The 288,358-nt window shown below is 37.3% G+C and overlaps 2 protein-coding genes across 9 annotated transcripts in view; one reads left to right on the top strand and one right to left on the bottom strand.

Moving 5' to 3' along the window:
- Positions 1-98,584, bottom strand: part of slc4a3 (solute carrier family 4 member 3) — a 274,743-nt gene extending 176,159 nt beyond the window's left edge. For 2 of the 3 annotated variants that reach the window (XM_039756390.1, XM_039756394.1), the window contains exons 1-2: positions 98,406-98,584; positions 44,557-44,713 (exon numbers count right to left, since the gene is read on the bottom strand). In XM_039756390.1, coding sequence (XP_039612324.1) covers positions 44,557-44,604 — 48 coding nt within the window. In that variant the 5' untranslated portion in view covers positions 44,605-44,713; positions 98,406-98,584. Of the gene's footprint in view, positions 1-44,556; positions 44,714-54,142; positions 54,352-98,405 lie in introns of those variants that run through there. The other variant, XM_039756391.1, reaches the window with a different exon arrangement.
- Positions 98,585-114,527: 15,943 nt separating this feature from the next.
- LOC120531198 (serine/threonine kinase 11 interacting protein) lies at positions 114,528-251,522 on the top strand. 6 transcript variants are annotated; one of them, XM_039756387.1, is made up of 27 exons: positions 114,529-114,857; positions 126,938-127,007; positions 130,513-130,715; positions 141,403-141,477; positions 149,184-149,279; positions 162,186-162,293; positions 162,461-162,532; positions 168,295-168,424; positions 173,368-173,471; positions 179,673-179,762; positions 180,329-180,370; positions 183,075-183,245; positions 186,449-186,530; positions 198,197-198,607; positions 199,041-199,237; positions 199,434-199,544; positions 210,643-210,805; positions 213,199-213,320; positions 213,601-214,018; positions 214,197-214,309; positions 215,800-215,897; positions 221,041-221,216; positions 224,770-224,854; positions 237,204-237,289; positions 237,438-237,658; positions 249,336-249,453; positions 249,682-251,522. In XM_039756387.1, the coding sequence occupies exons 2-27, from the start codon at positions 126,941-126,943 to the stop codon at positions 249,684-249,686; spliced, it is 3,564 nt and encodes a 1,187-aa protein (XP_039612321.1). In that variant the 5' UTR covers positions 114,529-114,857; positions 126,938-126,940; the 3' UTR covers positions 249,687-251,522. The 6 variants fall into 6 exon arrangements, with proteins under 6 accessions (XP_039612318.1, XP_039612321.1, XP_039612322.1 ...); XM_039756384.1 differs by lacking the exon at positions 249,682-251,522 and having other exon boundaries at positions 114,528-114,857; positions 199,044-199,237; positions 249,336-249,557; XM_039756388.1 differs by lacking the exon at positions 249,682-251,522 and having other exon boundaries at positions 237,438-237,562; positions 249,336-249,557.
- The last annotated feature ends 36,836 nt before the right edge of the window (positions 251,523-288,358 follow it).

Genomic DNA, 288,358 nt, shown 5'->3' with positions numbered 1-288,358 from the left:
TAATGGTCCACTCTGTTTAATAATGACCACCCTTCATCACATTTTTTTTACATTCTTAGACTTTGAAAACCGACTTACAAAGATCCTACTCTTTGGTATTAATATCTATACATCTCCTTTACTGCTAAATTTCCAAGAACAAAATCTTCTTTTGACATTTCAAAATGAGAGTCAGCATTTCCTTTAAGCCACAAGCTGTGTACAAAGCAACAAAACAATTTTTTAAAAATAACTTGTAATAGACAAATATGAGTATGCTACTGCAGAATATTAAAGCATAGCTATTGCCATTTTGTTATTGCTGCCTACTTTAAAATAATAAAATTATCAAAAGGTGCACTATGGCAGCACATTAGTCATGCTGGTTTCCAGCTACAGGGGCCTGGATTCGATTTTCAGCTGGTTTAATGACCATGTAAACTTCATAGATTTATGTATTAGGTTTCATTGCATACAATGACAACTGTAAAACTGCTCCTTGATGGATTGCCATCTATACAGGGCAGTGTGCAAAGTACCCCATGGTAATCAAAGGGTCACTCTAATGCTCCAGTATGGATTATGCAAGAAATTACCCATGGAGAATGCTACCAGACCAGCATCGCACAAAACAGACACTTTCTGTGACATATACAAACTTATATGCTGTGTGGGAAAGGATGCTGCAGCTCCACCCTGCCCCATTCCTTCTGAACACTGATTATCTTTAAAGTGCATGCCATGTAAGGCCTCCAGCATATATCTGCTAACTTACTGGAATTTAAGTCCTCTCTAATTAAAACGGTCAATGGCTTGATTATTGAGCAACAATAAACAGCAACACCAAAGAACATAAGAAGACTTATCTAGTCTGATTTTATGGGTCACAGGAAACAACAAAACAATGAATACGAACTGGGACCATGATGCAGTTGGTCTTCTGGGGCCTCATGCATAACGCCGTGTGTAGAATTCACACTATAACATGGTGTAAGCACAAAAGCGGAAATGTGCTTACGCACAAAAAAATCCAGATGCATAAATCTGTGCGTTACCCAACTTCCACATTCTTCTTCTACATAAATCCCGGTCAGCGTGAAAAGTAACGCTCATGCACACGCCTGTTGTCCCGCACCGTCTCCTCCCAGAACTACACCTCTTTGAATATGCAAATCAATATAAATAGCCCTTAAGCTCAGCGTTCTGTGAAAAGGCAATGGCAAAAGCACGGGGGGAAATACAAGGATTTTAGCGAATACCAAGTGGAGGCAAGGAAAAACATACTATTTGTTGGTTTAAACAGTGGTAAACAACAAAAGGAAGTTGATCGAGTCACATAGAGTGTCAGAGAAACTCGAAAGCTGAAGTTCACAAAGTGTGCCCGAAATAAAAAAAAAGTCAGATATCAAAGTTGCTGTGAAAAGGAGAGTCGTAGCCCACTGTCTGAGTGTCATATGAAAGCTCATTAGGGTACAGAGGAAAAAAAAAATAGGCACACAGTAGGAGAAAAGCATGAAATGTCAACTTTAATCTCAAAATTTCCACTTTAATTACGTAGTTTATTTTGTCATTAAAGTAGAACATCATAAACTTCATCTTAAAATCGTTTAATTTACTAGTTTCTTAAATCCCATCATAACTAAAGTAGCACATTAAATGCTTTGTTTTGTATTTGATCTTCTATGTGCTCTATGTGTGTGAATCACTACGTGCTTCCGGGCTTTCTCTTCCTCCGACAGGACACAGAATCCATTACATTCGGAATATTACAGCTCTCTGAATAATTTAAATACTGAGATGTATACTTGGTATCATTTTAATGTTGATAGGAGTTAAAGCATGTTATTGAACATGGTGGTTCAGTGATTGTGCACGACCTTCGATGAAATAATTTATTGCAGCAGCATTATCTCTTTCAAACGTACTAACCCCCAATTCCTTTTCTTTCTCCAAATACCCAATTGCCACACAATCAGCTCTGTAATAGACGTTAAGCCATCTGTAAGCTTAGAACACTGATTCTTTAAAACTTTTAAGGAACATTGAAATATCTTCGTAGTACACGTTTAATTATTCTATCCTTCCAGTGTCACGCCAGTCCCAGCAAGCATATAGTGCGAGGCAGGAACAATCCGTGAAAGGAGCTCCAGATCTTTGCTAGCACAGTGACACTGTCCTCACATGTTTAATTATTAACAATATAGATTATTTAAATAAAGTTAAAGTTTTATCTGTATAATATAATAAACATATTTTGCTGCATTTCATCTTAAAAATTATATTGTCATCATATGTAAATACGTGCTTTATAAAGTGGCTCAGGTTGTGCAATATTATAACTGTAGTGCAAGTTTACAGTGAGGTGATTATACTAATAAGTACAAACAGTTCTACAAGAAGCACTTGATGGACTGATTGAGTGCGTTTATAGTTCTTGGGATGAAACTGTTTCTGAACCGTGAGGTCCGTACAGGAAAAGTTTTGAAGCATTTGCCGTGTGAGAGCAGTTCAAATAGGCAGCATGGCTGAGGCAGCGTGTGCTTGATGCTGTATACCAATAATTCTCTTTCCGATCAGCTAATCCGAGTGGTGCAGTGAGAGTAATACGGAAAAAGAAGATCCGCCGTGGCAACCCCTAACGGGAGCAGCTGAAAGAAGAAAAAAGAAAGTGCAGTGAGAGTAACAACGCTAAAGCTGCGATGGTATAGTTTCCATTCCGTGGACCATTATATTGTTACAGGTTAATTACAATCAAATGCATTAAACTAATATACAATATGCGGTTAATGTTAGTGTATTTATAAAGCCGCGTCAGGGATGTGTATCTAAAAAAGAAAGGAAAACCACACTGGAAGAATAGCACTGCTTTGACACTGGGTGCTGCCAGTCTGCAAAACTGAGCGCAGAACTTGCATATGCCAGGGTATGAGCTACCACGGAATTGTGTGTGTCTTTATGCCAAGTTTATGTTTTATACATCACGATTTGAACGTGGAAACAGGCTTACGCAACATTTTTGTGCATACGCACCGTTTATACATGAGGCCCCTGATGTTTTCAACTTGAATGGTGTCAATATCACAGTACTGGCAATCTCCATCACACTCTTCATAATCTGTGACATGATGCCCTGCACTACCAGTGATGATGACCTGATTTATTCTTTTTTCTAATTCTCCTGATTTAAAGGATGTTCTTCCAGCTAGAAGGATTGAGAAAGTACTTCCTTCAGTAATATCACAAGACCGAACTAGATTTATTAAAGGCAGACACTTAGCTTCCAGACTTTGATGCCTGTTTGATGTAATATATTCACCCACAAAGTCTAACACCCCAGAGATATTAATACCATTTGATGAACAACAACCGTTTGATATGGTTGAATGGGACTACCTTTTCACTACATTGGAGAAATTTGGGTTTGAACATTTGTGCATGGATTAAACTACTATATACCAGTCCAGAAGCTTCAGCTTGTATTAACAACATTAATTCAGATTACATGGTACTAGACAAGGATTCCCCCCGTCACCACTGCTATTTATAATCACCATTGAGCAGTTCACTTCTGAAATGTTTATGAGATAAAGGGGATTATCAGAGAAGGACTTGAAGAGAAAATATCACTATATGCAGATGATAGGTACTATAAATATCAGATCCATAAAATACTCTGCCTCCACTCCTAACAGCACTAGCAGAATTTCAAAAGATTTCTGGACTTAAAATTAATTTGAATAAAAGTGTGCTCTTTCCAGTGGACTCTCTAACACACAATATTCGATTGGACACCTTCCCTTTTTTTAACATTTTCTTAATTTTATTAAAATCAACATTCCATTAAAGTAAATCAAGGTAAACAAAACTAGGTTTGAAACAAAACGACCCCCACCCACCATCCCTTTTATCATCGCAGATCAGTTAAAATACCTAGGGGTAAACATCACAAGTAAACATAAAGCCCTTTATCAACAAAAGTTTGCTGTCTGCATGAAAAAACCTAAGCAAGACTTGCATAGATGGTCTATCCTTCATCTCACTCTAGCTGGAAGAATTAATATTGTCAAGATTAATATCCCTCCTAAGCTACGTTTTCTATTGTAAAACATTCCCATATATATTAACAAATATTTTTTTAAGAAGATTCAATCATAACCTAATTTATTTGGAATTCAAAATATCCACGCATCTAAAGGGTGACCCTACAAAGACCTACAGCAGAAAGTGGCCTGGGTCTACCTAACTTTCAATTTTATTGGTGAGCGGCAAATATACAAGTTATAAAAACCTAGACATTGACACAAATAGATGAACACACACAGTACTTTGTACCCCAGTAAATATGAGTTATTATCAATATACTACCACCCCAATTGTGCTTCATTCACTTAGAATATGGAACCAATGTTGGAAGTACTTCAAGATAGAGAAGCTTTTATATGTGGCACCTCTGCACAATAGCTACCTTTATCCATCCTCTCAAATGTAAACAGTTTTTAATGTTTGGAAAAAATACAGGATTAAATCCCATAGATAATGTCTTTGCAATCTACAAACAATTAAAATACAAATTTAACTTTTCATCAACACAGTTCTTTCACTACCTCCAAATTAGAAACTTTGCTAAACAAAATATGCCCAAGTTTCCTCACCTCCCACCATACTTCTATTCTAAAAATATTTTAAAGTCCATTCCTTTCAAAGATCCCAGATTACAGTGGGAAAAGGACCTCTTACTAAACATTTCAGAATAGGAGTGGAAGGCAGCCATGCACAGAATTCACTCAAGCTCCATATGTGCAAAGGACAAGATCCAATTATTACAATCGAGCTCCAGCCTCATTGGGCCATATGTTTTGGGCCTGCACCAAATTAACATCATTCTGGACCAAAATCATTAAATGCCTTTCAGACAGCCTTAGTGTGACAGTCCCTCCTAACCCATTAACAGCTGTGTTTGGTGTACTCCATGATGGGTTTAAAGTGGAGAAGGACAAACAAATTGTAATTGCCTTTACTTCACTATTAGCACGTAGACTTATCTTGCTCAACTGGATCCTAACCCACCTTTTTTAAGTCAGTGGGCAACTGATGTTACAGTATCCATCCATCCATTATCCAACCCGCTATATCCTAACTACAGGGTCACGGGGTCTGCTGGAGCAAATCCTAGCCAACACAGGGCGCAAGGCAGGAAACAAACCCCAGGCGAGGCGCCAGCCCACCGCAGGTTACAGTATATACTATTTGAAATTGGAAAAACTCTAATTCTAACTTAAAGGATCTGTTCAAAACTTTTATAAAACCTGGCAGGATATGATCAATGACATTTTAGAATACACACTTAAATTGTGAAAAAGGATTTTCTCCTCTTTTTTTCTACTATGAAAGTTTTACTCTGGCTGTTGGCCTTGCTCTCTTTCTCATGGGTGGGGGATGATTTGAACTTAGTTTTGTCAAGTTTGACTTGCTTGTATGGGATGTTAATTCTTTTAATAAATTTTAAAAAATGTTAAAAAAAGGATGTTCTCCTCCCATCTATCTATCTATCTATCAGAACAGATGAAAAGAGAGAAAATATTGTGAACTATAAACAGTATCAACTTTCTTTCTTTGCTTTTGCTAGGAGCACTGCCATTTTGAGTGCCCCTAGGGATGCAGTTGCAGGTTGTTAGGCACAATCACTTAAAAACTGGCAACACAGAGTACTTGTCGTCTAAATTTGTGAATACAATCTGTAGTGTTTAATGTGTTTTCTGTTATAGTTTTACAGCAAAGAAATTAGTGACTGTGCTACTGCCAATGACTTTAATTCATGTATTGATTTGAATGGAAGATTGGTTAGATTTAAGACTTGCATCTTCATCTTCTGATTCGTCAATCTCTCCCGTTGTAGCCTGCCACTATTCATCTCTTGGCAAAACACTGAGTTATCTGTAACATCATAACAGAATTTTAATTTTCAGGGTTTTACTGGTTGTACAGGGGTAATTTAGAGTTTGCCACAAACCCCCAGGGACTCCTAATTTTGCCTCTTGATTCAAGGTCAGTTTCTTCATTTTGCTTGACAACTTTCTAGTTTAGTGTGATCCTGTGGGATCATAAAATAGATTTTTTAAATACTTCTACACAAAATGCTATATACAGTGCATCCGGAAAGTATTCACAGTGCATCACTTTTTCCACATTTTGTTATGTTACAGCCTTATTCCAAAATGGATTAAATTAATTTTTTTCCTCAGAATTCTACACACAACACCCCATCATGACAACGTGAAAAATGTTTTTACAAATTTATTAAAAATAAAAAAATTAAGAAAGTACATGTACATAAGTATTCACAGCCTTTGCCATGAAGCTCAGAATTTAACTCAGGTGCATCCTGTTTCCCCTGATCATCCTTGAGATGTTTCTACAGCTTAATTGGAGTCCACCTGTGGTAAATTCAGTTGATTGGACATGATTTGGAAAGGCACACACCTGTCTATATAAGGTCCCACAGTTGACAGTTCATGTCAGAGCACAAACCAAGCATGAAGTCAAAGGAATTGTCTGTAGACCTCCGAGACAGGATTGTCTCAAAGCACAAATCTGGGGAAGGTTACAGAAAAATGTCTGCTGCTTTGAAGGTCCCAATGAGCACAGTGGCCTCCATCATCCGTAAGTGGAAGAAGTTCGAAACCACCAGGACTCTTCTTAGAGCTGGCCGGCCATCTAAACTGAGCAATCGGGGGAGAAGGGCCTTAGTCAGGGAGGTGACCAAAAACCCGAAGGTCTTCTGTGGAGAGAGGAGAACCTTCCAGAAGGACAACCATCTCTGCAACAATCCACCAATCAGGCCTGTATGGTAGAGTGGCCAAACGGAAGCCACTCCTTAGTAAAAGGCACATGGCGGCCCGCCTGGAGTTTGCCAAAAGGCACCTGAAGGACTCTCAGACCATGAGAAAGAAAATTCTCTGGTCTGATGAGACAAAGATTGAACTCTTTGGTGTGAATGCCAGGCGTCACGTTTGGAGGAAACCAGGCACCGCTCATCACCAGGCCAATACCATCCCTACAGTGAAGCATGGTGGTGGCAGCATCATGCTGTGGGGATGTTTTTCAGTGGCAGGAACTGGGAGACTAGTCAGGATAAAGGGAAAGATGATTGCAACAATGTGCAGAAACATTCTGGATGAAAACCTGCTCCAGAGCACTCTTGACCTCAGACTGGGGCGATGGTTCATCTTTCAGCAGGACAACAACGCTAAGCTCACAGCCAAGATATCAAAGGAGTGGTTTCAGGACAACTCTGTGAATGTCTTTGAGTGGCCTAGCCAGAGCCCAGACTTGAATTTGATTGAACATCTCTGGAGAGATCTTAAAATGGCTGTGCACCGACGCTTCTCATTCAACCTGATGGAGCTTGAGAGGTGCTGCAAAGAGGAATGGGCGAAACTGGTCAAGGATAGGTGTGCCAAGCTTGTGGCATCATATTCAAAATGACTTGAGGCTGTGAATACTTATGTACATGTGATTTCTCAGTTTTTTTTATTTTTAATAAATTTGCAAAAACCTCAAGTACAGTTTTTCACATTGGCATTATGGGGTGTTGTGTGTAGAATTCTGAGGAAAAAAATGAATTTAATCCATTTTGGAATAAGGCTGTAACATAACAAAATGTGGAAAAAGTGATGTGCTGTGAATACTTTCCGGATGCACTGTATCAAATACTGTACAGTAAAATCTACAAACAAGAGCTTTACGGCAGAATACAATTGCAATTGCAGCTTATTGTTGTACTGATTAAATTCTTCACTCCGAAAATAAGTCAGACATCACTAAGCATGTCTAATCCAGTTAGAGAGTTCTAAAATCAAATTTTAAGTTGGTGTAAGATAGCAAACAAATTTTGTAGTACTGATAAATGTACATTATGCTTATATTTTTTTATTTAATGATGTCTTAATTTTAGGCTCTAACTTTCGAAGAAACACTTCTGGACTATGGCCGGCCAGTCATCCCAGCCAATACCCTCAGGCCGCCAGGTAGAGCCCTCCCTGCAGCATGGAGGTGACCCGAATGCCAGCAGGGAATTATGAACGTTGGAGTTTTCATCCACAGCCCTGCTGGATACCACAGGGGCCGCTAGAAGGGAGGAGCAATGAGTGTTTTGCCTACAACCCAGAAGTGCGTCCTAGTCACTTGGATAGAGAAAATGACGTGCATCCCAGGTTGAAGAAGAGGACTTCTTATGTGGCTCGGAAGTGTTACCAGTCACATGGACAGAGACAGAAAACACTTCTGGGTCACAGACTATATAAATGACTGTGGGAGATCCCAGGGTTGAGCTGAGCTGGGAGGACGGGTGGCAACATGTCTGGGAGAGGAGGATTGTTTATTGAGTATTGTATTGTGTTTATTTATGAGTATAGTGGAGTGGAGGGTGATTTGTGCACTTATTTGTCCGAATAAAAATTATATTTGGACTTTTATCTGGTGTCTGGCATCTGATCCGAGGGTTCAAGGGGACGACAGCGCCCCCTATCTGTCACACACTATAATCCGTTAAAAATGTTGACTGTGAGATCCATACACAAGTTCACACATGTTGATTGGGGAAGCTAGACCTTCTGCCATTAGTACTGAGAACAAGCCAGAAACACACTTTGGTTAGAGGGTCACCTAACTGTATAGCACAAACATTTTGAAGGCTCTTCAATATAAATATGTTAATGACACGGCACCTCTGGAAATAGCTGCTAAAAATACAAAGTTTTAAAAAAGCATATCATATGCCACTAATTTTGACTTTATTAGACAGGATATTTAGTGTTTATTATTTTATGTGTTGTGCCATTTATTCTGTTTAAGGTTCCATCAATTCATGACCTACTTTTAATGTATACTTTTTCTTTATTCATAATACCTGCTCTCTTCCAAGTTATTCTTATTAATCTCACGATTTAAGCATTGCTTATTCGTGTTAAATAAACTTGATTGCCTTTTTAGTTATTCTTTCAGTAAAACAATTAAATTTATTATTGTCAGTATTTTTATGGAGAGTTTTATTAGGTCATTCTCTGCTGTTCTAAATTAAACTATGTACTCTTCGTTGTCTGTTCTCAGAGTAGACAGAGCCTCAGGTAATTGCATTTCTCTTGCTCATTGACTTACTTATTTTCCTTATGTTTAATTTTTTTTAAATACAAAGGCTATTCTTTGTCTTTATATTTTATTTGTGGGCCATCCTTTGCCTCTTTTAACAATATTGCTGTCTGAATCTGGATTATTTGCTTACTGTTATCAGAACCATAAAAATACTCTGCAGTCAGTATTTAAGCATATGCAAGATGGTTTAAATATTGTATAAAATGCAATACATATACACATGCATCTTACAAAGACTTATTGATGAAAGTGTGTGATTGAGGTGAAGATCTAAGCCATCTTTCAGTAAGCAGCATTCATTTAATTGTTACAATGACACTCAGTTATCCTCACAATAAAAATGTAAACCAAATGACTCAGAGAATAAATCAAGCAGATTTTTTATTTTATGGAAACTGTAGGATTTTTGTTTAAAGAGCTGAGCAGGCTCAGTTTCACTTACCACTGCACTTTTAGGCAAAATGCTACTTCTGATTTGAAACTGAATGTGCCTGAAAACATTTTAAAACCAGGAAGGATATTCCCTATATCAGTTCACCAATCAATCAACCTTTATTTTTTATAAAGAACTAATAAGGGGTCAATGAAGCAAAAAATGTCTGATTACATACATTGTGTGTCCTCAAAAGTCACAGGCTTACCTATATTATAGGGTCTGTGCTGAAGTGAAGTAGTCTGCTAATGCCTCTTAGAACTTTGTCAGGCCTGCTGCTCTAGCACAGAGGAACCAGCAAACGCACTGCATAATAGCAATGGGTTTGAATACATTATATAGCCATATAGCATATTTTATATAGAGAAGGAAAAAGACTACTTACACCCGTCTATTAAACTATTTTAACTTTTAGTGAGTTTATATATTGTATAACAATGTTGGCCTCTACAGACGGAACATGAGAGGACCTTAACTCTTTTCTATAATCATTATAATAGGCTATTTGCAGATTCTTCTAGTCGTTCAAAATACTACAGTGAACTTAAGCAAAGGTTATTCCTGTTATTGTTGCTTTTGTTTACCTGGTGACATTTTGGCAAATCATCATGAGCTTAGGAGCCAATGGAGCTCCTTTATATCAATGGCAATATTGCCTGCATAATGCCTCAATGTGATTGGGACTGCCAAGTTTTCTTTCTTTTTAAATTGTCTTCCTTTTTAGTTATTTTGGTGTGTGTTCAGACCATACTGTGTGTATACTGTCACATACATGCGCATGGGAGGCAGTCTATGGGCTTAACTAATTGTAGAACGCCTGGCAGGGGGTTTAATAATAATAATAATAATAATAATACATTTTATTTAATAGGTGCCTTTCTTAACACTCAAGGTCACCTTACAATGAAATTAAACAATAATAATATAAAAACAAGGAGAACAAAATAAAATCAAAAAGCAATAAGGTATAGAGGTAATAGCAAACATACAAAGATAACAGTCAGTAATAGTGTTAAATTCACAAAGAGGGAAGTTGAGGAGCACTATGAGAGAATGCTGGAGCTCCCATAGAACAGAGTTTGATGTGTGGTACAGAAAGTAAAGCTGCAGATGAGGATCTGAGTGAGCGAGAGGGAGTGTAAGTCTGAAGGAGATCAGTGAGATTGGGAGGAGCGAGGTTGTGGAGAGATTTAAATGTTATGAGCAGTATATTGTATTGTTTTCGGTAGTTAACAGGGAGCCAGTAAAGTTGAGAGAGAATAGGTGTAATATGTTCAGTGAATTTAGAACAGGTTATTATCCTAGCAGCAGAATTTTGAAAAAGTTGTAAGCGATGGATACGTTTTTGTGGGATGCCAGATAGAACATCATTACAGTAATCTATACGTGAGGTAACTAAGGCATTAACCAATACTTCAGTACTGTGTTGCGTAAAAACAGGGCGAAGTCTAGAAATGTTTCGGAGATGGAAGAAGGCAGTCTGAGAAATATTACTTATATGGGGTTTAAAAAGAGAGAGAGAGTACTGTCTAGTATGATGCCCAGACTCTTAACCTGGAAAGAGATATTTGTTTTAATATTGTGAATGTATGTGTGAATGGGTGAATGACTGTTGTGTTGTGAAGCGCCTAGGGGGGTTCTTGAACTCTAGTAGGCGCTATATCAAATACAGGCCATTTACCATTTACCATTTTAATTAAAATAGAACAATGGCTACCCTTAACAAGTGTGAATTTAGAACCAATGAAGAGCACCTCAATTTTATTGATGTTTAATTGGAACAAATTGTGAGTCATCCATGACTTTATGTCTTGGAGACATGCCATATCTGGAGGGAAAACAGAAGTGGATTTAGTGTATAGGTATAGCTGTGTGTCATCAGCGTAACAATGATATTTAATACCATAAAGTGCACTAATGTCTCCTCTCCTTCCTCTACAGAAGCACATGAGAGGACACAGACTACAGCCTAACCCATTTCCACTTCCTTTTCCAGACCACACTCTCCTGCTAACCTCACTTCTGCCAGTGCCCTGTTGGACCCTCCTCTACCTTTACAACGCCTATAAAAAAGCAGTCAGTTGCCTTCTCCAGTCAGTTCCATTCAGGACTCAGTCTTTTGAGACTACTCTACAGATCAAAACTTCAGACAATACATGGGGTGGATCCCCAAACCTTTTTCTTGCCTTTGTGTTCTCTTTTACAATATATATTTATTTATCTATGTATTTATTTATTTAAAGGGCTTCTGTAAAAGGCCAAATTTTGCTAAATAATTAATATATATATAATCTATCTGTTTTAGGGTTATTTGCAAAAGTTAAAGAAAAACACATTTCACACAATTTCAATAAAATCATCTAGTAAATCAAATCACTAAACTATTATTCTTAAAACAGCCATATTCAACAATATAAACTTAAAAATTATGCAAAGTTTTGAACAAGTAAAAAGGTCAAACTGTATGATAAAATGAAATCCATTAGTAGCAGCACAGATTTCAAAATGATAATCTACAGCAGGGAAAGGAAAACAGCAAATGTCAACCAAAATTAAAAGAACCAAGCAATAACGATGACAAATTAACCTACATTAGAAAGCCATAAAAGTATTTCCTTTTGAAAATGGAAAAAGGATTAAAAATCCCAATATCAAAATCAGTCAGTTGCACTCACATCACCACAAAATAAGAACTTGTTTTATTTTTCAACTCAGAGAAATTGATACAAATTTACTATTAATAAAAATGTCCTTGACAATAAGTACATGCTAAAGTCTTCATCAAGAGAATACCCGCAGACTCAGGTGTAACAAAAAAAAGAAACAATTTTGCTGAAATTAATGAAATGTGCTTTCATATTAATGAATCAAACCAGGAATGCTTGCAGAGTAAATCAGAGTTGTATAAAATTATATTTCCATAAATAGACTTATGAATCATCTTTCATAATGCTTTTTTGTATGAATGTGATCGTGCCATTTATATAGCTCTGATTGCAAGACCCAGCTGCCCTAGTAATAAAGGAGTATGCAGAGAGCCCAATTAGTTATGCAATCAAATGCTTTCCATAAAACAAACAAAAGCATCAACATTCTCAGAAAAGTATGAAATGAAATATCCTTCTGTTTATTTAACTAAATGAAATTTGCTTTTATTATTCAAGGTGGGGTAACAATGCCCTGGTTTTCTCATAAATAGGCTCCTGCTCTGCCATGTGCTGGCTGCATTGTACTTATATAAACATTCTCCATATTGGATTTAAATATCTTTTGAAGGACATCATTTTCTGTAGGTTCTGTAAAGCTTTCAGATAGGTTTGAATGAAGCTTCTGACATGATGCATAATTACAGCATGACGAATACTAACTTGTAACCATCTGTTTGAAGTTTGCCCATTCTTCTTGTATTTGTGCGGGGTTTTCTATTTTGGATATTTTGCATCCCCATATCCAAATGATATATAGCTTAGGTTAATAGGGAGATTTTAAACTCATCTACCATGAGTGCCTACATGAGTGTGCCTGTTGATAGATTATCAATCTGTCCAGGGATAGTTCCTGCCTTTCACTTAAAGTGTATATGAATAACAAATGAACAGTCTCTTGAGCTTACTATTAAATCAGGTCTAAAAGGGACCAGGGGATGAAGACAGGAGGCGTTGAGAAATTAATGGAATTAAAAAGTATGATAGCACAGTAGCTGGCATTGCTTTATTTTAGCTCCAGGTGTCAGGTGCTATAGCCAGCTGACACCATTTTGCACATTTATTATTATTTCTTTTATTTTTGCTAGTGATTATTGGTTGTGTCCAGGGACCCCATGTCTACTTGACAATAGGCACTTGAATGTGATTTTTGGTCAGGTAACTGTTGTTGATGAGACATTTATCTGTCACCATGTAGGTTTTCCTTGGGCTTAATTTTACATGGATGCTACATGACTTGATGTTTATGATATATAAATGTGCCATGGACTTCTTTCTGATTACACCAATAGTCCAGTCTTGTACTTAGTCCTGAAGGGATAGGGTAAATGGATGAAGTGTATCTATCTATAATTTTCTAATATCTTTGTAGACAGTAATGGATTTTGGTGATTAAATATTTTCCATTAAATAAACCATGAACCTTGACCTAGAATGAAAACATAGCATTTTTATTCCAATGTAGGAGGTAACAAATGTGCTGGATTGAGGCTCCAAGCTAATTACATGTACAGTAGCTGCTATTATTATGAATTGCTTCATTTAATAAACTTAAAATAACTATATTTATTTAAGGCGGTGGGCTGGCGCCCTGCCCGGGGTTTGTTTCCTGCCTTGCGCCCTGTGTTGGCTGGGATTGGCTCCAGCAGACCCCCGTGACACTGTAGTTAGGATATAGTGGGATGGATACTGGATGGATGTTTATTTAATTTTTAGTTTACTTTTAACTAAAGGATGTTTCTGCTGGTACCTATTCATAATGAATTCCAAAATATTGTTCTACTTGTTGCATAAATCATATACAACGATAACTCATTATGAGCAGAGTCCATATTCAGAAATGCATTATTTATTTTGTCCGTCTTTATAAATTTGACATCACATATACACAGGTAAAACAAAACACAGGTGGTGCCAATGAATTTTAAAACTCCTTACACGTTAAACTGAAACTAAGCTTTAAGTTTAAGTTGACTAATGGCTTGGCAAATATGACTCCTAGCAATAATCATTTATAACAATTGGTTGCTTCATCTAAAACAGAATCAATGCAGTTTGTCCCAGCTAAAAAAGGGATGAAGACTTGAAAGACAATATGGCAATCCATCTTTAATCAGACATACACAAAACCGGAAGAAAGTAAAAAAAAACTGGAACCCACCAAAACCTTTACTGGTAATACTACCTATTTTAAAATGATATATTTACAGTGCCTATAAAAGGTATTCACCCCCTTGGATGTTTTTTACATTTTATTTTTACGCAGCATTGAATTCTCGTCTAAATCAATTACAAATATAAAACACAAAATAATTGATCACATAAACATTCACTTCTTTTATATGACACACCTACATTATCACTAGTGCAGCCAAATGGTTTTAGAAGCCACATTATTAGTCCAATGGGCATCACCTGACTGGGATTTCATTTGATTGTAGCATAAATGCAACTGTATCTGGTAGTGATGGGCAAAGTGAAGCCTCATGAAACACTGAAACCTTTAAAGCAATTGTGTCAGAAACCTTTTCAAGGCTTCAAAGCATTTGACACTCACCTCTCTAGTGACATCGCCTGACAATTTTCATTAACACTAAACAAACTGACATTAAAGTTCAATCACATTCTGTTCAATTTTTATCAACTATGGATTGGCAATGATGTAATCTCACTGAGCCAGGCATGTAATAAATAAGTTTGAAGACAACCATGAGTGAATTTTGCTTAAAAGCGGGTGGGAACAATAAGATGACTAAATATGTGTTGCGTATCTGGAGACCACATTGCATGTGTTAAACAGAGCTTGTTGCAAAGGAAAAAACTTTCTCTGACCTCAGATTATACATTGACATTCAAAGATATGTTGTCACAGGTACTGTTTGTGCTCTGTGTTGTAGATTTATGATGACAGTGTAGGACTCGATGTAAGGTTGAAATGATTGTCAGCTATGTTTGTAAAAATATGAATGGCAAAATATGCATTTGGAGTAAACAATATGTCGTACCCCATTAAAATAAGGTCGAAAGGACTGCTGATAAGAGAGCAGATTATGAAGAGCCACATGAGATGCAGATTTCAATACTGTACTCTAAACACCTGCTTCAGCAAATCAGCCTTACGGTACCAGTAAATGCATAGGTATGGTTGCACAGCATCCATCTTTTGACCGCACCATTAAATGAATAACTAAAGTAAATTAACATTACTGTCTATTTGGAAATGCAAATATGCCCTATTAGAATAATGCTGTAACGTTTAAACACATAGCATATACCTAGACCACAATACTTAGCTCTATTTTCTATTGTTATGCCATATAGTGAGTTTAATCATAAAAATGTCAGAAAGATACAGTGGCAGACAAAAGCATATCTCAAGCGCATGTAGCCAAGTAGCTGCAGTAATCTCTGTGTTGTGTGTCTCTCTTTTCTGTTGCTCATTGTAATGTACAAATTAATCATTGAGCTTCATTTACCTTGTGCTATTAAGCTCCTGAAACAATAACATAAATTTTAAATTTTCTTTTTATTTCAATGTCAAAAGCTTCATTTGCTCTCCCTGAGAACTGTATGGGTTAAAGTACACAAACTGGAGGTTTCTCTGCTGTTCACTACAAACTTTTTAATAAGTCTTCCCCAGATGTGTATTCTTGTTTCAGAATCATGTCTAACCCTGTGAGACAAGTAATGACAATAAACATTTTTGATAGAAGCTTCTAATGTCTGATGTCAAAAAAAATGATGTATGTCTGATGTATAATTAACACAGAGAGGTGGAATGTACCATGCGACAAGGAAACGTTTTAGTAAAACAAAATAAATTCCTTGCTTATAGTGTCCTGCCTATTTTAATAAATATTTCCCTTTAACATGTGATCATTACTATCTCTTATGTTATTAATATAATAATTAGCCATTGTCTTTTGTTGAGATTACCTTTAGTTGACAATTGTTTGGGGTCACACAGCCGCAATGTTGTAGGTGTAAAAAAACATTAAAATTTCAAAATTAGCCTTGTTGTTTCCCCTCAAATGTTTTCTTTGTTCTGACTCAATTAAAACCAAGTAGACACAAAATAAAGGCTTAACCCTCATTTATGCCATAAAATAGGTGAGCACATTTGAAGATTAAATCCTTAAATTAACATAAAACATTATTACATCAAGTAATGTGATATTTCAATTATTAATACTTTATATGGGTTATATTTTGTGGAACTCAAACTTAATGAGCTTGCAATGAAGAAAAGACACTGTCACAGTCAAATTTGTAACTAATGCTGATCATGCCGCCCTGTGCTCAATTGACTAACATGGTTACTTTTCATAATTTGTGCATAGTGGGCACCCAAGTTCAAATCAAGGAAGCAATCTGGGATGAAAGACTCACCTAAATGAAAGGAACCCAATTAGGTGTCATATATATGACTTAAATTGACAAATAAATTTAAGAGATGCTATGGAAGGATCACATAAGAGATTTCTGTTCTGTTCTGTAATCATTTCTATGTAGATTCACCATCAAAAGCACAATTAAAAATCTGCAGACATCACAATAATCCACCTTCTGTTCATCAGCACTTAAGGTCTATGCATCCTGCCATTGTAAAGGATGATGACAAACCTATTGTGGCAGATCATGCTAAATTCAGCTGGCTTTGCTCACTGTGCTGTACACAAAACTCAAACCTGGCAATCTGGACAATGTCCGAGAGGCTGAGAGACACTGAACAAATGCAGTCATCAGCACACTATCACACACATAGGACACTTCACGGTAAACATTGTTAGTATTCAGTGATCAACCCTCTGTAGTCGATATCTACTGTATATATAGAGTGTAATGTGATTAAAAACATGTGCTGCATAACTAATTACAACTGTCATTCAAACAGAAACAGTACCATGGATACAAACAAACTCCTTTGTGGTGAAAAGAGAACTCAGTGGTTCTTATGGAGGTCTGCATTAAGATCAGTTCCAGTGCTGCAGCAGTAAAGTGCAGCAGGATAAATACATCTGGACATGCTTTCAAAAAAGCATCTGACTTTACCAGCAACATCTCTCTCTTGTGAACACATTCCTTCAAGGTCCAGATAGGTGATCATTAACAAAGTCGTCTTGGCCCAGAACACCATAGTAGACTGTTTTCTTAAATAAAAAGTATAGTTGTCCTGCACCATTTATAACCAATCTTCCAGTTAGATAAGCACAATCCCTATCACTAACACATTTACTCTGTCCACTTAATTAATACTTAATAATCAAAGTAAGCATACATTCCACCTGATTAATTTACTATTTAATAATTCAAACCCCTGAACCCACAATTTACTGATTTTAGTATTGTTATCCATAATTACAATTTAAATCTTCAGTGAAATCTTTGGTTTTTCTTATAACTAGATGCACATTTACTTTTGATATATCTTTATCATTTAAACAATAATAATAATAACAGTGATAATAATGATAAGAGGCAAAAGGGGAATACTTATGAGAAGAAAGTATTATGCGAAACAAATTAAACTTCATATTAGAGGTTTTGGAAGCACTGGCATAGAAAGATCATTAATTTAAAGTCTGATGTTGTACTAAATGCACTGTATATTTTAGAAAACATAACATAAACTACTGTCGAGCAAGCTTAAATTTGTGTTTTTGATTCTGAGTGCTATACAGCACTTCCTTTTTAGAACAAATTACTATAACCCGTTTCAGCCAATCAGTGCCTTCCAAACATCCAGCATGACAGTGTGAGCCTTCATTTTTAGAGCTGTTAGACAAGCTGATATTGAGTTGTTATGCTATTTACTGTTATGTATTGTTTCAGGTAACATTTAGTATACAAAACAGCTAACTTAGCTCATAACATGATATTTAAATACCTGTTACATTGTACACTGAAATATCTACATTTACAATGTTCATTTCAGGAAGTCATAATGTTTAACTATTACCATTATAATGCATTATAATTCCACCGTGTCACGTATTACTCATCACTACTCACAAGTCCCGCTTCATCGTGTTTTACCTTATGTGCTGTAAACACACATTTTAAAGGAAACATTTGATTGATCCTATTGCAAACACTTATAATTTTCTTAAAATGACTATGGTATTAACAAATAAATATAAGAACAGAAATCAAGGTGTCTGTGAATTTATGTGGATTGTGCTGTAGTTTTTTGTGACATTTTCTCAATACAGAGAGGGCGTATTTCTTCTAGATTATAGCTCATGAGATTTTTTGATATTTTCTAAAGGAAAATGATTTAGTTAGTTCATTAATATATTTTGATACTGTTTTATTTTAATTTAATCTGAATTATTTGTAAACATATTACCCATGTTCACTGTTTTGTGCATATATATATAACTTTTGGTGGGAATAAATAAAAAAGTAAAAAAAACATAGTAGTTATAATCATTGTTTGTCTGAAATGTTATGCTCTGTAGATTTATGTCTGGCAAGGGAATGCTTCTTTATATAGTCGATTTATTACACTTGTATATTGTCAGTATTCTCCATTGCATTTAGCCGCAGTATAATGCATATCAATGTGGATACAATAGACTAATTGCAACTAATATATGAAACTGAAAATGACATTCCAAGTAATGTGGGACAAGACACGTCATCGATCTGATGCTCAGGCTTATCTAATAAATATTCCCATCTTGTGTTTTTTTTCTTTTTATTGTCACTTTACTGTTATTATTAATACACATGTATGTAAAGAAACTATGTATCTTGTTTTATGTATGTAACATATAGGACGATAAAGTGTTGGCTGAAACTTACAGTGTTGACGATCTGCAACAAGTGACAGCCGGTGACTGCTTTGCAACCATGACTGGTGAGGTGCAGGGAAAAAATATGTCAGTAACTGGGGCTGTGCTTGTGTTGCTGATAGATGGATTAAAAATTCAAAAAGGAATACAGCTCAGTCTTTCATTAATTCTATTTACATAAATGATTCATTCTGCTGTGCTAGAGTTTGGATGACTTCCTTTTTACTGATCTCTCCACAGGCTTTGACAAGATGCATTCACAAGAAACAGATTTTGCTATCAAAGTCAGATGCTTTTTTGAAAGTTTGGTTCCAAATGTGCTTACCCAGCTGTTTCCCCTTGCTAGTACTTGAGTAATATTCATGTTCACCTCTGTATGAATCCACAAAATATTTTTAGACCTTTTTTGACTCACTAACACAGACGTCCTGAGGCTCCCACAAATTGCAGAAAATACTGTTGATGACACCGGTTCTGTTTAAAAGACAATTGTAATTAGTGATGCAGCACATGCTTGTATATAAATTACCTTTGGAAACTGACATTATATATGAGCTAAAGATTTGAAAATCGCTGAATATAATAATAATAATAATAATAATAATAATAATAATAATAATAATAATAATTACACTTCTATAGTGCTTTTCTCGCTACTCGGTACACTTTACAAATGACAGAAGGAAATCACTTTAACCATCACTGCCTGGATAACAGAAATGCAACCATTCTGAGCCAGTACACTCACCACACATTAGCTATTAGGTGATGAAGAAGTGAGAGAGATAGCCAATTACAAACAGGGTATGATTAGGGGACCGAATGGAGAAGGCCATGATAAACAATTTAACCAGAACATTGGGATAAATCCTAATATTTTTTAAAAGATGCCCAAGGATCTTTAATGATCACAGAGAGTCAGGACCTTGACTTTGCATCTCATCTGTGCTCCCATCACAGCTACTGAGGAAACTGCCATCCACACACAGACCACATGGTAAGTACCCACTGCTGGCATCACCAATACCTTTCCCTTGTTGGTCTCCCATCCAAGTCAGTTTTAATTTTGTTGATAACAGCTAAGGCAAAAATATTCATGAACAACAATGTAGACTAAATAAAAATGCACCTTTAATAATGATAAATGAGACGAATGTTTTAAAATTATTTTTGATGTAAACTAAACAAAATGAAAATGATCCAAACAGGCGATTGGACAATGAGTGATATGAAACTCTTTGCACATCTCTATTACATATGACATTACACAACAAATAACGACCATGAATGTAGTGGTGCAATTTTAAAAATGTGTAAGCATGCTTGTAATTGGATAGCACTATGTTTGGACACCATCAGGAAATCATCACGTCAGCCAGAATGCTGCTCCACTACACTCTGCTATATCAGCCAATGTGATACTTGGGCGAAAAAAGTGGTCAGACGTATGGACCAACTTGTATTACACCACTGATGAAAATAAAATTCAGTGTAAGCCACGTGGAATGAAGCTCATGGGAAAGAACATCAGAAACATGAAGAGTTTGTCTAGAGGCGTGTCACCCTGAGATTCATGCCAAGGTATGTACCATTATCTAGGTGGCAACTTGCCCAATGCTAATAATATTTGTTACCTCTGGCTCTCGGTCACCCTGCTAATACAAATGCATCAAGTGTTAATGGGGAAAACATGCATAATAATGAAAAAAAAAAGTCAACAAATTGACACACACAGGATTTTGTTGTTACCAGTTTTATCCCCTTACGAGTTAACTTAAGAAACAGATTCATACAGCTTTGAGAGCACAATCAGATGCACTCAACCTCAAATGAGAGTTGTAACTGTTTAGCTTGTCGTGTCACGCATTTGTTACAGCAGATGAAATAATGAGGGGATTAATCACTTTTAATACAGTGTCCTACACAGTCCCGATAAAAGAACAGAGGATTCCCAATCATTCTTTGATTTTAATGAGTACATCTACACCTGATTGTGCAACAATCCATTTTGTAATTGGTGAATATAGTTCAGGCTTGTGGGTGAAACTACCTTGCATGCATCCACTTACACATGCGGGCACAGTGGCAGTGACAAAAGCATTTATAGCAATTAAAAATCAAGGCAAGTTTCAAATTAAGTGGCTATTTGGCTTGTCTACATCGTCGGTGAAATGAAATGCTCCATTTGTTAATACTAACATAAAATGTATTTAGGATTTCAGACCTTGAAGTGCATCTCCCAATTAATATGATATGTACATGTACAGTTGGGCAAACTATTATTTATGAGTATAAACCCTAAAATGTGAAGAACGCAGTAAAAGCACTTACGGTATGTCATATATTAGAATGGTACGTTAAGTGAATGTAATGGAGTTTCTCAGTTATGATTAATTGACCTTTGTAATTGTGATTTGCACACAGGCTAAGCAATAACAAAATTTGATCACTCATGTCAGACACTTTGGAAACAGCACAGCAAAGGCTCTTTAACAAGAGTTCTTAAATATTGGAAAAAATATATCATAAAAAATATGACTCATCCATTGAATGTTACTCTTTAGTGAGTTTTTTAACAAGCTAACGGTGTGAAAATAAATCTTACCATAACAAATGTTGCAAAGCTAACTGAGTGATTCTCTGACAAACCAGATTTTAAAAGTATCTTTTACAAAAATAGCTTTTAAGGGTATGTTTAGATGTAAGTATCCTAAATTATTTTGGAATTCAAAAATTCAACAGTACAGATATAATATTGTTTGAATTTTTATTTTTAGTATTATTTTAAGCAGAATTTTACAGTTGCTGGAGAAAATAAAATTAAAATGTGCATATGGGTCAGATAAATCAGGTAGTCCATGATGATCTTATTTTATAAACCTGATGCTGAAATGAAAAATGTGCATTGCTTGGTGCAGCCTTTTTTGGTAAAATCTTATAGCAGCATAACTAAGGCATGTTGAAGGCCAGAAAACTGTGATAACAGAGCAGATCTACCATTATATGACCAAGAGCTTTTGGAGTAAATCCTTTGTACATCTACTCTTCATTTTATATTCAATAATCAGTACAGATGGCTTGGCTCCTTAGTGTACATGTTAGTATAATAGTTTAGAGGTACAGTATATTCTGTACATATTCATATGTTAAACAAGATATCCATCTGATTTTGACTATTTGACTAATTTAATTTTACTTTTAGTTGACTAAAACCAATTTACTTTTTCTCAACTAAAATTAATTTATTTTTTCTCGACTAAAACTAACAATAAGTGAATGGCTAAAATGTGACTAAAACTAACATACAATTTAGTCAGACGACTAAGCAAAAAAACTAAATCAAAATGTATTGTCAAAATTAACACTGATAAAAATACTGGCTGGGCCCAAATATGCTTAGCTTCAAGTGGATGATCTGTTATAAAGTACAGGTGGTATGGTGTTGTGTGCATATATTATCGTGATGAACAAATTGGCTTTGTAAAGTCTAACGTGAATTATCTCTCAGCCTCTTTGACATGACTGAGATAGGGTAGAATAAAAGTTAGATTGTCACAATATGCATGCTGCCCTACACAAAATATGCTTATCAATTTAATGATTCTACATAAACATGACTTCACTCTAAAGAGTGAGATGTCTTGTGTGAATCTTTCATGATTTCTCTCAAAAATATTTGTTAACTAATAAGTATTACATATTAAATTTCTTTAATAACTTCATTTTTGCTTCGTCAGTGCTCCATGTGCGAACTGCAGATACGTGACCCTCAGGACTCAAACTTTTATTGGTGCTACACGCATTCTAGGAGGTGCCACTGCTTTAACTTTTGAACCAAATCGGCTTCTGATGTTGGAAATGTTAGTGACGTCAAGATGCTAACACACCTTAACATCATGTGTCAAGTGTATTTGAAACACACCTCGAAATAGCGCTTTGGAACATCTGCACTTCAACACATAAGTATTGAGTGTCCCATCTCTAGCATCCAGGATGTTTAAGTCAGTATTGTGGCCTAACCTACACAATAAAGAAAAAAAAAATAAAAATAAAACTCAAAGAAAGTTAGGAAAAGGAAATTGAAAATATCCAAGTCACTGAATATCCCTTGGAATCCAGTTAAATCAATCAATAAGAAATTGAGTGTACTATACAAGTATAAATCTGCCTAGAGTGGGGTGAGTTTGAAGCTACAGTAACTCAGATTGGAAGCACTGTGCATACAACAAACTGTTGCTCTGGTGCTTCACCAGTCACAGCTTTATGGGAGAGTGGCAAAGGTTAAAAAACGCACATAACATCTCAGATACAGTTTTCTAAAAGGCACACGAAAGATGCTAAAGTTGGAAGATTCTGTGGTTTAATGAGACCTAAATTCAGATTTTTGGACATCAGAATTAAGCATCATGGTTGGTGTAAGCCCAATACTGCACATTAAAGAAACACACAATACCCACTGTGAACTGTGGTCGTGGCAAAATCATACTGCATGGCTGCTTCTCTGTAGCAGACTTGTGAGGTTACAATGTAAAATGAATGAAGATACATACAGAGAAATTCTAAAGGAAAACCTAATGCAGTCTGCAAGACTATTTGTTTTTCACTAAAACATTGAAGCCAAACATAAAGACAAAGCTACAGCACACAAGAATGGCTTAAAACAAATGGTCAAGTCAGAGTCCAGATCTCAGTTCAAATGAGAATTTGTGGCTGGCCTTGAGAAATGCTGTTCACTCACAATCCCCATGCAATCTGACTCAGCTTGTGCAGTTCTTCAAAGAAGAATGGGGAAAAATGCAGTGACCAATACTGAAATGTCGTCTTGAAGTGGATGATCACTTAAGTGATCCTTTATTTTGTGTTTTATATTTCTAATTAACTTACAGCAGTTTGCAAAGATTTGTTTTCACTTTGACTATGAAGAGTCTTTTTTGTTGGTCAGTGCCAAAATGCTATATCCATTGGAATTCAAAGTAATATAATAATAAAATATGAAAAATTTGAAGGTGAGGAATACTTTTTATTGGCACTGTATGTCTAATCTCATTTTACTTATGTCTGTATTAAATGTGTTCAATTTTAAGGTGGAATAAGTTAGAGCTTTTTCTTAAAGGACTACCTGTGACGGTCCTGGTCAGTACCATGCTCCCTGGATGCTTCCAGGAGCCTCTTCAACCTAGAACTGTTGATAGTTGTAAGACAAAATGAGCTGTGCAAATGAAGACACACACAGTTGGCATGAAGTTGGTGCAAAGAGTTCAGTGTTTTTATTTAAAAATAAACAAAAGTGTCCCAAAGTGCAGTGCAAAAGATCTTCTTCATTAAATAAATTAATCCATACCGTCAAAATGTCAAGTGGTAAAAACAAGCAATAAATAATTCCAATAAAACAAGATTAAAATTTGTGGTACAGCCCCAATGCCTTTTCCTAAAATATGGCATATCTTCTGCTTATCCCATCTGGACCTTGCAGCATGAAGAGATGCAGATGCAGTCATCCACTGCCAGTCCATTGGTGTCCATATGATTCTACACTGAGCCCCAGTCATGTCTCCCTCAGGCAGTCTGTCGATGTCTGTAAGGGAGACAATGCATGACAGAGCCGCTCCTACTTCCTTTTGTTGTATTAAAGAGCACTCCTTGTCCAGCCCTGCATTCAAGAGCAGACCTGCTGTTTGCTTCACCAAGGCATAGTCCTGGCTCTACTCTTTACAATACGGGCTCCTCACTGTCCTGCCTCTCTCTTCTTTCTTAATCTCCAGTCTGTTTTGTTCTCTCATTTACTCCTCATATTCTGATCTGGTCCCCCTTTCTACCATGCAAGCTCCTTTTATACTGCCCTATTGATTGCAGGTGTTATCCTCCACTTATTCCAGGATGTAAATGAGGCACCTAACTGACCCATTCGCATTTTCACATGAATGTGAAATAAGCCAAGCACCCTAATTCAACCCTGAAGTGGCCCTTGCACCCAAACACATTCAAAGCCTGCACACTCTGGGACTGGATTATTTAATTAAAAATCACAATTCACCAAGGACCTCTTATCACACTAACTAACAGTAATCACACCAACTGTTTCCCAAAACTTGCACTACCAAAACAAATGGCTGGAAAAATGTAACAAATTTAAAAAAGAAATTCATTAACAAGTAGAAGAGTAATTGAACAGAATTTTTGAACTCTCATACTAGTAAAAATGGGTAACTTCAAGCATTTTTGAAATGACATACTTAAAGAAAGGCAAAGTGGTGAAGATGTCATCACTTTGGTTACATGCACACTGAATTACATCCAAGCACGTATGTATAATGCAGACAGCATCATATGCCACACTGCAGTGACATCATAAAAACGTATTCAACATGACACAAAATATAACCAAACATGAAATTTAAATAAAGTAATTAATATTATATTCAGATGTTTATACATGTATTACTCTATTGACACTTAGGAAAGCAGATAACTGCCACAACAATAATCAGTAAATGTAGAACATTTGAGTATCATTCATTATCACATACCACCCATTCTTCTTTTTAATAGAATGTAAAATGAAGGTAAACACAGACATCTCTAGAATTGCCCATTATTATAAGGAACATAAAAGGGAAGAAAACTGCATAACAAATATCCTAAATAAAGCATTGGATGGAAGGCCTATCAACTCGCCTTAACCTAATCACCACCTAGACAATACATTCTTCTGTCCTACAGTCTGAGACAACATTCTTCTATCAATCAATTATGGCTTATAATTTCATTTATACAGTAGTATACAGTAGCATTTACATAACTATACACTTTAAAAAAATACAGACACAATTGGTGATAATAAAAATAACAGCATTAAACTAGGGAGAGCATGGCAGCATATGGGATTCAACCCCAGGGCATTGAATCCAGGAGACTGTAGCGCTAAAACAGGATATAGTATAGCATGCTTAAAATGAGATGGAACCTACTATGTAACAAAATACCTGTTCATAACAGCTAGTAAACTAGAAGCAAATATTCCTAGAGCAGTTATAGTATCAAGGTTGTCACACAAGACACCATCTGTAGTAGTAGCTCCTTTTACAATGGACAATTTAATACATTCTACAATAATAATGTGGTTAAAAGCAAGTCAAGTGAATATTTACTTAATTACTTTAATTTTAATGACACAATTGAAAAAAAATATTATTCATCTACTACTAAATGATTAAGAAAAAAATTAAGTCAATGGTTAACAATTATATTAATAGAATTAAACAGCTATATAGCATGAAACTGCTGTAATATTTAGGTCTCAAATCTTTAACAGCCTCATTAAATTTAATGAATAGGTCCTTCATAGGATCATAATGAACTGCAGGCTTTGTAGCCATCCAATTTCAATCGGACTGGCTACATTTATTTTTTAAACAAAGAATTTAAATATATTCTTATCCAGTCATAAGCATTTTTAATAGAAGACTTTCTTAGAATTTTAAAGGGAGCAACATTGTCAAGGTTTACTGCCACTGATGGCTGCAATTACATACTATCTTATTAAGATTTTGAATGAATATCACTATTATGAAGTTGAGTACTCAAGGTAAAACTTAAGAGGCTACAAACCTGAGTAGCTGGTACATTTTTTGTTCCTCCATGACTCATGTCATAAAGAATCTGCAGTCTTACCAGTGTGCGTAAAAAAGAACTGCTTGTAGTTAAAAATGTGAATTAACTTTGAAATGCAATAGAAACGTCATGAGTGCCTGCTGTTCCTTGTACCAGTTTCCTTTATTATTTTATTTTGTTGTTAATTACTTAGTGATTTTTGTCAATGTATATGTTTTTGTCAATTTCGTTCATTAGATGTTTTATTTTGTATTAGCTGGGGTTTTTTTGTTTTGTTTTAAAATCATTTTGTGGTTGCTCTTTTGTCTATTAATAATTAAATAATTGAATTAGCAAGACTGGACCACAGGCACTACAGCTTTAAAGGACCCAGCTTGCTTCAGGAAAATTGCTAAAACATTAGCTTTTTTGCCCTATGGCTTATATTGTCTGCGGTGGGCTGGCGGCCTGCTTGGGGTTTGTTTCCTGCCTTTCGCCCTGTGTTGGCTGGAATTGGCAGACCCCCGTGACCATATAGTTAGGATATAGTGGGTTGGATAAGGGATGGATGGCTTATATTGTTTGGCCTCCTTTATGATCCCGCTCTTCAGGGGTCCATTCCATAAAGCAGAATTAGTGCAAAATCCGGTTAATTAAGTCAGGACTCGCGGAAATCGGACTAACTCTGTTCCAGAAAACCTTGTAGCTACATAGAATTAATGTTGTCAGTGTTTGTGCTGAGTGCGTTTTGTTTCCATCGTCCCATTTGCTGTCTAGCATGTGTGTGTCAGTGAATGTCGTCCCCGTAAGTACAGAGGGGACAGATGATGGAGGGAGACCGCAGCCCCTAGATGGAAAGCACCTGTTTACAATTAATCAAGTACAGTCAGCTCATCACTGACCAATCAGGAGGGGACAGAGAGGGTAGAAGGAGAAAGACGGAGATCACAATTCATTACCACAAACTGCCAGTACCTGCTATTTTTCTATATCGCGCTTTGGGAACCTGTTTGTTCTTCATTCTGCTGGACTTACATCTATTCAATCATCACCAGAGACCCCCGGGTTGAACTTCATTGTCCACCATCCGCCAAGGATTCACGGTGAGGTTGCTTCATATTTTTCCGGGAAATTCAAACAAATCACTTATCTGTCGAACAGTCATCTGTATTCAGGACAGTTTTATACTCAGACTCAAATTCACGATCATTGGCATTTCCGTATCTATTTATCTTTATTTGTGTTTGTTACTGGGACAAGGGAGGGTTTTGTTATTGTATACAGTATATGGTGTCACGTTGTTAGTTTGGTGGAGGGATATATATATATATATATATATATATATATATATATATATATATATATATATATATATACATATTTATATATATACTTATTTTTTGTGTGTGAAATTTGTATTTTTTGTTATTATTTCATTGAATATAATTAATCACTTAATTTTACATATCTGCTTTTGTGTGCCTATGTTTAATCCATAGATTGTGGGGAAAATTGTATTTGTTAGAGGTACGTCTTGATTTTATAAGATTCACCTCAGTAATTTATTCAGGCCACATGTCTTGGTGTAGGGAGGTGTAGCTGCCGGCTGGGTAAGGGGTCGGCCGTTACAACCTGGATTAGGCCAAACCTAAGTTTCTTCAACAGAGTTGGCCAGAATTATGTTTTCCATGAGACCAAAGATGTGGTTAACTCACTAATCCGACTTTTTGGAACAGGCTCAAGATTTTCCTCTTTCTTAAAGAAAAATTTGACAAAATCCAGCTCAGTTATTGGGACAAACAGTGCTCTGAAACTAACCTTCGAAAAGTGCAGGTTTAACACGAAGGATTGATGCTTTGCAGCCTCATAAATTAAGGAGCAGAGCATCCAGCCATAAAATCAACATTTGTAAGTATCCTGTCTGAAATGCTGATTCCAGCTGCACTATTTAAGAAGCAAAAAAAAAGACGAAATGTTGCAAATAGAATGAACAATCGTCACAGAATCACAACTCCTACACCAAATTCTGTCCAGAAAAATGCAATTAGATCCCAATCTGAAATCCTGACATGCCCATTGAAGGGTCTGCATTACCATTTTATATTCAAGACTTTAATATAGCTGAGCAATCTTCTAAAGCATGTCATGTTCAGTGTCACACATCATGGTTTTAAGCTGACATCAATGCAAATCGCAGACATTTCCTATCTTTTTTTTTGGTAAAGGGCATTTTTCTTTACAACAACAGAAATGCCACACACAAGAGATCGCAAAAGTCCACTTAACCTTGAGGCAGTGAGTGCACAAACAATGGGTTATCTGTCCAAGAAATAAACAACAAAAGTAAATAACCACCATCAAACAGGAATTCCAAAGAGTTGCAAGTAGGGCAATCAAATTTAAACAGCTGCAACATTTTTGAGCAGTAATAACTGATAACAGACTTGTGGGTGGAACAAGCTGCCCACCTTCATCCGTTCTGCATCGTTCTTTGTCTTTAAAGAAACACCTCTGAAGATTCACCTCTGCAACAAATAGCTATACCCAATATATAATTAATGCAATTTTGATTTAGGGTTCTGTAATGAAATAAGACAATGATATTACTTCTGTATTGTACTGTAGTTCATTTACAGTAGATGATGATTTTTATGAATGACACACAAGTATGTATATCAAATATTCAGTACAAACAGCAATATGTCCTCTTATCCACATATACTATGAGTGGCAGTGCACATAATTACTATACAAATGTTGAAGCCAAATATCTGAGGTCCAGGTTTGATCAGAGTAAGTTACCGTTCAAAGAGTGGGCACTGTGAGTCTTCTGTTGCAGATCTGTATATGATATGAATTAATCTTTCCTTTTTTTTATTTGTCTGATAATTACCAGTCAATGCAAGGTTCAATACAGACATCTCTTGCAGTAACAACAGAAAACAATTTTATGTATGCTGAACACTAAATTTCATGAGTCTTATATTTTTTGATTATATTAAAATTGCAAACACAGAAAATAATGTTTACTTGAGAGCATATAATGTAATATATAATAGAGTAATGTCGCTAGGGGTATAATTTAAACACTATGCAAAAATTTAGCATATAAAGCTTACAAAAATTTCCCTGAATAACTATTTTACACATTAATTCTGTCAGGGATATTCCTCAGTGTCATCTCCCTTTCCTTAGCTGTGTTTTCGTATTATCAAGAATTCCATAGAGGGCAATTCCATGCCGGACCATGGGGTGGCAGAGTGCACCGATCCTTTCTCTTCTTTTTAAACTGGTGACTAACCACGGGAAATTCTGCCTGGGCCCATCAACGTCACTTCTGGTTCCTGCCAAGATGACGTAATTTCTCCTGTCCGGCTTTAAAACCGTCATGTTTTTCTGCTACCTCAGTTCTGTTGTGGAGTCAAGTCTGAAAGACGTTTCTAATATTTTGCCTTTTGTCAAACCAGTTTTCAAGTATACAGGGTGGCTGCCCCAAACCTTTTTGTGGTGTCTTTTACACCCTTTCACACCTTTTGCTTTTATATTAAGGATTTTAGACTGATTACTTTTTTGGAAGTTTTATTGTATTAATCTTGGTTTTTTTTGTAAAAGTTTTTGTATTCTTTCATTTTTTGTAAATTTTTTGAAGTTTTGGCAAATTGTCATGCTTTAATTGGACATAATTAAAGTACAGTGGTGTGAAAAACTATTTGCCCCCTTCCTGATTTCTTATTCTTTTGCATGTTTGTCACACAAAATGTTTCTGATCATCAAACACATTTAACCATTAGTCAAATATAACACAAGTAAACACAAAATGCACTTTTTAAATGATGGTTTTTATTATTTAGGGAGAAAAAAAATCCAAACCTACATGGCCCTGTGTGAAAAATAATTGCCCCTGAACCTAATAACTGGTTGGGCCACCCTTAGCAGCAATAACTGCAATCAAGCGTTTGCGATAACTTGCAATGAGTCTTTTACAGCGCTCTGGAGGAATTATGGCCCACTCATCTTTGCAGAATTGTTGTAATTCAGCTTTATTTGAGGGTTTTCTAGCATGAAGCGCCTTTTTAAGGTCATGCCATAGCATCTCAATTGGATTCAGGTCAGGACTTTGACTAGGCCACTCCAAAGTCTTCATTTTGTTTTTGAAGGTGGATTTGCTGGTGTGTTTTGGGTCATTGTCCTGTTGCAGCACCCAAGATCGCTTCAGCTTGAGTTGACGAACAGATGGCCAGACATTCTCCTTCAGGATTTTTTGGTAGACAGTAGAATTCATGGTTCCATCTATCACAGCAAGCCTTCCAGGTCCTGAAGCAGCAAAACAACCCCAGACCATCACACTACCACCACCATATTTTACTGTTGGTATGATGTTCTTTTTCTGAAATGCTGTGTTACTTTTACGCCAGATGTAACGGGACATTTGCCTTCCAAAAAGTTCAACTTTTGTCCAATCAGTCCACAAGGTATTTTCCCAAAAGTTTTGGCAATCATTGAGATGTTTCTTAGCAAAATTGAGACGAGCCCTAATGTTCTTTTTGCTTAACAGTGGTTTGCGTGTTGGAAATCTGCCATGCAGGCCGTTTTTGCCCAGCCTCTTTCTTATGGTGGAGTCGTGAACACTGACCTTAATTGAGGCAAGTGAGGCCTGCAGTTCTTTAGACGTTGCCCTGGGGTCTTTTGTGACCTCTCGGATGAGTCGTCTCTGCGCTCCTGGGGTAATTTTGGTCGGCTGGCCACTCCTGGGAAAGTTCACCACTGTTCCATGTTTTTGCCATTTGTGGATAATGGCTCTCACTGTGGTTCGCTGGAGTCCCAAAGCTTTAGAAATGGCTTTATAACCTTTACCAGACTGATAGACCTCAATTACTTCTGTTCTCATTTGTTCCTGAATTTCTTTGGATCTTGGCATGATGTCTAGCTTTTGAGGTGCTTTTGGTCTACTTCTCTGTGTCAGGCAGCTCCTATTTAAGTGATTTCTTGATTGAAACAGGTGTGGCAGTAATCAGGCCTGGGGGTGGCTACGGAAATTGAACTCAGGTGTCAAGGGGGCAATTACTTTTTCACACAGGGCCATGTAGGTTTGGATTTTTTTTCTCCCTAAATAATAAAAACCATCATTTAAAAACTGCATTTTGTGTTTACTTGTGTTATATTTGACTAATGGTTAAATGTGTTTGATGATCAGAAACATTTTGTGTGACAAACATGCAAAAGTATAAGAAATCAGGAAGGGGGCAAATAGTTTTTCACACCACTGTATATCATTTAAGACTTTGGCTCAGGATATTGTCAGCTTTCCGTTCCCTTTTTGTATGCCTTGGGCTTTTCATTAATCATTCAGGAATTTATTACATTTGTTAGGCCAAATCACAACAAGAAAGTACCTCACTGAGGAAAGTGATAATTGTTATGAAAATTAGTTTTCTCAAATGCAAGATAAGGTGAGGCCTCCAAAACAAGCTAAGAAGCAGGCCATTATCCTGCTTGGTCTGCCCAGTATAGGTTCACCAAACCTCAGCCAGGCTTCTAAGGCATCTGCTGGCTGCAGCTGGGACAAGCACCAAAAATAGAAAACTATAAAAATCTTGAAATATATATTAAAAGCTCTACAAGAGGAAGGATGACTTTTAACCATCGACAGTCATGTATCGAGGTGATGTTATGTGTATGTATGTTTTATTATTGTTTTTGTTTATTTTGAGTCATTATGTTTGTGTTTTTATTTTATTTTTATTGGTTTCATACGTAATTATATATTGGTGTACTCTGGTGAAGTCTATTTGAGTGTATATATTATAATCTATGGTTGGATTTTCACGGTTTTTGATTATTTTGCTTTGTATTTTCATTCTGATTTCTGGACTGTGTTTTTTTATATTTTTTTACCATTTTGAAAAAAATGTGAAAAAATCATATTGGGTAAAGAAAAGTTCAAAGAAACCATAAGGACACTTCACATAAAGGTAAAATGACTGATATAGATGCATGGATTGAGTGATGCTACTGAGATTGTACTGAAAGTATTATAAAGAATGACAAAGTATTGTATGACTTCTTTGCAGCTAAAGGAAAGAAAAACACGTGAGCCACATTATGTGGATAAACAAGAAATGAAAAGTTTGTTAAGAGTTTTATACTGGAAAAAAGGCAAGGATGGTGGGGGACAGAACTGTTTTTAAAGACTATCTACAGCTTTCACCACTGTTCTGGCCAGGAGGCACACCTTTACCAAGGTGCACTAGCTGGTGCTTGTTCCCATTAGAAGGACCGTTATAACATGTTGTCTGCTTTCTCACATCATTACAGAAGACACCTTAACCATTCTGTTTCTCTCTTTCTCTCTCATATGTTTTTGGTGAAATGACTCTTAACCATGCTACCACACTCTTGCTTCAATTTTACCATCACCCTCCTTCTCCCTCACCTTTCTTTTTTCATTGGTTCATGGCAGCTGCTCATATCCTGCACATTGTTCCAGTTGATAGTCCTCATTTGTATAGCCAGCTTGCACTGTCACCTTCCTGTTTCGTCTTGGGGCTGTACCATGCATGTACGGTATTCATAGCTGAGTCTATGCAGTATTAAAGACCGTCTTGGCCAACAGTGTTGGAGAATGTTACTTTTAAAAGTAACTTAGTTACATTACTCATTACTTACATAAAAAACAACTAAATATGAACATCTATATAAGTTGCTATATCTATTCTATCTATTATCATATATCTATACTAATAAAAGGCAAAGCCCTCACTCACTCACTCACTCACTCACTCACTCACTCACTGACTCACTCACTGACTCATCACTAATTCTCCAACTTCCCGTGTGGGTGGAAGGCTGAAATTTGGCAGGTTCATTCCTTACAGCTTCCTTACAAAAGTTGGGCTTTCATTTCGAAATTCTACGCGTAATGGTCATAACTGGAAGCTGTTTTTCTCCATTTACTGTAATGGAGATGAGCTTGAAACTCGTGGGGGCGGAGTTTCGTGTGACATCATCACGCCTCCCACGTAATCACGCAGTACATAGAAAACCAGGAAGACCTCCAAAAAGCGCTGAAGAAAACATGCATTATATAATTGAGAAGGCAGAGAAACAATAAGAAGCGAGCGAGTGACATATACAACCATATTCATGAGTGCTGCTACTTCGGAAACAAAGCACGATGTAAACCTACACTTTAAATTGAGTTCATAGACAGGCTGCCGCTGGCGTTTGTAATTTAGTGCCTGCCCATATAAGGCCGTCCGTCAGCGGCAATCCAATAGCAAACTCCCACTAAATATTCACGGGTGGAGGACTGTGCTTATGCAGAGGAAGATGAGATGGTCAGGGTGGTGTTTGGCACAAACTCAGCAAAACTGCGAGAGAAAGTTTTAAGTGCCAGGACTAAGGTAACATTAAATACAGCCATGGACATAGCACAAGATGGCACCAGCACAGCTGGGAATCATCGATGCATGTACACCGAGCGGCTCACGTGAACTGGGGGGAGAAGACAGGGGACACCCGGAGGGCTTCCGGATGCGCAGCTGGCACTTCCGCCACACTGGGGTGTGTCCACGGAGGAATGCCGGGAAGCAGCTGGAGCCCATCCAGGGTGTGATAAAAGGGGCCTGAAGAAAGGCGAAAAAGACTGTGAAAGGCCCGGACTTTGGGGGGATCGGTGTTGGAGGCACTGGGACGTGCACAAAAAACTGTAAATATTGTATATAGTGTGGTGTAAATAAACGTGTGTGCTGCGTGAACAAATGATGTCCGTCTGTCTGTGTCCGGGTTTCGTTCCACAATATATATATATATATATATATATATATATATATATATATATATATATATATATATCAACAAATTACTTTAAGAAACTAGACTCAGTCATGACAAGATTCATCTGGAATTCAATATGGCCACACATCCAAAAGGTAACTCTACAAAGATCTAAAGCAGAAGGTGACATGGCACTATCTAACTTTCAATTTTACTAATACACACACAATAAAACCTTGGAAATTGGCAAAAATAAATGAATTAACACTGTCAGAGCTTGCAATGGAAAACAGCTTGTTGTAAATATACTGTACGTTGAATTCTCTGCTTTATGCTCCAATCAATACTAACAATCCTCAATTTACCAACATTCCAATCATCTACCAAAAATATGGAACCAGGTCAGCACATTTCATGCTCCTATACACTATAATTACCTTTTTACCCCGTCTCAATCCTACTCATCATTTAACCATTGGTAAATCTGTATACAGACAATGTATTTGGATCTTATATACAAATATATTCTAAATTTAATTTTCCAGCTACATAGTTTTTTATTATTTACAAGTTAGAAATTTTGTTAAAGAAATTCTACCCATCTATATCCCTCTCAGAGTTTATACCAGTTAGTCTTGATGAAGACTCACATAGCTTTTTAATATATATTTCATAAGGATCTACCCTTCAATGACCACAGAGCATGGTCGGAAAGGGACCATCCAATTAGCATATCAGAAAATGAGTGGAACTCAGAAAAACACACATTCTAATAATTCTAGAATTCAACTAAAAATCTCCCATCAATCACATCTAATTTAAAATTGTCTAAAATGCACCCAGGGCAAGATCCAACCTGAAAGCATTGCCATCTAGCCGCAGCATCAATAGGCCATATGTTTTGGGAATGCACAAGATTAATATATTTTGGACCAAAATCTTTTTATAATTCTCAGATAAAAACGATGTTGCAATCACTCCTAATCCATTAACTGTAATATTTGGTGTACTCTCAGATGGCTTTCAGGTGAATAAGAATAAATTGTAATATCCTAAACCACAGTAAGAATCTCAACCTACCTTTTATAACTCCGTGTGTAAGCAATGTTCTATATTACTGTAACTCAAATTAGAAAAAATCAGTTATGAGGATGTCTGAAACCATGGCAAAAATTAATTTATACCAGTTTAAAATTAGTATATTGGCCCTGTGATTACTTCTTTTATGCTATTAATTGGTGTATTATATTTAAATGTTAGATTTTTTTTTTTGCTCCCATCTCTCTTCTTTTTGTTTTTCTCTTGGGCAGTGCTCAATATTTTTTTTTTGTATTTGTTTTCCCTGTATTGGTTTTGTAAATGGTTGTATCTATTATGATATTATTATTTCTTTGGTTCAGTTGTATGCCATTGTAATTTTCTGCTTTTCAAAAATTTTATAAAAAAAATGAATCATTAACACTAGAAGAGAATATTAAAGCAGATACAAATTAAACTAAAAGCATTGATTACCTTTAAATCACCAGGTCTTTTTATATAACTACTAGCAGATTACCCAGTGGCTTTGCTCACTGAGTGGAAGGGAAAAATGTGTGGCTCTCATGAGGCAACGGCATTAATGCCTTTTGAACAACACATCCCACGTGATTCAAATTTAACCCTCTGTGCTTGGCAGTACTCACACATGATGTCCATTTCTCCTATTGTAACTTTTGGATGTAGGCAATAATCTTTTTAATTGTTATAATTGAATCCCTCCATATACAGACCCTGACACCTGTGTCACGTGGCAGTCTGTGAATACTGCATCCGTCGAATTCGATTCTGTTCACACGTTGTACAGGTGTTTGTGAGGCCCTGCATTGTGACTGTCGCGAGCCTGTGAACCTTCTCTCTTGATCTGCTTCTGTCTTACTTTGTCTATGCAACCTGACTTCTGTTGTCATATGTAAGCACGTTGTTCGGGTGTTTGTGAGGCCATCAATTGTGATTGTTGTATACGTTGATCAGTGAGCCTGCGAGCCTTCTCTTTTGATCTGCTTCTGTCTCACTTTCTCTGTGTAACCTGACTGTTGTGGTCATACCTAATTTCCATTTCAAACGCAAGTGCGTGAGTGCAATATAATATGTTCTGTGGTCATACGTAATTTCCGTTTCAAACACGAAAAGAATTTTATATATATATAGATAAACTTGTGGTTTCAATCAAATAACTAGAAAATATGTGACAAGGCTATTAGTACCTGTTAGTGTCAAGAGTTAAGGACATCACAGACACCTGGGGCCTCATGTATAGCGCCGTGCGTAGAACTCGCACTATAACATGGCGTAAGCACAAAAGCCAAAATGTGCTTACGCACAGAAAAATCCAGATGCAGGAATCTGTGCGTACTCCAACTTCCACGTTCTTCCGCTACATAAATCCCGATCAGTGTGAAAACTAGCGCTCGTGCACGCGCATTATGTAACGCCCCAAATCCTCCCAGAATTACGCCTATTTGAATATGCAAATCAATATAAATCGCCCTTAAGCGCAGCCTTCTGTGAAAAGACAATGGTAAAAGCACGGGGGGAAACATAAGAATTTCAGCGAATACCAAGTGGAGGCAAAGGAAAAACATACTATTTGTTCAAATAAGCCGTGGTATAATCAACAAAAGGAAGTTGATCGAGTGGCATAGCGTGTTGGAGAAACATGAAAGCTCACATCCACAAAATCACAATGCCGGAAATAAAAAAGAAGTCACATATCAAAGTCGCCATGGAAAGCCGAGTTGTAAGCCCACTGTCTGAGTGTCATATGAAAGCTTATTAGGGTACAGAGAAAAAAGCCACACGGTGGGGAAAAAGCACGAAATGTCCACTTCAATCTCGACATTTCCACTTTAATCATGTAGTTTATTTTGTCATTAAAGTAGAACATTATAAACTTCATCTTAAAATCGTTTAATTAACCAGTTTCTCAAATCACATCGTAATTAAAGTAGCACGTTAAATGCTTTGTTTTGTATTTGATCTTCTACTCGTATGTGCTCTATGTGTGTGAATCACTACTTGCTTCTTAAACTGGCTCTCTTCCTCCATCTGGACACAGAGTCCATTACATTCGTGATATTACAGCTCTCTGAATAACTAAAATACTGAGATGTATACATGATGTCATTTTCATGATGATAGGAGCTAAAGCACATTATTAAACATGTGTTTCATGAGCCTCGTGCTCATGACAAGCATTTATCTTTTGTCGAAATTTGTCGCTGCGTTTTTAGCTGTGTTGTTATTTTCTCTTTCTGTATTATATTCAATATATATTGGCGTGGCCGCCCCAAGAGTCCTTGCTTTTCTTTCCCCAAGTAACCGATCGCCACACAATCAGCTCTGTAATAGACGTTAAGCCATCTGTAAGCTTAGCGCCGATTCTTCAAAACGTTTAAAGAACATTGAAATATCTTCGTAGTACATGTTTAATTATTCTATCCTTAAAGACACTCCCAGTGAAGAATATAGATTATTTAAATGAAGTTAAAGTTTTATCTGTATAATTTAACAAACATATTTTGCTGCATTTCACCTTAAAAATGATATCGTCATCATATGTAAATACGCGCTTTATAAAGTGGCTCAGGTTGTGCGATATTATAACTGTAGTGCAAGTTTACAGTGAGGTAATTCTACTTATAAGTACAAACAGTTCTACAAGGAGCACTTGATTGGCTGCATTTAAAGTTCTTGGGATTAAACTGTTTTGAACCGCGAGGTCCGTACAGGAAAGGCTTTGAAACGTTTTGCCGTGGCAGAGACAGCGTGTGCTTAATGCCGTATACCGATAATTCTCTTTCCGATCAGCTGCTGCTGTGATTCACACTCAGATACAGTGATACAAATACTCCGAGTGGTGCAGTGAGAGAAATATGGAAAAAGATGATCCGCTGTGGCAACTCCTAACGGGAGGAGCTGAAAGAAGAAGAAGAAGACGGAGAAGTGACAGTAACAACGCTAAAACAGTTATGGCATTTGGAATACTATGGCTGTTCCCTGGACCATTATATTGTTACGAGTTAATTACAATCAGATGCATTACACTAATAAACAATATGTAGTTAGTTTCTGTGTATTTATAAAGCCGTGTCATGAAAATAATGAGTAATCACACAAGAACAGTACCATTGCTTTGACGCTGGGTGCCGCCAGTTTGCAAAACCGAGCGGAGAACTTGCGTACGACAAGGCATGAGGTACCGTGGAAAAGTGCGTGGCTTTACGCCAAGTGTAGGTTTTTTACATCGCGATTTGAACGTGGAAAAGTTCTTACGCAACATTTCTGTGCGTACGCACCGTTTATACATTAGGCCCCTGAACAGCATGATCAAAAAGGCTAGTGTATTAAAGGACTGAACCTAGACTCACTAAAAACTATAAAGCATTTTACTGGAGCACCTATCACCACCACCAAATTCCACTGTAGTGTGATAAAAGGCACAACAAAGGGTCTTTTTTGCCCATAGCTATCAGAGTGCATAATGTCTCAGTATCTTCATATGCTTAAATGCTTACTATCGGATATTTTTTTCACAAGAATATAGGTAATGGGAAGATATATGAAAATTAAGATATTTATTTGAATATATTCTTATTTGTCATGGAACATGTAGGTAAAATAATTTCAATTAACTCAGTACAAGTGACAATAATACTACTACTCCTAGCCATGTGCATATTCTGTTAACTGGCAATTTCATATTATCCTGATGTGAGTGTGAATGGACAGGCACTTTGTCATGGGATCGCTCCAGCCTGGAGCCCAATGCTGCAGGAGTAAACTCCTGTTCCTTTAGACACTATATTGAATTAGGTGAGTTTGAGAATATTATGTAAACAAATAAACAATACACTTTAGAAAACAGAAAATAATATTCTGGTTTATATGAAAAGCACCAATCTTTACTTATATAATACTGACGTTCCAGCTCAATATAATTACAAAGCATTTTGAATAAAAATTTAAAGTATATTTTCAAAGTTTAGTGTGTAAACAGTGTGGCATACGGCCAAGGTTCTTGTTCAACCTGGGATGCATCTATGCTGGAAGGACTGGTGGAGGAGGAGCATATCCAGGGCATTACCTCCCCTGGAGCAGTAGGTGGCAGCCTACCCTGTGTTGCAGCGGTGCCTCAGAGTCCCACAGGGCTCCATGGGAGCAGGAGTTTGGTGCAGTCCTGTTGGGTTCCGTAGCTGCCTCCAGGGGGAACTTTAGCTGAGCCCTAGATTGCAGTTCATTCCACCACACCCGGAAGTCATGCCAGAAGTAGACCAACGAGCACCTGGAGTACTTCTGAGGGCCTTATAAAAGGAGCCAGCAGCCACTACTCCACATGCCAGAGTCGAGTGGGAGAAGAAGAAGAAGCTTGCCAGGAGGAGTGGAGGAAAAGAGAGAAGAGAAGAGTAGTGTGCTTTTGGTTTTGAGCTGTGCTGGAACTGAGCTTTACATATGAGAAATGGGGGACAGCATTTCACACAGGGAAAAAATATAAAATAAAAAAACATGTGCCTTGAACTTGTGTCCCACCTCTGCTTGTGTTGGGTTTGGGCAGTGGTGCTCCCAAAGTGGTCCACAACGGTCAACATGACTTATAAAAGGCCATATGCTGTGCCAGTAATTAGATACAGTCTTTTTTTATGTCGAAGCCTAGCTCTGTAAACATATACAACACTGTTGGGAACAATTATAAACCATTCTATTGACTCTTCTGTTATGTTACTGTCACGGTGTAATTGAGCAGGCAAATCAATGAGGGAACATTAATTAATATGTAACAATGGTTTATAATCAGACCAGATGCCAGACACCAGGTAGAAGTCCAATAATTATTTTTATTCAGACCAAACAGTGCACAAAGCACTCTCCACTCCACAATACTCATAAATATTAATCAATACAATACACAAATCAATCCTCCTACTCGGAGACGCGTTGCCACCCTTCCTCCCGACTCAGCTCGCCCGTCTGGGATCTCACGCAGTCTCTTATAGTCCTTGACCTGGAAGTGCTTCTGGACGCTCAGACCATATGACTTCCTAGCACTTCCGGGTCAGATCATAACTCTTCTTTTTCATCCCGGAAGTACGTCATTTCCTCTGTCGCTGTGACTAAGACGTACTTCTGGGTTATAAGTAAAATAGAAGCCTCTGGGCCTCCCTGCAGCGTCCCCTGGCAGCCCCGACGTTATCCAGCAGGGCTGTACAGGAAAACTCCAATGTCCATGATGCCCTGCTGGAATTTGGGGCATCTCCATGTCGTAGGGAGGGCTCCCTCTTATGGCCTGGGGGTATTGGCCGGGATGAATGGCCAGCCATAGTCCACAATAGATAGACACTATAGCCTAAACACATACCACACTAACTAAAAAGGAAGAAAATGTAAAAGAAAGAAAAATGACTTGGCAGTCACAATGAGGCACTATGCAGGCATATTTCTGTTGGTATAAAGGAGCCCCTGTAGTGTTTCTTGACACACTTCTGCTGAATAATTTGTTGGCTGAAAGTACTCAGTGTCTCAGAGAGAGGATATGCAGTACTGTTCATAATAGCACTCAGTTTTGTTTTCATTCTCTCCTTTGCTACTACCTCCAGGGGTCCAGAGTGAGTCCAATAACCGAGCCTGCCATTTTATTTACTTTGTTGATTCTGCAAGCCACTCTTGAAGTGATGTTATGAGTTCAGCACACCACAGCACAAAAAATCACACTGGCCATCACAGAATTGTAGAAGATGTTAAGGATGTCACTACCCACATCAAAAGAATGCAGGCTTCTAAGAAAAAAGAACCTGCTCTGGCCTTTCATATATAATTCCTGTAAATACAAGACCAGTTCGGCCTGCCATTAATTTGGACCCCCAAGTACTTGTAGGAGTTTAAAAATACATAAGTATAAATATAGATGTAATGGACTAGCCTGAAATTATAAAATAGTGGGTACACTCTTCAGAAGAAGGTGATACCTTTGCAGTGCCTCAATCTCATGCCATTTCCTCCTTCTCCCCATAGGATATCATAGAAACTGCACTATATAAATTGTGCTGTTCAAGGAATTTCCTTCAGTTTCTGTTAATTGACATGATAAGCCCAGATAGCTATCAATGTGTATTCTTTCTTATGTGGCATGTTTTGTATTTCATTGTAAAGGAAATCCAGTAAAGCTGCAGTCTTTACAAGAATACATTTCCCAGGGAACATGGATACAAATATTATTAGAGTTGTTACTGTTATTCTATTTTAGCCATACTCTGTAGACATGCAGTTAAGATGTTTGCTCCAGTGAATTTCACAGTGGACATGTGAATTTTTAAGTTCAAGTGTATACTGCTTCCCACATTGTGCCCATTGCTGCTTTGGTAGGTTGCTGCCCTTTACAACACCAAACATCAAGTATAAAAAATGTATGTAAGAAATCTAAGGCTTCTATAATAGCTACCTCTGAAATTATTCATGCAGTAGAAAAAGAACTGCAACTTGCAACTGTCCTATTTTTCAAACACTCATTTCTTGATTTTTTGCTCTATTGCTCAGCAGGTTGCCATGACATGTTTGCTTGAATGGATAGCTTCTATGATCAAATGCATAATTTTAAATCACACACTTGTTACCTAATATATAAAAGACAGAAACTTGCAGAACATATGCAGAACTGCTCACACTGTATTTGTTAGAAGTCCCTTTAATACACTTTACAAATATAATAAATATATTGGCTGCAAGCTCTGGGCTCAAAGAGATTTCTGTTCCCTTTGCTTCAGCAACTGCCACAATAATTTATTTACACAGTTTTTAAATCTTTATTTATTTTTGTATAGTTTTATTGAAATCACACAACATTCCATACAAATAGATCAATTTTAGAAAAATAGGATTGAAAACAAATCAACCCCCACCCCTGAGAAAGAGAGCAGCAGAATAAAAGTTAAAGCTGGTAAAAATAAGTAAATACATCAATTAATAAGTGAATAAAAATAAATGGAGAAGAAAGAGAAATGGGGAGAGAATCTGCTTCCTCAGTGCTTTAACAGCTTATTCTAAAATGTTATTGAATAGATCCTGCCATGTTTTGGAATATTTCTGCACAGATCCTCTAAGTGAGAATTAGATTTTTGCCAATTTCAAATAATATATAACATCAGTTACCCACTGACTTAAAAGAGGAAAGTTAGGATTCTTCCAGTTGAGCAAGATAAGTCTGCGTGCCAATAGTGTAGTAAAGGCAATTACAGTTTGTTTGTCTTTCTCCACTTTAAACCCATCTGGGAATACACCAAACACAGCTGTTAGTGGATTAGGAGGAATTGTGACACCAAGACTGTCTGAAAGGCATTTAAAGAGTTTGGTCCAGAATGATGTTAATTTGGTGCAGGCCCAAAATGTGACCCAATGAGGCTGGAACTTGATTGCAGCCTCCGCAGGCTGGATCTTGCCCTGGAAACATTTTAGACAATTTTAAACCAGGCAGATGTGCTCAATATATAATTTTGAGTTGAATAATTGTATGCTTTGCACCTTTGGAGCTCGAGTGAATTCTCCGGATTGCTACCTTCCACTCTTTTTCTGAGATATTGAGTGAGAGATCCTTTTCCCAGTGTCCTCTTGGATCTTTGAAAGGGAGGGACTGTAAAATGGTTTTATATATTGCAGAAATGCTGTCTAATTCCTCGAAACAGCAATATTTTTGCAGCATAGAGGGAGGTGGGAGGTGTGGAAAATCGGGCAGGTTCTGTTCAACAAAGTTTCTAATTTGAAGGTAGTGAAACAAATATGTTGCTGGAAAGTTAAATCTGGAGTGTAATTGTTCGTAGGATGCAAAGACGTTGTCTATGTACAGATCTCTAATTGATTTAATCCCAAATGCTTTCCAGACAGTAAAAACTGCATGTGTTTGTGAGGGATGAAAAAGGTGGTTCTCATGCAGAGGTGCCACTGATAAAAGATTCTCTATCTTAAAATGCTTCCTACATTGGTTCCATATTCTGAGTGAGTGAAGCACAATTGGGTTGTTAGTATATTGCCGATAACTTGCATTTATTGGGGCACAAAGCAAGGAATGTAAAGAAGTACTGCAGGATTTTATTTCTATTGCGGACCAAGCCTGTATTTGTGTCCATTTATTTGTGCCCATGTCCAGGTTTTTATAGTTTGTATGTTTGCTGCCCAGTAATAAAATTGAAAGTTAGGTAGAGCCTTTATTTATTTACAGTTCACTTTTCCTTATGATGTCACAGCTGGAAGTGTAAGGAAATCCAGAGGAAAGAGATGAGGATCTCCATATGCCTCAAGGTATATTCTTCTTATTTTTTTAGGGAAAAAGTATAGTTTGTGATGTGAACACTCATTTAAGACATGGGACATCCACAGTAGTTAAAAAAAAACAACAGATCCAACCCCTTATGATTATGTGAGTCCAGACAGGGTAAGTAAAGTCCTCAGTTCACTTCATGCTGCTCTGCTAAAAGGAGCTCCACCTAAACCTAGGTGTTTTTTAGAAATTGTTCCCTAATCCTGTTATTTAGAGAATGGGCTATAGGCAGTAACTATCTTCTATAAGACACTTGTGAAGAGAGAACAATATTTAAAAAAAACATTAGAATAATGACAGAGACTGGGACTCCTAAAATATCTACCTTAAAGAATGTCTGACCTAAATCAGTTTTAAAAAAATACTTTTACATTTAACTTGGAAACATATGTGAATTTGCTCTCTGGTTGGTTGAACCCACCTCGGTGTCACTCAAAAATTCTTTTAAGATCTGTGCAGTAAAAGTATTTAACACTGGTTGCTCACACTGCTAGGCTCAGCAATTTATTCTAATCCCTATTTATTCTAACACATTTGAAAAGCTTGCCAGGTCATGCAATTTAACTTTGAATATTTTAGTTACTAGCCTTGGAATACTCATACTTATTGTAATTTTCATGTTTCCCAGAAATAAGAAGGTGTTTTTGGACTCACCATGAAAATATATGTACATTGCCTTCATGCACCCATAGATGTAGTAAATAAGTCATAAATATTGAATGGTTATTAATTAACAAAATAGGAGTCTTTACTGTAAAAGCCAAAACAGGTTCCAGACCCTCCTACCTGATCCACAGCAGTAAAATTGTCACTCCCATCTCCACCAGCAGCCATAATTGGATGGAGAACACCAAAAGAAGTGTGGAGTTTTGGGGGAAGGGGGCAAGGATCAGCCCTTCTCTTTTACTGTTGGGTTTCCAGTGAACCTGTGGGGTGGCATAACCTTAAAAAGGGAAACACAAAAAGATGCCTGTTAACTACTTTACATAGTATTAAAGGAAAATATACAAAATATGTGTTTTGTATGTGGTAAAACACTTTTCCGAGATGTTATTTTTGCTTAAATAGCTTATACCTTTTGAAGAAGACATTTAAACATCCAGCTACAGCAAACTGGAAAGATGTTAGTGTTAAGTAGGTATACCAACTACATAGGAGCTACAATAAATCAATTTATGAAACGTGTAAAGTTGACTTTATTTAAATACAGTAAAGTACAATTTAGCTACCATAAACAGTCCAGGGGGGACACAGTGAGTGCAGATTTTATTATAGTCTGAGATTTCCTCAATTTCTTTTAACTAGATTTTCTAATTCATAGTTATTTTAACACTGATGATTCTAACTGTACTCAATGTTTGAATTACACTTTTCTGTTACATTTAGTAGGACTGAGATCTATTCAATGACTTGCAGTTGGCAGAGCTGTATTCTGCCTCTTAGAGTTGCCTGTTGGAAATCTGGCAACATGGAGGACTCTAAGTGCAGTAAATAGATATGACACTGAAGACAGATATGCTGTGGAGGTCGCTATTTATGTCCATGCAGAGGTGAGTCTCTTGTATGTACAGTGGTGTGAAAAACTATTTGCCCCCTTCCTGATTTCTTATTCTTTTGCATGTTTGTCACACAAAATGTTTCTGATCATCAAACACATGTAACCATTAGTCAAATATAACACAAGTAAACACAAAATGCAGTTTTTAAATGATGGTTTTTATTATTTAGGGAGAAAAAAAAATCCAAACCTAGATGGCCCTGTGTGAAAAAGTAATTGCCCCTTGTTAAAAATAACCTAACTGTGGTGTATCACACCTGAGTTCAATTTCCGTAGCCACCCCCAGGCCTGATTACTGCCACACCTGTTTCAATCAAGAAATCACTTAAATAGGAGCTGCCTGACACAGAGAAGTAGACCAAAAGCACCTCAAAAGCTAGACATCATGCCAAGATCCAAAGAAATTCAGGAACAAATGAGAACAGAAGTAATTGAGATCTATCAGTCCGGTAAAGGTTATAAAGCCATTTCTAAAGCTTTGGGACTCCAGCGAACCACAGTGAGAGCCATTATCCACAAATGGCAAAAACATGGAACAGTGGTGAACCTTCCCAGGAGTGGCCGGCCGACCAAAATTACACCAAGAGCGCAGAGACGACTCATCCGAGAGGTCACAAAAGACCCCAGGACAACGTCTAAAGAACTGCAGGCCTCACTTACCTCAATTAAGGTCAGTGTTCACGACTCCACCATAAGAAAGAGACTGGGCAAAAACGGCCTGCATGGCAGATTTCCAAGACGCAAACCACTGTTAAGCAAAAAGAACATTAGGGCTCGTCTCAGTTTTGCTAAGAAACATCTCAATGATTGCCAAGACTTTTGGGAAAATACCTTGTGGACTGATGAGACAAAAGTTGAACTTTTGGAAGGCAAATGTCCCGTTACATCTGGCGTAAAAGGAACACAGCATTTCAGAAAAAAAACATCATACCAACAGTAAAATATGGTGGTGGTAGTGTGATGGTCTGGGGTTGTTTTGCTGCTTCAGGACCTGGAAGGCTTGCTGTGATAGATGGAACCATGAATTCTACTGTCTACCAAAACTCCTGAAGGAGAATGTCCGGCCATCTGTTCGTCAACTCAAGCTGAAGCGATCTTGGGTGCTGCAACAGGACAATGACTCAAAACACACCAGCAAATCCACCTCTGAATGGCTGAAGAAAAACAAAATGAAGACTTTGGAGTAGCCTAGTCAAAGTCCTGACCTGAATCCAATTGAGATGCTATGGCATGACCTTAAAAAGGCGGTTCATGCTAGAAAACCCTCAAATAAAGCTGAATTACAACAATTCTGCAAAGATGAGTGGGCCAAAATTCCTCCAGAGCGCAGTAAAAGACTCATTGCAAGTTATCGCAAACGCTTGATTGCAGTTATTGCTGCAAAGGGTGGCCCAACCAGTTATTAGGTTCAGGGGGCAATTACTTTTTCACACAGGGCCATGTAGGTTTGGATTTCTTTTCTCCCTAAATAATAAAAACCATCATTTAAAAACTGCATTTTGTGTTTACTTGTGTTATATTTGACTAATGGTTAAATGTGTTTGATGATCAGAAACATTTTGTGTGACAAACAATCAAAAGAATAAGAAATCAGGAAGGGGGCAAATAGTTTTTCACACCACTGTATATTGTCTCTAGTTTATGAAAGGAATAATAGCAAAATCCTTAAAACTCTGAGACTGAGCAAAATCTTGGCTAAGTTTCACAGCTCTGGGTTATTGTAAATTCAAATATCAATCAAACTAACTAGGAAAGAAGAAATCCAACTGAAAATGGATTCCAGTTAAAATCAATAATCGTGATCTGATTAAGAGATTGTCCCTCCTTAAACTGAACTGAGTAGTCTAGCATGCCATTTTATATTGCCTCTAATTATTATTCAGCACATAAAAATAATGATTATGATATAAAAAACATATTTATAAACTGACAGTAGGAGAAAAGACTTTTAGGTCACAGAAATGTTGGCAGGGGGTGGAGGTCAATCTTATAAAACTATTTTTGGCCTGTGTGCATAGAACAGCATGGTCTGGTTATATATAGCAGAAAAATAACTTTGCTTAAATCCCTTTCAATATGTGACATTTTCAGTTTATTTTACAATCCAGCCAGCATTACTGTCATACAATATCTGTTCACTGTGACCTGCATGCCTTGGTGTCTGACTTGCACATAGACAAATAATTTCCCAAGTACTGTAGGATTTGAAAGGCTCAGTAACAGATTTGCACCAAGTAACACTGTGACTTTCTTGGTAGAGGATGAAAGGTTGGAGTGAATACATTATTAGCATTTTATTCCTGATATACAACTCTATCTTCTGATATTTCTTCTAGCTTAATCATTCATCTATGTATCACTTTCACCAATACTTTGTTGCTGGGACATGGAGCCAATAGAATCAACATCAGACATTAGATAGGAACCAGTGCTAAATGGGATTTTAATCCAATACAGGGCTGAATCACAAATGATGCATTCTTTTGGAGCAGTCAGTTTGTATGCCTTCCAAATAAGGAAGAAAAATAGAATAAACCCTCTCGGACACATACAAAATATAAACTATAAACTGTCAATGACTCCGTTAAGAATTAAATCCAGCTCTCTGCAGCCATTAATTGGTCCACAGTTGTGTTAAATTCATTGCCAGACTGCACACCGTAAAATAAAAGTAAAAGCTGAATCTCAACTGGTCTTATGAGGGAACTGGCTTAAAAATGCTTGACTCAGAAGTGTATCTGGTCATATTGTAATATCAAGTGGTCATCTTAAAAGGGTCTAAACGAAACAGTGTTTCTTTGTTCCTGGTACTACGTTTGGCCAGTATGTTCCAGTGTTTCCACTATATGGAAGAAATACAGTACATGTTGGGTCCTGGAACAGAAAAACACTTTTATAGCTGCCACCAATCTGAAGATATATATATATATGAGTATCCTACACCCCAAACATGGGCACAAACCTCTCCTTAGGTTTCCCCTCAGGCTTTTGAATTATGTTGTTTATTATTATTGCTTCAAAATGGAGCAGTCCCTAAACAAACACATTAAGAAAAGATCTGTTCCTTTTCTGGCCTCAGATCTCTCTCTTTCTTCACTATAAAGGGCCTATTATTATGTAGTAGCAGAATCCTGTTCTTTATAAAAATGGACAGAATATGAATGACAATAAAAGCACAATACTGATTAAAACATTTGAACTAATATTTATTATTATATTGCCATAATAGTACAAATACCATTGATTTAAGTCTCATATAGTATTTAAGATGCTACTTTTTTGTGTTATCACTTTTGCTATGCAATACAGGACACGACAAGAGTAACTAACCAATGCGTTTTCTCCTATGCATCTACCTCTTGATAAACTCACTTACTCTTTATTTTAGGGACCTAGTAATGCTTTTGTGTGCATTATTTTAACAGACAGCAAGGAAAGCAGATTTTTCAACATTAAAATCATGTTCATATCATACTGCAAAGATGCAATTATACAGTCAGACATTGAACAAGTAATACTGTGGCAAAGGAAATTTATTTTCAAAAAACAGCATCATTTTATAAAAAAAATGCATAAATTTTGCATACAACTTACATACATTTCTGCTGGTAAAATGCCATAGGCGCCACAGATATCTGCTAAAAATACTCCTTTGCCTATAGTGTGAGGCAAAGGTTTTAAGCCAGGGAATTATGATTTTGAAATCTTCCAACACGTATGACTCATTTTGCCTAAGAGTTTGAGTAACAGCTTGTCAAAATAACCATAAATGAATCAACTGTATAATGGCATTATTTAAAGTAGATTATAATGGCCTTCCAGTTAAGTGTATGCATTTGATATATTAGAAATGCAGCATATAAATACCCAAGAGGTGAATGGTCCCTAATAAATGACAAATTTGGACTATATTAGTGGAGGTCACACTATTAATTTTTTGTTTACCAGAACAGTAAACTAGAGAAGACTTTGAAACAGAACCCATTATACACATGTAGTGTTAAAATTAATCTCTCTTTTCAAGAAGTTTTGTGGACACACAACTATACAGCACCAGAGTCAAGTGTGCAGCAGGGGGACTGAATTGTACATTGGAAGAAACACCTAACAGCATCCTCTCTCATCCCATTGATTACAGCATGTGTATATAAAGAATAAGAGCAATCTCTTACAATCAGGTCACTAAATTATTAAAAACAATGTTAACTCACTCTAATATCAGATAAACTGGTGTTATTAAATCAATTTTATTAAGTAAATTACCTATTTTTGTACCAAACAATACATAATGCTTTTGAGGGGTTTTCAGAATTTAAAAATATTAGGGCTGTCATAGGTAATAACAAAATGCATAAAATAAATATGCAGAATAGCAAAGATTAGACGTGCTGTCTCTCAGCTCCAGAAGCCTGGTTTGACTTTTAATCTGTTCAGTATATTTGGTTTATACATTCTCTTTCTTAAATCAATAATTTGCTAAGTTAAATGGCAACTCTAATTTGGTCTGGTGTAAGTGTGCACTCGCATGTGGTTTGAGATGGGGTTGGCATTCAGAGTTTGTTGCTGCCATGTGTTCAATTACTACTCCATCTAGCCATAACATCATATTGGATAACAATATTGATTACTTTTTAATCATTTAGTTTTTACTTTTTTCTAATTATTTTGATATGATCTGTTACATAATTAAACAAGACATGATTTTCACTGAATTATAAAGTACTATCCTACAAGTGCTTGTTTTAGCACATTGGGCCTCATTAGAAAGCAGGAGTACCTAACCCAATAGTCCACATCACAAAACAAACCAACTGCACTCATTGCTCCATCTCAGCAACTTAAGCTCTCTCTGCAACTTTTGCCTTTACCTTAATTTCTGCCGCCAAATTCAATGTACTTGCCCAAAGCAGCTATTTTAAGATCACTAGTAGTTTTACTGATGTCCAGAGTCCCCTGAACCCTAACCCTGCAGTGAAGAAGCGAATGCAAAGAGAGGTACTCACAACTTGTGAATAGGCAGCAGGGCCCCAGTTCCTTCTGGGTATTCTCTATTAGCATTATTCAACTTCATTACCGTGAACAAAAAACAAACAGATCTTTTCATTGGGCTAACATGAAATTTTACATCATTTAATATTTATATTTCTTAACGACATTTCCTTGCATCCCATGAAACCATCACTATGTTCCATTATTAAGCACTCCAGTCTTAATGCCTGCACAAGACTACTCCTTCTCACTCATACTGGTGAACTGAGTGACTTTCCTTCCACTGGTATGGATATTTTTCATACAAGTCTGTAAGAGGACCTACCTAATTTGTGTCACCCAATGTCACTTTTTCTGGGCAACTGTTTAACAATCAGACAATCTGCCACATGTATAGCTTCATTATTAATTCCATATTTGCTTGTTTCTGTTTAATTTTTAAATGGATTTTTATAGAAACATTATTAAAACGTGTGCATGGTCTGCAAATTCAATGTGGTTTAAATGGGCCAGCGAGTGGCATTGAAAACAGTGCTGAGAAAAACTTAGATAAAATATTCTGTGCATTCAATGCATTTCTCCCATTGTGAAAAATGCATTGATCAATTAATAGAATATGCCAAAATGTAAGTAAAAAGTAAGACCTAATTTGATAAAGTGTTTTTTTGGGGAGGGCCTTTATATATTTGAAAAAAACTGTACTCTAATTACAACACTTTGTCGCCATTTACACATTACTTTCAATTAATGTCTGTTTCTAAATTTTTGCTGATATGGACCTCAAACATTGTCAATAATTCAACACAACAGCAGGTTTAAAAAGTATCCAAACTGAAATTATTCTGTCAATTATTTATAACCAATGGACTTCTCAAAAATCTCCATCACTGCAATGGTGATACTTTATTTATACTATATGTACTTCATCTGCAACTCTTTATGACTAGTTATTTTAATCATTAACCTTGTTTTCATTAGTCAAAGGTAATACCATTAATCAGACAGGCCATGTCTACCTATTAAAGTACTTGTACAGATGTTCAGCTAAGAATATGTAAACATATGCTAAAACCTGCAGACTTTCAGCCTTTCAGTTTATACCACTTAATGCCATCTATTTGAAATGACTTTCAGTTTAAACTCCATGGGTTATAAATGAATTAATGAGTTACCCACAAATCAGCATAGAAGTACAAGTATTTGACTGTTCCATTCTGTCTAATAAGTCAAACATCTTTTAAAATAGTCCCTTAACATGTGACAAAATACAGCCTTTGGTTTTCCAGCATTACTGGGCTGTTTTCAATACATTGTATGCTTCAGACATGGAATTGGCATTCCATCCAGTTCTTCCTTTTCTGAAAACACTTGCTGTAACTTGGGTTTTCCAGGCTCTGAAGCATTCTAGCCACATAGTGTATAAAGCAAGAATCCCACCCGGGATGGAAGACCAATAAGAGGGTACAGTTTACTCTTATGTGAGAATTCACTCACACCATGATTTCTCCTAAATACTGTGTGTTTTTGGGATGAAAACCTGATTGCCTAGAAGAAAAGGCATTTGGACAGTACATGCAAACTCCACACAGATAGTTACTAGGCTGGCATTTAAACCCTTTCTGTTGAAGCTGTATGCCAGCAGCACTAAGCAATGTAACCACTATAAACTGACAATACAAAATTAAACATTTACATTAATGAAAATAGTGCGTTGCTTCAGTAAGTTATGATTTCCACACTGACAACACCTCTCAGTCATCTTAATATTTAGAGAAAAACATTAAGATTAAGATAATTAAAGGATTAAATATCAATACTATATGTTTTATAATAAAAATGTGATGTATCAAGCCACATGGAGTGGTGTATCTTACTGCGGTAAACCATTTAGAACTGTGTCTTTAACAGCATGGTATAGAGTATTTACTGTATTAGTGAACTAATGCTAAGTAAAGCAAACAAAACTTTATTAAACCATTACCACTTACACAACCATAAGTGACAAGCAGATGCTCCTATAGGTAGCCCCCATTTATTAAACTTTGCAAATCTTATTAACAGCAAAGTTCTTGTTACCATCTTGTTACACAGCAGAATCTAATTAACAAACACACTGTTTTTAAGTGAAGTACATAAGGATGTTTTCATATTGATTATTGATTTCATTATGAATATTATTTTACAACTGAGTAACTAGTAATATTTTTAGATACTACGGATTGTGTTGCATTAGAATGCAACCAGATTGCCAAAAAATGTCTCGAAAATCAGATGTTAAAATTATACATATTTTCTATTTAAGCCTTGAAATCTGGAAAGCTAAAATGAAATAAGAAATTTCTTTTGTTTACATGAACAGCATGGCACTAGTCAAAGTTATCACTTTCTAATGATTTCATATTTAAAGCCTATCCAAGTTAGAAAAAGGTCAATGTTATTTCCATACTAAGAAAAAATAAATAGAATATTCAAGGCACAACATTTTGCTTGGTCATCAGGTGTGTCTGTAACATCTTTCCTTTATTTTGTTCAGTGTGCATTCAGCCTTTGCTTATTTTTAGCTTTTGCATATGCAAACTCACACAACCCTTCACCTTCATTATCTAAATAGGATTTGTATTCTTATTTTAAACATCTCTAGAACATGTTCCCATGAACTGATCAAAAGACTAAAAATCTTACTAAGAGATTTTGAGCTTTGCTCATTTTGCACAGTTTTGTTTGGCTCACATTTTAGATTGCTGACAACATGGATTACTGCTGCTTGCCTTGTAGATACAGAGGTATTGCCTGAGATATGAGGAATATGAATGTACCAAGGCTTTCTTCCATATCCCTGGGATATGGGCTAAGATAATTAACAACTCTCATCTGACCCAGCAAGAGTGCCCCTGTGATGAAAGGCCTGCCTTGCGTTTAGAGCTACCAGGATAAGCTTTCACTCCCACAACCCTAAAATGGATTATGTGGGTTTGATAGTGGATACATCAAGGGATAAACATTTCAGATGGTCACTCACAGTATTCACAGTTTTGTGATTATTCAGTATTCTTTGATTTTTTTTCATTTTTGCATTTTCCATTATAGGGTGGGAAGGAACATGAAGCCTACTCCAGTAGTATTGAACATAAGGCAATAGCAAGCCCTTAGTATGCCAATTTATCACAAGGCACATTCAAGCACTATAATAATACATTTTATTTATATGTGCGTTTTCTATGATGACCAGACTAACTTGCACACTTTTAGGAAGAAGGAGAAAACCAAAGCACTCCAAGGAAACACCAAAAAACCAAAGATGGAGCATGTAAATTGATATAAACAGTGACCAGGCTGAAAACTGAACTCAGTTCCCTGCACCTGTAAGGTAAAAGTATGTTACTTCCCTTTTAAGAATGTTTATGTAAAATCACGATTAACCTACATAAGTTATTTAAAAGAAATACATTTTTTATTGATTACATATCTGAAATTTTTTTAGCATATGGGCTTTATAATATTTGTATCTCCTTCCACATACACAACAAAAAATGAATCGCTGGTATATGTACACATTTCTCAAAGATTTAAAATCTAACTTTGGTCATCTAGTAAATTATCATAACCTTTTTAATTTCCAGATTATTCCACTCTAAAAGAGAGATTTGCATCCTTAAACATTCTATTTAGCAATCCAAATACCTCTGTAAATTTTGAAGCAGGCAAAGAATAAACTAAACTTCTGCACTGATATACACCCACAGCTGTCGGGGCCTAAGACCAGACTTGTTCTAATTTAAGCCTCCCAAAGAATGATTTGCCACATACTAAGTCCATATGGCTCACCTTCTTCCTGTGTCAACAGTGTTTTAGTCCTCTATGTCTCCTTTTTGTTTCTTCAAAAGTTCATTGCTCCTTTTTTTCTAGTATTCCAACCAAATAGTTATACCAGTTTCACCAGGGTCTCAACTAGAAAGATCTGGAAAAGGTGATTCCTCATCTCTTTTTAGAACAGCCGATGAAGGGCTTACACTTGAGCCTTCATCGTGGCGGCTGTTGACTTCGGCCAGTGACAGCTGTGGAATGTCAACTTCTGTAACAAGACAAATCCGCCCACTGACACTGTGTGTCCGAAGAAATGATTTGGATTTCAAGAATGCCAGTCATTTCTGAACACAGGATGGTCATCACCCAGAATGTTAGCTTTCTTTGTTGCTCAGATTCTGTTAGTATTAGTCACCGACAAGATTTTTTTAAGTGCAGTCAGAAGTTAACAATATCAGGGCCTCCTTTTGTATTTTATAGTCATTCTGCAAGCTGTTCATCATAACTGCATGAAAGATAATCTTGTTTTATTGTAATTCATGTTTATGTAGGAGCTCAGAGGATTTGTTATTAAAGGAGTTGCCACATATAAATAAGGACAGGACACCATGTTTATGTCTTGATTTAAATTATCAAGACATGTTATATATATTACAATTTTGCTGTCTACTTCCATAACCATAAATAGACTACACATGAAATGTAATGCTTTGAGTGTACACACTCCAAAACTATACACTGATACATTTTAATAGCCTAAATTTGATCAAATGTATGATGATATGCAATGCTGAGACATGAAGAAAACTCCACAAGACTATAATCATAAAGGTGACACAAATGGTACTGTACACTGGCCAGAAGGAACATAGTGGACTTTTGGCTCTGGAGGTTTATTTTCTACTGTATTCAGCTGGCTGCAGTTTTTGTTTTTCTTTTCTCCTTCATGGCCCTCTGACCCTAACATTTGTACATAAAGCTGAATATTTTGTTTTTCATTTCATGTTAAATAACATGTTATAAACAATTGTGTGTTAGTTTTTCCATTTCTTTTTGTAACTCTTTTAGCTGTTATTATTATTAGGCACCACTTTGAGCTACTTTCATGTATGAAAATCTGCCATATAAATACAGTAAATCTTACTGCTGTTGTAGGATAGATAGATAGATAGATAGATAGATAGATAGATAGATAGATAGATAGATAGATAGATAGATAGATAGATAGATAGATAGATAGATAGATAGATAGATAGATACTGGTGTTTTAGTGTGTTTGATGGTGGTAGGATAGATTAGTTTACAGTCCCAAGATGTTGCAGTTTTGTCCCTACACAACACCTGGGAAGTATCTAATAATAATAATAATAATAATAATAATAATAATAATAATAATACATTCTATTTATATATCACCTTTCCCATACTCAAAGCACTCATTTAAAAAGCAAGGTATAAGTAACATTGGGTACAAATAAACAACTTTGCATACAACTTAACAGATAAATACAGGAGATATAAAGAATTAAATAGAATAAAAGAAAATAAACCAGTGTAGAATAGTAAAATTCAATACTAGAAGAACAGCCTGAATAAATCACATAATTTGTGATATGACACTGCACACAGACTCTCCTGAGCATCTGGACAGAGAGGTAAACTGAAAAAAGGACTTAAGTTAGGTTAAGTTTAAAACCTTCCTGAACAGATGAATTTTAAGTTGTTTTTTTAAAGAGGTAAAAATGGAGTCAGCTGTCCTCATATATTTCACAAGGTCATTCTAAAGTCTATGGGCTATACAGCTGAAGGCCCTGTCACCCACAGAATGAAGGTTAGTGTGGGGCAAAACAAGATTGCTAGAATCAGAGGACCTTAGTGGGCGAACAGGAGCATAGTGATGGTCACTGATGTAGTTTGGTGCATATAAAAATGTTGCATATTTAGATTTTGAGTTCAGAATTTTGGATTTGTTTTTTATCTTTATTTAATTTAATACATTTGATTAAATAATTAAGAGTTATGTTCGTAGTCAGTGTTTTATGACGTTTTCTGTTCTGCCAGAACAACCAGTAAATTAAGCAAACTGAGATGACTGATAAATAAAGATACATTTAAGAAAGGGAAAAACAGACAAGCTATTGAGGTGAAGGACAATGATGCTAGTTTGAAATGCTGAAATGAAAATAAGAGGTTAGCATGATATCCTTCAGTAGCAATGAACATTTCCAATAGGACTGTTTCCTGAATTATTCATTTATCATATCACCCACATAAAATGCAAACAGTGTGTACATTTTTAGGAATAATTTAGCTACATTTTTTACTAAGTTCATTGATTTGTTAAATGAAACCCAGGATATGTTGAACTATTTGAAAATTGATTTATAAAAATGCTTTGCAGTGTTTGCTGTTAACATCACTCTTTTAGGTACCTTGCTGTCCTTCAAAGGATGTCTTGCTGGAATTGATATACAACTTTGGTCAGCTTGCTGGTTTTATAGGATCCCCTATGGATGGCTCAGAAGCTGCTCATTTGCATGACAGAATGCTTGCTCATAATGCTGGTGACTCTCCAGGTTGATGCTTAACAGTACTGTTACAGCATTGTTAATAGTAGAGCTCATTTAAAAATATTAATTAAAACAGTTATTTAAGACAAGATAAACTGCAAAAATTAATTGTTTTACTTCTTTATTCCTTACTTAGTAACATGAGTCTAGTGACTCAGCTAAGTGAACATTCTTATTAGCCTTTCAAAAATCATTACATCCTCATGACATAATAAATTTCTCTCAGCTTTATTAAAGTTCACACTTAGCATTACATTGGCAGTGATATACCGCAGGAATATATCCCCTGTTGTGAATGATAGTTATTATTTTTTAACAATATGTTTGCTTTCCACTTTTTTCTTTAAGTTATATACATATATATATATATGTTTGAAAGGAAACAAAAAACTTCACTATTTTTTAATATATGGCCATTGTTATTTGTTTATTTATGGCTGCACTGTTACTATGATATTTATTCTCTTTTTCGGTCCCAGGATGGTATTGATTTTCTTATTTGAGTCCACAGCTTAAAAGTTTATGAAAGCTTGCTTTATACCTTCTGTGGCCAGTTTTGCTGCAATATATTCCAATTTTACATATACTTGTACAATGCCATCCAAAAGAAAACAGAATGGTGGTGTGCCAAGGCACAAAATAATTTTAGGCATGTGAAAATTACTTTGGATCACAAAACTATTTCAAAATACGGATACGGAAACAGCTTAAAATATGAGAACAGAACACAGAAAAAAATCAAAAAACAATTGAATTCATAAAAGGTTTCCATTTCCCCTTTTGGGCAATAACAATGAAATCTGTGTACTTTTTTATTTATTATTATTCATTTTGTAATAATGTATTAATTTAATTATTCTATTTGGTATATGTCCTGTTATAACTTAAACGTTCATCCAAAGAGCTTATGCTAGTATGTTGCCTTTACATAAGTCACCTGAAATCCTATTTATGGAAATTTCTAGTCCCAGTGTAACTGTTGGGACACTTAGTTCTCCAATTGTCTTCAAACTCTTTACTCTCCCTCAGCCATTTTGAGCTATTTGTGCATTTGTTTTATCTTGTGGGTTTTGTTCTCTACTACATTTAGAGATACAATTTTGCCAACTATGGATTTAGATCCCCAGGGTTCCTACTGTTGGTGCTTTTGGATCACTTTTTAGCTGTTTGGGATATAGACTGTTGGCATTTAGGTTCTAAAATATAGAGAAGTTTACCCTCATTTACCTTTATTTCATGCTTTATTAGCCATTTCTTTTTACCACTGATTTTATCAGGAGAGAAGATTTTTTGTGCTAATTTCTTGTTAAATACCAAATTACAGTTTTGAGTTAATTTAATTAATTAGTGCCAAAAATGTGTGGTCCTTAATCAGTTTCTTTAAATAAACCATTAACTTAATTAAATTTACAAATTCTATGATTCCTTCAGTTTTTCTGCCCTATCACACCCAAGAACCACAATGACTGATTTTCTGCACTGTGGCTTGAGTCCAGAATATACTGACATGTATGCGTCCCCTGCTGGACAAAGTCCTTTGAAAAAAAAAAAATCATGAGTTACCTGAAATACTTGGAATACAATGGTGCCACTCCCTAAACAACTAAGTTTTTAACATCTTTCAAACAGGTTGATGTCCTGAAGAAAATAAAGAAAGTGATGGAGGATTAAAAGCAGCAAAGAGAGCAGGCTGAATTTGAAGTCAAATAACTAACAGGGCTCAGATCAGATTGAGAGTCAGATTGAAGCCAGAAACACAAAACCAAATCAAAAGCCAGAAACATGTTTCCAAGTTCCTAATGCTAGCTTGTTTTAATTGTCACTAACTATCTCTTGAAAACAACCTCTTTTTTATTTTTTTTTTATTTTAGATTTTTTTACAGTCATATGAAAAAGTTTCAGAACCCCTCTCAGTCTGCATAATAATTTACTCTACTTTCAACAAAAAAGATAACAGTGGTATGTCTTTCATTTCCTAGGAACATCTGAGTACTGGGTATTTTCTGAACAAAGATTTTTAGTGAAGCAGTATTTAGTTGTATGAGATTAAATCAAATGTGAAAAACTGGCTCTGCAAAAATGTGGGTACCCTTGTAATTGTGCTGATTTGAATGCACGTACATGCTCAATACTGATTACTTACAACACCAAATTGGTTGGATTAGCTCATTAAGCCTTGAGCTTTATAGACAGATGTGTCCAATCATGAGAAAAGGTATTTAAGGTGGTCATTTGGAAGTTGTGCTTCCCTTTGACTCTCCTCTGAAGAGTGACAGTATGGGATCCTCAAAGCAAATCTCAGAAGATCTGAAAACAAAGATTGTTCAGTATCAAGGTTTAGGGGAAGGTTACAAAAAGCTATCTCAGAGGTTTAAACTGTCAGTTTCAACTGTAAGGAATGTAATCAGGAAATGGAAGGCCACAGGCACAGTTGCTGTTAAACCCAGGTCTAGCAGGCCAAGAAAAATACAGGAGCGGTATATGTGCAGGATTGCGAGAATGGTTACAGACAACCCACAGATCACCTCCAAAGACCTGCAAGAACATCTTGCTGCAGATGGTGTATCTGTACATCGTTCTACAATTCAGTGCAATTTGCACAAAGAATATCTGTATGGCAGGGTGATCAGAAAGAAGCCCTTTTTGCACTAACAACACAAACAGCTTGTCGCTTGTTGTATGCAAATGCTCATTTAGACAAGCCAGATTCATTTTGGAACAAAGTGCTTTGGACTGATGAGACAAAAATTGAGTTATTTGGTCATAACAAAAGAGCTTTGCATGGCGGAAGAAGAACACCGCATTCCAAGAAAAACACCTGCTACCTACTAATACTAATACTAATTTGGTGAAGGTTATATCATGCTGTGTGGCCAGTTGAGGGACTGGGCCCCTTTTTAAAGTCGAGGGTCAGATGAATTCAACCCAACATTAACAAATTCTTCAGGATAATTTCAGCATCAAGTTACGCAGGGTTTGGATATTCCAACAAGGCAATGACCCAAAACACAGTTCAAAATCTACAAAGGCATTCATGCAGAGGGAGAAGTACAATGTTCTGGAATGGCCGTCACAGTCCCCTGACTTGAATATCATCGAAAATCTATGGGATGATTTGAAGCAGGCTGTCCATGCTCAGTAGCCATCAAATTGAACTGAAATGGAGAGATTTTATATAGAACAATGGTCAAAAATACCTCCATCCAGAATCCAGACACTCATCAAAGGCTATAGGAGGTGTCTAGAGGCTCAACTAAGTATTGATGTAAAATCTCTGTTGGGGTGCCCAAATGTATGCACCTGTCTAATTTTGTTATGATGCATATTGCATATTTTCTATTAATCCAATAAACTTAATGTCACTGCTGAAATACTGTTTTCATAAGGAATGTCATATATTAAAAGGAAGTTGCTACTTTGAAAGCTCAGTCAATGATAAACAAAAATCCAAAGAATTAACAGGGGTTCCCAAACTTTTTCACATGACTGTATTTATTTATTATAGATCTAAAAGCCTGGAGTTGTGTAACTGGAATAGAATGAAAAAGGGAAGAGAGGGGAGTTTGAGCTCCCTTATCAACTCTTATAAAGAGAAATTTTCAGTTTCTCCAAAATAAAGTAGGCGAATTTCAAGCATTTGTGCACTATCAGGCTAATTACAAAGATGTATGTGTTATTGCATTTAAAGAAACCTGGATGAATAAAAATGATTTGGATGACTGCTTGAAGGCTGATGAATTTAGTGCACCAATTTGTTTGAGTATCGTCTTGGTCATCATCAGTAGAGTCACATGGCAGAGGCATCTGCCCTTTAGATGCAAAAACAATGGTGTAAATGGTTTGCTGAAAATTAAACATATAAAAGGTCTGGACCAAGAAGTCTCTTGAGTGCCTGTGTGGCTGTGCTGAATGTACTGACTGGACTGTGTTTAAAGAATTCTTGCTGACATTGATGTAAACTGTAAGCAGTTACATGAAATTCTACAAGGATAACATAATCCCAGTCAAAACAATCAAAATATATCGTAATAACAACCCACGGATTACTAGAGATATAAAAGAACTGATAACCAGTAAAGTCAGGGCATTTCAACAAGGGACATTAACTGAAAAGAAAAAACAACAGAAGGAAGAGAAATATGAAATAAAGAGGGCAAAGGTGAAGAATGATGACAGTACTGATAATCTGGGGTCTTTGTGGCATGGCATTAAAATGACGGATTATTTCCTGTCACCGTCCTCTTTTCTACCTAGATTACCTTCACTGTAGGTTTAGAATATCTGCACTATTTGCCCTACTTTCTAATGGTATATAATACGATAGCTATTTGGAAGTGGGAGGGAGGTGGAGTACGACTGCAAATGTCGCTATCTGTATATAAATTTAGCACAGCACAAAACCACTATACTACATATTTCTTAACCCACAAATGAAGTAGATGAATTCACTGCTCAGGCACTTTCATGCTGGCTAATGTAAAAGTGAAGATTTCTTAAGGTATCCTCTAACAGCAGCAAGGTACTTTTAGAGGCAAGGTGTCAACATAATAACAATGGCATACGTCACTTATTAGTAAATAGTCTGAAATAAGCAAAGCAATTGCAAAAAGCTAACATCAAAATTACACAACCTCCATTTTTGTGGTCACATATGGCACAACTGCAATTGTAATAGCCTAACGCAGGTTTTAATATTGTCCATCCATCCACCCATTTTCCAACCCGCTGAATCCGAACACAGGGTCACAGGGGTCTGCTGGAGCCAGTCCCAGCCAACACAGGGCACAAGGCAGGAACTAATCCTAGGCAGGGTGCCAACCCACCGCAGGGTTTTAATATTGTGTTAAATTTAATGTCATTACCATTGTTTAGTGTTATTAAAGTTAAAAAGATGTGTGGAAACATAATGAGGAAAAAACACTTGCAAAAACTAGAATATACACTTTGAGCCTGGCCCCTAAAATGTTGAGAAGTAACTATGAATGGTATGACATTAAAACCCAATCAGCATTTATATTAGACTTGTTGCAAACATACATTCAACTGTAATCTCAAAGCAGCAACTGTTTTGAAAAGATAATGATGATTTTCTGTGCTATAATATAGTAAAATCAGTAGCTAATAGGCTTTTTTGTCGTCTAAGGCAAGATATCACAGGAGAAGCTTCTCAGGATTACAGTAAGAATTGTACCCATGCTTATTACAGTAATATGTGATCTGAACTTGATAGGGTGCTAATACAATGCTATCTTAAGTACACTTCAACAAACCCTTTGTGATTTCTTTTTTATTACTGTCACTGCCGTTCTGTGCATTGTTATGTGCCTGTGGTCACTGTTGTTGCTATCATGTGATACTCAGGATACACTGCATGTGATATAATCGAATATTTAAGATGGAAACACACTATGAACAATATCCAAGATTTTGGATTTCATACTAAAAGCCTTCACAATCAGTATAAAAATATACCTAGGAAGTTAGGGTTTTGCATGTTTTCTTAACTTTGATTTTTGTTATCTGTTTTGGACTTGGGTGAGTCTGAATTTTCTGATCCTGGCTTTTGCCTACTGCCTGTTTTGCTAGCGTTTTGCTCTATTTAATCTCTTGGTCATGAACTTTGGGTGTGCCTACTTTCAACTCTGAAAGTACAACAATAAACTAATACAAAATACTAAATAAAACAAATACCATACATTATATTGAAATGAGAAATTAAAAAGCACACTGAAAAAGTGAACATAAGGGAAAAAAGGAAAAATTCACAGTCAAACATAATAACAGTATCATAACCAAAGGGAAAGCTTCATACCTGCTGTCCTGATGATTGGATAACATATATAAATGATGTTGCCCACATACTTTACATGGGCACAGTAATGACATCATTTTAGATAAGGTTGTAATTATGAGTAGGGGAAAACAGATTGACTAGATAGAATTTAATAAATAGGTGATTCAGACATATCTGATCAGGACTTACTTTTCAGCATCACTTCTCATCTCTCCATTCACATTTAGTACACTACTTTTAACACCTACTGTACACCCATTATGTAACAGAAAGTTGAGCCTGTTCTTTTTTAGGAGTCAGAACAGTATAACTTTTTGTTTTTCAACTAAGTCCTTTAAGTATTTGTATTTTTTTCATTTTGTCTCTTCTGTCAAAAACACAAATCTCAATTTGTTTGGTTGTGTTTCCGACTGTGAAAAATAAAACTGTTTTAGCTCTACTTTTAAAATTATTATATATTTTTAATGTGTAGCCACCTCAGCCTCCAATCCACATTTCGTATTCACTAGTATGCGCATGACAGGCTTCACAAACAACTAATATAACAACTATTGAGCATAGCCACTCATTAAAGATGTTAATTCAATGCCAGAACATGACACATATATCTCTTATAAAACTGCATAACATTTAGAAGTGTACTCCATATTTTTTCATAACATCATACTGACTGCTATTTTTCAGATTTTACATTTTTATTCTATTTCTTATTTAACTGCAACTTACAGCTTTACAGGAGCTAATATAATTTGTTTTGTATTGAATGTACTTAGCCATGATTTGTAAGCTTTTAATGGAAACTATAATGTATATGTGTAGTCAAAGTTGGGATGGGTTTCCTATAAATGACCAATCTTAAACATCAATGAGAAAATTTACCAGTCATGCATATAACAGGCAAGCCACTTTTTTAAGGGTTTCCCAAATGCCTTTAAATGGGCCACTTGACAAGGGAGTATACACTTGGTTATTCCGATCCCTGAAGTCTTCTACAACATGTATCATTATTTGAAAATACTTATATTATATGGTGATGTTTTGGTTTCTTAGATGGAAATGTGTAGATTGTTTGTGTACATATCTATACAGTATATACACTGCATCCAGAAAGTATTCACAGCACATCACTTTTTCCACATTTTGTTATGTTACAGCCTTATTCCAAAATGGATAAAATTCAATTTTTTTCCTCAGAATTTTTTTACACACAACACCCCATAATGACAATGTGAAAAAAGCTTACTTGAGGTTTTTGCAAATTTATTAAAAATAAAAAAACTGAGAAATCACATGTACATAAGTATTCACAGCCTTTGCTCAATACTTTGTTGATGCACCATTGGCAGCAATTACAACCTCAAGTCTTTTTGAATATGATGCCACAAGCTTGGCACACCTATCCTTGGCTAGTTTCGCCCATTCCTCTTTGCAGCACCTCTCAAGCTCCATCAGGTTGGATGGGAAAAGTAGGAGCACATCCATTTTAAGATCTCTCCAGAGATGTTCAATCGGATTCAAGTCTGGGCTCTGGCTGGGCCACTCAAGGACATTCATAGAGTTGTCCTGAAGCCACTTCTTTAATATGGCTTGGCTGTGTGCTTAGAGTTGTTGTCCTGCAGAAAGATGAACCGTCATCCCAGTCAAGAGCGCTCTGGAGCAGGTTTTCATCCAGGATGTCTCTGTACATTGCCGCAGTCATCTTTCCCTTTATCCTGACTAGTCTCCCAGCTCCTGCCGCTGAAAAACATCCCCAAAGCATGATGCTGCCACCACCATGCTTCACTGTAGGGATGGTATTGGCCTGGTGATGAGCGGTGCCTGGTTTCCTCCAAACGTGACGCCTGGCATTCACACCAACGAGTTCAATCTTTGTCTCATCAGCCCAGAGAATTTTGTTTCTCATGGTCTGAGAGTCCTTCAGGTGCCTTTTGGCAAACTCCAGGCAGGCTGCCATGTGCCTTTTACTAAGGAGTGGCTTCCGTCTGGCCACTCTACCATACAGGCCTAATTGGTGGATTGCTGCAGAGATGGTTGTCCTTCTGGAAGGTTCTCCTCTCTCCACAGAGGACCTCTGGAGATCTGACAGAGTGACCATTGAGTTCTTGGTCACCTCCCTGACTAAGGCTCTTCTCCCCCTATCGCTCAGTTTAGATGGCCGGCCAGCTCTAGGAAGAGTCCTGGTGGTTTCGAACTTCTTCCACTTACAGATGATGGAGGCCACTGTGCTCATTGGAACCTTCAAAGCAGCAGAAATTTTTCTGTAACCTTCCGCAGATTTGTGCCTTGAGACAATCCTGTCTTGGAGGTCTGCAGACAATTCCTTTGACTTCATACTTGGTTTGTGCTCTGACATGAACTGTCAACTGTGGGGCCTTATATAGACAGGTGTGTGCCTTTCCAAATCATGTCCAATCAATTGAATTTACCACAGGGGGACTCCAATTAAGCTGCAGAAACATGTCAAGGATGATCAGGGGAAACAGGATGCACCTGAGCACAATTTTGAGCTTCATGGCAAAGGCTGTGAATACTTACGTACATGTGCTTTCTCAATTGTTTTATTTTTAATAAATTTGCAAAAATATCAAGTTAACTTTTTTCACGTTGTCATTATGGGGTTTTGTGTGTAGAATTCTTAGGAAAAAAATTAATTTAATCCATTTTGGAATAAGGCTGCAACATAACAAAACGTGGAAAAAGTGATGCACTATGAATACTTTCCGGATGCACTGTATAAAAGTCAATGTGTGTATGTATGTATGTTCCAGCATCACCTCCGAACAGATGGAGCGATTTTCATGAAACTTGGTACACATGTTCCTCATTGGTCAACTAAAAATACTGTAGGGTGAAATCAGCCCTAACCCACCCCCTTCTGGGTACGATGGGGGTGATCTTGCGGTCATGTATGCATGTTATCATCCAGTTGACACTCGGAATGACCACCAGAGGGCGAACTGGAGGTGACTGCTAGCATTCTTTATGTCTGAGCACCACCGTGCCCCTGCTCCTTTTGAAATTGAATAGAGTTGACTGGTTCCAACCGTCAACTGGTTGATAACATACATACAAGACCGCAAGACAAACATATTAGTGAGTCTTCATTGTTTGTTAATTTATTTTTATTTTTAAAGTTGTGGTTTTTTAATTATATTTTTCTGAAACAATTAAAAAAAACAACTTTTTTTCCTCCTGGGCAATGCCGGGTATTCCAGCTAGTTTAATTTATATAATCTGTAGTTTATTCTGCAGTCCTTAAATTAAATAAATACATCCCATTATGTATTAAAATTGCCATATTTCTATGGACTCAAGCAGTTTGAGCTACATTATTTGTATGAAAATGTGCTATATAAATAAATGTTGTTGTTGTTGTTGACTGGTGTTTATTTCTGAAATATATTAGAAATTACTTGAGTGTAATGAAATGTAAACAACATATTATAAACAATAACTAATGAACACAACAAAATAATTATTTACAGTGGGCTCAGAATGGATGAAGATGCCTTCACCTTTCACATTTTGCAGTCTTCTTCAAAAATAATATTAATTAATTTTTCCCCCACATCAAGCTACACTCAATACCCCAGAATGACAAAGCAAAAACAGGATTTGTTACAAGTTTACTAAAATATCACATTTACACAAATATTCAAACCTTTTATTCAGTATTTAGTTGAAACCCCTTTGGTGGCAACTACCGTCTGGAGTCTTTTAGGGTATGAAATGATAAGCTCCGCACACCTGATTTGCGGATTTTCTGCCATTCTTTTCTGCAGATCCTCTTAAGCCCTGTCTGGTTGAATGAAGACCGTTGGTTATCAGCTATTTTCATGTCTATTCAGAGATGTTCAGTTGGGTTCAAGGCTCTAGCTTGGCAACTCAAGGGCATCACAGGAGTTATCCCTAAGCCACTCCTGTATTGTTATTACTTTGTGCTTAGATCATTGTCATGTTGGAACATTCAACCCAGTCTGAGGTCCAGAGCACTATGCTTTGCTTTGTTCAGCTTTCCCTCAGCCCTGTCTAGTCTCCCACTCCCTGCTGCTGAAAAATAACCCCACAGCATGTGCTCTTGGGAACCTTCAATGCTGCTGGATTTTTTGTAGCCTTAGTCCAGATGTCTGCCTTGACACTATCCTGTCTCTATGTTCTGTAGGCAGTTCCTATGACCTGATGGCTTAGTTTTTACTCTGATATGCATTATCAACTGAGGGACCTTATATAGACGGATGTATGTGTTTACTAATCTTGCCCAATCAAATGAATTGAGCACAGGTGGACTTCATACAACAGTAGAAAAATCTCAGTGATGATCAGTGGAATGGAATACACCCAAGCCTAATATCAAGTCTTGTAGTTAAGGGTCTAAATACTTGTGCCAGTGAGATATTCCAGTTATTTTTTACTTTTAAAATGCTTGTAAACATTTCTAAAATCCTGTTTTTACTTTGACATTCTATTGAGTGCTGCTTGATTTGGAGAAAAATGAATGTACATTATTTTAGAACATGGCTTTAGTATTTTCTGAATTCACTGTAAATATGGCTATGTTGATGACCTGTATCCACACCAGCCTGGTATATACCCTCTGCCCTAAAATCAAGACATTTTACATTGCCTACGTCATTGCCAACCTCTCCTAACCCCCTCAGCCATTATTCTTTGGCTGGGATACACCTACTCTAATAGAAATGTGGTGCAACACTGCATGTATACCTATCACTGCACAGCAAGGCTGAAATGAAGATCTCGCGCCATCCAATGATTTATGAAGACAGCAAAAGCGCATTTTTCATATACATAGTCTTACAATTTGCATTCCACCATGCTATGGATTTTCTGATATACTGTGTTGTTCTTTGTTTATTGGGAGTTAACTGCAGAGGTCAATAGGTATACACAAAGGGGTTAACCATTATCAACCAGGAGTTATCCACCAACATACTTGCACTTTCTTGACACACTACCAAATTGGCCAGCAGATGAAGACAACATGGATACTCCAGGTCTCTTTGCTGCAAAATCTGTAAAAAATCCTTGGTGGTTGCAAATGAGCTGTAGGTTCCATGATGTTGGGAGTATGAATTTGTATCATCTTCAACTTAAAATGCAACTTAGATAATGTATAAGTACTGTATTGGGTTTGTGAAGTGTGGGTCAAGGAAATAGAACAATTTAAATGCTGGTATTTTACATGTTCAGACACTTGTCATGACATAGATTTATTGCGCTCTGTCTGGTGGCCACAGTCTGTCACTACAGCTGGCAGAAGAAGTAGCCAGTTTAAGGAGCATATATATTATGAAAGATTTAACATTAACGGGTTTTGGACAATACTTGTAAATTAATCATCAGTATTTAGATGTGTGGGTCAAGGAAATAGAACAATTTAAATGCTGGTATTTTACATGTTCAGACACTTGTCATGACATAGATTTATTGCGCTCTGTCTGGTGGCCACAGTCTGTCACTACAGCTGGCAGAAGAAGTAGCCAGTTTCAGGAGCATATATATTATGAAAGATTTAACATTAACGGGTTTTGGACAATACTTGTAAATTAATCATCAGTATTTAGATGTAGTTTACAATGATTTCACTACAATCTTCTTTTCTGCTGGACACTTAACATAACATAACCAAACAAATGTTCTTTTTAGCCTCTACCCAAATATTACTAAGTAAAATGCCTTTATTAGTACATTTTCTTTTATTCAGTTGTTTTCTGCCACCTCATACGGTGAAATGGAGAATAATTTTAGGTTAATTTTATACAAATATATACATACCAGTAACTTATAATATGTAAGATTTTTTTTTATAAATCCCATTACCAGGCTTACTGTCAAACTACAGTGTATCCATGCTTGAAAAATGAGCCATCAAATTTACATACCGCATGACCTTGATTCATGTTCTGATTTACACCCACAGCTACAATTATTTCAAGACCTATGCTTCTGATTCCAATTCACTTTATGCTCACTTCTCTCAAAAAAACTAATATGATGCAACACTTCCAAAAGAAAAACGTAATGAGTACACCCTGATATATTTTTAGGGCCATTTTGGTGTCCATGTATTTTTCTATAAATCTGTATTCTGTTTGGGGTGAATATAAATCAGTTTTGAAACGATCATATGAACATAAGTTTAAGATAATAACCACACTACAGTCACATATCCATTGCCTAAATCCACTTATTTTATTACCCATTTGAGAGGTGTGCGAGCCTATACTGCCAACATTGAATGCAAGTCAGAAACCAACCTTGGATGTAATAGCAATCCATCAATCATTCATTTTAATTAAAAAGGAAGGAGCTGAAGGCTATATCAACAGCATCAGAATTTTATGGACCCTGGATGCAGTACCAGCCTATTAGACATATGCACTCCCGCTTCTACTATGCCTTATACACAGCCAGTTTAGACAACAACAATTAACATCATATGCACAGTTTTGAACTGTGGGAGAAAACCAGCGTACACAAAGAAAACTCATTCAAAAATCTGGAGAATGTTCAGACTTCACATAGTGACTGCTTTAGAATTTGAGCTCATATTTCTGGAGCTCTGAGACGGTTGCATTAGCCACTGCACTGCATATGCCACCCCCTAAAACAACAGTGTGTTCATATTGAATGTCTGACTTACACACCAAATAACTGTATGCTGTGTCATTTTCATCCAATTGTAATCCAGAGAAAGCATGTAAAATAATTAGGACAATTATTCTTCATAACATTCTCAGACACGTCTGAGTCATTTCATATTTATAGGGACCAGAGCCCATAATGACAGCATCAGGCAAGAAACAGCCTTGAACAGGAAGCCAATCCATTGCTGACCAATTTTAATTTTTCATAATATTTTATAGCAAGCATCTACAAATGTTACATACAAAACCTTCTTGCTTTTGTACCTCATGTTAATTAAAACACTGTGATCTCCTAGACAGATAGGTCCATTAAACACCTTACAAAGTACTGCTGTTCAGTATTTCATCACAGCTTAACAACACTGTGATACCTGCTTCCTTCTGGCAATACAATTACATATGAGATTAGTTCATTATGTTCTCTGGTACTCAGCCTGGTACTGACATGTGCCTGCAGCATCCACCTTTAATCACCTGTAATTACAACAATACCCAAAAGGCAACAAATAATACATATATTAAGAATGATTTCAAATATGATGTTCTGAAAAAGACAATTAACCATTTGCTATTTAAATAACAACTGAAGAGAAAGTATTAACTTACTCTTTGGCAGTCCTGTGCATTATTAAATGCAAACACTAAATTATATTACACCTTTTTAAATAAGACAATAGTTTATTTCAATTTCACAGATTTTTAGCTAGTAAATGATAAAAAATGAAAAGCAAAATGATAAAAAAAAAAAAAAAATGATCTCTGTAATTTAAGGGTCCTATGGCTAGGACAGGTATCTTCATCTCATTGATGTTAGTTTTAATTGTACAGATTCACTTAACTCTGATAAGAGTGTATTCTATGTGCAAAGCTGCTAAAAAGATAAATAAAAATAAAACAATCTAATGAGATAATAGGTGTGAAATTACCAGTATAATCTTGGAATTACGTTATTATTGCATATTTGGGTTAACTATAGCCAAAATGCAGGATTCTGCTTGCCAGTGACAGACTTTCTTGGCTCATCTACATTTGGACATATAAACATTAAGATGTGTTTTAGTCTTAGTTAAGGGGAATCCTAAATGCTTCAAATCAGTTGGTGTATATCAAGCCACATATTATTTAAAATATCTCCATGAAGCCTTCTGCAGTATAAAATAATGATGTGCCTTAAGCATGATTACTGTCAGTTGAATCATATTTAATGAGGAATCCATAGGTGCAAATTATGTGTGGTTCTCTCTTATGCCTCTTTCTCATTGTGCTGATACATCTGAATGGTAAGCAAGTGCTTCAGAACTGTTTTTTATAAATTCTGCTGAAATATTGCAAAGAAAAGTGTTAAGAAACACTTGCAAATGCTTTATGCCCTTGAACAACAGCATGAGTCACATTAATATGGTATACCAGGAGTGCAGGGGTCCAGAATCAATAATGCAAAAAAAGCTTATGATCGGAGGTATAGTTGTGATTTAGCTCATTCCCTTAATTCCAGCTTTGCTTACAATTCAATCATAAGTGCACAGTACAAAATCCAGAAAATTAATTATATCCAACACTTAACACCCCACCCCTACTCATTTCAGAGAGTAAGGTAAAGCAAAATAACATTATGAGAATTCTTTATGTGTATTAAAATATAAAAAATAATAAAACAGAGACTGGGGAATGGTAGGTTATTTCAAAATGGCATATATTCTGAAAAAAACTTAGTAAAATTCCTTAAAAACAAAAGTACATTTTATACATTTTTGAATAATATAAGACTCCACAAGGCAGGTTATGATTCTTCCAATTAGGCACTAACACTGTGGTATTGGAGATCACAACAGATTTATCATTGCATAAACTTTTGGACCATCACAATTGATTCTCTTAGGGGATCAGAAACACTTTTGTATACATCTGAAAATCAAGGAAGCATTTTTTCCTAAAGATGATCTTACTGTGATATTCCCAAAACATATCACCTAACAAGGCCAAAATCTGTTGATATTTTAAAAAGTTATGTCTCTGATAGATTTTATATTTGAAAGATGTCTGCAATGCACACATTTAACCTGAATTACTTTATGCTTTACATGATCTGAAGAAAACTACACTGTATGTTATGAATAAATTAATTCCATTCCTTGCCTAAGATGTTAATTGAAAGATCCCTTTCCCATCATTGCCTAAGATCATCTAGGGGTGTATAATATCTTCATCAAAATTAGATACAAATTTTTAAGTAAAAATAATGATGAACCTGGAAGATAGTCAAGTTCCCTTTGACAAAGCTTCCCGCTTATATATAAAAAACATAGTCTTGTTGGAAATCTGTATTTGACTTGTAGCTGAATAAAAGAAGCAAATACCTTGTCAATATAGGGGGTCTATAAAAATCAAGACACCAAAGGACTTCCATGACTTAAATGAAGTTTAAGTTAAAAAAAAGCTAAAATATATTATTATCATGCACTTGAATAATGGAGAACATCCTTTCTTTCTCAAAGTGTTTCCTGCATTGGTTTCATATATTAAGCAAGTGATGCACCATGGGATTCCTTGTAAGTTAGTAATGGATGGAGCAGAAAGTAAAGATGAGTTTAATGAACATTTCCGTTTTAAAAGTAAGTTGAGTTTAGTTCTATTGCCTTCTGTTTCCCTACATAGTGTCATAGTACAAATATTCACAACCCAGTAATAAAACTGAAAATTAGATAATGCTATGCAACCCTTTGCTTTTTTTCTTTTCCTGTGGGGTCCCACAAGGATCCGTGCTTGGGCCGACCCTTTTTAATATCTATATGCTACTCCTGAGCCATATCATCCGCAAGCATGGAGTTTCATTCCACTGTTATGCCGATGATACGCAGCTCTATTTGAGACTGGATTCGACTTCTCTTTACACGTTCATCAACTCTGTCCTCCTGCTTGGATGAGACTGAGGCCTGGATGTCCAGGAACGTCCTCAAGATGAACAGCACTAAAACTGAAGCTATTTTAATTGGCACCTTCGTTCCTCTGCAAATTGTATTTTCTTTTCTGACCATACTATTACCCTCTCTCCTTGTTACAAATCTGGGTGTCAAGTTAGACTCCCATCTGACATTTGAGGCACATGTCCATCACTTTTGTAAAATTGCATTCTTTCATCTTCGAAACATAGCCAAACTCCATCCCTACCTCTCCCTCTGGGATGCTGGTTCATGCCGTTGTTTCATCCAGGCTGGATTATTGCAATGCAATCCTCATCCGGATCCCCAGCAAAAGCCTTCAAAAGCTCCAACAAATTCAAAATAGTGCTGCAAGAATCCTGATGAGGGTGTGGAAATATGAACACGTTTAACCAATCTTTTGGACACTTCATTGGCTCCCTATTCACCTCCATATTAAATACAAACTCTGTCTGCTCACTCACTAGTGTATCCATGGAAATGCTCCACAATATCTGAAGGAACTCCTAATACTACAATCCACTGCAAAAAAACTACGCTTTGCCCTTACCCACCGCCTTCGCCCCCCTGTGACCAAACTTCATACAATAGGTGACCGAGCCTTTGCAGCCACTGCTCCATGGCTCTGGAATGCCCTACCAGAGAGCCTAAGAACACAGCAGACTGTGGGCTGTTTTAAAAAACAGCTAAAGACTTTTCTATTTAGGAAAGCATATTAACAAAAATGCTAAAATTATTGTTGATTTATCTCTGTTTTTATCTTGCTTTGTCTTTGTTTAAACTTTTTATGTAGCACTTTGAGATTTACTGCTAATGTAAACTGCCCTATAAATAAAAGTTATTATTATTATTATTATTATTATTATTATTATCTTTCCATACATATGATTTTAATGAGTGGCCTTTTTGCGTTGCAAATAACCAAACTGACAATTAAATGTAACCCACTTTAAACAGATTTATTAACATATATTACCTGAAACAAAAATAAAAGTTTTAAAAATATATTTATATTAACAATATTAATTATTCCAGTTAATGGCAGTGGAACAGAAGACCACCTATTCATTAACATCTTGTTTGATGGTTTTCAAATTATTTTACAGATAAAATTTGAAATTCCCTTCTCACCATAAGTCCACGTTCTGAGACAATCAACAAAACATTATCTGTTGTGCAAAAGATCAGAATGAAAATTCTACTTTTAAGTCCATTCATTTTGAGCCCAGTGATCCTGTGACATTTTCCCATTACATTTAATATGATAGGCAATGATGACTTAGGCTCCGTGCCATAGAGTACATCATTAGTATTTAGTGATACATTTTTCAGAATCTTCACTTATAATACCCTTGCAAAAAGCATTGGTGATAGTGCTCAGCTCTGTTGGGTGCCTTTTCTAACTTACAGTTATCACAATTTATATTGTTTACAAAACAGAGGCTTCTAGGTTATAGTATTCTATCGAATCTACAGTACAGTCCATTCTATCATAACATTTTTCTGAAACCAAAAATAACAAGTTCTCTAGTAGTTTTGATACTTTATAATTCTTGAAGATTAGATAAAATATGTCTATTTTTCACAGCTACAGTTTCATATTGAAATATGTAATGAACCAATTTTTTTATTGTTTTAGCTAAAACTTTCACCAGGATCTTAATGTCTTTATTCAGAAATTAAACTAGATGCCCTTTCAAGACTGTCTTTATTATCCTTTTAAAAAATAGTAATTGATGTCTGATTTAGAGTTTTTAATAGGGCATTAACTGCGCTAATTTAACTTAAAAGTTTTATGAACTTCTGCTGGACCTGTGACTTCTCTCATTTCAATAAGCCCCAGTGCTCATCTCTTCTACATTTAGCGTATGGAAAAAAAAATTGCACATAATTTTCCTTAATTGCTCTATAATTGCTGTATATGGAAACTTATATATTTGTTAAATATAGTTATTTTTATGCTGACTGACTTTAGTTCCTACTTTATTTACAATGATATGACCCCTCAAAAATACTTTAACTGATTCCAGGGTGTTTTTGCAGTTATCTCTTGGGATATAATGGTCTCTATAAAAATATTCATTTGTGTAGAAATTAATGTATTGTCTTTGTCTCTGAAATATGGTGAGCTGTGCCAGCGAAGTGCAATGATGTAAAAAAATTCATAAAAGAATAGTCAGTTTGTCCATAGCTATAATTTACTGGTTAAAAAAGGAATTCAGTCTTGAATATGGGTACAGAAATCTCCTTGTGCCTAGCAGATTATGAAGCCTAATAAACTGTGAAATTACTACAACCATTTTAAATATTACAATTGCAGCTGTTGACCTATCTAACTTTATTACAAAATGAAGAATTATTCTTAATTAAAGATATTTAGAATTAAGGTTAAAATGTGGTGCATATATTTTCTTAATACTGTAGCTGCAAAGGAGATTTCTTTGTGAATAAACACTCGGATATCTTGGGTTTTCTTATGGCAGCTAGACCTGGCCAACTCAGTCTTTATCGTATATACCAAAATGAATCCTTACTTTTTAAATGAGTCTCCTGCAAAGCTAGTATATCAGACTGTGAAAGCACTTTTTTACTTTTGATCTCATTATTCAAGGCCATTAATATTCCAAATTACAAATTTTAGTAAATGATTATTATTTTTCAGTTTTTGTGTTTTACAATTCACCTTTCTGGAAAGGAAAAGAAAACATAAAATGTTTTTGACAAATTTTAGCAAAGATCAATCAGAACTTGGCAAGCTAGATTCTAAAAATTCTATAAGTATTCCCTGGTGACAGCATTTATATTTTTTTTATCAAATTTCTTTCCATTTGCTTCATGAGAAGTGGGTGAGGATTCTTTGAATTAAGTAAGGTGAGTTTTTTGTGTGTGCAATGTAGTGTAAAATTCCAGAACAGCTTTATTCTAACTGATGTATATCCTGAGAATTCAACACAAAAAGTCTCATATCATGAACAAAATGATGTAATTAAAGTACTGTCTTTGAAGGAGAGGTTTTCTGAAGCCTCCATGCCTGACAAAGGACAAGACTAATCAATTTAATAGGGATGCTCTGGTCAGGTATTTTTAGGGCCTATAATAATCTTCAATATTATATTGCTAGAATTGGACAATTCTGATATTGATTCCAGTTTTTTTTCTTTATCTTTTTAATTATTTTTAACACTAAGCTCCTTCATTACCTGCTTTGTAGAAGCCTTAGGTTCTATATTAAAGTTGTAATCTTGGTATTTCTACAATTAAAATGTTGAGTACTGGTTTTGCCTGTTCGTTTTTTATTAACAAAATGAAATTCAATAATCTTGTTGTTCGATGACCATAAAAACTGCTAAAAAGTATGTATTTCTTAAATAATAAAATATGTACACAAAATAACGAAGTCCAGTTGCCATGACTCAACTACCAGATAATTTCACCTGGATGACTGAGAATCTTTACAGATGTACACAAAATATTTCTTCATAATCCATATAGCATAAAAGAAAAATAAATGCTTGTCATAAGTACAACCGCTATTCTAAAAACTGTTTACAAGATGTTTGTTAAGAAGATACATACAAAGGATGACTTCTCAGACTCCTTTTTTCTCAAATGACTGAACCGCCTTTTAAGGTGACCGACTTTTAAGTTGACCACTTCTTAAGGCAATTCAATATGTAGATCAATTTGATATTTTATACAAACTCATTAATTTGGTTATATTGCATTTAAGCGGTATTACTTTAATACACGTAGTTTCTGTTATTTTTGTGATGAAATTTTAACTTTTTTTCTATATTGAGGTCGCCCTTTTGAACCCCCCATCTGATATTTACTATGCGGTGAGGCATTTGTACTCCATCAACATTAATTATGTCCAGAGACATAATTTTGTCTATTTTTCCAGTGCATCGCTCACAAAAGCAAGGGAATGATGGGAGCACCAGAACTCTGCTCATATCATGTCGCTTCGTACCACAAGCTGCAAGTAGTAAGTCTGTAATAAGCGGAATACGCTTTCCACCCAGGGGATGGAAGGACAATCCCGACCGCTTTTATATAGTAAGAAAGAAGAAGAAGATATCGCACAGTCAGGAGTAGAAAATCATCTTTTACCTGGAAAAACGAAACTACAAATCCCATCGTGCAATGCAAAATGGACGGGCCGTGTGTGAAACTCCGCGCCTGCGTAGCACTCACGGGACAGAAGGACAATCCCGACTGCTTTTTTATAGAAGGATTACTTCACTGTCTTTAATGTAAAAGAAAAAAAATTCCAGTCTTCTCTTTCTTGTAAAGTCTATCCACCTGCTCTCTATTTACAGAAAATTCCAGCTACAACAGCAAGCGGACCTCCTTAGGTACTATAATACTTTGAGTAAAGGAGCACTACAACTAAATTAGCCTCAAGCCTAAAAAGCAGATACTGAAAAGAGATTTTATCAATGATCAAGTAATTTGGAGTGAAAAATTTAGATCACCTGCTGATAGACCAGAGCAATGCTATCCTTCAGCGTTTTCTAGTTTCTGTTTCTGGTTAACATTTCCAATCTCTATAAATATAAAGATCAATAGAATTGCATATCATAGAGGAACAGATTTAGAGGACAAAATGTTAAACTCTAGAAATGAAAGATTAGTAAATATGTTGTCAGGACTTGACCAAGCAAATAAGGGTTTTTCCTTTAAAGACAAATTTTCCTTCTCATACACGCCTCAACCTTAAATATGATTGCTATCAAAATGTTCGAAACAACATTGTACATGGCCATATGCACAGCAAAATGCTCATCATAGTGGACAACATCACAAAATAGTGACAACCATTACATAACCAATGAGAATGATACACAAAAATAAAATAACCCAAGAAATAGCATGTACTGTATTTATTTAATATGACAATACATCATTCAGATATTTAGACTAACTTCACATATTTTTTAATGGACATGTGTTTATCTTCCATGACACTCTGTGCACTCCCTGTTGCACATTTGCACCAATTATTATTCCTTTCTGTAAACATGTACCACTTATAGGAGTTGGAGGATAGCTTGGCAAATCCAACTTTTTTACCCTCTTTCCCATTTCATCTGCTGCTTACCACTCGTTATGATCTTGGGCATTTGGAAAGTGCAGAATCAACATTTACATGTAGTTTTTGATTTTATTCCTGTTTTAAGATAACAGATATCTTATACCATCTTAATTTTTCACATTATTTTGTATTTCGAATTCACTAGTGGGCGGTATGGTGGCACAGTGGGTAGCGCTGCTGCCTCACAGTTTGGAGGCCCGGGTTCTTCCCAGGTCCTCCCTGCGTGTAGTTTGCATGTTCTCCTCGTGTCTGCGTGGGTTTCCTCTGGGTAATCTGGTTTCCTCCCACAGTCCAAAGACATGCAGGTTAGGTGTACTGGCGATTCTAAATTGTCCCTATTGTGTGCTTGGTGTGTGTGTAAGTGTTTGTGTGCGTGGGCTGGCGCCCTGCCCGGGGTTTGTTTCCTGCCTTGCACCCTGTGTTGTCTGGGATTGGCTCCAGCAGACCCTTGTGACCCTGTTGTTAGGATATAGCGGGTTGGATAATGGATGGATGGATGGAATTTACTAGCATGTACCATTTCATGTATTTTTTTAAAGGTTGCAGCCTTGCTACCAAACTCAATCTGTATGTTGCAATACTGGGCTGTCACTGTTTAAGATGGTGTCTCGATATCTTTAGTGTCTAAGTTTCTTGCTTGCAAAACAAACCTTTGTGTGTTAGTTGGCAAAATCTTCATATGGATTTTGCATATGGCCTTGTTTGCATTTCAACTGTTACTGTATTTCTGCTTACTAATTTAGCTTTGGTGTTTGCTTGCTTTTTAACTTTATGTTCCCTTTCATTCCCTGGTCCTACAAACAAAGTGTTTCCTCTGCTCTTATTTGTTACTGTGGCAGGCACCAATGGAACTGGAGCATTTGCGATGAAATGACAAACTGATGTGAAAATGAATAAATTACATTTACTTTTTCTTTTATTTACTAGATTCCCATTGTTGGCTAAACATTATAAAATATCTAAATATTGATTGATTCCTCAGTATAGCTTCATTTTACAGAACTTGGAGAAATGAGACATTTATTGAAATTATAGTAGCTTTTGTACTCAAATTCAAGGCTGATGTTTGTTTTCATAAAATCAAAAAAGTATTAAAATCATTTCACAAGATGCAGTTAATCTATCTGTTGTTTTGATATCTGCGCATAACATGAATACATTCTTAGACTGAATTAATTAAGTCTTTTAAACAATACAACAGTAAAAATAGTAGTTGGAGTTTAAGTAGTGGTAATAACACATATTGTCATATGTATACAGTACAGTGAAATTCTTACTTGCACGTCTGACTATGAAACACACTGCTCCTCCCTGGCAACATGATTAAAAAAATATTAAATGCAATTGTCACAACATATAAACAATTTTCCATTTTCCAGAATTATATAAATTGTAAATGTTTATATATTGTATATACATGGGCCGATTATTAACATTTGTTCTCCCATGCACTAAAATATATTAATTATAGGTTTCAATCACAGGTTTGAGCATATCATAATGTATGTGGTTTTCGTATCTAGATAGTTGTAATCAGTGCATCTAACAATAAATGTTGTATCTTCATTAAACCTTAAAAAGACTTGAACTGGTCACTGTAAAGTTAAAACATGATTTTTTATTTGGTTATAATGTTAAATGTATGTAGATTTTTCTTTACATTGCCAAAATAAGTTTTATTTTTGTCTTTGTCTCTTGCTTTGGTTTACATCTGCAGGGACCTGTGCTTGAGATGTGTGCCTTTAAACAAATTTCTCAACTTCACTTTGCATTTTTATTCATACAATGTATTTGACTGATAAATAAAAGCAAATTAGTATAACTACACTCACTACTGCACCCATCTTTAAAAAAAAAGTCAGCATTCAACGTATCTTGGTGGATTTTGTGGACTCACATTATGGAAATACTTTGGTTTCTTTTAGAATAAAAATCTAAAAAAAGTATTTAAATAAAAAAATTGTATGTGCCTGTGTTTCTTTTACTACTTGTAAGACAATTTTCTTGGGAAAATATCATGCTTGATTGCTTTGTATTACTAATGTAACATAACATAATATTCTCAACCTCACTCAATACAATTCAGTGTTGCAGTGGCCGAGTGCCTAATGCAGCACCATCAAGTGCAAAGCAGAATCTATCGATGGACAGAGTGCCAGTCTATTACAGCATCTACTAATGTTCACATCTACAATGGCTCATACGGGGCTTATTAAGAGTAGTCAGGTAAGCTAACCTGTATTTGGAACGATGCAGAAAAACTGGAGTAGAGGAAAGCCCACAATGACACACGGAAAATATACAAATTCGGCACAGGCAGTGAGCAGACCAGGATTTGAAACCAGAGCAGTTCAAATAACCCTAATCTTTGCCTTTCTATATTTATTTTTATTGCACCTTTTAAAGAAGGACAAAAACTATTTTTAAATGTGCCATACATGATTACACAAATATTACATGATTGTTGCACAATAAAAATTGTTATTTGTCCAAAGACCCCAACAGGTTTAAAACTGAAAAAATATTCATTAAATGTATAATATATATTTGAATTGTTGCTATGAATACCCACTACAGTTTTCTGAACCTCCTCATTTTGAACGCTCTTTCACCTTTTAAAAGCCTTACATTTTCTTCTTCTTATTATTATTTTTTAACTACTATAATACTTACTGTAAGGCCAATATATATGCAGTATGTCAATTTTATACAGTACTACATAACCTAAATAAAATGTAGCATATTTGTGCAATATTATCCTACATCCACAAAAAAAAAGATTGTGTATTATCTTGAAGGATTTTGTTGACTCTTGCAGCTGAAGTTTTGTTTTGTTAAACAGTATAAACCTAAAGGAAAAAATGTAAAATAAGGACTGACAGTACAAAGTAAACAAATGGTACAATTGAAAACAAACACTGATGCCTCTTGGGTCAATCCACTAGAACAGTGTTACTTAAACTATGAGTCGAAGGTGTGATTTTAGGTGGTGTGATGTCTGAAACTGGGTCACGCTGAGTCATAAATTACAACTGTACTGAATGAAAAAGGGTCGTGAACAGTTTGCAGAAAGCTGCTTACATGCTGAAAACTAACCCCCAGGACTTTTCAAAGGGGAAGGACAATGATCAGCGGTGTTTCCACAAGGTATTCCCCAACTCCTTCCCCAGATGACGATCGGTGGTGATTCTCTAAGGGGGACCATGACAATGATCAGATCTCCTTGGTGGATGCAGGACGATGATCAGTGGCTATTTCACTGCAATTATGGGTTGCAAAGACATGCGACAGGCAAAAGTGGGTTGTGAGTAAAAAGCTTAAGAACCATTACAACCATCCTCTGAGAATCGCCGTCAATTGTCATCATTTCCCACTTGGAGAATTACTGTCAATCGTCCACCTAGGGGTTTGTTTCACCCTTGCAAGTGGTGATCCATTGCAAGGCTTTCGTTTCACAACCCTTTCAAATTCTGTACAATTGTAACTTATGACTCAGCACGACCCAATTTCAGACATCATGTCACCCAAAATGGGTTGCAACCTATAGTTTAAGAAACACTGGTCTAGATGTCTCAAGCTCTGTCAGGTATTGTGGATCACCTGCTTGCCCACCATGAATAAGCACTCTTTATTTTCACTTCCATTTCATAACTCTTCGTTTCTCTTTTAGTTTCTCTCTTTCTCTCTCTGTTGCTTTTCTCTAGTCTTTTTTCCTTCTGTTTGCTTTAACTTGTCTTTGGTTTTGCCATCTGCTGTTTGTTTCCCCCAAACATTTTTGGAACATTTTGGTAAAGTGATTATAATCCTCAGATGACCAATGTTTGTCATGAAATTAATACATTATCTGTAAAAAAAACTGAACTGCTGTAACAAATACACCAATGCACCTCTGAGATGACAATTTTCTAGAATGCTTCCAGGAGCAAAAAGGCCAACATGTAATATTGTAAACTGTGTAATAGTTATTGTGCCTGATGGAAAAACAGGCTTGACCTAAAATGGACAGAAAAGGGAAGATAAAGGTCTGTAGCAAATAGTAGTCAAAATAGGTTAAGGTTTGTTAATGATGGAACAAGTACCAGAGTCAAAACAAAATGCAAAAAACTTTGCAAAAAGTCATTAGCAGGGGCTCAGAAAATTTAAAAGGCAAAATAAACATGAGTATAATGACAAGTAGAAAATTATACTAAAGTTAGGATACAGGTTGAAGTGAGCCACCATGTTTTATTACCATGATTCAGTGATGTTTTGAGTCATTTAACATGCATCACATGATTGGTGGAAGCTACAGAAACAGTTCATAACAAGGCAGCCCCTGTCCTAACAAAGTATAAATAGAGCAGCCTCCATGATAATTAATAATAACAATATGAATATTATTCCAATTATTAGATATAGGTATTACTAACTATTATTATATTAAGTCCAAGTTAAACTAGTTCTGTGCAAATCGTCATGTCAGTAAAATTTTATAATTTGAGAAATCTGGATGAGACTAAAATTACAGAGGTCCTCAGATAATAATTACTTTACACAGTGACTGAAGTGGAATAAATACAAGATCCGTAGGATATGAAGTGAGCAGGGTCCCCCTTGGAGGTGTCAACAGACATATTGTTATAAATAAGAGTTGTTAATATGATACTGAACTGACTGTATGAACTGTTATGCATACATTAACTACCAGTCCTCATAAAGCAAGAACAGAGAAATGCTGGGAGAGTATTGGTGCCCATTGGTCCATTGTAAGAAATGACTTTAATGCACCTCCTGGTGTAAAACTAATCATGTGGAATAGGGAGAAAAATTACACAGGTCCCCAGAAAAATTACTTTACCCCACCTTCTGGTATAAAGCTAATTCCATCTAAATAGGGCTTACTGTATGTTACATGATTAATACAATGGGAACTCCATGAAGGGTTTGGCTGCAGTTCATAGCACTACATGACAGTGCTTCTCCATGAAATGCCTACTCGACAGTTGTAATTACTACTGAGCAAGACAGTCCTGCAACAGCCCTTATCTTAGCCATAGTGTAAGAATGACCTCTGAGAACGGAGTGCAAGATACATCTTGAAATGAGCATATTGAGAAAGTTGTGAATAACTGGGTGAGTGTGTAAAATTGCTGATGTGTAATGCAAAGGCCTAGATTCTATTGGAGACTCAATTTGAGCATGTAATAAGTGAGCTTACCCCTTTAAGTATACTGTCCAGAATGCTATGTGATTTGAAGCAGAAAGTCAAACAAGAAAAATATCTGTTATTGAATCAATTTGAGTAGTAAACAAGCATTAACAAGCATTTAATCTGATAAAGAAACCGTGGAACAGCAAATTATTAATAATCCCCAAGCATCTCTCCAATAAACACCCCATCCCACTACACAGACGAGGGTATTGTATACTGTATATGCAAAGTTCGGAAATGACGAATTGATAATGTAGACACTTAACACATCACACAGTCCTAGTGTTTCTCCTTGGGATATACATTTTGTTATACTACAAATACATTCATCAGCCACAACACTAAAATTACAGACAGGTGAAGTGAATAACATTGATTTTCTCATTACAATAAACCTGTCAAAGGATGAGATATATTAGGCAGCAAGTGAACAGTTTCTTGTTGAAGGTGATGTGTTGGAAGCAGGAAAAAGTAGCAAGCATTTCTACAGCCAGTATTTGCCACTGTGCTCTGTTATTATAGCCCTGTTTTTCCACATGCTTTTGAAATGACACCAGTTAAACCAGGAGTCTTCCTTTGATGGAATGACAGTCAGATTCCCACATTAATACCTGGATGAATTAGACCTACCAACTTACTTAAAACAGGAATTCTCAGAAGAATCCTATGCAAATATAAGAGGAATTTTCTAATTCTACATATAGGGCATCCAACTTACAGGTGAACCACACTGGTCCAAGCAACCATTTAGATCTGTATGTAAAATTACAGTGATCTAAAATAGTTAGTTTTCATTATATGGGAAGCCAGGGTGCTAGGTAGAAATTATATTGTAAACTAACATAGGTCATCTAAATGGTGGTCAAAACAAAGCTCAAGATCGATGAAGGGTACTAAATCAAAATTGTGAAATTCATAATTTTATTTTCTCCAGAATACATTTTAGTGTGGTGCTGGTCCTAAAATAAGTTGGCCATCATGAGATTACATGCTGACACATGCCTTGCAAAGTCAGCCTCATCTCTAGTGACCACTAAAACAACAGTGAAGCAGTGTTCAATGAACAACACTCAATGAGTAAATATAAGCCAAAGACCTGTGAAAACTTCATTTTAAGGATTACCTCTACACTTATTTTCAGAAAGCTAATTTTTAATGGCTTAAGCAAAATTAGAAGCATAGATCAGCATTTGATGCACAAAACTAAAAATGAACCCTGTGATTATCACAGCACAGAGACTAAGCAATGTGTTGTTTCTTTGTGGGTCTCTTTAAATGGAAGTTGAACAATAACCAGCTTTTGGTTTGCCACAGAGCATGTGTGGAAATCAGAATACACACAACCTCTTGTATTTCCTCAGTATACTGTATATGCCTAATGATTTATTTTACATAATGCAGTGCAAATGATTAGTTTTGGTAATGTCATCTTTCTAGCCATTTTCAGGATTTACGTATTTATTAATGTGCTTTAAATATCACTGGAATAGTGACAGTCTGTACATCAGTTTTTTTAACTATACTTGCTGAGTTTATGTTCTGTCACTACACATTCCATATTTTTTAATCCCTTTTTCCCTTGCTCTTTCGCAGTGATTTTGGTCTCATTACTATTTTGATCAAATCATCCCACCTGACCTTGCAAAGAAACTTTAAAATGGATTTTTCATAACCAAACCCACTTGGTCGACACTGCTTCAATTTTTGTCCGACTATTTACTGTGTGTCCCAAAAGTTTACTTTCTGTAGAATTGGTTTAAACTAGATTCATGTTTTTCTCTGTTCCACTGTCTGGACCTGACTATAGCCAATTATTAACATTTATTCATGATATTGATATGCTGTAACATTAAGAACCAGATATCCATATTTAAAAATCTGTAGCTAGATACACATAGTATATATATATATATATATATATATATATATATATATATATATATATATATATATATATATATATATATATATATATATATATATTAATAAAGTATATACTGTATCTATCTATCTATCTATCTATCTATCTATCTATCTATCTATCTATCTATCTATCTATATAAATGTATATATGTATATTATGGGGTGCTAAACAGGCAATTATAATGATTTTCAGAATATATAAAGTCAAAGCCTGATTATATAAAGTCAGCATCAGAATATATAAAGTCAGATTATATTGATATTGATTGAAACCACTCAGGCACACTTTTAGTAAACTCAATGAGTTCCCAATACAACATAATGAAATAAGTTAACAAAAACATCTTCAGAAAAATATTTTAAAAAAAAAAACACTGTTCAGTTAATTCATTAAAAATGACGTATGTGCCTGGCATTTTGAACACTATATTTATTTATTCTTTTTGTACGGGTGCATTTTTGGACGAACCTCACAAGCCCCATCGAATCTGAGTGGCTTCTGTTGAAGTTTACCTTTCACTAGTACCAGTGAAATGACAGGCACGGAAATTTAATATATTCAGGAATGATTTTATATATACCAACGCTGACTTTATATATTCAAAAATGACTTCATATATTCCGACGCAGACTTTATATAATCAGGCTTTGATGTTATATATAATCGGGAATTATTTTGTATATTCTGACGCTTACTTTAAATATTCAAGTTTTCACTTTATATATTCAGGAATGACTTTATATATTCCGACACTGACTTTATATAATCAGGTTTTGGTGTTATATATTCAGAACACTGACTTTATATATTCCGAAAATCATTAAATTTGCCTGTTTGGCACCCCATAGTATATGTTAGTTAATTGTGTAGCTATTCGAGACTTACTGTACTGTTCAGGTACCCATTTCCTTTATTTAATCTGCGGCTTGTACGCTATTTTTTGTTCGTTTATCACGATTAGAGATATTTATTGATTCCCTTCTTTAGCTGACTGCCTGCTCATATAAGGAGCTCCGCTGGATTTTCGTGAAGTAGCCTTTACACAGCTTCTCTGCTGTTTTATAAACGAACGACATATAAAGCCATCCTCTTTCCTTGCTTTGCCAAGGAAGCTGCCTTTTTATTTAATCCACGGGTTCTCCGCTGTTTTAATGTTCGTTTATTACGATTATTATAGTTCTCTTTATATATCACGTCAGTTCACGTGAGCTACTCTCCTGTGTGATGTTGCGATGTCCACGGCTTTATTTAATGTTACCTAAGACCCGGCACTTAAAAGTTTCTCGCTACAGCAATTTTAACTCCATTACAAAGTGATCCAAAGTCTCGTTTATACTTTGTGTCTTCTCATTAAACTTTTATCTGGCGAATAAAGTATTCGGCATTTTTCTTCAGCGCTTTGGGAGCTCTTTCTTCTTTTCCACGTACTGCGGTCACAGTCAGTTCACGTGGGAGGCGTGATGATGTCACACGCAGCTCCGCCCCCAAACATCCATCGAGCTAACGTCCATTACAGTATATGGAGAAAAATAGGTTCCAGTTATGACCATTACGCCGAGAATTTCGAAATGAAACCTGCTCAACTTTTGTAAGTAAGCTGTAAGGAATGAGCCTACCAAATTTCAGCCTTCTACCTACACGGGAAGTTGGAGAATTAGTGATGAGTGAGTCAGTCAGTCAGTCAGTGAGTGAGTGAGTCAGTGAGGGCTTTGCCTTTTATTATTAGTATATAATATTTTTTTATATATATATATACTCAGCAAAAAAAGAAACGTCCTCTGACTTTCAACTGTTTTTACTTTCAGTAAACTTAATGTGTAAATATTTGTATGAACACTAAAAGAGTCAACACCATAAGACATAAACTAAAAATGTTTCACAATGTGTCCCTGAATGAAGGGAGGCTCAAAATCAAAAGTACCAGTCAGTATCTGGTGTGGCCACCAGCTGCTTGAAGTACTGCAGTGCATCTCCTCCTCATGGACTGGACCAGATTTGTCAGTTCTTGCTGTGAGATGTTACCCCACTCTTCCACTAAGGCACCTGCAAGTTTATGGACATTTCTGGGGGGAATGGCCCTAGCCATCGATCCAAATCGATCCTGCTCCAGGGTACAGGCCTCGGTGTAACGCTCATTCCTTTGACGATAAACACGAATCCGTCCATCACCCCTGGTGAGACAAAACCGTGACTCATCAGTGAAGAGCACTTTTTGCCACTCCTGTCTGGTCCAGTGAAGGTGGGTTTGTGCCCATAGGCGGCGTTGTTGCTGGTGATGTCTGGTAAGGACCTGCCTTACAACAGGCCTACAAGCCCTCAGTCCAGCCTCTCTCAGCCTATTGCGGACAGTCTGAGCACTGATGGAGGGATTGTGTGTTCCTGGTGTGACTCGGGCAGTTGTTGTGGCCATCCTGTACCTGTCATGCAGGTGTGATATTCGGATGTACTGATCCTGTGCAGGTGTTGTTACACGTGGTCTTCCACTGCGAGGATGATTAGCTGTCCTTCCTGTCTCCCTGTAGCGCTGTCTTAGGCGTCTCACAGTGCGGACATGGCAACTTATTGCCCTAGCCACATCAGCAGTCCTCATGCCTTCCTGCAGCATGCCTAATGCACGTTCACGCAGATGAGCAGGGACCCTGGGCATCTTTCTTTGGGTGTTTTTCACAGTCGGTAGACAAGTCTCTTTAGTGTCCTGCGTTTTTAGAACTGTGACCTTAAATGCCTACTTTCTGTAAGCTGTTAAGGTCTTAACGACCATTCCACAGGTGCATGTTAATTAATTGATTATGGTTAATTGAACATGCATGGAAAACATTGTTTAAACCCTTTACAATGAAGATCTGTAAAGTTATTTGGATTTTTAAAACGTTGTTGAAATACACAGTCCTGAAAAAGGGACGTTTCTTTTTTTGCTGAGTATATATATAAAAGACCTGCCTAATATTGTGTAGGTCTTCCTCAAATCTCCAAAACAGTTCTGACCCATCAAGGCATGGACTCCACAAGATCTCTGATGTTGCCCTGTTGTATGTGATACCAAGATATGTGCAGTAAATCCTTTAAGTCCTGTAAGCAGTGAGGCGGAGCCTCCGTGGATTGGGATTATTTTTCCAGCACACCCCACTGATGCTTAATTGGATTAAGACCTGGGAAATCTGAAGGCCAATTCAACACCTCAAACTCTTTGTCATGTTCCTGAAACCATTCCTGAGAAATTTTTGCAGTGTCACAGGGTGCATAATCCTGCTGAAAGAGGCCACTGTCATTTGGGAATTCCATTGCTATGAAGGGGTGTACATGGTCAGCAACAATCTTTAGGTAGATGGTACATGTCAAAGTAACATCCACATTAATGACAGGACCCAAGTTTTTTCAGCAGAACCTGGGATACGCTCCAGCAGACCCTTGTGGCTCTGTTTAGGATACAGCAGGTTAGAAAATGGCTGACTGACATTGCCCAGAGTGTTACACTGCCTTTGCCGGCTTGCTTTCTTCCCATAGTACTGTCATCTCTCCCCCCAGTAAATGATGCACATTCACCTGGCCATCCACATGATTTAAAATTAACATGATTCACAATGCCACCTTCTTCCATTGCTCTATGGTTCAGTTATGATGCTCACATACCCACAGTAAGTGCTTTTCGCAGTGGACAGGTGTCAGCATGGGCACTCTGACCAGTCTGTGTTTACGTAGCCCCTTGTGCAACCAGCTACAATGCACTATGACACTTTTCTCTCATGACCATCATTAAGTTTTATAGCATTTTCTGGTATAGTAGATCTTCTGTGATATCAGACCAGACTGGCAAGGCCTTACTCTCCACAGGCATCAATGAGCCTTAAGCGGCCATGATCCTGTCATCGGTTCACTGGATATTCTTCCCTGGCCTGGACCACTTTTGATAGGTACTAACCACTGCATACTGAGAACACCTCACAAGACCTGCCATTTTAGAGAATCTCTATCCCCATCATCTAGCTATCACAATCTGGCCCTTGTTAAAGATGCCCAGATCCTTATGCTTGCCAATTTTTCCTGCTTCCAATACATCACCTTCAGGAATTAATTGTTCACTTCCTACCTTATATATCCCACCCTTTGACAGGTATCACTGTAATGAGACAATCAATGTTATTCACTTTACCCATCAAGGATTTTATTGTTGTGGCTGATAAGTGGTGGTGGTAAATGGGCGTTTCTGTACTCATGGATTCCGGCAGCATCATTTCCATTGTTGCATGCTGATACAGTATATGATTTGCAACAGCGGCCGAAACATGAATGACCAGTCTAACCTGTATTCACTGGGAAACTCAATAGTACAGGTCTGACCAGTGTATCATTACTTATAAGGGTGCCAAGCAGAAAATCCGGGGCAGCTGTTATGCACAGCCCTCCCTATCCAGGGAATCTTGGATGGGACTGTTCAGAAATTAAAGGCGGAAAAGCACCCTCAACCTTTGTGAAAACACTGGGCCTGGTAATTGCTCTAATGTATCTACGGAGATGGATGGTGAGGCATCATGGGACATTGTTCTGCCCCTTGAGGTAACCACAGATCTCTTCTGAACTTTACAGTTTCAATTTATTGGGAGGTACTACAAGTCTCCACGGCTGGAGTTATTGTACAGACCTGAACCCTAAGGTGTTTTGGATATATTTAAAGAAGGCTAGGAAGAGACAGTCCCTTCCACTAACATATTGGAATATATTGTGCAGTTACACTATAGATTTGAAAAGATTAGGCCTATTGTAAAGGAAAACACTGCACTTGCAATCAGCCCAGGCTTATTATTATGACGATGGCACTAGGCTTCATGAATTCCATCCCAAAGACTGTCTCAAGGTCTTCATTTCCACTTCTCATTCCAAATTATTAGCCCATTGGCAGGGCCCATATGAAATCAAGGAGAGGAAAGGCTTGTCCAACTATTTGGTTAAACAACCAAACCGGCAACCATCCAAACGATTTTACCACATAAATACTGCATGTTGAAGCTGTGGAAGGAAAGGGAGCCTGATCAATCCTCCGCTCAACCTTGCTCCTTCCTTTTACACAATAACCTTAATTTCGGTCTAAATTTGTCACCCCAACAACGATGAGACCTTAAGGAAGCTATCTTGTCCGTCCTGGAAGTTGTTAATGAATGACCAGGAAGAACTTCCCTGATTGCATACGATATTGTCACCAAGCCAGAGGTTGTTGTCAGAGAATGCCCATATCACTGGAAGCCAAATCAGCAAAAGTTGAGCTTGATATAAGACACGTGTTGGATCTTGCTGTAACAGAGAAGAGTTTTAGTCCCTGGTCCAGCACCATTGATCCCAAAACCAGATGGATGTTTTGATGCCTATCCAATAGCATGAGTGGATGAACCCCTCTAGCGGCTTGGGAAGACTAAGTACATGACCACTCTTGACATGGCAAAGAGTCCACAATGTACCAAAGTTTAAGCCATTATGAAATGGCCCTGTCCAAAAACAAAAAGGCTGGTCCAAGCCTTCTTAGGATTGGTGGGGTACTATCACAGGTTTGTCCCCAATTCTCAGAGAAGGTGGCACTTATAATGAATTTAATAAAGAAACAGACTCCTAATATGCTGACATTGGATGAGAAAAGAGAAGCTGCAATCAGTGACTTGAAATAGGCCCTCCCAGCAGCACCTATTTTAATAACTCCTACTTTCTCTTTGCCTTTTATTTTACAAACTGATGCTTCAGACACAGGTCTAGGAGCCATGCTGAGCCAAAGCATCAATGGTGTTAAACACCCCATAATGTACCTAAGACAGAACTGCTGGATCAGGAAACCAGGTATGCGGTGGTGGAGACAGATGCCCTCAAAATCTATTAGGCTATTAACTAGCTGGGAAAACAGTTCACCCCAGTGACAGAACATGCACCCACCCTTACAACGGATGGCACTACACAAAAAGTCAAACCCCAGCATTGCCAGATGGTTACTGGACCTGCAGCCTTACCAGTTCAAAGTCCTCCATCGTCTCCACTGATGCACTGTATCATGACCATGACCTCACGGCTTGTGTTGCCTAATCCAATGGATCTGGGTTGGTGGTATGGGGGGTGAGGGACTGTGTTTGATTGGTGGCACGCTACTGTCAAGTGCATGTGAGTTAGAAACAGCTTAAAGGCTTGGTTGGTGGTAATTCTCTTCCGAAACAGGAGATGGCAATGTATAATAATGTTCTCTTTTCTTCTTCTTCTGCAGAAAGGAAGAATTGACACCTTTCCACCTCTGACATCACTTCTGAGATCTGTCCACCTGCACCTGTTACTTCCTACCAGAATGCCTGAAATCCGAAAAGCCCCCATCTTGGACAGTCAACCTGAGGCACAAGGCTGAGGACAACTCATTTTTTGTGCATTTACACATATTTCTTTTTCTTTCAAGCTTTTTCAGTTAATTAGGATTGGCCGCAAGGTGCCCTAAAACTCTAACATTGTTGTTTCATCTATATGTATATACGTGTATTAAAAAAACAAGAAATCAAAAGTGAAAACATCTGCAATAACATATCTTAGGAATCTTGGGATTTGTTTTAAAATGTTACAGCATTTTTTTCACTAATGCATTACATTAGTGAGCTATAGAAGCCTTAATGGTACATTAGTAAAATAGAACAGTATCAAAGTTTCCACTGGGAATACTCCTATCCACTGAGAAAATGTCTATTCCAAATGGCAAGAAACAGACTAAAAAAAGACCCAGAGTGATTAAGCAAATAAGAACCTGAAGAAACAGTGTGAGTAATGGTGCAAGCAGAAGATGGAGAAAGTCAGTGAGCAGGCACCCATTAGAAGGAAATCATGCACTTATACAGTCTTTCATCTTTGTCTGCAAAATTTTGCAGTGGGAAACACAGGGTGTCTAGTCTTATATAAAAAAAGCTGCCACTACTAGAACTTCATAAGTAGCTTTGTAGCTTCCATGCCAGCAATCATTTTGTATTTGTAAACAAATCATTATTTGGATTGTATTAAGAATTTTAACCAGCCCTGGATTAAGCATGCTTTAACTAAGAAACATTGTTAAGTAACATTAAAATGCCACTATGAAACTATTATGAAGTTTCATAAATCTACTTTCTTCTTCTTTGCAAATAAAAACATTATTTCAGCAACATTTCAACGTCTTTCTCATGCTTACTTTATGTTGGAATTAGTCGAATGCCATGTAGTTTCTGAAATTGGTGGCTATGGAAATAAGTCAAAGTTCTCATAATCAATAATCAATTGTTTATTTCAGTGTTACTTGATATGCAAATTAATTTTAATGGTCTTGCAATTATTCATTTCACTAAGTACACTAAGTGTTAAAATTACCATGGCTGACCAGGTGACATATAAAGGCCGAAACATTTGGCACAGATCAGGGGCAGCACCTAGGAAGACCCTAAGAAACAAATGAAAATCCATATTGGCAGGGATGGTGCAGAATGTGATGCCAACGCAGAAGGTGTGCACTTTGCCCAGTATATGCATTGAATTCCATGAAATGGAAATAGACACAAGTACGCAGGAAGATGAAAGATTGAAAGAAAAGGGAGACAGGGAAAGAAAATGTAATTCTTCCCCTATGTGGTAAAGGACAGACAACACAGCAGGCTCTAAGAATGCCTGAGTCTCCTGGACATTTGGGATCTTGGTTGTTTGGTATGGTTGGAAGAATGTAGCATACAGACCCAAGCTATAAGAGAACGGAGCAAGTTGCTCTTTGGTGGGATGACCTATTAGGAGTAATTGAAGACCAGAAGCTGTTATAAGGTGCTCCACTCTAATGACATATTTATAAAAGTAAATTTACTCCCTGCCCAAAAAGAGATTTCAGGTCAGTGGAAGTGACACTGGGACAGGAATTTAAAGCCACAATCATCTGGCAAGCCTACAGTCTGGATATGAAATGGGGCTGAACCCCATAGGAAGAAAGAGGCCACATTATAGGAAAAGAGAGAGAGAGAGACACAGGTTGTGAATTTGATAGTACAATGTACAATATTTGGAAATCCAGCATAGCTTCCAAAACTTGAAACAAATGGTAGTTAAAAATTTCTAGAAAAATTTAAAAGTGTTGGCTGAACTTATGATTTATTGAAATTGTTTTTTTACTATTGATTACTATATAGCATAGTCTCACACATGCCAACCAGTCTATATTCTTTTTACTCCACAAGGAGCTAGAACACATTTTGGCACCATCAGATGCAAAGCTAGAACCAATCAAGAGTCACTTAGGGGAAAATAGCAACTCAGTGATTTAAAAAAGGCCTAGTAGGAACCTAACTGTAACAATTCATAATAACAAGAAAAAAAACATATATACAGTGCATCTGGAAAGTATTCACAGCACATCACTTTGTCCACATTTTGTTATGTTACAGTCTTGTTCCAAAATGGATTAAATTCATTTTTTCCTCAGAATTCTACACACAACACCCCATAATGACAACGTGAAAAAAGTTTACTTGAGGTTTTTGCTAATTTATTCAAAATAAAAAAACTGAGAAATCACGTGTACATAAGTATTCACAGCCTTTGCCATGAAGCTCAAAATTGAGCTCAGGTGCATCCTGTTTCCCCTGATCGTCCTTGAGATGTTTCTGCAGCTTAATTGGAGTCCACCTGTGGTAAATTCAGTTGATTGGACATGATTTGGAAAGGCACACACCTGTCTATATAAAGGTCCCACAGTTGACAGTTCATGTCAGAGCATAAACCAAGCATGAAGTCAAAGGAATTGTCTGTAGACCTCCGAGACATGATTGTCTCAAGGCACAAATCTGGGGAAGGTTACAGAAAAATATTTGCTGCTTTGAAGGTCCCAATGAGCACAGTGGCCTCCATCATCCGTAAGTGGAAAAAGTTCGAAACCACCAGGACTCTTCTTAGAGCTGGCTGGCCATCTAAACTGAGCGATCGGGGGAGAAGGGTGTTAGTCAGGGAGGTGACCAAGAACCCGATGGTCACTCTGTCAGAGCTCCAGAGGTCCTCTGTGGAGAGAGGAGAACCTTCCAGAAGGACAACCATCTCTGCAGCAATCCACCAATCAGGCCTGTATTGTAGAGTGGCCAGACGGAAGCCACTCCTTAGTAAAAGGCACATGGCGGCCCGCCTGGAGTTTGCCAAAAGGCACCTGAAGGACTCTCAGACCATGAGAAACAAAATTCTCTGGTCTGATGAGACAAAGATTGAACTGTTTGGTGTGAATGCCAGGAGTCACGTTTAGAGGAAACCAGGCACCGCCCATCACCAAGCCAATACCATCCCTACAGTGAAGCACAGTGGTGGCAGCATCATGCTGTGGGGATGTTTTTCAGCGGCAGGAACTGGGAGACTAGTCAGGATAAAGGGAAAGATGACTGCGGCAATGTACTGTACAGAGATATCCTGGATGAAAACCTGCTCCAGAGCGCTCTTGACCTCAGACTGGGGCGACGGTTCATCTTTCAGCAGGACAACGACCCTAAGCACACAGCCAAGATATCAAAGGAGTGGCTTCAGGACAACTCTGTGAATGTACTTGAGTGGCCCAGCCAGAGGGAAGACTTGAACCTGATTGAACATCTCTGTAGAGATCTTAAAATGGCTGTACACCGACGCTTCCCATCCAACCTGATGGAGCTTGAGAGGTGCTGCAAAGAGGAATGGGCGAAACTGGCCAAGATAGGTGTGCCAAGCTTGTGGCATCATATTCAAAAAGACTTGAGGCTGTAATTGCTGCCAAAGGTGCATCAACAAAGTATTGAGCAAAGGCTGTGAATACTTATGTACAGGTGATTTCTCAGATTTTTTTATTTTTAATAAATTTGCAAAAACCTCAAGACAATTTTTTTTACGTTGTCATTATGGGGTGTTGTGTGTAGAAGAATGAATTTAATCCATTTTAGAATAAGGCTGTAACATAACAAAATGTGGAAAAAGTGATGCCCTGTGAACACTTTCCGGATGCACTGTACACATTTGGGTACAAAAATAGAGAAAACAAAAATTATCATAGTGAGTGATATTCCGAAAAAGATTAAAAAAAATTATTTTGTCCTCACACCTCATTTTGTAACAGAACATGGTAACTGTAAAAGTTTTTCATGGATACATACTCTATTTGCTAGTCCCAGTAACTAATCTAACAATGTAAAGTCTGTCTAGGATTACAGGAAGCAATACAACATCAAACAAATTGTATTCTCACAAGATAATCAAAAACAGTGTGAAGAAGCCCTTGAACAGCTTACAAAACTGATCAATTCTATAATCAGAAATGCACAAAGAAGTAATACCACCTACAACAACATGTATGTTTTTGGGCTATGAAAGACAACTGGAGTGCAAATTCCACACAAACATTGGTTTGCCTAGGAATCAAATGCAGATCTCTGGATCTGTGTGATTGCAGCACTAATTAATGTGCCACTATGCACCACAAGAAATGCCATCTGATTAAGGTCAAATTAATTGCATTAATGCAATTAATTTGTATATCATGCTTATATTTGTATGTATGTACCTTTATTATTTTCTCTATATTCATGTACATTTCTTCTGTGTAGCATTTCATTATGTTCTAATTGGATTATTTAATATATATATATATATATATATACAGTACATATATATAAAATTATATTTTCTTTCTCTGTTTAAGCATGGAAACTTTCTCAAGATTATCTCCTGGTAAGAATCTATCTACCTCAACATTGAAATTTAGACTGATTATGGAACTGTCTTGTGGCTTTTCAATTTCCATCTGCCTCTCCCTTTATTTATGAGTTTCCACAATTCCTGTTTTTCAGGACCATTTAATTGCTACTACTTCACTATATGATACCTTAACTTAGAAGCCTAGAAAGCTCTACTGAAGATTTTACAATTTAACCTTATTCTGTTCCTTTATAACCTGGTTTGCAGTTTTATACTAGATCTGTGCTTGACTTTTTACTGTAGATCCTTTCACTATTTACTGTTACTTTCTGTGCAAATATTACTGTTGCTCTTATTTTGAAATGCTATACCAAAGTTGACCTGGATATATAAAACTGCTTTTGAAACTATTTAAAATCTATACAGTATAATTCGGAGATCCCTCTTAGTGTCTGTCAATGTTGGGTTTCTATGTTGCTGTTCATTCTTACAAAGAGAGAGTTAAGAAATGAAACTTTCTTACATATACTGTATGTTTTGTATATTGTATCCTTGTTAGCCTTACTAAGTATCTTGAGAATGTGATATAGCTTAAATGCAGTTATATAAAATGAAAATGAAAAGATCAAAGACTGAAAGGAATTACACAACTGCACAGCATATGCTAAAACAGAATTATCAGGGTAGGCACTGTGTTGTTATGTTGTGTAATTTCTCATATTTTTCACAAGAACACTTAAATAAATTTGATGCTTCTTGCAGTGTTTCTTGTTATAGCCATAAGTTCTGAATTGGAAAAATTCTGAGAAAGCAACTTAGTCTCACTCATTCAGAAAAGACTGGGAACTAATATGTGTGTGTGTGCCTGCAGATTGGCATCCATAATGGTTAAACTTGATCTTGCCAGCTGGAGCAGTTAGCATAGGAATGCTTGTGAATCTAACATGCCCTCCAATTAAATCATTTTCTGATATTATCTATTTATCTGTATATAGGTAATGAATGTTTGCAAGCATATATGGTTTATGGAGAGCCCTATAAAAATTTAGTGCATGTACTGCATTGCTAAAAAGAAGGTTAACTTCTGCTTTATGTAATTAATGATGCATGATAAAATATAAACATTTTAATAGGTTATGGGCAGTTGTGATTTTAACTAATCATTGCAAATATTCTGTAATTAGTTATGCAATTAATATGGGCTGCGGTGGGCTAGCGCCCTGCCCGGGGTTTGTTTCCTGCCTTGCGCCCTGTGTTGGCTGGGATTGGCTCCAGCAGACATCCATGACCCTGTAGTTAGGATATAACGGGTTGTTTAATGGATGGATGGATGGAATTAATTTGGGTTTTACTATATACACAGAATGCTTAGGATAAATAATATCCAAACATGTTCTCTGTCTCTATTAATGTTTTCCTCATTCAAAACTATAAACTGAGAATGCAAACCACTGCTATTTTTGTTGTATACAATATACAAACTGTGGATATTTGATTATAAATAATTCCTTTTCACACAAAGTCACCTTTAAAACCAAAAATCTACAAGAAACACTGAATGGTGCAAGTTAGCACTGAAAAATTATTGGTTATGGAAGTACAGCCTGTAAAAACACTCAAATATCCAAAACACCACATAATAATTTTTACACTACAAATCAATTGAAAAGATATCAAAAAATAGCATTTGGATTAGCATAAATTCAGAACTCATTAGCCTGGGGGCATAAAATGTTACTTTTTTTGTTTTGTTTCATTCACTTCCGTTGAACGTCTACATATATTATTTTTTATATATTAAGTCACATTCACTCTCACAGAAAGTGAGTGTTAGAAAATCATCACGGAGTACATAGAGAAAAAACTAAATCTGTTTTACAAACACACTATTTGGACTTTGTTTATATAAAGATATAATGACATGTAAAGCACAATTCAAAGAAAACTCATTAGTGCCCCTGAATAAGCAGACGTTTTCATATTTACAGTGACAATTACATTAGAAGAGTCTGAAAAATAAACTCTTGCACCTTTCCCAGAAAGTGAAGAGAGTTAGATTGGAATGTAAATTGGAGCAGACAGGCATAGGCAAGTAATTCATGAAAATTTGAATGTTTTTGATGAGAACAAGCCATTCAGCTCAACAAAGATATTCAGCCCTATCTGTTTTTCGATCCTATCTACAGAATGTTTTTTTTTTTTGCTTTTTCTACAAAGATATGGATTGCTGTGGAGCAAAGTGGTATAAAATCCACTCATCTATGAAGACCTCAAAGAACACAACGTCCTTTCAACAACTTACATAAATGTATTATTTAAATCTTCTTTTTTATTAATGCATGCCAGTCACAACAATGCTTCCAAACACTATGATCATATACCATCTTCCAACAAATTTATATGGGAAATCCAACTAAAATGATGATCCGGTCATTTACAGTTCCATTTAGGGAGACGTATTATTGCGCACTAATATTTAAAATATATATATATATTCATGGACAGCAGGCAGGTGATTCAGTAATTTAATACAAATAGGACTGTAATCAAAATGTCTCTGTATGTGTAAACTGGTTTAATTTAATACGTTGCACGGTGCGATACGAACAGTTACGGTGTTATTCTCTTAAAGGCGCTAGTAACAACTAAACCCCTGACTTACAATACACGTATTAACACTTTAGTTGGGACAAATGTCCAGGAACTGCAAGCGTAGGGAGCGAAGTACAACGATTTTCTCTCAAATTACTCATAAATCTAATATTATTTAATTACTATTTTTGTCAGCACATCTAGCATTTGTTTATGGAAATCGACTACCTGCCTTTAGAGAAAGGGTACGATTAAAAAATTCTGCGTTAAAAGATCGGAAGAAAGGAAGACAGAAGGAGATGCACATGCACTGCGCACACAAGTCGCTAGATGCGTGTGTTATGCGCATCTGAAGACCCCTACATATTTAATGCAGTCTGTAACCCCTAACCTAGTTTTCCATCTTTTTTAACTTAAGCGAGACTGAGTTGTGAGGTCAGAGCGCGAGGTGCAAGTGTCACTCCCGTTACTCCAAAATCATCTTACCAACTGGGAGAAAGAACGATTGTCTCTTTTCTTCCGCGGCATCCTTAGTTCACCTAAAAGCTATACTAAGCCGAACACTACCCTGCGTCGCCCCCGCCTGCAAACAAATCTGCACCTGTTTGCCATTCTAAACGCATTCTTGCTGCACACGCCGGTGTCTGGAACTCCTCAACATAATCATAAGAAGCGCAATGTGCAATGATAATAAGCGTGACTAAGTCGCTTTCCTTCCTTCCCTCCTTCCTTCATTCATTCCTTCCTTCACTGGGTTATCGCTGGTCTGTTTCTAAAATCCCAATCCCCACAAGCATCAGTGCGAGGGTAAGGAGAGGTTGAGCTCTAGCAGTGTCTCGCTTCGCCTACCTGTGACTTTGCAATGCTGTCCCTTCGGTACGTGTCGGGGTGCGACCGTCCAGTCAGAGAGCGGAGCAGCAGCAGTGTTGGCACTCGGGATGCTCCATAGCGAGAGAAGCTCGCCGCCTTCCAGCAGCTGCTGTGCCCGTGCCGCCGGCTCTGGTCATGTGATCTCGAGCATCACTCGCCTCATCTCCGCTACTGTTGAGTCACACAGACTAGAACTGAACAGTGAGGGGCAGCGGCTCGGCGAGCTGGCGGCAAGTGCCAGCGTACTGCGTCGTATGTGGGGAAGCACATCTGCGCTGACAGGACGGGGACGGCATCATATATGAGAACCGATCCCAGACATTATTGCATTTTTCCCTTTTCTCTCCGCCAGAGATCACGCCCTGACGCACACGCTTTAGAACACATCCATCGGCTTTTTTTAGTCATGCTACATCGGCCCTGGTGCTCTTCCACGTTTCTTTTCCCGTGCCCAACAATAGCCTACATAGAAATAGGTTATTGAAATCAAACGGTAAATCTTGACCAGAGTACATGCACCTGCGGTACATATGTTTAATGGCCTGTTGCAATGCTTAACCTTTGATGTTATGACCTCAAAACATTTTTGTATCTTCAAATTTTCGTCACGCTTTGTGGCTTCCGAAGGATTCAAACATGTGTTTCTTCCCGTGCCCTCTGCCCAGATGTAACTTGACATAGTTAACTACATTTAAATTGTGATAATGATCATGGAGACAGAAAGGAAGTGGTATTTATGCTCATTTCGCTCACGATCCTTGGAATGATGCCCACATGTGCTGCGGACTCCATGGTATTTGATACAAGCACTCTAATTATTTTAACACCATTCACTATAGACAACACACAAAATGAGGGGATCTAATGCAGTCTATAATGAAGCAACCCCACACCTTTCTTTGCAATGCATGAATCTGGTTCCTTGACTGGGTTACGCCCTCACCTCACCCATCTAGACTCCCCTTTTAAAAGCCTGCATAGATGTCTTCTGTTACTGATGGATGCATAATGCCCATATCTAGGGTACTTCTTTCTTATCTCCCGTATTATGGGACTTGTTCACTAGATCTGAACATCAGTTAAAATATTTCGTGAGAGGTACAGAGCCAGCTAGCCCCAATGAAGCACTGACTCCCAATTCCTCATTCAACACAGAATCAGATCTGCATGCTCTTTAAAAATCTTCAGCACTTTCTATGGCCCTTCCATAGCTGCCAGAAGTATGCGAGAGAGAAAAAGAGCACATTGCTACCTGTAAAAGGCTGTTGTCGTGTTATCTCAGAGTATGTGTGATAGCTACTACAAATACAGACTAAATGCTTTCTTTTCAAGGTATGTTTCCAGTGGAAGAACAGTCCCACTTCTTAGATAAAGTTTAGCCCAATAAAAGGGGTCTATTGCAAAATGCACTGCCACAGTTAAATAAGGTATCTCTTTATATAAGCATCTTTTTGAAAATGATCAAGCAATGTTTCTAGATTAAGAGCAAGATTAAGGAATATTAACTATAGTAGAGTATCTGTCAGGATGTTTTATAAGCTGTTCCAGTACATAAAACCATTGAAACCGAAGAAGTGTACAGTATATCAAATAAGATTTGTGTTTTCTATTAAATAATATGAAATTATGCACTGTACTTTAATAAATCTTGTTTATTATGTTGCTGTAGAGCGGTAATGTATTGCATCTTGGTTGGACATACAATTAAGAAATTCACTGCATTCAGTACACATGACAATGGAAGATCATTCATGCCACAAATAAATGCAATCCAATGTGTTAAAGAGATTAAAATGTAATATATATGCACATAGTGCATTTAATTTTGCTATGGTTTTATCATGTAACTATTTAAAACAGATAAAATAAATGATCAAATGCTTTTCACTATGCTATGTCAGTTTAAAATGTGATACAAAAAGCATAGTGTATTTTCATTCCTGTCCATAGATCGTGCGTCATAACTGAAAGCAAAACAAAAGTATTGCATTTTCCTTAGCAGTAGCTAGATCGTATTACATTTCAATTCAAGACCATGCTTTAATCATACAAAAACTAAATTTAAGCAAATGGCCAATCAGCATGAAAATGTAGGGCATGGGGCATCAATAATGGGGGTAAGAGAGTTGGTTCCCAACATGAGTGTGTTCAACAAGCACAGAAGAAAGCGAACGGGGGATTGACAAGACAGGAGATCCACTGTCTCATTGAACGGATTGATGCTTGTGATGTAAATGACGATTTCATTCCCTTCTGCGTCGAAAGAAGGGAAAAAAGTGATGCTAAAAATGTTTCAATATATTTAGTATTTAGTTAAAAACCACTAATAAACCACACCTCAAAAATGTAACAGCATGGCTTATTTTAGCATTATTAACAAAAAAAACTAACTTTACACAGCTTAACAAAGAGTAAACTTTTTCACTGAGACATAAATCATACTTTCAAAATTTCAATTAATCACTACATAGTCCACACTGACAAAACATATGCCTTGCTTGTGAACACAGGAATGTTTTGAAGTGGAAAGTCTCCAAAACCAACCAGCTTTGCCCCACCTTCTGATGCTGATTGGTCATTTGATTACATTTAGTTTTGGCATGATAAAAGTGTGGTCTTGAATTTAAATGCACTGCAGTCCAGCTGCTGCTAAGAGAAATGGAATTCATATGCTTTGCTTTTACTGTAGTTATGACATTCAATTTATGCACAGGATAAAAATGCAATTTGCTTTTGTTTTGCATTTTAAACTAACAAGAAAACTGCATGTTGTAGTGATTGGTTGTGGTTGTAGTGGTTGATATGTTTTCAGTTATGACAAGGTAAATCCATACCAAAATTAAATGCAATGCACCATGTGTATATACATTACATTTCAATCTAGTAATCTTCCATAAATACAACTATTACTACCATTACCTAGGGATGGGTGCATTCTGTGCATTCTTTAACTGATGGATGCTAAGTCTGCTGCAGCAGAGGATAGTGAAGATCTCATTCTCATTTGTTTCAGGTATACTTTAATACTTTTAGCTGAACAATCTCCTTAGCCCATGTCTTTTCATTCTGAACAGAGATGCACTGTAATCTGGAAAAGTTCAAAAGTGAATCAGGACCTTAGAATGTTTTGTATAGCCAGTTTGTTTACAGTTTCATGTAGCTTCAGTCCCAGATGATTACTGTAAACTTGTTAAGATCTTTGCTCATTAGCTTGTATAATAATGACTAAAAAACATTTTCTGTGTTTTCAGAAAACTTTTGCGCACTCCAGTAATGGAGATGAAAATAAGTAAGCTGCTTCATGTGTTTGAGAAGGAAGCAGAGAGCAGGTGACTTTTATTAGTTATTTTTTCATGAAGTGTTGTCTCATTTGATTTGCTGCTTTTTTACTTTTGTAAACAACTCAGTTCAGCTGCAAAAATGGACAGTTGAAAGGAACACTTGCACAGAGACATTTTCTGTATCTCATGTGGATACTAGGGGTAGCTGTTGCCCCTTTAAACCCAACAGACACTCAAGACACCAGGTAAAAGCACTGAGAAATATTTTAATACTTTTCCTTCTCAAAAGCAGTGCTCCCCAAGCACCACAGCCACAATAAACAGGCAAGTAATTACAATAATCAATCTTTTTCTCTCTATTTTCTCCTCCACACCTCCCGGCCAGCTTTGTCCACCTCCACCCGACTCTGGTTCACCTGCTGGGTTTTCAGCAGTCCTTTATATATTTTCAGATCCAGGTCAGATGGAGAAGTCAAGGTTTCCATCAGCGTGGAAGTACTTACTTACTTCTATGTAGAAAGTAGAAGTCCTCCTGCACTGTCTCCTGGTGGCACCCACGGTACCCAGCAGGGCTGTGAAGCCGAACTCCAGATCCCATGGTGCCCCATGGGAATCCAGGACACTGCTATGCTGCAGGGATATCACCATCTAGTGTCTTGGGGGAGGCAGTGTCCCAAAGTAGATACCTTCCCCCGTCCTTCCACTCTTTGGGCGTCCAGGCTGGGTTGAGCTTCCAGCCAACCTTCACACTCTGTTGTTTTGTAAAAACTGAAATTGCCACTTTCTTAGGTACTGGACTTATGCAACAGCATAAATATTTGCTGTTATTGTTTTTAGGTAGAAACTATAACTTTCAAGTGAAAGCTTAAATCAAGGGGCTCTGTCTGATTGGCATTAGTGTGTAGCTGAGAAGCTACTGTATATTGTCCATTCCTTGTCTAAATGCAGTTTCTTAAGGGCACAAGAGGACACTCTTGTGAAGCACTCTATTTGCGATAAAAGTTGGTTGAAGTGGAGTGAAGTGGAGTAATGAAAATAAAGTCCCAGTCTGCTAAACAGCCTGCCATAAGAGGTAGGTTGAATATGTACAGTATTGACAGTGAGACCGGTAAGAGGTTACTGGTAACAGTTGTATAGCTGGTTTTGACATTTCTTCCATTTCAACATTGAGAAAAGATCCAAATTGTTTAAATGGTACCTTTCGTGTTAGATGCATGTGACAAGTGATGTGATAACACTGTTCTTACCACAATATCAGGTGGGCAGCTATCTTACAAGTGGCACTCACAAATAACTGGATTCAAAATCCCTCCCTACTTAATATTCAGCACCTCCTGCAAATAAATCCATGAAGACTTCTCTTCTAAATCAGAATGTAGGTTGGTTGGGATGCAAAGACCATTTGAATTCAGTGCTTTCAGCTTGGGAAAGTTGCTATATAAATAAAATATATTACCATAGTATTATTATTGTTAGTATTCTGTCTCTCTAAGTGGATGGTAATGCTGATTAGCTTTCTAACGATCATTTGTAATAACAAATGAGCGCAAGCCTGCCAAATTTTCAGGTAAGGGTGTCATTCTACTTGGCAGGATTCACAGTGCTAATCAGCTGCTCTAAGACATCCTCCTGTGAATATGATGCATATTTCTATAATAACTGATGTGCATTTAGACTTTGAACTTTTCACTTCTATCATGACACTTGTAGCTCTCCACAAATGTTAAAAGTCTTATGAAAGTTCAATAGACTGCAATCTTTGAAGATTTTATTGAATTTTCAGCTTCTTGGATTATGTAAAAGTTCACATTATCTAAAAACAAAGCCTGACCAACATTGTACTACGGTATGAATTGAAGCATTTTTGAATATATCATGATGATTGGTAGTATTTTGTTTGTAAAACTATATCATTTAGACACTCCTGTTCTTCCTATGAGTCACATATTAAATTAGACAAGATGTCAAATCATGTATTTTGATGAGTAATGAAACATTGCCATTTTTCAGTTTAGAATTATGTGCCACTTCTAAAAATGAATTATTTGTTTCTGAATTCAAGCCATGACCCAGCTGTTTTTTTCTGTTGGTCCTTGATGTTAGTCTGGTAAATGCATCATCAAAGTCCAACCATCCTCTGATTTTAGTACCACACTCATAGGAAGTGTATCAGAATGGAGTAGCAATTGGATTTCATTTTTCTACTTCTACAAACTTCATAGTACTTTTGATGGTGTAAACACAGTATTCTGTGTTTCTGTGTATCCATTCGTCTACTCTTCAATATACTTTGTCTAGTGCAGTGCTGGGACTGTAGCATATTCCGGCTGCATTGGACACAAAGTATTCTTACAGTAGATGGGTAAGATGCATTCTGTTATGTTATTAGGTTTAATTGATATAACTGTTAAATGTTGCTTGTTTTATCTATGATCTGTATAAGTAGATCAACAGAAGAACAGTTTGCCACTTGCACTGCTAAATAGACCATAGTAGTTATCTATAGAGCATGGCTCAACCCTAGATTAATAATTTCTTTTAGGTTTTTAATGTGATGATGAAGTACAGTGTAGAATATATCAGTCTATCCATTATTCAACCTGCTTTATCCTAACACAGGGTCACGGGGGTCTACTGGAGCCAATCCCAGCCAACACAGGGCGCAAGGCAGGAACAAATCCCGAGCAGGGCGCCAGCCCATTGCAGGGCACACACACACACACACACACACACACACACACACACATACACAAACCCACACACCAAGCATACACTAGGGACAATTTAGGATCGCCAATGCACCTAACCTGCATGTCTTCGGACTGTGGGAGAAAACCAGAGCACCTGGAGGAAACCCACGCAGACACGGGGAGAACGTGCAAACTCCATGCAGGAAGGATCCGGGAAGTGAACCCAGGTGTCCTTACTGTGAGGCAGCAGCACTACCACTGCACCACTGTGCCACCCAGTGTAGAATACATATAATTTAATTAATCAACAAATTGATTGTTGTCTTTGATTTTAGGGCAACAAATAATAATAATAATACATTTTATTTATATAGCACCTTTCCCATGTTCAAGGTGCTTAAATAAAGAGACCCTTTTGTAAGGCATCTACATTGTTTTTAGGATCTGGATACTCAATTCTGAGAACAGTATCTGGGTCACTGAACCATACTCAATTAATGAATCAAAAGAATATAATTGTATGGTAAGTGCTTGCTTATCTATATTGATAAGAAAAACAGGACATAAGACAGACTGATTAACAAAAATATTAAACAAAAATAGTCTGTTCCAAGCTTGCTTCAAAAATTATCTGTTTATTTTTTAGGACTAACATATACTTTTCATACAGCATTTTCCATGTTTTCTTTTTGTGACTTTATGGGAATACTCCATCCAGAAATGTTTTTTATATGCTACTTACTCCATGTGGTTTGTAGTGATGCTCAAAAAAAAAAAACAATCTTAGGCTTTTACGAAGAGTGAAAAAGCAAAGTTTCTAATAGAATAGGCATCTATGGAGATCAAATGCTATAGCACATCAAGCACATTAAAAATTCATGAAAAAAATCTCATGTTACTGGTGTTGCATGATTCATACATCAAGTCTTTCAGTTGTATGCTGACAATCAGCAAAACACATACATTTATTACTTAAATATTGTAAAATAAGAGTAATACATGCAGGGGAAATACGTTCACATAGGATCAACCTTTCAATTCAAAAGTCAATTCTATCAGAAAATGCGCTATTTCAACTGTTCTTGAAGACATTAGATTTGAAGTTTTCCTTGGCCATTACTACAAACTAGTGAGTAATATATTAAAAAGTATAATTTTTGAATGGAGTATTCCTTTAATTTCCCCCTGCTATCCTAATTCACATTTATGGGTAAGAATGAGGGATTAAGCATTACTCTACAAGCATAGTTTTTTTACATTCTTTTTGGCAGTTTGAATGGAAAGTCTTGCAAAAACCAGTGTGGAGTTTATGTGATAAGTTATTATTGATGTGTGCTGCATAGTAAAAGCTCCATATGAGAAAGCAAAGCAGTGCTATTGTATTTAGCTGGCTGTTTACCTTCTGTTTAAGAGTCCTCATTCCCCTTGCCACAGATAATTTAATGATACCTAAGCTTTCTTTGTAGCGCAGGCTACCTTTAATTCAGGTTCCAGTGAACTGCCCATGGAATGGCATCCATATCAAGGTATTCTTTCACTGTGGAATACAGATTGGAAGAAGGAGTATTCAGAAGAAGACAAGCACTATATTTATTTTAAACCAGTTATTTTAGCAGAGAATGCATTCTGTGCCAATGAACGCGTATGGAAAAAGTGCAATCCCATTTTGGATGTACAAGTGTAAGGTGTGAAAATCCTGTAAAATTAACTGAATTTTAGCCTATCTGTAGAAGCATGGCCTCTAGACACTGTTGCTGACAAATGTGTAGACCAACCCCCCCCAAAAATTAAAACTGCTCAAAACAAGAACAAGTAGAGTGGTTCTTCATTTCTAAAGCAATACCAACCATTCCCACACCATTTTTAATAGGCAGAAGGTGAATTCTTCAGTCCTTCTTTGCATCAACTGCACAGCACCCTAAGAATAGGCTTATGCATTACGTACAGCTCACATGTCAGTCCATACAAAAATACAGTACATTACTTTTAAGACACAAGTAGACTAACAAAATGTGCATGTATTTTCTGTCGCTGTACATGTTTTGTGTTTAAATGTATTTTGAGTTTAAGGCTAATTTTAAGACTACTACTAGGATCAGCGCTATATATTTGTTAGGCTGTCCCTTCCAATGTTGGTTGGTACACCTCTACGCTGTGAAGTGTAATTTCATCTGTTGTAAGTGCTAATTTTTTTATCTTTGTGGACAGTGGATTTGGGGTTGTTTGCTTTGGGTTTTACTTCTAAGGCATGCCTTTTTTCAATTATATTTTTAGCTGTTGCCTTGGTTTTTTTTTTTTTTTGGCAAAGAAAAATGAAAAGAAGTTTTATGTAGATTATTTAGGCCATGTATTCTTAATGGTTCCCCTTTCAACAACAAAGGTAATGCTGATATATCAGCAGGAAAACATCCAACAAGAAAGTGTTTTTTTCATACACTAAGAGTAGCATAGGTTTGTCACGCAAATCACATAGATATATCTTATTATGGCTGTAAGAGCCAAATCTTTTAAGTTAATAGTAAATTTACCTAAGATTGTTCTTAATTTGAAAAGAATGTAGCCTTTTATATAGATAATGGAAGATTCTGTTCACCCTTCCCCCCATAAGCTAACAATTTAATTGAATGTTCTTAATAGTCTGCAATATTTTTGAATTTAGAAAATAGAACAATCTCAGATTGAAGCTAGACAACTAAAACGAAACATGAACTGCTAGGCAGAATTGCATTATGGGTATATAGTTATCTGACCATTATGTTCATATGTAAGCAGGTCCTTGTGTATATTTTCACAAACAGAAACTTTAAGAAATGCAACCTAGACACTTAAGACTTGAATGGATAAATATAGACAAGATTTGTTTTTCTTTTTTTTGTGTGTGTGTGTCTTATCAACCTTCTGCTTTATTTTTGTGCACATGGTTTGCTTTAAATTTCACAAAAGTTTTTTTTAAAAAGGAAGACACTTGGTTTATGGAGTTTTATTGTGCAACGAGTCATATTAACTGCTGCAGTTAACTAACTAACTAACTAGTTAACTACTAACTGCTTGTAGCTACATTTTAAACTTTTTTAAACTATTTGGAAACCCTTGACAAATACAGCTACAGTGGTTACTAGACCTTGCAGCTATATTTTAAACTCAAAATGATTCAATGATTTTTAAATTATGGATATTTCTTCCAACACATTTTTAATTAGATTGTTTACAATACAGTAAATGGGGTAAGCAGTCACTCTGAAGACACCTAAGAACAACATAAACATATATGCTTCTTAATACAGTGGCTATAATAATCTCACACTGTGTATCTACACTGCATCCGGAAACATTTCACAGCGGATCACTTTTTCCACATTTTGTTATGTTACGGCCTTATTCCAAAATGGATTAAATTCATTTTTTTCCTCAGAATTTTTTTACACACAACACCCAATAATGACAACGTGAAAAAAGTTTACTTGAGGTTTTTGCAAATTTATTAAAAATAAAAAAAACTGAGAAATCACATGTACATAAGTATTCACAGCCTTTGCTCAATACTTTGTCAATGCACAATTGGCAGCAAATACAGTCTTTTTGAACATGATGCCACAAGCTTGGCACACCTATCCTTGGCCAGTTTCGCCCATTCCTCTTTGCAGCAACCCCTCTCAAGCTCCATCAGGTTGAATGGGAAAAGTCAGTGCACAGCCATTTTAAGATCTCTCCAGAGATGTTCAATTGGATTCAAGTCTGGGCTCTGGCTGAGCCACTCAAAGACATTCACAGAGTTGTCCTGAAGCCACTCCTTTGATATCTTGGCTGAGTGCTTAGGGTCGTTGTCCTGCTGAAAGATGAACCGTCGCCCCAGTCTGAGGTCAAGAGTGCTCTGGAGCAGGTTTTCATCCAGGATGTCTCTGTACATTGCTGCAGTCATCTTTCCCTTTATCCTGACTAGTGTTCCCAGTTCATACCGCTGAAAAACATCCCCACAGCATGATGCTGCCACCACAATGCTTCACTGTAGGGATGGTATTGGCCTGGTGATGAGTGGTGTCTGGTTTCCTCCAAACGTGATGCCTGGCATTCACACCAAAGAGTTCAATCTTTGTCTCATCAGACCAGAGAATTTTGTTTCTCATGGTCTGAGAGTCCTTCAGGTGCCTTTTGGCAAACTCCAGGCGGGCTGCCATGTGCCTTTTACTAAGGAGTGACTTCCGTCTGGCCGCTCTACCATACAGACCTGATTGGTGGATTGCTGCAGAGATGGTTGTCCTTCTGGAAGGTTCTCCTCTCTCCACAGAGGACCTCTGGAGCTCTGACAGAGTGACCATCAGGTTCTTGGTCACCTCCCTGACTAAGGCCCTTCTCCCCCTGTCGCTCAGTTTAGATGGCCGGCCAGCTCTAGGAAGAGTCCTGGTGGTTTCAAACTTCTTCCACTTACGGATGATGGAGGCCACTGTTCTCATTGAGACCTTCAAAGCAGCATAAACTTTTTTGTAACCTTCCCCAGATTTGTGCCTCGAGACAATCCTGTCTCGGAGGCCTGCAGACAATTCCTTTGACTTCATGCTTGGTTTGTGCTCTGACATGAACTGTCAACTGTGGGACCTTTATATAGACAGGTGTGTGCCTTTCCAAATCATGTCCAATCACCTGAATTTAGCACAGGTGGACTCCAATTAAGCTGCAGAAACATCTCAAGGATGATCGGGGAAACGGGATGCACCTCAGCTCAATTTTGAGCTTCATGGCAAAGGCTGTGAATACTTATGTACATGTACTTTCTCATTTTTTTTATTTTTAATAAATTTGCAAAAATCTCAAGTAAACATTTTTCACGTTGTCATTATGGGGTGTTGTGTGTAGAATTCTGAGGAAAAAAATGAATTTAATCCATTTTGGAATAAGGCTGTAACATAACAAAATGTGGAAAAAGTGATGCGCTGAGAATACTTTTCAGATGCACTGTATATCTAAAAGCATTACATAGCTGTATGATAGACTGCTTTAACCTTTTCAAACTGATAGATTTCAGATAATACTCTTTAAGCCTGAAAGTCTTGTCAAGCTAAGCAGGAATGCAGTGTATTCTGGAAAAGCTGAAAGGTGAAGTAGAATGTAGATTATTTTGTTTAGATAGAAAGTGCAGCTTTTGACTCCCATGGGAAAGTAAAGTTGAGTTTACTGATAATAATTCAATAACATTTGTGTGTTTTGAAAAACTAAAAATGTCACGGCATGCTCAACTACAGAGATAAAAACAAATATGCCAGATGCTCATTTTGGGCATGAAGGAAAAGGTGAGCAGCTGTCTTTTATTAGACTTTTTTTTTTTAAATAGCTTTTTTTGCTTAATTGCTGATTGTTGGATAAATTCAGCTTTCTCTCAGTTCAGCTGTTGCTTTTATGACACTTTTGTAAAGAGTAAAGGTCTAATCTCAGTCTCTGTTTGTGGAGAAATATTATGGACACTTCCATAGAGATTACTATCTTCTGCTATTTAGCTGTTAGACACTTTCCAAAGAGCTCTGTCTCTGGCAAGAAATCTTTTTCTTTTCATTTTTTGATTAAGGATATATAATTTGCGTTAAAAGAAAAGAAGCCACCTTGTACTAAATGAAGTCTACATAAACCACCCAGGTTTAATGATTCTTTATATCGCTTATATTTGCAGCTATTGGTTTTTATACAAATAAATATAATTTTTAACAGAAAGCTCAAATCAGTTTCTTTGTTGGATTGCTACTAGTGTAGCTGAGAAACTAGATTCTTTGTCTAGCTACAGTTCTTTAAGGGAATGAGCGCATGCTCATGTAAAGCCCTCTATTAGTGGCAAACTGAAAGTAAAGGTTTGGAAGTAAAGATAGGTTCCAGTTAGAAAGCAGTCTGCCATAAGAGATCCCTAGGGATGAATATACAGTGTCATAAGCATAATAAATGCCACACAAAAAAAAGATTTGGGGGTAGCCACCCATATATTATTCCTGGCTGCAATGGATAGATTTTTAGGTGCTGAGTTGTACAGGTTTGAGTCCACAGCTGAACTGCCTTGTTGGCACAAATATGGTGGTTTTAAAGTAGACCAGAGGAAATGAAGTAATCTGTTGTACTGGAACTGGAAGTGACGTCATCACTGGGGCCGAAACTAGAAGTGGCATCATCAGCAGGTCCATAAATTGAAGTAATGTAATCAGGGCCATGCAGGATTTCCCATAACTGGTCTGCAAAGAAGTGAGAAAGAAAGTTAGTGCATTCTGCCACCCCCTGGTCTAACATGGAATTACTCTCATTCGGACCCTTTAGCTGTCTCCCATGTGCACGTGTGTAACAATAAGTAAGAGGAACAGGTAACAGCTGCATAGTTGGCTTTGACATTTATTTCTATATCTCCATTAAGCAAATAACCTAAGAGGGCAGTTGTTAACTTTTGTTTTATGTGTATGTCACAGGTTGTTTATACAATAAAATAATGCCCTTAGCTTTGCTGTTTATTCATACAATATTTCTGTTTACACCAACAGTTACTACACTATCAGTTACTGAAATTTGTTGATTTATAATCACATACTTCTAACTCATTTGGTGAAGATTAGTACATTGGATTTAATTTACATTCAGTCATAGGTTTATTTTATCCTTGCAGTAAATCATTTATTAGAGTAAAGACTTCTAACCTGGTTGTTAAATGGTGCATGAAACCTTTTAAATTTAAAGGAGAAATTAATCAGGAAACTTAAATACTGTGCTCAGACTGATTATACCCTATGGTGATGCCAATTCGATCAGGACATGATACAAACACAGTGAATCATCAAAAAATGAAATTCAAATTTTGAAGAAAAACCCTCCACCAGCACCCACCCAAAACCAACCCCACCCCAGAGTTATCTAAGAATGTAGATACCAAATTAAGACGGATGGAACATGCAGGTCACTGATATTGCTCTCCAGAGGACATGCTGACTTGACCAAAAGAATAAGAGAATTCTGATTTTCTTAATACATTTTCTAGGCTTGCTTTTTAAATCTCTAATGGTTTTCAAGGGCACGATTATGAGGAGAAGGTAAGAGAAGAACCCAGGATGGTTGTGTTGCTTCAACTTTTAGGACTGATGTTGCCAACACAGAAGACCTGTGACTGCAAGCTCACTCTGCCTACTGTACTCCTTTGCCTTCTGCCATTCCCACATCAAGTGCATGACCAGAAGAAAGAAGACCTCAATTTCAACCAACACTTGCAAAATACTGATGGTGCCCTTATGCACCTACTTCCTTAACCTTCCAACTCATCTTTGTGGCTGTCTTTAACATCCCCACACTCCTAATTAGTCATAACTTGGTTTGCTGCCTGCCTCCCTTTGAGATGGATGCTTCACTAGAATAAGGTACAGTACATGTATTCACTCATTTAGGTTCAGGAAAGTTCGTAGATATTCATACCCGACTTTGAGATTGCAATCTAGTTTTCAATGTGGTTCAAAGTCTTTCAAAAGGCAAGCTTCCAGAGGCAGTGAGGTTGTCTCCAACCAACATATTTGTTTTACTGTACTGGAAAAATGTTATGTTGTCTAGCTATAAAGACTTATTAAAAGAAGACAGGAGTGGGATGTGGATGGAGACCACAATAACTCATACAGGGTGGAATAATGATCATGACAAGCCATTTAAAGGTATTGTCTGGGGAAAAGATCCATTACGTATTTATAAAATGAAAAAACATATATTATGTGGAGCTACTGATTTCATCTAAATAATAAATGTATATCTCCTAAGTAACTTATTTGTGTTGAAAAAGTAACAACTTATGGTGTAATGACTGTAATGTGCATGCTGGATCAAATTGGAGGTCTGTAGGAGAGCATTCAACCAACCAAACATAAAAAAAAAACTGCTCAAGCAGGCAGATTGTGTGGCTGCACAGAACACCTGTGTAAAGTTAACAAGATACAAGATCTCAGCTTGCAGATGTTCAGTTTTTATTCCCAAATATATTTATAGGGCTTATAGAGTCATTATTGCCATGTGTATTGAGTACAGTTAATTTCTTACTTGTATGTCAAAATCAACATGCGACATGTCACCACTCTCCAGTGCCATGGCTACTAAATATATCTACATCAGTGTAACTTCAATCTTCTTTAAGTGGAAAATCTCGGAACACATCTGTCATTACCAATGCAAGTTAAACCTTCATCTTAGATATATATATATATATATATTTGTGTGTGTGTGTGTATGTGTGTTTATGTGTGTGTAAGTTTGCACATTCAGCCCTATTGAAGATGCAACACTGCCTGACATCCAATAATAGTGTTTGGCTTGTCAAACACAAATAAAATGTGCAATGAGTGAAGCTCTACAACATGCTGGATAAAATAAGTCCTGACTTGAACCCGAAAAAGGCTCAGAAAGGGTACAGCTCACAAGGGTAAGACACATGTTATATTGATGAGGCAAGAAAGTTTGTATGTGTTTGCTTTGTAAGAGAGACTGCAACAGCTGGACAAGTGGGCTACCTGACGCAATTTGTCTTTTATCAGACAGCTGATGTCTGTGTAAGTCTGCGTGATGCTAGGGCCACACACTGAATAAGGCATGACATATGAGTTTAAGAATATCCATCCATCGACCAAATCTGCTTATTCAGGGCAGGGTCACAGCCTTTTTCAACAAGCAACAGATACAGTTAGGAATAACCCCTGGATAGGGCACCAGCCCAGCACAGTGTGAACACACACACTTACCACAGTCAGTTCACCAAACCACCTAACCTGTATATCTTTGGACTGAACTGTGGAAGAAAATCAGAGACCCCAGAGAAACCCACACTGACATAGGGAAAACATGCAAACTCCATGCAGTAAGCACCAGGTCTCCTTACTGTGATGCAGTAGCACAACTACTACATTACAGTGCCATCTGTGCAACAAAAACAAACAATAAAGGGTACTTTACTCCATTCTATATCTATTTCAGTAATAAAATGTTTGAATTATTAGCATCCCTTATTCGGGGTATTAATAAGGAATGTAATGATTTTAATTCATCAAATAGAAGTACAGTACATAAAAAAAGAATAATTGCATCAAATATTTAAAAACGTGTGCTTCAGTTTGAATTTAAATTCAGTTTAAAGCAACCTTGAAACAGTATAAAATATATAAGTGCCATATAAGTGCAGCACGGTGCCGCAGTGGGTAGCGCTGCTGCCTCGCAGTTAGGGGACCTGAGCTCACTTCCTGGGTCCTCCCTGCGTGGAGTTCGCATGTTCTCCACGTGTCTGTGTGGGTTTCCTCCCACAGTCCAAAGACATGCAGGTTAGGTGCATTGGCGATCCTAAATTGTCCCTAGTGTGTGCTTGGTGTGTGTGTGTGTGTGTGCGCCCTGCAATGGGCTGGCACCCTGCCTGGGGTTTGTTTCCTGCCTTGTGCCCTGTGTTGGCTGGGATTGGCTCCAGCAGACACCCGTGACCCTGTGTTAGGATATAGCTGGATGGATAATTCCATATACCTTTATTACCTATTTTTCAAACTTTTGTGAAAAGGAGTAACTTTAACCCCTTGTATCTCATTAGCAGGAAAACCCATGGGGTTGGTTGCTGTAGAATACACAATGTCAAGTTCTTCTGATCGTTTTTAATGAAAACACCAATTGGTTTACTCTTTATCATAAGGGTGTACTTTCCTGTTCAAAACATTGTCCAAACATGGCCTAAAAATGAGTTTTCTGGGTCTATAGGGGTGAATATAGGGGGCACCCCAAAAAGCTAACTGTCTCGAATAACTAAACACCAAGATGAGTCAAATGGAATACCATGTGTGGGGGCTTTCTCATACTGGTGAGTCAAGAGATGTCGGCCAAAAAAAAAACTGAAGTGATTTCAAAAGTAATTCTTAAGAAATGCTTGGAGTAGTGGGAAAAGCATAACATAATTGTAAAGAATTCTTCTTATTATTAAAAGGCAAGTTATCTTAAAAATTAATTAAAATGCAACGATTTTCTTACTCATTCACCTGTTCATCTACTAAATTCGAGTCTAATTTTCTACAAATAAAAAGTGTGTATGTAATTCACACTCCAAAACAGCAGGGGGAGCCCTTACTGATTTTTGTAAGGGATTTAGCAAGAGTGAATAAGAAATAATTCTACAATGATTCAGCGGGCATAATTTGGATTACTGCAATAGAAATAGATTTAAAAAAAAATCTCCTACACTGGCTATGCTAAGAGAATGCTTTCAATTTTTTTAATGCTTGGTCAAAATGTCGCTGTTGTTAAAAGTTGAAAGGTCGTGCCGCTTCATTGACTGATGGTAGATGTTTAAGGAAGTAAGCAGTCAGGTGATGCTTAAAATGATCTACAGTAAGAAGAACGAGATGCGTGCAAAATCATGAAGGCTCTGTGGTCGGGTTTCTAATCTACAGATTGGGATCCTGAAAGTGGACTGTCGCTGAGCTGTGACAGGGACGCGGCGGGTAAGTTGAAGTTCGATAATGTCGGAGAAGAAAGCGTGGAGCAACGTTAGTGGGAAAGTCGGGATGCTGTTAGGTAAACACTCAACATCCGAACTTAACACACTTCTCGGACAAAGCGACCAGAGTGAACGTGTGCACTCTGGTTCTGTGTTTTTAAAGTTGACATTTGTTCTATACTGCATATGCATTTTGTTTAATGTGCATTCACCTAATGCATCAAACAATCTTGAATTAGATTAAGCCTTTAATTGAACGGTAATTTTACATTACAAAAGCACAGTTGTCTGATATGATTGAGTAGGAGCTGCTATGATTTAATTCTAAAATTTGTGAAAGCAAGGGATGAAACATTGTTCCGTTTTCGAAAAAAAGGTACCTGGTGTCGCAGAAAAGTCGAGATGTTATCGATTGGCTAAGTGCTTCTCTGTAACCGTAAGGTCAGTGTACTGTTAAAGGTTACATGATATTGTTTATTGGAGCATTAAATATTACATTTATTTTGTAGTAGATCGGTGCCTAATTATGTTAACGAGCTGCCGATTATATACTGTGTATATAAATATATATATAACATTTTTTATTTTTATTTTTTTTGCTGGAAGGCAAGCTTTTCCGACTTTTATTTCTCGTTTCCGCAGAGATCTGCGCAGTTCCTGAGGGTTACGTAGAGAGCATTTGGTAGCGGGAGCTCCTAAATGCTGCACAGAGAGGCTGCTGCTGCCCTTTCTGGGCAGTTTCTTAGAAGGCAGTTCTTGCTGTTGTTCGTGTCGATTAATAAAATTGCTTCATCCCGTTCTGCTCCGCCTGAAATTCAGTTTCAGTGTTAACATCGTTTTGCTTTAGTTACTAGGCAATTCAGAAATGACCCAGTGTGCATGAGGCGCCCTCTAATGGTAACTAGGTTAGTTTCTTTCGTCGTTCACGAATAATCAAATGAATTAGATTGAAGAAAATTTATTATGTTGTATTGCATCTGTGAGGACAGCGCAGTGAACAGGACTGCAACATTAAACTCATAAAGAATAGTTTTAATTCTGAATAGTTATTTTTTTAGTGGCTTTCATTAACAATAATAAAAACTATAATTTAAAGTGTTTCCATCACTTCACATTTAAGTGCAAAAAAATTGTGTATAAAGTATTGTTATAAATCAATTTAACATGAAAGTGTTTAGTCAATCCATATCCATATTTTTAAACATGCTGTATATGTAAAGAAAACCAGGGTTTTAGAGTCAGTACACAAAACCTTTGACTATAACTCCTCAATTCATGGTATTGTGACTCAGACTCCTCTTTTTATAATTAGACTGAATATATTTACTATGTTGATTGAAAGTACACTACATGCAAAATACAAGGCATTTCATTACTGCCAGCATGAATCTTCAGGCTACTTTTTAGCCGCTAAACTGTTAAAGCTGGGGTTTAAAGGCTGTAGCAGTATCATTGTGTGTAACATAAGATTAAATTTATAAAGTTAACAACAGGGTATATTTTTATCAAAAGCCTGAAGAAAAAATAGTTTAATCGAATCAGTATATATGAAATTGGACACTTCAAACAATATATTACAATTTACATTTAGTCCCAGTCAGAATCACTACATTTTATTTTAGCAACTCTGACCTCAGTAACCCAAAACTGCTTCCAAGTACATAGTCCTGAAGAAAACAACAATACATAATAATAGACTTACATATAACTTTTTTAGTTTTTGTCACTTTGTCGGTTTTGGGTTTTTATTTATTTATTTTTTTTTTGAATCTATACTTTTTTGGTGGTCCATTGTTTGCTCAGTCACTCTTGTGTGTACCAATGAGACACCCAGTAGTAGTCCTCCATCATACTGACATCCTAATGTCTGTGGTACCTTCTTTCCATGTCCTTAATTATCTTGATGGAATCTTTTACAGTGCTGTTCATTCACAGCTTCAAGATTTTTAGGGAAGAATTCCAAAAGTGTACCAAAAAAGTGCTCTTTGAGGGTCATGTTGCAACCCAATTTCTTAAATGTAACTAATAGGTTTTTTCATATTTTAATTATAATTTGGATCTTTAATTGTTCCCTCAAACCTTAGAAAGTACTTCCTTCAGTTATCCCCAATCAAAAAGTCTCCTTAATTGTAATCTTTTGGATAATATTGCCTACTAAAACTTGCTTTGTGTAAAATCGGGCTTTATGACCAGGTGGATCTAATTTAAAAATAAAATCTTAAAACTTTTTATATGAAGTTTACATTTGCTGTGGTTTTTATCCTACTGAAACTTTGGTGAGTTGCAGTCCAATCTCCCATAGATTGAAGATGTGCTTTTATGCCGATTTTCATATCTAAATTACCCTCCTGTTTTCATGAGTGTGCCTTTGGGTGAAATGACATCCCATTCAAGATTGTTTCATGCTGCTGGCTCCTCGTGATTCAGTAGTGTATAGGCATGCTCAAAAATTGTAGGATGATGTTGGAGAGTGTTGTCTGAGTGTTGTACATGTATTCTGTCAAATGGATCTGATAAGAATATGAATAACAAGCTAGTTAAAGTTTGTAGATGATGCGAAGCTACAGATGAGAAGAAATTTATTGGTACCCTTACGGCTCATTGGAAAAAGTGCTGTATACCTCCTGAAAAGTGATTAAATAAGTAATTGTCCAATGTATACCTGCATGCCTTTGATATGTCATTGAGTAAAGAAAAGCAAGTGTGAAAAGAGATAAAGTATTGCTTATTCTACAAAGGCACCCTAAAATGACCTGGAAATGTTTAGATAGATAGATAGATGGATACTTTATTAATCCCAAGGGGACATTCACATACTCCAGCAGCAGCATACTGATAAAAAACAATATTAAATTAAAGAGTGATAAAAATGCAGGTAAAACAGACAATAACTTTGTATAATGTTGAAGAGTTGCATTGTGTGGGGGAGGAACGCTCTCCTCAGTCTGTCAGTGGAGCAGGACAGTGACAGAAGTCTGTCGCTGAAGCTGCTCCTCTGTCTGGAGATGATACTGTTCAGTAAATGCAGTGGATTCTCCATGATTGACAAGAGCATGCTCTGCGCCCGTCGCTCCGCCACGGATGTCAAACTGTCCAGCTCCGTGCCTACAATGGAGCCTTCCTCATCAGTTTGTCCAGGCGTAAGGTGTCCCTCTTCTTTATGCTGCCTCCCCAGCACACCACTGCGTAGAAGAGGACGCGCGCCACAACCGTCTGATAGAACATCTGCAGCATCTTATTGAAGATGTTGAAAGATGGCAGCCTTCTAACGAAGTATAATTGACTCTGTCCTGTCTTGCAAAGTATCAGTATTGGCAATCCAGTCCAATTTATCATCCAGCTGCACTCCCAGATATTTATAGGTCTGCACCCTCTGCACACAGTCTCCTCTGATGATTACGGGGTCCAAGAGGGGCCTAGGCCTCCTAAAATCCACCACTAGCTCCTTGGTTTTGCTGGTGTTCAGTTGTAGGTGGTCTGAGTCGCACCATTTAACAACGTCCGTGATTAGGTTCCTGTACTCCTCCTCCTGCCCACTCCTGATGCAGCCCATGATAGCAGTGTCATCAACAAACTTTTGCACGTGGCAGGTCTCCGAGTTGTATTGGAAGTCCGATGTATATAGGCTGAACAGGACCGGAGAAAGTACAGTCCCCTTCCGTGCTCCTGTGTTGCTGACCACAATGTCAACCTGCAGTTCCTGAGGCGCACATACTGAGGTCTGTCTGTAAGATAGTCCACGATCCATGCCACCAGGTATGAATCTAGTCCCATTTCTGTCAGCTTGTCCCTAAGGAGCAGAGGTTGGATGGTGTTGAAGGCACTAGAGAAGTCCAGAAACAATTCTTACAGCACCACTGCTTCTGTCCAAGCGGGAGATGTATCGGTGTAGCATGTAGATGATGGCATCCTCTGCTCCCACCTTCCTGATATGCGAAATACAAAGGGTCGATGGCATGGCGGACCTGTGGCCTCAGGTGGTGAAGCAGCAGCAGCCACTCCATGGTCTTCATCACATGTGACGTCAGAGCGACAGGCCCGACGTCATTCAGCTTACTAGGATGTGATACTTTTGGGACTGGGGTGATGCAAGATGTTTTCCAAAGCCTCGGAACTCTCCCCTGTTCCAGGCTCAGGTTGAAGATGTGCTGTAGAGGACTCCCCAGATCCAACGCACAGGCAGTCGTGGTGATACTCCATCTGGACCCACTGCTTTGCTGGCACAAAGTCTCCTCATCTCTCTGCTTACCTGGGCTGCTGTAATTATGGGTGGGGATGTCTCTCCTGTTGGTATCAGCAGAAGGATGGGTGGAGTGGTTTAGGGTGGTCAAACCTGTTAAAGAAGTTGTTTATCTGGTTTGCTTTCTCCACGTCTCTCTCGATGGTGGCACCCCGCTTTGTGCTGCAGCCAGTGATGATCTTCATCCCATCCCACACTTCCTTCATGCTGTTATTCTGCAACTTCTGCTCCAGCTTTCTCCTGTACTGCTCCTTCGCCGCCCTGAGCTGGAGTTCCTTCTGCACGCGCTTGAGCTCATGCTGATCACCGCCTTTAAAAGCCTTTTTCTTCTGGTTCAAAAGGCCCTTGATGTCACTTGTAATCTATGGCTTGTTGTTAGCATAGCAGCGTACTGTTCTTACTGGAACTATAATTTCCATGCAGAAGTTGCTGTAGTCAGTAGTGCAGTCAACAATCTCCTCAATGTTATCCCTGCAGGATATATTAGTCCATAGTTCCAAAGCAGTCTTTCAGAGCATGCTCTGCCTCAGGGAGCCACTTCCTGAATGAGTGTGTGATTGTAAGTAGTTCCCTCACTCTTGGTTTGTAGTGAGGCTCAAGCAGAACCAGGTTATGATCTGTTTTCCCAAGTGCAGGCAGTGGGGTGGCGTTGTATGTGTTTTTAACGTTTGCATACAGTAGGTCAATAGTTCTATTTCCGCGGGTGTTACAGTCAACATACTGGGAGAAGGCAGGTAATGTTTTGTCCAGCGTCACTGTGGTATAGCAGGTCCATAGCTCTCAGCAAAGGCCAGTTATAAATAATCAGAAATTTACAATAACAAGGAAAGCAAGAGAGAACGGTGGTGGCTGGAAAGAGCAGGATGCAAAAGAGAGAGAGCCGGTGCGGGTGAGCGAGCGCGTGAGTGAATGCTCGCAGGCAGCTGTACGGAAGCCTGGATGTTAGGCCGACACCCGGGAGTTGAAGTAGTGGTCGCTCCCTCTGAGTGATCGAGTAGCGGGTGTGAACGGTGACTGGCCGCGTAAGGCTGGGAAGGCAGTGGGAGTCGGGAGACTTGGGAAGATAATCTCCAGCGTGAGAGTCTTGGCCGTTGGAGAGAAGCTAAGTCTCGGGCCTGGGATGAGTGCGCGACTGAAGCCAGGATCAGGAAGCCTCCAGACCTGTTTAAAAGAGAAGTGAAAGAAGGTCAGCTGCAGAAAGAGTGTCTCGCCTACTGCAGGGCCCAAACGGGAGAAGCAGGTGAGACGCTAGTGTAAAAGAAGAACTGGGCTTGTCATTGTTTTAAAGGACTGCTTCCAACAACGCTTTAACTTTGTTTTTAAAGGATTATGTTTTTTCTATTTTTAAATCTCCACATTTGTTTTATGGATTATTTATTTATTGAAGACAGTTTTTTAAGACACTGCACATTACTTTGAACACTGTGTTGTTCTTTTATAAATAAAAGCACTTTTGCACTTTGTACCATCCCCTTGCTATGCTGTTGCCTCACTTTCTAGCTCATCGGTAACATTACCGATGGTTTAGGGTTCAAGGACTCCCGAACAGCAGGTGGGAGCATGCAATGAACCCGCATCATCACAATCACATGGTTAAAGTCTCCAGCGATTAGCACAAGCGCCTCGGGGTGCTGCATTTGTAGTTTAGCAACAGCGGAACGAATGATGTCACCCGATATCTCCACGTCCGCCCGAGGAGGGATGTAAATAATAACAACAATGACGTGTCCAAACTCTCTGGGCAAGTAGTAGGGATGCAGACTTACAGCCAGCAGTTCGATGTCCCTGCAGCAAGTGGAGATTTTAACGTTTACATGTCCATAGTTGCCACACCTTGTATTCACATAGAGAGCGAGTCCTCCTCCTTTCCGCTTTCCGCAGGTATTTGCGTCTCTGTCTGCTCTAACTGTGCTAAACCCGGGTAGCTCCACGTTGGCATCTGGGATGTTAGTTGTTAGCCACGTTTCAGAAAAGCACAACAAACTGCATTCTCTGTAGGTCCTGACATTTTTCACCAGTGCAGCCAGTTCGTTGATCTTATTTGGTAGTGAGTTCACATTTCCCAGGATCACAGAAGGCACCAAAGGCTTGTATCACCACTTTCTCGCTAGCCTCTTAACTTTTAGCTTAGTGCTGGCTCTGCTGCCACGATACGACCTTCTTACCTTGTCAGGTCGGGAACCACACCAGCACTGGCCTTTGTTCTCAGCGCTTGAAGTTCAATACCTGAATAGATTAGTCACGGCATGTCCAAGTAGTAAAAAGTGTCCAGGGAATGATTCCACATAAAGTGGTAGGAGTGATCAGTGAAATAGAGAAAAGGGTAGAAAGATAAAGTCGTACACAGAGCTGCTGGAAAGGCTGCCAATTGCTGCTGCGCCTGAGTCATAACATGTTTGTTGTCAACCCCAGAAAAGATCATAAATAATTAGAGTGAGTTTTCAGACTAGCTGTTAATTAGTATCACACCTGTCTCCAATTGTGCAATCAATCATTCAGCCTATTTAAATGGAGGAAAAAGTATTCAACTTGCTGTTTGGTATCATTGTGTGTCCCACACTGAACATGGAACAAAGAAAGCAAAGGAGAGAGAGTTGTCTGGCAGCTTGATGTTTCTGTGACAACTGTTGTAAATATTAAGAAGTTTAAGGCCCATGGGGCTGTAGCCAACCTCCCTGGACATAGCTGCAAGAAAACAGTTGACCCCAAAATGCACAGCAAGATAGTGAGAATGGTATACAAAAAGGCAAGGACAACTTCCAAAGAGATGCAAGCTGAACAAGGTCCATCAGTATTCGATTGTGCCATCTGTTGTTTTTTTTGAGGGACAGTGGGCTCAGTGAAAGAAGACACAGGAAGACTCCAATGTTGAAAGAAAAACATAAAAAAAAAACAGACTGGAATTTGCTAAAATGCATATTGACAAGCCACAAGGCTTCTGAGAGAATGCCCTTTGGACAAGTGAGGCAAAACTAGAGCTTTTTGGCAAGTTTTATCGGACGAAAATATGAAGCCTTCAAAGAAAAGAACACCATACATTCTGTGAAACATGGCGGGGGCTCAGTTATATTTTGGGGCCCCTTTTGCCGTGTCTGGCATGGGGTGTCTTGAGTCTGTGTTGGTAACAATGAAATCTCAAGACATTCTGGAGAAAACTGTACTGCTCAGTGATAGAAAGCTCTGTCTTGGTCCCAGCTTATAGATCCTCCAACATGGTAATAACCCAAAACGCACAGAGCTAAAGCCACCCAAGAATGGCTATGCTCAGGAAGAGAGGGTCAAACTGCCTTTTTGAAAGGTGCAGAAGTCTAATTGAGAGGTATTGGAATCACTTGTTTGCAGTGACTTCCTCTAAAAGTTGTGCTGCCATATTCTCTATTAAGGGTCCCATCATTTTTGTTTATGCCATTTTGATTTGTGTTTTTATTTGAAATTATCTCTTGAATCAAACTCCTAAAGCAAGGCCAGATTTTTGTTAAATACGGAATTGTCAATAGTGGGTGACGATTACTTTCATCAGTTCCAAGTGATTTCAGAGACAATTGTGGGTTCTTATTTTTTCATCGAGGGGTGCCAACAAATTTGTCTATATCAGATTTGGCAGTATGACAGATAATCTATAATTGGTTGGATCAATATAGGACTTGGATAGAATATAGGCTTGGGCATATTTGTGGCAGATGGAATTTAATATAAATAAATGTAACATTTTATGCATAGAATGTACAAATGTTAAATACACAACACAGTAGGAGTTTTGAAACTTGAAAGTACAAATTTTGAGAAGAACCAGGGGCCTCATGTATAACGCCATGCGTAGAACTCAACTATACTATAACTACACTATAACATGGCGTAAGCACAAAAGCCGAAATGTGCTTGCGCACAGAAAAATCCAGATGCAGGAATCTGTGCGTACTCCAACTTCTACGTTCTTCCGCTACATAAATTCCGATCAGCGTGAAAAGTAACGCTTGTGCACGTGCTTTATGTAATGCCCCAACTACTCCCAGAATTACGCCTCTTTGAATATGCAAATGAATATAAATCGCCCTTAAACTCGGCATTCTGTGAAAAGACAATGGGAAAAGCACGGGGAAAAATATAAGAATTTCAGCGAATACCAAGTGGAGGCAAAGGAAAAACATACTATTTGTTCAAATAAACGGTGGTATAATCAACAAAAGGAAGTTGATCGAGTGACATAGCGTTTTGGAGAAACTTGAAAGCTCACGTTCACAAAATCGCACAGTGCCGGAAATAAAAAAGAAGTCACATATCAAAGTCGCCGTGAAAAGGCGAGTTGTAGCCCACTGTCTGAGTGTCATATGAAAGCTTATTAGGGTACAGAGAACAAAAGGCACACAGTGGGGAAAAAGCACGAAATGTCAACTTCAATCTCGACATTTCCACTTTAATCACGTAGTTTATTTTGTCATTAAAGTAGAACACCATAAACTTTTATCTTAAAATCATTTAATTAACCAGTTTCTCAAATCACATCGTAATTAAAGTAGCACGTTAAATGCTTTGTTTTGTATTTGATCTTCTATGTGCTCTATGTGTGAATCACTACTTGCTTCCTAAACCGTCTCTCTTCCTCCAACTGGACACAGAATCCATTACATTCGTGATTTTACAGATCTCTGAATAACTAAAATACTGAGATTTATACGTGATGTCATTTTTACGCTGATAGGAGTTAAAGCACGTTATTAAACATGGGTTTCACTTCGATGAAATAATTTATTGCAGCAGTACTCGGGGGCGGCTCTATGCTTGTGGTGGCACTGGGCAGCAGAAGAATCGGTGGCTCCTTCGCCCGCTAATATCAGTAAGGTAGCTTATGCACGGTGCATGGCCACGTCCGTTGCAGACACTGCATAGCCGCCTCGTGCTCTTGACACAAGCATTTAACTTTTGCCGAAATTTGTCGCTGTGTTTTTAGCTGTGTTTTAATTTTCTCTTTCTGTTTTATATTCAATATACTGTATATTGGCGTAGCCGCCACTGCATTCCTTGCTTTTCTTTCCCCAAGTAACCGATCGCCACACAATTAGCTCTGTAATAAAAAATTAAGCCATCTGTAAGCTTAGCGCAGATTCTTCAAAACGTTTAAGGAACATTGAAATATCTTCGTAGTACATGTTTAATTATTCTATCCTTCACGACACTCCCAGTGAAGGATATAGATTATTTAAATGAAGTTAAAGCTTTATGTGTTTTATCTGTATAATTTAATAAACATATTTTGCTGCATTTCATCTTAAAAATTATATCATCATCATATGTAAATATGTGCTTAATAAAGTGGTGCAGGTTGTGCAATATTATAACTATAGTGCAAGTTTACAGTGGGGTGATTGTACTTATAAGTATTAACAGTTCTACAAGGAGCAATTGATTGAGTGCGTTTAAAGTTCTTGGGATGAAACTGTTTCTAAACCGCGAGGTCCGTACAGGAAAGGCTTTAAAACATTTTGCAGTGGCTGAGACAGCGTGTCCTTGAAGCTGTATACCGATAATTCTCTTTCCGATCAGCTGCTGCTGTGATTCACACTCAGATACTGTGATATAAATACTCTGAGTGGTGCACTGAGAGTAATATGGAAAAAGATGATCCGCTGTGGCAACTCCTAACGGGAGGAGCTGAAAGAAGTGAGAGTAACAACGCTAAAACAGTTATGGTATTTGGAATACTATGGCTGTTCCTTGGACCATTATATTGTTACAAGTTAATTACAATCAGATTTGTTACACTAATAAACAATATGCGGTTAGTTTCAGTGTATTTATAAAGCCGCGTCAGGAAAATCAGGTGTAACCACACAGGAACAGTAGCACTGCTTTGACGCTGGGTGCTGCCAGTCTGCAAAACCGAGCGGAGAACTTGCATACGACAAGGTATGAGGTACCATGGAAAAGTGCGTGGTTTTACGGCAAGTGTAGGTTTTATACATCGCGATTTGAACGTGGAAAAGTTCTTACGCAACATTTCTGTGCGTACGCACCATTTATACATGAGGCCCCAGGTCTGTAGAACAGATTAGAAAAGCTAATACAATGTTTTATAATGGAATGCATTAAGTATAAGTCGTGGGAGGGTATAATAAAGTTGCATAGCGCATTTGTGAAATCTTATGTGGACTACTGTGTGCAGTTTTAGTTTTCATGCTGCGAAAAACACCCCAGTAGTTGAGAAAGTCCAGAGAAGAGTAACTAGGCTGACTGCACAGTATGTGAGGAAAGAGGGAAGAAGCTGAACCTTTTTAATTTAAGCAAATTGGGTTCCTGGAGTTTTCAAAAATATGAAGGGAATTAGTACAGTAAGATCCAAGCAAAGATTTTCTCTAAGAACAAGGTTATAGAGACAGAAACATGAGTATAAATTGTGTGCAAATGTTAAGTTCTTCTTCCTACAGAAGACTGTAGACACATGAAATGAGTTACCAAGCAGTGTGGTAGATGGATATTTGTATTTTTCTGAACCTTTAAAACAAGACTTAATGTTATTTTTGTTAAATTAGTTGAATCTAGGATTACAGTGATTCCTCGCTATATCACGCTTCAACTTTCGCGGCTTCACTCCATCGTGGATTTTAAATGTAAGCCTATCTAAATATATATATCATGGATTTTTCGCTGGTTCGCGGATTTCTGCAGACAATGGGTCTTTTAATTTATGGTACGTGCTTCCTCAGTTTGTTTGCCAGTTGATTTCATACAAGGGACGCTATTGGCAGATGGCTGAGAAGCTACCCAATCAGAGCACGTATTACGTATTAAATAAAACTTCTCAATGATATACAATATGCTTCCCATGTGGTGCTTCGCACACTTAAAAGCTCTAGCAGCACGTATTGATTTTTGATTGTTTGCTTTTCTGTGTGTCTCTCTCTCTCTCTCTCTCTCTCTCTCTCTCTCTCTCTCTCTCTCTCTGACATTCTCTGCTTCTGACGGAGGAGGTGTGAGCAGAGGGGCTGTTTGCACAGAGGCTGTTTGCCTAGAGGATACGGACGCTCCTCTCAAAAGTGCTGAAAGACTACCTTCACATTGCTCCCTTTGTCTTGCAGCCACTTTATGGCGGTGCTTTGCGTACTTAAAAGCCCAACAGCTCATATTGATTTTTGATTGTTTGCTTTTCTCTCTGTCTGTCTTTCTCTCTCTCTGACATTCTCCGCTCCTGACGCACACTCCTTTGAAGAGGAAGATATGTTTGCATTCTTTTAATTGTGAGAAAGAACTGTCATCTCTGTCTTGTCATGGAGCACAGTTTAAATTTTTGACAAAAGGGTGTTCTTTCATGTCTAGAGGACTCTAATAATGTTAAAAAACATATTTAGAAGGTAAACAGGTTTTCTGTGATCTAACTGCGAAAATATTAGATTTATAAAGAATCTTACTTCGTGGAAATTCATTTATCGCGGTAGAGTCTGGAACGGATTAACCACGATAAACAAGGGTTTACTGTATAACTGTGCGGAGAATATTTATAAACAGTGTGGGAGAGTTTATAAGGGCTTAAAATATATAAAAAATAACCATACAAACATATGGTTTCTACTTCGCGGATTTTCACCTATTGCAGGGGGATCTGGAACGCAACCCTAGCGATCGAGGAGGGATTACTGTAATGAGTTTTGTTGGGTTGAAAACAAACTACTTGTTTGTTTGAATCTTCAAGCCATTAGCTGTTGAAAGTTGGATTACTTCATGGAGTGAACTGTTTTATCATAAGCCCAGTTTTAGAACAAAATCTTTGTAAAGTCCAAAGCAAATAATCTTCAAGTTATATTTATATATTGTACAATATTTGCCAAATATGATTTCCTTATTTTTTTCAGAACATGTCGAATCCTCAAGGGGGATGCACACCCCTAGTACAGAGTCTGGCTGCACTATTAAGAAACTCTGGTAAGCTTTGTGTGCAGTTTTTTTTTTGATTTGAGATATGTATAGATATTTATTTCCTTTTGGTTGTTCTTTCCATGAACATTAAGGCTGTTAATTGAGCGTTGCTTTTTCGAATATAATTCAAATTTATTTGAAAAAGTTCTTATTTGAAGGCAAAAGCTGACAATTTGATTGTCCGAGAAAAGTGGTTTATTTTACCTATACTAATTTTGGCATAAGGCTAATGTAGACCTGATATGCAAAGCTGCAGTATCTTACTGATTTTGTTTTTGCACTTCACAATACACTGTCAGCCTTTTCCTAATTTTGAATGGTTAATTTTAGGGCTGTGTGAGGTCCTTACAGTAATTTCAAAACAATAACAATGTTCATTACCATTGTTACGGCTTCATTCCAAATTCATTCAAAATTGCTGCAAATCATGATGCCAGATTGGCACAAAACTCTTAAATTAGGTCTACTTCATAAAATGGATTTGAATAAATGTCTACCATCAGGAAACTAGAATTTACTTATTTTATTCACTCAAACATGGCATCCTCAGTTCTTCACTTTCTTCCATCTTCTGAACAAAAAAAGTGACCCCATATACGTTACAACAAAGATCAGATATTTGTTTCATCGTGACTTGGAATTTTTTTTTAAAAGGTAAGGCACTGCTTTGATATATAGTGTAATCAGTTTTTTAAAGATTACATTCCCATTTTCTCTCAAGCAGTTATTGAACTGGAACCTTGTTATTACTTTTACATGACAGGTTGAGGGGCTTCCCCTTGGAGGTTGGTGTGTGTATGTATTAGAATGTGATATTGTAGAGAGGGGAGGGATTCCAATGAAGCATTAAGTTTCATTGCAGTGCTTCATTGCATTCATTCACTGCATCTTTATATCTGTGGCTGTCTGTTTGTCCAGGATTTCAAATCACCTGTAGCTGACAAGCCATTTGACCTTTTTGACCTGAAATTTGGTACACATATACTACGTGACATCTACTATCCACTTTTAGGGTGATGATTCACCTCTAAGGTTATTCCTCATTTTATTTTCATTTTATTTTATTGTTGAATCAACTCTCGGTAGCAGCTAGCAGGGCGGCCGTACAGCACACGCATATGGATGCTGTTCTCATCCCTACCACCTTCGCCGTCATTTCCCCTACCTCTTCATATCTTAAATCATTCTTGAGGCAGATTGAAGACTTAGGTGCCATCTTAAGTGAAAAGGTAAAGAGAATGTACTAAGTAATTGTAACACTAAACTGACTTAATCAGTTTTAACGTGAAAAGATGCTGACAAAAGAGAACATCAACCTCTGAGCAAATGAGTGCTAAACGTACAGAGAAAGAGAATGAAAACTATGAATGCTCAAGTCAAGTGTATTTACTGCACATTATTGTGCAGTGTGCCGTTACTTGTAGGTTATATAAAACATAACCCCACAAAGATAGGCTCTAGCTGCCCTGCAGCCCTACCCAAGATAAGTGGGCTAGGAAAACGAATGTGAATGAAAAATTTTGTAATGTTGCAGTCTAGTTATTTTAACCTGGAGATCAGTCATCCACTGTATGACCTTACATTCCTTCACACAAATAAGCAGCTCCAGGGGGCTCTTTAAAACGGGCAAACCAGCCAAAGTCTCTAAAGAACCTAGTGCAGCCACAGTGAGTGATCATTTTAAGCATAGCAAGCTACCTAAAAGAATGCTTTAAAGAATGAAAAATCATGGGCACTTGGACTCTGCAAGCACTGCAGCTGCACATTCCTGTGCTTTTCCCCTTCAGCTACAGTGCACTACTGTTAAACTAACTAAGGTCAGGAGTCTTGTGTGTCTTCCACTGCAAATATGAGTGCCTGACTGTTCTTGTGAGGTGTGCAAGATTTTAAAAACTTGGCAGCAGCTGCAGTTTGGCACTTTGAGGTACTTTCTGCAAATGTTTGTAGCCAATTGACAATGTTTATTTACAACGATAATGTACCCAGCCAGTCGGTGATTTTTTGGCTGATTTGATAACCTTAACATGTATGGCTTTAAAAAAACTATTATTTGTAGTTTTTTATTCTGGAATTATTTCAATGAGATACTGTAGCGGAAAAAGCCAGTTTTCTTTTGCTTGTTTACAAGAGACACTTTAGTGTATTAAGTACCATCTACACGAACAACAAAAGTTCCCAATGATTCAGAACCCACATGACCAAAGTGGAAATATGGTTAAATTATTCTCATCATGGGTGGCATTAAAATCAGATGTTTTTAATCAAAAGTTATTGTCTGCACAACTGTGTTTTCAGAAGTGAGGTCCTCCTTTTTACATTTCATGACCAAATGGGCATAGTTGACACTAGCCATAATCCTATAAAGGCATGTGATCTGTGAGATAGATTATGTTTTGGGTTTAACTTCAAGTTCCTGTTTCAGCAGTTTTTGGCTAAAGTAAGCATAGCTGACGCCAGTTGAAGCTGCTTTCATGGTAAACACATAGAGCACAGCAGTGGTGCCAACTGGCCACTGATTGTGAGTGCAATATCTGGAAAACTCTGAATATAAAAAAAAAGATAAAACCAGATGGAAAAGTAATATAAATAGAACATGTTATCAAAGAGGCATAGAGAAAAGTCATGAGATGGGAGACTTAATAGTCAGCCTCACTTTGTGTGTTGCAGAACATTTTAAATATCAAAAACTACTTTGCTTTTTAAATATGGAAGGAGGGGCATACATTATGTAAATGTGCCCCAGCAAATGCACAAATGTATTATCACAAATGTATTATCAACGTGTAATACAGCAAAATGGGCTATGCATGCAGCAAGGGTCACTATAGGGCAGGGGGAAAGAGATTAGAATTTATAACACAAGATGTACATAGCCCCACTACTGAAATGAGAGGAATACTGCCAGAAGGTGGTCAAATGTATGTTTATACTGTGGCTGTAATGGACTGCAGGGACTCCTACTTGGCTGGGATGCCTTCGTAATGGAAGGAGCAGTTAAAGGAACTTGCATTTGGCTACATCTTCCCCGGGATGACAGAGGGCAGCCACCCTGCCTTGCTGCAGTGCCACAGTTTTTGAGCATGGAAGATCAACCCTGCTGGGGCCCGTGGCCACCGTTGGGAGCGCATGGAGAATGGCTGAGCCCTTCTTTGCAGGGCTGCTACCACACCTAGAAGTGCGGCCTGAAGGAGATTATGGAACACCTTGAACACTTCCAGGTGCCCTATAAAAGGGACTGCCTCACTCCATTCAAGGAAGCCAGAGTTGGGAGGTGGTGGACAAAGCTTGCTGGAGGAGGAGTGAAGGTGATGAAAAGGAGAAGAAAGGACTGGGTAGTTACTGTATTTGTGCTACGCATTGTGCTGATGTGGACATCGAGAAAAAATGCTTCCCTACGTATAATAATTGTGTGTAGTGTAATAGACTAACCTCTGTGTCTGTTGTGTCAGGGGTTTGGTGAACCGTATAACCCCTGGTGTCCGCAAGCTCAATTATCTGTTTCTTTTACCAGGTGACATTGTTTTAAATGGTAGCAGTACTTTAACTCTTCAAGCTGCTAGCCTCCAATACCTTACACGCCTGTTTGAGCAATTTCTACTTTCAAGGAAACACCAACATGGCTTTTTGGCTCTTCCTTCTCATCCTGCTGATACTGCCTCTCTCTTGCAAGTACAGTTCCTTTTTGACATGCTGCAGAAGACCGTTTCCCTTAAGGTAAGTCTGTCTGAAATAAATAAGCAGAATCTGAAGTTATCCAAAAAGGATTTTTCAAGTTCCTTTGAGTAGTAAATGAAAAAGTATTTTAGTGTTTTATCCATTAGAACAAACTGCTGAAAAATGTGGGTTGTTTGGCATCATCATAACTGAGGTAATGGCAAGTTATCAGAATGCAGTATAAGCTAGAAGTAGAATGTTTAACAGTCTGTTCCACCAAGCAAACAGCATTTGGTGTAATTTTTCATCAATGAAAATGATAAATGACTTCCATACATTTTGGTTTTCATTCAGTCATTTTATTATATTTAAAATAGTAATTTCTAAAACCCTTAAAATCTGTACTGTTCACTTCAGTTGCCTTAACTAACTCAAAATTTTACACAAATCTAAACTTCCTACATGTCTGCATCCAAGTTTCTGCTTTATTTGTAGTTTTAAAATTTTTGATTTTATGTCACCTCTGTAATGTTTATGAAACAGTTGAAGTAGGGCTACTATTCTGTTAATTGTCGCTGCTTCATTAACAACATATGAGAGTGGTCAAATTAACAACACATTTAGGAATATAATCACAGAATTTTTTAATGCATTAATCACATACGTAAATGCCAATTAATCAGCATGTTTAACTTGAACAAAAAACTTTTAAAGACTCCAGTTATATTAGGCATGTATATTTTATGTGTACCTGTAAGGCAAAGTATTAAAGTCACTTTTCAGTGGCAAATCAGACTTTTTCCATTTGTGGTAAGTACATTCTGTAAATTTGTTTCGCTAACCTACCACTGCAGTGAAAATACTTCCACAAACTGTGCAGAAATGCTTTCTAGGTTCTGTTCATTTTTTTTTTTAAATTTGTCATTAGAATAAGTGAGTAGTAGTTGCTTCATCATTATTGATGACTCTGTTTAAACTTATTATTTCTTTATTTATTTATTTTTAATTTAGGTACATTTTAAAAATGAAATTTAAAAGCACACTTAATCTTGCCCACCCATAGATATAAAAATATTTAATAAACTGTTGATCACATTCAATAGCAGCAATCTTATTAATTTTCACTTTTCATAGATTGTGTATTGGTAATTATTAAGACTTGAAATGAAATGTTAAAGGAACTCCTTGTTGAACCTACCTTGCCACAGATGCTTAGAAGCAGCAAGAAATGTATGCAGAAATGCACACTGTTTCACACACTTTAATAACAAGCTAAGAGTGATTCTCTTATAAAATTAAATGACAGATTTTTCTTTTCCTCTTTCAAGTAAATTTACTATGATGGAATGCTAACTTCTATAAGGTTCAAGGAACAACAGAAACCTGATGAAATCGGATATACAGAGCCCTTTGATTTGAATAAAAACAATAGAGAATATACAAAGTTATCCTACAGTTTATCTATACTAATAAACTGACTGACTGACTCACTGACTCATCACTAATTCTCCAACTTCCCGTATAGGTAGAAGGCTGAAATTTGGCAGGATCATTCCTTACAGCTTCCTTACAAAAGTTGGGCAGGTTTCATTTCGAAATTCTATGCATAATGGTCATAACTAGAAGCTATTTTTCTCCATTTACTGTAATGGAGTTAAGCTCGAAAGCCGTGGGGGGCGGAGTTTCATGTGACATCATCACGCCTCTCACGTAATCACGCATTATGTAGAAAACCAGGAAGAGCTACAAAAAGCGCTGAAGAAAACATGCATTATATAATTAAGAAGGCAGCGAAACAATTAGAAGTGAGTGAGTGACATATAAAACCATATTCAGCAGCTCACATGAACTGATGCAGTCCGCAGACAAAAAGCAACAGTTCCAAAGAGTGCTGAACAAAAACCGAATTACACTGCTACGCTCAAAAAGACAAACCGCACGCCGTGACGCAATAGTAGAGGCTTCGCCTCTAGCGCCGAGTCCGAGGTTCGATTCCCGAGAGAGGATGCACTAAGTATGTACGCGCGCTTCTCGATTCATTTTAGCCTCGCATCCCCTTGATTTGAGACTTATGAAAAAAATATGCGGTTAACACAGAAAGACAGATCACCAGTTGAAGCTTTATGAATAATGGATACTTTATTCGCGATCAATGATTGTTTTGGTAAAGCCATACTCAGTGTATTTATTAGATGAACGGTAAAAAAGTAAGAGAGAAGGGAGGGTAACTTATTGAGGCACACAGGCAAAACCACAAGAGCACGCGGGCTCGATGTACTGTAGTCTTGGCGTCAACTCGATCTGAATTTGTGATCACATTCAAAAATATTTCTTTTCAAGTTCTATTTAGTCCATATGTGTCAAACTCAAGGCCCACGGGCCACATCCGGCCCGGCGTGTAATTATATCTGGCCCGCGAGATCATTTTTATACTGTATTATTGTTATTAATGGCCCGGGGATATGAAGCGCTGGTAACACAATAAACTACAGATCCCATAATGCAGGGCTTCAGCTGCCTTGCCGAACACTGACCGCGTTAATCAAGTCTAGCTTATGATGCTGCAAGTTATTGCGAAGCTAGCCCACACGATGCCGAAGAGAAAAGGTGATTCTGAACATAGAGCCTTTAAAAACCGATGGGAGGCTGAGTATATGTTTACTGACATTGCCGGTAAACCAGTGTGTCTCATTTATGGAGCTAATGTGGGCTGTAATTACAGAATTTAATCTAAGACGGCACTATGAGACAAAACGTCAAGATAACCTGAAAGACCTGAATGCAATGCACAAGATACAGAAAGCAGAAGAGTTAAAGAAGAATCTGACACTTCAGCAGACGTTTTTACCCGTGCAAAATCACAAAGTGATTTCAAGTGAAGCTGCTTTTATGGGAGACACAAATGCACCAGTGCAGCTTGCCCCACTTTCCCTGTTGCCAGTAATGTTGAACCATGTCGGCACAACGGTGTTCCCAAATACGCACTTTGCTGATAAACTGAGCACACTGAGTTCGCACAGCGCTTTGGTGACTTTGAAGAACAAAAAAAGAATTTTGAGTTGTTTCGCAACACATTTGCCATCGATGTGGAAACTGCACCTGTGCAGATTCAGATGGAGGTGATTGAGCTGCAGTGTAATGGCACACTGAAGGCAAAGTATGATACTGCATGGCCCGCACAGTTTATTTACTCCATTCCCGCAGAAATGCTCCAGCTCCGTCTACATGCGGCTCGAACCTTGTGTATGTTTGGTAGCACATATCTGTGTGAGAAGCTCTTCTCAGTCATGAAGACTAACAAAACAGCACACAGGAGTCGCCTCACTGATGAGCACCTGCAGTCCATCCTGAGAATCTCCACAACACAGAACCTCACACCAAACATAAACAAACTTGTTGCCAAAAAAAGATGCCACGCGTCCAGCTCTGATAAAATGACATGAGAGCAAAGACAACTGAATGATTTGATTTGTTATTGCTGAAAAGAACAAATTTTATTTATATTTCCAGGTTTTGTTATGCACCATGCGCCTCTGTTAGGCTCTGCCTTTGCGTTCGTCTTGCCCCGCTCATTGAGGTTGTGGGATATTTTTGTGTTTTTTGTTTATTTTGTGGCACGAGTCATACGCGGTTTTCCAGCCGTTAGTGTCTGATCGCATTTCATTGATCAACATTAGATCAGCAATGGAAAACTTCTCTAAGCATTACAACTATACCTTTTTTCCTCCGCCGTTTATGAATGCTACATTTTTCAGCGGCTTTTCCTCTCTGTTGGTTAACGGCACCCGAGTCAACCTGCAGTACCGTCGGAGGAAACGTGGAAAAAGGGCAGGTGTACATGCGAGGTTTCGGCGTCTATGGCCCTGTGTTTCTGATGTGGATCATCCATCTTTATCTAAGGATTATCTGAGAAGGCCGGCGTGCTTGATACCTGTTCTGCCGGGATTACCTGACGTGTTGTTTCCCGCTCCCCGTCCGAGACGCCGAGTTTGCCGAGGGAGTAATCCCGGACTTCTCCGTGCTATCCCTCGTATTCCAGGAAATGCTAATGTGATGGCCGCTGTTTCTATGACTCTGCCAGCTAAGGTAGCACTGATTAATGCACGCTCTATCGCAAACAAGTCATTTATTTTGAATGACTTTTTTACTAGTAATAATTTGGATTTTATGTTCCTGACAGAGACTTGGCAGCGTGATTCTGATTTTACTAATCTGATAGAGTTGTGTCCCGAGGACTGCTCTTTCATTAGCACACCGCGGCATACTGGCCGTGGAGGTGGGATCGCCATGGTTTTTAAGAAGTTATTTGTATGTCATTTTATTCCTACCATTTCATATAAGACTTTGAACTTCAGATTGTTAAAGTTGGCGTGTAACCCCAATATATTGTATTTTAATTTATCGTCCACCTGGTGCGATTAGTCCTTTTCTTACTGATTTTCAAGATTTTTTATCCACCATTATTAAGATGGATAGAATAGTAATGCTTGGTGACTTTAACATCCATGTGGATGATATTTTATGTAGTGTGGCTTCTGAATTTCTGTGTATCACCGACTCTTTTAATTTTATACAACATGTTGTTGGCCCTACTCATAGTGGGGGACATACATTGGATTTGGTTTTTCTTATGGAGTTGGTTTGAATGATGTTACAATTTGTAATGTAACCTTTAGTGATCATAAATGTGTTTTGTTTGACTTGTCTTCAAATTTAGAGCTGTCACCCTGTGTTAACTCTAGGCGTACTCGTTTTATTAATGAGTCAGTGATCAATCAGTTTGCTGATTTATTTGTGGCATCTGATGCCGGCAGTAATATTGACAATGTTGAGTTAGCAGTTCAATGTTTTAATGACCATTGTACTGATATTTTGAATAAGATCGCTCCTCTTAAGATCAGGCAGCGTTCTGTTACCCACTCAGTTCCTTGGATGAATGACTCCATTCGTAATCTTAGGCGTTCCTGCCAAAAGCGGAGCCTATGGAAGTCTACTAATCTGGAAGTTCATCATTCATACTTAAAGGATTTACTTGCTTCTTTTAATTCTTTGGTTAGGGATGCTAGAACAGCATACTTTTCTAATCTCATTCAGACTCACAAGCGTAATCCCAAAGTGCTATTTGATACTATTCACAATATTATTTCTCCATCTCAATCTGTTACTCAGGTTTTTTCTGACAGTGAATGTAATAATTTTCTTAGGTTTTTTATTGACAAGGTTAATGTTGTTCGGGCTAATATTGCTCCAGCTGTCTTACCTAGTGCTCTCCTTCACTTATGTTCTGAGTCTTTTGTGTTCTCAGAAGTTTCACTTTCGGATCTTTCTGACTTGCTCAGGAAGATGAAACCTTCATCATGTACTACTGACCTGTTGCCAACATCATTAATGTTAAAATCTTTGAGTTTTATTGGTCCGTGCCTTTTGAATATCATAAACTGCTCCTTGAGATCTGGTGTGGTCCGTATTTTAAACATGCTGTAATTCAACCGTTGTTGAAAAAATCTAATTCTGATGCCTCTATTTTGAGTAATTACAGGCCAGTTTCAAAACTACCTTTTATTGCCAAAGTTTTAGAAAAGGTGGTTGAACAGCAACTTTGTACCTTCTTAGAAAAGCAGGGGTTCTTTGATTCTTTTCAATCTGGTTTTCGGAGGCGACATTCTACAGAAACAGCTCTTCTAAAAGTTTTTAATGATCTTTTAATTGCTGCTGATGCAGGCAGGTGCTCTGTACTTATACTGTTAGATCTTACCGCAGCTTTTGATACGGTAGACCATCAGATCTTAATTAATAGATTAGAGCTGTTAGGTGTCTCTGGCTCTGCTTTGGACTGGTTCTCCTCTTATTTGTCAAATAGGAGTTTCTCAGTCGGTCTGGCTGGTTTTCATCTGACTCTGCTCCTTTGACATGTGGAGTGCCACAGGGATCGGTTCTTGGACCTGTACTTTTCTCTTTATATATTCTTCCCTTATCACAGATTCTTAACTCTTTCAAAGACATCTCGTATCATCTGTATGCAGATGATATACAGCTCTATTTTTCATTTAAGCCTAACCAAATTAATACTTTGGTCACTTTAGTTGATTGTCTGTCTGAGGTTAACGACTGGCTCAGTAGTAATTACCTGCAGTTGAATTCAGGAAAAACTGAGGTACTAATTGTTGCTCCTCCTGTTCTTCATTCTGAGATCAGTTTAAAATTATCTTCTGTCTCTCCTGTTATTAAGTCGAGTCTACGTAACCTTGGGGTTATTTTTGACCAGTCCCTGACACTTGATGAGTATGTACGGTCAGTCAGCCGCTCGTGTTTCTTTCATTTAAGAAATCTTTCAAAACTAAGAAATGTTGTTTCTAAATCAGAATTGGAGATGCTTGTTCATTCTGTTATCTCTTCACGGCTTGATTACTGTAATGCTCTCTTTACAGGTTTGAGCAAGTCCTCTCTGTCACGCCTCCAGTTAGTTCAAAATGCAGCTGCCAGGCTCCTAACTCGTGCTAGCGGAGTGATCATATCACTCCCATTCTGTACACACTGCACTGGCTCCCAGTGTTTTATAGAATTCATTTTAAAATTTTGGTACTCGCTTTCAGAGCTTTGCATGGACAGGCCCCTGAGTACCTAACCAGCCTGCTCCAACGCCATACAGTTTGCCGGACTCTAAGATCTGGTGAACAGGGCCTTTTAGTTGTCCCATGCACTCGGCTAAAAACCCGTGGGGATCGTGCCTTTCAGTCTGTGGCACCAAGACTATGGAACAGCTTGCCTTGTTGTCTGCGTCGAGTCGAGTCTGTTGATTCTTTTAAAAAACAACTAAAAACATTTCTTTTTAAACAAGCTTTTAATTAGTGCTAAATAGTTCCAGTTTGTTTATTTATTTGTATTTTGTGTTTGTATTTATTCTGTATTTGCTGTTCAGCGCTCTGTGACCTCTTGTCTGTGAAGGGTGCTATATAAATAAACTACTACTACTACTACTACTACCATGTTCATATTTGAATTTGTATATTTTTGACAGGATATATTTTTATGGAGAGCAAAATCTTTTGGGATATTTAAAATTTAAGTTTATTTTTTATATAAAATTACATAAGAGTAAAGAAATTTAAATGTTTGTTTCTAACTTGTATAATTTAGACAGGATATATTTTTATGGAGAGCAAAATATTATAAGTTATTTAAGGTTTGAGTTGATTTATTCCGGAATAATATTCTGTCGACTAAATAAAAATTCCTTATATTTAAAATTTAAATAGAACTTGAACAGAAACGATAGTTCATAATATCCTTGCAGACTTGCACGTAAGAGCGGGAGTCATCCGTTTTAACAAGCAGCGTATGCACTGATCTGAAATAGCCTGCCCATTTAATTATGTAGGAATGGATAGATAAATTAAGATTTTGTACAAATAATGTTTTTCATTTTTCTTCCTTCATGGATTCTGGCACTCCCAGCAACAGTTGCTCGCACCCCAAAGACTGTATAAGTGTGTGTGTGTATAATATATATATTTTTACACACACACACACATATATATATACATACACACATATATATCTACATATGTACACACACAGCTATTTCGTATCAGTGCAATACGCTGTTTGTTAAAACGGTTGACTCCTGCTCTTACGTGCAATAACAAATCAAATCATTCAGTTGTCTTTGCTCATATGTCATTTTAGAGCTGGACGCCTGGCATCTTTTTTTGGCCACAAGTTCGTTTCTGTTTGGTGTAAGGTTCTGTGTTGTGGAGATTCTCAGGATGGATTGCAGGTGCTCATCAGTGAGGCGACTCCTGTGTGCTGTTTTGTTAGTCTTTATCACTGAGAAGAGCTTCTCACACAGATATGTGCTACCAAACATGCACAAGGTTCGAGCCGCATGTAGACGGACTTTTTTTGTTCTTCAAAGTCACCAAAGCGCCGTGCAAACTCAGTGCGAAATAACTCTAGTAAGCGGTAAGTGTTCGGCAAGGCAGCTGAAGCGCTGCATTATGGGATCTGTAGTTTATTGTGTTACCAGCGCTTCATATACCCGGGTTTTAATAACAATAATACAGTATATAAAATGATCTTGCAGGCCGGATATAATTACACGCCGGGCCGGATGTGGCCCGCGGCCCTTGAGTTTGACACATATGGACTAAATAGAACTTGAAAAGATATATTTTTTCAAATGTGATCGCGCAATTCAGGTAGAGTTGACGCAAGACTACAGCCTGCATGCCTCAATGAGTCATCCTCCCTCGCTCTTACTTTTTACCGTTCATCTAATGAATACACTGAGTATGGCTTTACCAAAACAATCATTGATGGCGAATAAAGTATCCATTATTCGAGTATGTAGAGCGGGATATATATATATACATATATATATACCCGCGAGATCGCAGGAGAAGTAGTGTGTTAAAAAAGCTAGAAAAAGAAAAGGGAACATTTTAAAAATAACGTAACATGACTGTCAATATACAGTATTTGTTTTGTGAGTGTTACTGAGTGTTGCTGTCATCAAGGATTTGATTATCATTATTTCTTTCAATCAGGTTCGTATTTGTAGGATGTGTTGTATTCAAGTTACATTCCGTGTTTGTCAATCGTTGTAAAGATGACAGGTTTCATTCATCGATTCGTTTCTTACTGCATCAATAAACAGCTCGTCTTCTTCTTTATCTGAGACCTGACACACTGCATGCACAGGTTTTTTTTACACTGTCTTCCTTTAGCGGGACATTGACTTTTTCCACCGTGTGCTTTGTTTCCACAGTAGCTGCATTTATTAATATATGCTTATCAGACGCTTTTTTTTTGCTGCCTTTTCAATTGTGTAATTCGGTTTTTGTTCAGCGCTCTTTGGAACTGTTGCTTTTTATCTGTGCAAGCGTCAGTTCACGTGAGCCACTCGGTGTACTTGCATCGAAGGTTCCCAGCTGTGCTGGTGCCATCTCGTGCTATGTCCATAGCTTTATTTAATGTTACCTTAGTCCTGGCACTTAAAACTTTCTCTCGCAGTTTCGCTTGAGTTTGTGTCAAACACCACCCTGACCATCTCATCTTCCTCTCCATAAGCACAGTCCTTCACCCGTGAATATTTACCCGTGGCAGTTTGCTATTGGATTGCCGCTGACGGACGGCCTTATATGGGCAGGCACTAAATTACAAACGCCAGCGGCAGCCGGTCTATGAACTTAATTTAAAGTGTAGGTTTACATCGTGCTTTGTTTCCAAGTAGCAGAACTCATGAATATGGTTGTATATGTCACTCGCTCGCTTCTTATTGTTTCGCTGCCTTCTCAATTATATAATGCATGTTTTCTTGAGCGCTTTTTTGAGGTCTTCCTGGTTTTCTATGTACTGCGTGATTACGTGGGAGGCGTGATGATGTCACACGAAACTCCACCCCCATATATACATATGTATATATATATATATATATATATATATATATATGTATATATATATGTATATATATATGTATATGTATATATGTATATATATATATGTATATAGTATGTATATATATATTATATATATATAGTATGTATATATATATATATATATATATATATATATATATATATATACATATATATATATATACATATATATACATATATATATATATATATATATATATATATATATACATATATATATATATATATATATATATATATATATATATATATATATATATATATATATATATATATATATATATATATATGTATATATGAATGGCAGCATCACTCACAACAGTGACAAAACAATTACATTGACAATCATGTTATGTTATTTTCAAAATGTTTCCTTTTTTTTTCATTACTTTAACGACTACTCTCTCATGAAGCTGGTATTTTGCTAGTATGTAATATAACAAAATATGTATGCTAAGGGATTTAATTTCAAACTTCAAGAAATTAACAGCAACGTTTAGTTTTTTTGTCTTATTTTTTTTTATACTATTCTTCTGAACACTTTAGTACAGAAGGTTTTTAGACATTGTGTATAATATAGTTTTTACAAGTATACTTCAGGGCAATGTTCCCTCTAAGCTGAGTGTGTGAGTGATCGCTCACACGAATTCAGAGCGTCGCTCATACTTCCCGCACGATCGCTCATTCCGACAGCGTCACTCGTACTTATCGCGAAAATCGGTGCTCATAAATTTTTGGCTTAAACAAAATGTCGCTCATAAACAATGTTTTTTGCTCACTATATGCTACTCCTTAGAGGGAACATTGCTTCAGGGTGTGCCATATTTTAGCAAAATGTGAATTTAACGGTGTCCCAAATAAAGGATAATCCTGAAAATAGTAATAGAACCAAATTTTGAACGATATCTGTTAATAACCAGTAATACACTTTATTGCAATCTAAGTGGGTTTGAATATGTTCTACCTATACAGTTTATTATTACAACAATTGCCTCTGATTTAATTTAAAAGTGCTCGTTCACCTTCTACTCTTAACAGCTTCCCTGAGTAGATATGATGGTTATAATTAACATATCCATTTGAAATGCACAGTTATAAAGGTGGATTTACTAAGACATAAAAGGAGAAGTACATTTTTATTAAGGGTCTCCAACACTTTGAATGTAGATAGTGTGATGAGATGAAGAGTTAAAAATGTATTGTCAATATTGATGCTGTTTGGCTATAGTTCACTATATTCAAGTATACTTTGTCACTGTGTCCAGCAGATGGTGTCATTCACCTCTACATTTTCTTTTTCTTTTCTACAGTTGGTTAATCCTCTTGGATCAAAGCTCCAGTCACCAGTGAAAATTCTCCCTTTTAAGTCACTGAAATGCTTGGAGGTATACATATTAATTATAATATCCTTGAATATAATTTCCTCTCAAGACATCTGACAAACATTTTTTATAGTGTATATTTAATGTGCCTGTAGGGCAGCACGTTCTAAAATCTAACATATTGATAAATATTTTTGTTAATTTCAGTAAAAAATATTTTGTTGTCCTTTTTCAGCCTTTATGAGGAATAAGTAAAAGGATTTGAGTCAGAATCTGAAAGGGGTGTTCTGTACTGATAATTTTGTAAACAACCATAGATTGCCTCCTGTGCACAAAAATATATGAATTACACTATAGATCACAAATACCAAGATTGCCTCCTGTGCACAAAAATATATGAATTACACTATAGATCACAAATACTAGAAACTTGTTTTTTTTTGTATTGTTTCAGTACCAAGTCAACAAAAACGCTAAAAACTATGACCGTATATGCCTGCAGTTAACACAATTAAACCATGGTGATTCTCCAGCATCAAAGAAATTCAGTGTTCAGTCCAGTGCTAGCAAGATCATGTACACATTTTTTTATGATGTTGACTGTGTACAGTTGTCAGTGTTGATTACCCGGCCCAAAAGGTCTGTATAACTAGTCAGTATATCCTTGATTTCCTTTGAGGTTGTGAATTCATAGAGATACCACACCCCTTCCTGTTCTCCAGATCTACCCCGGGTGAGTAACAGCTGTTCCTTCAAAGTGTTCTTTCCATGGGACATGCTGTGCCAGTAATAAAGATGTGAAGTCTTCTACATAACAATGGTTGCACATGGAAGATGAAACATTTTGATTAGCATAGATAGTACTTATGAACTTTACAATAAGTATAATGTTAAAAAATACTTTATTTGAATGGTCTTTCTTAAATATGTCAAGCTCAAAATATTTTGATAACCCTGCAAAGATATTGTTTAGAAACCTCTTTTCACTTTCTGAGTCAAGTACTGCTGATACAGTAGACTTAAAGTATTCAGAATCCATGACTTACTGTGCACATTATTGTGTTATTAGATTTAATTTTAAATGAATAAATGTCATTTTTGCCCATCAATCTACACTCAATAATGCATAATGACAAAGTGGAAAAACTGTTTTGAGAACGGTTTCCAAATTTATTAAAAATCAAAAACTTAAATCTCTCATTTAAATAAGTATTCGGAGCATTTGCTGTGGCACTCCAAATTGTGGTTAGATGCATCCTGGTTGCTTTAATTGTTCTTGTTGAGTCTAGAACTTGATTGGAGTTCACCTTTGGAAAGTTGAATTGATTGGACATTTATTTAGAAAGACGCACACCTGTGTATTTAAGGTGTCACAATTAACATGACATATTGGGAGAAAAAAATTTAAAAAAGCCATTACGTCCAAGGAATTTTTGACATACAATTGTCCTGAGGCATGAATGCATACGGCTATGAAACCATTTCTAAAGCTATAAATGCTCCCAGGAACACAGTTGTCTCAATAATAACTATAATAAGGTAGAAGTTTGGAACCACCAGGACTTTTCCTAGAATTAGACATCCAGCCAAACTGAGTAACCATGGGTAACAAGGGAATTGGTTGGGAAGGCAACCTAGAACTGGATGTCACTGTAACAGAGACTTAGAAGTCCTGTGCTGAGATAAGGAGGACCTGTTGGATGGACTGCCATCTCGGCAGTTCTCCCACAGTTGTACATTTAATGTAAAGGGGCAAGAAAAAAATGATATTTTAAGGACTGCAAGACCATAAGGAAATCATTATTAGGTTTGATGAGATCAGAGTTGAGAACTCTTTGGGCAGAACTCTAAGCATTGTGCCTGGTGAATACCAGGCACTGCTCATCACTTGTCTAATACAATTCCTCTGATGAAGCAGGGTAGTGGTCTGCGACAGGAACAGGACAACTGGTCAGAACTGGAAAGCATGATGTACCCAAATATAGCAAGGTCCTTGGAGAAAACCTGCTTGAAAATGCATGAGACCTCGGAATGGGTTGAAGGTCCACCTTTTAGCATAACAGTGATCTGAATTTTACAGGCAAGACAACACTGGAGTGGCTTTGGGACAAGTCGGCGACTGTCCTTGACTTGCCCAGCCAAAGCTCAGACCTAAAACCCATAGAACAAACTGTGGAGAGACCTGAATATGGAAGTTTCAGACTCTTCCCATCCAATCCAATGAAGTTTGAGAGGATCTACCTAGAGAAAACTAAAATGCCAAAATCCAGTCGTACAAAATTTTTAAGACTTGCTCAAGAAGACTTAAAGCTGTAATTGCTGCCAATAAGACTGAATTAATGGTCTGAATACTTCTATGAATGACAGATTTCAGTTTTTGATTTTTAATAAATTTGTAAACCTTTCTGAAAGCATGCTTGCAGTTTGTCATTATTGGTTATTGAGTGTAGATTAGTGGGTAAACTTAAAAAAATTATTGATTTAAAATAAAATCTATAAAACAAAGTGTGCACGAAATGAAGGTACTGAAAATGTTTTTTTTTTTTATCAATCCGGACACTTTTTACAGAAAATGCCCTCATCCTTGCTTCCAAGCAATTGGAATAAAACTTTTTTTATTTGTATTTTTTCAGTTTGTCTGGATCAGATTTTGCAATCAATTTTTCACCCACTAAACCAATTTCCTTTAAACATTATGCGTACTTGTCTCCAGTGACAATGCAATATATCGTCAGTTTTTACCTGGGATCTGTACGTTAATTACATCAAATTAAAATTCTCATTTCTTTATATTATCCATCCATCCATTTTCTAACCCGCTGAATCCGAATAGGGTCACGGGGGTCTGCTGGAGCCAATCCCAGCCAACACAGGGCACAAGGCAGGAACAAATCCTGGGCAGGGTGCCAACCCACCGCAGTTCTTTATATTATACTTTTAGCAAATGTACACACACACACACACACACACCCACACACACATATTATGTGTGTATGTGTGTGTTTATATAGATATAGATATATGTAGATTCTTTAAACTTCAATTTAGATATCATGCTTTTGTCTCTCTTGTTTGTTTTCACAACATTGCATAATTCTAAAAGTGCTGTCGTATCATTGATATATTTACTTAATATTATACAGTGCATCCGGAAAGTATTCACAGCGCATCACTTTTTCCACATTTTGTTATGTTACAGCCTTATTCCAAAATGGATTAATTTTTTTCCTCAGAATTCTACACACAACACCCCATAATGACAACATGATAAAAGTTTACTTGAGGTTTTTGCAAATTTATTAAAAATAAAAACACTGAGAAATCACATGTACATAAGTATTTACAGCCTTTGCTCAATACTTTGTCGATGCACCTTTGGCAGCAATTACACCCTCAAGTCTTTTTGAATATGATGCCACAAGCTTGGCACACCTATCCTTGGCCAGTTTCGCCCATTACTCTCAAGCTCCATCAGGTTGGATGAGAAGCATTGGTGCACAGCCATTTTAAGATCTCTCCAGAGATGTTCAATCGGATTCAAGTCTGGGCTCTGGCTGGGCCACTCAAGGACATTCACAGAGTTGTCCTGAAACCACTCCTTTGATATCTTGGCTGAGTGCTTAGGGTCGTTGTCCTGCTGAAAGATGAACCGTCACCCCATTCTGAGGTCAAGAGTGCTCTGGAGCAGGTTTTCATCCAGGATGTCACTGTACATTGCTGCAGTCATCTTTCCCTTTATCCTGACTAGTCTCCCAGTTCCTGCCGCTGAAAAACATCCCCACAGCATGATGCTGCCACCACCGTGCTTCACTGTAGGGATGGTATTGGCCTGGTGATGAGTGGTGCCTGGTTTCCTCCAAATGTGACGCCTGGCATTCACACCAAACAGTTCAATGTTTGTTTCATCAGACCAGAGAATTTTGTTTCTCATGGTCTGAGAGTCCTTCAGGTGCCTTTTGGCAAACTCCAGGTGGGCTGGCATATGCCTTTTACTAAGGAGTGGCTTCCGTCTGGCCACTCTACAATACAGGCCTGATTGGTGGATTGCTGCAGAGATGGTTGTCCTTCTGGAAGGTTCTCCTCTCCACAGAGGACCTCTGGAGCTCTGACAGAGTGACCATCGGGTTCTTGGTCACCTCCCTGACTAAAACCCTTCTCCCCTAATCGCTCAGTTTAGATGGCCAGCCAGCTCTAGGAAGAGTCCTGGTGGTTTCGAACTTCTTCCACTTACGGATGATGGAGGCCACTGTGCTCATTGGGACCTTCAAAGCAGCAGACATTTTTCTGTAACCTTCCCCAGATTTGTGCCTCAAGACAATCCTGTCTCGGAGGTCTACAGACAATTCCTTTGACTTCATGCTTGGTTTGTGCTCTGACATGAACTGTCAACTGTGGGGCCTTTATATAGACAGGTGTGTGCCTTTCCAAATCATGTCCAATCAACTGAATTTAGCACAGGTGGACTCCAATTAAGCTGCAGAAACATCTCAAGGATGATCAGGGGAAACGGGATGCACCTCAGCTCAATTTTGATCTTCATGGCAAAGGCTGTGAATACTTATGTACATGTGATTTCTCAGTTTGTTTTATTTTTAATAAATTTGCAAACACCTCCATTAAACTTTTTTCATGTTGTCATTATGGGGTGTTGTGTGTAGAATTCTGAGGGAAAAAAATGAATTTAATCCATTTTGGAATAAGGCTGTAACATAACAAAATGTGGAAAAACTGATGCGCTGTGAATACTTTACGGATGCACTGTAAATAAGGATACTTCCCTCTTGGAAACTATCTATACAATAAAATCCCAGCGCCGGGTCCGGGTCCGCGTTCCTTTTGGCTGTATAGCCACCCCATAGAAAAGCCTCTCAGAATTCCTGCTTACCCCCCCTCCGTTCTTTCCCCTTTGCTTTTATTTTTCCTGTTCCTGAAAATCTTTTCAAAACAAAAGTAAAGAAATAGACAGAGCGTCACATTAACGTCTTCTCCCCTCTGCCTATTAAATAATCAATAAAATGAAATTAAAAAATCACGAAAGAAACAGAAACCACAACCTACCCTTAGGGCTCATTTATACTTCACGCGACGCGACGCATGCTGCAGCGGACGCTCCTGCTACGCAAGCGTTGTAGTGTTTATACTTGCGCTGCATTTTACGTAAATCTGGAGGAGTCCACCAGGTGGCAGTGCGAGATATTATCACGGTGAGAACATGTTTGGCTTCTCTGTGTTGTGAACTGCCTAAAACACCTATTAAATTCCGATAACACCTTACCGCAATATCTGTGAAAAGGATGTTTATTGATTAAATCCATCAATCCAGGGATGTGTCCATTCCAAAAAGCATTGGGCACGACTGAGAAACAATCCCTGGACGAAGTCTCCGCTCATCGCAAGGTGAATACAAGCACACATACACTAGCGTCATTTTAGCGGCACCAAATCTGCTAATCTTTGGAAGGAAACCGGAGCACAGTGTGGAATACAAGCAGGGAATACCAGCAACGTAACTCCCTGCGAGACAGCAGTGCTATTGCTCCGCCACCGTGTCACCCCCATGTGTGTAATTATTAACAGTATTCATTATTTAAATGAAATTATATGTAAAATGTAACATACACACTTTAATGCATTTCATCATGAAAGTGATATCAAGTATGAATCTAAAGATTCTAAATGTGCAGAGAGTTGGAATATCAGACATTTAATTTGTTCTGTGTGGTGATCTTTTGCTGCTTGCCGCAGCTGTCAGGTCCAAGAAGCTCGTAGCGATTAAAACTGGGATGACGTTTACGACGGTCTGCTTTAATGATAAAGTAAACTACGAGGTTAAAGTGGACAATTCGAGATTAAAGCCGAAATTTCCACTTTAATCACAAAATACACGTTTTCACCGTGTCTTTTATTTTTTTCTCAGTGGCTCAAATACAGCGCTATACATTATGTTGGCGATGTGAAGTTGCAAAAAAAAAAATAGACGGCACTGAGACTTTTAAAATGTATCGTCACATGTAGATAGTTCCCGAATGTAATTCGGTAATAAAAAAAATTAAAAAAGAAGACACTGGTATGTGAGACTTTAAACTGTATCGTGTCATTACATTCGGGAACTATCTACATGTGACGATACATTTTAAAATTCTCAGTGCCGTCTATTTTTTTTTTTTCCAACTTCACATCGCCAACATAATGTATAGCGCTGTATTTGAGCCACTGAGAAAAAAATAAAAGACTCGGTGAAAACGTGTATTTTATGATTAAAGTGGAAATTTCGGCTTTAATCTCGAAATGTCCACTTTAACCTCGTAGTTTACTTTATTATTAAAGCAGACCATCGTAAACGTCATCCCAGTTTTTCATCGCTACGAGCTTCTTGTACCTGACAGCAGGTAAAGTAAAAAAATAAAAAATAGACGGCACAAAAGATAGTATATGAGACTTTTAAAATGTATCGTGTCATTACGATCGGGAATATGCGACGCTTGAATATAAAAGCACCACGAATGCATCTGTATGTCGGCATTTTGCTTCAACACTTTGAACCATTCATCAAACAGCAAAGCGCACACATCGATCCCCGAAGGATCTCCATAGAGGCTTGCTGTCACATGTAGATAGTAAACAGAGACTCTGACGTCACGTTCCGACTTTTAGCACACTGCGCCCCCCGACTTTTTGCTGGTACTGCAACTCGCGCACGCGTCGCGTTAATTTCTGGGACCTGCTCAGAGGACGCATGAAATGAACGCTGGGAACGCGTGGCAGCCATGATGCGGACGCGTACTCGTTCTGAGCGTGAAGTATAAATGAGCCCTTACAGCATCCACCGCGCTTCTGGTGTTACAGCCAAACACGTGGTGTATGCAGGTTATGAGGTGTGACGCTAATTAGCCTGCCCGTACTACAACAGATTATATTGTTGATATACTATTAACTATTTACAGGGATCAACTCTTTTGGGGAAGTTCATAACAAAAAAAAAAAATTAAATTATAAATAACATGTGCACTTGAGTATTTCGAGCCCCGCGTCTGAGTCAGATTTTTCCCCTGGTCACCAATTCGTGTGTTTCACTATGCCTTTCCGTCTTCAGCTACCCATGTGCACTTGTACGGAGGAGACCTTACAGAACAATGCCAAAACGAAACGCAACTAAACCAGCTGCTGCGAGAGAGGACACATTACAGTGTGAGCACGAAACAGAGGCAAAGGCATGACAGTCGCTCGCAAGAAACGAACACTCAGCATTCACACAGATTAGCTCAACGACGCGTCTCTGCCGCACAACGAAAGGCAACTGAAACCCCTACAGAGAGAGAAGACAGATTACGCCGTGATCGTGAAAGAGGCAAAAGCGTGCCAATGAGACACCCGACGAGAGGTCCTTACGATTGAGTCATTTAACTGTGGTCATGCAACGCGCAGAGTAGCGCGCGGCAAGTTGCTAGTTTTGTATATAATATCCTATATAGGCTGGATTTGAGGTTATTTTTATAAACAGAATAAAGAAAAGTTCTAGTGAATATTAGATTATAAATGGTCAGATTTAGGTTTCTTTTATTTTTAAGAATTAGATTAGTTTGCTAAACTTGTTTTTCTTTTTTTTTTTTTTAAAGTAAGTTTTCTAAACACTATTAAAACTGTAGCGTTGCTGATTAAAGGAACCCATGCTCATCTGCTGTAACATATCTAAATCATTTTGCTTTCAAAAACTACATGAAATTAAACTTGTGTAACTTTATTGCAAATATCTTTCATTTCTTTGCAAGTTGAAGCGGATTCCCCCCCACTGCCTTGAGGGTCTAAGGGCAGTGTATTCTCAGCTTGAAGTGTTCATCTGTTCAAGGAGCACCCAGTCACTAGAAGTAAGGCGACGACAGTCGCATCCCTTATACAATTTGTCTGTTTAAATTGCCTGAAAATGTGCATGTTTATTAGCTTAACGTTTCTTGGTCCAGTTGCTAACAAGGTTAAAGCCTTTGTCTCCTCATTCAGATCTGGGAATAGTCAGTATTTATATATTCATTTTTTTTTTAAACTTTGTTTTCTGAACTTAAGCAAATGGTTTATGTTTTGCAAGGTAAATAACATTATATACATTTTCTAGCAACTTTGTGACAACAAATCCAATAACAATGAAACCATTTGGGTGGCAGCTTCTTAGTAGTTTAATGTCTTAATGTATTGACCACTAGGGGGCATTGCAGCATGCCAAACCCCAGACAGCACGTCACAGATACAAGTCCCTGTACACTAAAAAGGTTTATTTGTATACAGATACTTTACAAAAAAGGCTTTGAAACTCACACATACAACACAATTCCTCTCCTTCTCTTTTTCTCTATTTCCACTCCTCCAGACGAGCTTTGTCTTTCTTTCATCCAACACCAGCTCGCAGCTACTTTTATTTTGGACATGGGAGTACTTCCAGTGTGAGGGTATAGCCTGATCAAAGTATTTCTGAATGAATCGGAAATCCCATAAAGTATGAATGAAAAATCTCTGTTAAGAGCTGGTTAATGCTTAATAGAATCCAGGTTTAAAATTAGACTAATTGGGTTGAGAAAATGGGGGACTGGTTGGAAAGATAATCATATAAAGGTTTAAGTTTAGCACCATGCTTAGAGAAGTTTTGTGATATTGATTATGTTTGGGGAATTATGCTTTTTTTTGCAAAGGGAGTCTTGGCTTATATAAACTCTCTAAACATTCCTATGAATGCCTTTGTACTATTGTGCTTGAATTTCCTTTTTTGACAAATAGGCAAAAAAGTAACTAAACAGAAAAGAAACTGTTATCAAAACAATTTCTAATTTCTATAAATTTTGTGTAATGTAATGATCTAAAAGTCGCAAAACCTAATCATCTATTTAATTAGAAGGGAATTGTATAGAAATGGCAATGTAGTCTGTCCAATACAAGCCAAAAGTAGTCTGCTTAGTTAATTTCTCATTTGTTTGGGAAATGGTTGGCTATCTTGCATTGCTGGCCATTTGTCTTTTAGCCACACTACACTGATTTTTGTGGAAGCTGATGACATTTTACAATGCATTATCCATACAACTAAGTTAAACTAAAGATAGGTAAATCTTGGCTTTTAAGATTATGAAGTCTGTTTGTACAAGGAATACCAGTGTATGATATCATACAAAAAAGATTTTGTCAATACTTTATCAGTGTCATGCAGGTGTGTCTCTCATAGTTTGCAGCTAAACAACACTCATCTATATATAAACATTTTTGTACTAGTACTTGCTTCTCTACCACAGGAGCCAAGCCAGATTTTGGGGAAATGATGGCTTTTGTTTAACTTTTATCCACAAGTGGAAAGGAACACCTGAATGGCAGCTTGGGTAGAGTTTTTCCATTTAGTTCCTTGTTCCAGTAGCAACCCTCTAATTTTTCAGTGTTTGTTCCACATTAAATCCTGCTTGATTAACTAGAATTTGATCTTTTCAGAAACCTGTGGCATATAATATTTTTTTAGTATCATTTTGGACTTTTGGTAGTTTGCTTCTCATGCCTACTTAACATTATTTTATTTGTGCTTGTTCTTTCATTGTGAAAACAAAATTTGCCCAGCCTTTAGCTCACTTTAAAATAGTAAGCCAAACATAATATACCATTTATTAGCAATATAATAATGTAAGGAATGTTTTATAAGGGGCTTTTTGTTTAGACACCTTTCTAAATTGGGAAGGGTTGGGATTTTGAATGTTGACTATGACACAGTGCATCTCAATTTCATTTACTTTCTCCATGTTTTGTGTCTGGAGGAAGTACTGTTTTCATGACGAAAATCTATTTTGGATGTTCAGCGGAAAAGCACATATTGATATCCTTGGAACACATTATCAGAATTTTTGAAAAGATGTGTGTCTGTGGTTAAATGTTTGTGGACACTAACTTCAAAATTAATGGATTTATTCTAATGAATATTTTTTGGCATGCTATGTTTGTTTTAAGAGGTGATTTTTGATTAATTTCATTATTCAGCATTAAGCTTTTAAAGCTCAATTTTTTTTAAGCTGATACCAACAATGACCAAACCACTGCTCACAAGTTTCAAAATTTACCGTTCAAATTTAGGATTTTAAAAGAAAGGCTTTTAATATTTTTGAGTTCAGTCCATAGATTGAGCTTTTGAAGTTGGAATGCAGTAGTCACAGTAGCTAAACTCTTAATGACAAATAAGTAATGATTCAAATTTATGTATTTATTAAATTAGATGATATATATATATAGATTAAAAAAAGACAAAAGATTTGTGAAAAATAATTATTTTGTAGTAAACATTACACTGTTTCAAAATAATTATTGTGTTATTTCCCTAAGATAACATTGTGAAAGTGTATGCTTTGACTGTCTAGTGACAGCTATTGACTGCGAGATTAAGCACATGTGTAGCATGTAATCAAGTGACAAAACCTGAACTGAAGACCATGTAGGTAAACATTTAATCCTGCTTGTACTGAGACATAATTTTAATCTGCCCAGTTTGTGGACACAGGAGGTCACCGATTATAACAGAAGAATTGGGTGTAAAGCAAGAAACAAACATTGTGGATAGTGCACTGATCCTTTGCAGGCGGGATGAAATTGCATAGCCAATTAGAAGAGAGTGTGCATTGTGCAATACAGTATAGTTAAAGAAGCCTATCAGCAAAGTATATTTTATGTTTAATCCAGCTATTTGCCAGACATTTTGAAACGATGTGATCTAGTGATACAGTGGCTATTGTTCATACCTCGAAATTTTGGGTGTTCAGGTTGGGGATGGAGAAAGGAGATGAATGTTATTTAGTTCGCATCACATGCAGGAGGACTAAACTTGTATATTTTTTGTAGTACATATTTCCAGGAGTTAATATTCAAACATGTAGTCATCCACAGTTAAGCACATGCTATGATACCAGTCAAATAAATACAAGGGAGTAACATGTAAACCCCATGCAGACCCTGGTTCTTTCAGGTAGGAATCCTAGATCTGCTTTTCCAGTCAACATATGTTAAAACATCCATCCATCCCTTTTCCAACCCGCTGAATCCGAACACAGGGCCACGGGGGTCTGCTGGAGCCAATCCCAGCCAAGATAGAGCACAAGGCAGGAACCAATTCCGGGCAGGGTGCCAACCCACCGCAGATATGTTAAAACATCTGCAGCAAATTTTAACCTGATTAAAACTAAATGCATACCTGTGACTTTAGTTCAGTTCTTGTTACATAATATTAACCTACGTACATTCTTAATCTCTTCTTTAATAGCTGTTGCAGGATCACCGAAGCACTCCTATGCACAGTGTTATTTGCATCAGCAAAAATCTGTGAAATAATGAAATAAATAAATAAAATTTTTAGGGTGGTGGGAATAAGCTGCCATAGGTAGTCTGTAGCAGGTACTTATTTGAATTAATTTTTTTTTTTTCCAAAAAGTTTTCCTGCGTCGAGTTTTGAAGTGGGCACCTTCTCTTTACCCAGACCTGCTCAGTTTCATAATGGACATTGACTGCTTAATTTTTTACATTTTAACATTTTAAATGAAACAAACTATGACTAAAGAAATTAATACAAACTTTGTGTGGATACAGGTGCTTTGATTCATTATTTTTTAAAATTCAGATAAAAAAATTGTAAGTCCAAATATTTTGCATTTTATTTACATAATGATATAAATTGTTTTTTAATAGATTAGCTTTTAAAGTGGATAAAAATGTGAAGTTAATTTCAGTGGTATTGCATGTGGCATATTCTGTATTTTGGTTAATTAACACTATATGCCATACTGATGTTGTAAATATGGCAAAAGTCAAGTGCTGGCCACGTAAGATTTTTGGGTTATGTGTGTGTTATTTTGGCTAGAACCTTGATCTTGGTCTTATTCGAAAGTTTATGATGTGATATGTGTCAATGAAGCAAAAAAAAATGGTTAGTGGCATCTTTGGCAAAGTTATCAGGATTTCTTACGACTAACTGCTTTTTAGGGTGATGTGGCAGAAAGGAAATGAACAGCTGTGACATGAATCTATACACGATAAGTTTATATCAGTTGTTTGGTATTTAAATACCAACTCCGTTTCTTGTAATTCATAACAGGTGACAAACACCCTGAAAGCATACATTGGTGAATGTAATGCAGTGTTTCAGTTACAATTAATTGAATTGAATTGAAGTAATGCCAGTTCAGTAAAGTTTCTAATTCTGGATGTGTACACAGTCCAAGTAGTAATGAAAAAAGTAGTAATAAAATCTAATCACTCATGTAAGATGCTTTGAAAATAGAACAACAAAGGCTGTTTTCAGGAGATCTTGAATAATGGATCAGTGTAAAATTGAGAAGTCTGATTTCACATAGGAAGTCTAAAGTTAGGGAAAATGTTAAAAAAAAAAAAAAAAAGATTTGGACAATTAAAGTAACAGGAGTTTGTAACAGTTGAAATTTGAATCAATTATCTCATCGGTTAAATATTATCAGATAATGATAGAAATGTTAATCTTAAAATAGCAAATGTTAGAACCCAGCAGAAAGATTATCTGTCAAACCAGATTCTAAAAGCATGTTATTACAAAAACATTTTTAAAGAGTTTCTTTAAGTTAAAATATCCCGAATTGTTTTGAATTCACAAATTCAACAGTGCAGATAATATTTCACTTTTTATTTTTAGTGTTAATTTTAAGCATTGTTGTTTACTTACAGGGGGAAAAAAATATTGGAGAATAAATTGGAATGTGCACATGGTGAGAAATCAGGTTGGCTATGATGAGATAATCCTCATATATAATATGCTACCGTGGCTGTTCATTTGTCTGTCCAGGATTTTAAATCACCTGTAGCTCGCACACTGTTTGACCCATTGACCTGAAATTTGGTACACATATACTACGTGATGTATACTGTCCACTTTCAATGTTATGATTGAGATCCAAGGTTATTCATCTTTCTATTTTAATTTTTTTTATTGTAGAATCCACTCTGGGCCACGGCCGATGGCCGTGGGGTGCATGCGTATGGCCGCCGTTCTCATCCCTACCACCTTTGTCGTCATTTACCCTACCCCTTCATATCTTAAATCATTCTTGAGGCAGATTGAAGACTTAAGTGAAAAATTAAAGCAAACATACAAAGTAATTACAACACAAACACTGATCAGTTTTAACATGAAAAGATGCTGACAAAAGAAGGGAAGAAGCAGGCAGGTAGGGTGGAGAAATGAAGAGCTGCTCAGGAAGCAGCAAGTGCATCAACTGCTGAGCAAACAAATGCTAAACGTACAGAAAAAGTATTAAAACTATGAATATACTCAAGTTAAGTTTATTCACTGCATGTTGTGCATTTCGCCATTGCTGGTCTTTATAAATCCTATGTTAAAATCATCCTATGATTATAGCATCTCCCCCAATTTGTTGTTCTGCTGGGAGAATTCCCATGTATATCATACATTAAATTCACTTCTTATATTTTAATTTGATATTCATATACTAGTTTACTTAAATGATAGCAGGTATTTTACTTGATTGATATACCACTATTTTAAATTTGCTGTTAGTATTATTATTTATATACAGTGGTACCTTGAGATACGAGTGCCCCAACGTACGAGTTTTTTGAGATACGAGCCATCACTAAGTAGATTTTTTGCCTTGAGTTACGAGCCAAAATTCAAAATACCAGCCATCAAAGAGCTTGTCGCCACACATTCTGAGGAACTGACGACAGAGGAGTTGACGGATCTACAGACGCAGAACGGAGGTTCTGCAGGAGATCGGTATCGCAGAGGAGGTTATCTCTTAAAGTGAGATAAAGGAAGTGTTTGCAATATGGGAAAATGTTTCAAACTTTAAAGAAAAGAAACACCCTGAAAAAGTTGCAACTGATCACGCAACCACGCTATTTAATAACACTTGCCCAACACCTGACTTTATTGAAAAGAAACACCCTGAAAAAGTTGCAACTGATCGCGCAGCCGCACTATTTAATGACACTTGCCTAACTCATTTCAGAAACATTCCAAAGGGGAGGACTAAACAAAGCTCCTTGGACAGGTTTCTATTGAAATGTCCTGTGAATGAAAGTGAAAGCGTGGCAAACAAAAAAAAAAAAAAAACTAGTGAAGAAGAAAATTAAATTAAGCAAAAGTGAAGTGAAAGAAAAAACATTACAATACACTAATCGGCTTCGCCAACTTCTGTTTATTTCTTTAGATTCTCTTTTATGTATTACAATATTTGTTCATTATAAATATATTTTTCTTACGTTGAAAGCATTTAACAAAAAATTGGGGTGGTTTTTGGGGGCTGGCACGAATTAATCTCATTTCAATTAATTTCAATGGGGAAAATTCATTTGAGATACAAGCATTTTGACTTAGCTTGGTCACGGAATGAATTAAACTCGTATCTCAAGGTATCAGTTTATTTTCAAATGTATTACAGAAAAAGGCACAATATTACCCACTTGAATAATGGAGTTACTTCTGATTAAAAAAAACTGGTGAAAGGGATTTTTGTTTCTGCCTATATGCAAATATTGGTTTTGCATCCTTACATCAATGGGTTTAGGAGCATTACTGTCTAGAGTTAGATCAGCATTCAGTATTTTTTTCCTGCTGAAAGCAAAAGAAAGTTTGGACATAATGGAAATGTTCAGCTGTATTTGAACAGTCACTATCTGAGGACCAGAGATCCTGGTGTTTGATAGGATGTAATTTTGATTGGGTTTTGCTTTACAAGTTATGGTATGATATTTGTGTGTCTAATTAAAGCATTGTGTATCTGATTACTTTGCTGAAATAAATTTGTTTTAATGGAATTTGCAAAACCAATAAAATAAAACTTTTATTAAAAATAATACAGATATAGAAGAATGTGTACATGCAGTGCCCATAAACATTTGCAGGTTTTCACAGTTTGTTTAAAACAGTGAAAATGGGTCTCTGCAAAATGGTCCAGATTAATTACAAATATAAAACACAAAGTAAATGGTGGCATAAGTATTCTGTGCCTTTAAGTCGGTACTTAGTAGATACAGATTTGACAGCCTTGAGTCTGTGTGGACAGGTTCCTATCAGCTTTGCACATCTGGATGATGAAATATTTGCCCTTTCTTCTTTGAAAAATTCCTCAAGCGCTGTCAGTTTTGCATCAGGATCATTAGTGATCAGCCCTTTTCAAGTTCACCCACAAATTCCCAGTTGGATTAAGATCTGGACTCTGACTTGGCCACTCCAGAACATTCACATTTTTGTCTTTAAGCCATTCCTGTGTAGCATTGCCTTTATGCTTGGGGTAATGGACTTGCTGGAAAACAAATCTTCCCCTAAGCTGCAGGTTTCTTGTAGACTGTATCAGATTTTCCTTCAAGATTTCCCTGTATTTTGTTGCATTCATTTTACCCTCATAAACCTACCAGGGCCTGTTGCAAAGAAACATCGCCAAACCATGATTCATCCATTACCACTTTTTTTACAGTCGAGATGGTGTGTTTTTGATAATGTGCAGTTGTTGACCAAAAGACTGCATTTAGTCCTGATGGCCAAAAAGCTCAGTTTTGATCTCATTAAACCATAGAACCTTCTTCTGCTTGACTATAGGATCTACAGTGTGCCTCCTGGCAAACTAGCTGAGACTTTATGTGCATTTTTTTTTTTTATTTTATTGGAATCCATACAAAGCAGTCAAATTTTTACAAAAAGAAGCCAAACGCTGTAAAATTTAAGGCTTGTAAACATACCTAAATTAATAAATTCTCTGCGCTTCATGAACTTATTTTAAAATATTACTGATTAAATCCTGCCATGTTTTGAAAAAGTCTGTACAGATCCTCTAACTGAGTATTTGATTTTTCCAATTTCAAATAATATAACACATCAGTTTCCCACTGACTTAAAAGAGGAGAGTTTGGGTTCTTCCAGTTTATCAGAATAAGTCTGCGTGCCAAAAATGTAGTGAATACAATCACAATTTGTTTGTCTTTCTCCACTTTAAGCCCCTCTGGAAGAACCCCAAACACAGCTGTTAATGGGTTAGGAGGGATTTTAAGTCCAAGGCAGTCTGAGAGGTAATTAAAATTTTTTGTCCAGAATAATGTTAATTTGGTGCAGGCCCAGAACATGTGACCCAGTGAGGCTGGGACTTGGTTGCAACGTTCGCAGGTTGGATCATGCCCTGGAAACATTTTGGAGAGTTTTAGTCGAGACAGATGTGCTCGATATATAATTTTGAGTTGTATAATTGTATGCTTTGCGCATATGGAGCTCGAGTGAATTCTCTGCATTGCTACTTTCCACTCCTTTTCTGATATATTAATTGAGAGATCTTTTTCCCAGTGTCCTCTTGGATCTTTGAAAGGGAGGGATTGTAAAATGATTTTATATATTGTAGAGATGGAGTCTAAGTCCTTAAGATTGAGCAATATTTTTCCAGCATGGATGAGGGTGCAAGATGAGGAAAATCTGGAAGGTTCTGTTTAACAAAGTTCCTGATTTGAAGATAGTGAAAGAAATGTGTAGCTGGAATGTTAAATTTGGAATGTAATTGTTCATAGGATGCAAAGACGTTGTCTATATAAAGATCTCTAAGCAAGTTAATTCCAAATTTTTCCAGATATTAAAACTGCATATGTTTGTGAAGGTTGAAAGAGGTGGTTCTCTTGCAGAGGTGCCACAGATAGAAGCTTCTCCGTCTTAAAATGCTTTCTACATTGGTTCCAGATTCTAAGTGAGTGGAGCACAATTGGGTTATTTGTATATTGCCGATAACGTGTGTTTATTGGAGCACAGAGCAAGGAATACAAAGAAGTACTGCAGGATTTTACTTCTATTGCGGTCCAAGCCTGTGTATGTTCTTCTATTTGTGTCCAGGTTCTTATCGCCTGTATATTTGCTGCCCAGTAATAAAACTGGAAGTTAGGTAGAGCCATGCCGCCTTCTGCCTTTTGTCTTTGTAGGGTCGCTCTTTTGATGCGTGGATGTTTTGAATTCCAAATAAATGAGGTTATTGTTGAATCTAATTGCTAAAGAATGATTTATTAATGTATATTGGGATGTTTTGAAATAAAAAGGAGCTTAGGAAGAATATTCATCTTAACAGTGTTAATTCTTCCAGCTAGTGTGAGATGAAGGGTTGACCATCTATGCAAGTCTTGTTTAATTTTTTCCATGCAGACGATGAAATTTTGTTGATAAAGAGCTTTATGTTTACTTGTGATGTTTACCCCGAGGTATTTAAACTGTTCTGCAATGATAAAAGGTAGGGTGTCTAATCTAATATTATATGCTTGAGAATTCACTGGAAAGAGTACACTTTTATTCAGATTAATTCTGAGACCAGAGATCTTTTGAAATTCTGTGAGTGCTGCTAAGACTGCAGGCACAGAATTTTCTGGGTCCGATATATACAGTACCATATCATCTGCATATAATGAGATTTTCTGTTCCAGTCCTTCTCTGCTAATCCCCTTTATCTGATCAGTATTTCGACAATGTATTGCCAGTGGTTCAATGGCAATGCAAACAGCAGCGGTGACAAGGGCATCCTTGTCTAGTGCCACGTTCTAGTTTAAAGTAGTCTGAGCAAATGTTGTTGATGCAAACTGAAGCTTCTGGGTTAGTATACAGTAATTTAATCCATGCACAAATGTTGGGCCAAACCCAAACTTCTCCAATGTAGTAAAAGGTATTTCCATTCAATCATGTCGAATGCTTTTTCTGCATCCAATGATAATAATATTTCTGGGGTGTTTGATTTAGTTGGTGAGTATATTACATTAAACAGGCGTGAAGATTTGAAGATAAGTGTCGGCCCCTAATAAATCCAGCTTGGTCTTGTGATATTACCGAGGGGAGCACTTTCTCCATCCTTCTAGCTATGATTTTAGAGAGTATTTTAACGTTGTTATTCAGAAGTGAAATTGGTCTGTATGATGCACATTGTGATTAGTGCTTGGCGAAAGGTTTGAGGAAGAGATTGGTTATCTCTGGCTTCTGTAAATGTTGCTAATAGGAGGGGAGCTAGCTGAGCAGAGAATTTCTTGTAAAATTCTGCAGGGTAGCCATCAGGGCCTGCTGCTTTTCCACCTTGGAGTGACTTTATAGCATCTAGTAATTCTGATAATGCCAGAGGTTTATCAAGTTCCTCCACACTAAAAGCGTCTATTTGTGGTATCTGTAATGTATCCAGAAATGCATTAGATTGTGTATTGTCTTCTTTAAACTCAGTAGTATATAGGGATTTATAGTAGTCTCTGAAAGTGTGCATTATATTTTTGTGTTCGATGATTTTATCTCCGTTCGTGTTAGTGATTACGAGATTGCGTTGCACTTCTTGCTTGTGAATTTGTTGAGCTAAAAGCTTATTAGCTTTCTCTCCATGTTCATAATAATGATGTCTGGATTTGTAGATTAGTTGTTCAGTTTCTTTAGTTGTCAAGAGGTTTAATTCTGAATGTAGAGCCTGCCTCCTCCTATGTAGAGTCTCGCTTGGTAGTCTGGCATGTTCTTCATCTATTTTAGTAATTTAATTTTTATCTCTGCTACTTTCTTGGCTTCGGATTTATTTCTGTGGGAAAGATATGAGATAATCTGGCCTCTTAAGAAGGCCTTAAGAGTTTCCCAGAGTATTCCTGCAGAGATTTCGGTTGATGTATTTGTCTCTAGAAAGAATTTGATTTGTTTGGATATAAATTCAGTACAATTCTCGTCAGCTAATAGAAGCGGGTTGAGGCCATCTTGGGGTGAGTGTATGGGGCTTAGTAATTTTAGCTCCAAGATCATAGGTGCATGGTCAGAAATAACAATAGCATCGTATTTGCAAGATTTAATCTTAGGCAAGAAGTTATTGTCTATAAAGAAGTAATCAATCCTTGAGTAGCAATGATGTACTGGTGAGTAGAAAGAATATGTTCTTGAATTTGGGTTTAAAAACCTCCAGGGATCTGATAAGTTGTGATCAGTTATAAACTTTGTAATTATCTTTGCAGTGTTAGATGCCGTTCCCCTGTGGAGGAAGTCCTATCTAAAAGTGGATTTAGAACACAATTAAAGTCCCCAGCCATTATAACTTTATGAGTGTTCAGATTGGGAATGGATGCAAATAAATTTTGTATAAATTCCTTATCATCAACATTAGGTGCATAAACATTTATCAAAATCATTTTACAATTAGATAAGTCTCCCATGACCATTACATATCTCCCTTCAGGATCCAATACTACATCTGATGCTACAAATGGTACTGTTCTATGTATGAGAATTCCCACACCTCTAGTTTTCTTTGTAAAACTAGAATGGAACATTTGGCCAGTCCAGTCTTTTTGCAGCCGGAACTGATCCTTGCTTAGTAAGTGGGTTTCCTGTAAAAATACTATTTTAGCATTTAGACCTGTTAGGTGAAGAGTACTTTCTTTCTCTTTAATTGTGATTCAGGCCTTTAACATTCCAGCTTACGAAGTTAACTGTCCCATCATGGAGACACTGATTCTGAGTTTTTGATGTCATTTTATAGTCTTAACTGGAAGTGAGACAGCTTAGGTCTTAATTTCCTATTTCCCCTAGAGTTGTTGCCATGCAGCTTATTATTACGTTGGTAGTTATAATTATAAAGATTAATAGATAGATTAGGTATAGATCAAGCCTGCTCTCTTTCTTCCCCTTAACCCCCACCCTCCCTTTTTGCCTCCCCAAGTGAGGCTAAAACCCACTTCACACAGTCCCAGTCCTCTGACATACCCAGAGACAGAGCACATCCAAAGCAAAACAAGCCCCATGCAGTGGCTTTAGAGTTAAAAGATAGAGATATCTATTACCAATATAGTCTTTAAAAAAGAAAAAAAAAAGAATTTTGCACTTAAAATATATATATAGTCTTCAGCAATTTTAGTGCATTAAGATGATACACCCAGATAATAAACCCGGGTGATGGTGTTAAAGATGTGTCCGGAATAAGCATAACAAGTCTTAATGCAGTAATAGCAATAACAATAAAACAAGGGTATGATATTGAACAGTCTCGTTTAGGGTAGAGATCAAATAATTAGAAAAAAAAGAAAGAAAAGTAATTAAGCACAATAAAACAAACAGATAGCGCCCTAGTAATACTAAGTAATAATGAGAATATATGCTGATAAAAACCCGTATTTTAAAACGAATAGATCAGACAGTATATGTGCATTTTTTTTTTTATTTTTTTTTTTTTAAAACAGTGGCTTTTTCTTTGCCTCCCTTTTCCATAAACCGGTGGCAACGAAGTGGTGGTGAAGCACCAGTTGTATGCACAATCACTCTAAGCTTGTAACTCCTTCAGAGTTATCATGGGTGTCTTAGTGGCTTCATTCACTAGTCTCCTTCTTGCACAATTACTGTTTTTGTGGACAGCCTGTTCTGAGTAGATTTATAGCTGTGCCACACATTTTCCATTTCCCCATGATTGATTTAAAAGGACGCCAAGGGAAATTCAGTGACTTTCAATTTTTTGTGTCCATGTCCTGACTTGTGCTTTTTAAGCAATTGAAATTCCTTTGAGCTAATTCTGTGACCTCTAAAACCAATTGGTTGTACCATTGATGGTTTGGTGAGTGACTTTTTATGGGTGTTGTATATAGTATATAGAACTATTTTTCAATTTCATCATGATAATGTGTAGTGGCCTTGTTCATGATGAAGTGGAAGTATAATATAAAATGAAAGTTTTTTTGTGTATAGTAATTTTATTGGCATACTTTCTTTGGTCTGTTTTTTTTATATTTCAGTTGAACATTTTTCTTCTTTATACAAACAGGAGCTTCTGTCTCTTTGTGGAGGAGATTTAAGTTCAGCACTACCATGGTTGGAACTACACACTTTAAATTTCAGTTACAATGCCATTACAGCCCTTGACAACTCATTGGTGAGTCTTTAACAGACAAATGCTGTCAACTACTTGTTTCCATTCATTGCTTCAGGCAGTGATGGATTGAATGCTTTTAATAAATTTACATATAATATTGGAAAAGCTCTAAACTTTGTGAATGCTTTAAACAACTGCGGTAAATAAGTACTTTGTTTTTTATTCAGAGTTTATTGAATGTTCTGAAGTCTCTGGATCTGAGTCACAACAAAATCCATGACTGTGAAGAATATTTGCTGGTAAGTATGTAAATACAGAATAACCATTATCTCCTAGACATCTGCCTATTTATTGTATGTGAATAATAGACTTATGATGCGATTGTTATTTTGATATCAAGGGGTACCTGCTGCAAATGTTTTTTTGTGCAGGTATGTGTACAGACTACCTCAAAGATCTGAGCCCTTTCCATATTGAAAGAAACAGAGTGGACATGTTAGGCATTTAAATAGCGTAATAATAACTAAACTGTAAACCCAAACAAGTTAGCAAAACTAAAAAAAAAAAAATGAGGCAATAAGTTGCCACAAAAAGTTAAGTTAATTAACTTAAAATGTTTTTCAAACCTTGTAATATTTAATTCTGGTTAAATTAAATTACTGCATATTTATGCTCAAATATTTTAGTAATATGTAATAATAATTAAAAATTCTCAGATCAGATCAAATTAAGAAAGTGTAACTTAAAAATTTTAAGTTAAGCATTGCCCATTTCGAGTTATCTAAAGATAAAATTTATTAGTTGTAATTACACCTTTAATTAAATTAAACTCAGGCATGTACTGTTGTCATTCAAAAGTTTTATCTGAACATTATTTACTGCAACATTAATAAAGTGCTATAATAAAAATACAAAACATACACAGATATAGTGCAACAGGTTGCATAAAATAACAGCATTCTTTACATTTTAACCCTTTCTACTTCTTATGGCTACCTCTACATCAGTGTCAGATCAAATGCTCTGGATTACAGGATTTTAGTGTTCCCAACTGCCCCATTGTGCTACAGATTCTAGCAATTTTCAGACTGAAGGACAATTTAATACGTGTACATCTCATTAATAGTATTGGATTTGAAATTGTCTTTTCAAGTTAAACTGTAAAATGACACCAACAAAGGACAAGTCTACAGGTAGTCATGAAATAGTGCATGTTATTTGTAAAGCTTAATAGAAATTGCTACATTACATATTAAATGAACATATTGTTTATGAACATATTAAATTCTTCCAAGTTGAATAAAAAAGTGAGCTCACTTGTTGGTTTAAGCTCAACATTTGTGGTAAAACTGAGTGAAACAGGCAACATTTAACAACTACTGTGACTCGGTATATTACATATCAAACTAAGTGCCAAAAGTGCAATTTTTCAATGCAATTCTCTAAAGGCTAGACATCAATATTGTTTACACTTTCACAGATCAGTTTCTAGATATATACCATCAAATCATTCTTGAGAGTCTGCAGTCTGGATGACAATTTGCCATCTTCCAAACTAAGCAAAATTGTTTGAAAAAATTCAAAAGTGTCTTTCAGTCCTTTGGGATAACTAAGATGTAGAGTATATATGAGACTGAATATTACCACAAGGGCTTGCTGAGGATAAATAGAATGTTTCCATCCAGAAGTATCATCCCTATTCTTTAGGTGCTAGATATGCTTTAGGTGCTATGTACAGTGGTGTGAAAAACTATTTGCCCCCTTCCTGATTTCTTATTCTTTTGCATATTTGTCACACAAAATGTTTCTGATCATCAAACACATTTAACCATTAGTCAAATATAGCAAAAGTAAACACAAAATGCAGTTTTTAAATTATGGTTTTTATTATTTAGGGAGAAAAAAAATCCAAACCTACATGGCCCTGTGTGAAAAAGTAATTGCCCCCTGAACCTAATAACTGGTTGGGCCACCCTTAGCAGCAATAACTGCAATCAAGCGTTTGCGATAACTTGCAATGAGTCTTTACAGCTCTGGAGGAATTTTGGCCCACTCATCTTTGCAGAATTGTTGTAATTCAGCTTTATTTGAGGGTTTTCTAGCATGAACCGCCTTTTTAAGGTCATGCCATAGCATCTCAATTGGATTCAGGTCAGGACTTTGACTAGGCCACTCCAAAGTCTTCATTTTGTTTTTCTTCAGCCATTCAGAGGTGGATTTGCTGGTGTGTTTTGGGTCATTGTCCTGTTGCAGCACCCAAGATCGCTTCAGCTTGAGTTGACGAACAGATGGCCGGACATTCTCCTTCAGGATTTTTTGGTAGACAGTAGAATTCATGGTTCCATCTATCACAGCAAGCCTTCCAGGTCCTGAAGCAGCAAAACAACCCCAGACCATCACACTACCACCACCATATTTTACTGTTGGTATGATGTTCTTTTCTGAAATGCTGTGTTCCTTTTATGCCAGATGTAACGGGACATTTGCCTTCCAAAAAGTTCAACTTTTGTCTCATCAGTCCACAAGGTATTTTCCCAAAAGTCTTGGCAATCATTGAGATGTTTCTTAGCAAAATTGAGATGAGCCCTAATGTTCTTTTTGCTTAACAGTGGTTTGCGTCTTGGAAATCTGCCATGCAGGCCGTTTTGCCCAGTCTCTTTCTTATGGTGGAGTCGTGAACACTGACCTTAATTGAGGCAAGTGAGGCCTGCAGTTCTTTAGACGTTGTCCTGAGTCTTTGTGACGCCTCAGATGAGTCGCTCTGCGCTCTTGGGGTAATTTTGGTCGGCCGGCCACTCCTGGGAAGGTTCACCACTGTTCCATGTTTTTGCCATTTGTGGATAATGGCTGTCACTGTGGTTCGCTGGAGTCCCAAAGCTTTAGAAATGGCTTTATAACCTTTACCGGACTGATAGATCTCAATTACTTCTGTTCTCATTTGTTCCTGAATTTCTTTGGATCTTGGCATGATGTCTAGCTTTTGAGGTTCTTTTGGTCTACTTCTCTGTGTCAGGCAGCTCCTATTTAAGTGATTTCTTGATTGAAACAGGTGTGGCAGTAATCAGGCCTGGGGGTGGCTACGGAAATTGAACTCAGGTGCGATACACCACAGTTAGGTTATTTTTGAACAAGGGGGCAATTACTTTTTCACACAGGGCCATGTAGGTTTGGATTTTTTTTCTCCCTAAATAATAAAAACCATCATTTAAAAACTGCATTTTGTGTTTACTTTTGTTATATTTGACTAATGGTTAAATGTGTTTGATGATCAGAAACATTTTGTGTGACAAACATGCAAAAGAATAAGAAATCCGGAAGGGGGCAAATAGTTTTTCACACCACTGTACAAGCTATACTTCCTGTTCTCTGCAAAAATATTGCTAGCCTGGTGACATCACATGTGACATTTCTTCCATCCCTTTGTTCCTAGCATTGCTGGTTTTTTTCTTGAGGCAGTTTTTGTAAGATTACGTTGTGTTCGTCTGGCAGCATGCTACCAACTGTTCACTCTCTCACAATACAAATAATTCAGCATTCGGTTTTGTGAAGACAGTTGGTAATTACTAGGTCTGGGTATCAGCACTGATGTCCAGATTTGATTCTGATTCACAATGACCCAATTCGATAATCAATTTTATATATATATATATATATATATATATATATATATATATATATATATATATATATATAATATAGAACTGAAAATGAACTGATAATTGTAAGAATGGGACAGAAATGAGGTGCACTTGCATGCTATATTTATTTAGATGTAACAAATTCAAACCATACTCTGTTAGAAAAGTCATACTGTAGGGTAAAAGTTTTAGAGAGAGCAATATTTAATTCAAATAAATCTAGTCCCACATCTGCTATTGCTTCTTTGCAAGGAACACTTTATAACCGTGGCTACAGTTTTGCCTCCAAGTTTTGAGTGAAAGGACGAAGCGCTGCATTAACATACATTCGGTTTCTCTGTTTTGTTTTTACAGGTGTCAGTGATAGGGCTGAGAAAGTCTTCTCACACTAACAGCTAGTAGAAAATAAGTAGCGCTAAGTAGTTTTAATGCCTAAAAAAGTTTTGTTTCATTTTTGGTTTCTATCATACATGTCGAAGTATCAACACATTTGTTTTTCACCTTTTCTTTTAAACTTGAAGCACTTGTACTTGGCTTACTCTTGGTATCATCACTACTTCTGATTGTTTTCAGTTTTAAAGAAGGTTAAAAGGTTTGGTTTTTTTTTTCTTTCTTTCATTTTATAGGTTTTAACATTTTACATCACAATGACACAAGAAATAATTTGCTTTCTGAAATACTTTTTTATGGTATTTGCAAACAATATGCACGTGTTGTCGACAGGCAAGCTGACACAATACTAGCAAAACGACGTACTATCAAAAGAATGAACCTGCCCCCTCCATATCTCCTTGGCGGAGAGTATGTATCCCACACACTACTACCTATTCTCATTGTCCCAGGCAGTGTTGTCCCGCTCCACTCTGCTTGATGATCTAGGCTTATAAGCGGTAATAACTCTTTCACACACCGGAATGAAATTTTTGCCACGCTGGCAATTGAAAAACAATGATCTAGGCATAGATTCAAAGCCCGTCTGTCAGAGGACAGTTGGGTAAGGTAAACAATGGACAAAAATATTGGAGTTTATCTGGTGAAACTGGAACAAAACAACAAGCGAGAGACAATATAGATGATAGTTTTATTTTCAAATGATATATTGCCTGTGCCTGCTTGCCAAAACAAAAACTTGTGATTGATGCAGTCATGCAATGGAACAGCCCATTGGAAATGCTAGGAACAACAAGTCATCTTGGCAGCTTTACATATAGACAGCAAGGTTGCTCTTGTTGTGACTGGTATGCAGCGCGCTTGTCTGCAACACATCTGCCACAAGTGTCCAGTCATTTTTAATGGGTGATTGTCACGTAGGTATCTGCTGCTTTGGATGTTCATCTGTTTGCACATCTGATTCATGTGTCGAAGATGCTGATTTCAGTTAAAGAGGACACACCCTTTTATGCAAGACAGTAAAGTGGTTCTTCTTAGAAAGCCTTAACAGTTGCATTATTGACATCATAATGTAGCATGAATAATGTGTATATAAAGAGTTTACTGTTTCTAGTAAATCTTGATGATATTTTGTCAGTTTGGGAATAGTTTGAGTTTCTTTCTTGGCTTTCATGTTTTCTGTAGTAAAGGAAAAAGCTGAGCGCCTACTATGTTGCCATGTGTCTTATATATAGCTTGTGATTCCTTTGTCCAGAAATTCCTTTTCTTTTTCCTCAGCCATGTATGTGCCTAATCTGCTGCGGTCTTGCAAACCAAATGGCTAACGGCATACAAACAGTGAAAATAATATTTTTAGTAGTTTTTGTAGAAACTGCCACTTACAAGGCAGTTAATATTTATCTATTTATTAGTTAATATTTTCATGCATGCAAAAACGTAATTTATCATATTATAAAATACTATGGTCCGGGTGTCCAGTCCCTCTGAGCAAGTGTGATTGGTCAGTTTGGCTTTGGTGACACAATGAAAAGAGAAAGTGCCTGATCCAGCTGGCCCCACCTCCTTCTAGGTTCTACATGCAGGAAACCGTGCAGAACATAAACATTACACAGAAACACAAAAGTAAAGAAAATCATAAATTTACAAATGCATAAAGGCAAAGCAAAACAAACAGAATTAATAGATATATTCAAAATTGTTTATAAACAAAAGCAAGTAAAATAAATATATTTCTGCCAAGACAAACAACCTTAATTGTACCATATCAAGTGGTCACTTTCATTTGCATTGCTTGTTCTGAAAAGCAGTGGAATTTATGTTGTAGTCTGTTCTTCTTAAGAATAGCTTATATCTGTTCCTTGATACAAAATGTGTTTTTTGAACATTTGAATAAGAATGTCACTGCAGTACACTTTGTACACATGACAATGCTAATAATACTACCGATACACTAGAATTCTTTGCTGATCAAAGACCTATCTGCTCTATTCTGCTTGTAGTCACAGCTTTATTTATTTTTCTCTTTTTTTTAGCCTCTCAGTGAATTGGAGCACTTGAATTTGGGGTACAACTTTCTACAAACCATGCCGGTGCTGAGTCTAAGCTGTCGAACTAAGCTAGTAAGCCTTATCCTCAGGAACAATGAATTGGAGAGCATCAATGGTAAGAAGTTATGAGAAAAATCGCTAAAATGCTACTGTAGTAATGCTGGGAAGGTGTAGTTTACTTTCAGCTAAGGCCACTAATGAATAACACATATGAAATCTAAAAATAATACACTGGAACAAATTAGAATAGCCTGTCCACCTAACCAACTCATCTTAAGTGATGTGGGAGAAAAACTGGAGTACCCAAAGGAAAAAAGGAGTTTAACTTGGGATTCTGGATCAGTGAGACATCCTAATTTAACCAGTGTGGCAAATTTCCCCATACACATAAAAAAAGCCTTTTACAATCTTTTCAACTTACCACATTAAAACTAACTTAAAAAAATGTTAATTGAATTAAATTTTATAATGTTTGGTTTAGCAAGCAATTAAATAGTCATTAAAATATGACTTAGGATAATGCTGTTAACTGAGAAATATTTTAACTTAATGATGCACTGTTTTAAATATTTTCTTGTGATTTGGGTTCTCCAATATGTAGCAATTTTAGACATTGATCTCTTTTTATATATATATATATATATATATATATATATATATATATATATATATATATATATATATATATATATATATATATATATATATATACATATACATATACATATACATATACATACACTAGCAGAATACCCGCGCTTTGCAGCGGAGAAGTAGTTAAAGAAGGTATGAAAAGAAAAATTTTAAAAATAACGTAACATGATTGTTAATGTAATTGTTTTGTCATTGATATGGTGTTGTTCTCATATATATATATATATATATATATATATATATATATATATATATATATATATATATATATATGTATATATATATGTATATATATATGTATATATATGTATATACACACATATATATATACACACATATATATATATATACACACATATATATATATACACACATATATATATATACACACATACATACATACATACATACATATGCATACACACAGGTATATATATATATGTATGTGTCTATATGTGTGTGTATAGCTTTGGTCACTGAGTGCAAGGGAAAAATAATAAATATAGTCTAAGTTATAAAACAATAAAACATTAACGTTTTAAGAAGTACAGGTACATTGAGCACTGAATGAGTGCTGAATTGAGTACTGGAGTGGTTGCGGGTAAACTACATTTTAAAGACTGTGTAACACAACAGGTAAGTAGTACTAACAGCAGCTAAAATGTATATGGATCATCTCGGTAGTAGATCCCTTTGAAAGCGCTACACGACGGCTGTGGTATAGAAATTACATTTTGTATGTGAACGTTCAAATTTCTGTCTCTGGTAATGTGCCTTACCGGCATTACCAGCAATTAAAGAAAATTAGTTTTGTGTCCTCTGCAGTGTTAAGAGAGAGAGAGGCTTTGGTTTGGGATAAAAGGAAAAAAGGTGTAAAAAAAGGAAAGTTGCCTTTTTCTTTTATATAGTATAGAGAGATGTGTTTGCTGACGATATGATCGCCTTTTGGGGACAGTCGTGGTGGGTCTTGTGTAGACTGGTGAGACGTCCCTGCCATTAATCGGCTGTGATGGCACTGTCAGTCCTCCACTCCTGTGCGTGTCTTCATAATCCGAGCTGACAACCTTATAATTGCATACGTGCAAAAGAAAGTTCGAATAGCCTTAATATTACTTTGCCGCGGTGTAGAAAAGGGGTCCCGTGTTTGCACTTGTCTGGGCTATAGCTCAGGGGGAGGATGAAAAAAAATTTAAAGTGCTCACTTTGACTTAAGGAAGAAGCGCAGTCAGCGTCTCAAAGGCCGGCACAGCTATGCGCGCGCGCCGGCTGCTCGACTTTTGCTGGGCAGGAGACCCCAGTTTTTGCAGACACGTTCACGATATCAAAAGTCTCCGCGCTCTTTGGAGGTTATTCTTATAGATATAGATAGATATCTAGATATATATAGATAGATATAGATATATATAGATAGATATATATAGATATCTATCTATAAATATATAGATATAGATATAGATATCAAAATACCCGCGCCTCGCAGCAGAGAAGTAGTGTGTTAAAGAAGTAATGAAAAATCATGGCTAATGGCGGAAAAATTATTAAATGGAAGGAGGATTACACCGAGTATGGCTTTACCAAAACAATTATTGATGGCTTAATCGATTATTCATAAAGCTTGAATTGGTGATCTGTTTTCTGTGTTAACCTCATATTTTTTTCAGACTTCTTCTCAAACCAAGGTGGTGTGAGGGTAAAATGAATCGGGATGCGCTGATCAATGTAATCGGTGTACCAGGAAATCATGCATTGACAAAAGTTCCCTTTGCTTGTAATGCAAAGTGTGATTAAATGCATTATTTTTTAACGCATTATGGAGCACATGCATCGAAGCTTCTCAGCTGTGCTTGTGCTAAGAAAAGGAAAGATTTTAAAAATAACGTAACACGATTGTCAATGTAACCTTTTGTAAGTAGTGCCTGGAGGATTCAGTGTGGAGAAACTCTAGAGACCGCGTGTGTATTAACTTGTGGATTTTTCTGGGAGTATTTGGTGGCAGTGTGACGAAGTTGCTTCAAAGACGGTGTTAGCCATGAGCTCAGCTCAGACCGAAATGAGGTAAATGGGAGGAGATGATGACGTGACTCCCCCACCCGCCTTAAGTGTCAATCCCCCACAAACACAGTCTCTCTGAATTTGCATAAGCACACCCCTTCACCTGCAATTTTAACTTAGTTACAAAGTGATCAAAACTCTCGTTTATATCCTGCGTCCTCTCATTAAACTTGTATCCTGCATTACCCATGGTCATGAGAAACGCCAGCGGCAGCCTGTCTATGAACTTAATTTAAAGTTTAGGTTTACACCTTGCTTTCTTTCCGAAGTAGCAGCACTCATGAATATGGTAGTATATGTCACTCGGTCGCTTCTTATTGTTTCGCTGCCTTCTCAATTATATAATGCATGTTTTCTTCAGCGCTTTTTGGAGGTCTTCCTGGTTTTCTACGCACTGCGTTGACAGTCAGTTTACGTGATTACGTGGAAGGCGTGATGATGTCACACGAAACTCCACCCCCTACGGCTTTCGAGCTCAACTCCATTACAGTAAATGGAGAAAAATACCTTCCAGTTATGACCATTACGCGTAGAATTTCGAAATGAAAACTACCCAACTTCTGTAAGTAAGCTGTATGGAATGAGTGCCAAATTTCAGCCTTCTACCTACACGGGAAGTTGGAGAATTAGTGATGAGTCAGTGAGGGCTTTGCCTTTTATTAGTATAGATATATATACAAAATAAAATGGCAACATTCCTATTTATTTTATAGCTGTCTTCAATAGTGTACTGTACTTATGGAGCAAATAAATTTCATCTATAATAATAACTAATAATCTTCTTATAATACACTACCGTGACTGTCCGTTTGTCTGTCCAGGATTTTGAATCACCTGTAGCTCACAAACTGTTTGAATTATTGACGTGAAATTTGGTACACATATACTACATGATGTCTGCTATCCGCTTTCAGGGTGATGATTGACGTTCCGGGTTTTTCCTTATTTTTATTTGATTTTATTGTAGAATCAGCTCACATTCTTGAGGCCTATTGAAGACTTAAGTGCCAGCTTAAGTGAAAAAGTAGGAAAACATACTATAAGAGAGCAATTTGGACACATTTTCTCAACACAATCGCAACACAAACACGGACTTAATCAGTTTTAATGTGAAAAGATGCCGACAAAAGAAGAGAAGAAGTGAGCCGCTAGAGTGGAGAAAAGCTGCTCAGGAAGCAGCAGGCACATCAACCTCTGAGCAAACGAATGCTAAACGTACAGAGATAGAGGATGAAAACTATGAATGTTCAAATCAAGTGTATTCACTGCACGTTATCATGCAGTGAGCCGTTACTGGTAATACTATAATTAACTAGTCGATGTCATCTAAAATAACTGGTGGTAAAAATAGATGCCAACAAATGATTTTACTGATTAGTTGCTGCCTTTTACTGATTAGTTGTGTATTACTTATGACACTTCCTTGACCAAGAGTATCATTAATCACATTTTAAGATATGGTGGAGTGTTGAAAACTAAAGAATTCAAAAGTATGGAGTCATTTTATCTTTACATCTGATTAAAAAGTCCATGTCTTACAAGATATGTAAAAATGAGCTTGCATGCCATGAGAGCACAACTGTGATGTGGGAGCACCTAAAAAGAAAACGCATCAGACTAATGGTGACATCTCTCTCCCTCTTGTGTTTGGGAATAATTCAGAAACACTTGCAGCACTATTTGCATTTCTTCTGGTCAAATTTCTCACAGTGCAAAATCGGAGTCATTAACAGTATGCAAAACTTCTTTCGCAGAATAATTCTTGTAATAATAATGATGGCTGATTTTTAAATTTATTTTTTTTTTATGCTGCACTAAAAGGAAAATGGAGGCTTAAAGTGAGCAAGACACAGTTGGTTTTGCAATTATTGCTGCCATCTAATAGTTAAAATTGAACGTTACTTTAGACAACTTTTGTCAAATCTTAACAATTGTTTCAGTCTTTTAAATCATTAAACTGGAACATACAATTAGTAACAAGACTTGTTTCTATTCACAATTTTTGGCAAATAGAGTATACTTTTATTATGAAGGACAGCATTGTTCAAAGAATAAAATATTTTCTCCTTTTGAATTAAACACTTGTACAGAGATGGCATTTTTTAAAGCTCCGGGTTAATCTAATTAGTAACAAACCAATTAATCATTTAGCAAAATGGTCATTCGTTGATGCCCTAATGTACTGTGCTATTGCTTAAAACAAAATATCATGTATCCTATGTAACAATATTGTCATTTATTAGTAATATCACCGTTAATTTCACTAACAATTGTTCATTGGTTGCATTTGATTTTTGTGTTTAAGACCATTTCTTTAGTGTACTCCTAATATTTGTGGTTGCATTGTTGTAGGTGTGGAGCACTTGTCATCTTTACGTCATCTTGACCTGTCATACAACATTCTGATAGATCATTCCAAGCTTGTCCCATTGTCCCAGCTGCACTCTCTTAACACAGTAGGTGATATTTAACCTATTACTTTTTTTAGCAACTTGAACTTTATTTAAAAGTGTTTTTTTTTTTTGTTTTTTTTTTTGTTGATGGCATATTTATAACAAATGAATTTTATAACTTTTTTGGACCAATAACAACCCATCAGAGGTGTATGAAAATGAATAACATACCTACATTGTAATTTTTTTGGCATGATAATGAACATTAAATGTATACAGCATCTGATATTTCTGACTGGACATTGAATGGATGACAACATAAATGTAATACAGTTTGACTGTACAGTACATGTACATTTTATATAATTAAAAATTAGAATGTTCTGTTGGGCTGGTAAAAGGACTTGCTCACTTGTGAACACTTCAGAAAAATGTAAGTTCGGGGCATCCGCTATTTCATTGTCTTTATCTTTTAATTCCCCTTTACTATTTCTGATGCACTTGACCTCCTCCTTGACTGACTGTTTTTTTACTACTAACTCTCTTAGGGTCTTCATTTGCCTTATCTACTATATTCATCTCCAAATGGCTTTTAGCCTCCCTGATATTATTCATAATGGTTGCTCTCATGTTCTCATACACTCCACGATTCACTTTGCAGTCACTAGTCATATATGCCTTATAAAGCAGTTTTTTCCTTTGCAGCTTCTTTTTTAAATCTTTATTAATCCGCTATGGAGTTTTTAAAAATGTCCTATTTATTCCAATTTTAGGTATATGTCTGTCCTGCATTACATGTAAAACATTTTTAAACATGTTCCACTGTTCCTTGACTGTCTCTCTTATCTCAATCTATCCTACTTGGACATTGTCGCATTTGGTCAAAATTTGCCCAACCAAAGTTCAGCTTAACAATTTTAGTCTTTGCATCTGCACTCTTACAAAATAGTGAGAGTTGTATTATATTATAGTCACTTGGCCCTAGTGGTTCAATCACTTCTACACCCTCAATTCTGTCTTGATTATTACATAATACTAAATCCAGACAAGCTTCACCCCATGCTGGTGCTTTTACATATGTGTTAAAAACAGTCGCTGATTACTTCTAAAAACTCCTGCTCTTGCTTCTCCATCTGCAATGTTATCCCAGTTAATATTTGGATAATTTAAGTCCCCAATGACTATAATATCTCATTGTAAACTTGCCTTTTTGATATTGCTAAAAAGGTGTTTGTTTGAAATTCCTGTGTGAATTGGGTGGTCTATAACACACTCCTAAAATAAGACCTCTTTCCCTAATATTTTCCAGGCGAAGCCACATATCCTCACTAAGATGGGTAGTCATCTTATGGGCTCATCATCAAACTGAAGAGGACTTACATTTAAATTCTGTTTGGCATAAACAGCAACCCCACCTCCTTTTCAGTTCTGTCTATCCTTCCTAAAAAATTTTAAAAAATGTATTTAACCAGGTCTCCGTTATTTCTATATCATCATAATTATGCTCGGCTACATACAACTCTAACACACACTTGGCACTAATACTTTCAGTGACATATGTCATTGAAAGTATTTCTGTCGATGAGGATAATCTATTTATGTAGCATGGTGCTGTGAAACATTAGGAACATTCAACTTGTTAATTGTAATGCCTCGTGAAACACATATCCGTCTAGAAAATGCAGAAAATTTATTATTGCGCAATTTAATAACAGGTATTGAATTAGTGAATTCCCCTTTTGCTATTGACAAGAAAGACCAACATTAAATTTATTTGATTTAAGAACTAGTAAATGAGTCAATTTCATTTACCTTGGCTTTAACTGTAGCTCTCTGTAACTCATAATCTGTACTTGATTTCAGACTTTACATCATCATCAACCACTTTTCATATTGAACAAATGATATAGTTACAGAAGTGACACAAACATTACATAATATTTACTGCTTGTAATGAAAGCAATAGATAGATAGATACTTTATTAATCCCAAGGGGAAATTCACATACTCCAGCATCAGCATACATAAAGAACAATATTAAATTAAAGAGTGATAAAAGTACAGGTATAATAGACAATAACTTTGTATAATGTTAACCCCCCCCGAATGGAATTGAAGAAGCGCATAGTATGGGGGAGAAACGAACTCCTCAAAAGTGCTTCCAAGTTTGTTTATATGGTATTTAAAAATGACAAATTTCATAATATAATATATGTGTATTGCATCATGAAACCAAAATTGAGATATTTTTAAAACATCTATGCACAGTCTTATGGTAATTAAGAAGTAAGCCATGGTGTTTAAAATAGATAAATGGAGATGTCTAGGGTTGTTCTGGCTTGTTACCTGATGTCTGAACTTGCCATTGTTGACTATTGTACTTTTCTACCCAGGGAAGCCTATAGTGTGGTGTTTTATTTTTTTTTTTTTGCATTAAGGAAAAATATTTAAGCTACTTTTAATGCAAGGTCAAATGTATGACAAGTTCTCTCAAATGCAACCCATTGAAAATTTAATTAGGTGACTTGCATAAAATACAGTATGAGAGAGAATTCTCAGGTGGGAAATATAGTAGGTGCAGTTGTTAACTGGTGTGTATCTAGAAAAAGGAAGGTAGAAATGGAATCTAAAAAAGAATGTCAGTCTATCCTGACTGAAAGTTTTGTAATGTAGTAGAAAAAAAAACTTTTTTCTAAATTTTAGAGAAATAATTACAGTGCATCCGGAAAGTATTCACAGCGCATCACTTTTTCCACATTTTGTTATGTTACAGCCTTATTCCAAAATGGATTAAATTCATTTTATTCCTCAGAATTCTACACACAACACCCCATAATGACATCATGAAAAAAGTTTACTTGAGGTTTTTGCATATTAATTAAAAATAAAAAAACTGAGAAATCACATGTATGTAAGTATTCACAGCCCTTGCCAAGAAGCTCAAAATTGAGCTCAGGTGCATCCTGTTTCCCCTGATCATCCCTGAGATGTTTATGCAGCTTCATTGAAGTCCACGTGTGGTAAATTCAGTTGATTGGACATGATTTGGAAAGGCACACACCTGTCTATATAAGGTCCCACGGTTGACAGTTCATGTCAGAGCACAAACCAAGCATGAAGTCAAAGGAATTGTCTGTAGACCTCCGGGACAGGATTGTCTCGAGGCACAGATGTGGGGAAGGTTACAGAAAAATTTCTGCTGCTTTGAAGGTCCCAATGAGCACAGTGGCCTCCATCATCCATAAGTGGAAGAAGTTCAAAACCACCAGGACTCTTCCTAGAGCTGGCCGGCCGTTTAAACTGAGCGATCAGGGGAGAAGGGCCTTAGTCAGGGAGGTGACCAAGAACCTGATGGTCACTCTGTCAGAGCTCCAGAGGTCCTCTGTGGAGAGAGGAGAACCTTCCAGAAGGACAACCATCTCTGCAGCAATACACCAATCAGGCCTATATGGTAGAGTGGCCAGACGGAAGCCACTCCTTAGTAAAAGGCACATGGCAGCCCGCCTGGAGTTTGCCAAAAGGCACCTGAAGGACTCTCAATAAATGAGAAACAAAATTCTCTGGTCTGATAAGACAAACATTGAACTCTTTGGTGTGAATGCCAGGCGTCACGTTTGGAGGAAACCAGGCACCGCTCATCACCAGGCCAATACCATCCCTACAGTGAAGCATGGTGGTGGCAGCATCATGCTGTGGGGATGTTTTTCAGTGGCAGGAACTGGGAGACTAGTCAGGATAAAGGGAAAGATGACTACAACATTGTACAGAGACATCCTGGATGAAAACCTGCTCCAGAGCGCTCTTGACCTTAGACTGGGGCGACGGTTCGTCTTTCAGCAGGACAACAACCCTAAGCACACAGCCAAGATATCAAAGGAGTGGCTTCAGGACAACTCTGTGAATTTCCTTGAGTGGCCCAGCCAGAGCCCAGACTTGAATCCGATTGAACATCTCTGGAGAGATCTTAAAATGGATGTGCACCGATGCTTCCCATCCAACCTGATGGAGCTTGAGAGGTGCTGCAAAGAGGAATGGGCGAAACTGGCCAAGGATAGGTGTGCCAAGCTTGTGGCATCATATTCAAAAAGACTTGAGGCTGGAATTGCTGCCAAAGGTGTATTGACAAAGTATTGAGCAAAGGCTGTGAATACTTATGTACACGTGATTTCTCAGTTTTTTTTTATTTTTAATAAATTTGCAAAAACCTCAAGTAAACTTTTTTCACGTCATTATGGGGTGTTGTGTGTAGAATTCTCAGGAAAAAAATGAGTTTAATCCATTTTGGAATAAGGCTGTAACATGACAAAATGTGGAAAAAGTGATGCGCATGACAAAATGTGGAAAAAGTGATGCGCTGTGAATACTTTCCAGATGCACTGTATATATATTTTTTTAAATTTGGGGCTGTGCCTTTCCTAGTCGTTAAATATATGGTTAAACTTTTCAATAAGAAAATAGTGCTGTATAAAAATAGCCATTGTTGAATAATAAAATTGTGTTTAAAAGTTGCCACTGGCACTTTATTTCCCAGTTAATTTAATCATTTTGGGTAAGAGTATCTACTTAATCCAGAAAAGAATGTGTTTTATTTAATTATGCCACAAGCAGTACAAATTTCTTTTTGTTCTTTATCAGTAAGGAAAAAAGTATCGTCGCCATTTTTGCGTCCTGTTTCCACATGAATGGCCCCACAGTTGTACAATATAATCAGAATCTCAGTGTTATAGTTTACGTTGAAAGTAAAACTTAATCACATTCTGAAAAATAAAAGGAAAAAGTCAGAAATAAAGGATAATAACTGTGTCATAATTAAAATGTGCATTTTTCCAAACTGAGTAAAATAAGTTTGTGTTTTTTAGTTTGGATCTGAATTGTAACATCTATCATCTGTATTACGGCAAAATGGTAACACAAATTCGTCCCTAATATTGGTACAGCACAGTTATTGGCATTTATAAAGGCAGCAAAGTATGCAGTTTCTGTTCCTTCTTTTTTTGGTGGAATTTCACCAAACATTCTTGAACACACTTGTGCACACAATTTAATCCCAACTGACAACAGCTAGCAAATTTATGGTAGTCCATAAACTCATCAGCATATATTTGGGGTGTGTAGGAGATTGGACTTTCTGGAGAAAACCTAAAGAATACATAAAGGTGCTCAAGGGATCAGTTGAGCCCAGGACCCAGCTGACTGTACTCTGCTACAACAACAACAACAACATTTATTTATATAGCGCATTTTCATACAAACAGTAGCTCAAAGTGCTTTATATATTAAAGAATAGAAAAATGAAAGACACAATTATAAAACAAAATAAATCAACATTAATTAACATCGAATAAGAGTAAGGTTCAATGGCCAGGGGGACAGAAAAAACAAAAAAACTCCAGACGACTGGAGAAAAAATAAATAAAATCTTGTTGAAATGTTGTGCTGTTCATGCCATAAACAGTAAAACATTGTACTGTTCTATATAATTTTCTTATTTACTTTTATATTTGAAACCTGTTGACTATCAATTGATTCTAAAGCAAATAGATTTTAAGAAAATCTGCCTTCTTTTATAATTAGAGAAAATTGTATGGATATTTATATTAATCCTTGCAGTTAACATTAGTTGTAAATGCTTTTCCTGCTCCAAGTAAGCTGCTAAGGAGACCAAACAATTCAGTTTTTGAAGTTGAAAAAAATATATTTTCAGCATCCTTTTTAAATGTTTTATTTATTTCTTTTATTTTGAATGTCAAATAATTTGATCAAGTAATCAATCAGGGGGCAGCATGATGCCCTTCTAGCCAGGTTTTGTTCCATCCTAGAGCTACAAATTAGACTCTAGTTCTTTGTGACTTTAAAATTACATTAAGTGGGTTCAGTCAATGTATGGACTATATAACCCATCTTTAAAAATGGCAAGTATGTTAAAAAAACAATAAAGCAAAAAAAGTAATTTAATGCTGTTGAGGAATAAAGGATATATTTTATGTAAACAGTAACAAAGGTCTTGAAGATACCACACGATATTTAGTAGTTGATGTTTCACAAAGGTTGTCGGGCCAAAGGTCTTTTAGATTTTACTATTGATCCTCTCTACCACCTATAGCTCATTACATCTTGTATGAACTGCACATCTAAATATAAAATTGCATGTTTATTTTTTTTAGCTAATTCACTGATTTAAAAGAACATTTTACTTCTCAGTTTCTCAGTTTAGCTTACACTGAAAAGGCAACTAACACTGCCATGTTTTCTTTAACATTCTAGCTCAGTCTTGATGGCAATCCATTGTTTTTCCATTGGAATCATCGGTGTGCAACCATTTCTCACCTTTCCTCCAAAGCAACTTTCCTTAAGGTGAGTGTTTTCTTTAAGTTCTTTTTTTTTGGAAAATGTATTTTTAATGTAGATGGTGTTTGTATAGTCCTATGATTTCTTTCATGTTTATTCCATCTAGCAATGTTGCTGCCATTTCTGTTTGTTTGGCAATAATGTCTGACTGTGGATGTGTGATCTAAACCCCAGACACCTGGACAATTGTGTTTTATTTGTTAACTTTATGTTCTTTCACACACCAGTGATCTGCTTTTTGTTCCCTCTTAGTTTTGTGTTATTAATTTATGTTTTTTATTATGAAGACATCTGCATGAATCTAATAAATCATCAAGTCAATGGGGTTTGGGTGGGGAATGGGATTTCACATTTGTGGTAAATCAGCCTTCTAATTATTTATGTATTTGGTCCATGTGTTGATATTTTTAGTATTTTAGTCAATTAGGCAGTTTAGTAACTAAATGTCATTTCACAGAATATAAAGTAATAGTAATCTTTTACATTTAAAGAATTAATCTGTGAGAAATAATTAACCCAGAAATCAGTATATGTACAAATTTGCCATACATTCATTTGTCTCTTTTTTGCAGTTCAAGCTAGATGGATGCTTTCTGTCTTCCTCTGAGTTAGGAGTAAGTAAAACTGTTTTTTTTTTTTTTCTTATTTATCATCTTTGCAAATCATTTCATAGTTGCAGGAGAATAAGTTGAAATCCCTGCCCACTCTCTCATTGTGTGGAGTTTGAAGGTTCAGATTTTGTCAATGAGGTTTTTAGTCAGGGTGATCTTGTTTTCTTCCACTTCCTAAACAAATGTTTTTGGCTACTGCAAATTGGTCCATTTATGAAATGGTTTGCCCTGGGATAAACTTGTGCTTTAATCCTGTTCAGATAGGGTTTCAAGGGAGTCGGATTCTGATTTTGATTAGGCAGTTGATAGGTGGATATTTATTTTAAGGATAATTTTTTTTTTCTCAGAAAGTAATGGATAAACAAATAACTAAAATTGTTTACTGTTTTTATTTAGCCATCATATGTGAATGTGCACTGTTTGTTGTTTTTGCACTTATTGCATTTTATTTTAAACATAAATACATTTGTATTTGATATTATTAATGATAGTGTGACTTTTATGCATGCTCGGATAAGTTATACTATTCAGATTTGTAAATAACTAGAAACTACCCTCCACCCATCATATTGTCCATCTTTTGGACAATATTTAAACCATACACACTGTATATGTATTTTCCTGAGCACATGGGAATGGAATGGAGACCTGGAGACTCATTTATAACACTTTGTATGGACTTGAGTGTTAAAGTATACACACTGCAAAAAAATGGGGAAAATGTGTATGCTGCAAAAAATTTGCAAAACCAGGCATGCGCACTTCTACACAATTTACCTTTTGTAAATCACAGTCTCCTTGTAAATATACATGCATTAATATGTGCCTTGAATATTGCCCTGAAACATTCATATATGAAGCAAAATAATCAATCTCATACATATGCAGTCATGATGAAGTTGCTGAATTTCATTAACTGGTGGAGCAGCCTCACCCCGACTTATCGAGACAATAGCTCCTACATTCAAGTGTATCTGGGAGTACTCTGCAAATGAGAGCGCAAAATCGTGCATGGCATTATAGGGCCTCTACTCTGCATTCTGGGGTCCTGGAAAGGCATAAGATGGCAGCCTCTGAGAGGGTACTAACTATCACTGGGCACATATAATGACACGATTGAGGTTTCAGCTGGTTATCTTACCAACAAGCCATTCACCATATATATTACTATCACACCTGCCAACGCTACTTTGCCTCAAAATTAATAAATCATAGGTTGACCCAAGCCACTGAGGCATGATGTTTGTCAGCCACATCTTGGCATCACAGATGACTTGTGTGTTAATGGAATGTAACAACTTAAGGTTAACAGAAGCAGCTTCATGCTTGCTAGGTTCCTTTTATTACAGTATGAATACAAAAAATTGCTCTGGGTGCCATTTGGACATTGCTGGAAAATGCCTTTTTATGTCAGAAAAAACATTCTTTATTTTATGAATGTACACCCGCACCACATGAAAACAATATGTAGTGCCTCACTAGTTGGTTAATGGCTTCCAGCAGGCATGATGTAGTGAGGCTTGGCTAAGATATTCCTGACCTATTGACCATGTTTCCTGAGAAGTAACAGGTAGCCAATATAAACTGACAAATTCAGTGCAAATTCAGCATTAGCCCTCTTAAAAGAGACCTAAAATGCAGTCTATACACCACATTCATTACTTTTGAGGTGTAATATGTTTGTCACATCAGCACACATTGTACTAATGACTCATTGATATGAATTATGCATGCGAATCATCATTTAGCTGGTTTGTGTGCATTTCTCCACTATATTAAGTATGTCGTCATTTCCCAGATTCTCCAAAATGTTTTCTTTTCTAAATAATGATGTTTGCGTGGGAAAATGCATATGTACATTTCAAGCATATTTTTTTGTACACAAGCTTTATATTGAAGGAACCAATACTGGATGATAAAGCTAATCCATCACAGGGCACAATTCCACCAATTTATACTTGGCCATGTTGGGCATTCTGTTTTGCTTAAGCTGTTTTACTTTGACTGAGCAAAGAAGTTTGAATGGGTACCAACGTTATCATATTTTAGCTTATTCGGAGCATAACATTTCAAGCTTTGGTTTACATGTTTGTAATAATTTTTGAACACTAATATAAAGGGTATTGTTAGCATTGAGTTTAGTAAAACTCATCCACTTAGCTGCTTCTATTTATTTGTTGTACTTTTGAGTCATTAGCGGATGCACATTAAATTGGAATTGTATAAATTAAACAGCCTTGAGGAATAGTGAAAAATATTGAGTTAATATGTTTGAATGCAAGCTATAGAATTAGCAATAAATTATTCTGATAATTTATTAATTTACACTTATAGTAAAATTCTTTTTGTACAGTGTGTTGACAGGGCCAATTTTTGCTATGCATATTAAAACCTACACAAAAAAAAAACTTTCATAAAGATTTTTGTCAAATGCTTTTTTGGTTGACCATCAAAAATTATCCTTTTCAGTGCTATACTGTACATAGTGAGTTCAAAGTAAATTTATAATCCCTCATGAAAACATTGTATGTGTTGGAATTTTATTGTACTTTGATTATTACTTAATGACACCTCAGTATTTATAGCTGAATAAATTCTAAAAACTGTATAGTTCATCACATTGCAAATTATATGTCTATGATATTGTCTATTGTGGCAATCAACACAAGTTTTTTTTTGGGTGGTAAGTATTATTTCCTCTTTGCAGGTACTGCCAAAGTCCAACCCACAGATGGGTCAATCACACCGCCAGTCATCTCAGGACGATTTACTTTGTGATCGGCTTACTCAGGAAGTGTCCAGTGGAGGTGGTGACATGAGTGATAGCCTATCTCAAAATGAAATTGGAGCATCAAAGCTTTCTCGAAAACGGTCCAAGGTATACCTAACCTAACATTTACCACATTTCATTTTGTCATCCCTCATTGCAAGTTAGTTTTTTTTTTTATGCTTGTATATGCCTTCCTAATCCCTGACATTCACTAGTACTACTTACATCATTTTTCTTGTTTTGTGTTTTTTTTATCTTGTATCCTGAAGTATAACACCATATTCTTTTAATGTTTTCACACTCGTGATCTGTTTGCTTTGGACTGAATCAAAGGATGATTAGTTACTTTATTCCAATCTCCAGTTAGTTAATTTACATCTCACGCAGCAAACTTTTACATTAACCAAAAGTCAAAATTAACCAAACCCCCCGTATTCTTCTTTCATTGGACAGAAACAATATCTTTGCCCCATATGCAATAAGTATGTGGTAAGTGGTTTGTTTGTCTAGCACAGCTTAGTGAACTGAATGCCTCTTATCTGATAAGTAGAGGTGTGCCTCAAATGTATGCACTACTTCACAAGCTATAATTATGACATGTTTCATCACATGGACTCTACAGATAAAGGTAAGCTCTGCTGAGGGCACACAGTAATTGTGCTTCAGTTCATTTACACAGAAGTATCAGGGGAGGTTCAGGTTGTAGTATGATGCTCAGTATTTACTCTCTAACCGCGAACTACAGTGGATTCAGAACACATTCAGATTCAGTGAGTTGTAGATTAAATTTTCAAGTCAAACTAAAATCTGGGTCCAAATCTTCTTTGAAAATATAGCTTTGGTAGGCAAACACAATGAGGTGGGATGATCAATGAGAGAACAGAACCTTATCAAGTTAATAAGTTATCACTAAGGTCAAACATTATCTCTCTATAACAGATCTTCTGTCCTTGCCTTGTTGGGCGGATTTGTCCTCTACTACAAAATGCACTGCTCAAGGATTTTTCTACACTCAGTTTCTGCAGTTCCTTTTTGACATCCTGGCAGCACTGTTTCCTCCTAGCTTATCTTGCTGACTCAGTATTCTTCTGACATGGATCCACCTTTAACCAACACATGAAGAGATTACTTTCAGGTCTATCCTCATAATCCTTTAATGTACCAGGAATGCCAGTCTGTTTTAACAGAGCTTTACATAATTTTATTATTTGCTGATTTTATTTACTTCAGTAGTTTGCATGTGTCTTTTTAATTATTTCATTTCGGGTTATTTTTATCTAGTGTTCCAGGGTTCTGTTCAGATTTTCAGGTATAGCTAAAGAAAAATGGAAAACATCATACTAGACGCACCGAAGGAAAAAAAAAAAGGCAGTATTTAAAGAAACTTACATTTATAGGCTTTTTTAAGTTTAAACTGGAGGTTTTCTATCTTCCGTAATATTAACACATGCATTCACTTTTTTATTTGTTTTATTTTAGTAGTCTTATGGAGTTTGTTACAATGAATGTATTGCAAATCAGTAAGATATGCAGTAGTACATCTTATTCAGATTAGATCAAATCCTCCAACCCCACCATAAGAGAGAAGAGAAACAAAAACAAAATCATATAATCACTCAGAGGTATTGAAAAGCCCAGTAGAATAGCATGGCTCAGCAAGCTCAGTTATTGAAGGCTAAATTTGTAAATGCCTGCCAATTGCTAAACATTTTTTGAACTATTCATTATGAAGTGAATTTTTTTTTTCATTTTTAAATAAAATAGCTCAACCTTTCCCATAGTGGTTTGGATTCTACCAACTGAAATAGATAAGAGGGAGTGCAGTGCTTATCATGATAGATTGCTCATTAGGTGTTAGTATCCAGTCAGATGATAATCCAGACAGAGGTGTTAAAGGGGGTTAGTAATTATTATGACGCTGAGACTCTCTAAAAAATAGGCAAAGATTTTATTCCAATAAAATCTGACCAGGGAGTGGTACGGTACCAACACATATGACATACAGCAGGTTTCCTTCTCAGAGGTAAAGTCTTGTACAGGGTACATTTTAGATACCCTGAGTCAAACGTTCTGTGTGCAATATTACAGTTTTTAGTTGAGTTATACCATGTTTCTCACAGTAGCGTCCATGTTGATTCTGTGTCTGTTCAGGTAGTATTGGATGCAATGCACGAACCAACTCTCGATTGGGCGTTGGCACATCCTATGTCCAAAGTCATGCACTTACCCAGACTCGCTTAAATTGAGGACATCTTAAACTCGGCAGTCAACTTAACATGCCTCTTTTTGGTGTATTTGTTGAAATCCACACTGACATGAAGTGAGTGTGCAAACCTCATAAGCAGTGCTTGGTGATGGATCTGATCTTTGGACTCTGCAGCCTTGATGTGGCAGCATTAACTGATGCATCATCTTGCTGCTATCTCTTTAAGTATTACACTTGATTCAGTAGTATTATTAATAATGTATTTATTCCATGCTAAGCCTAGTAGAGAATAGATGAGGGAAAACAGACTTCTAGTTATAGAAACTAAACATTTAGACTCCATGATACTTAGAAACCTGGAAGTTCAAAGTACGTCTTTAACCAAATGGCAATGTTGCTAATCTCTGAATAGCCCACATTTTAATACAATACAGTATAATGTTGATGATTGCTGGAATGCACCAACATTTTAATGCTGGGTCTATCATATTTGATGATCTTTGTATTCTGAGGTTCAGTTCCCAGATGAATATGAATCACAAAGAGTGAAAAACCCATGATTTATTAACCAATAAAAAATTCAAATAGCAATTAAATGTCAGTAGTAAATATGTTTCAGTAATAAATATTTTTTTATTTACCTATCAGCAGATAATTTACAAATTCTACTTGTATATCTGGCACCTTGTTGCCTAGATTCCTACTTTTTTTGTCTTTGCATATAAGGTTCTCCCCTGTCTTCAAACAGCACACCTCATTCTGCAGTTTTAAGTCTTCATACTCCAGCCTCCTCCTTCTCATCTTGATGTATACTTTTAAGAGTATTTAGTAGTGGCTCTCATGCCCACTGGAATTAATCTCTTAACTATTCTCCTTTCCTTACAGGATCTGTTTGAGATTTAATTTTTCAAAACATTTCAGGTCTGGAAACATTTATTTCCTTACATAAGTGTACTGTTACATGGCACCAATAAATAATTTCTTACTATTGTAGGTACTGCTGTGGAAGCAAAGGGCTGTTTATTGTCAATGAGAACTTAGATTTAATTTTGGATCACAGTCTAAGATTTCATTTCAAATCACAGTCTGTATTCTTGTTTTGCAGACCAAGATAAAAGTAAGACGACCTAGTATTTCAGAACCAAGTGATACGGAACATGACAGTCAAAGGCAAGATGCATCGTCAGGTAAAAATGATCTGTTGTGAAATATGTAGGTGAGAGTTAACTAACGTAACAAAATTGGGTTGTTTCTTAGCTTCAGAGATCTGAAGACAGACATTAAAGTTGTCATATACACCTTGTCTTTTAAGCTTGTGTGACTGTGTTGTGGGCATTGTCAACTAGCAATAGCTTTTAGCGTTAAGAAAATGTTCCCTGCACTGATGTTCTGAATGGTGGTTTTTTGCTCTTTATTGTTTTTGTAGTTTTGTGACACTTGCCTTTATGCAGTATTTAGTTGTACAAATTCATGTCTTAAAGCAAGAGATGTGAAGCTTTAAGTAAATGTCGTAATGTAGCCTTAACTGCCAATGTAAAGTTTTGGGAATGAAATGAAGCACATGACTATGGCAAAGTGACACTCTTTAGTAGTAGAAATTATTCATGCTTGTGTAGACAGAGAGAACACAGCAGACACGCATAAAGGTTTGGGACCCGGTCCCGTATACTTTAGGTCTTTGTGGAGAATAGTCTTGCGTTAATATAACAATATAACAGACTTCCATGAGACAGTCCTTAGTAGTACAGGGGGATTTTTATATGAGACGGACAGGAAATTATATTAATAATTGACAGTAACGTTGAAATGGTGAGCCGTAGATAAGACAGAAGGAAGGTGAAAGTGAGGTCATCTAGTGGAGTCTGATCTTCAGCATCTGAAAGAGGACTGTTTCTTAAAGCGTTCATTGAATGGATTTTGTATGGAGTTTCGGAAGGTAAGTCTTGTAATCTATTATTTTTCTGTAGGGTAAGAGAGAGGCATTAGCACTGAACGTCAAATCCTCCCGATTGTTGTATTCACGCTGTGTCAGGCCCGTTGGCTGCCCCCTATTCACATGTGTGTGGCATGCTTTAATGGTACAGTGTAATGCAGTTATTTTCTTGTAGAATTTACCAGATACAGTCAACTCCAGAAATTTTGGCACCCTTCATGAACAATTGCAAGAAATAATATATAAAAGCAAGCACATATACATAGAGAGATTTTATGCTTAAACAATTGGATAAGCCTCATGCTTTTATTGTTGAACAGAGTTTTGTAACAAATAAAAAGTTTTCCTTTAGTAACAATAATGTTCATAATAAGACCGATTTCAAAATGTTGGTACCCCAAATGTCAGTATTTGGTGGTGCCTCCCCTGGTGAGAATGACAGCACTTAGCCTCTTTCTGTAGTGTTTATCAAGGCTGGAGAACACTTGTGGAGGATCTTGGATTTTCTCTTGTGAACTGCTCTCTACAGTTGAGACCACAGATTTTTAATTGGGTTCACATCTGGAGACTAAGAGGGCCATTGCAAAACCTTAATTCTGTGTTTCTACAACTAACTCTTGATTTTGTTGTGTGCTTTGGATTGCATCGTCTTGTTGTAAGATCCAACCATTGCCCAGTGTTGTAGAGGCAGCCAGGTTTTTGGCTAAAATGTTCTGGCATTTAATTGAATTCATTATACCACTGACCTTAACAAAAGCCCCTGGACCTCTGGCAGCAAGATGGCCTCAAAGCATTAAAGAGCCACCACCATATTTTACCATAGGTATGAGGTGTGTAGCCGCTTTGCGTAAGGTGAAGACAGGCACGGGTAAGACGCGTGTCGAAGAAATCTCTCAGTCCAAAAGTTTGTTTTTAAAAATATTTAGTGAAAGTTAAAGGCAAATAATCCATACAAGAATAAAAAGAAAAATAGTTACACACAAGGAATAAAGGCAAAAAAAAGGGAAAAATGTATCTTCTATAAACTTAGTTTTTCTTATGAAGCTTTGGTTACTTCTGTACTTAAAGGTTATTTATTTCTTCTTCTGTATGCTTTAAACATCTATTCAAAACTTAGATCTTTTAATTTACGAGTTACTTTACACTCAAAAGACCCTTAGGCCGTTGGCACTTAGATATGCGCCAGGCTCTGTACCGTGCATAAGCACGAACGCAAGCATAAAAAGAATTCTTTCAAGGACACGGTTAAAAAACCGTATGCCTCTATATCTTACACAAGGTAAGGCTAAACACTTACTAAAGAACATTGTTTACTCAAAAACTGTTAAGAAATGACAGGAAAATACCAACTCAATTCTATTCACGGGGGTTTTAGGAACCTCCCATATTTTATGCATTATCATCTAGTAAATATTCATACATTTTATAGAACTAGGAAAATGGCTCTTACAAGGTGCCCTGCTCCTTTTTTGCCAAACATGGCAATGGTGTGCATGGTGAAAAAGCTCAATTTTTTTGTCTCATAACTACAATACACGATTCCACTTGTATCTCCAATTTTCTTGGCACCAAAACAACAACAAAAATTCCTAGGTACTAAAAGCAACATCAAGAAGCACTTTTTACCCAAAGATGCAAATTTATTTGATCTTATTTATAGTATTCTTGAAGGGTGGCAATTTTGCCACATATGTTTTTTGTCCAGATCAACTATTCCGAAGATATAACGCCACTTTCGGAGGAATTGTTTTTATTAAATAAATAGTCAACAATTTCTCCAAACATTTGAGGAATTTTAAAATCATTGTATGTATTGCCTAAATTAATTTTTTTGAGGGGTGCCAATATTTCTGAAGTTGACTATATTTACATTGGAAATTGAAGTCTTTTAATGCCAATGTTGGATTAACCTGTCATAAACACCCTATTCCAGATTACTTTTATGATGTGCATAACCTAATATCTAATGACAGTATACACATAAGAACAGTTTGACCAGGTTGGGTCATTCAACACCACCTTGGTAATCAATCTCTAATTACGTAACTCTGTTCTTTCTGTGAGATGTATCCTTAGGCAGCTTCAAGCCATGACTATGTCGTCTTCTTGAAGAAATTATTTACAAGTTACCAGTATCATCTACCCTACCCTTATAATTGTGAACACTTTTATCATATAACCTTTAAATCTTCTCTAGCTTAAATGGATTCCAGTCCTTTAACATTAAATTGTAGCTTATACTCCACATTCCTTCAATTGGTATAAAAGCCTTTCTAGACTTTCTACAGGACTAATGTGCTGTTTTTGCAATGTGTAGACCAACACTCCACACACTACTAGGTGAGGTTTCACAAGTTTAAAGATAATCTGCTTTTATTTTGTTCTTGACATTGTGCTATTATATTACTTTTTTAATGTCTTTTGTGCAGTATGTGGTTGTGAACAATGTCCAAACTGACTGCTATGTCTGTCCCATATTCTGTTCTTTTAAATTTTAGACCCAGTCTATTGTGTAATTACTATATATGTAATACTTTTTGCTTCTACATATATGACTTTACATTCATTAATATGAAAGTCAAATGTAGCATATCTGCCCAACTATGTACTCCACCTACCTCCAGCTATAATGATTTTGCTGATTTCTATACTATCTGCTAGTCCCATAGCTTAGCATCTTTTCAAAAGCTTGTTAATTATATTCTTTGAGCTATAATTTGCTGATTCCTGTTTATTTGCTGGTTTCTGCACCCATCTGTGCATTGCACCTTGAAGACCAACTATTTTTATTTTAAACACTGCCCACCCACCGGATCAGTTTCTCTTTAGACATTGAGATGAATAATTCCAATTTGCACCCTGGTGATCAAATGGCTTTTAAGTTTTTGCAAAAATCCCCATTTAAATCCGTCTTTACTATTTGTTTAGATTAGATTATTTATTTATAAAAGCACATTTAAAACAACAGAGGTTGCGCCAAAGTGCTGTACAAAAAAGCATTAAAATAAACACAAACAATCATGCAAAAGCAGATTAATAAAACAACCAATTGTAACATCCACCACAATCCCATCATATACAATGAAAGACAGAAGAAAACAAGTAGGTCATAAGCCGACTTTTAAAACCCTCGATCAAGGATGAAGACCTGATGTGCAGAGAGGCAAGTCATTCCAAAGCCTAGGAGCAACAACTGAAAAAGCTGTGTCTCCCCTAGACTTCAGCCGAGATCTTGGCATTACAAGGAACAGTTGTCCAGATGACCTCAGTGCTCTTGGAGGCACATAGGGGTGAAGGAGGTCACAGATATATTTTGGAGCGAGACCATGGAAGGCTTTAAAAACAAACAAGAAGATTTTAAAATCAATGCAACACCTCACCGGTAGCCAGTGGAGAGAGGCTAAAATGGGGGAGATGTGATCCCTTTTTCTCGACCCAGTCAAAAATCTAGCTGCCGCGTTCTGAACCAGCTGAAGGCGCGACAGAGCAGATTTTGGCAGACCCACATATAAGGAATTACAATGATCAAGTCGAGATGAAATAAAGGCATGAATGACTGTTTCCAAGTCCTTCTGTTGTAGAAATGATTTTAGGTTAGAAATTTGCCTCAGTTTATAAAAACTGAACTTTTCTACCATGGAGATTTATTTTTCAAAAGTTAGTGATGACTCAAAGATGATACCTAGGTTTCTGACATCATTATGAATCATTGCTGCAAAAGGTCTTAAGTGCATGCAGATTTCAACTGCAGATGTGATACAACGAAAAATAATGACTTCTGTTTTATTTTGTTTAATTGCAAGAAATTTTGTGCCATCCAATATTTAATATCCTCAAAGCATTTCAACAGCTTTTTAGTAGGTGATGTCAAAACTAACTTTGAGGTATAGTTGCGTATCATCAGCATAACCATGATATGCGACATCTTGTTTGTAGAAGATGGCCCTCAAGGGGAGCAGATAAAGGGAAAATAGAAGGGAGCCAGGATAGAACCTTGAGGGATGCCTTATGTGAGAGGAGCTGGCTGAGAGAAATTCTCATCTATGTTAATAGACATATAGATCTGCCTTTTAGGTAGGACACGAACCATTTCAGTGCACAGCCTTGAGTGCCTACTTCATCCTCAAGCTGTTTTAACAGAACTCCATGGTCCACTGTGTCAAATGCCGCACTGAGATCCAGCAAGACCAGGATTGCAGAAGAGCCAGAGTCCAAAGTTAATAGAATATCATTTATTACCTTCAGCAGAGCCGATTCAGTACTATGAAGTTTTTTTAAAACCTGACTGAAACACATCACATACATTGTTATCCTCCAGATATGAAATTAACTGCAAAGAAACCACTTTCTCCATAATTTTAGACAGAAATGGGAGCTTAGAAATATGCCTATAGTTTGAAAGACCTGTAGGATCAAGTGTGGGCTGCTTCAGCAAAGGCTGAACAATTACATGTTTAAAGTTGTCTGCCATTATACCGGATTTTAGACAGTTAATAATAGCCAAAACAATTGGAAGAAATTCTATAAAAGTATTTTTCAATAGGCATGCAGGTAAGATATCTAGCGGATAATTGTAAGGACTGACTGAGTAACTGGAAGGTTTCATATGCAGGATTATATCAGCTAGCTGAGAAGAAGAAGAAATAGGTTGAAAGGAAGTAAACTGGCTGTGCACTGGCCTTAGAGTGATTGGTGTCTTCCCACAGTAATCAACACTTGGAAGAGTAATGCTAAAATGAATGGCTTGAATTTTATTTATAAAATAATTAAGAAAAAGCTCAAAGGTCTCAGGTGTACTCTCAGGGAAGCTGCTGACAGGTGGGTTTAAGAGAGTGTTTATGGTGCTAAACAGCAGCCTAGGTCTCGAGGCAGCATTCGCAATTAAACACGATAAAAAATGTGATTTTGCTGATCTCACAGCCTCTTGATAGGACTTCCACTGAGTTCTAAGAATTTCATAAGAGACCTGCAGTTTGTCCTTTTTCCACCTCTGTTCAGCCTGCCTGTATTCCTGTCTGAGCGCATGAGTGGCTTCATTTAGCCAGGGCTGAACACTGGCTTTTTCTTTTGCTCTCCTTAACTTTAAGGGTGCGACCAGATCAAGAGTATCCATACAAGTGAGATCGAGAAGCTTAACTATATCTGTAATATCCTGATACACAAAGAGGACTTCTAACACCAAGGGTAAATGACTGTCAGAAAAAATATCACAGAATTTCCGTGCTATGGCAGCATTTATACAACTGCATTTCAAAAACAACTGCAAAATGATCAGAAATGCCGACGTCCGAGATCTCCAGGTTGTTTGCAGGAAGGCCAAGTGTTAGAACGAAGTCCAATGTATGTCCTCTCTGATGTGTGGGACTTTATACCACTTGAGTGAAATTAAAAGAATCCACAAGTCTTAAAAAATCTTTAACCTGCAGTTTTGTCGGACAACAAACATGAATGTTAAAATCTCCCAGAATCAGCATTCTATCAGTGTGTGACACCATGAAAGATAAGAACTGTGAACTCCGGGACAAAATCCTTATAACAAAGAGGTCTATAAACCAGTGCACACAATTCAGGATCAGGATTTGTAAGATCAATTTTAAACAGGTAAGCCTCAAAACTAGAGAAATTGTCTACACTCAAAAGTCAACATTTTAAACAATTTTGAAAAACAGTTGCAAGCCCATTCCCTCAACCAGTGATTCTAGGTGGGCTAAAAAGGGTACAATCAGGAGGAGAGAGAGATCATGGAGAGAAATTGAGTTGCCAGCACTTAACCAAGTGTCTGACATAAATAGAAAATTCAGGTTGTGAGATGTAAAAAAGTCATTTAAAACAAAAGATTTGTTGGCTATGGACCGAACGTTCATTAAGGCCATCTTCGCAGAGCAGTTTGAAGGTGTTTCACCGTCTTTTTGATTAATCTTTATTGTACGTGAGTATTGAAGTGAATGAAGGTTATCAAAGTTGAACAGAAGATCAGATCCAGGAAAAAATGATCTAAAATAAAAACTAGTCACTCTTCATGTGGCTACCTGCTCCCCAACATGCCACCCTGACACAAAGGTTCAAAAACACGTTAGCCAACCAGCCCCACGGCAGAACGGACAGACAACTGAACAAAACCAGAAAGAAAGTTGCGACTTACTCATGGTATGCCGGGTCAGACCGAAGTGTCATGAGGAAGCGACGGCTCATGCAAACCTTAAGATGGCCAGCGGGATGTTCGCGAAGGCAATAGAACAACTGAAGGTAGATCTCCAAGCAATCGTAGATCTCCAAAATGATCAGAGGAAAAAAGTAGACTCAAGGTACCATTCTGGAATATGAAGACAGATCTCACAACAAATGCAACAGCAAAAACAAAAACGGACAGCAGCAGACAAAACATGCCAGTGTTTGCCCAACTTGAGCCGGAACCCATGCTTACTTAAACATACTTAAAATTTGTAGCTTATTTTTTCTCTTTATAATTACTTTCATTTATTTTATTTTTACTAATATTACACGAGTAAAAGTAGTTATTGGACACAGCAGTTTATTTAATTTTAACCTTCTTTAATTGGAGCAGTATTTGAATTTCAGTAGTATTCCAGTTAGTTACTGGTATATTTTACATCTTTACAGCTGAAACCTACAGGTAGATATGAGTTGAGAGCATATGCTAGAGAACTCGCGTTGCAATTGTGTGGCTGTAGTGCTAGCCATTTTGCATTCATTCTACATTTGTTACTTAGTTTGATTATAAAAACTGTCTTATGGGCTATTTGGTTAGTGTCAATAGTTATGTTATTGCCGACTTTATGGTAGGAAGCACAGATTTAAAACATAAAGATCAGATTATTAGTTCATTTTCTTAGGGTTTACACGATTCTCTCCGTGTCCTGCAGGTGTTTCACCATTCTGCCATTAGGAGTGGCTGTCGAATGAGGTATGTGTGTATGTGTGTGTGTGTGTGTGTGTGTGTACGTATGTACGTTCGTTCGTTCACCCACCTAAAGGATTATTAGGAACACCATACTAATACGGTGTTTGACCCCCTTTCGCCTTCAGAACTGCCTTAATTCTACGTGGCATTGATTCAACAAGGTGCTGAAAGCATTCTTTAGAAATGTTGGCCCATATTGATAGGATAGCATCTTGCAGTTGATGGAGATTTGTGGAATGCACATCCAGGGCACGAAGCTCCCATTCCACCACATCCCAAAGATGCTCTATTGGGCTGAGATCTGGTGACTGTGGGGGCCATTTTAGTACAGTGAACTCATCGTCATGTTCAAGAAACCAATTTGAAATGATTCGAGCTTTGTGACATGATGCATTATCCTGCTGGAAGTCGCCATCAGAGGATGGGTACATGGTGGTCATGAAGGGATGGACGTGGTCAGAAACAATGCTCAGGTAGCCCATGGCATTTAAACGATGCCCAATTGGCACTAAGGGGCCTAAAGTGTGCCAAGAAAACATCCCCCACACCATTACACCACCAGCCTGCACAGTGGTAACGAGGCATGATGGATCCATGTTCTCATTCTGTTTACGCCAAATTCTGACTCTACCATTTGAATGTCTCAACAGAAATCGAGACTCATCAGACCAGGCAACATTTTTACAGTCTTCAGCTGTCCAATTTTGGTGAGCTCGTGCAAATTGTAGCCTCTTTTTCCTATTTGTAGTGGAGATGAGTGGTACCCGGTAGGGTCTTCTACTGTTGTAGCCCATCCGCCTCAAGGTTGTGCGTGTTGTGGCTTCACAAATGCTTTGCTGCATACCTCGGTTTAAACGAGTGGTTATTTCAGTCAAAGTTGCTCTTCTATCAGCTTGAATCAGTCGGCCCATTCTCCTCTGACCTCTAGCATTAACAAGGCATTTTTGCCCACAGGACTGCCGCATACTGGATGTTTTTCCCTTTTCACACCATTCTTTGTAAACCCTAGCAATGGTTGTGCGTGAAAATCCCAGTAACTGAGCAGATTGTGAAATACTCAGACCGGCCCATCTGGCACCAACAACCATGCCACGCTCAAAATTGCTTAAATCACCTTTCTTTCCCATTCTGACATTCAGTTTAAAGTTCAGGAGATTGTCTTGACCAGGACCAACACCCCTAAATGCATTGAAGCAACTGCCATGTGATTGGTTGATTAGATAATTGCATTAATGAGAAATTGAACAGGTGTTCCTAATAATCCTTTAGGTGAGTATATATATATTTATATATATATATATTTATATATATATATATTTATATATATATATATTTATATATATATATATATATATATTTATATATATATATATTTATATTTATATATATATATATATATTTATATATATATATATATATATTTATATATATATATATATATTTATATATATATATATATTTATATATATATATATATATTTATATATATACACACGAACAAGTTCACAAATTTGCTAGTGCTTTTCAGAAGAACTTTTTGAAATTCAAAAATGTATACAGCATGCTGCATTTCAGATATCTTAATGTAAATTAAACTGTTCAAACACATTTCCTTGAGGACTAAGTGTGCCAAATTTGAGCAAAATCAGTCCAGTGGGAGCCCAGATGTTTCTTGTGGGTAGAAAGACAGCCAGTCAGCCATGGCTGTTGCAGAAGGTGCCTTCACATTATATGTGAAAGCACCTAATACACAGTCATTCCATCAATTACACTGATTTCTGTTGCATGGCTTTAGGTTTATTCAGGTTCCTTTAACAGTTGGGCTTGACCACACAAGTTTCAAAGTTTGAGTGTAAGAGAAGATCAGAATTTTATGAGTATGGAGTCAAACTTTTATAATAGTATTAAATTAGATGTTTGGACTTTGCAAGTTTGGGATATGTAGTGTGTGCAACTACTGTGTTGTTATCTGGGCATGTGTAGTGTTTATTTTATTTCTCTTTATGTTGACTTTTCTTGTCAAATTATCAGATTTGTCTGCAAATAAGGTAATTACTGGTTGGAATGGTCTAGTAACACAGATTAACTATAAAGGGCAAATTCACTTTTATCATTCTCTCTAGTGGCAACTTTTACTAGTTCTGTAATTGTGTGATATCCCTGACATTTTTGTCACTTTAGTGTGCTGGGGTGGCAACGTCATTTCAAGAGAGGCCCACTAAATCAACAAGATGATTAAGGAGTCAGGCTCTTTAATGTGCTCTCTTGATCCCATGTAGGTAGAAGTGGAGAAGAGAATGAAGATTGATGGTTATTCTGAACAATGCTGCACACTCTGTCTTTGATACACTTCATTAAATGCTTTTGGCCAACAACATTCATATATTTACAGCAATATACTTTTATAATACCTCTCTGTTACTGCTGTCTTATCACTAGCCAACTCAGAAATTTTCTGTTTCTTTTTTGTTGTAATTCTTGTTTGTTTTTGTGGGGAGTTGTTTTTGTTCTTTTAATTCCTGAGCTTCAGTAAAAGCAAATATTTTCCCTTAAGAGAATTTGATCTACCGTAGATCCCGGAATACAGGCTGACCCGGTATATTAGCCGAACCCCTTCTCTACCTACTAAATTACATGTATTTGCCAATGACCGGTATTTAAGCCGACCCCCTTCTCCAAGCAAAATTTTCTAAATTTCCTTAAAAGTGTCTCTTCGGGTATATTTATAATGTTTATCGGAGAATTTGATACTGCCGGCATTTTTGATATATAATATAATGTGCATAATTTACCAAAACACCAATAATTTTTCTAATGTACTAACTAAAAGTTATAAAAGTGCCTAGCCTACTTCGATTAAGCTAGGAGCATGGCGGCGCGCATGGTCGCAGTGGCTCAGGGCTCTCCTTTTCAGTGCACTTTTTTGTTGTTTTTGTACTTTTTTTTTTTTTGTCCTTGTTTGTGCACGGTTGGTTCGGCGAACATCTGCTACACCATTCAGAACCTTGTAGACATCGGTGTCCAGAGGCAGACATCTGTTTCGAGTGTTTTTCATCACACGCACAACATCCCAGACAACATAACGAGACCAGCGGGCTCTCCGTGGATTGTTGTCGGGTCTAGGAGACAACACAGACGGAGGAGGGAAAGAAAGCAGAAGCGGGGCCGCAGATCCGGCATAATGCTAAAGCTAAAAAACAACCATACAAGCCCTATACAGAACTTTTTTCTGCACTGAAGGAGCTGCTTTTAATCTCATTGTAGATGTGTATAGTGACAATAAAAGGCATTCTATTCTAGACTAAACAATTTCATACTGTACTCGCCATTTAATTTGACATCTTTGGGCTGCAGGAAGGGAGGAGATATTTCCACACAATGTCCATCTTCGTTTCGATTGCGATCGCTTTCTTTTACCTTGTCTTCCTTCCTTAGCAATTATGTGTCTTGCTTGCATGGTCTTAATGAATTATATATATATATATAGGTAAATCACTGCAATGACGGAAATTACATCCACAAACACATATATCTGGGCTCTGACTGATGCTACTAATGCTCTCGGTTGTTTGTTTACAATCGCGCAAGCGGATACACGTGACCGCATCCGTTTAAATAGCAAGATGTTGATCGTAAATCAAAACAAAAAATTTCATTTTAAACTTCCCGATAACTTATTATAAATTTTATTAATAAAATCAACAACTAAAACACTTTTTTGAATAAATTCTTTATTTAATTTAAAGTACTGGCATGCAAAGTTACTTCTTCATCTGAAAGATGGCTCTGTGGTTTCGTCATTATTTACTTCCGTATTCATCGGCAAAACCAGCATTGCGCTGGAAATCTTGAATCTGAAACAATACTCGTATAAACCGACCCCCAAACTCCAAGCCAAAAATCTAAGACGAAATTCTCGGCTTATATAACGGGATCTACGGTATATATCAATTGGTCCTTTAATTTATGAAAATATTTAATAATGTGTTCTCTTTTAGGAATATTCCTGCGTCACAAGAAGGCAATAGAGCAGATGGATAACTTTCGAGACCAGATGGGAGAGGACTGGCTACGTTTCAAGCACCATCTGGAAGGGGATCAGGATATTTCTATTGAGACAGAACCAGGGCCGCCTCTTCCTTCTGAGCCGTTCAAAAGCCAATCTGATACCTTAAGCAAACCAATAACAGAACCAAACACCAAAACACCAGAGCTTCTTGAATCACATTATATTGTGGAAGGTCCTGACACAAGTTTGAAATGGGATGGGTTAAGCCATAACCAGGGTGATAACATTCAAGAGTTGCAGGAGCCAACTCTTGAGGAATCCATCCAAGACTTTGAAAGAGAACTAACGACTGGAGCACATGCAGTAATAAAGGAGGAGGATGATAATGACGAGTTAGAAGGTAATTTGAGTTGTTTTATATTTTAACATTTTACTACAGTAACAAATCTGTTGAGTTGATTTTGGTATGGTTATATTATGGATAATTTTTTTGTTATAGTGCATTTTGATACCCATACATTGTATGTATGTATGTATGTATAACATGTATGTATGTATGTTTGTTTATTAGTAAGTACATCAGTGGGTATAAAGAAATACATTTACTGCATAATGGAGAACATACCATAAAGTTATCATTGACTTTCATAGTTTAATTAGGAAAAATGTCATTGGTTTTCTTAATAGCTTTATTTAGTATTTGATATTTTAAAAGTTGTTTGCTTTTAAATCATGGATATTGTGTGCGTGTGCACCTTATCCCACTCCTTTAATTTGTTTTATATTTGTGAGCATAGCCACTATATGATTAAAATTACTCCTTTTCTTCACAGTAGACCTTTGTCACCCACTTGTTGTTGGAATAGAATCAGGCAGTGAGGCTAGCCAGTCATATGACACACGCCTCTTTCTGAGAGTTACTCCTCGTTACGCAGTGGAGGTTGATTTGAAAAGTGCACATGTTCTTGACAGGCTGGAGTTGGAGCGCCTTAGTGACATCATTACCTCTCAGGCCATCTGGAAAGAAAAGGTGAATGCTGAAGTTATTACAAGATACAAAGTCAAATAAGCTATTTAGACCAAACGTTTTTATGAATGTGGTAGATATTAGCCTTATTAATATTTCCCTTAACAACAACACAAATTAAGCAATTGCTGTTCTGGTTTATTGCTCTCTTCTCAATACTTTTTATTTCATCTCTGCTTATTTGTTGTCTTATTCTTAGGATAGGGAAGAGGACCGTCCTGTCCTCGAATTACATTTTAGTTATCTAAGCCGTCCCAGTCGGAAACGACGATACATCCTACTGGATGAAAATCCAAATTGTGCCTTACAGGTAAATACAGCTATCTATTCTGTGTGAACCTGGACAGTTTATTTATTTATTTATTTATTTTGAGCAAAAAAAATTTATTTTTGCATATTTCTGTTACTAATGTATTCAAATTATATTTTAGTACCAGCCATTAGAAAAGACCAGAATAAGGAGGCAACAATGTCATGCATCTATTTTTGTGGTATATACAGTTCTTACTGAAAGTATTAACCCCTTAAAAGGTTTTAAATTTTATTGTTATATAACATCACAATGGATTTAATTTAGCCTTTTTTATACTGATAAACTTAAATATTTCATCATCAAGATGAAAACAGATCTCTTTTTAATTTATTTTAATTAAAAGCAAATTACATTCCATGCAATCAAGTCAAACTTAACAAACCAAAATTCATCCTCCATCCAAATGAAAGAGAGGAGAGCCAACCAACAAAGCAAATCTTTAAAAGCAGCAGGGATGGAAGAGTATCTTATCTCGTATTATAATAGAAAAATCCCGGGATGAGACGTGACTTTTTCAGAGAGAGACTTTCACATCCCGCGAGACGAAACTTTGTGCCAAGAGATTTAATCACTCCTGTGGCTGGAAATAAAAGACTAAAGAGTAGATGACAAAGTAGAACGTCGTAAAGAATTTAAAAATGTTGGACCGATACACATACAGAGCAGGTTAGAGAGTTGGCCCGATACACATACAGAGCAGGTTAGAGATAATGAAAGTACTAAAATTCAAAAGTCTCAAAAAAATTTTAGTAAAGATCACATTAGCACAAACAAATGGAAATTCTTACTCTGTGAAATAACGGAACAGTGAAAAGAGATTTAATATGTTGTTCAGATTTAAACTTTTAAGTCTGAGGTTTGTGGGTCGTCTAATTCGTGTTGCCATCAACACGTTATTTCCTGATGATGGCCATGTGTCATCTACCCATTTTAAAACTTTAAGAATTCTCTGAAGAAAACAGACTTTTAACAAATATGTGGTTGAAGTAACTACATAAGTTAAACAATGCTGTTAATAACAAGCAGAAGTAGAAATTAACGTATTTCCAAGTATATAGTGCATTTCCACAAGTATATTATTTACATTAAATATTGAACATCTGTTATAGGAACATTTTAGATTATTCTCTTAATAAACAACATACGAAACCTGAGTAACTCCCTGTAAGCCTAAACTGGGAAGATGGAATTTAACAACACATGTAGGAATCGACAGATTTTACAAATTGAGAGTGCTTAATGACACACTTCTATCATCTACATATAAAACAAAATCTGAAGTTACACACACTCAATCCACATACACATGGGGAGAATATGCAAAATCCATTGAAACACTGACCAGGTTAGCAATTAAACCTGAAAGCATGGCAATGTGTAATAAATTTTATTTATATAGCACCTTTCCCATAATGAAAGTGCTCCACTAATATTAAAAGGGATATAACAGGAAAAAAAGGCCAAGATTACATTAATCACACAGAATATAACCGAATATTAAACATCCAGCAACAAATAAAATATTTGAAAGTCAAAGTTCTGAATTAGATTACATGTATTGAGCAAGCAGGATAAAAAAAGAAGAGAGCCATAAATAAAATAACGTAATTTGTGTACAGTTACATGTAGTAATATATATGTAGATGTCACAGTCACCCACATTGAAACAGTAAATAGGATAATTATCAGTTTTACAGCCAACCGTTGTATTCCAACTATTCAGTGGCTATTCATTTGATGTTCATTTCAGATTTAACAATCCCAACCAGACCTCCATGGTGCTGCAATGTAAACACTCAAGTGGAGCTGCTTCATTTAGAAATGCAAACCGCATGTTTTTTTGTTTTTTTTTGCTGTCTACAAAGAATCAGATAGTTCTAGTGCTTTACCACTGATGCGCCTTATGTTAAGTACTTCAAAATTAGTTAAAGAAATTTGTTGCCCAAAGGTCCATTCCTGGACTTTATTTCAATATAGAGCAGATTTGGTACAATACTCTTTTTATAATTAATCCTGTGTGTAATTTCTCACGAGCCCCTATTAAAAACTTAGCTATACAGCGGCATTCTAAATATATTAAGAATGTTGCAATATGACCCTCTGCTAATGATGGAGCATTTAAAATCGAGAAATTCATCATGATAGTGCGACAGCAACACAGCACTGCCCATGCTGAAACATCAGTACTAGTAACTTGATTAAACTAAATATATACATGCAACATTGGCTTGGTTAATAGCATCAATTGTTTGCTATGCATCTCCTTAGTTTGTTACTGCAACAGTGCGTTCAGCAAACAAGCAGTATCTGTTCAAAATAAAGCTAAAATTACTGAAAGTCCTGTCTTCTTTGGCATACTTGTACTGTATACTTGGCGGAGTGCTGGCTCTGAGGCTAGGGATCTGCACTGGCAATTGGAAGGTTGCCGGTTCGAATCCCGTAAATGCCAATAGGTACTCTGCTCTGTTGGGCCCTTGAGCAAGGCCCTTAACATGCAACTGCTGAGCGCTTTGAGTAGTGAGAAAAGCGCTATATAAATGCAAAGAACTATTATTATTATTATTATTATTATTATTAAATAACTTTTTTCCAGTCTAAATACTGACTTAATGTGAAGTGCGAGGAAGTTTATTCAAGCTTAAATTTCTATGGATCTAATTTTCAAACTACTAAGCTGTATCATCCAAAGTAACGTGTCATGTTTTAATTTAAGTTCCTTTTCACTGAAGTTTGGTGAAAGCTGCCAGTGGTAGAGAATTTGTGGGATATCCATGATTGATAGTCACTTATGACCAATGAAATTCACAGTATAAGTCAGTGGTAAATAATGCAACTTTGGTATTCACTCATCAATAATCTTTAAACTTGTTATTAAAATGGCATGCTTTTGAGTAATATTTAACAAATATACCAGCAACCATGCTTTTTTGTTCATTTTACTAACAGACTAGTGTGATGGAAATTAAAACGACAAAAGCTAAGTTTATTTTCCTGTTTTCATTTAGTTCTAATTTTCACACTTTATTTTTCATTTTTATTTAGATAGGTAGATAGATACTTTATTAATCCCAAGGGGAAATTCACATAATCCAGCAGCAGTATACTGATACAAAGAAACAATATTAAATTAAATAGTAATAAAAATGAAAAAAATTAAAATAAAATTAATGTTAGCATTTACTCCCCCGGGTGGAATTGAAGAGTCGCATAGTGTGTGGGAGGAACAATCTCCTCAGTCTGTCAGTGGAGCAGGACAGTGACAAAAGTCTGTCACTGAAGCTACTCCTCTGTCTGGAGATGACACTGTTAAATGGATGCAGTGGATTATTCATGATTGACAGGAGTTTGCTTAGTGCCCGTCGCTCTGCCACAGATGTTAAACTGTCCAACTTTAATCCTACAATAGAGCCTGCCTTCTTAACAAGTTTGTCCAGGCGTGAGGCGTCTTTCATCTTTATGCTGCCACCCCAGCACACCACGTCTGTCTCGATGGCGGCACCCCGCTTCGAGCTGCAGCCAGTGATAATCTTCATCCCATCCCACATTTCCTTTATGCTGTTGTTCTGCAACTTCTGCTCCAGCTTTCTCCTGTACTGCTCTTTCGCCGCCCTGAGCTGGACTCGGAGTTCCTTCTGCACGCACTTGAGCTCATGCTGATCACCACCTTTAAAAGCTCTTTTCTTCTGGTTCAAAAGGCCCTTGATGTCACTTGTAACCCATGGCTTGTTGTTAGCATAGCAGCATACTGTTTTTACTGGAACTACAATGTCCATACAGAAGTTGATGTAATCAGTTGTGCATTCAACAGCCTCTTCAATGTTCTCACTATGTGACCCAAGCAATATATCCCAGTCTGTAGTTATAAAAGCAGTCTCTCAGAGCCTGCTCTGCCTCAGGGGACCACTTCCTGAATGAGCGTGTAGTTGTAGGTAGCACCCTCACTCTTGGTTGGTATTGAGGCTGAAGCAGAACCAGGTTATGATCTGCTTTCCCAAGCGCAGGCAGCGGGGTGGCGCTGTATGCGTCTTTAACGCTTGCATACAGTAGGTTGATAGTCCTGTTTCCCCGAGTGTTACAATCCACATACTGGGAGAAGGCAGGTAATGTTTTGTCCAGCGTTACATGGTTAAAGTCTCCAGCGATTAGCACAAGTGCCTCAGGGTGCTGCGTTTGTAACTACGGAATGGATGATGTCACTCGCCATCTCCGCGTTCGCTTGAGGGGGGATGTAAACAATAACAGCAATCGCGTGTCCAAACTCTCTGGGCAAGTAATAGGGGCGCAGACTTACGGCCAACAGTTCGATGTCCCTGCAGCCAGTGGAGATTTTAACTTTTACATGTCCTGAGTTGCACCACTTTGTATTGACATAGAGAGCGAGTCCTCCTCCTTTCTTCTTTCCACAGGTACTTTAGTTTTAGTTAACAAAATGATTGATGAACATGACATGCTTAGTTTTTGTTAATAGGAAAAACAATGCTCCTAGTCATTCATAACCTGTTTTGTGAAAGTCTGAGTCTTTCGATCAAGGTATAATTGATAACACACACTTTACTAAGAATGAACAAAACAAACTTGATGTCTGAGGTTAAAATAAGACAGGCTTAGACAGAACCCTTTCTAATGATCTAATTATAAATGTGTTTACTATGCAATCATTAATAAACAAAATCATGGGCCTAATATAGTTTGCTAGAAGGAACCTTCAGAACAATGAAAATGGTGTTTGTAAACAGTAGGATGAATGAACACAATTTTGCAGGGATGAAAGGAAAGGCTTTTTTTGCTGCATATCTTCCCTGAAATGTACAATATTGACACACAACATGGTTAGAGGATTTCAGTTATTCAGTAAGACACATTAGAAATGTAATCAAATATACAGTCCTGTTTATGCCTTCAATGTAGATGACGCAGCTAATTAATTAAAAGTAATTGTTCCAACTTTTAAACATAATTTATCATTGCAGTGATTTCACTTCTGTACATCAATTGGTGCACAATGCAATCACCACTCACATTATTTGAGAACACAAATATAATTAATTAGATTTCCTGTGATTTTTAAACCAGACACACAGTGATCTTTTGCAAGGTATATACATGACTGCAGCTCGCTAGAAGTGAAAAATGTAATACTAAGACAAAGGATGAGTAGCCGTGCTCCTCTGGTTAGGAAAGAACATTTTTTTTTTTTAATTACGTTTTTGTAAATTATTGTACAGCTGTTAGTGCTAACACGCTATAGAATGTGTTGACAACAGTACACTATTGATGTTGCCTGTAAGATTTACAAAGGTGTGTAGGAGCTCCATCTTCTTTTGTACAGTTAATGTATGTGTGAGCAGTGTTTTTCAAGTAATTTTTTTAAAATATATAAATAGTGTATAGTATATGTGTGTAAAATTGTGTTCTGACGTTAAGTATTTTCTATAGATTTAAAAAAAATATCATGCCCACCTTGGCTTTTTATACTGTAAAAGAAGCTATGAAGCACGGAGCATGACCAGAAATTAAAACCTAAAAAACCTTCCAAATATGTAAATTTTTTCAGCCAAGCAAGACTTCAAGCATTGATCCACATCTTGATTACACACATATTGTAAAATAACTGATACATTAAATTTCTGACCAAAAAAAAACGCCAATATTATGACATTTAGCCATTTTTAAAGAAGACTACCTCTGCACAGTCCCTCAATGCTTGCTTTTCTTTGAGATTAGTTTTCACCCTTAGGAATATGGCATCTTCTCAAAAGACATCATCTCAGTATACTTATCCTGCCTTGTGCTTGGTACCATATTAATGTACAGGGTGGTGCACGAAAAACCGAACCATCTCCGACTGGCCGGCTCCAGCTATTATACAGGCGGGTGCCGTCGTGATCGCGATGGGGTCAGCAGCCCCAACTGTGCATTAGTAAGTTGTGAGCTAGTGGGTACAGACGTGCGTGAAAGAGATCTGGAAGATGTTTTCTCTGCAACAGAGGATTGGAATAGTGGAGGTGTATGTGTCTACCGGTTCTTTAAAGGAAAATGCGGGACATTTTCACACAGAAGTTTCCTGGTGTAAACCTACCAGCAAAGAGCAGTATTCACAAGTTGGTGAAGAAGTGGCGTAAGACTGGGTCATTTGCAAACTGCAAAAAGAATTGGGCCCCATCCGTTCGTACACCTGTGGTCGTAGCAGATATTCAGGAATGGATGGCCAGAAGCCCTTGCAAATTGACACATAAATTGGCACAACAAGCGAATGTTTTGCTCAGGTCTTGTCAACGTGTGTTGCACTCACTACAAATGAAGCCGTACACAATGACTTGTATCCATGAACTGATGACGACAAGGAAAAATGTGTATTTTATTGCATGTGGCACCTTCAAACAATTGCAGTTGGAATTTTTGTATTGCATATCTTTCGTTTTGTGTACGGGCTAAGAAACATACGTTGACGGTGTCGGAGATGGTTCAGTTTTTCGTGCACAACCTGGTACTGTTTATGTACTATCACACAAGCAAACAGAAAACACATCCTTACCTCTAGAATGATAAAATGATTATTTCCAGAACCATTTTGCTGCCAGAAACATACATTGGAAACACGTACTTCATGTTTACTTACATCCACACTGAAGCAGCAAAAGTTTCTATATATTTAGTAGGCGTTTAGGTTTTTGTTTACCAGTGGTGCACCTTGCCCCATAGCTTCCATATAAAACACCAGGGTGGGTAAGATGTATTTTAAAATTTATTAAATTTAAAAAAAAAAACAACTTTTATCTTTTAGAATGCAATTTCATGTACAAATGTATATATACCATTTTTGTGAAGAAACAACTTCAACTTGAAAAAACTTACCCGTTAAGCAGGATAAAAGACTTGGGTGTACATTTTAATACCGATATTATGAACCTAATTTAGCATCATCATTGCCAGTGGAACAGTTTTAAACTATAGCATGTCTGATTGTCATTCGACTTATTTATCCACAGTAAGCAAAATGTGATTGTATCCTGTAAGTGCATCTAATTGTTAACACCCATTCAGCATTGCCTTTTCTGTCAGTGTTAGACAGCTGTACTTGTTTCCTTATTTATCTGAAAAGGCTTTTTTACCATTTCCTTTTATACAGTACAAAATAAATGAAATTTGAATAATCGACAGCTTGTATAGGAAAAAAAATGTTTACTGTAAGTGATTCTTCCATTTATCTCCCAAGTGGAAAAGGGCATGTAGGAATTTAGTGATGAACAAGCAGTTGGAAAACATTGTTGTCAATGGCAAGATTACTTTTGTTTTTCATTTTAACATTTTTTAATATTTTTAATACTAAAATATTAAGAACTATGCAGAACTCATGTTAGTACTGTTCTCTGATGATTCCAAAAGACTTTTTTTAATTAAACTGTGTAAGAAATTGCACAAGTTAATGTTTATCATTCCTAAGCAGTGGCATTATTACAGTGTCTGACCATTCTGTCAAGCAAAATTCACAACACTTTCAAAGAGCCTGATTGGTGAATTATGGGAAATATTCAACCCACATTCATTCATTTGATTCTTCTAAGGAGAACTGTTTCAAGGCGAACAGGCAGTGTGGTGTAATGGTTAAGGCTTTGGACTTCAGATACTGAGGTTGTAGGTTTAAATCAAGCTACTGACACTGTGTGACCGTGACCATGAGCAAGTCACTTCACCTTCTTGTGCTCCAATTGGAAAACAAAAGAAAAGTAACCAGTTGAACTTTAAATGCTTTAAGTCACCTTGGATAAAACCGTTAGTCAAATAAGTAAATAATAATAATAATAATAATAAAAAATAATAATAATAATAATTACCTGTGAAATGCATTTGCGCTGGTTAGGGGCCTAAGGTCCCTGTGAAAGTTTTTGAATAATACTTAGGCTGTCCTAACTGTAATTGGGCATGTCACAGTGGAATATTTTTTTTGGTTTAATTTAATAAGTATTTCTTACCATGGTGGTCAACCAGTGCCAGCACACACATTAATTGAACTTAGTGACTTTACTGCCATTTAATAGCATAGCACGACGCTGTGCATGGCCACACAAATAAAAAGGAGAGGGGCAGGTAAGAAAGAAGAAAAATAAATTGGGAGAAAGGAAACCGTATAAACTTTTAAAAAGGTCCCAAATCTATCAAATTTTCATAAGATGTTTATCAAGAACATATAAGGCCAACATGCTTAACAAGTTTACAAGATACGGTAAATTTTGCTGTTAAGGTAACAAGCCTATTGATTTACTAAGCAGCAAATATAAACTGCTGTACTTGGCATAGGTTCATTTTCTGTCCTGTCTCATACAGTATGTACCTTTTAATTAAGGGATAAATTAAAATGTCTATTTATTTATTTACTTATTTATTATTTTTTTATTGATTTTATTAAAATCAAATAACATTCCATACAAGCAAGTCAAATTTAACAAAACTAGGTTCAAAACAAATCAACCCACCACCCATGAGACAAAGAGCTAAGCCAACAGAGTAAAACTTTAAACTAGTAAAAATAAGTAAATGGATAAATTAATAAATTAATAAAACTAAATATAATAAAACAAGGGGAGAGAATCCACTTCATCAGTTTAAATGCTTATTCTAAAATGTTATTGATTAGTTCCTGCCAGGTTTTGAAAAAGTTTTGTACAGATCCTCTAAGAGAGAATTTGATTTTCTTCCAGTTTCAAATAGTATATAACATCAGTTACCCACTGACATAAAAGAAATAAGTTAAGATTCTTCCAGTTGAGCAAGAAAAGTCTACATGCTAAGTGTGTATTTAAGGCAATTACAGTTTTTTTTTTGTCCTTCACTTTAAGCCCATCTGGGAGTACCCCAAACAGCTGTTAATGAATTAGGAGGGATTGTGACACCAAGGCTGTCTGAATGGCATTTAAAATAGTCCAGAATGATGTTAATTGGGTGCACACCCAAAGCATGTGACCCAGTGATGCTGGAACTTGATTAAAATGTTCATAGGCTGGATCTTGCCCTGGAAACATTTTGGACAATTTTAAACAAGACAGATGTGTTTGATAAAAGATTTTAAGTTGAATAATTATATGCTTTGCACATATGGAGCTCCAGTGAATTCTGTGCATTGCTACCTTCCACTCCTTTTCTGAGATGTTGAGTGAGAGATTCTTTTCCCACTGTACTTTTGGATCTTTGAAAGGGAAGGACTGTAAAATGGTTTTATATATTACATAAATGCTGTTTGAGTCCTCAAGACTGATTTTTTTTTCGGAATAGAGGTAGGCATGAGGTGAGGAAAATTGACCAGGTTTTGTTTAACAAAGTTTCTAATTTGAAGGTAATGAAAGAAATCTGTTGCTGGAAAGTAAAATTTTGAGTGTAATTGTTGTTAGGATTCAAAGACGTTGTCTATGTACAGATCTCTAAGTGATTCAATCCTGAATGTTTTCCAGATATTAAAAACTGCATATGTTTGCGAGTGTGGTAAAAGGTGGTTCTCATGCAGAGGTGCCTCAGATAAAAGCTTCTTTATGTTGAAGTACTTCCTGCGTTGGTTCCATATTCTGAGTGAGTGAAGCACAATGGGGTTATTAGTATATTGGCTTATTGGGGTACAAAGCAAAGAACATGAAGTACTGCAGGATTTTATTTCTATTGCGGACCAAGCTTGTGTATGTTTATCTATTTGTGTCCATGTCCTGGTTTTTATAGCTTGTATATTTGCTTCCCAGTAATAAAAATGAAAGTTAGGTAGAGCCATGCCACCTTCTGCCTTAGGTCTTTGTAGGGTTGCCCTTTGGATACGTGGATGTTTTGAATTCCAAATAAATGAGGTTATGGTTGAATCTAATTTCCTAAAAAAAGATTTATTGATGTATATTGGAATGTTTTGAAATGGAAAAAGAAGCTTAGGAAGGAGTATTCTACTTGACAATGTTAATTCTCCCAGCTAAAATGAGTCTATGCAAGTCTTGCATATAATTCATTTTTGCTCCCTGGCCAATTGAGAGATACAAGTCCTTCTACATGTCTTTGGTCTATTCCTGGTGGTCTTCTGGTATATAAGCCCTATATGCCTCATGGGAGATGCTCAGGAGTATCCCAACTATGTATTGAAACCACCTCTACTTGCTCCCCTCAATCCTCAGAAATAAGGTTCTATTATGATGTCCTACTGTACAGATCCTTATGTGATCAAGAAGAGTGAACCCAGTACACCTGAACAGAAACCTAATTTATGACTACTTGTACTCCCGTTTTCTTGTTTTGGTCACTACCCAGGGCTTGTGGCCATAAATGAGGTTTGGTTATTTGTACTGACATGTAAATTCAAAGCTTCTTCCAAAGACTTCATTCCCTCTTTACAGCTACCAGGGTTGTGATCTTGTCATGGTGAATAACCTTGTGTGTCCCAAAGATCTTTTGAGTTTTATTGTCTGTAGATTTCTGCTCTTAATTGGGTAATCTATGACAGAATGGTCTAATGGCAGGTGCCAGACAAAGATTGACCCTCATGATAATTCATCTGAAATCTAAGACAGCCTGATCCAGAAAAGGCTTATTTAAGATCGTCTCTGGGGATATGCAAGCGAGAGGTTGTTGTCCACTAATACTTGGTAGCCATGTAAGCCTGCAGGACTCAGTTACAAAAAGCTACCTGAAACTAATATATGGGCTTTCCACCCACAAGTTTAAGACTGAGGATCAAGTGTATTTCCATGAGTGGAATGGATCTGGATGTACTAAACCTTTGGCTGTGGAATGTAAACATGATAAAGCAATGTATTCCATTTAAATACACATTAAATACATATCCTAGCAATTGCTGAGAGAAGCACTTGGAGTTTATATATAGTTGTATGTTTACAGTAAGCAGGCGTGACAGATGTTTGATTAAATGCCCATAATCTCATCTTCTTATATTTTTGGTTTGATTATTGACAATTGACAAAAATGATTTGATTTGACAATTTGTGAAAACTATAATTTATTGCATGCTTTTTGCATTCTTGCTGTTGTTTTTAGTGAGATTGTTTTGAAAAGAGAGAATTTTTCTACACAACACTTTTCTCTTTCATTTTATTTTCATTTTGCATTCCAGTCTTTGGTGGAACTGTTCAGTAATATTATTAAGGACAATTTACAAAAGGCAGCAGAATTGTCACCAAAGTCGGTAACACTGCAGTGTCTGAAGTGCAAGTTGGACTTTTCACTACCCAAAGAAAATAAACAAATGGTGCCTCTATCAAGAGGAGAAATGGAAGGTAATTTGTTATGCCTGTTATCTTTCCTTTTTTTATTGTGTATTATGTAAAAGTATTTTAAAAAGCAAAGGTAATCAAAAATGCTTCTAATCATCATCATTATAGAAGTGTGGTAGCTGTTAAAGAGAGACAGAAAAAAGCATTTTTTTACTCCACCTTTTGGATGGGTATTTACTATATATTATGCTGCTTAGTGTCATACAAATACTCATTACTTTTGCCATAGAAAATAATGGTATAGTCCACTCAAGTTTATTTTTGTATAGTGCTCTTCACTTGAGTACAAGCTATAAAGCAGTGACAAAAATAATAAAGCCATACATTGTTTATGTACATGGTCACGCATATTGTCATAAATCAGAGCCAATTTCAGTCAGATTAACATAAAATCATGACACTATAAATCTACTAAAGGAATACTTCACCCACGGGTGATCATTTTTTTTTCTGTTGCATTCCTTTAAGCTTGGAATTATATAATTGAGCCTATGCCTATACCCTCAGGCCAGTGAGGTCCTAGACAGACATCCTGCTAATCTCCCTTTAGGTTTTCCATTAAACATAGGCTAGTTTAAGTGTTCCCTACTTGCCCACCCTTTCACCACCGTATGCCATGGCCATTTTTAAGGCATTTAATACTGTAGCAGACACTTTTGAAGATTCTGGGCTCTCGGTGTTCCAGGCCTAGAGTTCAGGCTTCTCTGTTTTTTTTCCTTCCATTATTTTCAGATGAGGTCAGTTTCTAGAACACGTGGGGTATCACTTTCCTCACCCCACCATCCCTCTACATTCTCTGTCTTTCTTTGTTCCCTCTTTCCATGTAAAAGGCCAGGTACCAGTCTTATTTACTGCATGGCACAAATCATCCTATAAACTCCTAACGTTGCATTCTAATAGGGGACTATGTTTCTTATTCTGCCTTCACATGTTCTGCAAGAACATTACCAGTATCCTAGGTTTAACTTTGTTCATCAATTATATTTTCCCCTACATAAATGTTTTGCACCACTTTTTTCTACTCCTGTTTCCTAAATGTTTCCAGAACATTCCTCCACTTTTTCTGGAACTCTCCCTCTGTCACCTATTAGTTCTTTGTTTAAAACTGTCTATCTTAGTAGTTCCTAAACTTGGTCCTAGGACCCACTGTGGCTGCAGATTTTTGTTCCAACCAGACTAACAATAACTAATAGCAATTGATCTGATTTAGTTAGACTTTTTTCTCTTCTCTTGTTCTGCATTTAGAAAAGTACAGTAGTATGATTTTTACAGTATAAGACATTTAGAAATATTCTATTTTTCACTAAAGCCTTATAATGCTTACCTCTTTTTTTTGTTGTTGTTTTCCTATTATTTTTCTCTTATTTTGTGTAGTCTACTCCCATCATATATCCTAATAATACAATTATTAACTAGCAAAGCAGACGCCTGGGTGAACAACACTAAATGAGTAAAGACTGCAACTGCTACACCGTCAGACCCAGTAGTTAGTTAGTAATGGAAATGCAAAATGGAAATCGGGATGAACATATATAAAAAGTAAAATAAATAATCTGCATATTACTGCTAATTTTAATTGAAATGTATTAACATACTTAATTTTGTAATTTCTCCATTCACCCCAAAACACAGAAACTGGAAAATAACAGCTCACTTAATAGCCTAGGAGTTCAATTAAAAAACAGAAGTTGGTTGGAACAAAAACTTGCAGCCCCAGGTGGCCAAGTTTGGGAATGAATGGTCTATCTCATAAATTCTTTAGTTTTCTGTCAAAATTCCTTTTTTAACTGATTTCTTCCTTCTCGTCAGCCTTTCTGTGCTTTTTCACATTCCAATCCAGCAGAGGATAATCTAGGTATACTACCGCCGAATTGGCATCTCTCATCTCAAAGTTCTTAATTCTCTTTCTTCAGTTTCTATAATTTAATTCTTCTCAAATTCTCACTTTTGCAGATTAATAGGTCATTGGCCCCAACATCAACACATGATTATCTGTTATCTAGAATGTGCACCACTTCCTTTCTGGTGGCCGGTGGTGATGGTAACTCAATCCCCTTACCTTTCATTCCCCCAACCCCCCCTTAGTTCTGGTTATTGTCTCCTGCCCTCTCTGACAGTCACTCAGACTTTACCCTTTCACCCCTTTTGGCTTAAAATGTTTTCTCAAAGAGTTGGGATTGGGGAATGGTGCTATTTTCTTTTTTTGTACTGTATATTTTTTGAGAAATAGTTTTTGATTATTTTCATTCATGTGTTCATTAAAAACAATTTGTTCACATAGAAATATTAGTGTCATTATGTTTTTAATTTTAAAATTAGTCATAGCTGAATAAATCAAAATTTGTGAATAATGCTTATTTAAATAACTGTAAGCATTTGCTTTGCTTATCTTCTAGTTTCAGGGAATGATGCATCAATCAAGGCTGTCTGCCCAGCTTGCACCAGTGACCATGTGATTCAACTTCCAACTCAAACCCATCAGCAGCGTACAAGCAGTCCAATTCCAAAGGTTCCAGAGGTGAATTCTAGCTTCTTATGTAATGACAGAATCCGACATTGTCAGGTCAACACACAAATCTATTTCTTTCACCTTGAAATACCATAAGGTTAATATCCCATCCATCCATTATCCAACCCGCTATATCCTAACTACAGGGTCACGGGGCATCTTAAAATAAATTTTGAGTGATTACATTTACATATTAGTGTTTGTAAATTTAAAAAGAATCTTGCCATAATGGTTGTGTTAGTTTATTAGATAAGTGAGTTCATCTTTCTTCCCTTTCATAATGTTCTAGGTTGCTGATTCTCCAAACAGCAGTAGCCCACATAGCAACTTGTCTCTTTCAAGTGACACAGGGATTGTGGACAAATCTTCAGAAGTACATGAAGAGAGCGTCCTTTCTAGTTTCCAAACAGATTCTTTTTTTTCAGGAAAAGCACATATATTTGATTCAGGAGAGACTGAAATAGAAACCATGAAAGGGAATGGAATGAACATTAACACTTTACCTTCTTTGGACATATTGGATTCTGCTACTTTGATTTCTCACAGTGCTGACCATACAGTGCCAATACAAAAAAATGGATTATTTTCATCTGGGCTGGAATTAGGAGGAGTTCAGTCAAAAGCTGATAGCCTGGCTGGGAGTTACAGCTACAATCCACAGCTAGCACCAAAAGTGGCTTCTGACAGTTGGGAAGAGTCCTGTATCAGTGAGTGACCAAACATGAATTCATAAAAGTTCCAGTTTAGAAATAATACTAAGTAAAATAATTAAATCCATAGTTTCAAATTTCCTTAGCGGAACATTTATTTTTAACATTTTGGATGTTTTAGTTCAGCTGCTTTAACTGTAATTTTGTGTAATTAATCTCCTTCTTTGTGTTTCAGCTCAGTACAACTTGTTTCCAGAGGATTTTCAGACAGTGGATCATCGTCTTCAGTTATTTTTTGATGTTGAAGTTTTTGAAGATAATTTGGAGGACCTGCAATGTTTCCTTAAGGTGAACTGAAAGAAATGACATCTTGTTGTCATTTAATTCCTACATTAGATGATCTAATGCAAGCAAATATATTAAAAATAGTAAATAACCTTCATTTTTATATCCTAGATATAAGCTTTTAAGAGCTTGTAATAGACTGAGCATTGATTAATATTTGCAGCTTTTTCTAGATAAAAATTATATAATCCCGAGAAGCTTCTCCTGTGATATCTTGTCTTAGATGACAAAAAAGCCTATTAGCTACTAATTTTACTATATTATAGCACAGAAAATCATCATTATCTTTTCAAAACAGTTACTGCTTTGAGATTACAGTTGAATGTATGTTTGCAGCAAGTGTAATATAATTGCTGATTTGGTTTAAATGTCATACCATTCATAGTTATGTCTCAACATTTTAGGGGCCAGGGTCAAAGTGTACATTCTACTGTAGTTTTTGCAAGTGTTTTTTCCTCATTATGTTTCCACACTTTTTTAACTTTAATAACACTAAACAATGGTAATGACATTAAATTTAACACAATATTAAAACCTGCTTTAGGCTATTACAATTGTAGTTGTGCCATATGTGACCACAAAAATGGAGGTTGTGTAATTTTGATATTAGCATTTTGCAATTGCTTTGCTTATTGCAGACTTTTTACTAATAAGTGACGTATGCCATTGTTATGTTGGCGCCTTGCCTCTAAAAGTACCTTGCTGCTGTTAGAGGGTACCTTAAGAAATCTTCACTTTTACATTGGCCAGCTGAAAAGTGCCTGAGCAGTGAATTCATCTACTTCATTTGTGGGTTAAGAAATATGTAGTATAGTGGTTTTGTGCTGTGCTAAATTTACATACAGGTTAGCAACATTTGCAGTCGTACTCCACCTCCCTCATATTCCAAATAGCTATCGTATTACATACCATTAGAAAGTAGGGCAAACAGTGCAGATATTCTAAACCTACAGTGAAGGTAACCTAGGTAGGAAAGAGGACGGTGACAGGAAATAAATTATGGGTAAAGAATTGCTTCCTCAATGGCCATTTCCTTGTAGTCTTTCATGTGTGCTCTGGATTTTTTTAAATAGTTTTCTACTTCACCTTGTGGATGAGAATACATGTTGCCTAGCTTATCAGAAACCTCTGTGACATTGTGGTGTCACGCAGAACAATAACCAGTTTATTTTTGCATAGTGCTCTTTACTGTGTACAGGCTCAGAGCCCTGTAAAAATAAGTAGCTTCTTCTGTAATCCTAATGCACAAATAGCTTTTGTCAACTTTAATAGCCTTAACTTTTACAGAAATAGTTTCTCACATGGTGATGATGAAAAATATGGAGTGCTAGGTTAAAAATGTGTTTTATATTTAATACTGAATGTGTTGTTGCACACTCAGAGAATCCTTAAAAGTTGTTTTTCCGGTGCATTACCCTAAGTATATTAATCACAAAGGATTCTAATCTGTGTTTTCAGCATTACTTGTATAACAATCTGTTGTTTTTCTACAGTTGTCAACAGTAAAATATGGAGATCCTGAAGAGTTTCTGGCATTGTTTGTGGTGTCTAATAAATTGATGTATATTTTGGAGATCACGTCAATAATACAGTAAGACCTGATGTTTGAATTTATTTTTAAATACTCCATCTTGAAAGAGTAAATAGTATTGAACCCTTTGGGACATTTCAAAACTTATTGTAGAATCTGCCAGATGTAAAAATACAAGCAATGTAATCAATAAGAATGAAAAAGGAAACAAAGCACCAAAACACCTCCCCAAATTAATACTGAAGGTATAATTACATTACAAAATCAACATCCTTAATTCAGAATTTTAAAGCAGACCCATAATAAGTTTTGCAATATAGGGGAAGAATAACTTTTAACTTTTTAAATCTATTTCTTTTTGATTTAACATTTTGTTGTTAGAAGGGTAAAGGAGAACATCTGAAACATGGACTATCGCCCACAGCCTTATAGACTTTTTTTTTAAATATGGCACAATTTAGAGTCTGTGTACACTGGTGTGTCTTCCCATGTTGAGTATTAGGATAACAGGAGGTCTTGTTATCAGATATCAGAAAGAGTCTTGTGGCTGCACTTTTAAAACTACCTTCTTCCACAACCAACAAAGAAGAAATTGTATATACAGTGCACACACAAATGTGAAGTTCAGGAGTGAGAGGCGGAACAAAAGCCATAGTTTAAAAGAAAAAGCAAACTTTGCATTGATTATTTATTGTAGTTTGCCAGTAGCTAGTGTGTGAGATTCTTTCAAAGAATTAAAAATATTCTAAGATCAAATGAGATCCAAATTCATCTCCATCTCCACACTAGTAATCTTCAAAGAAAATAACAGTATCATGGATTTCAAAAAAATGTGACTGCAGTGAAATAAAGGAACAGTGTTGAAATTTTTTTAATTTTTTTGGCTTAACAGTGTATATAAAATACATAAAAGGTCAAAGCAAATCAGAAGCTTTTTAGTGGGGAGGGGGGGAATCCTACAAAAACTCGGATGCTTTAGTGTGCACATAGTTGATTCACCTTTTAATTTTATTACATCACTGTAATTGTGGAAAGAGTTTATCAATTTGGCACATCTGGCCTTTGCGATTTTTGCCTACTTTTCCTTACAAAAAATTGCCGGATCTGTCAAATTACAAGGGCATCTCCTGTGCACCGTGCTCCTCAGGTCACCCCACAGATTTTCAACTGGTTTAAGGTTTGCGCTGTGGCTGGGCCATTCCAGAACATTGATTCTCATTTGATGAAGCCATTGCTTTGTTGGTTTTGATGTATGCTTTGGGTCGTTAGCAGATGCTTGAAGGTTTTGTGCCAAAATTGACTGATACTTGGAGCTATTCATTATTCCATCTGCCTTGACTTAAGACCCAGTCCCAGCTGTTGATGTGCTGTGTTGCTTTTTGTGCCAAACATACCTTTTTAAAGTATGGCCAAATAGTTCTAACTTTGGTCTCATCAGACCATAATACACTTCTCCACATGGTTGTGGGAAACTGGGTATGCCTTTTTGCAGAGTTTAGCTTGGCAAGGCTTGGATGTTATTCTTTGTGAGAAAAGGCTTTTGTCTTGCTACCATATCCCACAACCCAGACACATGAAGAATATGACGAATTGTCACATGTAGGGAACAGCCAGTACTTGCCAGGAAATTCTGCAGCTACCTTAATGTAGCTGTAGGCCTCTTAATGGCTTCCCAGACCAGTTTCCTCCTTGTCTTTTCATCAATTTTAAATGGACATCCTGATCTTGGTAGAATCACTGTTGAACAATATTTTCTCCACTTGCTGATGACTGTCTTCACTATGCTCCATGGGATGTTTAATGCTTTGGATACCTTTTTTGTATCCCTGTCCTGATCGATACCTTCTTTGTTTTAAAAGCTCTTTTTGGACCATGGCTTTTGAACTATGTTGTGACCAAGAGGATATCGGAATAATCCTATGGGAACAGCCAAACTTTATTTGAGCTCAATCATAGCCACTTTAGTTGATGTCAGGTGTATCCGAACTACTGTTTGCAGTGAGACTTATTGTGATTGGTTGATTCTGAATTCTGCCACATCCTTAATTATTAATGGGTATGCGCACAATTGCAACAAGGTTTTTTTTTTTTTTTTTCCTTTTTTTTACTAAACAGTTTTGATGTGTTTTCACCTTCTTTGTAAAGATTGAAATTTTTCATTAAAGGCAGAGTAAGTTCTGACAGGATTTATGTTGGTTTCATTTTTTATTACACAAAATCTGTGATTTTGCCAGGGGTGTGTAGACTTTTTATATTCATTCTACCCCAGTCCGGCATTAGTAAGACAGTCCAGTTTTACAGAGGAAATGAGCAAAGGTTGGATTGTGCAGCTATGAAAAGTTGGTAGTGACTTGCTTTTGTGATGCCTGGGTGCAGTTTTAGCTTCAACCAGTTACTGAATTATACTTGGATGATAATTATGTAAGTTTGTTTTAATATTATAATTCATAGCAAAGGATCTATAAATTTTCTTTTTGATTTTTTTTACAGTGGTTTGTGTTTACTGAAATCCCACTTTGAAACATTAAGCTTACATTTTTTAATACAGTAATATGAAAAAGCAAAGAAGTGATTAATTTTTCAAACTCTTTAAAACTAAACATTTCTAATCTATAAGGTTTCCTAAATATCTACAGTATTCAACTGAATGCCCAGAACACTTAGGACTTAATCACACATTAACCTTTCTACTGTAAATTCCCACATAATCGCTTTACCTTTCACCACTTTCTTTTTTCTTTGTCTGTTTATCCCTTCTTATTTTGCTGTGTGATGTCAAATTGTTATCCTCTTATATGTGATATCCTTTTTTTGCATTCTTAACCACTCAAGCAATGGGGGTTTCATATTCGGGGCAAGTGTACATGTGCTTTGAATTTAGTTTTGCTGACTTGCAAAAATATTTGGTGTACTCATTTTTGTAAAGTAATTCTTATTATGTTTGGAAGTGGAATGGACAGTTTTGAAAGAAATAAAATAAGGCAGTACTGAATTTCATAATACAAATTATCTTTGGCTAATACCAGTCAGATTTGCTCTTATGACTTACTGCAGCACATCAGTTGGACTTTGTTCATGCAGTGAGAGATTATCTGACTTGAAGCTATGTTTTATTTTAAAATATTATTTCAGTAATAATCTTTTGAGAGTGTGCATAGGTTTCTTAAAAGACACATTTTCGGAGTTACATACTAATTTTCAAAATATGCTACATTAACAAAAGTAAAAACAAGAAATTTACAAAGGAGAGAAAAATAATTAGTCCATAAGGCTTGTTTGGTTAGCAAATTGATAACGTATGCTAATCTTTCATTCCGATGCTGGGCTTGAATTACATGGCTTGGAAGATAGCTCTCTATTTCATGTTCCTTAACTGAAAGCAGTTTGTTTTATTTGTGTTTGCATGTATGTATTTTATGTATTTTTCAGTGGCAGCATTATTTTTGGAGAAGTATTTTTCTAGTTATAAACTAGAACAGCAGTTATGCTTTTCTAATGAGAAAAATCTGAAATTATTTTAGATTGCTTGTGAAGAAAAGCAGCAAGTTTGTAAATGATTTCTGAGGCTTTTCAGAATTTACAGACATGGACAAATTTGTTAGTACTCTTACAGCTAATTGAAAAAGTGTTGTATACCTCCTGAAAAGTGATTAAATGAAAATTAATTGTCCCATGTGTACCATGTATTTGATATGTCATCAAGTAAAACAAATCAAGTGTTAACAGAGATAAAGTATTTCTTATTCTACAGAGATGATCTAAAATTACCTTGGCACATTTATTGATACCCCTAGAAAGGATTAGTGAGTGAATTTTCAGACTGTTTTCTTTAATTAGTACCATACACATCTCCAATCGTGCAATCAGTTTTTCAGCTTATTTACTGTAAATGGAGAAAAGTAGTCACTCTTCTGTTTCGTATTAACTTGTGTCCCACACTGAAATGGACCAGAGAAATTTTAGGAGTGAGTTGTCTGAAAATATCAGAAAGAAAACCACAGACAAGCATGTTAAAGGCAAAGGCCATTAAACCATCTCCAAGCTGTTTGATGTTCCTGTGACAACAGTTGAAAATATTAAGAAGTTTAAAGTCTATGGGACTGTAGCCAATCTCCTTGGACATGGCCGCAAGAGTAAAATAAACTCCAGAGTTTACAGAAGACTAGCAGACAAAAAGCCAATACTACTTCCAGAGAGATGTAAGCTGAACTCCAAGGTCAAGGTCCATCAGTGTCTGATCACACAATCCATCGCTTTTTTGTAACAGTGGACTAAATGGAGGACTGCACTGCTGAAAGAAAAACATTTAAAAAATGCCAAAATATATTCTGGAATTAGCAGAAAAACATATTGACAAGACATAATGCTTCTAGGACAATCTCCTTTTTGGTAAGTTACAACAACTTTATGTCCACAGATGAAAAATGAAACTGCTTTCCTGTGTCTGACATGGGATGCCTTGAGTTTCTTAAGTTAACAATGAAATCTCAAGACTATCAAGACATGCTGGAGCAAATCATACTGTCTAGTATCAGAAAGCTCTGCCTCAGTTGTAGGTCATGGATCCTATAATAGGATAATAACCCAAAATACATGGCTGAAAGCACCCGAGGATGACTAAGAGCATCACATTGGACTATTCTTAATAGGCTTTCTGTGAGGACTAATTTGAATCATTAGAACATCTATGGAAAGAAACATGTAGTCTTGGGAAGGCACCCTTCAAACTTGACACAGCTGGAGCAGTTTGTGTAGGAAGTGTTGGCCAAACAACCTCTTCTGACAAATGCAGATGTCACTAAGAGCTCCAGAAATTGCTTATTTGAAGTGATTTCTTCAGAAGAGTTGTGCAACAAATTATTAGGCTAAGGGACCAATCATTTTTGTCCATGCCATTTTAATTTGTGTTATATTAATATTAATATTTTGTTGAATCAAAACTCTAAAGCAAATTCTGACTTTTCTTAAATACAAAATAAACAATGATGAGTGCCAATTACTTTTGTCAGTTTCAAGTTATTTTAGAGACATCTGTGGGTTCTTCTTTTTTCATGGAGGGGTACCAACAAATTTGTCCATGTCTAAATTAAATTAAAGTATGCCAAGTAATTTTCACACTATAATGAAATAACATATAGAAGGTTTTCTTATTTATCTGCCATAGTTTGAAAAACCTTATGCAAATAATTGTGTTTAATTTCAGGGGTCAGCCATCAGACTGGCTTCGAAAGCGTGCTAGTCACAGAATCTCGGAACTCAGCTGTGTGGAAGTGGGGCTGGGCAGTCAGACTATCCACTTGGAGTTTGATAAAGGTCATTCTTACTCCCTAATCATCCGAGATAGTACAAGGTGCAAGACTTTCTTCAGCCAAATCATAGGTAAGAGCAGGTTCATCTTGTGTTTCATCTTGCAAATCAAGAATGATGTGCATTTTTGCTTTGTGCCCTCCTCCACCATAACCTATCATCTATGGGGAAGGAGCGAAAGCTTTAGATTCGTCAAAAAATTCGATCTCCGGTTTTCAATGGAGCTCAACATTTTAGGGTCTCCTGATACCAAAAACATTGATGTCTTGATGATGGGTGTGTGTTTGTCTGTCACAGTTTCTTGAGGACGGTCTAGAGCTAAAATGACTGGATGGAAAAATTTCAACCTTGAAACTTAAGGCTGTTATGGGATGATGATGTGCTAATTAGTTTTTGAGCCATATCATGCAAAAGAATGAGGCACACTACAGGGACTCTCAAATACCCATCCATTATCCAACCCGCTATATCCTAACTACAGGGTCACGGGGGTCTGCCAGAGCCAATCCCAGCCAACACCGGGTGCAAGACAGGAAACAAACCCCGAGCAGGGTGCCAGCCCACTGCAGGGCACACACACACCAAGCACACACTAGGGATAATTTAGGATCGCCAGTGTACCTAACCTACATGTCTTTGGACTGTGGGAGGAAACTGGAGTACCCTAGGAAACCCACGCAGACACGAGGAGAACATGTAAACTACACGCAGGGAGGACCCGGGAAGCAAATCAGGGTCTCCTTACTGCGAGGCAGCAGTGTTACCCACTGTCCCACCGTGCCGCCTCCTCTCAAATACCGTAATTCTGAAATTATGAATTCACCTTTCCAATTGTTTTCTTAATTAATTATTTTATGATCTGAAAGGTCAGCATCAGAACGGTAAATAATTACTGAAATGTTATAGAATAGTTTGCTTTTGGCTGTGGTAGCTTTCTGTTGTATCATTTTATCAACAGGTTTACCTGAGAAAATGTTTCACTGAATATAAATATTTACAAAAAATAGTACAGTAGATACAAATTCATTTTAAAATATATTAGTATTATCATAGCTAATAGGAATACTGTTCAAGAGCAATTTACATTCATAGAAGACATTTGTAATGTCAATTTAATAACAAATCATTTTAATGAGGAATGGCTAATATTAACTATTTTGTTCAAAAATGACACTTGTATAACTGACTAAGGCTTTGTATGATTCAGTGTGTCAACAAAGTACAGTAAACCCTCGTTTATCGCGGTTAATCCGTTCCAGGCTCTACCGCGATAAATGAATTTCCCCGAAGTAGGATTCTTTATTTGTAAATCGAATATTTTCGCAGTTAGAGCATTGAAAACCTGTTTACCTTCTAAATATGTTTTTTAACATTATTAGAGCCCTCTAGAAATGAAATAACACCCTTTAGTCAAAAGTTGAAACTGTGCTCCATGACAAGACAGAGATGACAGTTCTGTCCCACAATTAAAAGAATGCAAACATATGTTCCTCTTCAAAGGAGTGCGTGTCAGGAGCAGAGAATGTCAGAAAGAGAGAAGCAAACAATCAGAAATCAATAGGGCTGTTCGGGCTTTTAAGTATGCAAAGCAGCTACAAGGAAGGGAGCAATGTGAAGGTAGACTTTCAGCATTTTTTAGAGGAGCATCCGTATACTCTAGGCCAGTGTCCGCACAGCCCCTCTGCTCACACCCCCTCTGTCAGGAGCAGAGAATGTCAGAGAGAGTGAGAGAGAGAGAAAAAGCAAACAATCAAAAATCAATACATGCTGTTCGGGCTTTCAAGTATTCGAAGCACCATGCGGGAAGCACATTGTATATTTCGTATACATCGTATCATTGAGAAGTTTTATTTAATATGCAATACGTGCTCCGATTGGGTGGCTTCTCAGCCATCTGCCAATAGCGTCCCTTGTATGAAATCAACTGGGAAAACCAACTGAGGAAGCATGTACCATAAATTAAAAGACCCATTGTCAGCAGAAATCCAGCGAAAAATCTGTGATATATATTTAGATATGCTTACATTTAAAATCTGCGATGGAGTGAAGCCGCGAAAGTCGAAACTCGATATAGCGAGTGATCACTGTACATGAAATAAATAAAGCAATCGGTTATTGCATTATAATACTATAAGCCACTTATCCTTATAAATGTGAGTGAGACATTTTATGGGTAGTTGACAGAATATACATGTGGACCTCTTATTATTATGACTACACATATATCTGTCATTCTGTGCATTACTGAATGCAAAGTAATAGATATTCTAGATATCTGATCTGTGCAAGTTAAATATACAAACTGGAAAAAAAATCAGTTGCTTCTAGCAAGTCATAACAGAATATTGATGCATTTTAAATTATTTCTTAAATGCAAAACAATTAAGATTATCTCCTAGTAGAGATTCAAAGTAGTAACTAATTGACTCTAGTCACTAATTAACTCTAAAACAACATAAGTGGGTAATACATTGATGACTGAAATTTCAATCATGAAAATGATTTTGTCCTATTTTAGACACTATATAAGAGTTCTTATTTTAAACAATATATTCAATATATTTTAGATTTCTCAAGATGCTCACTATGTACATTATGTTTCACTTGTCTTCTAGTTCATGACCATCAGATTGACATTGTGGGTAAAAATGGAATTCATCACAGAGTGCTAGATTGAATTCACAGGTGCATTATCACATTGTTCATGTTCAAAAAAATTACTTATTAACGCCTTGAAATCACACCCACCTTTTTTATGTCTGGCATCTCCTGGCTCATCAGTACAAAGAATCCCCCAAGTATGATAGACAACTAGACTTGCAGATAAATCAGATGGTATAAGATGCGTTTTAGGGTTCTTTCAAATTTTTGGCGCTGCGCACCTGAAAAGCCCTAATCTTTTATGTCATTTGGGCCATATTTTATGCTGGAAATTTCAGCCTTATGATAAAAGTAAACCAGTAGGTGTCTTAAGCAAAAATGACCAGAATGACTTTCTTGCCACATCAACAAACTCCAGGGGTTCACCCTCCCATGTGGCAGACGGTACAGAGGCATTGTACCTTGCACTAATAAATTGGAGGACAGTTTCTACCCACATAATGTAAGGTTACTAGAATGTCAATCATGAGAACAAATATTATTCTTACCAATCAGTGTGTGCTAGTGGATGCAATATATATTGTACACCCTGTGACGAAATGGTATCATGTCAAAGGATTGTTCATGTCTTGTGCCTGGTGCTTGCTAGGATAGGCTCCAACTTTCATATGAAACTTCCCCGAATAAATGGTTTAGGAAGATAGGTGGAATTTGGTAACAGTAACTACTTAAACATATTCAGATATGGCAGTTAAATATTTGCAAAAGCCTTAACACTTAAAGATATCCTACTCGAATAACAGCTATCAGAAGTTTTGCTTTTTTTCTGCATTAACTGCACATGGCAACAAGTGCAGCAACAAAAATTAGTAGATTTATAACTGAGAACTTTGTGTTTATAAAACTGAATTAATATATTGCAAGCTAGTTGTAAAGTTGTATCAACTTTTTATTTTAGGTTGACATGAATCATTGTCTTCTTTGTCTCTCTCTCTCTCTCACTTTAATATATCAATTTTTCAAGAAAAAGTGCAGGAATTTGCTCCAAAATGTGATAGCAAGTTGGTGTCTATTTCTACCTCCCGAATTGGTCCCCATCATCATCTGTGGTAAGGAAATGCCTCTGCATCCTGGGATCTATTTTTATTTTATTATAAAATCAGATATTTATTTTTAAATTGTTTTGTAACATCAAAGAAGCTATTTTTAATGCTGATTTTGAAAGTTCTGTACAAGTTTCTTGTACTAATTTGGTAGTTTTACTAAAACACTGGGTTTTACATTTCTTAAGCCATTTATTGGAAAGTTGCAGTAGTATATTTGAAGAATTTTAGTACTATCATACATGCACTCTCAAAAGCCGCTTAATTGAGTTCAGCATCATGTGGGGCTAGTGTTCATCCCAACAGTTAAGGGCACAAGGCACACATTACTCTGTTCCCATCACATGAGACAATCGCACAAACGCTCACTCACACTTAGGTAAATTTAAAATCCCCAATTCAGCATGTCTTCGGGTATGTGGGAGGAATAAAACACGTAAATACAGGGAGAATGTGCAACTACTGTGCTGTCCAAATAAAATGTAAGTCCAGGTTAATTAGATATTTTTGTTGAGTATTTTTTATAATACTGTCACCTTATTTTCTATTACAAGAAAGGAAAAATACTTACTGTAACATCTACAGTTAACACTGAAAAGCAGCTCCCAGTGAGTCTGAAATGGATAAGCAGGTTAATAAATGATTGGATTAATTGAAGCACTGACACTATTTGTAAGGATTGATCTCAAAAGCAGCTCAAAGAATTGTTGCTCCTTTGTACGTCTTTCTTAATTTAGGCAATTGTTCTTGTAATTGTTCTTTATAGAGTTTTTTGTTTTTTTTTCTGGCCCAGGTGTTCTTTAGAGAAATAGTCTGCACCCCTAATGTGGCACGGAAGGAGATTCTAGATCATACAGGTAGAGATAGGAGGCTCATGGTCACAAAGCCCATGGTTAAAGGTGTACACTGTCTGGGGGCACTAACCCCAGAAATGGAAGTGTCAATCCGTTTTCAAGTCCTTGCAGAGCTAGACGGTGCCTGTGATGATTCTAGTATGGCAGGCAGGGATGAGGAGGCCACCTCAAAACTAGTTCCCAGAAAGAGAGGTAGTGATAGTTGGGGACTCAATCATTTGGGAGATTGAAGCACAGGTTTGCTCTAGAGACAGAGAGTCTTGCATGGTGGTTTGCCTTGCAGCTAGACTGGGGGTGTTTTCAGTTGTCATTGTCCATGTTGGAACAAATGACATACATAATGGTAATCTGTCAGTTCTGTGATTCACCTTCAAAGAGTTAGGTGCCAGGCTGAGGAGCAGAACTGATTAAGGTAGTCTTCTCTGAAGTTCTGTCCATGCCACGTGCCAGTCAAAGTAAGACTGAGGAGATCAGAAGGCTTAATGTGTGGCTCAAATCTTGATGCAGGGTAGATGAGTATAGCTTTATGGGGCATTGGAACTCCTTTTGGAACAGATGGGACCTGTTCCGCCGCAACAGGTTACATCTGAACTGGAGGGTCACCAATTTATTGGGGAGGTGTATGAGCAGGTTAGTCAAGAATTGTTTAAACTAGGGAAATGGAGGAGCAGGGAGTTTAGGATAGGTCACATTTAGAACTACAGTGTTCCCTCCTTGATTTCTGGAGTTGCGTTCCAGAACCCCCCGCGAAAGGTGAAAATCCGCGAAGTAAAAACCGTACGTTTATATTGTTATTTTTATATTGTCATGCTTGGGTCACAGATTTGCACAGAAACACAGGAGGTTGTAGAGACAGGGACTTTAAAACACTGCAAACAAAGATTGGTCTCTTTTTCAAAAGTTTAAACTGTGCTCCATGACAGGACAGAGATGACAGTTCCATATTACAATTAAAAGAATGCACACATATCTTCCTCTTCAAAGGAGTGCGCGTCAGGAGCAGAGAATGTCCGAGAGAGAGAGACACAGAGAGAAAAGCAAACAATAAAAAAATCAACAGGTGCTGTTCGGGCTTTTAAGTATGCAAAACAACGCCAGACAAAGCAGCCACAAGGAAGGGAGCAATGTGAAGGTAGTCTTTCAGCATTTTTTAGAGGAGCATCCGTATCCTCTAGGCCAGTGTGCGAACAGCCCCTCTGCTCACACCCCCTCCATCAGGAGCAGAGAATGTCAGAGAGAGACCCATTGTCTGCAGAAAGCCGCGAACCAGCGAAAAATCTGTGATATATATTTAGATATGCTTACATATATAATCCGCAATGGAGTGAAGCTGCGAAAGTCAAAGCGCGATATAGCGAGGAACCGTTGTACCAAACATTAGTGTAAAAATAAAAATTCATGATAATGTAAATTCTAACCCAACGTTTAAATGTAAAAGGAGTAACACATTAAAAATAGCTTGCCTTAATGCTAATGAAATATCAAAAATAAGGCAAGTGAATTGGAGTTGTATGTAACTGAGCATAATTATGATGATATAGCAATAACAGAAACCTGGCAAAATAGCAAAGATATGAATGACTAACCATAGAGGAATAGATTAGACAGAACAGAAAATGAGGTGGGATTGTCGTTTGTCAAATGGAATTTATATACAAGTCCTCTTCAGTTGGATAATGAGCTCCATCTTAGTGAGGATTTGTGGCTTTGCCTGGAAAGCACTAGGGAAAGAGGCCTTATTTTAGGTGTGTGTTATGGACCGCCTAATGTAGACAATAATTTGAATGCCTATCTTTTTAGTAATTTTAAAAAGGCAAGTTTTCAGGGGAATATCATTGTCAAGGGGGACGTTATCCAAATATTAAATAGGGGTAACCTTGCAAATGGCGGAGCTCAAGAGCAGGAGTTTTGCTGGGTGATGACTGTCTAGATTTTTAATTTCTAAGAATAAGGATATAATTGAGAGTGTAGAGGTGATTGAACCAGTAGGTTCAAGTGGCCATAATATTGTACAATTCTTAGTGAAGCTACAAAGGAAAACACAGCTCTGTAAGGCATATGAGAGTAATAACTTCAAAGTGAATTGTAGGGTGTATGAGAACATGAGGACAACCATTAAGAAGGATGTTAGGGAGGATGAAAGAAAGTTGTAGAGGAATATAGCAGATAATGCAAAAGTAGTGAAAGAGCAGTCAAGGAGGAGGTGAAATGCATCAGGAAAAGTAAAGGAGAATTAAAAGATACAGACAGTGAAATAGCGGACGCTCTAAACCTGCATTTTTCTGTGGTCTTCACAAGTGAGGAAGTGGAGAAGCTCCCAGCAATGATTGAGACCACTAAGGAGGTTCTTAGTGTGGGAAACTCAGATTAAATAGGCTGAAATCAAACAATCACCAAGACCAGGTAATAATCACCCTCATGTTCTTAAGGAGCCTAGCGAGTACATGTATAATAAACCATTGACACATTTTTTTGGAAGACACTGCACACTGGGGAGATTCCAAAGAACTGGAAAATGGCAAATATTATCCTGTTATATAAAAAGATTGACCAGGCAGATCCAACCAACTATAGGCCAGTAAGCTTAACGTGCATCACAGGAAAATTTAATGGAAGGAATTATTAAGGATAAGATTGACAAGCATATGGCAAGTGCAGGAGTTCTTCTGAACAGTCAGTATGGATTAAGAAGAGAGAGGTCATGTTTTACTAACATGCTGGAATTCTACGAGGAAGCAAGAAAAAGGAGCATTTGGTATTATTTATCTTGACTTTCAGAAAGCATTTGATAAGATGCCACATGAAGGTTGGCAAACTAAGAGATAGGAGTGCAGGTTGATGTTTGTAGATGGGTGCAGAATTGGCTCAGACACAGGAAGCAGAGGGTGATGGTGCGAGGAACTTTATCAGAATTGGCTGACGTAAAGAGGGGTGTTCTACAGCGGTCAGTGCTAGAGCTGCTGCTAAGTACTTGGGCAGCATATAGGCTTGGACAGATTTGTGGCAGATGAAATTTTATGTTAGTAAATGTAAAATATTACACAAATGTTAGATTTGAATGCACAATGGGAGGTCTGAAATTCAAGAGTGCACATTATGAGAAGGATTTAGGAGTTGTAGTGGACTCTATCTACGCTATTAACATCCAGACAGTGATCAGAAGCCATTAAGAAGGTAAACAGAATGTTAGGTGATATAGCACGATGTGTGGAGTACAAGTTCAAGGAGGATAGTCTCAGGTTTTATAATGCACTGGTGAGGCCTCATTTGGAAATTTTTCTTTACACAGAGAACCATAGACACTTGGAATAAGCTACCAAGTAGCATGGTAGACCGTGGATCTTTCAAAAGTAGACTTGATATTTTTTAGAATTAAATGGAATAGACAAGTGAGTTTTGTTGGGCTGAATGGCCTGTTCTCCTCTAGATTGTTGAGTCTAGTTGCTCTTTGTTCATTTAAGGTATATGTTTTCTAGGATTGTAAAATTAAGCTTTTTTGTCCTTTTAACATACTTTTATGAAAGATTATTATACACTGTGGTTAAGTAAGACATTGTACGTTACCACTGGAAAATGTTGGGGAGTCTGCCTGCACGTCCCTGTTTAATTCCAACAAAAATAGTGATGTCAAACAAAAATTGTGCCACTATACATACCAACAAGAGGGTTTTGCAAATCAAGATTGTCGTCTGGCAAAGTAAGGTTTACAGTGCATTCATTTATGCTGTCTGGCAAAAGATTGAACTCCTCTGGCACCACTGCACGATAACAACTTTTTTTCTACCCTCTCAAACGTACACAGTTTTTAATGTTTGGAAAACATACAAGGTTAAATCACTTAGAGATTTGTACATCTTTGCATCCAACAATTACACATCAAGTTTAACTTTTCATCAACACAATTCTTTCACTACCTCCAAATTAGAAATTTTGCTAAACAAAATCTGCCCAATTTTCCTCACCTCCCACCTACTTCTATTCTGGAAGAAATATTGATCAGACTTGAGGACTCGGACAGCTTTTCTGTAATATATAAAAACGTTTAAAGTCCCTCCCTTTCAAAGATCTCAGAGTACAGTAGGAAAAGGAGTGGAGTGGAAGGCAGCCATGCACAGAATTCACTCTAGCTCCATATGTGCAAAGCATAGAATTATTCAACTTAAAATCTTTTTATCGAGCACATCTGTCTCATTTAAAATTGTCTAAAATGTTTCCAGGGCAAGATCCAACCTGTGAACGTTGCAGTGGAGTTCTAGCCTCATTGGGCCATATGTTTTGTGTCTGCACCACATTAACATCTTTCTGGACCAAAATCTTTAAATGCTTTTCAGACAGCCTTGGTGTCACAATCCCTCCTAATCCACTAACAGCTGTGTTTGGGGTACTCCCAGATGGTCTTAAAGTGGAGAAAGACAAATAAACTGTAATTGCCTTTACTACACTATTGGCACGTAGGCTTATCTTACTCAACTGGAAGAATCCTAACTCTCCTCTGTTAAGACAGTGGGTAACTGATGTTATATACTCTTTGAAATTGGAAAAAAATCAAATTCTCACTTAGAGGATCTGTACAAAAGTTTTTGAAATCTGGCAAGATCTAATCAATGACATTTTAGAATAAGCATTTAAACTGATGAAGTGGATTCTCTCCCCTCGTTTTATTATATTTATTTTTATTAATTTATTAATTTATCCATTTACTTATTTTTACTAGTTTAAAGTTGTTTTTTTTAACCCCCTTCTCTTAAAGTTTTACTCTGGCTGTTGGCCTGGCTGTCTTTCTCATGTGTAGGGTGTTAATCAACTTAGTTTTTTCAAGTTTGACTTGCTTTTATGGAATGTTACTTGCTTTTAATAAATTCAATAAAATGTTTATATATAAAAAAAGATCAAATTCCTCCTTCCGACAGCAACAGGATTTGTATGTCAGGGATCGGAATGGGTGGAAAAAAACTGAGGAGAAGATTAATGCCAGCACTCCCTTTCAACACATAGTACATACCGTAGGTGAGCCCTCAGAGTGGTCCACAGGCATGCATGTATGACAACACTTTGCCAGCAGCTACCTAATTGTGTGAGGTGAGGTTAGGTTAGGAGCACGTGCTGATACAGTGCATTGCTGCACCCACCACATGACAAACCAACTCAGGATCCAGATTAGGACCCGAGTGTAGCCATGCAACGGGTTACACCTCAGCACCTCACTAGTTCAGATGGAGTGGAAAAGTGTGAGGTTTTTTTTATGGTGGCTGGAGTACCAATTCCGTGATTTTTTTTTTTTTTCTAATTTTGTAGGTCTTTTCTACACACTGCTATCGGGAAATTCAATGCTTCCTTCTGATGTCCCAAACTAATTATACTCTTCATTGCAATTTCTGCATAATATACAGTACTTTTATTATTTATTTACTGACTATTTAGCAAAATACCCGCGCTTCGCAGCGGAGAAATAGTGTGTTAAAGAAGTTATGAAAAAGAAAAGGAAACATTTTAAAAATAACGTAACATGATTGTCAATGTAATTGTGTCATACATACATACATACATACATACATACATACATACGTATATATATATATATATATATATATATATATATATATATATATATATATATATATATATATATATATATATATATATATATCTATATATATATCTATATATATATATATATATATATCTATATATATATATATATATATCTATATATATATATATATATATATATATATATCTATATATATATCTATCTATATATATCTATATATATATATATATATCTATATCTATATATATCTATATATATATATATATCTATATATATATATATATATATATATCTATATATATATATATATCTATATATATATATATATATCTATCTATATATATATATATCTATCTATATATATATATATATATATCTATATATATCTCTATATATATATATATATATCTATATATCTATATATCTATATCTATATATATCTATCTATATATATATCTATCTATATATATATCTATATATATATCTATCTATATATATCTATCTATATCTATCTATATTGTGGAGCCGACCCGGACACAGACAGGTGGACATGTTGTTTTTCAAACCACCACACGTTTATTTACAAATATAATGGTCACTAAGACCCAGTCAATTGTGCACAAAAACACCCCAATACTCAGTCCTGGCCACAAATGCCTCTTCTTCGGGCCGCCTCCACACTCTCCTCGTGCCTCGTCCTACTTCCACCCGACTCTAGCCTTGAATGAAGGGAGACGGCCCCTTTTGTACATGACCCGGATGAGCTCCAGGTGCTTCCGACACTCCCCCGTTGGCCACGCCCCAGCGTGGCGGAAGTGCCGGCTGTTCTCCCGGCAGCTCTCCGGGTATCCTCCTTATTCTTCCCCCCCAGCACTTCCTGGTGTGGTGGAAGTGCTGAGGTAACAGGTCCATACCCTCAACCCGTGGCCCCCAGAGCAACCAGGAAGGCGGTCCCCACGTGATCCTGGGTGGGCCTTGACCCTCTTCCGGTCCCTGACACCGTGAGGAGGAGTGTCGGAAGCACCTGGAGCTCATCCGGGTCATGTATAAAAGGGGCCGTCTCCCTTCATTCGAGGCTAGAGTCGGGTGGAAGTAGGACGAGGCACGAGGAGAGTGTGGAGGCGGCCAATATACACACATACACACGTGGACAAAATTGTTGGTACCCTTCAGTCAATGAAAGAAAAACTCAAAATGGTCACAGAAATAACTTTAATCTGACAAAAGTAATAATAAATAAAAATTCTATGAAATTTAACCAATGAAAGTCGGACATTGATTTTCAACCATGCTTCAACAGAATTATTTAAAAAAATAAACTCATGAAACAGGCCTGGACAAAAATGATGGTACCCCTAACTTAATATTTTGTTGCACAACCTTTTGAGGCAATCACTGCAATCAAACGATTCCTGTAACTGTCAATGAGACTTCTGCACTTCTCAGCAGGTATTTTGGCCCACTCCTCATGAGCAAACTGCTCCAGTTGTCTCAGGTTTGAAGGGTGCCTTTTCCAGACGCCATGTTTCAGCTCTTTCCAAAGATGCTCAATAGGATTGAGGTCAGGGCTCATAGAAGGCCACTTTAGAATAGTCCAATGTTTTCCTCTTAGCCATTCTTGGGTGTTTTTAGCTGTGTGTTTTGGGTCATTGTCCTGTTGCAAGACCCATGACCTGCGACTGAGACCAAGCTTTCTGACACTGGCCAGCACATTTCTCTCTAGAATCCCTTGATAGTCTTGAGATTTCATTGTACCCTGCACAGATTCAAGACACCCTGTGCCAGATGCAGCAAAGCAGCCCCAGAACATAACAGAGCCTCCTCCATGTTTCACAGAAGGGACAGTGTTCTTTCTTGATATGCTTCATTTTTCCGTCTGTGAACATAGAGCTGATGTGCCTTGGCAAAAAGTTCAATTTTTGTCTCATCTGTCCATAGGACATTCTCCCAGAATCTTTGTGGCTTGTCCACATGTAGTTTGGCAAATTCCAGTCTGGCTTTTTATGATTTGTTTTCAACAATGGTGTCCTCCTTGGTCGCCTCCCATGAAGTCCACTTTGGCTCAAACAACGACGGATGGTGCGATCTGACACTGATGTTCCTTGAGCTTGAAGTTCACCTTGGATCTCTTTAGAAGTTTTTCTGGGCTCTTTTGTTACCATTCGTATTATCCGTCTCTTTGATTTGTCATCAATTTTCCTCCTGCGCCACGTCCAGGAGGTTGGCTACAGTCCCATGGATCTTAAATTTCTGAATAATATGTGCAACTGTAGTCACAGGAACATCAAGCTGCTTCGAGATGGTCTTATAGCCTTTACCTTTGACATGCTTGTCTATAATTTTCTTTCTAATCTCCTGAGACAACTCTTTCCTTCGCTTCCTCTGGTCCATGTTGAGTGTGGTACACACCATGTCACCAAACAACACAGTGACTACCTGGAGCCCTATATATAGGTCCACTGACTGATTACAAGATTGTAGACACCTGTGATGCTAATTAGTGGACACACCTTGGATTAACATGTCCCTTTGGTCACATTATTTTCAGTCTTTTCTAGGGTACCATCATTTTTGTCCAGGCCTGTTTCATGAGTTTATTTTTTTAAATAATTCTGTTGAAGCATGGTTGAAAATCAATGTCTGACTTTCATTGGTTAAATTTCATAGAATTTTTATTTATTATTACTTTTGTCAGATTAAAGTTATTTCTGTGACCATTTTGAGTTTTTCTTTCATTGACTGAAGGGTACCAACAATTTTGTCCACGTGTGTACATATATACATATATACATACAGATAAATATACATATATACACACATACATATATATATATATATATATATATATATATATATATATATATATATATATATATATATATATATATATGTATGTATATATATGTATATATATATATATGTGTGTGTGTGTGTGTGTGTGTGTATATATATGTATATATATATGTATATATATATGTATATATATATGTATATATATATATATATATATATATGTATATATATATGTATATATATATATATGTATATATATATATATATATATATATATATATATATATATATATATATATATATATATATATATATATATATATATATATATGTATATGTATATGTATATATATGTATATATGTATATATATGTATGTGTGTATATATATGTGTATATAGCAAAATCCCCACGTATACCATGTTGTCAGTTCAGCAGTCCAGTTGTAATATGACCAAGCTGTGCAACGTCTAGTTTTGTCCAGGAGGAAAGCAATGTTGCCTCAAATCAATGGCAACCTTTTGTGGGGTGTGTCCCTGATACTTATTAATTGTCATCGCGAAGCAGAGCCTTAGTGGAAATTTGAGGCATTTGAATTGAAATGGGAGATCAGAGGGTATAACGGTGATGCCAGGAATACATTCAGAGTGTGGCGCTCTGCTGTTTTTTTTGTGTTGCTGCCTTCACACAGCTTCCCCGCTGCTTTATAAATGAACGCCATATAAGGCTGTCGTTTCTCCTTGCTTCACGGTTCTATACTGTTTGATTGTTCGTTTATTACGATTCTTATAGCTATTGTGTAGCTATTCGAGACTTACTGTACTGTTCAGGTACCCATTTCCTTTATTTAATCTGTGGCTTGTACGCTATTTTTTGTTCGTTTATCACGATTAGAGATATTTATTGATTCCCTTCTTTAGCTGACTGCCTGCTCATATAAGGAGCTCCGCTGGATTTTCGTGAAGTAGCCTTTACACAGCTTCTCTGCTGTTTTATAAACGAACGACATATAAAGCCATCCTCTTTCCTTGCTTTGCCAAGAAAGCTGCCTTTTTATTTAATCCACTTGTTCTCCGCTGTTTTATTGTTCATTTATTACAACATTTATTTATATAGCACATTTTCATACAAACAGTAGATCAAAGTGCTTTACATAATAAAGAATAGAAAAATAAAAGACACAATAAGAAAACAAAATAAGTCAACATTAATTAACATAGAATAAGAGTAAGGTCCAATGGCCAGGGGGGGACAGAAAAAACAAAAAAAAAACTCCAGACGGCTGGAGAAAAAAATAAATATAATAAAAAAATATATGTTATATATTACGATTATTATAGTTCTCTTTATATATCACGTTGTCAGTTCAGCACTCTGGTTGTAATATGATGAAGCTGCGCGAGGTCACTCTTGAGAATGCAACGTATAGTTGTCCAGGAGAAAAGCAATCTTGCCTGAAATCAATGGCAACCTTTTGTTGGGTCTGTCCCTGAGACTTCTTACTTCTCATCGTGAAGCAGAGCCTTACTGGAAATTGGAGGCATCTAAATTGAAATGGGAGATCAGAGGGTATAACAGGGATGCTAGGAATACATTGAGTGTGTAGAACTCTAGAGACAGCGTGTGTATTAACTTGTGGATTTTTCTATAAGTATTTGGTGGCAGCGTGACAAAGTTGCTTCCGCAAGGCCGCGTTAGCTGCGGAGCTCAGCTCAGAGCAAAATGAGGTGAATGGGAGGGGAATTTGCATAAGCACAGCCCTTCACCAGCAATTTTAACTTAGTTACAAAGTAATCAAAACTCTCGCTTATACCCTGCATCCTCTCATTAAACTTGTATCCCGCATTAGTCGTGCGCATGACAAACGCCAGCGGCAGCCTGTCTATGAACTTAATTTAAACTTTAGGTTTACACGTGCTTTGTTTCCGAAGTAGCTGCAGTCATGAATATGCTTGTATGCGTCACTCGCGCGCTGCTTATTGTTTCGCTGCCATCTCAATTGTATAATGCATGTTTTCTTCAGCGCTTTTTGGAGCTCCTCCTTGTTTTCTACATACTGCGCTCACAGTCAGTTCAAGTGATTACGTGGGAGGTGTGATGTCACACGAAACACCGCCCCCCACGGCCATCGAGCTGAACTCCGTTACAGTATATGGATAAAAATAGGTTCCAGTTATGACCATTACGCGTAGAATTTCAAAATGTAACCTGCCCAACTTTTGTAAGTAAGCTGTAAGGAATGAGCCTGCCAAATTTCAGCTTTCCACCCACATGGGAAGTTGGAGAATTAGTGAGTGAGGGAGGGTTGGCCTTTGCCTTTTATTAGTATAGATTGATTGTTTTTGTTCTGTGACCCTGTATCTTTGTCTTTTATGTTTCTGCTTCTGTGTGCTTGTAAATTTCCCCTTGGAATTAATAAAGTTTATCTAATTTAAACTCAATACAGTGTGCAATCCAACATTTGAATATACTGTAGAATGGCAATAATAGTGGAGAACACTGCACCACGCTTTGGAAAAAAAGGTTAATTAGTCTTTTCATTCGTGCTATCCAAATTTATAAAATAACACAGCTAAGTTGTGTTTTGTTGACAAAATAAATTTTATATATTTTTTTTCCTTAAAAATAAAAACAAGTATTACAGATGATTATCTAATGCTACTCTGTTTTAGTGAAATAATCTCTATCTTTGTAGTGAAAAAGTACTTTAAGTAGATAAAGTACTTTTGTATTTTTATTATTTTAATATATTCCTCTAGGTGTAAAAGTATATGATAATATTGGTACTTACAGTATGCATTTAGCATTTATTTATTTATGCATTATTTAGTGGGTTTGGAAATGTTATGTTGTACATTAGATTTCATCAGTGGAAGAAAACAAGTTATTCTGTGTTTTTATAAACTATTTAAGTGTGTGACCTGTCCTTTATTGTTCTAGCATGAGATAATTAAGCATTTACGATTTGATACAGTTTGGCTCGAAGGTAATAGCAGTTCTTCACACGTGACCTCTCCACGTGTCAGGAGTGCATAGTTCTTACCAGTGAGATTGTAATGCACATTTGAATTGAAATGAATACATTTGAATAAATCATTACATCCGAGATGTTTATGAATTGTAAACTGAATTCTGTTTTTTGTTTTCCCCTCTCCAAAGGCCCATCATATGTGAGAATGCTGATATGGTTTTATCTGAGGACAGTAAGCTTCAGTACTTCTACCTTCTTGCTTACTTATGCCAAGGTATGATAACATTTAGCTAATAAAGATATAGTACACTCTCTACATATTTTCAGATTGAGGTGCTGAGCCTTATTATCATAACAAATCTGCCTTTTACTATAATGTTTATTTTCAAACATTATTTTGAGTAACAGATTTCTTTTTTCAGATGGAATGCCAAATCCAATAACAGTTCTGGCAACCCAAGACTGTCTGCATCTTCTTCATGAGGACCATCAGTGGACCAGCAATCCTCCTCCAGTAAACACCAGTGAATATTCAGCCTCTGAGAAGGTGAAAATTCAAGACACTCAGCAAATAAGCTGTGTTAGTTCAGTTCATCTTTTTCAGTCCAACCCATGCAGAGTGGACATAAATCTTTATGATGAAGTAAGATTTCTTTTCTTTTAAAACTGCTTCATTAGTAATATTTAGTTGTATGTACTGTTAGCCATCAGTGGCACCAATATTGGTTTTGCTGCCACTCAGCGCTTAGGTTATTGATATTTCCTGGCCTTTGAAAGGTGTTGCAGTGAAGGAAATTGGTTTCTGCCATTGGCCAACATGTAAAGGTTTCTTGTTAGAATAATAAGACGTTCCCTTTTTTTCTCATCATTAACTAGGATAATCTGTCCTAATAATCCCTGATATTTTATAATTGGTGGGATAAATATTGAGGTGTGACAGAGGTTGAGAGGAGCAGCCAAATGACTGTATTGTCAAGTTGTGACAACCTGCAGGAGATTAAAGCACTGCTTTTTACTAGAAGGTGAGGTGCAATGTGACCAACTTCAAAGTGAGATAGAAACCAGACACACATCTGTTCCATACATTCACAGCACATTTTATTTGCTTGGAAGGAGGTAATTCTGTACTAAATGTCTAACTTAAGGAGTAAGGTTTGTTTGGAAAAATGAAAGAATACGATGCATGCTGAAAGAACTAGAACCACTGATGGGGTGATTTAACAGAGAAATGATGTAGAGAAATGATGCGGGACGAGAGAGAGGGAGCCAAACAGTTTAGATATTTATAGATAATCAGAATGAGCAAAAAACACATTTTCTGTCAGTCAGTGGATATGAATTCTAGTAGTATAAGAAGATTTGGCCCGTTTTTTAATTGAAGAATTAAGAATGGTATTCCATGCACAATGGGCACAGCACACAAAAACAAGAATGTTACATACTACATCTGTGGCTGAGAAAAGAAAATTCTAGCTGCTTGAGCAGAAGTTGCTTATATGCAAATTTTATTCATTGTTATTATTTATTATTGTTATTATTATTTAATTTCAACACTTGAGGTGCAATTAGTGACATATCTTTTTTGTTTTTCCAGTTGCAGCACAGGCAGGTGAAGTGACTTGCTTGTGGCCACACAGTGGCTGTAGGGGGATGTGAACCCACAACTTCAGCATTTCAAGTCAAAAGTTCAAAGCCTTAACCTCTGTGCAGCCTATTTAAGTGCATGTTAGCAAATCATTTATAAATATAATATAAAAAAGAATTCAACATAAATAAAAACTATAATGTTGAAACATAAACAGAGAAACATAAGAAAGATATATGAGCAAAAATATATAGACATCACCCAAATTCTGCAAAGGGTCATTCTGCAGGCACATAAAAAAACAATTAAGTGTCTTTGGATCCCACAGTGACAAAGTGGTTGCACTGCTGCCTTGCAATAAGGAGGCCAGAGTTTGCATCCCAGGTGCTCTCCATGTGGAATTTGCTTGTTCTCTTTGTGTCCCTGGAGTTTTCTTTGGGTAGTCTGATTTATTCCCACAGTACAAAGACATACAGGGTATGCTATTTGGTGTTGCTAAATTGGCCCTGGTGTGTACTGGAGCCTTTTTCAAGTGATCCCGACTTTCGTCCAGTGATTGCTAGGATAGGCTCCACCTGCCCTGTGACCCTACCCTAGATAAGCGGGCTAGGTTTGCATAGAAGTCCATTTGTAAAGTGCTCTATCACATAAGTTTACTCCAGTGCAGACCATTAAATCCATGTAGCCGTACTTGGCCAGAATGTATGAGAATGTTTTACTGTCATAGATATGGACCTAGCCACCTCTTCATAATTATGTGCATAGCTCTATTCCTGTCTGTTGGCTGGTCATCTTTGATATATCCTCAATCATACATGTGTGCTTGACAGTGGTAAATATATGTGCATTCCTGCCCAGCTGATAGAACGCTGACTTTGTGAAAAGATTGCCAGATGAAAACAACAATATAAAGTTCATGATACAATTTAACATATGCCACATTAATCAACATAGCCATAATCCATGATAATGTATTATTAGATCAAGAATGGGAATGTAGTAACAGGCCAATTTTTCATCATTTCACCATCAGACCCACTTTACTACAGTTCAGGGTGCAGTCAGCGCATCATGCTTTCTTTGAGAAAGAAAATATTTGACTCGGCTGGATGTTTTTTATCAGTTCCATTTATCTGTTTATCCCAGAATCACATCAGTACATATGTAATTATAAATTAAGCTCCCTCTGTTCTACCTTTTGATGGATTAAAATCTTACTGCCCAAAAAATAGTTAATTCCACAGTGTATGGTTAAGATTAGGGTTGTCATGCATGCCTCTTAGTTTTTCTGCATTTATTCAGGACTTTAGAAAGACTGTTATAATTAAAGTACTATACAAAGACAAAAATGAGAACTGCGTCATGATTCTGCAGTACTAGTGTTACTTGAAGTTTAAAAATGTTAGTTTTATTTTCCTAATTAATGTTGTGACCAGCACCTTCTGTGAACAATCCTCCACTGAAGCACATAACATGTAGTGCTATGGAAACTTAACTAAAACCATCTGTAAAGGCACTTTTTAATGTCCTTCAACACACAAACATCCACTACAGGCTGTATTCTAATATGACTGAAATCGCACATCATTTCGTATGATCACATGGTGCAGTGTACTTGCTTGTGACACACAAACTCTTTAAAAAAAAAAAAAATTTTAAAAAGTGTTTTTATGTGATAAAAATTTTTTTGTGCTTAACAGTATTCGGTGATGAGTGCTATATAACAATCACTTATCATTATATTGAAAGGTTGCAGCTTCATTTGAATTTCTCCAAAACTAGAAATATTGTAGATAGACATGGATTATATAGTAATTCAACATCATTATAAAGGAGTGGACTCAAGCAAGGCTGTTTCATGTTGTGTTTTTTTCACATCTCTTTTCTTAAAATAAAATTAGCAAATGATCAGAGAATTTCAAATATTGATGTAATGCTTATGGCTGGACAATTCAGAATAGCAAAGCAGTCTGTTTAATAACGCAACCATTTGCAATTCCATTAGGAGAGGTAAGAATGTGGTGGCTATAACAGAAGACTCACACGGCATTGGGTGTCTCTCACTTTTGAAAAAACTGCTTCCTCACTGAAACATTAATGAAGAAGCAGTGTAGGATGGGGAGGAAGCGTGTTTTCAAAGAATTCAGTGGCTGCTGTTGGGGAGGAGCAGAGTGTATGGCAAGGAGCTTTGAAGCAGTGGGGCACAGTTGCACATGGTGAAGCAGGGACGCTTATGTTGATGATGAGAGGTATTTCAACTGGAAAGTGGAACTAGCCTGCTGAAAACATTTTGGAAATTTCACATTCTACACACAACATTACAGGTACACTCTTTTCACTCTTACAAAAGTTATTTGGCTGCATTAGATAAGTCATTTTTATTTTATTACTTTATGCTTGTAAATTCCAGCTTGGGATTAATTAAGTTTATCTAATTTAATGCTTTTTGTGTTTTTATGTTACAATCTGCAATTTGTATTGCCAGTCAAGTGTGAACAGAGTCTGTGTCAGCATGCAGTTCTTCTCATTGCACCATGTTCTTTGTTGCTTGTATAGACCAGTGAGCTTAGATAATAAATCATTGTAGATGCATGGAAACTCAAGCATTCCTTAAGTTCTCCAAATTAAATACAGGAAAAGGGGCTTTTCTCAGTGGCATTTGCCTGTTTAAAACAATATCCACCACAGATTCCCACTGTGTGTCAACTGTTCCATGTCATGTAACTGCTTTAAATGGCAGTCCTGGCATTGTAGCTTTTTATGACTTCTGTTGAGGCCTCGAAGTCAGTGATACAGTGGAAGGTGATGTCTTTGTTAAAATATTGAGTTTATATCTAATTTGACAGTAGCTGTCATAGAATAATATATCATGATGTACAGTTTTTAAGAAAGTTGAAAAAAAAACAAATAGTTGATTATTTTTAATATAACTTTTGAAGATATTTGACATAAACTAACTTCCTTAAGGTTTTAATTGCAAAATATTTTTAATAATATTATTTAGGATACTGAGACATGTTTTAAGTTGCTTTCAGAATCAAATGTGATGTCCCAGTTTTCAAAAATACTGCAGAATGTTTTAATGTTTTCTACAGGAGAAAAGAGCCAAAAATGTAAAATTTTTCTCAACAAAAAAAAAGATTGTTACATGTAACAGAAACCTGTTAATACCAAAAAGTTAACATAAATACAGCAGAAGATGTATGTGATCCTTTGTGTGATATGCTTTGAGTCGGTCTCCAGTGCACAGCCCGATGTTACAATTGAGACAGCAGAAGCGTGTATCTTTGCACGCTTGTCTTATTTTCTTCTGTTGCTCGCATATGACTGGGTATATTGTCAGTACCTGATCCACACAACTGATGTGTTATTGCAGGCTACTGCAGCACATGGCTTAGTGACATCCACATTTCTCCTGGCACAAACATTGACAATTGCCACATTAGGAACAGTGCATTTGGGCTAACATTGTGCTTGTCCTTGCACTTAATTGCAGCTATTTTTCCATTTTGTCACGCAGCTAACTGTCACACCACTGTGATGCTTTAAATGACCACGTTCACTGGGCATATCATGGCGGTTCGTATAGTGCCATATCATGCATCAGTTTGACTTACCATGTCAATGATTCAGTTTCAAGTCACTGTAAAACTGCCTTTACGGCTTTTCATTTGCCTTTCTGTTTTTCATTTGCAGCTCTGTCCCACTCATGAACATCTAAGTTACTTTAGAGGTACCATAAAGTGGCAGGAAGCATAGAAATACTAGGTTTTCTTTCTTTTTCCAACATGGTGCTGTTCCATCCACTAGATGGTAGAAGAAATCTGTCTTAACACTATTAAGAATATCATTACATGTCACCCCGAGCCTAACTCAGATTGAACTGTAATTGCATAGAATTCCAAGCCCGAGTCACACTCAGGGTTACGGCAAAGAAAAGTTAAGTGTCCTTGCATGTATGTGGCACGTACAATTGGTACAGAATAGTCAGATGGTGCACTATGCCCATTCTGCACCCATGTTACGCATGGCACTTATGTTACAATGGAAAAAGACTGCCTTTCATCAATAATGACATATTTTCCTTAACATTAAGCACTGTCACAAATAACATGTGCAGCCATAAGGTCCTTTGTGCTCACAAATGTATCAGATTAATCTATTTAGATCAATTTGCATATTTTCTGTTGTCTCATTTCAAGTTTCAGTTTTATTATAAGCAAAAAATAAAACGGACATTTCTAAAGATTCAGCATTTTCAGACTGAAGTGCTAAACAAATAATGACCATTTCAATGCACATATTAATTTCATTTAATATCAGTAGTAGTAGGGTGTTGTACCGTGTTAGCCATTATGAATACAACCTGTCTACAGACCCACATTGTATTGAAAAACTCATAAACTTCAAAAGACTTTGTTGAACAGTTTTCTTGTCCAAAGATCTTGACCATACATTGTTCTCCTCTCTTGCTTAATGAATCATAGCCTGAATAGGTCTATTAATTTTTACATCTAAGATGTCTCGCTCTGTCCTGGTGTCAATATAAACACAGGGAACTCCAGTTTCTGTATTACATCTTGCCTGAAGAAGGGCCCTGAGTTGCCTTTCTGGCAACTTGCATATTGTAATCATTTTCCTTGACTTCTCACTACGTATAATATCGGTGAAAGGCATCCCATTCAGGGTTTGCCCCTACTTTTTACCCAGTGATGCAGGGATAGACTCTAGCCTTTAGTGACTCTAATTGAATTAAGTGAGTTTAAACATTGATCTTTTCATTTTCTTATACAGTTAAGTCCATGAGTATTTGGACAGTGACACAATTTCATTAATTTTGGATTTGTATACCACCACAATGGATTTGAAATGCAATAATGCAACCATTATGTCATTGAAATGTTGACTTTTAGCTTTAATTTAAGAGGTTTACCAAAAATATTGTATGAGCCATTTGGGAATGACAGACATACGAGTATTTATATACATTGCCCGTAACCCCCACCCCACATTTTCAGGGGCTCAAAAGTATTTAGACTTTTGACTTGCAAGCTGTTCCACAGCCAGGTGTGAGCAGGTCCCTCATCATTTCATTAACTATTAAGCAAGTAAAAGGTCTGGAGTTGATTCCAAGTGTAGAATTTGCATTTGGAAGCAAACAGGCCATCATTAGACAAAGGAAACCAAACAAACCCATCCAAGAGATAGCAGAAACAGGAGTGGTCAAATCAACCGAACTAGTACATTGTTACAGAGAAGGAATACACTGGTGAACCCAGTAACACCAGAAGGCTTGGACAACCATGGAAGACAACTGTGCCGCATAATCACAGAAATTGTTCCTTGATGAAGACAAAACAATTCACGACATTTAGCCAAACCAAGAACACTTGTCTGTGAGGTAGACCTGTCATCACCAGACTTCATTAAAGTAAAGACAAGGAGCAAACTATTTTTAATCCTCAAAGCAACAACAACAATATTTATTTATATAGCATATTTTCATACAAGTGATGTAGCTCAAAGCAATAGGATATTCTACTGCTACTCTTTGTTCAGTGCCACCCAAATCTTCTACTGCTGTGCTACGTCTCTGTCTGTCTGGTTAGCTATATTATATTGCCTAATACATAACTTTTAATAATACACCATGATCACAGTACTAAAAGCCACCAAATTGCTTCTTAGTTTTAGTTAGTCAAGGGAATCTTAATTATACTTTGATTTGAAAATGCTAATTTTTAGTTTGTTTTTTTCTTCCGTATTACTCAAGCATAACATGAGTTTGCCAAAATTTCCAAAATACATGTGCTGTGCTTTCTAGACTGCCAAGGAGGAGAAAACCTGGTGTTTACAGATGGAGAGCCCTGCGCCCGTCCAGGAACTCGTGGAATGGATCCGAATACAATGGGAAGCCATGTTTGGGGTTAAACTCAGCAGCACACTTCACTGAAAAGGCCACAAAGGAGGTGCCTTCAAAAATGACTACCTGTTTCCCATGGGCTTTCGTTTTTTTTTTACCCATAATACTCTGGTATTTTGCTTTTTTTATTAACATTTTTGCTACCCCAAACAAGACTGTAAGGCATGTAAGTTTTTTAATGTTGTGTGAATGTATACTCTTAAAAAGTATTAAAATCTATTTACTGCGGTGTTTCATTATTAATATTTTTCTACCTCTTTGATTTTGTTCAATAAAGAAGCACAATTAAAAGGGAAACTTTGATATAGATTTGTAAACTGCAAAATTTGCATTTTAAAGAGGCAACATTATACTTTGTTGCACATCTGTATGTGAGCCAAATAAACTAAACTATTTTTTCATTGCAAATCATGTTTGCCCAGAGCAATGCATATTTAAGTGTGATGTTTGCAATTTTATAGTGGTTTTTATGTTTTGGGATTTTTTGGGGGGGGGGGGGGGGGCGGTCTAGCAGTGGGGATCAGTTTATTTGTGTCATTTTTTTATCTTTATTAATATTTCTTCACAGTCCTCTCCGTGACCACCGTGTGTAAATGTCCAAATATGAAAATCAAGCAGTTTAATGTTCTCTTGTCTCCTTTCTTTAGCATATTTTGTGTCATCTGTGTTAGTATTGCATTTCTATATGCCAAATACTGATTTGTGTTCACTGTCAACCACAAAGTAAAAAAAGTGAAATGTCATTTCTGTTCTTGTGTTATATACACTTGAATTGTGCTGTCGTTCTCACCATTTGGCCTCTGTTACAAATCCATCTGTCCATTCATTATAAATTGTTTTGTTATTAATCTGTAGTGTTGCGCTTGTTAAAGGCCAACACTCAAGTCTTTAAAATATGTATGTATTGAATCTGTAAATAAAAAATAAAACATGAATTCCTATTTATTAGTGCTGTTATGTATAGCTATTCAGGGAAACTGGAAAAATAAATTGTATTTTTTATATTTCAATAAATATGTATTGAAGCATGTATCTGTTGTAGGTAATTCATGGATATGTTTCATTAATATTTTTTGGTGCCGTCACACTTCTAGAAATATTGGCCCCTTTTGTTTATACAAGGAACGTGTTTCGTTAGGTTTTGTGTACAATAACATATAATGAGGGTACGTGTAAACCTTAATGTTTGATGCAGCTTACAGCTGGAAAGTTTGCAGATTCTCCCACAGGTTTTTCTTCTGACCATTCCTTCCTATCTCATTTACTAAGTAAAAATAAACTGAACATTTAGAGTAATTAAGGTAATGAGGATTACTATTCCAGCACAAAGTAGTATCAAAGAAAGCAAGTAGTGTAAACAAGGGCTTTGAATCAAACTTTCACATCCTTTACTAAGCCAGCTGGAACAAGCTGTCGCAAAAGCAAAGCAATTTTACACACAGAGCTTAAGCCGACATTCCCCAAAAGAAAGCAAGGATTATGCCAAAAATCACACAAACCTCTTCACTTCTCAAAAGAAATAGGATTGGCTATACAAGTGTACATTTTGTAAACAAAGTACATTTCATTGCTTTTAAAATGAATACACTTTTAAAAGTACATTCTAACCTGAATGTGCTTTTACATATAAAGCAATATCAAGACTTTTTGTTGAATAAGCTCCCTTAGCTGGACAGAAAGCCCTTGTTCTACAATAGATATTAGTATAATAGGTTTGATGGTATTAAAAGTTAAAAACACAGATTTCATTCCAGGAGGTCTATAAATCTGATCCAGGTTTATAATTTTGAATATATGTTTAAGCTATAACCATAGCCATAATTATTAATTGAGAAGCCTAATCACTTACTGGCCCCATCTGGGAATGTACTGGTGCTGGTCTGACTGCTCTAATTAACAACTGTAAGGTTACTTTCCCACTGTCTACATCAGATTTTTCCCATGATGTGATTTTTTTGGATATTAGTTTTGCAGTGCTACCTTTTCAAAATAATTATCAAAGCTTTATCATGTATACTTGAACTTTGTGATTAGTGTTATTAAAAATAGAGAACATTACTATAAAATATTTTCCCCTGTAAAATCAGATTCGGTGTAGAACATTTGAAGTCAACCTGTTAAATAACATAATGGCTTAACATTCTTAAAGCTACTTAGTCTAATTCAGCCTTTTCTAACGCCACTAGACACAAATCAAGAAACGGCCTTGAGCCTTGAACCTGCCACTCGCACACGCCTACACCAACGTTAACACGGAAGGTCTAATTTCGAATTGCCAGTTCACTTACTTGGTACATCTTTGGGGATGTAGATGGAAAACCCATGCAGAAAATTCAAACTTGGAACCATGGTTTTGCAGTGTTGTCCACTGTACCGTTGTGTTGCCCTACTGGTTTATAGTATATAGATTTATTTCAGTATATTCTTGATATTGTCATTGCAGTCAGATTTTCATCTTCTAGGCATAGGGCTCTCAACCTTTGTTCTTGGTGTACACCACCTCCAGGAATTGAAATGTTTCAAACTACTACAAAATTTTCCATCTTTTGGAACATCAAGCAGATGCAGTCAGAACTGAAGCAGCAGCTCCATGAGAGGAAAGCCCCCAATGGAGTCAAACCAGAACAAAAGTTACAACAAAACAACATGAAGGAAGTATGGAACGGGCTAAAAAGTGGGCTGTTAAACATGCAGAGGAAGGGAACAAGAACAGAGCTAATGACCTAAGCCAGTTCTTCAACAGGTTTGATTCATTCTGTCAGTCCAGCTATCCTCCTGCCTCCCCTCTACCATCGCTGCTAGTCTGTGTGTGTAAGCTAAGGAGTTTACAGAATCTCAAATGCCATCTGCACCCTGCATGACCTTTCCCTTCTGTGACATCATGCCTGTGGTCTCCAGCTCGTCTACACTCCCCTGATTGTACATCTCTGCTGATCAAGTGAAAAGAAAGCTGGAAAACTACATAAACAAGGTTCTCCAGGGAGCTGAAAACATGTGTGAGCTGGCTCTATGGGGTCCTTCAGCACCTGTTCTCCCTTTCCCTAAATGTGCAGAAGGTTTCCCAGCTGTGGAAATTACAGTATCTTGTGTGGTCCCAATGCCAAAGAAAGGGCATTAAAATGATCCCAAGTACTTCACGCCAGTTGCTCTTACTTTGTGAGGCTCCTCCTAAAACAGCTACAGCCCCTGGTTCCAGAACATCTGCATCCTCTGTGGTTTGCCTATCAGGCACATGTGGGTGTGTAGAATGCTCTCATCTAAATGCTCCAAAGGGCCTACTCCCACTTGGACAAGAGAACACCACAGTCAAGATAATGCACTTTGACTTTTTTCATTGCTTTTAACACTATTCTGTCAGCCAACTGGGGAAAAGCTCAAGGCCTTTAAACTTGATGTCTCCAAAATATCCTGGATCATGGACTACCTGACCAGCAGACAGCAGTTTGTGAGGTTGAAGGACTGTGTGTCAGAACTGGTAGTGTGTAATGCTGGAGCACCTCAGGGAACTGTCTTGTATCCCTTCTTGCTTACCCTCTTCACAAAGACTTCAGCACAATACCAGTGCTTGCCATCTACATTAATTGTCCTTCCCCCAGCAACATTTCTTAGAATCACATACTGGAGGTCACAAGGGGAAAGTGAATTTAAAACTGAAGCCAGGAAGCTCTTCTCTTAAGTAAAGAATTGTGGGACTCTGGACTACTACTAAGACATGTTGTTCAAGTACAAACCTTCACAAAATTTAAGAAGAATCTGGATGTGATATTGGGACAACTTTGCTGTTAGCTAAACAAATGGGCTTGATAGATTGAATGGTCTCCTAATTGAGACGAGTCACAGCACAGGAAGGTTGTGGAGGTTTTGTGGTGTAGTTTTGTCTTGTGACAATTACCCACAATTGAAAATCAGCAAGACAAAAGAGCTGGTGGTGGAGTTTTGGTGTGCCAAGGAGCCTGAGACCAGTCACCATTCGGGTGGAGGACATGGATGTGGTGGAGAGCTACAAGTACCTGGGGGTTCACATAAACAACAAAACTGGACTGGTCTAACAACACATAGGCTCTATACAAGAAGGGCCAGAGCAGACTGCATTTGCTAAAGAGACTCCAATCTTTTGATGTGTGCAGCAAGCTGCTGGAAATGTTCTATCAGTCCATAACATCCTGTGTGGTGATCTGCTCTGCACTCTCCTGGGAAAGCAACTTGAGCTCAGAAGAAGCGCAATGCCTGAACAATCCTATCGGGAAAGTATGCTCCATCACAGATCAAACCCGGGACACACTGGAAGCTGTTGTGGAAGAGAGGACGGTGGCAAAATTGAAAGCCATCATGAAGAATCCTCGCTTGGAGCACTTTTAGTCACAAACTCATTTCACCACGGTGTCCTAAGAAGCAGCTCTGGGGTCTTTTCTGCCCACTACTATAAGGCAATTCACTTCTTCCTCCTGATGTGTTAGTTAAGCTCATTTTGAAATATCTATCCATCTCTCATTTTGAAATATCTATCTATATATCTATCATATTATCTGTCCTGTGAGTCTGTATCCTTGTTTTTCATGTTTCTGCTGCTGTATACATTTGAATTTCCCCATGCAATTAATAAGGTTTATCTAATGTAATGTAATCTAAAACTGTAAATAAGTTGATTGTCAAAGTTTGAATTCATATCAGACAACCTTTTCCAAGTGAGTTTCCTTTGTCACACGAGTGCTCTTCAGGAGCAACTTAAGGGCTTGGACAATTACATTACTCCCCCGGACCACACGGGGGTGCTAAGAAATAATGATTTCTCCCCTACTTTCTCCTCTGCAGAAAGAAAGATTGATGTGCCTCCAACCATGGCGTCACTTCCGGGGTCACTCCACCTGGACCCGCCTCTTCCTCCCAGAAACCATCAGACACGGAAACATAGCCATCTTGGACAGACTAGGTGAGAATAACAAGAAGTCTCAACAGTTTGTGCTTATGCTGTACATGTTTTTTTGGTTTTTTTTTTGGTGCCGTTCAATATACGGGTTTTGCTTTTGAGGGGCCCCCAAACCTTTTATGATTGCCTTGTTTTTATACTTTATTTAATTACTTCTTTCTACCTTCATTGTGTTGCCTGGTTTTCCTCACAATTTTTTTTCTGTATTCCCATATGTACTGCATACCACAGGTTGAGAACCGCTGATCAAGAACACATCTTGTAAAGTGAGGTGTCTCCTGAACTTAAGACTTAAACTGTTGTGTAGTATAAGTCTTCCCTTTACTGAGATGTGACAAAATGAGAGCATCTTAGCAGGATTCAAAATTTCAAATAATTTGTCAACAATGTACAATGGGCTTAGTAGCTTATAGTTATAATAATCTACCTAATCACTTGTTTGTGTAATGGACTGATTTGCAATTTACCATTTTGTACTCTTCATGGGATATAGTGGTTGGAAATTGCGTTTCATATGTAATTTCTATTTAGTAAATGTTGTCCATTTCCAGTCCCAGTTTGCTTTTTACATTGCAATCCTAGTTGCACTCTGTGATCTATAATCTCCCAATAGTTTATTTTTCTTTAATATTTTAGCTGTTGTCACTTTCTGAAGACAGTCTAAGTTTTACCAGCCCTGACAATTTCAGGCATCTCATTTCCCTTTTTGCCAATCTCAAGAGTATTAATTTAGCACATTTTAAATGAAAAAATGGTCTCTCAGAGGATTCAGTGTTGTTCTCACTGCTGCAGACAGTACGTGTGTATCATCCAAGAAGACCACTGCAGGTCAAAGTCGTGACCGTTGCTGTCCGCTAGGCCTTTTGTTCCTCATGGCTGTTGCAGAAATACCACAGGGGCCACTCTAATTTTAAATAGCAAAGCATCTCCCTCTCCTTTTGCAAAAATCAAACACTCCTGCTGGACATTCTGTAGCAAACTGTCTTCTCAAAGGACCACAAGTCAACGTCTTGCTTCCTCTATGTGAATGTTTAAGAATAGCTGGTCAGAGTTACACCAAGTATACTAAAGACCACTTAGATGTCTAATTCAAATGTTGAGTTGAGTTGTCAAAGTAGTTTGTCCCTCCTCCTTACAGGTCAAGGGGTCAGAGTTCAGGTCCAAAGTGGGTGGAGTCTGCACAAACACCTGATATCTATATGGCTTTCCTCGCTCCTCCCAAAGATCTGAGTGTTAGGTTGATCTTTTCTAAACTGTCAAAAAAATGAAAAAATCGCAGCTGCCTTTTGCTGGTTATTGGAATCTTAACCTTTATCGGGTATAGCACTTGAGTGGGTTACAGAGTTTATGGGCGATTCTAAATTGTCTAGTTTAGGGTTGGTTCCTGCCTTGCACCTAATACCACTGGGATAGGCTTGGGCCAACACTATCCTGAATTGGATTAGTCAGGTTTAACATTTATAGCTTTGCCTTATTAAAAATAGTGACATAATTCTTGATTAATGAGGAACATAATAATCCTGCTGCAGTGGGTTGGCACCCTGCCCAGGGTTTGTTTCCTGCCTTGCGCCCTTTGTTGGCTGGGATTGGCTCCAGCAGACCACCGTGACCCTGTCGTTAGGGTATAGCGGGTTGGATAATGGATGGATGAATGGATAATAATCCTGAACATGTCAATGTCTACCTGCTCATGTTATTTTTCAGGTTCCTGTTTAAAAAGGATTTACAGTAAAGTAAAAATAGGCCAGACAATGAAACCTAGGCAAGAAAAACAGGCTCTGTAATGATCCAGAATAGCCCCCCAACCTCTCTAATAGAAATGTTTTTGTCTAATTTGGGGTTTAGTTAATGTGTAGTTAGAAACCAGTCTCAGTTTCTTTATATTCTGCAGAAGTGCTTGCTCTCTGGGTGTCTGTCAGCTTTTTACTCTACTGAACCAGAAAATATGTTCTTTGATGAACGGGCTGATACAGCTTTGCATGTTTGGACACTTATCTAGGTGGTGATTCTTTACACGACATGATAACAGATGAACTGTTTACCTTCACTCAAGTTCAGATGTCTGACTTTTGGCCTTCTGTTTGTTGCTTGCTTGTCAATGTTGGAGTCCTCATCTCCAGCTCTGCCTTGCGTTCCTCTTAGATGAGCATCAGGTCACGGCATCTTGGCTCCATGTTTGTTATCAAGACTTGTATAACCTGACTGATGGCTGATCTCTTCTGTGGGGAATCAGAAATAACATTTTTTTTGGCACCGCAATATCAATATGAAATAGCTGTCTTGCAGAAACTCTGGAATTGACACAGAACAGTGGGGATGATAAGTAATGCAGACCTGTAGTTTGTTTGATTAGTAAATTTAACAGAGAACAAAAAAAAAAAAAAATAGGAAAACATGAAAAAGTCTGGACAAATTTTAATCTATAAAATATTGATTCTATAATAAGAGTTAAAGAATTCATGTTTTCCTTCAGCCTTAAAGCAGTTAGCGTAGTTAATTTTGCATAACATAAAGCATCTGTAAAAATTTAACTGTGACATTATGAAATCCAGAATTCTTGGAATGGGCCCATTTTACGAACATTGCCACGATTGTTGCTTGTTAGTTCCAACAGCACTGTCTTGTACAGTAAATAAATGCTGGTGTCCAATTTTTCATGGTATTGTGTAATATTGTGCAATCGTATGGTGTAACTGCAAATAAAAAGCTGATGTGGTCTGTTGATTGTTTAATAATTTCATAAAATGTACGAAAATGATTACTGCTAGGCAGGTCTGTGAAATCTTTTATCAGCGCAAAACATGCCAACCGATGATTTATCAGCATCCTCTCCTACCGCAGTGTGTACATGAGCACAAAAATGAGGCACGTCCTGTTAGAGGTAGTCAATAAACCTGCTTTGACATTGTGATCAGCACAGGTTCCTCCTGAGAGTCTCTAAACCTCAAATGAACTCCTGTGAAGCCAAATGTATAAACCAATGCCGGGATTAAATAAATTAATAATTCAAGGGAATGAAATAACATAACAAAAGAAAAGAAAAAATAGCTAACTGGCCATTAATCTAATCTAATCTAACCTAACTAATACAGCAGCCAGGGTACTTACCAAACCTTTACACCAACATTCTTCGAGTAAACCTCCTTTATTCCCCCTCCTCACTAGTTTATCTAGTTTCTTGCCAGCTCTGAGGCTAAGGATCTGTGCTGATATCCAGAAGGTTGCCGGTTCGAATCCCAGTCACTGCCAAAAGAGTTCCTACTCTGCTGGGCCTTTGAGCAAGACCTTTAACCTATACTTGCTCCAGGGGAGCTGTACAATGGCTGACCTTGCGCTCTGACTCCAAGGGGTATGCGAAAACTAACAAATTCCTAATACAAGAAATTGTATAAGGTGAAATAAAGAACAAAAAAAAATTCAGGACGGCTACAGGGTTAACTCTCTTTAGTGGCCCCAAATGCTCTCAACTACTAAGAACAGGCCTGCCAACTACCCAGGCTACCTGCCCAAAATAAAAGGTGCAAATAGTGAGGTTCCCTGCTGACACTTTTTAACTTCATGGATTCCTCTTTTGACCCAATGCCCTTGCATTGTTTGGACATTCTCAGGTGTGCCTACTCCAAGGGTGCCTAACCTTTTCCAGAAGGGTGGTCTGCTTTAATCCACAACCTGCCGAATGTGCTCTACCATTCAATGATCACTGAATGAATACAGGCCTGTGCATTGTTATATTAACAGTTCTCAAAAATGGTTTTCCTTCTATTAAAAGAAAAGCTAAAATGAATAGTACTTAGTTAATGTACTCACTGACACTGACAGCTTTTCATACGCACTATTGTAACTGCTGGTTGTGCATCTCAAGTACGCCTACTCGTGAAACCACACTAAACTAGGAAGTACAAAGAAGTAACATTTAGGGTTCTAACCAAGCAAGAAGTTACTGCAATGATGGAATACAACCGTACACAAAAAGAACTAATTCTTGACTCATGAGAGTAGAGACATAGTGTAGATGATGGATAGGATAGTAACGTTTCAGCCAGCAATGACAGAAGAGCCAACATTTAAAAACACATAAATATTTGCCTTTTCTTACCTTACAATTATTGTGTATACTTGCATATAAGTCGGGTCTTGAAACCCCAAAAAATTGATCATAAAATCAGACCCCAACTTAAACGCCCGTTTAAAACTGTGACCCTTTATTATTTTTATTTATTTTTTTTACATTTTCTTGCCTCCTCCAGTCTCACACTAGTTTCTCAGATGCTTCGAATGTTGTTGCAGCAGCGCAGTTACCAATTTCTTTCGCCACTTCAACGACATTTAGTTTAAAACCAGCTTCATATCTTCTTCTGATTGAATACTCCATCGTAGATAAGGGATGCTCTTACGATAAAGGTGTATGAGGGTGTGAGATACAAAAAACACAAAACAGTACAAACGTCACTTTGGAATAGTTTGGGTATTACTGTGTGGTCACATAGGCACAATATATATGAAAAAAGGAAGTTTGCTCCGTGGTTACTCTCTCCGATTGGCTCAAGCATATCATAATCCTGTGTACCAATAGCGTGAGTTTTCCGCATTTGACTTATACGACTGAAATTATAAAATACCGGAAATTATACCATAAAATCAAGCCCTGACTTATATGTGGAAGAACTTAAACGAGAGTATATACAGTATACCAGGGTGAAACCGAGCATTTCAGCTAGTATTATATATGAGTTATATATAATACCCAATAACTGTATAATGTTGCTAAATGTAAAGCTGAAGTATCTGTATTGTCCAGGCATATTTTTAGAATGCGTTAAGGGAGAGCAAAAGTTTATATGTTTTTTAAAAGGTGACACTGTATTATTAGCTGTCCCATCTATCATCCACACTACCTCCCTGTCAATGTCTCTGCTATTGCGAAACGAGAATTTGTCCTTTTTGGGTCCAATTGGATTGCAGAATTATGGAAACTCCTTGCTGGGTTGTAACCATGAACACTGTCATGTCTGACTCGTCGTTTTAGATAGATACTTTATTAATCACAAGGGGAAATTCACATGGGCGGCATGGTAGCGCAGTGGTAGCACTGCTGCCTCGCAGTTAGGAGACCCGGGTTCGCTTCCCAGGTCCTGCCTGAGTGGAGTTTATATGTTCTCCCCGTGTCTGCTTGGGTTTCCTCCGGGTGCTCTGGTTTCCTCCTGCAGTCCAAAAACATGCAGGTTAGGTGGACTGGCGATTCTAATTTGGTCCTGGTGTGGTGTCCTGCGGTGGGTTGGCATCCTGCCCGGGATTGGTTCCTGCCTTGTGCCCTGTGTTGGCTGGGATTGGCTCCAGCTGACCCCAAAGTGACCCTGTGTTCGGATTCAGAAGGTTGGAAAATGGATGTATGGATGGAAATTCACATACTCCAGCAGCAGCATACTGATAAAAAACAATATTAAATTAAAGAGTAATAAAAATGCAGGTATAACAGACAATAACTTTGTATAATGTTAACGTTTAGCCCTCCAGGTGGAACTGAAGAGTTGCATAGTGTGGGGGAGGAATGATCTCCTCAGTCTGTCAGTGGAGCAAGACAGTGACAGCAGTCTGTCTCTGAAGCTGCTAGTCTGTCTAGAGATGACACTGTTCCGTGGATGCAGTGGTGGACAGATTGTGGTGCCTTAATTATGAAGAAAATCTGACAAAGAAGGCATTAAACAACAACCCTTCGATTCTGCTTTGTGTTCCACTTCCATTCTCAATCAAGCCTCACCCACCACCCCCTGGGCAAAAGCGCTTGGTACTCCTTTGTGTATTATAGTAGATTGAAACAGCAGTTTGTGTTGACCGGATAAGTAAAGTTAAGCTCTAATCATTTTGTCTGGAAGTCTGGCTGCAGTCAGTTTGGATGTTTCACTTGCTCTGAGTAAGCAGGTGGCACTGGTATTCAAACCGTAGGACACAGAAAGACAAAAAGCACTGGGACACCTAGGTTGTCAAATAATGCTGTCTTGTCATTATGGTCCTAAAGAGTGACTATGCAAAATTTGGTCTAAATTGGCCAAAGGTTGTAGGATTGTTTAGGGAACACGCCGACAGACACTCTATTAGACATATACTGTACAAACAAAAGAACATGCTGCTCATGCTCAACCACAGCCACTAGATGGCGCATGCATGCTCTGTTACATGTTTTCAATGCTTGCATGCACCTCATTTCTCACTACGAAAAACCTGTGTGCAGCAAACACCACTGCCCAACAATGTTATGCTAATGACACTGATGAAGAGACAGAATGACACTGATGAAGAGACAGAACGTCAAACTGAGGCAAACGCCACAACTCATCAACGTGCAAGTGAAACACAATGCAATAGAGGGAAAGGCTTGAAGTTTTTTGTTGTCTATGTTTAAGTGGAGGTGTTTTCTTCAAAACAAAGGTTAATAGGACTCATATTGCTAGCGATACGGCTAAGAGATGGTATCGCCAGGGTCTTCTTGCTAAAGCCACTGGGACAACAAGCACAGGTGGGTCCACATCTTCTTTCTTAATTCTTAAGAGTTAGCTGATGCCTCTCCAAATTCATGAATATAGTAAAACTGCTAGGAAGTCTTTGAGTTGTTTCTTGTCCCGAAGGCCACACGCAGCTTGTTTTATATATCTAGATAGATTTGTGTAATCTTTGTATTAATGCCTTTAATGTTTTATTCCACCAAGACAGTGGGGAGGTGGTGACCAATGAATTTAGAACCAGAAGGAGAATGGGCAGAAAAGATAAAAACTAAAGCCAGCACTAATCATTGGTCTTAAGAGCACACTTTTTAAGGAGAAATTAGAACCAAAGTTGACCACATTACTTCCATTGCTTGTTCTCTCTCTCTCTCTCTGTTTTTATTTCAGAAGTCTGAGTATTTGGTGATTTATTCTAGGCTGTGTCATCAACTCCCTTTGATGTATGTAGTTGAACTATACTCAAATGCACTTATCGAAGGCTACTGGTCAGGTAGGATATAAACTGATTGTCTGCAGTCCCTAAAAATGGATATATATGTTTGATTCTTTGATCTCTTGTTCTTCTCTTCCCTAGAGCTTATATGCTTTGATTGCAGCTTCTCTCAAAACCTTTATAATGTGGCACTCTGTCATGATCTCAGCAGGACTTATTTGTTTAGCCCTGGCTGAAGTAGCTTATAAACACATTATGGCAAGATGGAGATCTATTTTCTTTAAAATCCTTTCCAGTCTGGACTACCCATTTGTTGGCTCCATCTGACCATCAAGAAGTATGAAGGATATCGGGTTCCTTTTAAAAATCTTTAAACTGGCTAGGGGTTAAATTCATTGGAAATGTAACCTAACCTAACCTAACATAACATATTATTCTTAAGTCTACTGATTCCTATTCAGGATCATGATGAGAGAATATTTGAAATATACCCACTTTGAACTCAATAGCTATATATTTTTTACATGCAGATATCACATGTTACCACCTCACTTTTTTATATTTGTCAGTTTTGATCCCTTCTTCCCATTTCTTTTTTTCACCTCCTATGACCCTTTCATATTTTTGATGATTTCTTTGCAAATATCTACTGGAGAGAAATGACAATCCTCACTTGATTCTTCTTCAGACAGATTTGTTTAACCACTATATAGTTTAGTGCCTGGATACCCTACTTCTTGATCAGTTAATTCTAGGAAATCTGCTAATTGAGAGGAAGTGAGCAAGTTGTTGTTTGTGGGTGCATTCCAAAGGCTTTCTGTTAACAATGAGAATGGAAAAGATGCAGAGTCCTTACAGACTCAGCTATTCATCTTCTAATAATCCTCTCTTGCACCACAGCTTGCCTGTCATTTCATATGATCATTTTTACATTTTCTTGAGTATTGTGATCGTAGATGAACGCCATCCCAAGTACTCTACTAGTTTTATAATAGCATTCATTAGTTACACAATGTGGCAGCACGGTCGCGCAGTGGTAGCGCTGGTGTCTCGCAGTTAGGAGGCCAGGGTTCGCTTCCTGGGTCCTCCCTGCGTGGAGTTTGCATGTTCTTTCGTGTTTGCGTGGGTTTCCTCCCACAGTCCAAAGACATTCAGGTTAGGTGGATTGGAGATCCTAAATTGTCCCTAGTGTGTGTGTGTGTGCCCTGCGGTGGACTGGTGCCCTGCCTGGGGTTTGTTTCCTGCCTTGCGCCCTGGGATTGGCTGCGGCAGACCCCCGTGACCATGTAGTTAGGATATAGCGGGTTGGATGATGGATGGATGGATGTTTTGAATTGATCTCAGCATAATATAAGGCCATGTTGTAGTGTATGTGTTTTTGAGGGCTTTTGTGTGATGTCTGAAGTTTGTTTTTAATATAAGTTGTGGCAGTAGGGGGCAGTAGTGCACCCTCGAACCCTCAGGTACAACTCCGGAGACCAGGTTACAGTCCAAGACTCTTTTTATTTTCTCTCAGTGCACCAAGCACCTTCCACACTACTCATTCACTACAACTACACACAATAACCTCTCCTCCTCGCCCAGACACTTTGCTCCTCTCCCACCCAGCACAGCTCAGTGTCTGGACTGAGGCACCGTCCTTTTATAGCCCCTGACCCGGAGGTGTTCCTGTCCCAGCAGTCCACAGTTCCCTATTCCTTCCGGGTCAGGGCAATCAGTCTTTTACTTCACCCCGGGAGCACGCCATTCCTTCCCGTCACGTGACTGTGACGTACTCCCGGGTCATAGGGCACAACAGATCCCACAAGTCCTCCCACAGCGACTCCTGGTGGTCCCCAAGGTATCCAGCAGGGCTGTGTATAAACACTACAAAGTCCATAAGGCCCTGCTGGACCTCGGGGCACGATCCTGGTGTCGGGAGAGCTCCTCCTGTCGGCCTGGGGGTGCGGACCGGCCTGGGAAGCCGGCAGCCTTCCACAAAGTTTACATGGTTTTGAGTAGAGAGTTTGGTTTTGACCTGGATGTTTGATATCTAGGGAGTTGAGTGTGCAGTTATGAAATTGTGTTTAGAGTTTTTGGGAATTGGAGGTTATTTTCAAGAAATGCGGCTAAGCAATTGAGAAAAACTCTACTCTAAGGAGTACTTCTCCTTCTACAATTTCCAAATCACTCAGAACCGCCTTTTTAGCCCCTTTCACCACTGGATGGTTCTCCATTTCCTCACTTCTGAAGAAGTGCTCTGGTTTCCTCCCGCAGTCCAAAGACATGCAGGTTAGGTGCATTGGCGATCTTAAATTATCTCTAGTGTGTGCTTGGTGTGTGTGTGTGTGCGCACCCTGCGGTGGGCTGGCACCCTTCCCGTGGTTTATTTCCTGCCTTGCGCCCTGTGTTGCCTGGGATTGGCTCCAGCAGACCCCTGTGACCCTGTAGTTAGGATATAGCGGGTTAGATAATGGATGGATGGGTAGTTACACAATGCTACATGAATGTTTCTAGTCCCTTATTGTTGTTCTTCAATTGTTAGTTTTTCAGAGTGAATTCTTTTCTAATTGAAACTTGTCATTACTTTTTAAAATTAAAAGTTTAGAATTACAAATTCTGTGTTTTATTTTCATGAATTGATACATGCAAGACATAGGGAAGTAAGTGCTGTGTTAGCTCACATGTGTAGTAGTAGCAATAGTTATAATGGCAGGCAGGATGAAAAGGATTATTGGGAGAAAAAGGACCCGCAGAAGATATGAGACAATAATTGTAGTCAAAAAATTGGAAGGCAAGGGTCAAAATACAGTGAAGAAAAATGAAACCGAGCAACCAAAACTAAAGGGGTAAGACAAATATTGAGAGCTAAACAGCAAAGAGTTCAAAAACTAATGCTAGGACCTGTTGCTTTGAAACTAACTTCCACTAAAAATGAAAGGTGCATTTATACATAGTGTCACATGACATCACAAGCACAACAACAGGGTCAGGTGACCAGTTCCGAGGCACCACATAAATAATGAAAACTGAGGTGGCACAAATTATGCCTTAATTACATTTGAAAAGTAAAACAAATGTAAGAATTAATTTCTTTTTCTACGTGCACAGAATTGTATATATACTGCTGTAGTATTGTCATTGGCAGAGACCATAGTGAAATTCTTGCTAAATTGACTAACCAGTATGTAACATGCAAGAGTGATGTTTGGAGGTGGCAAGTGCCTAAGGGGGCCCTGCTTTTGAGGTCCATGTGTCCTGTTCAAGTGGATTTGTCAGCTTATATTCTCCAGTATAGATCAACCATGTCTCAAGACAGGCTTTGCGGTCTGGCGACCCTATCTATAGAAAAAGACACTGCATCCAGATTAGATTAGATTAGCAACACTGAAACTCACATTTTATTTGTAGGCCATAAACATGTCAAAATATTAATGCACAAAAACATGTATCGCTAATGATAACCGGCTGACATGACATCAACGTGACTTATGACTATGATATCCTGCATATCGAGACTCAGAGTATACTTGCAATTTGGGTACTTTTCTAGAAGAGGCCCTGCTAATTACTGCATGACACCGCATCATATTTCGCACTGTTGTCGTATTGTCATGAATTATGAATTGCACTTTTTAAATATAATATATTGTTATGTTTTGATAAAGTCCGTGTGTTATCTTGCAAAAATTTAGTTGAATATTGTAATGCGAAAATCCGATGTATGTTAACATTATTTTTATTAAATTCGTGCGCAACATTATACAGTCCATACATACCGGTAACAGCGTTTGATGTAACTGACCCAGTCAGCCCTTGGCCCTGCACACCCTTTAAGGCCACCTCTGGCAACATGTCTTCACTCTCTGGCTCCATGATAAACAAGAATGCATTCAAATACATTAATTTATTATATTTAATAGAAAATACAGATCATCTTACCTGAGGTGCTTCTTAAAAATGTTTCCTTACAGTTGTTCTGTGACATTCCTAGTTTCATAAGGCTGTATTTGCAACTGCCCATAATTTGAAGCTGACAGGACATAAAAATATAACTCTTTCTAATATACACTGTAATCATAAAAATATGGACATAATTATACAATTCCATCTCTAAGTAACAAGCATGATTTTACAGATTACCTACCAATAAGTTAAATAAAAAGACTGTAAAATGAGTAGTCATCTCCTGGGTCTAGTACTACTGACAGAAGATGTCATACATTACACCAATCAGCCTCAACATTAAAACCACTGACAGGTGAAGGGAATAACACTAATCATCTCATCACAATGGCACCTGTCAAGGGGTGGGATACATTAGGCAGCAAATAAACAGTCAGTTCTTGAAGATGATGTGTTGGAAGCAGGAAAATGGGCACGATTAAGAATTTAAGCAACTGTGACAAAGACTGAATTATGATTCCTTGTGGGGTGTTCCCGGTATACAGTGATTAGTATCTACCAAAAGTGGTCAAGGAAGGGCAACCAGTGAACTTGCAACACGGTTGTGGGTGCCGAAAAGGTCATTGATGTGCATGAGGAGTAACGACTAGCCCATAGAATAGCTACTATAGCACAAATGGCTGAAAAACTTAAAGTTGGCCATGACAGAAAGGTGTCAGAACACGCAGTGCATCACAACTTGCTACGTATGGAGTTGCATACCTGCAGACCTATCAGAGTGCCCATGCTGACCCAGTCCACCGCTGAAAATGCCTAAAACAGGAACATGAGCGTCAGAACTGGACCATGGAAGAATGTGGTCTGGTGTGCTAAATTATGTTTTCTTTTAGATCATGTCGTCAGCTGGGTGCATGTGCATCATTTATCTGGGGAAGAGATGACATCACAGCGCACTATGGGAACAAGAAAAGTCGGTGGAGGCAGTGTGATGCTCTGGGAAATGAGTTCAAGGTGTTGATTTAACCTCAAAAATCCCCAGATTTTAATCTTAAGCATCTGTGGGATGTTCTGGTAAAACAAGTTCAATCCATGGAGGACTCACCTCACATCCTACAGGACTTAAAGAATCTGCTGCTAACATCTTGGTGTCAGCTACTACCGGACACATTCAGAGGTCTTGTGGAGTCCGTGCCTTGATGGGTCAGATTTGTTTTGGTGGTATAAGGGGTGCCTACACAATACAAGACGTTTGGTTTTAAAGTTGTGGCTGATCTGTGTATTGTGTAAGTAAATGAGCCACAATACTGATTAGTTAAATGAATGAGGCAAATATTAACATGTGTTAAAATAGTTGGGCACCAAGTTCACTAAGTGAAAAGCAAATCAGCAGGGCCAAGTCTGAGAAGACCTCCAGCTAAACAGTATGAGACCTGGGCATGGGCCACACACTGGTGCAGTGGTCTCACAGCTCTAGCAGTTCAGGTTTAAATACCAGCCAGTCACTTGCTTGTTTGCACCTACATGAGATTTCATCTCACATCTCAGAGGTTCATTTTCAAATCTAAATTGACCTGGTATAATGAGTGTGGGTGGAATTATGTGACCCTTACCAGGATGGTTCTAGCTTATTTCAGTAGCTTATTTAATTGGTTCCCAATCATGAATGAGAATAAACAGGTAGAGTAAATGAGTGTATGAACATTTGTCGTTTTTGTTATTCCCATGCTAGGGTTATACATAGTGTCACTCTAAGTAGACTTTTGATGATCATAGTTTGTGTTGTGAGTGCTTACTAGTCTGAAGAGGGAGATAGGATCATGCTACAGTGTTTTGAAGTGCAGATGCCTACTCTAACGCCAACAGTATTCAAATAAGAACATTTTCACCATGACAGCTCTGTGTATGGTCTTTGAAACTGTCCTACACAACAACAAGAAAATATTTTCAGGGTATGAAAAAGAACCACAGGACCATGTCCAAGTATCTGCAGACTACTTTTGCTGCAGCCGATGTCTGTGATTGTTGCTTGGCCAATCTATAAACGATCTATCCAAAGATAATAAAAACACCATATTTTTCAAAGTCTTTGCAACCATGGAGCCTTATCTCTAGTATCAAATGTGATGGTGAGAGTGCCATGGTCTAGGGCACGGGTGTCAAACTCCAGGCCTGGAGGGCCGCAGTGGGAGCAGGTTTTCTTTCTAACCCTTTTCCTAATCAGTGTCCAGTTTTCATTGCTAATTAACTTCTTTTCCCTCTATTTTAATAGCCCTGTTTTTAAGGATTAAGTCTTCTGAATTGATCCTTTTCTTCATTAAATGACAGCCAAACAGAAATGAGACATGAAACGAGCTAGCAGATGACCAGCTAAATTGGGGCTTCACACTCCAACCAGTTCCGTAATGAGAAGCTGATTCTTGCTATTAATTAAACCCATTATTCAATTCCATGGCTCGTTGTTGCTCTTTTTTTTGCCACAGCATACATTTCCAAAACTGTTGATATTCTGTTTTTTTTCTAAGAACTCCTAAAATGTTTTGGTAACCTGAGGGATCAACCTTACTGAGACCTTCATCTTTATTTTTCAGATTTTGTTTGATGGGTACAGGTGAGCTGGTCATGTCCTGCTTGTTTTATGTCTCATTACTGTCTGGCTGCTAATTAAGGAGAAAACAACTAAAGGGCCCGAGTCAAGCTAATTAAAGCTAAGGCTAACGAAGTTAATTAGCATCAAAAACTGGTCACGAATTAAGAAGATGGTTAGGATGAAAACCTGCAGCCACTGCGGCCCTCCAGGACTGGAGTTCGACACCCCTGGTCTAGGGTGTCTTTGAGCCTATTGGTCCAAACAATTGATCTTCATCAAGAAAACTATACATTCCTTGGTTTGTTCTCATCTAGATTGTTCTAATGTTGTAACTTATTTACAAATCTCAGTTAGCCTGGGTGTATGCGAGTGAGACCTGTGATAAACTGGCACCACCTGAAGGATCTGTTCCTATGCTATGACTAGTGCTGCTTGCATAGCCTCTGACTACCTGTCATCATTTAATGGGAATATCAGAATTAGAAGATTGAAGAATTGATACATATGACACAGAGTGTGTTTCCATTAATTATTACATCATGCTTCAGCATGGAGCCTTATCTCTATTATCAAATCTGATGGTGAGAGAGCCATGGTCTAGGGTGTCTTTGAGCTTATTGGTCCAAACAACCCATCTTTATCAAGAAAACTATACATTCCTTGAGTTGTTCTCATCTAGATTGTTCTAATGTTCTAACTTATTTGTAAATCTCAACCTGCGGTGTGTGGGAGTGAGACCTGTGATAAACTAGCCCCACCTGCAGGATCTGTTCCTATGCTATGACTAGTGCTGCTTGCATAGCCTCTGACTACCTGTCACAATGTCATGGGAATATTAGAGCCAGAAGATTGATGAATTGATACATATGACACAGAGCGTGTTTCCATTAATTATGACATCATGCCATGGCATGGAGGCTGACTTATGAGAACTTTTAATCAGACCTACGTTTATTGTGTTTGCTGACATGCTGCTAAACAATTCTCCAGATAAAACTGCAGATGTCCAAGAGCCCAGACAGCTGTATCAGCTGACAGCTCATCATCATTTGTTTCATTGGTTCTCACCTCTGTGTGAATAAGTTTGTGTCAGACACTAAATATACTGCAAATGTGTTGGGATTTTACATTTGTAAAGGTAATTTCAAAAACATATAATGTCTTTAAAAATATTATGAAAGAATTAAAATGTTACAGAAAGAATGGTAATTCCATAAAATAAATGTTTTAGTTTACATTTCTTCATTCATGTATAAATAAAAGTGGGATTAGTGCACATTGAAGCTGAAACATGTGCTAGTGGAAGAATACAAGTCAAGCTTAAGATCTGTTCCCAAACTGGGAGAGGTGGCAACATAAGCAGATGTTGTTTGTGTCCGAAGTGGATAACACCACACTGCACTAAAGGGTTGGCTAGCTGCACATTCTTATGTCAGAACTATAACAGAGAAAACATTTCTCACTCCCTGTTTTCCGTTCATCCCACGACAGCATGGCTTAGCAGGTCTTGTCTCCACTTGAATTTCTTAGGTGGGATCAGAGAGTTAGAGGTGAGGCAGACATGCCTTAGGCAGCTGCCGTCCCCCTCTGCAGAACAGGTCACAGTTATTAGTGTGGGTCAAAACCTGCTGCTAATGTTTTGGCAGATGATATGGATACTCTTGTTTTTTTCCAAATGAGTCACTTGACAAGGGTGGGTACTGTCTTAGAAATGAGAAAAGTGCAGAAGATAGTCCAAAGTTTAAAAGGAAATTTAACTGAAAATGAAAAAAAGAGTCACATTTGACTAAAATGTTTAGTGCTTGCTGTGTATGTGAGTGTCTAAAGGCAAATTAGAAAAATGTGAGTAGGATTACACACCCTCAAAATGTTTGTACGCTTAATTCCTTCAGTGCGTGAGCTGTAACACAGGTCAGAAACTAAATCTGAGCCCCTGGAGCTGGGAGACAACACACAATGATGTAGCTTGTATTGACTCCACATATTGTTGTGTCTATTCTGCCAGTTCTCTAGTTCCCTAAATCATTCCAAATACATATTGTTATGTTTTGTCGTCATTTAAAATGAATGTATATTTTGCATTTCAAAAAAAAAACAACAAAAAGCAAATAAGTCAGTGTTTCCATATAATGATTCATTTTATAACTTCACTTTTTTGCAAATCTCAGTGAGCCAAAGTCAGTAGCATTAGGTGGTCTGCAAAAAACAACCATGGAAGCCATGCCAGACTATTGCACGACACACTTAGTTACAACCACACAGCCTCTCAGCCCAAACCAGTTTGTAGCCACCAATTAAGCTAACATGTACAGTATGTCTTAGTGATATTGGAAAAACCCAGCAAATACATTTGAAGAACATTTAAATGATCTTGTAGGACAAAATGGGCATTGCCCATTCTGCTAGGCTTTAGTGGCATGTCATGTCTGTTAAGAAAGCAGATATAACAGGGATGCAGGCACCCATGCTGTGCCTTCTCCCATTTGAATTCCAAACTAAGTGATGGAACACCAGCTTGTACCAGGATCTGCTAGGACTTCATTTGATAACAAAGGTATAAATCAGAGCTGAACTGACCTCTTTCCAGAGGACCCTCTGAATACTTCTTGAGCCAGAAGCTGCAAAGTGGACTCAACCAAAGACAAAGAGAGGTAAATCACTGAATGACAACTCTGATGACAGAAGAACTTGCCTATTAGAAGACACAGATTTTGTGGCTGGAAGTGACTTTAATTAAATCAGGAGAAGGTTCAACCTTCCCTTAAAAATCTCAGCACCATCCCGAAGAAGCTCTGTTGGATGTTGCTGGACACTCGCTGTACTGGAAATTCTCTCGGGACACCCTCTCTGGGACTCTCTCAGGGATGGGGAGATATGCACAATTATCTTCTGAAACTTGCTCTCTTAAACCTAAAAAGTCATGAGCTGTTCTTCCTTGAAGATCCAAATCTGACAAACTCTTCTCTTTGTAAACCTGAGAGCTGAGATCCAGTTTGCCAAGCTACGCAATGAGTCAGTCTGAAGGCAGAGAAGGAGCCATTACTTCAAGAAGGGAACTTCAGTATTTAAACTCTTCTGCCAGAAAGAACAATGCTCTTCCCTAAGTTTCAGATGGCACAAAAAGGGCCTAACTGCAGAAAGCAAGCTGAGAAAGCAGCTGCACAGCACTGACAAGGATCATAAAGCAAAGAGAAAGAGTGCACTCCAACGCATGAAGAATCCTCCACTTGAACCCAACCAACAACAAAGCAACAACTCCAAACAACACTGGACATCATCTTTAAAGACCTGATATAGTTTATATATTTATTTGTGTAGAATTGTAAATGCCAATAAACAGTCCTTTAAAAGAAGTGTGCCTCAGTTATCTTGATATGCACTCACCAGCCACTTTTTAGGTATACCTTGGTAGGATTAGGTTTGACCCACTTTTGCTTCAGAACTGCCATACTTCTTCGTGTTATAAATTCAACAAGGTACTGGATACATTCCTCATGGATTTTGGTCCATATTGACATGATAGCATCACGCAGTTGCTGCAGATTGTCAGCTGCACATCCACAATGTGAATCTCCTATTCCCCCAAATCCCAAAGGTGCTCTATTGGATTGAGATCTGGTGACTCTAGATGCCATGTGAAAACAGTGAACTCATTGTCATGTTCAAGAAACCAGTCTAAAATAATCTGAACTTTGTGACATGGCACGTTATCCTGCTGGAAGTAACCATCAGAAGATAGGTACACTGTGGACATATAAGGATGGAAATTCAGGTAGGCTGTGGCTTTTAAACAATGCTCAATTTGTACTAAGGGGCCCAAAGTGTGCAAAGAAAATATCCCCCACACCACCACCACTAGCATGAACCGTTAAAACAAGGCACGATGGATCCATACTTTAATGTTGTTGATGCCAAATTCTGACCCTACCATCCAAATCAAGACTCATCAGACAATTCAATGTTTTTCCAATCTTCTGTTGTCCAATTCTGAATTGTAACCTCAGTTACCTGCTGTTAGCTGACAGGAGTAGCACCTGGTGTGCTTATGCCCACCTGCTTCAAGATTTGACATGTTGTGCATTCAGAGATGCTCTTCTGCATACTGTAACTCGGTTGTAATAAGTGGTTATTTGAGTTACTGTTGCTTTTCTATCAGCTTGAACCATTCTGGCCATTTTCCTCTGACCTGTGGCATCAGCAAGAACTTTTATGTGTAGAGATCTAATGCTCACTGGATATCTTCTCTTTTTCAGACCACTCTTTGTAAACTCTAGAGATGAAAATAGTTGTGAGTGAAAATCTCAGTAGATCAGCGGTTTCTGAAATACTCAGACCAATCCATCTGGCACCAACAACCATTCCACGTTCAAAGTCATTAAAATAAAATTTGTTCCCCATTCTGATGCTTGGTTCGAGTTTCAGCAGGTCGTCTTGACAATGTCCATTGGCCTAAATGTATTGAGTTCTTGCCATATGATTGGCTGATTAGATATTTACGTTAACAAGCAGTTGAATAGGTGTACCTAATAAAATGACTGATAAGTATAAGTCTAAAGGCCGGAGACCCCCCCCACTACAATAGAGAACTTTAAGGTAAATTAGTATGAACCTTGATAAATTATTTAATTAATTATCAATAATTAATTAACCAAGTAAAAATTTATTTTTCAAATACTATGTTCTCCAAACTATTTTTGTCTCAGAATGTATATACAGTAGTGTCTTTCTGCAGGAAGAGCTACAACTTCAAATTTGAACATCAAGATGCTATCAGAGCTCAAGATGTCATACTTTCTTTATATTGTGTAAACCAAGATTCAGTTTAAGTAAAAGGCTGTAGGGGCGGCACAGTCGCGCTGTGGTTAGTGTTGCTGCATCGCAGTTATGAGACCTGGGTTCACTTCCCGGGTCCTCCCTGTGTGGAGTCTGCATGTTCTCCCTGTGTCTGCGTGGGTTTCCTCCGGGTGCTCCAAAGAAATGCAGGTTAGGTGCATTGGGGGTTCTAAATTGTCCCTAATGTGTGCTTGGTGTGTGGATGTGTGTGCCCTGGGGTGGGCTGGTGCCCTGCCCAGGGTTTGTTCCCTGCCTTGCGCCCTGTGTTGGCTGGGACTGGCTCCAGCAGACCCCCCGTGACCCTGTAGTCAGGTTATAAGGTTATAGTAGGTTGGTTAATGGATGGATGGATGTCTGCTTGGTGTGTGTGTGTGTGTTTGCGTGTCCTGCGGTGGGCTGGCATCCTGCTCGAGGTTTGTTCCCTGCCTTGCGCCCTGTGTTGGCTGGGATTGGCTCCAGCAGACCCCCGTGACCCTGTGTTACGATATAGCAGGTTGGATAATGAATGGATGGATGGATAAAAAGCTGTAATAAAGTACAGACAAGCTAGGAAATTTGCTAAGTTTGAATAGAGTTAGTTGAGTTATCAAGTCCCTTACTAGGTGGTATATAAATTAAAGCATTATTTCCTACTTATTCATGAGCTGAACACTAACACAGATTCATTTGGCTTTCCCACATTTATACTAATGAGTCATTTGAGCTTCCAACTCAGAGCCAGAGTTAGGCAGAGACCAAGAGATGAGTGTAATAATGAAGGTTAAGCACTATGCTGACAGGGCATGGTTCATGTTACACCCTCAACTGATGGATGATTAATTCTCCATGTCTGTAGTTTATAGAGTTTTTTTAAAACTTGTTTGGACATTTACATCAATTGTAGTTCAAGCAACTAATGTTCTTTAATGGACTTAATTACTTTGCTACTTTATAAATCAGGCTGAAAACAAATGCAAAAAAAGAGTTTTAGCAATGAACAGAGGAGCTCAAGTATTAATGGAACTGTGAGCAAATGGAAAGAAAGCAGCAGGGTGGCGCATGCACTTGATGTTAATAGAGCTGAAGGCTAAGGTGACCTTTTCCTGTTTCCAAAACATTGTGTGTTGCTGTAAAAAAAGAAATGCATACCCATTTACCTTATGGTCTGGAGCATCTGAGTAGTTCAAAGTAAGAATTCCTACCATTTGCATGAGACAACTCTCTCCAAGGTAAAGAAGCATTTCTCCTGGGCTTCATGCCAGCCGGTTTTGGTGGGCCTTGTTCATTTTTTCTCTGTATTTATTAGTAAGGCAATCTGTTTTCACAGGTGGGTGCGAGGGGCAGCCATTGCCAAGCCAAATCCTGTCTACATTCTGGGAAAGGAAGGGTGTGTGCTCCTGCCCTGTGCAAACTTGTCACAGCACAGTGTGAGATTTGTAATCATCAAAGGAATTTGATTCACAGAGTAGACTTAAGAAAACTGGGGTGTAAAGTGGCAAATTCCTCGCTGCCGCCTCAGAGGCTTGGACAGAGGCATTTACAACTCTTGTTTTTACTCACAAAAGAAAAACATAAAACTGAAAGAGGCTTTATTCAGTGACCATGGAGGTCTCCTCTTCCCACATTTCTTCTTCTGTCAGTTTTACGGTGGCTGCTGCAGCCTCCAGTATGCTGGTGTTCGTAGCAACAATTCGTAATGTATAGGCACCTTAAAGCTTGCTCCTGTGAATTGTTATACTTATTAGAAGTGACAAGCTGCTGTTTTCAAATGACTCTTGTTAGAGAAATCTGAGAACAGAGAAACTAGTGAGAGACACCACATCTTCTATTCCTCCCTCCCCCCCAAACCCTGTGCACTTTGAACGTTAAACATATGGTCTAATGTGAGGGGCCAGAATGTGAGTTGTTTCTATTATCCTGGGGAAAAAGTAAGTTGACAACTTAAAATTTATAAGGTCCTTTGTCTGCTTCCTGGTGAATTTGACCTTACTGCATGTTTTATCAAAATGTCACTGATAAAACTTACAGACATCTTGTCTATTACAAAAATGAAAAGACTGTGACTGTCATAAATACCTATGCCAAAGGCCATGTAAACACACTAATTCAAAATAAATGAAAAAGTAAATCCTAGGTTTGTGCATAATGTTGTATTAGAATGCAAAACATTCTGGGAAGAACTGTTTCCTCTGTGAACAAAGTACAAAAGTAAAAATGATTCACAAATTTCAAATGCAAATACCAAATGAAAAATCTAATATATTACTTTTATATTACAACTAGCAGAATACTCGCGCTTCGCAACGGAGAAGTAGTGTGTTAAAGAAGGTATGAAAAAGAAAAGGAAAAATGTAAAAAATAACGTAACATGATTGTTAATGTAATTGTTTTGTCATTGATATGAGTGTTGTTCCCATATCTATCTATCTATCTATCTATCTATCTATCTATCTATATATATATAATATTATTTTGCCGTGGTGTAGAAAAGGGGTCCCGTCTTTGCACTTGTCTGGGCTATAGCTCAGGGGGAGGATGAAAAAAATTAAAAGTGCTCACTTTGACTTAAGGCAGAAGCACAGTCAGCGTCTCAAAGGCCGGCACAGCTATGCACGCGCGCTGGCTGCTCGACTTTTGCTGGGTAGGAGACCCCAGTTTTTGTACACACGTTCCACAAATGAGACACACGAGTTTACTGGCAATGTCAGTAAACATATACTCAGCCTCCCATCGGTTTTTAAAGGTTCTATGTTCAGAATCACCTTTTCTCTTTGGCATCATGTGGGCTAGCTTGGCAATAACTTGTAGCATCATAAGCTAGACTTGATTAACGTGGTAAGTGTTCGAGAAGGCAGCTGAAGTGCTGGATTATGGGATCTGTAGTTTATTGTGTTACCAGCGCTTCATATCCCTGGGCCATTAATAACAATAATACAGTATATAAAATGATCTCGCTGGCCGGATAGAATTACACGCCGGGCCAGATGTGGCCCGTGGGCCTTGAGTTTGACACATATGGACTAAATAGAACTTGAAAAGAAATATTTTTTGGAATGTGATCGCGCAAGTCAGATCGAGTTGACGCGCACTACAGTACATTGAGCCCACGTGCTATTGTGGTTTTGCCTGCGTGCTTCAATAAGTTACCCTCCCCTCGCTCTTACTTTTTTACCGTTCATCTAATGAATACACTTAGTATGACTTTACCAAAACAATCATTGATCGCGAATAAAGTATCCATTATTCATGAAGCTTCAATAGGTGATCTGTCTTTCTGCGTAAACTGCATGTGTTTTCATACGTCTCAAACTAAGAGGATGCAAGGTTGAAATGAATCGAGAAGCGCGTGTACATATTTAGTGAATCCCCTCTCGGGAATTGAACCTGGGCGCTACAGGCGAAGGCTCTACTATTGCGCCACAGCATGTGGTTTGTCTATTTGAGCATAGCAGTGTAATTCGGTTTTTGTTCAGCACTCTTTGGAACTGTTGCTTTTTGTCTGCGCACTGCGTCAGTTCACGTAAGCCGCTGAATATGGTTTTATATGTCACTCGCTCGCTTCTAATTGTTTCGCTGCCTTTAATGCATGTTTTCTTCAGCGCGTTTTGTAGCTCTTCCTGGTTTTCTATGTAATGCGTGATTACGTGAGAGGCGTGATGATGTCACACGAAACTCCGCCCCTCACGGCTTTCGAGCTGATCTCCATTACAGTAAATGGAGAAAAATAGCTTCTAGTTATGACCATCACGCGTAGAATTTCGAAATGAAACCTGCCCAACTTTTGTAAGTAAGCTGTAAGGAATGAGCCTGCCAAATTTCAGCCTTCTACCCACACGGGAAGTTGGAGAATTAGTGATGAGTCAGTCAGTCAGTCAGTCAGTCAGTCAGTGAGTGAGTTAGTGAGTCAGTGAGGGCTTTGCCTTTTATTAGTATAGATATAAAATACTAGCCGAAGCCCGCCATAGCATACAGTGGTGTAAAAATAGGAACGGAAAACGGTGAGAAAGGAATTCACAAATCAAGAAGAAATAAATACTTCTTGAAAGACGCAGGTGTGAATAGGTGTTTTGGTGGTGACGACAGGTAATGAGTCAAAAGATCTAACCCCAGAAAAAGACACGTACAACTTACCGTGGCTGAAGTCCTGTTGTTAGAATTATTGTGAAGAGTAAACAGCATGTGGGAAATCAGGTCTGCGCTCCGGTCTTTGAGTGTATGTAGAATTTCCAGCCAAGCAGGATTACATGTGAAAGTGATAAATAAATGAGGCTGTCCGAATTTACGTACTATGGCCATGGCATCCTGTTAGTTTTGTTGCATGTATCTTGGACTTCCTGGAAATGTGGGTGGTAATATGATCGTTTTGCCTAAACATACGTTTTTATTTTCTGCTTTTGCTTGCAGTGCACTGACAGTCCTTTGTATTGTTCCACGCGCAAATCTTGTTGATCTAATCTGAGATAGTTGAGTCGCGCGCCCTTTGTTTTAACATACGCATCTACGACATACTGTTGGAATAGTTCGCCGCTGGAGTGCAAAATACTAAATATATTCCTCATTGCTAATCTGTATGCGTAAAATTGGCATTGAGTAAGCCTTCTTTGCTTGGCGGTTCTTTTATCTGGAACATGTTGTAAATCTTTGTGCCAGCCAATGTCTCCGTAAGGGAATAAAAGTGGGTAAACCATAGGATTGCAATTCATATTGAGCGTGGAAATCTGTCTACAGGAGTTGCCTATGGGACAGATGCAAATGTTACTTTCGGCAGATGGTTCGCCACCTTCTCCGACGAAAATCGCTGCAACATTGGTGTGACATGTCGGGGCATTGTATTGTCGTAAATCCTGCCTAAGGTTTTCCTCGAAAAGCTTTCGTACAGCTGCTGTTGGATTGGACGAGTGATTTAAGTGTACTGCAGATGCTTGGCGAGAAATACCGTGTCGGCTGCGTGTGGGCGGGACTGGTTTTTAGGGTGGACGTTGGAGGAGAGTTAGAGTTGGTAGGCGGGGCTGTGTCGTGCGTATCCCATGACATGGTAGGAGGGTTAGAGTTGGTGGGCGGGGCTCTGTCGAGTGTACCCCATGGTCTTAGAGTTGGCGGGCGGGGCTCTGTCTTACTTGCGCTCACTGTCGTGTGTGTCGTTAGTGAATTATATATATAGATTACTATTAGCACATTGCTTTTTTGGACTGTGTGCATTGGTTAAATGCTGCTACCTTACTACCAACCCCATGAGACTGAGTTCAACTCCCAGTTCATTTACTGTACTTGTTAGGCTCCCACTTTCTCTCTAAAATTGGACTTAGAAAAATCAACACATAGATAAATACAGTATAGTATTTTCAATAATACAATATAATATAATAAAACTACTGTAAAATGACCATTATTATGGTCTTCAGCACCTAATAATAAAAGAATTAATAAAAATGAAAAAGCTGAGTGAAGGAAAAGATGCTTAAAAAGCTAAAATAGAAAACAGACTTACTCAGAATAAAATGAAAGAAGTCTGGAATGGACTGGGAATAATCACTAGACTCACTCAAGCAATCCAGGGCTCAGGCTCTAGAAAGGGATATGGGCAAAGCTAACACCCTGAACCAAATTTTAATAGATTTTCCCTACCACTGTCACCATCTTCCAATGACCAGTCTCCCCACACCATCCCTACTACATCAAAAACTCCTATCATGTCAACTGGAATGGCCAGTGATGAGTCCACCTCTAACCATCAATGTGGACTGTCCATAACTGAAGACAAAGTAAGAAGATAACTAAAGAAACTAAACACAGGAAAAGCAGTGGTACCTAATGGAGCTGGTCCTTGAGTTCTAAAGACCTGCACTGACAAGCTTTGTGGTGTCCTGTGTCACCTTTTCCACCTATCCCTAAGGTTTCAGAAATTGCCACTGATGTGGAAAACATCCTGCATTGTTCCTCTTTCAAAGAAGGCAGGCATTTCTTCATCTAATAGACCAGTGGCACTTACATCTCACATCATGAAGACCTTTGAGAGACTGGTCTTGGACTATAGATGGTAGTCTACCTGGACCCTTTGCAGTTTTGCTATCAGACAAAGACCTAAATGGAGGATGCCATTATCTATCTACTCCACAAGGCTTATTTCTCACCTGGACAATGCTGGCAGCATTGTGAGGATTATGTTTTTTGATTTTTACAGTACATTCAGTAACATGGAGTTGTTCCTGTTATGGAGTAAACTCAGAGATATCCAAATGGATGAGCCTATGGTATCCTGGATAATCGACTGTCTGTGTGAGATTCAAGGACACTGTTTCTGATACGAATGTGAGCAACACTGGAGCACCACAAGGAATAGTCCTGTGTCATTTTCTCTTCACTCTGTCAACCTTAGACTATAAATATACGGTAACACCAAGTCATGACACTTGCAGAAATTCTCAGATGATTTCTCACTTATGGGGTGTATTGATAAAGGGAATAAGACAGAGTACAGGAGTCAGGTGGAGAAGTTTGTTTCTTGATGCAAACAGAATTGTCTGCATCTTAACATCAGCAAAACTAAACAACCGGTTATTGACTATTGCCGTACCAACAGGCCTCTGTGTCTTCAGGGAATGAATGTAGAGGTTGTCCACTCCTAAAGTAGTTGGGGATCGACATTTATAACAGGTCAGATTGGTCTCAGAACAGAGGGGGATTATATAAGAAAGGAGAGAGCAGGCTTTTTTTACCAGGAGACTGAATTCCTTTAATGTGGGAAGTGACATCCTTCATATCTTCAACGCCTCTGTGATATCCAGTGGTGTGTCGGGCTGGTAACATCACTTCAAGAGAGTTCCACCAAATTAGCAACCTAATTAAAGGGGCAGGCTCAATTATAGGACACACTCTATGACCCCCTGGAGACAATTAAAATAAAACTGAGTGGCATTATGAACAATTCTGCACATCCTCTCTCTGACACACTAACATCGAGGACTATTCAACATAAGTGTATCCAGAAATGCTATGGGGGCTCCTTTATACCAGCAGCAATATGCCTGCATAATGCCTTACTGTGTTGACTGTGACAGCCAAGTCAGACGTTTTAATTTGTTTTTAGTCATTATGGTGTGTGTTCAGACCATAGTGTGTGTGAATATATATATATATTTTTTTTTATGTATTTATTTATGTAAAGAGCTTCTGTAAAAGCCAAATGCCCCTATGGGGACAAATATAGTTCTATCTATCTATCTATCTATCTATGAGCCACATATTAGTTAGGATGTCTGAATTTGTCTGTAAAGCATTAGAGAAAGAGGCCTTATTTTAGGAGTGTGCTATAGACCCACCAAGGTAGATAGGCATTTACAATGTGAAGCTTTTTAATATTAAAAAGGCAAGTTTACAGGGGGATATTATAGGCATGGGGGACTTTAAATACCTGATTATTGACTTGGTTAGCCTTGCAAATAGCAGCGTACAAGAGCAGGAATTGTTAGACGTAATCAGTCACTTTTTTTAACACATTATCTTAAAGCACCAACACAGGAGAAACCTGTCTAGATGTAATATTTTGTAATAATCAGGATATAATTGTGAGCGTAAAGGTGATTGAACCACTAGGGTCAGGTGACTATAATATAAAACAATTCTCATTTTGGAAGTGTGCAGATGCAAAGACTACAACTATTAAGTTTAACTTTGGTAGGGAAATTTTGAACGGATGTGGCAAACTGTAAGAGAGATCGGCTGGGATAAGCGTTTAAAGTCAGGAGCTGTGGAAAAAGTACAGGTACATTCTAAAATTTGAAATTAAAAAGGATACTCAGCAGTGGGTTAATAAGGAGCTGAAAAAGAAGCTGCAAATGAAGAAGCAGCTGTATAAAGTATTAATACGGTGAAATCAAATGTGAATTGTAGGGCGTATGAGAACATGAGGGTAACCATTAAGAAAAATACTAAGGAAGCTAAAAGGTAGTTGGAGTAGAATATCGCAAAAGGTGAAATATGACCCAAAGAAATTCTTTCAATATTTTGGTAGTAAAAGAACAATTAAGGAGGAGGTGAAGTGTATCAGGAATAGTAAAGGGGAATTAAAATATGCAGACAGAAAAATAGCAGATGCCCTAAACTTACATTTTTCTCAGGTCTTCAGAAGTGAGGAAATGGAGAACCATCCAGTGGTGAAAGGGGCTAAAAAGGAGGTTCTGAGTGATTTGGAAATTGTAGAAGGAGAAGTACTCATCAGAGTAGAGTTTTTCTCAATTGCTTAGCCGCATTTCTTGAAAATAACCTCCATTTCCCAAAAACTCTAAACACAATTTCATAACTGCACACTCAACTCCCTAGATATCAAACATCCAGGTCAAAACCAAACTCTCTACTCAAAACCATGTAAACTTATATTAAAAACAAACTTCAGACATCACACAAAAGCCCTCAAAAACACATACACTACAACATGGCCTTATACTATGCTGAGATCAATTCAAAACATCCATCCATCCATCATCCAACCCGCTATATCCTAACTACATGGTCACGGGGGTCTGCCGCAGCCAATCCCAGGGCGCAAGGCAGGAAACAAACCCCAGGCAGGGCACCAGTCCACCGCAGGGCACACACACACACACTAGGGACAATTTAGGATCTCCAATCCACCTAACCTGCAGGTCTTTGGACTGTGGGAGGAAACCAGAGTACCCAGAGGAAACCCACGCAAACACGAAAGAACATGCAAACTCCACGCAGGGAGGACCCGGGAAGTGAACCCAGGTCTCTTAACTGCAAGGCAGCAGTGCTACCACTGCGCTACTGTGCCGCCCTCAATTCAAAACACTACTGGATAAACCAGTTACTGCAATGAGTAATGTTACTTATGTCCAGCAAAAGCATTGCCTCTTTTCATTATGAACACTATATAAACAACAAATGTAATTTTCTTTTTTAAGTTTATCTTGTAATGTACAACACAATACATAAAGAAAATTCTTTTCAGCCGCAGCATCCCTTCTCTGGTCAGGGTCAGGCCAGAGAACTTCATCAACATCACATGCAATATGAGCCCTGGCCAGGCAGCGGGGAAAAAAAAAACCCTTATCCATCCTTGACAAGCCTCAATTGTGATGTTCAAATAAGCTTCCTATATGGCCTGGAGTAGGTGAACTTCTATCACCATGCTGAAAAAAACTCCTGTATAGGGTGTAGGAAAGGAGAATATATAGGCAGAAAGCTGTTGCTGAATCTGGGGTTTTTCATGAACCAGAGCAGCCTGTTGGAAACTGACATTGTCCCAAATTACAATGAAGCATGGCAGCTCTGGTTATGCCTGCTCTCTCTGGTTGAGTTAGTGTACATGATCTCGGAGACCATCGAGGAAAGCCAGTAGAAGAATGGTGTCAAATGGACCAAAGATGGAATGCCAGTGTAGGACACCTTGGTGGCTCATGGTGGCACACACTGTCACAATTCCCCCAGCACTGGCCAGGGACATTCACAAAAGATGAGGCCATAAATACAGTTTGTTCTACACAATATAGTGCTGTAGAGTACAGTAACACATAATGTACCTACACTCAAATACTTCACAAAAAATCATACCTGCGGAACACAATAGGCCTGTTTCATCATCAACCTGTTCTTTTGCAGAATGCAGTCAATTGTAGAAATGTTTACTGCATCAATCCCTCAGAAGATTTCTCCATCCTTAATAACTCTCTGTTGTATCACCCACAAGCAAATCATGTTGTTGGCTGTAACCATATTGAGCATTACCCTCTCTTGCTCTTCAGAAAATGGGGTTCCTCTGCCTCCACCAGGTGGTCGACTCTCAGTTCTGGAAAACAAAGTACTACAAGTACTAAATGTAAAACCATACATTTAACAATAGGAACATCCAGTAACTATTTTAAATGGAGCAGTAATTCAATGCATTTTGGACAGCATACAGTCCAACAGAGCAAACAGCTACAGTACATTTAACAGTGTACAGTAATCCAAAGACACAGTAGAGAGCAGGATGTAAGTGACCACCTATTTTCCTCTCTGAAGGTTCATATTATAGAAGCTACTGTGAAGCGGTTCAAGTCTGATTGTACTATCTGAATAGCTAATGCCATCAACATCCCATGCATGAGGATATGGTCAACAAGTATGCCACGAATGTCATTTGACACCATTTGTCTCCTTGCTCTTGCTCTTATTCTTCCACTCCTTCTGCAACCTCTCCTCCTGTGTCTTCTTCCACTTCCTCTTTCCTCTTTCTGGTGATTGATCCATTGTTCCAGCTGTGCAGACTTCAGTTAATGATATTGAAGCCAGTCCTTTCTAAGTGAGCACATAGTGAAGCCAATGATACATGAAGGGATCTCTGCGTCGAGTTTTGCATAAAAAGCAATATGTCGCAAAATAGGGGAGCAGCATTTATAGTTTGAGGAAATGAGCTTGTATTTTGGCAGATGGCGGTATGGTTTGGGATTTTTAGTTAGTAAGTTTGGTAGTAGTGTGTAAGACATCAAGAAAAACTGTAAATAGGCTGAAATCAAACAAATCACCAAGTCTGATCATTTTAATCCTCTAGTGCTTAGGGATATTAGTGAATACATATAAAGTCTTGATGCATATTTTGAGGAAGTCACAGCACATTGGGGAAATTTCGAAGGACTAGAAAGTGGCAAATATTGTCTTGTTATATTGTGCAGATCCAAGTAACCATAGAGCAGTAAGAGAAGTGTGAATTAATGAGAGGAATTATTAAGGAAAAGATTGAGCAACAAAAGTCAAGAACAGAAGTTTTACTGAGTAGTCAGCATGGGCTCAGAAGAGGGAGGTCATATTTTACTAACATACTGCAATTCTACGAGGAAGCAACAACAGGATGTAATCAAAGTGGAGCATGTGATATTTTTTATCTTGACTTTCAGAAAGTATTTGATAAGGTAGCACATGAGACGTTGTGCGTCAAACTAAAAGAAGAAAAGAAGGGTGTGCTGTGTAGATGGGTGCAGAATCGCCTAAAAACAGGAAGCAGAGGGTTATGGTGCAAGGAATCTTATCAGAATTGGGTGATGTTAAGAGTTGTGTCCCTCAGGGGTCAGTGCTAGGTGTAGTTTTGACAGATATAAATGATTTGAATAGTGATACCAAGATTGTTGGATTGATAGATAATCTGGAATCTGTTGAATCATTACAGAGGGACCTGGGCACTGTAAGCTTACAGACAGTGTTCAGAAACCATTTAAAAGACTGTTAACAGAATGTTAAGTTATATAGCAGGATGTGTGGAGTACAAGTCCAAGGACGTTACACTCAGGTTTTATAACTCCTGGTTAGGCCTCATCTGGAGTACTGTGTGCAGTTTTGGTGTCCAGGCTACAGAAAACACATGGCAGCACTTAAAAACATCCAGAGAAGAGGGACTGGGTAGATTCCAGGACTGCAGGAAATGAGTTCTGAGTTACACTCTGAGGAAAGATTAAAAGATCCAAGCCTGTTCAGTTTAAGGAAAAGGAGATTAAGAGAAGAAATGATTTCAGTGTTTAAAATTAGGACAGTGGATCAAGACCATTACTTTAAAATGAGTTCATCAAGTACACAGGGGAAGTGTCTGAAATTTGTTAAGGGTAAACTTTGCACAAACATTAAGCAGTTAGAGAAGCATCAACACATGGAATAAGTAGTGTGGTATACAGTAGGACTTTTGGGATCTTTAAAATTTGACTTGATGTTATTTTGGAAGAATTAAGTGGATAGGACTAACAAGCTTTGTTGGGCTGGGGTTCTCATCTAGATTTGCCAATGTTCTAATTTAACAAAGTATCTGAACACAAAATGCTTAATGTGGATAATTATGAGACTAATAATGTATATGATCCTGGGGGATTCATCCTAATGAGATGGGCTTACATAGCAAAGGGGTTTTCAAGTTCAGGCCTAGGGCTCCCCGGTGCCTGCAGGCTTTCATCACATCCAGTTTCACAATAAGTGTGTCATTTTTGTCTTTAATCTCATGGTTAAATTAAGTGACTGATTTTTCTTGTCTTATTTTACATTCAGAAAAGTGCTGTAATACGAGATTTACATCTGCAGGAATGTATTTTTTGACATAGCTTTAAATGCCTAACTCTGTTTTATTAAGCTACATGCTTTTAATTCACTTATTGCCAGTGGCATTTGCTCTTTTAATTGCATACTGTAAAAATACTTATAAATAATGATCAGCGCAGTGGGTAAGGGTGCAAATGACACTGAATTCTAAAAGGCAACACCATTTTTAGTGTTATTCATTTATATGCTTATTAGTAAATAATACATATAACCCAAATATTAACAAAAAAATTAAAAATAAACAGCAAAATCCTTGTTAGCTCCTATTATATAAAATGACAAAAAGTGTTACCACACACTAGCATCTGAAACCCCACAACCTGAACACCACAGTTGCTGACTTGCTCATTCCTGATATTTCTGAAATTCAGCTCTTCGTAACCTTCCACCTTTCATACTCCTGCATAATCTTTTGCATCTCGACAAGATAACAGCTGGGGCACTGACAATACCTCAGCTAATTGCTGCATTCATCTTTATTGAGTTTTATTGTGTTTCTAATTGCCAGAGCCTGATTGTGGGTTAGGCGGAATTTTTCTTTAATACAAGTCAAGTGTAAAATTATTTATTCTGCCTTGATTGGTTTTTATTGATGTTTCGGATATTCAGTGTGGCTTTGAGTTCACACTGTAAGCAGAACCACATTATGCAGTGTATTTGGCATTATATCAGTTAAACCCTGGACAAAGACTGCCAAAATGTCGTTTTAATATAGACCTTTAAGTTTTTTGTAATTGTAACAATTAGGCATGTGAACTTTTCTGAGACAATCAAATTAATGTGATCCAATTTAATCTCATATGCAAGATTCTGAACCCATAAATCCTACAGAATGAGAATGGATCAGTAGTATAAAGTACATTTCACCAGCATAAGCAGACACGTCTTGTTTATTCCACTTAATATTTTCTCATTTCCAGATGAAGATATCCAGGGGTTCAAGAGACCAATACAGTCGTGGGTCAAATAAAGGTTTTTGTTTATTAAACACAGTACCTTCACAAATGATCAAGATCCACTTTTACAACCACAGATACAGTAATTTACAGCTCTTTTCTTTCCTTCTATTCTTCCAAGTGAGTGTTGCCTTCTGCCTCTTGACTCTGACTCACCCAGATGAGGTCAAGCAGCTTCCTTCATGTTGTATCAGTACTTCCAGGGCCATAAGTCTGAATTTTGCAAGGACATTCAGGGCGATGTGGAAGCCCCACTAAACAAAGAGTTCTTCTCCCTGCATTGCCCTCTGGCAGCACTCAAGAACCCTGACAGGGTTGTCCCTTAGGACAACAAATCCCATAGACCTCTATGGCTGTCCATACTGGGTCTATACCAGAGGAGCAATGCTATCTATTGTACTTGAGGAGAAATAGTTAGAGATAGACAATCTACTCCTGTTCATGGCCTCCAGTGCAGTAAAGGCACCATCAACCAGCCATGATGCATGTCCATCCACCTCGGCACCTACACTATTCACATATAATGGAATAGAACTACATTTTACAAAATGCAGTGAACAGATATTTCAATTCAGATCTATCAAAAAGCTTTTTCTCTGTCCAGTGAGAGCAAGACAACTGGAAACTCCAGTGCTGCAGGAGAATATAATGTAGTACACAATCATCAAAGTTTTGAAAAAATTGTATTTTTGGTCATATGTTGTCTTCTCTATCTTCTTTAAACATAGCTAGCATGAACATGCAGGATAGTCATCTGGACCTGCAAATTTTCTACTTTGGAAAGAATTTATACCACTCTGGCTTTTTTTAAAACCTCAATGTTTTATCCATCTCTAGTGTACATAGTGCATCATTAGCAAGAAACCCCTGTTACTGCACACTGATTTGTATAAACTGTTATTCTTTAAATACCATGTATTACTTATTCCTTAGTGTTCACTCGTTTAAGTTCAAACTGCCTTTGTTAATCTTTAAAATTGCATTCTGAACTTCATTCATGTTTAAGTATTTGTTGATACAATATTGTATTCGTCTTTTTTTCTGTTTTAATAATTGGACTGGCAAAACATATGCAACATATGATCAAAAAGGTCTAATTGTAATGACAGCCTGTTTTGTAAAAACACAGAACTGGGTCGTCTTGCATATTCTTGATCAAATTTAGAAGTTTCAGTAATAAATGGTGACGCTCTCCTAGTTCATAATTTATTTTTATGTGAAACATATGAAATGATTTGTCTCCTAAAATATGCTTAAGTGTTTCCCAGAATAATCTGGCAAATATCTCTAGAGATATGACTGTTTCCAAGAAAATGTCAATTTGTGTTGAAATGATTTTGCTAAAATCTTTATCTCTGCTATTAATGGGATAAGTAACCAATTGCGGGTTGTGTTTGTGGAGCTTAATGATTTGAGTTCCAAAATAAAATAATCATAGCCAGAGGCAGCAAAGCCATCATTGTCACAAAAGGAAAGGCTGAAGCTATTTAAGAGTAAGTAAAAAAAGTAGTGTAGTTAAAAGGATCACCTTGTACAAGAATCACAGAAGACATTTCTTAAAATGGTTAATAAAGATTAAACAGCTGTTGGCTTTGACAACCAAAATGTGCTTGACACACTTTTTTTTTTTTGTTTGACATCAGTTCCAAAACTTGGCGAATGTATGAAAGATAAAATACTTTATTGTGAAAACAACTCTTTAGTGATCTAGTCTACATTTGCACTACCGTAGTTTTTAGTTCTAGAGAATAAAAAGTAAGCTACTTTTTTGAAAGAGTAGTCATTCTGGGATTTCTCTCTTGAAAGGCATTCACAAATACAGAAAAACAAAATAAACGCCTGACATTCCACTTGGTAGGGTGGCATGGTACTAGTGTTTATTTAGTGCTATTACTGTACTTAATGGCTCCAGCAACAAAGATTGGGATCCCGGTCTGAACAATCCTTTTGTGAATAATGAATGTTCTCCCTTTGTCCCATGCTTGTTGTATCTTTAGATACTCACGCGATTCCTCCACATGCCAGAGATGTGCAGGTTAGGTAAGTTGACAACTCTGAGTTTGCCCTACATGACTGACTATGGCTATGTTTGCATGAATGTGCCTTATGATGGACTGGTATTTCCATGGCCTTAAACAGATTTAAGCAAGTTTAGTGATGAATGGATGAATGCTTAGATTTTAAACTGGCATCTCCCTAAATACAGGTTTTGTTTTTTTCCAACCGGTGTAACCTTCATTTTTCAAAATACATAAAAGTATTTCTTTCTTCTCCTGCAGGTTTGCTTCCATTCTCCTCCTGACTTAAGCACATCATTATTACAAGGTTCACAGAACAAGCCACTCTCCACATGACAATGAAGGTCAGCGGTTAACCCCAGCAGTTCGTACCCTCCAAACATACTGCAATCTGCTGAGCTTATAGACACAGTGGTACTGTAACTCCCCAATAATATATGTTCATCAGTAGGTTCAATTGAATTGATGTTTACAAAGAAAGTCAGTAAGTGAACCTGGCATTGGAGTTTATCTGGCAACCCTGGGATTTGTAAGACAAGTAGACTATGCCATAGATTACCACTCATTATAAAATCCAACCCCTTCTTATTTACAGCGAGTATTACCTCCTAATAAGATTAGTACATTTTTCCCCTTTTAATATAAACAAATTACCTGTTCAAAATGCTGCCACCAGAATTCTAACTTTTAGCGAACTCAATGTACCTTAGCTAGCTTGACTGGCATGCTGTATGATATTGAGTTACTATATACCAAAAACTGGAGCGGCATGGTAGCACTGCTGCCTCTCAGTAAGGTGTGGGGATCCTCACTGCATGGAGTTTACTCGTTCACCCTGTGCTTGCGTGGGTTTCCTCTGGGTCCTCCGGTTTCCTCCCACTGTCCAAAACCATGCAAGTTAGGTAAATTGGTGACGGCAAGTGTGTATTTGGTGTGTGTGTGTATGTGTGTGCACGGTTGCCCTGCAATACACTTGTGCCCTGTCCAAGGTTTGTTCCTGCCTTGCACCCTATGCTAGCTGGGATAAGCTCTAGTATCCCGCCGCAACCCTGGTCTGGATTAAGCAAGTTAGAAAGTGAAATTTCAAAAACTCTGCTATTGATTACTTGCAATCAGTGTTTGCCTTGTAAATTCTCGAGATTCTCCAATTTGCTGTTTCTATCGTATGCACTGCTTTGCCACTTCTACTTTATGAAACAATCTTTCTTGGCCTGTTCATGACACTCTATCAATAGTCAGAACATCCACCTTTTCTTTTAGTCAGCAATAATTGCTTCTGTTGGAACTAAATGATGCTCATGCTATGGCATTGTCAGGTAACATTATCAATAGCTTCAGAAATCTATAAATGATTTTATGGTAATTGTATTTTTAATGCAGCTTTGATTAATTTCCATTCTATACGGAAAAATTCCCCCATGAAAATGATAAAAGGAAAGAAGATCTGACTTTTAGATGTAATCAAATTCACTGTTTCAAAGGGTCTTAGTCTTTTTTTATAAATGTCTATGCTGAACGTTTTCCATATATGAATGTGTTTAACAGCCATTGGTTTGAGGGCATTTTGAGGCTACAAAGCCACCCCCAGTCACATCTCCATCCAAAAGGCCTTTGTACAGAGTTCTTTGTCATCTCGAATTAGTGAGAGGACTTAACCACTGTCTGTTTTTAAAACACTTACTTACTCTAGGTCTTTGATCACAGTTTCCTCAAGCACTTCTGGAAATTTGGCAGTTTCGGAATGTAATTTTACCACACATGATCAATGTATTATAAATATATGAATGGATATTGGGACTCCCACTTGCCTTTATTTTATTTTTAAATGTATTCAATCTCAGTATTAAAACTGTCACATACTGTTCATGTGAGCTAAAACTCTTTAAAAAAAACACACATAAATCAAGAGAAAAAACTCACTACTGTAGAGCACTGTTTATATTAAGCAAAATACCACATAAAATAATAAACATGAGCAAGACTTAGTAGCCATCACCAGAGTACTCCCACAGACCCAAGCAGCACTGGCATTCATTGTGTCCCAGAGGGTGTCAGGGATATAAATGTTAATTTATCTGTTACCCACAATAACGTTTCTGTGGTGCAGACCAAAAGAAACAAAACAGATGTGCCTTAGTCCTCAGCAGGACTTCTTCTATGCCTCTACTCCCAATTCTAATGACTGTCTCATTTATACATACCTACCATTCACTCATCCACATTCTAATTCACAAAACACAATTCAAGCTCATGGAAGTTGCTGGCTAACCGTGACAATGAGTGCAAGCCAGGAAGCCAGCCCAATGAAGATCACACTTGAACACAGCCACAGACACACACACACCCACACACACCAATTCACCCTAAAGACATTTGGAAACAATAGTCGTTTTAACGTACATAATGTACCTGAGATGCAGAAGATATAGAAGGTAGCCCAGCTGAGAATAAAATTCCAAACCCCAACACATTGCAGTGCTTCCAAAATGTCTTCAAGTCTCGCCTCCGAAATTCCCTTTGCTGAAAGCACTCAGGTCCTCCCTGCGTGGAGTTTGCATGTTCTCCCCGTGTCCGCGTGGGTTTCCTCCGGGCACTCCGGTTTCCTCCCACAATCCAAAGACATGCAGGTTAGGTGGATTGGCGATTCTAAATTGGCCCTAGTGTGTGCTTGGTGTGTGGGTGTGTTTGTGTGTGTCCTGCGGTAGGTTGGCACCCTGCCCAGGATTGGTTCCTGCCTTGTGCCCTGTGTTGGCTGGGATTGGCTCCAGCAGACCCCTGTGACCCTGTATTTGGATTTAGCGGGTTAGAAAATGGATGGATAAAAGCACTCAATAAATGAGTGAGAGCTGCATCAGTGTAGAACCTAACAATTAACAAAGAGAGATTTTAAAAATGAGGAAAATAAAACATGAGTAATCCTTTTCTATTCCTAATTACTTTGATGAAGACATCTCTGCCCTCAATTTCCATGAGGCCTACCTTCATTATCCTTTTTCTTGCTTGATGAACTTTTTTCCCCCCCGACAACCATTTTTTTTTCATTAACTCCCCAGTGTGTTCAGTTATTTATTTAGCACTCCCTTCTCTTTTTTGTAGATTTTCCTGTATGGTATCTCCCTACATCACCCTTCCTCTGATGCTTTTGTTTATCTCTCTGATGTCTCCTTCCTATTTAGTAAATTCTTCTCTTTTTTAAATGATATCCCCTTGAAAGATGTTTTTTTCTTAATCATCTTCTCTCCATGAGGAGAATTTGCAGCTCTATCATTGTTTTGAATTCCTTTTTATCTTAATGCTGTTGTAACATATAACCTTACTTGCTTCACACTCACTAATTTATCATCCCAGAAATTAAATGGTCGTTAGATAATAAATGACATCTATGAAATGTGTACCTCACACTGCTCATCCTTCCCCTTTTTACTTTTCTTCAATTATCCATCTTTTTTGAGAGTTGAGAGCTTATCCTGTCAGCATGAAACACAGGGCAGAATGAACCACAGATGTGAGGGCAGTGCAACATAAAGATCAATCTCACACACACTTGCTCAACCAGAATTACTCATACCAAGCCATTTATTAGTTTCCAGTTATCCTATGAGATACACATTGGGAATGTGGTGGAAAATCAAATCAGCTCTAGGAAGCCCAAGCAGACCCAAGGAAAATGAACAGACGCTTTAGTTGGAGAAGCAGTAGCCATACTAATCATTGGAACAATAAGAAAAGTTTTGAATTTATGCTAGTGAAAATGTTTATGTACACAAGACGTTGTCATGGATGGGTGTCTGAAGATCACTATGTAATACCACCCTGGTGGGAGAGGGGGCGCAGTCGCTAACTGGGTCATCTTTTTTTATTTCTGCAGTGTCAAGAAAATGCCCCTTTTGGGCAACTGAACTCTGCCCACAGCATCCCAAATGCCCTGCCCATTTGGACTGATTATAAAGCCGAGACATTCCCAGTGAGATGTTCCCATCTCAAAGACAAGCCCCCTTTTCCACAGAGTCTACATGTATAAGGAGGTATATAAGAAGCCAGTTTTCTGTTGCAAAACCAATTTCTTATTTCTGTTTTTTTTTAACATTAGCATTAAATGGGTGGCCCAGTTGACACCCCAACTTTTCTTTGGGACTCTAGTTGTCCTTCTGTTCATCACAATGTATAACGTTAAACACTGTCCATGATGTAAATAATTCTGCTATGTACCCCTTGAAAATATGAGAAAAATAGCTTTGATTTTGAGAACAATGTAAAATTATCTGCTACCAGAACTTTTTTTCCAGACAGTCTGTTTTTGCCACAAAGGAAGTATTCACAAATCTAATTTCATGTTCTGGACACTTTATTGCTTTACTGGAATACAATATTCCTGGCAAAAAACATTGTTATTAAGGGAACAAGCAGAGGCTAGAACTTCTTGTGCTCTACACAGTAAAGCTTTCAGCTCCATTCATAGAAATAAAATTGAAATAAGGCAGGTGCTTAACCTTATCAGCACTGAAATGCAGATACCTGAGACTTCTCCATTTACACTTTCCCAAAAAAACAGAACTGAATGCTTCTTGCTTCAACTTGCTTTTCCTTTAAAATTCTTGTTCTCTTGACCTTAAATTGTCTTTATTTTTATCTCATTTTTTCAAGTTTGCAATGGACACTTGTGGATTCAGAAAATAAAGAGGTCCAGGAAGTTTGTAGTTCATCAATTTTGGGATAAATATCTATTTTTGAGGTAGAATGCTGTTTGAGCTACTTCTTAAATACAGCAAATATGCATATTTCTTGAAAAGCTGGGAAAAATATACGATCAAGTACAAAACCCTGAGTTCCACCTTTGGCAAATTCAAGACAACAGTCATAAAGAAGGGCAGTGCTGCTTACCGTCTGAATGGAGTTGGTATGTTCTACGTGTCCAGATTATGTTTGGGTATTCCAGTTTCCTTCTACACGCCAAAGATGAGCATGAAGAGGTCTCTAAACTCACCTAGTGTGTGTGTGAGTGTGCCTGGTAATACAGCATTTGACTTCTGCTATGCAGCTGATGTTACTTGGTAAGACTTTGACTCTGCACAATCCAATTGATACACACTAGAATAGACAGGTCACATTGTTTAAATCTTTTTTCTTTAAATAATATTTCACCTAATTGTTCTGTTAAGTGCATTTTGATAGTAGTCTCTATGGATTTTATAAAATTATCACTGTGGTTTACAACAATTGATTCACAATGTCTTGGGTAGACATTTCTCATGATGGTGTGTACAACAATGTAAACATCCCAAACGAGGTTTAGGAGAAGCATCAAGTCGCTGTGATAGGTTCCAGTTAACAGACAAGCTGGATTAGAAAAAGTGATGGATGGGATTTTACTTGTTTATTTGATGTTTAATATGGATTTCAAAACTTCAGACACAGGTTCTATTTGTGGCTATTGTATAATGAAATTCTCATGTTTTAGCTACATGTGTTTTCGCATCGATCAATTCTTACCACATTAACATACTATTTGTTTTATGTATTTTTGGCATCTTTTTGTATAAATAGATACCTTAAACCATACTGTTTGATTTTTTTTTTTTTAGAACTTAAAGAAAGGATTCACTGACACATATCTGCTATAAAATTAAACACTAAGCCCCTCA

Source organism: Polypterus senegalus, chromosome 6 (assembly GCF_016835505.1).
Source record: "Polypterus senegalus isolate Bchr_013 chromosome 6, ASM1683550v1, whole genome shotgun sequence".
NCBI lineage: Eukaryota > Metazoa > Chordata > Cladistia > Polypteriformes > Polypteridae > Polypterus > Polypterus senegalus.
Note: the sequence above shows the minus strand (reverse complement) of the source record. Positions and strands in the feature narration are given on the sequence as shown.

What these genes read in the sequence shown, in the direction of transcription:
- LOC120531198 (XM_039756383.1), top strand. Translation starts at nt 126,941, where the DNA reads ATGTCGAATCCTCAAGGGGGATGCACACCCCTAGTACAGAGTCTGGCT. An exon ending in TTTCTCGAAAACGGTCCAAG is followed by an intron (nt 183,246 to 186,448) that starts GTATACCTAACC and finishes CTTGTTTTGCAG; the next exon opens with ACCAAGATAAAAGTAAGACG. An exon ending in TGATAATGACGAGTTAGAAG is followed by an intron (nt 198,608 to 199,040) that starts GTAATTTGAGTT and finishes TTTTCTTCACAG; the next exon opens with TAGACCTTTGTCACCCACTT.